Source organism: Homalodisca vitripennis, chromosome 7 (genome assembly GCF_021130785.1).
Source record: "Homalodisca vitripennis isolate AUS2020 chromosome 7, UT_GWSS_2.1, whole genome shotgun sequence".
Classification (NCBI taxonomy): domain Eukaryota; kingdom Metazoa; phylum Arthropoda; class Insecta; order Hemiptera; family Cicadellidae; genus Homalodisca; species Homalodisca vitripennis.
In genome coordinates, this window is record NC_060213.1 from 95,671,590 (window position 1) to 95,959,947 (window position 288,358).

The window sequence follows — 288,358 nt, forward strand, 5'->3', positions numbered from 1 at the left end:
ATTGTAATAATGTTGATACATAAATCCTCCCGCTTAAATTGCTATTTGTATGAACCAATTACTTAATGGTTAATCTTTGTGAAAACAATAAAAAATACTAAATCCACGTATCGTGCCTGCCTACGCCATTAATCGGCTTACATAATTTCAGTAGCTTCAGTTGATTGGATAGTAATGCGATTATACGTTATTCGCCAGTTTTACGTGGTAAATTCATTACCGTTAGTTGAGTGCGATACATCCGCTCATTAATTCTATAAAATAATATTCGTTATACTTATAATATCTAAGACATATTTGGTAAATTTTGAAGTATTTATACAGATTAAATCAAAACTAAATTATTACCTTGAATTGTTCTTCTACATTTTGTTTAAAATAATGTTGAGAAACGACAATGACTCTAGTCATACATATTATAAATACAAGTAATGGATGAATATTACCAAATTTTTATAGTTTTACACGTATTGTTCAATATTATACACATTGATTTTTTTTAAGTAGCCTCAGATCCTTCATGAAATTGTGCATAGGTTTTCTGTAGTTCAAGGAAGAAATATAGAGATTTTTGAAGACCAAGAGGTTGAAACTAAAAGGTTTTGAAATTTTTACACTGAATAAGATATTTTGTGAATATAAAAATCGGTTCGGGGTAGAGAAAACCACAATGACCATATGTTAAGACGTAAAATATTAATACTACAGTATTTCTCATGGAGGTATAGTGCTTTGACGGCTAGGCTGAAAAGATCTTAACTATATTCTGTCGAGTTTTGATACTATCTACACTTTCATAGAAAGTAAAGTGGTAATACTTTTAATTTTCAGTGAAAATATAAGTATTACATTTGTTTCAAAAATTATATTTTTTTTAATGTTCCCAATTTCCTAATACTATAACAGTGCTTTTAAAATATGACGAAGCTATGAGGACTTAACCTGAAAATTCTCTCAGGAACCACTTTCCAGACAATGAATATTTATTTACGAATGAAGATTATAACAAAGAAGCTACGCACGGTGGCCTAAATCCAACTATTCTTTCTCTCATCGAAGCTTCGGGAACATTCGACCTTATCATATATAGTACAGCTTTAAAAAGAAAGAGTTGATTTCCTCCTTTGTTTTGAAGTTAAAGTTTATACAAGCTATTCTACGTAGATCGCATTGAAAGATATTCAAATAATATAACAACAAAGAGTTTTTTAAAAAAAAAGCTGTTATGTGTGACTGAGGAACACGATTTGTTCATAAAAATAGGGGGTTAGTAAAATACTTAATTAAACAGTGAAATATATTGCTGTAGCTCATATATTATAGCTATTTATCTAATTGAATAAAATTCTGTCTGTTCATGCGTTTTGTGAATGTTTTCTAAATGTCCTCTTCTTCTTTAGTAATATTTTCACTGTTTCGATTTTACCTTTGTTTGCTGTAAGCTCTTCTTTATAAGGTAATATGGAGTTAATAATAGTTTAGTTTTACCTAAGTACCATAAATGAATTTGCTTTAATGGTTTTCCAACTATGACTGAAGTTATTCTTTGGTAAACGATTTGAGTTTTCTTCTTTATGAGTTTTTAAGCCGACTTTTCTAACCAGCTAGTAAATAGGTTAAACCTTTTAAATGGACCACCATGTCAATCTTGGAAATTATGAATCTGACAAAAAACTTTAAATTATGACATATGCTTTGTTTTTAGAGACATTAAAAAAAATGTATACAGGACACTTTCAAAAACTGTCGCGAATTTTAATTATGTTGATCAAATTTGGTTTTGTTATTTTAGAGCATTCTGTATTTTATTATTATTCTTGGTGGAAAAATAATGTTATGCCTTTATATACTTCCAATTGTTTTATAAATCTTTAGTAACGATCACACGAAAGTTGAAGTGCTGATATTTCTTAAGGATTTTCAGGACATTACGCCTAAAAGCATTTAAAAAATTCGATAAGTTTGAATTTTCTAAAGACTGGAAGCAAAGTCAGTATCGTGTTGATATGGCAAAAAACGTTCAGAAGTTCAGAGTTTCCAAAGTCAAGAAAGTCTCATCATCTAAGAAATCCTAAAGGAGTTGTAGTTTTCAACAGCCGGAAACATCTAAGAGGGTTTTAAGAGACAGAGGATTCTTATATCCTGGGAATTTTAGTACGACTTAAAAGGAATTAAAAAAACTGTGCCTTTTATATTCTAAGGTTGGGATCTATGCCGTCTGGGGCTCCAGATATAAAGGCTACAATAGTTTAAAAAGCAATAAAAAAATAGATTTGTCCAATAACTAAGAGATTAACAGATTTGAATTTCCAGAAGATCGTTTTGTTTTCAGAAGAAATCTCAGTAACATTTGACACGAGATATAAGCTAATTAGTTTTTATTAATTTTTTCAATGTAAGCAATACATTAAAAAATTATAAGCAATAAAACCACTCTTTTACCTTCTCCAATTTGGAGATATTACACATTTATATAGATCTGTATATTTTAATTTCTACAAAAAATATTTAATCCAGGAAAATGCTTTCAGAGTACTTTACTCAAGGTATCATTTTCTGAAAGCACTCGAATTATCAGGTTGTGAAGGAAATGCACGCTATAGAATAAAATGGAGGAGAGTAATTTACAAATGAAACGATGAGTGTCATCCACAGCACGCTCTTCAGCTATCTCAGTAAAATGATACTGATTGTGACACGGGATATTATGTTCTACTTATTGAATTGAGTGAATGAGACCCATGATATAATACAATAGTATTCAGAATTGTTACAGTAATGTGAACAAACATTTTATACACTAATGATACAGTTACTTCAGATAAGAGATTAATTTTTTATCAACGATATCACTCCCAAGAATAACAGAGATTACAAATAAGGTTCTAGTAAGAATATAGTTTTTAAACAGCTTACTCTTTGCTTTCAATGTAAAAATGAAAACAAATTGAAAATATTGGTTTAATTAACTGAACATGTAGTCATCCTACCATTAGCAAATGTTTACTCCGAATAGTTGGTTATATTTAATAAGTTCTGTCAAATAATATATCGCAAATTTAAAGATCAAGATGGGATTTTTTGATCTTTTAGAGATTAGCCTGTATCCCAGAGGGATTTTCGAATTAGGAATAGGCTCATACACGTATTAAAGGGACTTAAGAATTCTAGTGTAACATTTCAGTACAATCGGTTAAATAAATGACGAGTGAAAGTAAAACAAAGTCGCATATATATCATTATTAGAATTACGAAAAATAACCTAATAACAGCTGTAAAATGTATTAGTACCGTAATCCAGAATATAGATAAGTTGTAAAAATGTTTAATGGGATATTTCCAAAATTGTTATATAATGGAGCATCTGCTACAAAAGCAATTTACAATTTGCTTCTTAATTATTTATTGGAGAAAGTATATGCGAAAACATTTTCGAGTTATTTTAGTGGTGTCAAAGTGTAGGCAAATTAAATTATGTAATTTCTTAAGAAAGGGTCTGCGGATGTAGGATGAGTACAGTCAGAATGCTGGCCTTTCTGGTAGTCTAGTTTGTTAAAGTGATTACAATAGGGGTAATTTGAAGATTACTTTGTTCTCTCTGACCTTGTGATTGGATAGTTGGAGGCCAATCACAGACTTGGTTTTTAGTTAGCTGGTTTATTGGAAGGAAAGGTATAAATAGCTATGACACGCGAATTTTGTCATCTTTTTAGAGTGTAATTTTGCGGTTAATGTACGTATTGTTTTACGTCGTATTAGTACTTATACCCATCTGCGAGGGAGTTTGCGTAAGTAGATCCATTAAATTCGATTTCAGATTTTTAGATTTAAAAATGGTAGCTTTTTTATGCAGTGATTGTATACATTTTCATACAAAAGGGAAATAAGAATATTTGAATTAACTTTATAATTAGCGTAAGTTTTCAAGAGAGTACATGTCGTTGCAAATGTAATTCACAGCAACGTTTTCCATTTTAATATTATTTAAAAGTTACTGATGATAACTATTTGGTATTAAATAGTCAGAATAATTTTTATACATCAAGATATAAAGCTTAAAAAATATTTTTTTTTGTGAAACACACTTAAATTAGCGTTTGAAATAGTCTGTACCGACAATAAAAGTTTTAGTTTTGTTTTACTTAGCCTTGTTTATAATAATGAAATATACATATTATTTTTAATTAAACTATAATCTTTATTTTATTTAAGTTTTATAAGAAATTACAAATTTTAGTTCGATGTTATTTTTGAAAGCAAGAAGTAAACTTTCATTTAGTTTATTGTATTTGAAGGAAGAAAACCTTTCCTTGAGAAAACTTTTACAACAAATGTAAGCTTTTGGGAATTAAATTTAAGTATCTAATTAGTAGAAGGATTACTATATAAATAACAATTTAATGAACTACTTGTTAATAAACAGGTTTTAAAGCGATTTGAGAAAGTATTCTCCTGTCTATCTATCCTAACGAATATAATAACTTAATCATTAACCAAATATTAAAGTGATTTTGTGTAACTTGCGGATTTCTTTACATATTACTTGTTTCAATGCTATGTTTATTAAAAAGTTACAAGTAAGTGAAATAAGTTCCCTACCACACATGTGGGTGAAAACACCTACTTTCTGGACGTAAAAGATCGATGAAAGCAATTGTCTAATGCTTTCTTTTTTATTGATTGTGATTTGATTCTGGACGAACTCTTAAAAAAAAAACAAAGTGAGCTAAAGACTTCTGTCAACGTAACGTGAAGAAATATATTGGAAGATAAAGACGAGTTCTTAAGCTGCTAATATAGCTGAATCATTACAACTTGATCATGGTTATCAGACAATTACAGTTATATGTGTATTATAATAGTTAGAAGTAACTGGTATACTGTAAGAGTAATAAATTAGCTATTGCAGATTATTAATCATAATGACAGCTATCGTGTCACACCTTATTAACAAGCGAATCAAATAATCTAGTATTGTATGATCTTTTTAAAATTTACACTCTAATTTCTTTGGTAAAGTTTTTGAACTAGGCAAGATATATCGAAAACAAAATGTGTTGGGACTATTTGTAAAAGCCTAGTTGTTCCTCTTACTCGGCAGAAACTGGTCACTACATTGGACGTGGTCGTAGAAAGTTGTAGCTTCTTAACAATTGAGACCTACGTAGGGTAACGCTTAATACTGAAATGGATGTCTGGAGCCTTGGATACTTCTGGGTTGCTTACCAGTCCGTATCCAGAGCGCTATATTATTATTAGTCGATACCGATTATTGAAGAGAAATATCAAACCGAAGGAATCATATTAGGTAATTCTGGATCCCTTCAATAACAGTCTCAATTTTTTCACAATTTTACTCTTAATTGATCCTCTTAACATTCTTATATTGCACAGAGAATGTTTAAATCTTAATAACTAGTTTGCCTCTAATACTGAAAATATACCTAGTACACAGGAAAGATTACACTCATATGGATTAAAGATACAGGTTTGTGCATACAAACGCCCTAAGAGGCATATTTTATGAAGAAGTTTCGTTCGATGATGACAGATAAAACGGTACCTAGAATCTGGTAGGGTTTCGCAAAAACCAGAGTACATCTTGAGTTGAATTTTCAAGTGCCTAATTGACCACGATGTTTTTCTTAGTACAATAACATTAGGAAATTTTATGTGACTTAAATTATCTGTATTCTTCTTCCAATTCTGCAACATTTTGGCTTCTAAAATAAGTGCCTCCAACATTATTTTACAGTAAATCGAGCCTTGATGGACGTGATATTCTCTGTTTGATATTCTGTTTTAGCTAGTTTGTTGATTGAAAGACAGCCAAGTAGGTTACCATCCATGAATAAAGTAGTGTCCCGTTGACGTATTTAAACTAAAGGAGAGTATAATTGCCTATAATTGAGTGTAAGTGCACGGGACTAGCCCTAATTTGGAATTGGGACTATATTAATTTTACTTAAAATTGTATATTGGAATTCCATAAATAAAATTTTAAATACAAATTTTAAAAATAAAAATTAAATAAAAGTAATTTTTGTATAAAACTATAGTCTTGGAGTGGAATATTAATTATGACATCAATACATTTATAAATGTTGTATTTAAATAATGTAATGTAGATAAATTGCTTACTATTGAATTATAAGAACATTTTAATCCTAGTAAATAATCCTGATTTATTAGCACATGTGGAATTGTGTACAATCAACCAATATTTACATAGAGTTTAAAGTTTAAAATCCTGTGTTTTATTTGTGTCGTATAAACGTTGTGTAAAAATCTTTCTTCTTCTGTTATATTTTATAGTTATATATGACTGTAATAGTTGTATATGGAGAAGGATTGGTTCAATAATATACTCGTATGTACAATGCCAAGTAATGACAATATCAATGATTCGATTAGCAAATCTTTTATATTTTAAGACTTCAAATGTGGAAACTCTATAAAGTGGCAATAAATCAAAAAGCGGTCAAGAAGTGGCAGGTCAATCAGTAACATTTGAGGCGAGAGACTGGAAGAATTGAAATTGTCAACATTGACAAACAACTGCCAATATTGCCACCATCTTGCTGGTGCTGTGAAGTGTGGAAGTTGAACCTTTAGACATTTATGGAATAATTCCATCAACAACGGATGGAATCGCGTCATACATTTTATTCATAATAATACCAAACACCTATATATTTTATGATGCATATATATTCATCTTCTATTCTCTAATAATTTCTTTCAAAGAAGATTGTATTAAATTATAAACCAGTAATCAGTTTTATTATCACCATAATTCCCAAAATTAAACATTTTGTAACAGTGTGGACTTTTCGCTATGATGTGTCATAGCAAGATTGAAATTAAATTTATATTTTATATATATTGGACATCTCTTATACACCAACTCCTTTGCCATTTTGTTCCCTGTTATTTAGTAATGTTTAAATAATTAACGCCTACTTTCCTCTATCCCATTTGTCTCCTAATGTCACACTATGCAATTTAAAACTTCACCTTATCTTTTTACAATAAGACATTTTTTAAAGATAAAAAGATGTTTTTCTGAATTTTAAAATCCACCACGCATAATTGGTAACTGAAAAAAGTACGTATAATTTGCATTTAAAAAATCATGTTGTTTGAAGTAGAAATGTAGAAGAAATACTTCCAGATTTATTACATTTTTAATTATTTAAATCAATTCGCTTAGTATGGTCATGAAAATTAAAACATTAGTATAAAGTAAGGCTGTTTGTAATATATGAATCATTATCTAACAGGAAAATATTTTTTAAATTACCCTCGTAAGATCTAATAATCAGTAGTTGCAAACATGTCGGTGGCCTTTGGTGGTCATTAGAAGTTCCAAATATCATTACTGCAGGGATACTATCCACTATCCACGGTTAAACAGTAATTAGCCCAGTCTAGCAATGAAATATGAGTGCACTAATCACAGACAACAACACAATTAATTGTGAACAGGAATGCTCTTCTTTTCCTCTGCAAATAGGATATTCCCTTTAATGATTCATCGATATTAGACTACATTGGATTGCTCTTAAAGTTAATTAGTAGAGCGTTGTTTCGTCATTTAATATACAATTAATACGTGTACATAATGTGCATTAACATATTTTACACGCTACTAATAGACTACTAGTGTGTCTACCTATAAAGAAGGTAGAAGTATGCCATACCACATGTCGCGTAACAGGATTTTCTGAGGTTGCTTGCTAATTTAAATATACGCATTTCAATATGGTGCATGCTTTATTATGTCTAATATTACATATCCTGTGATTTTACTCAGTATGTTTATGTAAATTGATTTATTCTTCAATTTTATATGTGCCATCAAGGTTACAATACTACTGGTTGCTATGCCCAGCATAACACTTTTTCACTTATACTCATCCAACTCCAATAAAGAAAAATGTAGCATCATCGAACTCAATTTATCATATATAGAAATGAAGCCTAATAAAAATGTGTCTATAGGTTTTAGAAATATCGTGCTGACTGACCAGGTGATAGACTGGCCGAAATGAAAATTGTCCAGTCCCCCGAATTATATGTTTATCTATCGGTCAATTACTTTATAATTTTCGTAACAAATATGATTAAGCAATTTTAGCGGTAAAAAAGTAAAGTTCTGAATAATCAATGTACATTGAAGATAAAACGTTTATTGAAGTATCGCTCTATTAAGTTGAGATGAGCAAAGATATTTTAGAAACTATAAAAACTGTGTAAATGGGAATTTAATTTTACTGTATTGATTTTCGTTATTTTCATTAAATATATATATATATATATATATATATATATATATGTATCATCAATAATTCGATTTTATATACATGTATTATATATCAAAAATTCGATTGTAATGGTGGCCACTTATTATACTTCAGCCCTATAGGGAATACTTATTTAGTATTTTAGATCAATTAAATTCTGTTGGCACTTCCGATACTATACTGTAATTTTAAATAGCTATAATGTAATTTGGTAGTTTATATAGACTAATCAGAAATATCAATAATTCGATTGTGATGGTGGCCGCTTATTGTACTTCAGCCTTTAAATAACTATAATCTAATTCGGATCGTCATTTTAGTAGTTTAGATAGGCTATTCAGAAATATCGATAATTCAATTGTGATGGAGAGTATTTTAGATAGTCTACGTTGTAATTTTCGAATTAAAGACGTGTGTACAGGACAAAGTCTGTCGAGTATGCTAGTATATATATACATATACGTGTGTATGAAAAATTATTTATTTAAATTATTAACCAAGTTATATGACCTGTCCAGATTGGACGAAAAAGATCGGTTGGATACCGCTGAGGTCGTAGTAATGAATACTCTATTTAAAAGTAGAGTAGAAATCTAAAACATGAATGCTGGAAGCACTAGAAGTTGTACTCATAGTTAAAATCAAACTAAGAAACTAAAATTTTAACTCGCTAGCCATTTATCGGGACAATTTAAGATTCATGACAACGTCGTCTCGTCAGAAGGACATCACCACACTATTATCCATATTAATATGCCAAATGACATATTAACCAAGATAAGTTACTTCACTACGTACAAATTTACTTTATATTACATTCAAAATTATAACTAATTTATATTACGAGAATATACATCAAACTTGCGGACATGGTTTCTCTCGGCAGCAAGATGGTGAATTGCGAAGTTCCCGAGAGAATCATTAATACGCATGCTAATTATGTTATTAATCCGCCTGTAATTTATTCCCAAGAACATCCGTCGTACCTAATATTAACAAGTAACGAGTAACAGGGTTGCTAAAATATGTACGAGTAATATATAAAATACAAATAAATAGCGGTACAGATCCACGAATCTGACATATAATTTTATATCTGCCTTTAGGTATAACGCCGCGCGCGCGCGCGTTTGTGTGTGTGTGTGTGCGTATGTGGGCATAAGCATCTCAAATATTTAAAAGGATATATCACGTAACAACTCATATACATATTATAACAGAGGTACATTTCATAATAATAAAGTCTGAAATCTATGAACCTTCTTGTGATAAATAAAGTTTCATTAATGGCTTAATATTTGTACTAGTATATAATAATTTTTCAGCACCAAAAATGAAACATGCAAAATGTTTTCCACTGTTTCGTCACAGTGTTAAAAATATTTTGTAATCTTTGTGAAGAAGAATATTGGATTAGAATTTATTGGTAAGTGTGATAAATGATTTATGTGATAGACGAGCAATGTAGTGTAAGTGATTGGATACGGTTGATTGCACGGGTGAGTTGGTGGCTTCTAGTATAGCATTCAAGTGAGTTACTAACTTTGTTCATTGTAGATTAATATCGACCAATCTTATTGAATGGTGATGTTATGGTACCATGAGAGTTACATAAATACAATCCAAGCATTGCGTGAAATATAATATATCTCAAAGAAAACATAACCTTAATTCTCAGTCTTATATAACAATGCCTTGAGAAACCTTTCTCTCTTTATCAGGCTTTATAAGCAAATCATAGTAGTAATAATTAAAAAAGGCCTTGTTATCTGACTTACTGAGAACGCACTATATTCGTTATTACTGTTTCGAAGCTTCTCAGTAATATTGATCTTGTTAACGACATTGAGTATTTTACGTATCTTATTTGAGTAATGATAGAACCAGGTACAACTACACCTCACTTTGTGTCGCAACATGCTACATGAGGCTGCATGCTAAATTTCAAATGAAGCTAATTTCAATTTCGGGATTGTAGACGAAGAATACAAATCAAGAAGTAGACACAAAAATGACGCATCATTTAACTCATTCTTGTAAGAATGAAGTTGATGAATTACTTGAAGTTTACATATGAAATCTTCTCGACATATCTAACGACATGAGAAAATCATGTTTTGTTCTAATTACGAGGTTTTGTTCTCAAACTGGGTTTCCTATTAGTATTGATAATATGAAAATCCACCCACCATGTCACTACATAATGATGCTTTATTTGTTGGGCATTTAGGTTACATGGGATATAATAAGTCACAATTTTAAATCCCTTATTGTGTCTTGAGTATTTTATAAATATATTTATTGTGATTTATTACACTAATGCAACATTTTTATTACATTTCAAAGCAATATTACTATTAGTCCGCCAATCTAATAGTCACTGGAGAGTAGAAACTATACATAAAGATTGTGTTAATTTGATCCAAAGTTTGTTTTACAGTAAAAATTTGTTTGTTGTAATTAGGAATATAGATCAAATTGTATCTGGTTCCAGATAAAAACAACCTTATTATAAAATATAGTACATTTTTATATTTATTATTATTGTTATAAATAGTTTGTAGAATTTCCGTTCCAAAAACTTCTGCCATTAATTAATTTGTACTTGATGTGTACCATCGTAAACGTAAAATTTTTGATTATCGTTAAAAACAAAAACATTGAAAGTAAATCAAATTAAATAAAAAACCTTAAATACTGTTTCAGTCAAAGCAATATGTTTTAAACTTCCAAAAGCTTGATGTTTTCTAGGGTACAATTTAAAGTAACAATTATTTTTTTACTGGAACAATGTTTAATATTAGAATCAAATATCCAACAAGAGATAGAGAAAAGCAAACTCACAGAACACATAAAGTTATGACGTAACATATATACGATTCAAATAAACACCAGCCCAGCCTCTCCGTTTAACATACAGTGGCAGTAAGTTAAACTGTTTAACAGCACACCCTGTAATATTTATAACTTTAGTATTAGTTTCAACTTCATTTAGCATTTTATTTAATACATCCTCTTTAACCACCCATAAAAACATGTGTTTATTATTGTTTGATTGATTATTGACACAAATAATAAACTAAAATATTTTAAGAGCGTAGATAAAATAGCTAATTATATGGCCATTATGTACAAATGTATCAACTATTGGTTATAAAAATATTCTTGTACAACATTTATAGCAAATTAAAATCATAAGAACTATAAAATTATTGATATAACAAAATTTAGGTATTCAACATTCAAATAAGAAGAATTTTATTGTAGGGTAAAAAATATCACCTATCTGGAGTGCGTTTACTTCCACTATATAACGGAATCCTGAGAAGTTAATACATTCTGAGGTTGATCCTTACACCTCGGTATTAAAACAATCTCTCTCTCTCTCTCTCTCTCTCTCTCTCTCTCTCTCTCTCTCTCTCTCTCTCTCTCTCTCTCTCTCTCTCTCTCTCTCCTCTCTCTCTCTCTCTCTCTCCTCTCTCTCCCTCCCTCTCTCTCCCTCTCTTTCTATATAATAATATATATAAATATATAATATATATATATATATATAAATAAATTTATACTTATACAAATTTTATGAGCGTAAGCAGAAGTCACTTGACAAGAATTTGGTCTTCCAATCATAATTACGTTAGTTTGGTTATTTAAACACATATGTGAAAGAAACGGCCAAATAAAAAATAATTGAATCGTAAAAAGTGAGGGCTCTGTGGTGTAATGGTAGCACATTCACCCGGGAAGTGAGAGATCCGGGTTCGAGCCCCGGCGGAGCAAGTACTTTTTGCGATTCAAGATTTACTAAAATTAAATTAGGCTATTGCCATTTATACAATTTAATGTAAATAAAAGTCGTTTGACAGGTATTTGGTCTTCCGATCATATGTTAGTTTGCTTATTTAAACATATATGTGAAAGAAACGGCCAAATACAAAATAATTGAATCGTAAAAAGTGAGGGCTCTTTGGTGTAATGGTAGCACATTCACCCGACAAGTGAGAGATCCGGGTTCGAGTCCCGGTGGAGCAAGTACTTTTTGCGATTCAATATTTATAAAAAAAAAAAATATATATATATATATATATATATATATATATATATATATATATATCGCTCATCATAAAAAAAAACATTCACAGTAATCATTATCATTATGTTATTACTACTGTCTACTATCCATTAGTACTATATTCCTGTAACAACAAAATAAATTTTTCGTATTAGGTATGTAATAATTTCTTCTTGTACCTTTATCATTCCACAAGTTACACTGTGTGATATGAGTACCTTACTAACTATAGGGTATTTTGTGTCTAAACTAGTAAATGGAATATGTTTCAGGACATATAGAGGTCATTAAATAGTAAACGGAAGTGACTTCAGAGAGATAAATCAAATCAAATTTATTTCAAAATTTACTAACTAGCATGGTACACGTAATATGCATGAAATTAGTCCCACGTGGGCCATAGAGGCTTGTGCGTGGTGACGAGTCTGTTTCTAGTTGATGTGCACAGCGGTTTTATGATAGTTGTCATTATTAATAATAATCTATTTCATATATTTTTTTTTAAACAACTATTATATATCAAATCTAAAATAATGTGTGTAATTTGTAGGCCACAGACAACTTAAAGTATGCCACAATACCCAATAGTCTACTTATTTTATCTAAAAGATCATAAAAAATAAGGTATGTTATTTGCTATTGTGTAAATTATCAAATTGAACAAAATTAACTACTAACGATAATTAGGTTAAATTTGGGTTAATAGAGGTGTTTAAATCCACCGGAGTGACGAAACGGCGCAAGACGGCCATCGCAACAATAGTGGAAAAAGTTACTTACGTGTAATAAAGTAAGTTAGTTCAGTAAATAAACGTGATCATATACATTAGTCTAGTATATAGATGAGAGCAGCGACTCAGCGTGTTCAGCGCCAACCTCCAACAGCCAGACAGAGACACGATTTGTGTTGCGGAATATTTCTGAGTATGAAATTTGCAATGTAATAGGGATTGGTGTAACTATACGATTTTACTACTCGGGGAGCCTGCATGCCTACGCTAACAGCATTCCTTGTAAAATATCTATGTGTGACAGGGGTGACGATCTCCTGCCTGTGGCTCCTTGCGAAAACCAGTAAGCGTGTAATCTAGAGCTGCCGAATTGATAACAATTGGGTCTCTGTATGGAAGAAGATAGTCGGGTATCTGTTGTTTTTTGAACGCTGCCTTAATAACTCAATTTTGAACAGTCATTAACGGATCTAAAATAGACCTGTAAGCCCCTCCCCATACTATAATACCATATTGTAAAATTGATTGTGCATAGGCTTAATAAATAGTTTTAAATTCATTGGGATTTAATATTTCAGTTAATTGATGAAATACATAAATCATTTTTCTTAGTTTAGATTTTAACATGTGGATGTGTGGTTCCCAATTTAATTTTGAATCCATGATGACTCCCAGGTACTTTTACTGGTTCATCCTCTGCAACACCTGACAATCACAGGAGCCACTGTACGTGTCACCGCAAGAGTGGTGTACCAATCTCATGTCCACAGGCGGCTCGCCCGCGCTGCGCGATGAGATCGGCATAAATTTAGTTTTTGAAACATTCATGGTTAGAATATTTTAATCAAACAACCGTTTTACTAACGCCAATTCTCCTGCAGCAAAACGGTAGACCTCCTCCCATGATCCCCGCTCAAACAATATTGCAGTGTCATCTGCAAACAGAAATATCCTACAAGTAATCTCGAGTTTCACTATATTATTTATATAAATTAAGAATAGAAGTGAACCAAGAGTGCTACCTTGGACTACACCGTAATCAAAACTCATTGAGTCCGCTCAATAGCATCTGAACCAGTTCAGCTCTAATCCGCGAACTCCAACGCATTCTAGTTTGCGAAAAAGCAGGTTTCTGTTTATACTATCGAAAGATTTTGCTAGATCAATGAAAAGAATTAGCACTTTATTATTACTATTGAAGGCATCAGTTATACATTTATTAATTGCGAATAGAGAGTCTGAAGTATTTTGGTTTTGCGAAAGCCGTATTGGGACCCTGAAATAATATTATTATCTTCGAGTTATTTCTGTAATTGAGATTTTACACACTTCTCTAGTACTTTACTTAGCACACTTAGCAATGATATTGGCCTATAATTGTGCATGTCTGATTTACTATTGTTTTTATAAATTGGGATTACTTTGGCAGATTTAAATAATTCTGGATAAACACCTGAAGATATACTGAGATTTATTATATGTTTTAGAGGGGGCGCCAGCTTACTAATTTGTTGCTTGAGCAGGGCTACGGGGAGGCCGTCAATACCGGGAGCCGACCCACCTCGCATTCTTTGCTCTTTTTATTTCATTGCTTAAGTTGTTCCTAAAAATCAAGTAGTAGTTTCGTAATAGTTCATTAAATGGTTGTCTTTTCAATATTTTACTTAATTTATCATGTTTTATAACTGCAAGAATTAAATTATATGAAATCCAAGATTTTGGTTTTTTATTTCTTGTAGACAGATATTTTGTTCGTAACGAACTTGCCTTAACCTTGTCAAACGTGTTTAGGAAAGCATTACAGCTAGCATTTACTTCTTGTAAGCCGAGGACATGGTCCCACGTCTGGGCCGCTACCATCCCATCCAACACCTTCATGTCCAAGTACGTGTTGTTTGAGTCCAAACCGCGAGGAGAAGTAAATGGAAGACATATCATAACAGTGACAGCATAGTGGTCGGTAAGTCCTGTTTTTAAAATGCCTGAAGTAATAAAGTCATAGTTATCATGTTTAAAGAAGATATGATTAAGATGAAGATAAGATAAAGATAAGATTAAGATAAGATTACGATAAAGACTACGTCTTCCAGTGTGACGTAAAACAACGCGCCTCACTTCACTTGACGTTGGCTCTGCCTGGCGGTGATGATGTCTTAGCAGCTGATATTTACAAATAAAATGTTTTATATTTATACCAACGATACGCTAAAAGGCTTATAAATGTAGTTTCTAACTGTTTTAAATGTAATCAAATCATTGCTTTTGATCTAAATAATATCCACATCAGTGTTTTACTGTGTAAAGTTTCATGATGATTGAGGTTATATTTTTTATGTTATGGCTATATTACAACGTTTATAATCATCAAAAAATCAATGTTATAATCATTGATCTCATAAACTAATTACATATTCAATTTGATATTTATAGATGCTACACGTAAAAAGTATTTATCTGAAAGGCATATTTAAATTTTCATCTATTCTTTTCATTTATACAAAATCAGTTATGGAATTTCCATTCCCATAAAATAATAAAAGTATTATAGGGCATTATTGGATGCCCTTATCCTGGGTATTTTGTTTCATAAATCAAAATTGTAATTTTATTAATTTTAACAAGGAAGTTCAAGAAATATTTACTTTCATATATTTTTTCTATACCTGTCCAGATTTTATGAAAGTGGCTGTTTTATGCTATAGAAATACGTAGTTTAACTAGAAGCAATGAATTGCTATTACAGTCAAGTACTTGGAAACCCGAGTTCAGTTTCAGATTGATCAGTTATCGATATTGTCGGTAACCTCCATGCCTCCTACCTCCGGCCCCCACCACAACACCATTTTTTATTGGAGTGAATATGATAGTTCGTTTTTGTAATATGTAAGGGGAAAGGGGAAGTATGAGTAAAGGATTTTATTTGTCTCTCGGCTGTCTTATAAGCCATCTAAACACAATATTAGAATATAAACAGAAATAAAAGAAACGATGTATTAATTATTTTTATACAGTATATAAAGACTATTATAATTGCATACTTTATTAAAAATATGCAGACAAATATCTTTTAAATAAAATGTAATTATATTTGCTCATACATCTTTGTTTACTTTTAACTTTAGATAAACTTCGCTGTAACTATATGTAAAGGGATTCTAATCAAGAAAGTTATTACTGATTTATCGCTCTCTTGATGTGAACTTTGAGGCTCATCGCGAACGTCAACTCCAATTAGGATGTCTTAGTCATACCCCATTAGTTTCATCTGTAATCCTAATTTTCATACGTTCTACAAACTCAGCAATTTTCATGAATTTAATGAACTACTTCTCTGTCTACATATGTTTCTAATTATGGAATACTTTTTCCTTAGTATATAATTATATTGAAGATTCTTTAAAGTTACTTGTGAAATGCATGTTTTATAACATTTTATTACACGCAATATATCATGAGGCATTGGTTTACAATATATTAATTTTTATTTCGAAAAATAAATTTCCAAAAATGTACAAAATCATAATTTTGATTAAGAGTAGGACATTCAGTTATCGGCATAAACAAATTCCGGTGTCTTTAGAATATATTCCTCAAGTTTGGTCGCGAGTAAGAGGATTTATCACAAAAATAATAAAACCCGTTAACACTTTTTTCTGTTCCTACATTAACCTCCTCAATGACTAATCTTAATTCTTAAAATGTGTATGTAAAGCAGACAAAGTGATCTCCCATTTTCACAAAGAATATAATTTAATACCTTTTGAGCTCAACTGAATGTTAATATCCACAAACTTGTATAAGTTTATTCACATTATGTGGTGTCACAACTGCCTTTGTTATCTATAGTGTGATAGTGATACTGTATTATAGAGATGTAGTGATCTTAATATTTCATCGCTTTGAAGGTTATCACGGGACATAAAATGAATTATACGCTATGTACTGAGAATATACTCCCGTCTTTATTCGTTTGTTACAATTTGGAAAGTAACCTCTATGAACGTTTACTCCTTTATTATGCTGTAATGTTCAGAGCATATACAATTAATATAATTGATAAGTAATAGAAAGTACGGTCAATATATAATATTTCTCATGATAGGACAAATGTAAATAGTTTTACATTTGATACCAAAGTTTTCTTAAACACTATTTTAAAAATCTAAAACTCTTGTATGTATAAATTACTAAAACTAAAATTGTATATAAGCTATAATGAAAGTATTCAATTTTCCTGGGCAGGATGTTCCAATAAAAATATGTGTTTTGACTTCTGACTATGAAAATCCTCATTGACAATTATTTCATCGCTACGATGACATGCTAAGGTATTTCTAAACGAGTCGCCGTAACGGTGATTTATCAGTTAAAACTAGCGGTCATCATGCGCGTCTCCCAATCAAGAATTATTTGGCATTATTTCACGAGTACAATTATTTAACCCATTCAACCACTGTAAACATAAGTTTAAAGTTATTTTATTTATTTCGTAGTTCATTTGTGTTCCGCTTATGTGATGTGTTACAGGTTTTAAATTTTACGATGAATCGTTAAGATTAGAGTTTGGATAATAAAAATGTAACGTGTTTAATATAAATTAGGTATTACATAAAATTGATAACAAATTTATAACACTAGGAATACAATATAATTGAGAAATATTATTATATAAGATTATTTTTACATTTATTTAACATTAGTGATATCAAAATGAGCTCCAAATGTTTTATATCAGGCGTCCTGTAACGTTAGATTGAAGCTTCAGATTTCATATTGCCGTGAATTGTCTGTCATTAAACAGATGAGATAGTCTCTTCCGTCCTAACAGAGAGATATGGGATCACAAATCATAACACTGGAAGTTCAAAGCGGAAATACTCTCTTTTCCGCCAGAGCCTGTCACAAAACACTCTACATTCCCATTAACGAAATAAATTATGTTGAACTATACTGTACATTCATTTACTGATGGTTGCTTTTTAAATGTAACTCATGTATACAGTAGTCGCATAATTTGACATTAACCGTTTATATGTGACTAATACTGTGACGGAGGTTAAAATAGTTTATGAGGAAATCTTTACTTTACTATAATTCATTTTGTTACCTGTTTCTTCTGAATTTATTTAAAAACTAATTCCCCCATTATTAAAATACTCATAACTAAAGCTAATAGGGTGTTACAGTTTCCAATGATTTGTATTTTTAAGACTTTCAGATATCTGAGAGCTTAAGAAGCAGCTATTCGGAGGTACAGCTACAGAAAACGATGTTCAATAAGTCTTCAGGACATGTTGGTTAACCTTTCTGAGAGTTTGTCAGTATTTTTAGGAGATTTGTTATACTGCTTTGTTTATATCAGAGAAAACATTTTTAGGTTTTATTGTTTTGGAATTTGAATATTTATAATTATTTTATACCTTAGAAACCATTGTATCACTATACTGTACGAAGGATTCATGCACGCAAGAATTCAGGTTAGCGTGGATCCTCTGCTGTCGCCCCTAGTGAGTGTTTTTAAGATCTACATTGCATTTTAATAGCATTATTTCGAATTATCCCCCTGTTAATCCTTATCCATCTTTGAGGGACGTAAAGCAAGCGAAGACTGCACAAGGTATTTCAAATACTGTCTAAAACATTAAATAGACTAGCCGAATTAAAGTGTTTTATATTAAAACATTGTTAAAGTATCAAGTCTGTTCATTAAATGACTTAAGTGTTTTAATATTTTATCTTGGAAAACTGAAATGTGTTGCCCCAAAAGCATTTGTGGTGTACTTCTTTAGTTAGTGTAACTTTCGCAGGCTATCTACGTACGAGACTTTATCTTAAACAATTGATTGTTGCATACGTGTTGAGTAAAAACCAGATACTATAAAGTAACGTAAACATTTTGTGTTGTTGTGTACTTTAAGAAACCCAACCCTCGCCTGTAAATAAATTATCGGCTTGGGATTATAGTCTAATGTCTAATGAATGGCCGGGTAAGGACATAGAGCTTTAGGAGAAAATGTACTAGCTTTGTACAAAGCTAATTGAGTCATTTCTATTCCTTCCACGACATCCTAGTGGGATGTGGATGTCGGAGAACATGGAGAGGAGGCTACATAAATCTCATCGCTTACCTGCATACCAAAAGGCGAAGATACCTAGTCTTTAGTTATTTATAGACTGTGAGCGTTCCTTGAAGAGCGATTCCTGGATGTAATCAATATGTATCAGAATTGACACTTACTTTTTGTCTATCTTGTAAATTTTGGTAGTAATCCAATACGATGTGTAGTATTTTTGAGGTATTTCAGAGTTTTGAGCATAAAGCTGAAGTAACTTTCGCTCTCACATTATAGCATAAGGAACTACTTTATAAAGTATAGCGCCACGTGTACAAGCATAAAAATTTTGAATAGACTTACTGAGTGTCTATGTATAAATAACAACGAAAACGTATCTTTTGAAAGTAATTAAATAAGGGTAAATTATTAATCACAATAAAATTTATAATACTATTCAGTTTATGCATAAATTGAACTAAGGTACTGAAGAAAGTAACAAAAGACTTAAAATCTTCAATATACAGTTACATATGCAGCAGGTAAACATTTATAGATTTTTATATTGAATGAAGTTTAGTAGATGTTTCATAAAACTCATTTACTGCTATAAATATGGTTTTTGTGAAACAAAGTTTGATAACAAGCAACTTGGAAAACAAACAGAAAAGCAAAATCAGAGTTCACATAAATACATGACGTAGCAAATATACATTTCAAGTTTACACCAAAGCCCAGCCACTTCGTTAAACAAACAGAAACAAACAGTGTTGCGGTTCCACCGGAATATTTATTTTATATTTTGTTACCTTTGATGTCATTAGGTATACAATTAATTACTTGATTTTCTACAACTTTGCATTTTGACCAATCAAACAGATTGAAGATTTAAGTGACCAGTTGAATAATCTTAGTTAGGATTTGGCCTTCATCTGTTTTATACTATTGATTTATAATACAAAACACAACTACTAATAAAAATAGTAATATACCTGTAGTACTTTAGTTTATACTGTAACATTAGAAAGTGAACATTTATAATATGGTAGATACCACTGCCACCACTGGATGATTCCGAAAAAGAAAGAAATTTTTGCACAGTTAAAAATAAAAAATCACTGTTTATTCTACTGATTGGTTTAAATGGCTTAGATAGAAGAACACTTCTCGTTAAAAATATGATATTAAACTACACTGTTTAAGAAATTTAGAACATTATTATAATAGATTTACAGAGAATCGCATGTTACCCACTCTGAGGTTTGATCTAGACTGCTTTCCAGCATGCGCAGGTGCTGGCTCTGCATTGTCAGCAGCCTTCCTGCTGTCCTACTTACTTACTTTCAACACTGCTTTAAATAAAATAATTATTATAACTTTAGTCAAAAAATACTTTTTTAAGACTTTTATAAGAATGAAGAAATAGTTATAAAAAATATAAAGTTTAATTTCTGTATAAGTTATTTCAATATACTTTTAATTTATTAATCAATATTGTTTGATGATTCATTCATGAATTATATAACTGAATATTATATGATTGATTCATATTTGGTACGTGTCATTATAGCACTATCTTAGATCACACTCATGCTTGACTAATTCTAAGGATAATTTTTTCTCCTTATAATTAAGAACTCCACTAAACGTACCCATATCAGCTGTGAATTTTACCTTCAAATTACATTTATCTTTTTAAGCTGAGATGGCTGGTAGCAATTCATCCATTATAGCCTGAACTCAAGCTTTCCTAAAACTATAAATCTCTATTTTGAGCAGTAGTTCTTTGATCATGGTGATAGAAAGTGATAATATTCCTTCTGCCTTCATCTTCTATGTTGTGTGCTACACGACTCCACCGTGGTACGAGTAAACCCCAATATGATTATAAACTTTCAAAATGTTAGAACATCATATCTGTCCTATTGTTAGGATCCAGTGTTTCTATTAATAAGTTCGACTCTTAATTATGTCCAGTCAGTTAGTCATGTTAATTTCAACCACTGGGATCTCGTCTAAATTTTTCCCATCCTCGCCTATGAAATTAGGACTTTTCTTCCTATCTCAAAGTTAAACAGAACAATGATTAATATATATATATATATATATATATATATATATATATATATATATGTGTGTGTGTGTGTGTGTGTTTATTTATTTATGAATTTCCTAACCTAAAAAATATGCTGTTTCACACAAGTCTAGGCTTTGTAACATTATTTATAGCAATATTTCAATATGGCCCTAGATTTCCTTTAAGAGGCAGTTGGATCACAACAAAAGTCTTGCAATCAAAGTATTAAATGCTCATTCCGGATAACCATGTATTTTGCATACATCTTTAAATACCAGTCCGTAACAAATAGAAGCAGTTTATTTTTAAATTTTCAAGATGTAATAAAACTTTTACCGGTTATTTCTTTCAACAGAGACGATGATTTAGCAAATCTTTCGTGAGGTAAGTGCCATATCTAACGTGTAATCTTAATTTCTTTACGTAAAGACCGGACATGTAGATTGTGACCATAATTTAATAAAATTGTTATCATTTTGTGTCTCCTTTCGAAAGCCATGTCCTTTGCACTGAAAACAGCTTCACTTGAGAACTTCTCTAGTGGACTGATGATGTCGCTCAATCCTGTGAGCCAATTACTTATTTTTAGGCTACTGGATAAAGACCGTGCCTTATTATCATCTAGTTTACCGCGATGTGCGACATTCATAACGAGATCAGATTTGTCTGGTAAATTTAATTTAATTTACAATTTAATAATAAGGTTTTTACGCATTCATTTCAGTGTAATAGTGAACTTCATGCTGTTTGCATGACAAATTAGGTTCCCACGCTAAAAATATTTACCGCGAAAAACTATGCACAAAAATATCAATGATTTATCGAAATTATATTTAGTTTGAATTTCCTAGTGTAGTCAGTCTTGGAAATTGGATTCCCACTCATCCATTTCTCGGTAGGGTAAATTAGTCGAAATAACTTTTTCTGTTGTAAAGGACATGCAATTATTAGTAAATGGAAATTCATAAGAGTAAGGAATAGATCGTAGTAGGAAAGGAAGTCTTGTATTACAAATCGAAACAAACATTCTTCCATGATGTAAATGGATACCTACGTCGACCCAGACATAACTACTAAACAAACAAGGAAATTATATCACATCGTACAACAATTGCAGACCATGGAGGCTGATATCAAGAATATAGGTACTTACCAATTACCATTGAGTGATTTGGCAGGGGCGTGGTCAAACGAGCTGGCGGGTGTTACATCTAAGAGGGTATGATGGAAGGTTGATGGGCAGTCTCCTATAGCTACTTTTCACGACGAAAAAAATCGGGTGTTCGCGTGAGAGTGTGTGTGGTAGAAATTACTCTACGCGATGTAGTGACATGTGTTAGTGTCCAGTGAAAATACAATTTATGGTATGAAATATTATATTTAGTTGTAGGAACGTAACAGTAGATATCATCAGGGTTTTAATAAAAGTCTTAATATGTTTCATTTCATTTTCCAATGTACCTGTACCTAAAGTGATTAATTATATTACCATGTGTAGAAGTCAATTTAAATATTGCTACTGAAATAAATATTTATTATATTCATTCATTTAACTGACGTAACAATTATGTAATATTTATTTATTTTAAAAGATAGATTTCCTATGCTTACTTCGTATAAAAACAAAACTAAACAGAGTAATTTTGGTTATAGTGTTTGTAAATACAGTGTATTAGTAGAATCAATGAAATATAACTTGTAAGATAAAATCCTATATCCAATTTTATTCATGCCCAATAATAAAATGTTACATGCTAAATATTATATTGATGATCTATGATGATATCTAAAACGAACTATTTATAATTATAGTGACGGCGGAGCAAGTACTTTTTGTGATTCAATGTTTATTGAAATTAAATAAGGCTATTGCCATTTATACAATTTAATGTAAATAAAAGTCGTTTGACAGATATTTGGTCTTCCGATCATATGTTAGTTTGCTTATTTAAACACATATGTGACAGATACGGCCAAATACAAATTAACTGAATCGGAAAAAGTAAGCGCTCTGTGGTGTAATCGTAGCACATTCACCCGGCAAGTGAGAGATCCGGTTTCGACTCCCGGCGGAGCAAGTACTTTTTGTGATTCAATGTTTATTGAAATTAAATAAGGCTATTGCCATTTATACTATATATATATATATATATATATATATATATATATATATATATATATATATATATATATAATAAGGAAATGTGTATACTGTATGTATTATACTACTATGTTATCCTTAAAGCCAAATGGATAATCACTCTCCAAACAAACAAGTAAGTTTTCCTATTATTACTTGCAAAATCTTTACTATTAACTTTGCATTTACCTCAACGTCTTGTTTACTTTGTTAAATTATAAAGATACATTATGTTTGTCTTAGTTGTATAGGAAATTCAGCCAAATATACCCTAAGTTTATTTATGCTCTTTTAGACTTATATGTGGATTAGATTGATGCCATTTTTGTAACTGAGACTTGAACTTATTTTCAGGCGTTTTTAAGGTGTTAATATAGTGTCTTCTACAATATGTTCATAGTGTAAAGAAAATTATTTCTTGAAACTTTGACATCGACGTCAGGTAAACAAGAAACAATCAGACCCTCCTAGTCAAGGGTTCTGAAACGTGATCAACTAGGCGACTAAAAGAAGGTAGTCTTAGAAACGTTTTGGAACATCCATGTTATTACCAGAACCTCTGTATTTTCATTGGTATGACAAAATCTTTCTTTTATTCAAGTTTTTTTACGAGATTAGAAAGGTACAAGTTAAGGCAAGATTTGCTACTTTTGAGAAACAATCTTAATCCTATGCTTATTCTTGTAAAACCTACCCTACATAATTGTTAGTAACGCCAAATTCAGAGCATAAAGCTTTATATGTGTAATCAAACCAGCAATGTGTTCGTCTTGTAATGGTATTAAGATAATAATTGAAACTGTCTATTGTAAACCGTAACAAGATATGACCGTAAAAGTTAGGTTGAAATAACCATCTCCTGTATCATAGCACAGTATTTCACGAAATGCTGCACCTCGGATGTGCATTCTTCCGTATCCAATTACTTCCGCTGCAATTCCTTTATATTACATAACCCTACCGAGCAGTTGTCCAGACAACCGTAGTGTAAAGCCAATAGTCCAGGTTCCAGTCCTAGTCACAGCAGGAGTTATTTTAACCCTCCCGGATTACGTCCCACTGGTTTCTAAAGCAGTAAAAATCCCATCTTGTTTTTAAAAGTTTTGTAATGTTAATTGAAGAGACTGCTATATGTAATCAACAATTAGTTATTTTCTTTGTAAACGCTGTATTAGGGCAGCACGACCACATGTTTAATTAATTTAACGTCTATTTTCTGTTTACATGTATTGAGTGAAAGCATTGAGTAACTTGATATTTTGCATGAAGCCTAATTGCATTTCAGTACTACAGCCGTACAGCACTAATATATATATATATATATATATATATATATATATATATATATTAGTGCTGTATATGTTTTATGCTTTTTGAAACTAGCTATTATCATCTCTTTATTTAAATAACTGTAAAAATCAATTAGTTACAAGAATTAAAATATTGTATACTTAACTTTAATATTTTTCTATATGGAAACATGAGCATAGGCATAATCTTTTAAAAATATATTAACACTGAAATCTTTTTCATGTATATAATTGACACTTTCTAGCCATGAAAAATAAGAAACCTATTGTTTTTTTCTGTTACGTTCAGTCGTTTACTTTGAGATTGATCGCAAGATGACGGTGGGTAGACTCCATCTAAGGGTTCACCGAAAGCAGGTTTGTGTGAACATCTAACAATGTGTTGAATTAACATTTTTTCTGTAAATCTTGTTATATCCTATTTTTTAAATTTGCAAATATATTTTACCCAAATCTAGGGGATATATTTTATTTTTTGTATTCTATTCTTATTATAAATCCGTCTGTCTGCAGGCATGCATCTTCGTAGTCTCCTTCACGGTGATTTTCTTTCAGCTGAAGATTTCAGCCACTGCACGACAAACTTATCATCCTCATTTTCCTGAACTGTAAATACTACATATTGTACCGGTATTTGATTTCTGTCGTATCTTTTGTTTGGATATTCGTTTAAACTGATCTGAATAATATTAAACATTCCTTTTCATTTACTCATTCCTTATGTATTTATACTTGAAGTCTAATACTTAGGAGAATGTACTATAATTAGTAATATTTGAAAGTTAAAATATTGAAAGTTTCAACTAACTTAAGGAAAAGTTACTATGTTGTTTTGTCCGTTCGATCAAAACCGAGTTGTGACTTAACATCTGATTCCTAAAAATAGCTCCTTAGCGAGTAAAAAATAATCAATAAATTAATTTGTGTTAGATTATAAACCTTAACGAACATTTTTATTTCATGCAAGGGAGGCCTTTAGAACATTACGTGCAGCACCGAGTTGAAATAGATAATTGAGATTAAAGATGTTGAGCTACGCTCGATACCTACTAAGTGATTGAAGGTAGCCAGTAATTTATCATAATCTCCAATGTTACCATTTCTTGTATTAGTTTCTTGGCAGAATTTACTTCAAATGAGAAAGAGAATAAGCTTAAAAAGAGATAAAGCCATCCTAGACTGAGTTTACTGCTTTGTGGATTTCATTGCGGACTCTTAACATGTTACTTTAACTAAATAAATGTTTTTAACTGTTAAAAGAACATCTCAAATTTAGCCTAAAATATGGACTGAAATGATCTATTAATCTGTGATTTGAATATTTGTCCAATTGTATTACAATACATCAAGAGTAATAATGCTTCATTCTAATAATTTTTAACTAGCTGTTAAAAAGGCATCACTGTTAGTTTTAAAAATTCTTGTACTACGTTATAAAAGCACAATGGTTTTATATGATGGGATAGTGCATATATATGTTTATCCCACAACGTATATAACTTTAAGTCTATAGGGAAATGTTTCAATTCCAAAGTGAATACACCAGGTAGATAAGAGAGTTTCAATAAAACTGAATATGGTTAGTATCATTAGTATATTACACTACTGTTGAAGGGTGGAATGTAACTGTCAATGCTTCTTTACAGCCAGAGAACTTAATTTATGATAATATATGTATATGAAGTATTCGTCTATAGAGAAACGTTGATAGGATCTTACATTATTAAAAAAAAGGGATCTTGATCATATTTTACCCCTTTATCAGTGTTAAAATATTTTACAGAAGTGGCAGTCCAATCTGGGACGCTGCGGGGTGTGACACAATGGAAATTGAAACTGTCAAAACTGTCGGAGACCTCCAATAGTTTTCTGTCACACTCACTCATTGCAATCTTGTTAGAGTTTCATACATATACAATTTAAAACCATGTAATTTGATTTTTATTATTTTTTTATTTGTTATTATTTCATCGATGGACGAAATGTTATGAAATATAACATAATTACCATTATTTCTAGTTTCTATCCCCAATATCCTATATTAGGCACCCTCTTGAACTAGCTACTATGAGTGGAATACTATAAACAGACACAATTTAATAAATATTACAGCTATCGCTGTTTTAAAACTGAACCAGTGAAAGCTACAATAGTGTCCACAATAAATTAAAGTGGTTGCACTGATGACATGGTCCTGTACACGATACAGTTTTAACGAATGAACTGCCTAAAATTGTAGCTCAGGTATTGCTCTTATGGAGTGTCCATAATTATGTCTTCCTCACAATGGGGTGTACTGAGGTTAAATTATACTACTAGACAAAACTGTTTATGTCATCCAGTATCTATGATAGTAGTAGTATGATCATTACTTAAATTAACATACGGAAGCATTCTAATGAATATTAGAATATTAAACGACATTATGTTATTGGAAATACATTATTTATGTATTATATCTCAAACCATGGTTTTTTTTGCTAAACTTTAGCGATTAATTTCAAACTGTTTGAATATCCGCACGATATGTTCAGAAAGAGGAACCTTGTACAATTGAAATATCACGTGAATCGTAATTTATGTAAAGGTTATATCGAGTTACACCACATAATTCTATGCCACTCCATTGCACTGGGCTGAGCGTTGGTTAAAACTGTGTTATGGGTAACCATGATGGCAACCGTGAAAATTGCAGCATAAACCAATTTTTTAAGAAGTTGAGTAAAAACATAAAATACAATTTTATCATGTGTTGTAGTAACACATGTAGCCCAACTATCAGAATTGTAGATTTTAACACATAAACTTTTAGAAATTTGGCACTCAAACTCATTGAAGCCTGTTGCGTGATATGGGTTACGGCGTACTCTACACAGTTTTAATTAGCGTTTAAAACTAATAAATATAATAATTTTATTCCATTTTAATGCCCACCTTCTCGGCTATGGTATGGTCACTAGTACGGCTTTAGGTAGAAAGTCGTTTTGCTGCTCCTGGATTTCGAGATATAGATGCTAACGATATGACTATACATTGGCGCGTTATAATCAGAAAGATAATTCTGAGAAAATGGAAAAAATAAAGAACCGAGTAAATCGTTGAAAATTGGGTTCTACAGAACTTTGTTATGTGACAGGGTCAGGCTGGTACTGTACTTTTCGTAATAAAATAAGGCCAGTCCACCAAGCCCAAGCAATTAGTTCTTATTTTTCGTGTCACTGTTTGTGCTGGTATGTCTACATATATTTGGTGTGTGTATGCATTAGAAATGTAGAAATCTTGTGTAACGCGTAAACACAATTTGTAATCCCGTTATTATTACCAAGTAATATTGAATTTTTTATTTACTATTTTAAATATAAAAAACCACATAAATATGTTGCAAATATAATCCCATATACACACACACACACACACACACACACACACACACACACACACACACACATATATATATATATATATATATATATATATATATATATATATATAGGGTGATTCAAAAAGAGCGCCGGTTTTGATACATCAAATTAAGAGATTTATTTTAATAAAAATCTGAAATCAAATAAATAAATATGTTCATCTAACCTTCCGATTTCATGTATTAAAAATAATGTCATGCATGTGTCCTCCTCTGCTACGCTGGCACGCAACAACTCTGTCCATGAAATTAGCCATGACTGCACGACAAGTTCCCACTTTAATTTGGCCGACAACCCGTCGAATTTCCTCCTTCAACTCATTGATGGTTCGTGGTTTATTGGCATAAACTAATGACTTTAGATAACCCCAAAGATGAAAGGTGTTAAGTCACACGACCTTGGTGGCCATTGATGGTCGGAATTACGAGAAATGACGCGATCCTGAAAGCTGTCACGGAGGAACACGATTGTTTCACGGGCAGCGTGGCAGGTGGCACCATCCTGCTGAAACCACAACTGGTCAATGTCTATGTTATCCAAATGAGGCCACATAAACTCCCTAATCATCGTACGGTATCGGTCTCCATTCACTGTCACAGCTTGCCCTTCCTAATCTTCAAAAAAATAAGGGCCGATGACGCCGCCCGACCGAAACCAGCACCAAACTGTCACTCGTTGTGGATACATTTGCCTTTCGTTAATCATGCGAGGGTTTTCTGAACCCCAGATACGGCAGTTCTGTTTATTAACAAATCCATTCAATTGGAAGTGCGCTTCATCACTGAAGATGATATTCATTGCGAAGTTTTCTTCCTCCTGCGAATTTCTCCATACCCAATCAACAAACTGTCGTCTCTTCTGGTGATCTGCCACTTTCAATTGTTGCGTCAGCTGAATTTTATAGGGGTGATATTTGAGATCGTACCGGAGAATTCTCCGTACAGAAGAACATCTTAAACCCAATTTTTGAGAACGGCGACGTATTGATTGATTTCGCTGGGCTAACAGCCATACTGTCACGAACCACCTCAATATTCTGTTCAGTTCGGGCTCAACGAAGACGTTCAGAACTTTTGAGGTCGACTGTTGAACCCGTTTCTTGAATCTTTTTCATGAGTCTGCGAACTGTTAATTCATTCGGTGCTTCATTACGTCCTAGAGTACCGCGAATTCGCCTAACAGTAGCCGCATAACTCTCTCCACTCTGATAAAACGTGTTCACTATTAACACTCGTTACGCACAAGTAAACTTCTCCATGGTTAGACACAGAATGCACTAATGAGAGAAATATCAGCTGCGTCAACAATCGGAATATAGTCAGAAATAGAATCAAGGTCAAACATTGTTGCCAACCGATAAAATAAAATTTACCGGTCTTTTCAAAACCGGCGCTCTTTTTGAATCACCCATTATATATATATATATATATATATATATATATATATATATATATATATATATATATATATATATATATGTGTGTGTGTGTGTGTGTGTGTGTGTGTGTGTGTGTGTGTGTGTGTGTGTGTGTGTGTGTGTGTGTGTGTGTGTGTGTGTGTATCGTACGAGTATTTCATTCATATGTACATTCTGACCACACCTACATCATAGTGGGGTAGCTGGAGTTTAGGAGCGGTTTGGCAACACTGCCTTAATCTTAATCGGAGCATTTTTGTGCGGAGTACTATAGAAGTATTTTTTTTAGTTTTAAATGTCTTATAATACAACCTCTATTACAAAAAACAAGTTCTCATTTTTTTCTAATTTAAATCCCTTACATATAAACCCTAATTCTACACATGAGTGATAGTACATTAATTAATATACTCCAGTTTAATTTAATAAAAACGCATGTTTATCGGCGCTGTATTGATTTCAGAAATGAGGTACTATTACAGTGACGAGTAACTTACAATCCGGTATAATCTGTGACAGAGGTAACTACAGAGTAGCCTCGTTTTCAATAAAACGGGCTGTGAACTAAAACCTCCTGTTGAGTGGTTCTGACGACAGTAGAAAAGTAATTCATTTAGGCAGACTCTGTGTTATAATTAATTATAGAGGGCTAATAACATCGTCTTTACATTCAGTGAATGTGGCATAGAAAGTGGTGCTCATGAAAATATAGTCTTATACATCCCATACCCATACTCCGAAAGACTCAACGGTTCCCAACTAAGGGTAATCACGGCAGCTTGGAACACGAAATTTTAACTTCACATCCATTCCATTCTGATAATTAGGTAAATACTGGGTGTTAATGTTTTGTATAATATATATTTTCCATCAACTTAATTATAATATTTTGAAGTTTCATACAACCTAATAGCAAATGTAATGCTATTTCTAAATTCCAAGCAGGGAAACGGGTTTTTTAATTTTTGCTTGCCATGGCGATGTCTTAAAGAAGGTTGAAAGCAGTCTCACAACAGATTCTCCTTGGCTTTTTCTGTCCTTGTTAAGACAATGTAAGATTAATGGAGAAATTAAGTTGAAATGGCTACAGAACTGCTATGAGATTTTGCAAAATAATTCAACTATATGCAAGTGATAAATCTAAACAGTGTGAAAAATGATACGGTTTGAATCAGTTTTGCCTCACCTCTACAGATGTAGATTGTGGGAGATTTTGCATTAGTGGAATTTTCTGCTAATAGACAGAATTAACTGTACATGCCCACTATAAGTGTACACAATTAAAGTGATACAACAAGTTAATATACCATACCAATCATACCATACCATACACCAACCATTAAGTAACCCGCCTTTAAAATTTTAAGTCATCCCCACTCGTAGTTTATGTCAACACCATAAATAAACTTCGTTTCATCATAACTATAATATTATCTATACCCACTCCATAGGTAAATTCAATTCGGCCTTGTTTGCCTGTTTTTCAGCATTCGCAATTCAAATAAGTAACTTTATTGCATTTGTTGATAAGAGTGATAAAAATGTCATAAGATTAAACTTCAAATATAGCCTACTATGTTGTATAATGTGTATTTTCTGTTTGTACCGTTGCCAGAATGGTTACACTTAAGAAAGATGTGTCCTTAAGTGATAATGGACTTACCATTTTCATAGTCAAATACGGGTAGCAGAAGTAAAATTTGACACCAACATTCTACGCTTTAAAGCACCTCGTTCGACACATACCATGTATAAAGTCAAACTTAAATGGGATTACCTCATCAGCAAATGGATTCGGCTAACATTTCAATATAACAATAATTTGTTTTAATAACAGACCCTTCACTTTGCTTGTTAAACAATTTAAAAATGTTTGTTTTCATTTTTAAATCTTGTTGTATAATATTAATCCAGCGCTGCATCACACCATATAATATATTCCCGTCACAGCGAGAGTATCACCAACACAGAGGTTACTTCAAACGCTGAAAACAAACAAAGAGAGATACCGCTTGGTTACCAATACGATTACAAGTATCGTGCTTGGCCTGCAAAAATAATGGGTCCTGCTTGTTTTACATGTTTCCATTCCTAATCAAGGAAGAAAAATAATAAAATTGCTATATAAAAGGTAATAAATTTTATATTTAAGGTAATCATATTGCACTTAATGTCAGTTTTATACTACACATAAATTAGGTAACCATTTAAAATCCAAAAGGGTTTTGTTGTAGGGCATATAATTTTTGGCCGTACATTAGTGAAGCCTACTGTATCTATGGAGGAACAGAATATTTCTGTATACATAAGTCGAAAATTCACTGGCCTGTCGAATTTTAATATATTATGAAGCTTGATTTCTGTATAAACACCTAGAAAACACATCCAAATTTGTGATTTTGTTTAAATCCATGGTGAGATTATTTCATTAAATTTGGCTGAGAGTTTACGAACGTGTTTGAATTGTTCTTTTGAGTAGCAGAATAAATCAATTTCAAAACAAATTAAGTACCATCATTGTATGAAGTGACTTAGTAACTGGTTTAGTTTAAACATCCGAAAGATATATCCAGAAATAATAGGTCAGGATTCGTTGTTCAGAAGAGTTTTACTTGCCTAGATTAGGGATAGAGAGTGACTACTTCACAATTTTCACCAATTTAACATTAAATTTTGACGGTTATCACTTCCTTTCATTCCGACTACAAGCCCGCCACAAATGTGACAATGCTGCTAGTTTCACTCAAATCATAAATTTGAATATATTACATAATAACACATGTAGCCTAACTATCCGTAAGTTATCAGTGGGTTGGCAAATTTTTTTTTCTATCATTTGCCAAAGGGATGTAAAAATACCTTTTCAGGACGATTGTCTGTCTGACTGTCCACATTTTATAAATAAATGTTCAGGACGATTGTCTGTCTGACTGTCCACATGTTATATTACGAATTGAAATTATCTATTGACTTGAATGTTTTCGTGTAGCCTCAACGAAACCTCTTAAGCGCTACGTGGTGTGGAGATATGCTATCGCTAACAACACCACGATAATGGAGGAACATAAACAAGGAACTTGTGTTATAGCTTTTGTATGTTACTAGTTCATGGTTGGCATAAAATGTGTCGCATATATTGAGAGCTCTTGAATAAACTTACTGTCTCAATTCCATGTTCTAAAAGCCATGATATTGTCTCTTCAGGTGAAAGAAAAGGCTTATCCTGAATATCTCCGATTGATATTTTGTAGCAACGTGAAACAACACGAGATCTAAAATAAAATGGGAAACCTTGGGTTAAAATGTGAGAGAATTAGATGAAGGAATAGATAGGGTTACGTTTAACCTCATAACTAAAAGTATAAGTATCAGTTTATTATTTAGACAAACATAATACTCCGTTGTCGAAGTGGGTTGACAAGTTTGAGAGAGGCAACATTTTTTCTACCTCTTGGATTAACTAATTTATTTAGGAACTGGTTCTGGTGATATCCATAGTAATCTTTTATTTAATAGTGAACGAAATTTAAATGGTCTATTGGTTACACCGTAAGATCTTTGTTCAGATTTTTCTAAAGTGCAGTTAATTACTTTAATGACATATACTGAGAATATGACAGAGCAAAATTCTATCTTGTCGAGAGGTTTAAATTATTTTAGTTTCACGTTCCGCCTTTGGAGATTGGTAAGGCTTTAGAAAATGTCAGTATTTCAAATAGTTACCGGCTTCGAGGGATGAGGCAGATGATGATTAAAATTTTACGTAAGAAGTCACAAGCAGCCTATCGTGATCTCTAAAAATGTAAAGCAATAATCGAGAGAGCCAGTAAAATCTAATAAAATGTTCAGCTTACATTTTTTTACTAGCCGTTCTTGCAGCGATTAGGTATGTCTATCTCAGAATATGTTCTAAATATCTCTTAGAAGCAGTTGGCAATAACTATGCTAGATAAAGCAGCTGTAAATGTTCTTAAATATTAGAAGTATTTTTCTTAGTATCATAAAGAAATAAACACGAAAATAATTTCATTGTTAATGTACTTTTAAATATATATATTTACCAAATATTAAGTATTAGATACAAAAGATAAAGTTACTATCTAACTTTAAAAAAATGTAAAGACTGTTATGAAAACAAACTTATCTTTTTGGAAGTAAACTTTTCCGATTTGTCCCTTCTCCGATATATCTATATATATATATATATATATATATATATATATATATATATATATATATCTTGATTGAAAGACAATGCAAAATCACATTTTGAACAAAACAATATATACTACCAAAAATGAAGTAAATTATAATTGCCACAAATATACACTTTGAAGTATTTTATTGATTGTGGCAACGAAGATAAACTCAATATTGGCGTCGAAAATTTAATTTACTCGTAAAAGTACGAAATTTGCATTATATATTTTAATGTCTTACTTAATAGTTTATCTATTAAGTTTTAGACAGCTTTAGTGATACATCCACCTTATTACCTCATATATTTTGTAATTTATGACAATTTTACTTAAAATAATATCCATTTTCAACTACTAGACTCATGCCTTTATGTGTTTGGCTTACCTGAAAACTGACAGGTGAAAAGTACAGACCGGAACAAACGCGATGGTAGGCTAGCAGTTGACAGCTTAGGGATGAGTGCCTGTCATCGGCCGCAACACGCAAAGGTTGATCAGCTGATGTCTATCAATAATTCAGCCGACTGTGAAATGACGATATGTCAGGTGTCATGCGAACGCTTTATACTTTTAAGCTCTTTCTTTTCTTATAATGTATATTATTAATCCTATAAAAAAATGAATCGCTAAATGCGTTGCTAAGGACTGATCTTGAGAACAGTTGGACTAATTAGGCTAAATCCTAAATTTAATATTCCTTGAAGGCCCAGGAAATTTATAGGAAGAGAAACATCAGGTAATTTTCCTAAAGCACTAGAATTTGAAAAAATAATAATGATATTCATGTTTTACCATGCAAAAAAACTCAAACTAATCAGCTGGTAACACTTTTAATCCTTCTTTGAAATTTCAGAAGAAAGAGACCGAAACGTTTGTTAACATTTTAGTGTTATAAAACATTAAGGAAACAGTTCTTGATTATTAGTGTCAAACAGACATTTGGATACCCTATAACGTTTCAAAGGACGAATCAAAAACATATAATAATGTTGAAATATATTATTATAGTATTTTTTACAGACCATAAGAAACCCGTTATATAACCTACTTTAATGAATAAGTTGGGAATGATAACACATAAAGTAATGAATACTGGTTAGCTTTTTTGACATTGAAATCTCATCTCTCTCCGACATACGCAGTCGAGTCGCACGAGGTCATGACTTGTGATAAGCACTATTTTATATCGTCGTGTACACACGAGTTCGACCACAGTTGCAGAGGTATGCGATTTGTGTAACTGTCACATCCGTCTCCGACATACGCGGTCGAATCTCATGGGCTCGTGACTGGAGATAATCACGGTTTTATATCGTCGTGTACACACGAGTTCGACCGCAGTTGCAGAGGTATGCGATTTGTGTAACTGTCACATCCGTCTCCGACATACGCGGTCGAATCTCATGGGCTCGTGACTGGAGATAATCACGGTTTTATATCGTCGTGTACACACGAGTTCGACCGCAGTTGCAGAGGTATGCGATTTGTGTAACTGTCGCATCCGCCTCCGACATACGCGGTCGAATCTCATGGGCTCATGACTGGAGATAATCACTGTTTTATATCGTCGTGTACACACGAGTTCGACCGCAGTTGCAGAGGTATGCGATTTGTGTAACTGTCACATCCGTCTCCGACATACGCGGTCGAATCTCATGGCCTCATGACTGGAGATAATCACGGTTTTATATCGTCGTGTACACATGAGTTCGACCGCAGTTGCAGAGGTATGCGATTTGTGTAACTGTCGCATCCGCCTCCGACATACGCGGTCGAATCTCATGGGCTCGTGACTGGAGATAATCACGGTTTTATATCGTCGTGTACACACGAGTTCGACCGCAGTTGCAGAGGTATGCGATTTGTGTAACTGTCGCATCCGCCTCCGACATACGCGGTCGAATCTCATGGGCTCGTGACTGGAGATAATCACAGTTTTATATCGGAGGGTACATAAGTAATAAGTTGTAGAAGACTGCCGTTTATGGCAGTGCAACCTATTCTAGGGGTCGTACTAGAAGACGCTTATGAAAGAAGTCCAGAGCCTACAAGGATAGTTATTTATCAAAATAGTGAGTTGTAGTGGACCACCTTGCACGGCAATCCAGTCTACTGTCGTATCCTAGTAGACGACGGAACCGCTTATGACAGCAGTCCAGAGCATATAAGGATTACCAAAGATCAAATTTGCAATTCAGATATAGTTATAGTAAACAATCTACTATAATTCTAAATAATAGTTTAGATATAACCATCCTTAAATGCAATCTAAAGTCTTGACGGGAAATTAAACGATAGAACCGCTTAATAATTATCTAACCGGTTATTAAATATTTAATTATCTTTGATTCTGCTAGTAATAAAATAGTATTTAAATAGTTGCTAGTGTTTAACGACTACACTCGTTAAAACCTCTAAACGTAATAAAACCACAATCTACAATCCAAGCGAGATTGTATACAATTACCGACTCGCTAATCTTTCTGTCTTGCCGATAACTCTCTTTTGGTCTAAGACTGGACTGGTTGTGTAAAGTGCAACGAATTATACTACAAGTGTAATTCGTAGTGCCTCATGGCGGCTTGTCCAAGTACAACTGGGGTCGCGTCACGGCCGTTTTTTCTAGGGTAGTACCGTTAAATAATTCTTGATAGAATTTATTGATCGTTTATATAAATATTTTATTGAGAAATAGCGCCCTTAAATTTGTTTCCACAATTGACAATACATTGTAATTGGCAAGTGATATATCTATTCATTTAGACTACAGTGAATAACTGCTGAGTAACCAGACTGAGCTCGTTTGTCGCCTTTGTGTCTCTAAAGTCAAAACGATGAAAGAAGTTTGTCTCGAAAGCTATCGTTTCGAAATTTTATAGAATCTCTTGATACTGACATCCAGTCCCGATGCCAGGGATTAATCTCTACCAGTAACAAATTTCTGATACTGCACTAGCGTTGGATGAATGGAACTAAACTCAATATTAGTAAATCAAGGTATTATCCATTATTGTAAAAGGCAGTTATGAAATATACTGTAGAGAACAGTTCTAGAAATGTTTTAAAACATAATTTAACAGGACAGTTCAACAAGCTGTCATAAGGATCGAGTGTGCTATTAATTGAAACGGAATAATAACTTGAATACCAACTCTTGAATAATCGAATTCATCATAGGATGGTTTAGTCATGCAATCTCCAACTACTGACATATTTACGATCAAAGTTGAGAATATTTATGAAAGAACTATTGTGCTGCACATAGAAGCTAAATTGACGACATAAAGTTCAAAATTGGCCATACATCACCTTACAGGCAACTGTCAGCACACAAAGCTTTAGGGACTTAAGCTAAAGTTGAAGACAGAGTAATGATCTATCGCTACCTCTTGATATTTTAGAATTCCTGTCATATTTATCTCTGAAAAACTACTTTATATTTCCAATACAGTCATAATGAAAAGTAAATATTTGACGATTCGGAATAAATTATTTAATTTCGTTAAATAAATTTATATTTCCCTTCCTTCCAATATTGTTTATTTGCTTTCGTCTATAACATGCAATCAAATGATAACATCTTAGTGATTATTTTCATGCCACTTGCACTTATTGTATTGTAGATTTTTCCACACGCAATATTCCATATCGTGGTGTCAATACGAGACACATATATAAATGAAAAGTCATTAGGTGTATGCAGCACAGTGTATTATAGTCTAAGAAAAAAGCCAATTTGTAATCTACACGCTAGTTATTTTTATTAACTCAATAAAAGAATTTATCTTTTTTTTGCACAAAAACCGATTGTCGGTTGTGCTTATTTTAGTGGGCGTCAAAATTAGATGGTATTAAAAGGGATGAATGTTATTGTTTCTTTCCGATTATATGTATCTTTATATATATATATATATATATATATATATATATATATATATATATATATATATATATACATATATAATACAAGATTCATATATTTCAAATCGACTACGAGACTAAAAAATTATATTTATATTAACAGTAATCTAGACAAGGAGTCTGGGATTCATTAATTTAAGGATTTGTATATGGTTAGTTAAAGATGTTTAATAATTTATTTAAGTGCCAAACTGTTGGTGTTAAATACGTTAAGGTATGCAAAGTATGATTTTAAAGAAAAAAAAGTAATGTTTATCACATAGGTACATATGTGATACTTAGAAGTATCACATACCTCCCAACTGTGACCTCCTTGAAAATTAGGTTTAGTGCTTATACAGTGAATACAGGCTCTTACTATTGAGATATAACACAAAAATCTAATTTTCAATCGATAAAGTCCTATATTATCCATGAAAGAGACAAAGTACATTTTCATACACTTGACGTGAAATATAGCCTTTATAAGACGCATACATCTCTGTGCGTTTTGCACAACGATTAATTCCCAGAAGAGCGATATACAGTTGGATTATCATAAATGAAACATCATAAAAAAGATGCCAGCTGAGTTACAGAATCTAGCTGCGCATTCTTTTATTATTCCGTTATTGTGGAGATGATTTTTGGGAACATTTTTCACATCGTTACATGCCAGGAGCATACAAAGCTTTTGTTATCTTCACGTATACAATTTTAAATCATAAAGTTAAATGATATTGTATGCTTTGTATGCTCCTGGCATGTAACGATGTGGAAATGTTCCCAAAAATCATCTCCACAATAACGGAATAATAAAAGAATGCGCAGCTAGATTCTATAACTCAGCTGGCATCTTTTTTATGATGTTTCATTTATGATAATCCAACTGTATATCGCTCTTCTATATACAGAATATGAAACTCATAAAAATGATCGAGATACAAAATAAAAGTTAACATCATAAATATTTTATGTAAAAATTGCAGACGGATTGTGTTTTCTTTTTTATTTATTTTAAATGAGCGCCACCTAACCATATAGACCTGTCTAAACGGCGGCTTTTAGTTTCTTTATCTACTTATCTAATTTCGTGCGGTCATCATAATTTTGTTTAATACTTCTTTAATTTCTTGCATTCTTATGTTAATCTCATGTATCTTATAATTAGTTCTGAACACATAAAAAAGAGAGCAGATAACAGTGTTCAAAACGTTACGTTTAAGATTTGTGAAATGTTTTTACATTATATTTTAATATGAAATTTAAAGAAACTTGGAAACTGCGTTGTTTAAAAATCCTTCCACCAACCACACGAGTGGAATTAGATGACTTAAAAGAGCTTGGGGCTATGTGAATATCACACAATTCATCATTATTCCTTTCCACTCATCTTAAAATGAATGTAGCATTTATTTATGTTATAAATCAACAGTTTTTATATTGCAGAAAATATTTTACGAAGTCTACAAACTCTTAAAGTTTATTGTATAATATAGTTCATCCGATAAACCAAACTACATTATTTTCAATTCATAGGTCTGCAATAACATTAAGACTTGATCAGCAATAAGAGCTGTTATTACGAATAGAAGTAGTTACACACTTAAATATCCTGCGATTATATTTCCCAATAAACGCGTGCTCATGTTTGTTTGTTTTTGTTTATTTATTTATTCACGGAATCACCTTTTACAATACATCAATACAATGCAATGATGTCTATTGAACAGTAATTAAGTTAATATTGAGTTAAGCTAATACTAAAAGTAATGCTAAGTAAACAATAACATTATTATATTAATCCAAGTGACATGCAAATCAATAACAACGGATAATAATATTCTAGCAATAACTAAATACAAAGTTTAATAAATAAACATTATGACAGACATGTAATTATGCCTATACACAGACTGATTATGACTCATTTCTATACGATCAGTCTAGTTTATTTTAATACAATAATTTTAATCAATAAACTAGCAATACTTCAGGGTCAATTTTCACTTGATGTTTAAGAAATTTGAACTACTTTCAGATAAAAAAGTAACGAAAGTTAGTGTGAATTTAACTCTTATATTTCTGCTTAAAAGCATGATGTAATCTTTTAATTGTTACAAATTGAATTGGGCATGTTAATTTTCCGAGGCCAGCGCCTACTATAGGTAACCCACTTACAAAAAGTCAATGGGCGATTTAATTCACGTAGGGTGGTGTAAATACCCCTCCGCCGCTGTGATGCCGCCCTTTCCCAGAATTCCTACCACTGCTCGGCACTCGCTCGCTTGCTCTACCGTCTGACTTGGCCACTGCCACTTAGCGGCTAAAACTCACATCAAAACGTAAGTGCCCTGGATAAGTCTATGAGTACATTAGTCTGATCAATTAATATTTTATGCTTGTATAGGCCTACACACAAAAATACAGTATATTTATAGAACAGATAAGTAGATGCAGTGTAAATTAAATTGCGCCAGCGAGACACCATCCACACACTTGATAAAACAGACGAGGAGATGCTTGTCCCACTCTTCACCATTGGCGAGGTGGCTCTCTTGCGCGTGGCGCCTAAGCAATACCGAGCTGAGTATTACATGCTCGAGATAATTAATTTTAAAGATACATAACTATACCAATGCCGATTCTTTACCTCATGGTCAAGAATTATAAGATGGTAGTAATAACACATCTCTTAATAACAAAATTTTAATATTAATCTAAAATTACGTAAAAAGTACATACATCTATTTTTTGAAAACATTGGTTTTGTTTAGATAACAAGTTTCGAAGATTAGAATTGTAAAAATTTCAGTTTAAAAGAAAAGCAGCAAAACCAGTGCCTTTCCTTTATGTAGACATAAAAACTAGATTTTTTCTTTGTAAATTATTTGAACAAGACGTAAAACAAAGGGATAAACAAGTTTAATCATAATATAACCAAGGACGTAGCCAGCGAGGGGCTCCATGGGGTCCGAACCCCTCTCAAAATGTTCAAATTTTTCAATGACATTTTTATCAACGATTATTATTATTGAAAGATTACTGTATTACTGACATATATTGCTGAAATATCGTTCTCAACAAAGAAACGGGCCAAAAAAGTCTTAAGGAACAAAAAGGGGCCTTACTCTATGTCCACTATGGAAAAATATCAGTTGTCTGGACCCACCTAAAATTTTTCCCTGCTACGTTCTTGAATGTAACTCCCGTTATTGTAAGTCTACTTGTTAATTTGAAGTTAACTTTCAATATTGGGTGGGTATCTATACTTTCTGATCTGAGAGTGGGTCCTTACCAATTTTACGATGATACAATTAGTTACTCAAGATGTTATTTTGTGTATAAGACAAAGATTTTAGTTGGTTCTTATTCAGCATGTGGAACACCAGTAATGAGGTCAAATAAATTAAAAATCATGGAGTTAGGTGGGTGGAGAGGTAATAGAACTCGTAGTTTCTGGTGAATAAGCCTATGTTTATTGCGCACATCAGGTTTAAACGAAAAGGCGCTTCTATCAAGGGCCGTTTTCGGACAAGTAGATCACACCTTCCTCTTAACCTTCTACGAAATCTAGATCTTTTGTCCAATACTGACATGAAGTTCATCGCCTTGGGAGATTCCAAACAGAGACATTCTCTTAATCCTAATCCTCTCACAACTCAAAATGGTCTTGCAATCTCCTACCCCGATTGTACAATCTACACTTGGGATTTTCAGTAGTGAGTCCTAAATTGTTACCTGAAATGCTATCACGTCAAGTACGGAGTGTAACGAAATTAAGAAACCTGTTTTGTAGCAGTTAAGCTTGCTAACTTGGCAAGTAAAATACCGAGATTCAAGTACTATGATTATATTACTTTGGGACTCGGAAATTCGTATAAATAATCCAATTTAATTCTATAATTCTTCTTTTATAATAAGCATCTATCCATTGAGAGTCAGCACTGATCTCCCAATTGCTAGGAAATAATACTATCACTACATCATGGGGTCCTTACTTATGTGATTTAATAAGGTCATCGCAAGACAAAATAACTTTAACCTTTTCGTTCGTACCGGGCTACGAACAAGGCTATGACCTTTTTAATTTTTTTTTGTCCGATTCTGTCACACATGTGTATCAATAATAATCAAAGTAGTTATTATATTAGTAATTACTACATTGTGAGATACCAAAACTAATTTAAAAAGTAAAGTTTAATCGCACAAGTGCTGTAAAGATTTAAGGTAAAATAAGTCTTGATTAGTAGTTTTATTAGCGGTTTGTATTAACACTCTTTTTATATAATGAAAATTAAAAATATAGAATTATGTAACTTGTAGTTTTAGTAGTTTCATTCAAATATATTGAAATTCATATTTAGATTTCATAACCACTGTTGAGTAGAGTGGAATAATAATTTCACAAGCTTGTAACAAACATTCATATTCATATTCAATATTCTGTTTGTTATTACTACAACGGAATATGTTCCCCCGTGTCACTGACAGGAATGTTTGTCTACAAACCTGGAGCTTATTGTTTGTTATGACGGAGCGGAAATGAAATCTGAAGAACATCCTTTTACAAAATTAAACCTCTTACAGAGGTTTCAGCATTATTCTACTACAACTCGTCCGTACGTTTTCAATTCTTAGTCCAATCTATAAAAAGGAGATAGAAACCAAGGGAACAATTCAAGTATCCTGTAAAACATCTATGTACAGATTTATAATTTTGTTTATTGTAATCCTTTTGTTAAATGTCGTGGTACACGTTCGATAATTTATAGTGTATATTAAATTTCAATAATAATAGTGAGGTTAAACAATAAAGAGTAACTCATTCTTAAAATTTAACTCTGTATTACTATCTTAATAATGTTGATAAGGATAATAAGAAACCTTTTAATTTTTTACTCCATTAAAAATTATATAGTCATGAAATATACAGATTAGGATTCTATATAATTATTGCAAAACTGATTAGCAAACTAATTTACTATACAAAAAACACTAATAATAAAAACCGAACTTTAGTACAAAAGTATTACATTTGAAGAAAGTATCTTATCTTTAATCCTAAATATATAAAAATCCAGGTAGGGCTACAGTTTGAACATTCGTTTCTCAAGATACAGAAAATGAAGTAGGGGTTTAAATGGATTTTAATCTATTCAAGCATAAATTGTAAGATAAGTAATAAAATAAATTGATAAGCTATAATATATTGAAAATCAGAATGATGTCATGTTCTATACATATTTTGTTCGTTTACCTAAGCCTAACAATAAACAAATAATAAATCAATTCGTCTTAAAACAAAGAATAACCTTTGTTCCCTATGACATATTAAAACCTTTTCGTTGTTAGGTTTATGCTGTCAGTATCATAAATATTACTTGTTTTCCAGTTCACGCAATATCAAAATATTATTTAAACAGTTACGTTCTTGATATAATAATCATCCGATTAAGCCACAAACCAAAATTGTAATAATGAGAATCAGCTTGTACGTGTGTATTGAAGGGATTGGAACTGTGCGTGATTGGCTGAAGCTTATGAAACATCAATATAGATAAATATAGCTTCTGCATCATAACCTGTTTGCTTTTATACAATATGATTTGAATTGTACTTATCGGTTATTTTATTATTCTAAGCACCCTTCCAATGTATTATTTGACTATAGTATTATCTCTTGATCACATTATAGTATTTCCCATTTAATTTTAATGCTCAGAAAGAAAGTAGAGGTCCTAAAATCAGGAACGGTAAAGTTTGTACTTTCAAGAACGAGATAACGACGCAAAACTACATGGTGTCTCTGACTGAACTTGTTCTAAAGATATAGACCATTCAATGCTGTAAACGACAAAAGTGAACACTCGGACATTCTCCGACTGGTGAAGCACGCGCACTCAGTCTGCCATACTTCTCGTCTCTCTCACTCACTCCATTAACGGGGTGGCTATTGATGTGTTAATGCCTGTATTCGGGTCAGTTCAATAGAATCGCAACTACAGTCACTTTCGAAGTACAACGTTGGTGACAGCGAGACTGAGAGGCACGAGAGGTGATCGCAACGCTAGCGCTGTAGTTCGGCGTGACACTTCTTTAACTACTCGTATTAAAATAGAGGGCGGTTGTTTTTCTTGGCATATTGTGCCAGGCTCTTGATTAATTATAATACACAGTAGTGTATATTTAATTAAATATGATTTATAAGGCAGGGTAATAAATCAATTCAAATATCACTTTTCTTTTATTTATTTTATGTTAAAACACTTTTTTATTAAATATACAGAGTTTTTACAATGTGTCGTTTTTAATTTAAAGCTAATTACCACAAAAAAGTAAGTAAAGACTCTGGTTATTTCCAAAACAGAATTTTTTTTTTATTCTTCACAAAATACTTCTTGATCTTCTTTCCAAATACTGTAATCACTATTTTACTTTACTTTAAAAAGATTGATTACTAATATTGAAATTGCTCTAAAAGTGTTATGATATTGATTAAAATAATTAAATATATAAAAATTATAAAATCTTCTCATAAGGTCAAAAGTAAAAAAAAGAAACTTTTGCAAGTCTCTTGAAACCAAACAGTTACGCTACGCATTGACCAACATGAAACAAAAACGTCTTATTTAACCATTTCTGGACTCTCAAATAACCAGGAATGCTAAATTACAGTGCAAATATTAAAATATGTTTATGAAATCAAACGACAGCTTATAATGAATGTCGACTGGATAAACAACCGAAAGAAAATTTTGTCGCACTATATATATATATATATATGTGTGTGTGTGTGTGTGTGTGTGTGTGTGTGTGTGTGTGTGTGTGTGTGTGTGTGTGTGTGTGTGTGTGTGTGTGTGTGTGTGTGTGTGTGTGTGTGTGTGTGTGTGTGTGTGTGTGTGTGTGTGTGTGTGTGTGTGTGTGTGTGTATGTGTGTGTGGGTCAAAGTCAAAGTAAAAAATCTTTTATTCAAAAAATTACAAATCTTACAATGTTTCCTACACCCAAGCACCCAAAAGGGCGCGCGAGGGTTAGGGCAATATGAATATACAAATACTATATCTATCTAATCTTCGTGGCAGCTAGCTATTTGTATCGTATTTAGATTACTACTAGAAATTTAAAATTTTACAAATATGCCAAAACTCAACTACACAACCAACATACAAATATCACCTTATACAACAATCATAAATAAACACACAACTTCAAACTTACACCAACAACGTGCTATAGAACATTTTTGCCTATAAAGTTAAATAGTACTAAATAACAAGGAAATAAAATTTAACAATATACAACAATATAAAATTAAACAATTATTTATAGGTTATATAATTTATACCCCCATAACCGCGCCAACATCCTGTTCTAGACCATGCACTAGGAGTATGCTCCAACACTCTCTTAAAAATAATTTTTATAAAACACAATCTGTAGACTTTATATTAATTAACAGGGATATATTCTATAATGTGATAACAGGGACGTAAGCTATAGTAATAAGATCAGTTAGACTATGTAATAAATAACAAGGAATGTAATATAACAATATAACAAGACTTAAATTATAAAGTGATAACAACATATAGACTATTATAATGAATAACAAGACATAAACTATAAAGTGATAACAACAGATAGACTGTATAATGAATAACAGGACATAAATTATAAAGTTATAACAACAAATAGACTACAGCGAAATAACATATACAATACTATAAAATGATAACTGATGAAACAGTTAACAGAGAAAACTTACAGTACAACAGATTGTGGTTAATTAAGTCTGCCAGTCTGTTATATATTGGATTATTTTCATTTTGAATTTAGGTTTACCTACAAATACTATTTCATTGCCAAAATGTTCTACAACTGCATTATACAGTTTTGGACCCAAGTAACAGAACTGGTGTTTACTAGTTTCTTTGTTCCATCTTTTAACCTGTAGCGTAATATACTGTGCCGCTCTAGTTGATCTTTGATATTGTTTTAAGGGATAGTTATTAAAATGTTTGTGCACATATTGCAAACAACAAAACTTGTGGATCTGTAAAAATGAAAAATATTTGTATTCATTAAATATATAACTCATTCTTTCCCGACGGAAGATTCCAAAAGTTATCCTCAAGGCCTGTCTCTGACACATTATTACAGGACGCAATACCGTAGGGTAAGCCCCACCATGTGTGTGTGTGTGTGTGTGTGTGTGTGTGTGTGTGTGTGTGTGTGTGTGTGTGTGTGTGTGTGTGTGTGTGTGTGTCTGAAGTGTGGAAGTGTTAACAGTATCGTGCACTGAACCAATTCATGAGACTTGCGCCGGAGCAAGGAGTGGCCGGTGTAGGGCGGAGTACGTAATATGGTCAGGGCATATCACCTATATCAAGCATACATAAAACAGAAATTTTTGGTGTAAAGATTAATCAACAGAATTGAGCTGGTCCGCTAACCAGAATCAGCCTCAGATCTAGCAAACAGTCTGCTGACACGTCCATGCTTGATTCTAACAAAGGGTTCTCTCAAGGACCATTTGCCGCTAAAAGATGTACTCTATGATACAATATCACGAAAGAAGAAGAAACATGCTTACGTGCTGATCGTGGCGCAATCAAGGGTATATAGAGATGTTATCAGAGTGAGTACACATTTCTTGTTTGTCTCCGAGATAATAGTGTTTCATGGGGTATGTAAACATTATGTTTATATGCATAACTATTATAAGACGTAACCCATTGTAATAATTACTCGTATCTGCTACATTCAACAGAAGTTTTAATGTACAAATGACTCCCTAAAACCAGATCAAAAGTTAACCTTTTAACCAAACCAAAAACAATTAATTATAAGAAATTGGCCCAGTCCTCTGTATCTGTGGACTCCGCCCCTGCTTCCGATAGCAAAGCCATGCCACTGACTGTCTGAAACTGCCTTAATTGAGTCTCGTGTCAACAAGCATTTGTTCAGTGACAAAATTGTTTTACACGTTGTCGACAAAGTTGTTAGAAAGCGGTTGCAGGAGCATTAAATATGGCAAAAACTTAAATATTTTAGCTTAATTAGGAGGTTTCGGGTGTAAAGGGTAAAGGGAACGAATGCAAGCTTTTTTTGCCATCGAGGTATAAGGTATTACAGAACGTTTCGAGGATTTGAATCCATCCTCTTCGTTAGGCCGAGGAGGTATTATTGCATAAAAAAAATAAAGAGCAGAAATATGAAAAGAATGGAAAGAGAAGATTTAAAATGTACCCAAAAGCTACTTAGAGTCTAGTCAAGAACTGAGCACAAGTCAAGAGTACGAAAAGCACAATCACACATCACACCAGCACGGACGAAAGTGAGAAACTGATAGTATCAGTACGTAATAATGTAAGGGTAATATATACAAAACATTCCTGAGGGTGACAAGGAGAACATTTATGAGTTGGTCTAGAAAGTCCAAATGATACACGTATAGTGTACTTGTGTGTTGACTCCATTAAGCGTTGTCAACGAGTGGGTCGTCATCGTCAACAGTTGCACTTACCCGATGGGAAACCGAACCATAGACCGATAATTGTCTGTTTTCTTCACTACAGGAACCGACGGTCTTTGAAGCAAAGGAAAACATAAAGAACAAAGACCTAACCATAAGAAAGGACCTTACTAGCCATTGAAGAAGCTGCGGACCAAATATGAGAAGCGTGACACTTGGACTTCAGGGCGTGGGATTGCTAAGAATGATCCCAACGCATACAGTCAGTGTTGAACTTATTTTTGGAATTACTATTTTCATTTATTCCCATAATGCTTATTATTTTTCCATAAAATATACTCTGATTTAGTTTTTAGATAGCTCAAGATCTTTAGATGATGAGTTGATTTGTTTTTGTTGAGTTTGTTTAGTCGGAAATGTGTATTTTTATGTGTTTGTAACTATGCATTACGTGCGATTCTGTGATTTTTATTTATTGGATTTTGTCGTATTTATTTTTACAGGTATAAAAACAGATTTAGTGTAGCAATGTATTCTGTAAGGTATTTTCTAAGTGGTGTAGAGATTTAATTTCAATGTAAATGTTCGTAAGACAGCAAGTAGAGAAGTTAGTGCTAAACAGGCCAATTTTAACACATGTCAATATTCTAAATTGAAGTAATAATCTATTTTTACGGGGTTGTGTAATTTATGAGAATTAAAAATTTTACTTTTTAATGGTAATAGAAATGTATTATTTGTTAGGTATAGGAGGCGGAAATATTCTATACGCTAATTACCTTTATCGTTTAATATATGTATTTCACTTTCTTGACCATGTGTGTGCATGTGTATGTGCGTGCGTGCGCGCGGGTTTCTGTGTGTGTTTGCGTGTCTGATACAGTGTGCTTTGGTGTGGTGGCTTCGGGTCCACAGTTAATAAGTGATAACAACACTGTCACATACCGATAACGGAGCCGATGGGGTCGACAAGCTCTCTTGTTATCACAAAACCCTTAAGAATGCCCATAATAATATTGCAAAATAACTGCAAAACTACATTGATGATATAATAACTATTCTATGCTTAAAACCTTCATGTAATTGCAGTTTAAGAAACCTGGCTAAAGCTGAGTATTTCTTGCGGCTAGGTTGATACTGCAAATTGTTCATTTGTTAGAAGTTATATACCAAATCAAAGGGGAGGAAGTTTTGTTACGTATAGAAAAAACATTTGAAACTAAATTTTTGCATGCTTCCCCGCAGCAGTATTCGTTGAGACCGGAATTTATGTTTTAGAAATTAATTTTCTCGGCTCGGGTCTCTCTTTCAGGGAATTTGTCATCGATCTCCTCAGATTGGGCACCTGGTAGATTTTGTATCGGTGCAGTTTTGCTATTGTTACAGGTGGTATGAATACAGTTTTACTAATGAAAACCACAGTCATGACTATAACCAGCTGACTACTTTGTTTGACAGTTGCAACATAACTATACTGCTACTGAATGCGACTCACCACACTGCGGACTCTCAAATTCTAATAGACTTCATTATTGCTAGTGATTCACATGGAGTATGTTCCTATTCACGCAATTTCACATTAAGAGTTTATATACTGTGTCATGACAATCGAATTTTAATCGACTGTATGAAGCTGATTTTTATCAGACAAGCTCCAAATACCACGACATTGAATTTTAAATAATGGTTTCAATAATATGGTGGACACACTGAACTCCTCAATAATATAATTAAATAATTAGCATGCTCGAACGGTATCAATACGTATAAATAAAAAAACGTCCAGTATCTAGACTTACAAAAGATGTCCTCAACCTAAAAACTCATACGGATTCGCTTTACCCAACACATAAAAGAACTGGCGATGAGACTGCCATGGTTCAATATCGTCATCATCGAAAGAGGGTCAAACACAGTTAACGTAACTCTAAATTAAGAGATATAAATACATTATTTGCAGAATGAAAAGCATATTGTAGTAATCTTTGGTGTTATGTCATAAAGATAGGGTATGCCAAGCAGCCTTCTTCTATATAAATAGATATTCCATTGAAAGAACTGAAGTAATAATACTTCTGAATTTCCGAACCGGCTCATAAATGATACTCAATATCTGTATGATAAACCTAAGTTCAGGTTCAAATCTGTATTAAATGTAGACATACTTCAAGCAATACGTCGAATACATTCTAATGTTGTTGGAGCTAATATCATTCATATATTAATTACATTAAAAACATTTATACGCCTTAAGTCTTACGCAAAACCTATGCTTATAATAAACCACTTCAGACCAACAATTTTACCGATTAAACTCTTCCAATATCCGTCCTTTAAACAATATATCATCGCCTTATTTTCCTCAAGATTACAGACCTATCAGTAAACTGCCCGATCTATCTAAGGGCCTTTTATACATCATTCTGGTTTTCATTAGTACCACAGTACTTTAACTGCGCTGATACGAGTAGCAGATAATATTAGACCTCCTATGGATCACAAAAGGTGCATAAAATATTGGTTTTATTTAGTTTTTATAAGGAATCATGATCTGCTAATTGCGAAATTAAAGCTAATATGGACTGTTTGTGAACTTTTTAGATTGGATGGGATCATATCTGAATATGAGACGTGTGTTTGTTCTGATGACTATTTTCCAGACTGGAAACGTGAGAGGTGGTGTGCTCCAATGCTCTATACTTGGTCCACTACTGTTTGCTCTACATACAAACTGCATAAGTTGTGGATTTACTTCTACAAAATTTCATTATGGCGCTGACGACATTCAAACATATGGATATTGTAATGCCACCAACATAAAAGACGTTGTTAACAACATAAACAAAGATATTACTCTACTTGTAAAATGTACAGAATATCTTGTACTCTTAAACACAATTTATTTGGAACGGCTGCATGGATAGTAGTAAATGGAACCATGACAGAGGGGTTAGTTTAGGATAGGCTGAACAGTCCATATAGTAGCCACTTGTAGAAAAGTGTTTGGGGCAATTCATTCTCTTAAAATAACTTCAACGATATTTACCTTTTCTAATATGAAAATATGAAACCTTCAATTGGTTAAAGCACCTTTTTTTCTTACGTTGTTCAATTATTTTAGCTCTGTGACTAATGGCATGACTGTTGTTGTTACAGTTTCAACAACAATATCCAATATAAAATTAAAACCCCTAAAACATCTTTGTAGTATTTTCAAATTCCATGATTATATATCCTAAAATATAATCATATACATATAACTTCCCTAGTGGGCGTGCCAAAGTACGTAGCGTGATAGGTCAACCGACGTTATGAAAGTGAATGAAGTTTTACGACTTAGCAGACGACTATTCCAGCGAGGGTCGTAAAACCGTTTAACCCCAACATACGTAGGCGTTGTTTGTCTAACGAAGTGTTTTTGTGCTCTGTAGGCCTAATGTTAACCATATACAGTTTAGTAATGCATAGTCGTATTTCAATATACTCTGTGTTATAATCAACACGTAATGTTATTTTTATCGTGCTATTTTCAGTTGTGTGTTTGGATTTTTACCATGTTTACGATACACATAAAATTTTATTTACTCAATATCAAACCAATAACTATATTATAAAACAGAATGCAATGTTTTTGTGTGCGTATATTTATTGAAATATATAAAAGGTATACAGAATGGATAAGCCCCTAGCCTTGTGAAAAACTCCTTACTGACCAATATTAAATTTTTTCTATTTCAATATATAGGCAATAAAATAAAATAATATACAATAATATATTAAATAAATTCTAAAGAAATAGGAGTTAATTCATTACAATTTACGTACAAAATTTCAAATCTTAAAAGACTCCAGTATTACTACTATTTTAGGCTAAGTAGAGGAACCCTAAGGTCGGGGTTTGTTAAATTTCTTAGTTATTATAGCACTTATGGTGTAATATGAACATCCTACAATAGTTCTTAAAAGGAAAATTAATAGGCATAATTAACACATTATTATTCCCGTTCATGCGAACTTTAAACAAAAAGTTCGGAAATATTAGTTTTTCAGTGACAGGAGCAAATATTTTTAACATTAACATCTACAGTATTTACGATTAATTTAAATCCCTAAATGAAACATCTGCATTTTTGTAAACCACCCAGACTAGCATAAAGAAAGAAATTTACCGAAATTCAGCCTTACTTTAAAAACTTTTGTTGTTATGAGTTTTAAGTCTTAATTGTAGTACAAGTACCAGAAAATACTCACAAAATTATTTATTTTCCGCTACGCTAGCCATGGAACCAGTAGTAACCGGCCAAGCCAATCATGTTATGAAGAGCAATAACAATTAATTAATTAGTTATTGCACCAGTTACATTACAGTCATAATAAATGTAGTGTGATTGGCAATTACCTGAACCATCGTATTTTCTGGGTGATTGCGCTGTTTAATACACCTCAACCACTTCATTTTAGATCTCTATGGCCCCTTATAAGGCTTGTTTTAATCGTTAATTGGACAACATAATAACTAAATACTGGATTATGAAAGCAACACACGAATTACAAATTTGAATCAATTTTATATCTAAGAAAAAACAAAAGTAATAACTGTTTGGAGATTTTAATTTGGCATGATAAACTTTACTTTGATAAGAAAAATGATTATAACAAAACAAATAAATTAATGTCTATTTTACAATAAATATTTACTTCTTAGTAAAGAAGTTTATAATTTAATATATGATTTCACATTTTCAAGTTATCAACACGTCTTGAGGAAAACACATAGTAACAGTCATAAAATATAAGCTTCAGATCGAATTGATAGCTTTGATGTTTTGAACACCTTTAAGATAATTTAGTTCAATAAAAAATAATTCATGTGACGGCAGCAAAAGTTTGACGAAAGTTCTGTAATGCTAATTCCAAGTAGATCAGCACAATATTTTATAGGGGGGAATTATATTTTTAGAATTGAAAATATTCAGAAAGATTCAGCAATCAGGAATGTTTCTCCCAGAGGATTCTCAGCTTGCGGAAAATCTTTATAAAAATAATTTGGAGCGTTATAATCAAGTCGTTATACAAAGAGGTCATGAGTGTACAATGTAGTCAGTAACGTTGAAGAGAAAAACAATAAAACAGATTTTGGGAATAGTGAAAAGTTTTAAACGGGACAGGGGGAGGTTTAAACTCATGTCCCGCGGTGAGAAGTCCAGAGCACCAAGTTGCTCCTGAGTTTGAAACTTCCGTGAATAAGAAGCTTAGTGGGAAAGAAACTCGGGTAACAAATGAATTGTTTTTCCTATTTACGAGCTCTTTTTTGGACAATTTTAGTCGTTCAGGCATGACGAAGAATCTATTATGGTAAGTCGGGAAATAAATTAAATGAACTACCAAATAAAATGTTGTTTAGAATAAAAAGTTTGCTTTACTGAAATATAACTGTTGACGTATTAAGAATTTGTGAAAGTGAAACATTGTATTTAAAATTATATCTTTCACTTCGATTTTAATATAAAATTAGACTATTGCTATTGTCCTTATGTGAAAGTGAATATATATACAATATATGTCTGTATACATAATGTTTAACCGTATAATCCAAGTTTTTATAACCATGGTTAATACAACATCTTGTTTACTAGAGGTGCAAAGAGGTGCTAGAAAAGTGTAATTTTTGTCAGTTTGTCTTTTCATCTTCTCCTCATGATGCATCGAGAACGAACTAAACATTTCACTTTTTTAATCATTAGTATACAAGGAACATCGAGTTATACAATACTGCACGACACTCCATCGCATACGGCTAAGGGTTAGTGGACATTTTTACACTGTTATTTTGAGTGAAATAAGAGAATAAATAAATTTGTGAACAAAGTGCAATCATATGTACTTCATACAGAAACGGAGTAAAAGTTTAGAATATTAAAAATATCTAAGTATTGATAATTTATGGTTTTTAAAGCGTTATATAAACTGAATTTGACAGTCACGTTTAAATGTATTATCACTATCCCAAAGGCATAGGAAACTAAGAGAGTTTATTGTATACGGACTATAATTTGTTCACCTCTTCATATATTTTAAGTGTATGTAGTAAACGGAAAAGGGGTCGTTAATGATATCTAATTTTATACATACTTTTATCTTCCTATAATAATCGTTGTCCTCTCCATACTTAGGCAATCGGAAAAAATCTTTGCTCCAAACCCCACAGGTTATTTCAATTTATTTGCATTACATTAAATATCTATTGATGAATTAGCTACGCTTTTTCCACACTAATATTGCTTCGCTAATGCATCGTTTATTTCTATTCTCTCAATGCTTGAGGGAATCGTAAGCTGAAAACTCAGAAAAAAGACATTTATAATGTTTGGAAAGCCTGCAGTTGAACTGTCTGGATATGAACTCAATTTCACTTGATAAAGTAAACCAACCTGCAATCAGAGGAAGCACAGTCAGCAAATTCAAGCCACCCTCTCGGGAGAAAAACGAATTACTTTCGCAGTTCCACGATTTCCCTTGTCATTTGCATTATGATGTATTCAGTCTTGATTTAAGTTCGAATTAAAAAAATACAACATTACTTGTTATATAAAGATCTAACTGGAGTAGATTGTGAATTGATGGAAGAAAACTGTTCGTTATTTAAATGGATGAGAAGTTAGATGAGGATACTAATCATAATGGTTAAATAATGGTAATAATTGTTGTGAAGCGATATACCGTTGTTTTGCCCAATTAGAATTAATAGGAAGATGCCTCTGACAACTGAAATAATAGTAATTTTTATCTCATGTGTAGGAAAAAATGTGTATAAAATTGCGACAAGCATGTTAGAATACTTTTTATCACACCTCTAAGACCCTAAAATAATAGATATGTTATATGGATTCAGGCTTAAACGGCCATTAAATTGGAAGAAATGCTTACCAAGCCGTTCAACAAACTTAGCAGAGATTTTTATGAGATGCATTCCATTCTAAGTTTAAACTTTTTTGCTTTTTTTGTGACAAATATTGCTTCCAAAAACAGCATTTTATACATATATTAAATCCTTAACATTTATATTATGGTTAATGAATCACTCTGTTTTCCCATCCAGTTTGTTGTAGTCTCCTTATATACACCATTATTAGTTTTTCTGGAAGCAAAAAAAGTTAGGCAAAATTTACTTAATGTTTTACATTATTTTTAGTTGATAAACGATTGCAGTGAAATGTATATCTCATATAGGTGGATACAAATTTCCGTATAAGTAAATATGCATTCCAGCTAAATTATGTATTATTATTTTCAAATAAAGTATCATCTTTCGTAATTTCACTACATTTTCTTGACCTTTTAATCTGCCCTGTCATGACTCTAGTCCCTTTTGATTTTACACTTCCGGGCCAGAAATAAAAAATATTTGTCAGTTGATAACCTAGCGACTTGTAGAATACCTAAGCTTGTGTCAGAATTTGTCTGATTAGAGAGAGGGTAGAATGCGATCATCGTATAACGTTAAGTTATTTATTTATTATTTTCCAGCAGGTTTTTCATGTATCTTTCATCGTGTACAATAATAAACTGGCTCTTGATTTAATTTGAAATTTTAAATTTTTAATTTCTTCTGTTGTCACTCTTCCCTGCTATGCAGTACAGTAGTTTTACACCTTTTTCTTTGGAATTTATATCTCAAATTAAGTCATTGTCTTGCCAATAGATTTCATACAAGAGTTATGAATAAAACGCAAAACTCGACTTTCAAGCAAAGAATTTTCTATTTATTTCACATAATTATTCAGTTTTGTCACACATTGACATATATCTCATTTTTAAATATACGGTTTTTCAAACAGTAACTTCAATAAGCAACCAATATATAATTCGTCATCCAACCTTGATCTAATTAAAGGCTTATCTTAATCACCGATTTATGAAGTCCTAATCTTAATACTTATTACTGACTTTTGTGGTCTGCATTAAATACGACGAAATTGATACGGTTTAAAACAAAACAATACTAGTGTATGAAAAACTGTAATTATAACTTTTGTAATTGTAATTATCAGATTTAACTAATGATTTGTTGGTCTTTTGTGTGATGAAGGAAGTTGACAATGAGAAACAGGTACTTCGTAAATTTAAAACCGCTTGACTGAATGCACTTAAATACAAACCTTTCAAAAAAGAATTAAGCTACTGATTAATAATACTTTTAATACGTAGAGCAGATGGGAAAAATAGTAATTAAAAGAGAGAAATATTTAAATGTATTGAAACCGCACCACAAATATAAAATATTAATATGAATATAAGTTTCCATCAACATGAAGATTTCCTAAGATACAGTGAAATTTAGTAGTAGTATACAATCTTGCAAAACTTTAAGTACAATGCATGAATGGAGGGTTTGAGGCACTTCTTTCATATATCATTTCCATTCTTGTTAAACAAATTCCGATTAAAATAATTCTGAAAAACAACATATGTAGGGACAAACCCACATTTTTCTCTCCATTAGATTTTAAAATTAAGAGAACAAGACCACGAGTGACTATTTTCTTCTAGTGATCTAAATGAACTTAATGCTTTCTTACGACTGCATTAAATAAAACAACAAACAATTTGAATGTTTGTGCTCCTATCAATATTAAAACACTTAAAATCCAAACACCACTGATTGACTGCATAAGAAATCTCTGGAACTACAGAACAAATTAACATTTATTTTTGTATAAATATTCTTCTTACCTCGTAGGTACTTGCTAAGTACTGTTTTATAAATTTATTAGCCTATCAGCAGAAATAAGAGAAAATTATTGATACTTTTGATGTAAATGTATTAGCACACTGACAGCTTTTAAAATATAAAAATTACCATTAGGATCCTACATAAGTATTATAGTTATGAATTTGTTATACATTTTTCGTAAGAACCAGGTGAACACGTAAAAAGCATTACATCACTCACGTAAACTTCATACTGTTCATAATTATTGAATAATAAGGCTTTAAAAATGGATTGGACGTAGCCATAATAAATATTATGTTGCTTGATAATATCTATGTGTGAACCCAAGATGTTACACGTCTGAAGAGTGCGGTGAGTTAGGGTGACTTACCTTTTTGGCTGCCATACATTTTAGTGATATTTTAGGGACAAGTAAACTCCAACTTTCCCGCCAATCCTACTGTTGGAACCGCAACGGACGAAGCCGCAACATGCCTTTAACTACCTACTGACACTAATACTGTAAGTTACCTTTCTATACTTTTCAACCAGACGGTATAAGGGAAAAACTTTTGAAATGTTGACGTTGTTATGGAAAGTTATGAACTGTGTGACTAGTAAAATCTGGTTTAAGCAAGTTAGCCGATGAGAGTAGTTCTAAGACAAACAGGCCAATGTCCCCTGATATCTACCGAACATGCCTGGGGCCTCATGACACTGTTACGAGTGTGGCGCGCGTGGGTTTGTCGTACTCATTCCTCTCAAGGTATTTGGCATATGTTCACTTCTCTTCTTGCTTTTATTTCATTACTAAACACTATTTTTCATTACTATTTTTTACAATGGCATTGATTTCTAACTGACAAAAATTAGTTTTTCAATTTGTTTATTTTTAAATTATACATTTTAATACCATGCACCGATACGTATTAGGGTGGTAACCATAATTTATCTGGGATACTATAAATTAATAAAATATGATAAAAATAATAAATAACTATTACCTGAAAATATTGTGCTGTCTTATGAAACACAAATTGGACTGTTTTATTGTTCTTAATATTTAATGTTTCTTTTATCACTGTTCCAATTGAGTAAATATGTTACAAATTTAATTTCTAGTGTAATGTTTATTAGGATGGCTAATTAATAGTTCGTTAATAGCTTAATAGAGTAAATGAAGAATATAGCTTTCGTTAAATTGTGTTTCGGTAAATGTTTCATATAATTCTATCTAGTTACACGGATCCGTAGGGTGTGAATAATTATTTATCAAAACACCTCCGCTACTACAATATTTTCCACAGTGTTACCGAAGCTTATCACGTGAGAGGCTAAAATTTGCTTTTTTTCTGTCTCTATGTCTGTGTATCTGCCTGTCTTTCCAGGTAAGACACAGCTACACACATAGAGTGTCTTTTATTACTCTTTGCTAAGACTATAGATATGTATTATCAATTTAATAATGCATCCCAAAAACTATATTCATAAGATATTTTAATTTCTAAAAAAAATAAAAAGTGCATAGAACTTTGAAAAGGGAAAAAGAAAAATATGATAAATGAAACATTAGACACGCTGCCCTTGAATTTATTTAGAACACTAGTTGGCAGACTAACTTGAAACCTTACATAAACATTTTACGTATGGTATAAGGTTTTTCAATTAAGAATTTCTTTTTTAATTTTATACATTTACGCATCATTAAAATTATGTCGAAGAAGATGAAAGTAATAAACATGTCCATCAGATTTTAATGAATGAAAAATTTAATTACTTCCTATTGTCTATCATTATCAGCTTATTCGTTAAAAACAGCTATAATTAAATTTGTTTTATATTTTTTCATAATTCTTCTGTCAGCCAAAGATCCAGTTTTAAATTAGTGTTAGATATTGTTAGCCTGTATCCGTAATTTAATTGTTATTTTAAAGCTAATTTTAACAATGTGTGAATAAAACAAGCCGTTTCATTTCATTCAATGTTTTTTTTTTTTCAAAGTTTACGGTATTATATGATTCACACAGACGAAAATATCGCTATTTATACACTAAACATTGATAAGCATTCATGAGTAAGACGTCGTAACACAGTGATAAGATGCGCTGCGCTCTGCGCTTAGTCATTTAGGGCTTGAAGATAAACAAGTTGACAAACATAGAATATAGAACATAGAAACATATAATACTCGTATAATGAGAATCATTTCTACCATTTAAATACCTGGCACATCATTTGATGTAAAATAAAATGATGACTGCTGACTTAGGCCCTTATTGGTTGATATTGACTGGGCTTACGAGAAATGACTTCTTGTTCTGATGTACTAGTCAATGTGGTAGGAGTTCACCACACAAATTGTCACGAAAAAGGCTTTAAATGGCACGTAATTTAATTAGATTACATATGTAACCATGAAACGTATACAGATGCCACATTGATGTATTCGTTTTTAAATTAAAATTATTCTTCAAGTTTATACTTACCATCATTGTTACCCCTGAGAAAAAAAAAGAATAATGCTAACGCTCAGCCAAATCCTATGAAGTTACCTTACAGTCTCGCCGATGATCAAATTGGGTTTGTTTGTTGCTAAGAGTTATAATAACTTCGGGTCTTTATTTCTTATTATTTTCAATTTAGAAATTTGTGTCAACAAACAGAGGGGTCTTTACATATTACTACTAAAATCATCGTGATATGATGATTCCTAGGTGGTATTCGCTCCTAATTCCGGCGACCAATTCTCTTTTGTTGCCTTTGGGGGAAGCTCATGAAATCACGAAATTTATAGGGATGATGTAAGGCAACCTTACTTCTTTATAGAAATATGTATTACTCATGTCACATACTAATATTCTTAATTCAGAACCTTATTACTCTCCCAAAATCAGGTCTGAAAGTTTGGACTTCATCCTTTAAAAACCTTAAACTTCTTACTTTTGCATTATAGATTTGGTAAATGTGTTAATTAAAATAATATCAACCTTCATGAATTTTGTGTAACTAATATGATTGAATATAGAATTAAAACAAAACAGCGTATATTAGCACGCACTGTTAAATTATTCTGATCATCTGATTTAATCTTAATCCTATCGATAATTTAATAGGCTGAGCTTTAGCCTTGCCTGCCACTGATGGGGCTAGAAACTTTAATTTCTGTCTGTCTATTGGGACGATATCTCGAAAACGGACTTACCTATAGACATGAAACTGTGTATGAAGCTTCATTTCAATATGAGGAATATGAGTTCGAAGATGAAAATATAATTCCTTGAAATACGCTGATCGTTATAGAATATTTGTACATTCGTTTAATAGGTAATCACGATGGAAACAAGACAATAACTGATGAAGTAAGTTTGTGAGAAAACTGTGTACAATCATATGAGATTTCAGCAAGGGAAAACTTAGTTTGTCTATTGGGAGGATATCTCGAAAACGGACTTACCTATAGACATGAAACTGTGTATGAAGCTTCATTTCAATATGAGGAATAGTGAGTTGGAAGATGAAAATATAATTCCTTGAAATACGCTGATCGTTATCGAATATTTGTACATTCGTTTAATAGGTAATCACGATGGAAACAAGACAATAACTGATGAAGTAAGTTTGTGAGAAAACTGTGTACAATCATATGAGATTTCAGCAAGGGAAAACTTAGTTTGTCTATTGGGAGGATATCTCGAAAACGGACTTACCTATAGACATGAAACTGTGTATGAAGCTTCATTTCAATATGAGGAATAGTGAGTTGGAAGATGAAAATATAATTCCTTGAAATACGCTGATCGTTATCGAATATTTGTACATTCGTTTAATAGGTAATCACGATGGAAACAAGACGATAACTGATGAAGTAAGTTTGTGAGAAAACTGTGTACAATCATATGAGAATTCAGCAAGCGAAAACTTAGTTTGTCTATTGGGAGGATATCTCGAAAACGGACTTACCTATAGACATGAAACTGTGTATGAAGCTTCATTTCAATATGAAGAATAGTGAGTTCGAAGATGAAAATATAATTCCTTGAAATACGCTGATCGTTATCGAATAATTGTACATTCGTTTAATAGGTAATCACGATGGAAACAAGACAATAACTGATGAAGTAAGTTTGTGAGAAAACTGTGTACAATCATATGAGAATTCAGCAAGCGAAAACTTAGTTTGTAGAGTAGAAAGAAAATATAATAGAAAGGACTCAGTTTTAAAAGGCAATGACAATATTTGACTTCATTGAACTTTTACGTTGTAGAACCCTAGTCAGCTTACTGGAACTTGTTTTTAAACACTGCTATAAAACCTAACTTATTGAACAAATATGTGCATTTATCAAGTAGAAAGATATCTTGAGATAGATTTCACTTTGAATTTCGCATTACACTTCATTTCTACATAGACAGGAGTAAGTTCTATGATGGTGTATGTCTAACCATTGGACCATCAATGCTTATCACTTGTAAACCTTGATTTTTCTTCTGTCTGCTTGGATGGATATAAAAGTTTCTTCTCTGTACGATTGTATGTATGTTTATGAATCCGTAGGTAATCTATAGAATCAGATAGTCTGTACAGATTTAAAAGTACATAGAACCTCAGCGAAGCATGGTACGTGACACTAGTATAGCCTACTCTTAACTCGTAAGCGTATTATGTAACCTACATTACAAATAGATAAAAAGTATGTAATGTATTGTCAGTTGTCTTGAACTCCCGATAAAGGGCAGGTCCGAGACATTTATCTCTACACGACACAACTTGTATCTGTTTCATATTGTTGTTTTTGTGTAAAACAAAAGTTCATACATCTCCTAATACTAAATTATTACATTTCTTTATAGAAATGTTCTAAATTATATATTAGACAACGTATAAATAAACACCATGAGTCGTAATAGGCTTCGCTGAGGTTTTATGCAACATTTAATATCAGCATCTCATTTCACCATCGAGATATCATAGGATACACAGAGAGATATATAATCATAAACAACAGGAGTTGACGCTAAAATGACAGATAATAGAACTCATTCCTGTAGAAATAAGGGTTCACGCCAAATTTAAAGTCTACAAATGAAATATTTGTCATCGTACCTTGCCACATAATTCATTCGTTTTTTTATTAAACTGGCTTTCTTGACAGAGTTTAAAAAGTAAATTTCTAGAGAACAAGTTTGCAATAAAGGTGTTGTAAGTATGTTTATGATATATTACATGTGTTATAATGTTACATGTTTAACTCTCTTAAGGGTGTATTGAGTTTCTTTAACATTTCTAAATTCTTTGTTTCCCATTTTTACCCATTAGACCAATGTAAATGTATTCGTTAAAGCTCAGATATATCCCATATTATTATATTTATCCTCTTAGAATTTAATGTTCCTAATATATAAATGAAGCACAGTTTCAATTTTATAACTCATTTGAGATACCGTGTTGATAGACAGAAACAATTAAAATTTTCTAGCGATGATGTGTGAAAGACTTCACTAAAGCTCAGCAAATTCCTTGTCTTATTCAAATGTGATCGGTACAGTTAAGTTACATTACAAAAACCTTTCGGGAAACAAAACGTTATAATATTCTAATTTAGAGATAAACTCCGACTGGCCAAAATACTTGCATGGGTTGTTTGCCTTGTAATATAAATTTTAAGTTTTAAGTTAGCCTGTGTTGAAATTTTTTTATGAGGGTGTGCATTTTTGGCTTTTCTGTACCAAGGTACAAAAAAACAGGAATTACGTAGATATAAATTGTTACGCTGTGTAAATATTTCGATATTTGCTTATATAAGCGATCCTGACTGACTTAGAATGAACAAACGTAATTTACAATTACAATTCCAACATCATGCCAATACAGAGACTCAAGGCTAACTTATTGAGACACAATCCAAAACATTCGTAGCCTGTTAGTGATTTCTTATATAAGAATAGATATAACCTTTCAGTAGCTAGATTGTTCTTGTGATGAAAATATTTTCTTGGTGATTGTGCAGTTCTCTGTTTGGTGAAACACAAAATGGAATCTCGCCCTCTCCTCAACCCATCGAAAAAACGTCCAACGAAGACTTACAGCACACTTGATACCGTAAGTGGAATTGATATTTATTATACGTTCAGATTTAACTCGGATTATATAACTAATCCTTAATATGATTTAAATGCTGTGTATACTATTGTGTCTATACAGCCACGGAACGATTAAGAAGTAAACAATTGATATATTCGTCTCATCTTAGATTGTATACATACGAGTACAATGTGTTGTATACGTATGTATACATGGGCCAGCATAACACTTTGTATTGTCAACAATATAAAGTGTTATGCTGGACCATATCGGCTATAATAAATAATTCAATAAAAAGCATTGTAATGAACAAGGCTCTACAGAACACAATAAAAGGTAGCACACAGATGGATTGACTGATCTTTTATTTTTTTACCCCAACATAAATATAGGTGTTTCTTGGACCAATAGGAGCTTATGTAACACGATAAAAATCACCTCTAAGACCTTTCTCTCAAGAGTTATCACACATACAGAAACGTTCTTTCCTGCGTCACAAGAAGCCTATGTACCAAGTTCCAACCGGCTAGGTAGAATCTTCTTTTTAAAAAACAGGCGACGGAGAGATAACAGATAACACGATTTCAAGCACACGCTGTCGGTCCCTAAAAGATCCCTAAATTTGAGAAATATTTCACTTTCAAATCATTTTCTTTCACGATACATTAACATTAAGAATATTTTTGTAATTTTATACTCATCTTGTAAACGTGATATAATTAACGGACTCCATTGTACGAAAGTAATTTAATATTTTTTATGCCAAAAACACAGTGAAAAGGATGTTTTTTTTTAATATTTTACTAAACTAGATGTCCACAAGGACTACCAAATTGACCAATGGTATTTAACAAGATAACTTCTTTTAAGAAGTACTTTTAAAAACCTATTAGTTCTGAAAAATAGCTACATAATAAGATCTCGATTGTAATTTTGAAACGCGTTTAACAGTATTTCTATAAGATTCACTTTATATGAATATTTTATCGAATTCTAAGTAGTATAACCTCTAATTGTTAATCTCAGGTATTAATCTCAATCTGGGGGTAAAGGAAAATGATCCTTTTGTATTATAAAAACACCAATATAACATCTTAAATTCATGTTTCATGAAGACAATACATTTTTACCTGATACACTTATATCCACTAAATGGTTAAAAGTTTTATAAAAAAATTATGATATAAAATTTAATAGCGCTATATAAGATTAACCATTAACTTATAATCATGCTTTACTGAATTATTTCAATGCTGCCTTGACTTTAATATGGAAAACATTTAATGTTATAGAGAAAGAGCGTTAAAATTTAGACACTATCTCAAACGAATAAAAATATGTGCTCAAAACGCCAGGCCGACAGAAAACAACGCGTTTTAGGATAAAAATACCCAATGATCTTGTTTCTTGCTTTGATGTACTGTATGAATTTCCCTCATATATCGCTCATTGTAAAACAATCTGTATATATAATGTGTATTTATGTACACTTTATGGTGCTGTGGCTTTATTTACTTTATGTAGGTGCAACAAAAAAAATATACTTAAAGTCAATTATAAATGTGTAAATTAATAAGTGCAAATACATTGAAAGAGAGAATAATTCCAATAAAAGTGTCAACAAACGTCGAAACTATAGAGCTAATAAAATTCAATCGAGTCGTAAGGTTCTGCCAGTTTATATAAACGCTTTTAACAATAAAACTAAGTTATAACTCCTTTATTAACCGTATAAAGCACCGTCGTAAACGAGATTAGAGAAGACAAGAAACATCTTTGTGTTTAGTGTTTTACCCTTATAATAAAATATTGAAGGAGAGATGATATTATTTGTTTTACTGTAGCAACGTAGAGGTTTCTGCATAGAATTCTAAAATTATAATTGATTTTGAAATATGACAAATTTTTGTGTTATACAAATTATTCTAAAGAGTGTCCCGTAACTCTGTTGACAAAGGTAAAACACATTATTGCTCAGGGATATTTCACCGTATGAACATGGGTCTCCTATGCATAGCTCCCCATCTGTCTGTATGTGTTTTTATTAAAAAATAATAATATTTAAAAAACTAAATAATTAAATTATACTAAATTTAACTCAAATGTTTATAATAACAAGGCTAGTGAGTGTAAAATATGTTATGAAATTGTTTTAGAATTTTCAAAATATAAGCGATTAAAACTTTTAAAGTTTGAATATCTATAGAACCTGAATGTTTTCTCAATAATTGCAAGAGTAAAAATGTTTATAGAATTTTGCTACAAATAGAATGATACAAAAAGTATTTAAATCGAATAATAAATGGGCTAGCTGATTTAGAGGAAATTTACTGTGAAAATGCATGCAATTCTCACTCTACATGGTAGTACCTGTCCGTGCGGTGATGTTATTAAGGAAAAGATTTTGAAGGACTTAAATAAAATAAAAGTTAAATACAAGTTTCAAAACCAACAATAAAAAATCCTTATTGCTTCCAAACCTTTAAAACTTAAATTGCAATCATCTAAATGACTGTATTCTACAGTAAAATATTAAAAATTTAGAGCTAGTCGCGAGCATTACCTTTACAATATTTAGTGTGCAAAATTAAAAGTTTTTTTGACATTATTAGGTAAAAATTTTCAAGATTTAGATTCAATCTGTTTATATTACTGTACATTTTAATAGTGATCAAATCCTTTACTGGTAGTTTTGTAAAATTCTATGCTGATAAACATATGTTTGTTCAAATCCTTACTGACGAAAATTCATGCTAATAAAATTATGTTTGTCAAAACTTTGCTAATGAGAACCGTGCAAATTGCATAAATAAATAAAAATGTAACTATTAGAGACTGTTTTGAATCTATACCCTGTCTTATATACACAAATATATTTTGAGCTTCTAAATCTATATTTATAGTCTTCCACATACAGTATATTTCATTGATTATAATGTTAATTATTTTACTATTAATACTTTTTAAATAATTTATTATTTTAATTTAACTTTTGTGTGTAATTTAGAAGAATCCGAATCTTTATAAATTTTTATTATTTACGAAATGTTTGCGATTTTTCAATCGAATTTAATCAAATTTAGGCTTATAGTTCCCTCGTTCCCTCCATCACTCCCATATCTTTATAAATATTTTTTATTTGATCGTCCCTCCCCCTTTGTTTCTCAATTTATCTCCCTCGCTCTTTCAATTTAATTCTCATAGTGAAAAGAATGGATTTTGGTTATAGAACCGTGAAATAATATTTTAGAGGCTCGAACTAAGAAGGACCACTTCACACTAGGCAGTGAAGAACGCCCGAACACACTGATTTTAACAAGAGTTCTCACAGGTTACACATAATGATTTATGAACAGTGCATATTCAAATAAAGTGTATTAAAATAAACAGTTACCTTTATTTTCATGAGAGGTACACTTTCACGTATCTGCTTGTGTTGAGGCCAGGTTGTGATCAGTAAGTGTGGAAATTGGACTGCCTGTCTTGTAGGCAGGCGTGAAGACGGAAGATGTCCTTCACGGATTCACTCACGCACAATACGACCGCAAACGTATAGTTCATAACATGTGGCCAGTCCTGTAAGAGCACGGTAGACGCGGTGTCCGGGAGCAGAGACTTCTGGTAGAGATTTGCCAATCCAGAGCACTGACTTTAATGTTAATGTAAATGTACAGCCACAAATAGAATAAACTTATATTTTAAATGAGAGAGTAACACATGGGGGAAGAGTAAGGGGTATGGTAAGCAGTGGCTAGAGAGTACATAAGTGCCCCAGGCGGATCGAGAGTATAACGAGCAAGCGTGCCTACGCTTGCAAAGGTGGGCAAAATTGATAAGTCAACCGTTTGTGATTGGTTGGTCAGTGTATCAGTAAACAGCTGAATTCGGGAAACAATGGTTCATTGGTCTGTCCACTGTACCGTGAATATTTTTAATCCATAAGGAATGGTATTGTAGGCACTAGGCCGCAGAAAGAGATATAGGATTAAGGGTAGTATATACAGTTATAGTAAATAAAGGCCATATATTAGAGTATAAGTTGCACAAAAAATATATACATAATTATTATTCAATAAAAGTAGCCTTTTCATATTAGGCAATAAAAAAACAAGTCATTATAATGCTAATAATACTATAACATACCGGCCGCCTTGATTCACCTTGGGATTCATATGAGAGAAAGAGCATATAGGCTCAAATTACAAAGTTTATAGGCGTGGTAAGAGACAGTTAATTAATTGTAAGAGGTGAGGTTAAAGATGAAACACCTTCACTGCTGGACGAGTGAGAGTTCCACGTGAGGTCTTGAGATGTACCACTCGAATCTGTACTATCTTGCGCGGAGTGACATCAGGACCCGTGCAAGGCCATAGAGGAGCGGGGAGTATCCTTATGCACCAGGACGAGGTCTCCAGGTTGGAGGTGCGGTACCAGGAGTGCTCCACTTGAGGCGCTGCTGAAGAGTCTGGAGATATTTCTCGCTGCCAACGCTTCCAGATACGTTGTGCAGCGCTTGAACCATATGCCAGTGAGAAAGGCGGTTCGTGGGTATGTCCATCAAGTTCTCTTCAGAGCACGGAAACCAGAGGAGAGCCCGGATCAAGAGTGTCCAGGCGTCAGTGGGATGAAGGTCGTGGAGGATCACTGGACAGAGCGGTGAGCGGGCGAGAGTTGAGCATCGCTATCAACCTGACTTGTGAGCGTCATGAATTGAGACAAAGTTAGTATGTGGAGTCCCATGACACGTTTTAGATTGTGTGTTTTAGAGCACTCTTGATGGCAACTTTTCCCTTCCCAAATTCCAGCCTTGAATGGGGAAGCAGCAGGAGGAGGTTGAGTGGAATCGAATTGAACGGTCAGCAGCAAAGTCCTTGGACTTTGCGCTGGGTCAGCCGTGAGGATTTTTTTGTGTAGGGCATTTTTAGCACCAACGAAGTTCGTGCCACATCCTCTATAAAGTACTGTGCATCAGGCCCACATGAGAAACGAAGTCGAGTGAGAGCACCAGGGAAAGCTTCGGTGGACAGGGTCCGGTCACCACCTCAATGTGAACGGCGCTAGTCGTTTTACCATACAAACAAAAATACAAAATATAGGCCTTAATAATGCGGACAGAGCGTAAATTATGGATCCTTGAGCGAAAAGGGGCCACCAAAATCCATGCCGTGGAGAAAAAGCTCCGGGCTGGAGTAATGCGAGCTTTGGAGGTCGCCCATGAGAGGGCGATTATTTTTAGGCCGATTCTTAAAACATGTGAAGACATCTAAAAATGCGAGATCTTACCCACGCTGCGTGCAGAGAGGATCCAGACTTGCTGGGAGAGCAGAGATAGAGTAAGCTGCGCGTCCAGCGTGGAGAATGTTTTGGACATGGACAATGATGGTCAATGAGGAGGTCTACGACAGGGGTGCTTCTTGTGGCAGATGGCACGGGTGAACACTTTCGGCGGGAGGTCATACGTGGCGCAGTCTGCCCGGCCGACGAGCGGAGAAGTCCTCCGGACCCTGGGAATGTGGGGCGAGGCGTTTGAAGCTGGTTAGAACACGTCTATCGGTCCCGCAGTAGAGCTAGATCTTCAGTGAAAGCTTCCTCTTGCACGGTCTTTGAAAATTCGCAGCTGGGCTGAGTCCCGTTCTGTCTTGGGAGAGAGGTCCCGAAGTGGCGGTTTTGGTGAACGACAGTTGTGGATAAAACGCAAGACGAGTAGGCCCACACGTGCAGCAAGTTTCCTCCAGGAAGAGTACTGGGATGAGGGAGGTCCCACGTAGGCCGGTGCTGGTGGCCAAGGGCAATGATCGGGAGTGGAATTGCTTCAAGCTGCCCTAAGCTCCCTCCAGAGAGACCGAGTCCATGGCTGGAATCAGTAATCTGGCCAGGCCGAGGAGGGAGACGCAACCATCGGTTCCGATGCCACAACGGGGATGATCCACCAATTGATAGGGAAGGATCCCACGGAGGCGCAGTCAGCAGGATTGGAAGCACTGTGTATGTAGCCGCCAGCACTCCACAGCAAACAAGCTCTTGAGTTTGGCGCCACACGATTAGCCACATAGGGTTTGAAGGCGATAAGCAAGGGTTTTTGATCCGACGCGAAGGAGTCACAGAGAGTCGCACCAGCAAAACAATAGAACCAAACTTGCCCGTGGTGGGAGCTAATTGGAGTAACACAATATTCACAAGTTGGGTGCCAGGAGATGAGCTGCGCATGAGCTCCAGTTCGGTCAGCGTACACACACTTTTGAGAGGTGTAGCGACGCGAGTTTTAGAGCCATATCTTGGCTTACGTGGCACCGTGTCATTGGAGGTAGATCGAGTGTAACTACAGCACATACCTAGTTTCTGAGCGATTCAGAGAAACCAGTGCAGTCCCAGTGAGTAGCGAGCAGAGTAGGGGATTAGCCACACGGAGGAATTGTAAGTGGAAGCAAAGTTCTAAAGTTCAAATAAAAAGGCGTGCCATTTTTGGTATATTTCTGGAGGGGAGCGATCATCCCAATCTATGCCAGAAATCCATACGAGTATGCATGATATTTTTTGCGAGCATTTATACAAGGCGCCAAAAAACCACAGGGGTCATAGACTTGAGAAATGAGACTTAACACTTATACGCTTAGTGGGGTTTTTCCACAAGAAAAATTAAAATTAAACGTAATCGTGTCAGTCAGAGGGGTACCATTTATAAGGCCCAAAATAGAGAAATGAGGCTCCTGAGAGGGTTGCAGAAAACGGGATTTCCGATGATCTTCAGGAAGGTGTTGCAGAAGGTCTCGGAGAGTTCGAGACCCATTTCCGGAGCTCAAAGCCACCGAGCCGAAGAGATTGGATGAGTTGATCTTGAAGTTCAGCGGCGAGTTCTTCAGTCTCAGCCCCGCAGATCAGGTCGTCGACGTAGCTCATGGTGCTTGAGAATCTCAGCAGACATGGGGGTAGCTGGTGACCTCGTCTTCTGCCAATTGATTGTCGCGTTTTGATGGCCAGTAGGGGTGAACAGATAAGGCCGTAGGTAACAGTCGTGAGCTTGAACGTGGACATCAAGTCGGTAGGAGGGTGATCACTGCCATACAGAACATTGAGAAATGTTGATCGTCATGGATGCACCTTGATTTGCACGTAACATCTGTCTGATGTCAACAAGAGAACAACTACGTTCTGAGGCGGAACGCAGAAGAATCGTCACAAGGTATTATTCTTGCAGCTTAGGTCCGGTCAACAGAGTCGTCGTTGAGAGAGAGTCCGGAACTGGTTTTGGCACTGGCGACAAAAACGACGCGTAGTTGTGGTGGTGCACACGAACTTTGTGCCTTAAAAACACCGAGTGGGTTGTGGCAGATGAGTAGTGGGGAGTGCTTAAGTCTGGAGTAGGGCCAGCCTGCATATGGCCTAAGAGAGATATTCATGTATAAAATCAGAATATAAATTAAATACTCCACATTAGTGGGAGCGTGGAGCCGTTGCGCTCGAGTGAATAAGTCCTACCACTCAGCATGAACTTTGGAACTTCCCAGATGAGTACTGTGTCCTTGAAAGGGAGGCGGACCATATATCGACCCTCACGGTCCCAGGAGTGCGTGGGTAGAAAAAATAGTCAATCGCATTGAGTTTTCCTCAGCAGACGCTTTTTACTGGGTAGCAGGCAGTTATCCTCTTGTTGTCCAGAAACCTGCAGAGAGGCGTGGAGGTCCACCTCAGCAGTCGAGAGAAGAGAGATCAGCCATAGTATAGACAGACAGCGTCAGTGGTGGTGCAGGGAGCCGTCCCCATCAGGCACGAAACCAAAACAGGTGCGCATATGCGTATTTAAAATTGAGACCAAGAGAGTAGGTCTCGTGAGTAAAATATGTGGAAAAAGCGCTCCACCAATAAGCACGTCAATGCCAAACCAGGGAGGTTGGGAAGGGTTAGGATCCGCCAGTGTAATATTTTTTAACCTTATTCATGACCTTCCTAGAAATATTTGCACTCGTGGGAGAATTCTACAGTGGATTTGTGGCAATATGTGGAAGAAACGAGTGTGGGCGGCAACTGGGTGGCCAGCAAAGTTTCCACGGCCCAGAGTTAAAAATTCCGCGTGTGAGCAGAGGTTTGTTGAGAAAGGCCTGGCGACAATTAATAGTGGCTGGACGACGCTGTGTACCCAACATTGGAAGGCTTTCTCGCTAAAAAATTTTAGCATGCTTCCTGTAATCAATTAACCGCACGAAAGACATAAGCTTGTGAGCGTTAGAGGCGTGAGCTTGACAAAGAGAAGTACCCATGATAACCGTGGTAACTAGTGGCGAGGTCTCGATGCAGTGTGCCATGCCGTGTAGATGTGGTGTGTTCGCCGGGGGCTAGGAGGTGAGAGCGCCGTGGTCCCGCAGGCGGAGGGCGGACAGCAGTGTAGGTGTTGCAAGGCACGGCAGCCGTCACGGCCGTCTCCACAACGGGAACGAACGCGGTCCAACGTACTAACACTGGACCCGTGTTGGCCGATCGAGTGAAGTGGTAGCAAGGTATGATGACGACCACGACAGGTTCGACTAAGGCGTGAATTTAGACTGACAATTCACTTAAATCCTGTGCGTCCCCCAACTAGAGAACAGCGATTGGTGCTGTTTAATAATCCCTCCCCGTGCCGTTCTTGAGGTGTTCTTTTTGGCCGAAGACTGGGACAGCCATACTTTATGACCGCTCTGATGGCAATAAAAACATGATGGGCCCTTGTTTATAGGCCGAAGGAGGGTGGAGAGGAAGCCGCAAACCAAGCTCACGTTTTTAAGAGACCATATGGGTTTATCAAATTGGGTTTTGACCCAAAAAAAGAACTTGAAGCGTTCTTGGGTCCACCAATATGTTTCATGTTGACAACTGTCCCTCAATGGTGGCTGCATTCCCAGGTTGAGAAACTCAATTATTTGTTCAACCGAGGGCAAAGTATGAAGCCCTTTTCCTTTTTTCGAAAAACTGTTCTAGGCTAGTAACCATCCGATTATCAATCTTGCGAATACCAAGGCTGAAGAGAAGTGGGTTGTTACTAGTGATGCAGTGTTTAGGTGCTTTAAAGTGATTGCGTAATGTTCGTGAAAAAGATTAAGGAAAGCACGCTATTCCTTCACAGATGTGCTGGAGATGACAGGAAGGTCTAGTATTTGATTTAAATGTAGTGTGAGTAGACGCCCTCAGTATTATGGTAGGCGATCCTTCATCAGCTGATAAGCGATCTGCATAATTTTGCTCAGTTATTATTTAGCGACTTTATTGTCAGAGCAGTGGTTACAGCCTGAAAGCACTACGCTCAGAGATATTGAAATTTCATTACATCGCTTAAGTGCGCATTGTTGTGTACGGCTTTGTTCATAAACGTGATGAACTTACAGAAGTCCAAGGAGTCAGCTCCCGTCAAAAGTTTTTAATATTCCAAATTTCGGTAGCCGTACGTTGACTTGAGGGGAGGCAGGCGGAATAGTTTATTCGCTTTTATTAGCTTTAGCTTGTCTCTTGTCTCAATCAATAACCCACGTTAGCAGAAAAACGTAATCAACTAACTCGTCCACGCTAGCTAATGCGGAAGTAGTTAGGATGTATAGTCGGCATCCACTTTTAATTCCAACTCGGTGGCACAAGTCTAATATTGCGAAAAGAATTCCTTGTCTAAAGTCTCTGAATAGATTTAGCTCTGACAAGCACCTGCTTGAATGTCTTTTGGATCGGAAGTCTTCCTTAGTTTAAATCATAGATACTTTGTATCTGAAAAAAGAGTTGTTCTCTGCTTTGCATGGCCACTTTAAGATGACATCGCCATGTTTGAAAGTGTTTGTAGAAAATTAATCAATTTGAGTAAAATCTTAAAGTGAAAATTAAACAAAATATTGTCCGCTTGAACTGAGACAGTGATAAAATTAGAAACTAAATTATTTTCCTCTGAAGTATTTGTCCCCCAAGAAATAAGAAGTATCCTAAACAATATAATCACAATGAAAAAACACTTTAAAAAATATTGTTTAGTTTTTGAGGTAAAAACTCAATAATAATTCAAATAAAGTAGAAGTAGGGCCTCGTATGGCCATAATATAGTTTTGTTTTGAGAAAAATAAAATACACTGTTAATATGGAAAGAACGTAACAATAGACAAGTTGTTATTAAATAATAAACAACAATTAAGGTTATTGTTGAGCGTAAATTCAGGTATAAATGTTATCAGAGGCTCTGGAAAACATTATGCGCACGGTTAAACTACATGGTAAACTTTACAGTGGTAGAGTATGTGTAGTGTTTGTGACAGGTACCATGAAACCATGCATACATATGCGTGAGCAATGTTCAAATAGAAATTATAATAAACAATTGTGAGCAGTAGTAGCCATTTTTTCTTTTTAAAGCTGAAACTAGAATATAGTGTTGACAAAATAAACATTTAATTTTGGTGTCAATAAGGGTGCAAGTCCTGCTCAAGGTAAAGTGTCGAACAACCAAGATTGTTTATATTTAACCTGCTTAGAATAATGGCGTATTACAGTAGTGCTGATAACCAGCAAGTATTGAGAAGGCGGTAACCATTAAACACAGTAATCAGTTTCACCTGTGCTGTAACAGCTGAAAGCATGTTTGTCACAAAACAATGCAGTACGACAGAGACCACAGCTGATATGATCAACGTCCACAGCTGATATGATCACAGCTGATATGACTGGAGAGGGGATTGGAAAATCGATATGCACGGACTTTGCAATCGTGAAAGAACCTGAAACCACACATATAAATATGCACTGTATATAGCTTATAAGAGTTTAAGATGCACTGATATTCCACCAATGGACTAAAGTTCTTATATCCGGCTTTCGCTAAGGACATGCATGAAAAAGAAGGATTTTGGTTAGAACGCGTGAAATAAAGTTTTAGAAGGCTCGACTAAGAAGGACCACTTCACACTAGGCAGTGAAGAAGCCGAACACACCTGATTTTAACCGCAAGAGTTCACTAGGTTACACATAATGAGTTTTAAGAACAGGCATATTCAAATAAAGGTGTATAAAATTGTACCGTATATATATGCAAATAGTTACAATAATAACATGATTAAAGTAAAAAAAAATGGAACAATGAACGCAAATATTTATATATTTAATATGCTTAGTTTTAATAAAAAAAAAATAAATAAAACCAAAGATTGGTATAATGTTAAAATAAGGCAATCCCTAAATAGCTGAATTGGTACCATTTCAGTTCTGTACATTTAAAAAAACAATAGTCACTCATTGTAAGAAACTGAATTTTTTTGAATTGGTTCAGAGGTCTAAAACTTGCTAACCAATAGGAAACCTAGTTGGTTACTTGTCTTCGTAATGTTAGAACAAAAACTACTGGAAGAAGCTCTGCTCATGTGATCTTGATTTAGTTTAAGCCTTGTAGGCACATAGTTATTAGTCCGGAATGAAAGCAGACCCCAGTTTACGGGTTTTCGGTGAACCGTACAAGAAACCAAATAAAAGGTGTAAGTGGTTTTATGTTCAGTATATAATAAGAAGAAGTATTTCATTTTTGTTGGATAGAAACAAATTCAAGCTATAGTCAGGAATATAAAAGGTTTACAATGAAAATGTCTAATGAAATGTGCTCTTCAGCTAAAATTATATTAAGAATGCAAAAAGGTACAAAAACATCAAATTAATGCAATTGAAGTTGGCAACAAGATAAATAAAAATTTTTTTTAACATTACAAGACTACAATTTCATTGGGCAGAACACAAACTCCATTTAAATATTTTTTTAAAATTATTTTATGATACAAACCAAATAATCTGGTTAATAATTATTTGTCATGGAGTAGCTCCACCAGAGGATACATTGCATAACTAATAATTATACATATTTATTAGAGCAAACCATGTTACAAATAAATTGGCGCCAATCTGCTAGTAAAAAAATTATTAATTAAATTATATAGAAAAGAGAACTGGAGATTTGTATCTCTGCAGAATTAAAGTGTAAAAGTATTGGAAAAGTGAACAGTTTAATTTAGTATTCAATTGATTACAGGTACTTGTAAAGTTTTAAAATGGCACTCAAATTTGATCTACATCACCAAAGTAATAACTAGTTTATGAATTAATGTTAAGGAATGTAAATACAGAAAGACAGATAAAGTTAACAGATTTTGAGAAAAAGGGCTAAGAAGTGTTGATAAAATAAAAGTCCAGCCGAACTTTTTAAACCTACAAAATAAACTTAAAATTGCTGAGGAATTTGAATACAAAAGTGAAAGTATCAAGCATTGAGAGTTCAGTGGAAAAATAGTAATAAGTAAATCAACATTGAACATTGTTTAGTTCGAACAAAATTTAAATCATTTACAAATTAGAATAAAAAATTTGCTAGAATTTAAATTGGATCGTACTAAAGAGAAGGTTACATAAATATATGGAAATGAACCTAGGTTTTGAGCTGAAACAAAATTTAAAACACCTCGAAGTTAGACAGTAAGCTAAAAGAAGATATAGTATTTCGAAGGTTAAAGTGAGACAAATATGGAGGAAAGAAGACATTGCGAGTGATGTGTTATTGAAAATAAACTAAATTTCAGTGCAAGTAAAAGGTAGTGATAAAACACCAATAGCTGGCTTAACTTATAGAAAAAGGAGGGAAGTGTGGTAATGAAATGAAGTTACTAATACAACAATATTTTCAAACACTTCCTAACCCGGTTGAGAAACACTTATAAAAAACTTTAAAATAACGAAAATGGTTTAAATATTAGTGACATTACTTGAGTGTCTCATAAAAAACTTAGATTAAAATTACAGAACGAAAACAAAAATTATATTTGGATACAGAAGTTATAGCCTGAGCTTGTTATATGATGACCGACCTCTACATTCCAAAATAATGGTATTGAAAATCGGACAAAAAAGACATTCAGGAGTTACATAGTGGAATTGTTTACATTAATTTTGTAAACCATCTGGCCTTAAAAGAAAACTTTAAAAAGGGAACTGGTAACTAGGACAACAAAAACCAGGGGAAAAGAAAAAAAAAAAAAAAAAAAAAAAAAAAAAAGAAAAAAAAAAACAAAAAGAAAAAAAGAAAAAAAAAGGGGGGAAAAAAAAAAAAAAAAAAAAAAAAAAAAAAAAAAAAAAAAAAAAAAAAAGAGAAAAAAAAAAACGCCCTTTTTTCATCTGTGTAAATATACTGAGTTAGGGAAAACTTCACATATTAAAATTGCAACAACAAGTGAGGAAGAACTAGTGGAAATTATTAAGCTTGGAATAAATCAGGACTGATAGAGCTAGGTTATATTCATGAAGAATCCAAAAACTTTTGAGGACCTTGATAGGTTTAATTATACAAGCTTCAAAATGTGGCCATATGCAAGATCACCAAAGAAGAAATGGTGAATGTTTAAAAACTATTTAATGTTAAGGCCCAAAATTTGTCAGTAAATATTCGAGGAAGTTAAAGAAATGCTTTAATTGTAATCGTGTAGGTTCATATTGCAAAAAAATTGTTACAGAACTAGAAATAATCTAAGAAATTTTGAACAAAAAAAACTTGAATCAAGGGGAGTATTTATATACCCCTCGGGAAGCCCTCTCCCAAATAAACAGTAAACTTGTAAATAGTAAAATGGATGTATAACAGTAATAAATTTTAGTACTTTGAAAAACAAGTAATGTATAAAAAAGCGAGGTTATGTACATTTTATTATAGATAAAAGGCCAGAGAATGAAAGATAACAATTTAAAAAGCAAATGTATAAAGTAAAAAGGGAAGTTAAACAATGAAAAATAGTAAAAACTGGTTTAATAGTATCAAAATAAAAGTTTGTACTTTACCTAGTGTAGAAGTTGAATTTAGTAAAAATTTAAAAGAAAATGTCCTTATTGACACAGGGATAGCATAATTTAATTAACGAGACCATGGCTAAATATGTTAGTTAAGGAAAGAACTTGTAAAAAAGGTGTATCCTTCATGACAGGGAATGTTTTAAACTGCTACAAATGATAAAAAAATGAGCTTATTGGGTAGTGTGCATTGTTAAAATTAAAATTGAGAAAGTTTAGTTGGTAGTTAAATTATGAATTGGGAAAAATGTTGCTTGGGAATAGATATTAGGACACAACTTATAGAGATGTTGATTTAGTTCTAGATTGAACAACGATAATGTTTATTGTTAAATTTAATAAAAGGGTAAATATTATGCCTTGTTAACAACATTAATGTTATGAGTAATAATGTTAATGAAAATATCAGATGGGTTGTTTTTAAAAGCTAGAAATGAAATTTGTAAAGCTAGTCAATGCCTTACCCTAATGTATTTACCGCTGAAATAGGGGAAGCAAATAGACTTTTTTGGAGTATGACAATCAACACCTAAAGATAAAGAGCCTGTAAACATTAGACCTTACCCATTAAGCACCCCAAAAATGAAAATTATGAAGGAAATCATAGATGACTTATTAAGACAAAAATTATTAGACCATTTTTTTTTATCGAGCTAACTCTAGTCCTACCTTTTTATTGGTAAACCAAACAGTGATAAATTTTCGCATGGTACATAAATTACACTAAGTTGAACAACATCAAAGCTCGAAAAGGTTAACTATCCTATTGGTGATTTACATCAAAGTTTACATTACTTGGAAGGAGCCTGTTATTTTACAGTTTTGGATCTATGTAATAGCTCCTTTTATCAAATAAAGATTAAAGAAAATTGTAAACCTTTAACAGCTTTCTCTACTCACATTTTTCGAGCTACGAGTGGAATAGGGTACTTACCGGCCTCATTGTGGCTTTCTGGCTTTTAAGAGCTCATATCTTGATAGAAGTCCTTCAGGTATAAAATTTCAGTATTGTATGAATTTTGTAGATGACCTAATAGTATTTCTAAAAGTTTGGAAGAGCACATTATTCATTTAAAAGAAGTCAATAAAAGATTAAGTGATCACAATCTAACAGTCAATTCCCCAGTAAAGTGAAGTTTTGCCTATAAGGAAAGTGAGCTTTTTAGGGCAATAAAAATAAGTAAAAATCAAATAAAAATAGACCCTGAACAGAACTGCTTTTGCAATTAGGAATTTGAACCTCCAAAGAATGTAAACCAAGTCAGCTCGATTTATAGGATTGGGTATCATATTTTATCTAAATACATAAAAGATTATGCTAAAATAGCTAAGTCCATTAAATGAACACAGAAAAAAGAAAGTAAAATTTAATTGGACCGTTTTGATGTGTATGACAGTTTTGTGAAGCTAAAATCATGGGTAAAATAAGTAACCCCCCAGTGCTCAGGATAGCTGATTTTAATAAACCATTTATACTTTATGGTTTGACGCCAGCGAGATTGTTTTAGGAAAGTACTTACTTCTCAGGAATTTAATGGAGATAGGTTACCAATAGCCTTACTATTCAAAGAAATTCACAGACGCAGAAATGTATGTTCCAGTTATATGAGAAGGAAGCACTGTCTGTCATTTTAAGCATGGGAAAACGTTTCATTCTTACCCTAGAAATTCAGCCTTTTTATTAATTACTGACAACAGCGCACTTTCTGGGTATTCAGGGTCATTTATAAATGCTTGGTATGTTAGGTAGGTGGGTAGAAATAATATTAAAGCTTGCCATTTATAGTACAGCATGGAAAGGAAAAGTGACCAACAGAGGTGGCTGATTGTTTATCAAAGGATGCATGAAATTGTTCAAGATGAAAGCTAATAATAAGAATAAAAATTAGTACAGATAATAGTAATAAGAAAAAATAAGCAATACAAGAAACTAGATGTGTAAATAAGAAGTAGTTAGAAGATGACAAAATTGATGTTATTCCCAAGTTAAATGTTATAAAAAAGATTCCATTAAGCGTCACTAAAATTTGTACAACACCAGAAAAATGTATGTAAAATTCCAAGATATTCGAGTTAAAAGTATAGAGAGAAAAGAAAATATGTGATAGAGGGGGCTATACGGGGGCTTTTAGTTAAATAAAGGTGTACTTATGTATTACAAAAAGTGGATTAGAAATAAGGGTAAAATTTATTTTGCCAAAAATGTTTGATTGAAATGATTTTAATTATTATCACTCAAGTGTTCTTGGGTCATCCAGGTATAAAAAGAACCATTGCAAAAGTCACAGAACATTTTTAACAGGCCCAAACTTAGTTTAATGAAATTAAGAGAAAATTAAGAACTGTGCTTTATGTAAAATGTTAAGCCTGCCACGTAATATACGAGGGCCAATGAATCGCTACTCATGCCAAACAAGCCTGGAAAGAATATATATTGGATATATTTGGTACTTAGTTAGTAACTAAAGATGGTTTAAAATAATAGTTTAAATTGTGTTTAAATGATATGACAAGATACTGTTGGTTAATACCTTTAAGAAATTGTAAGAGAAATCTGTCATAAGAAAATTAGAGGAAATTGTTTTTAAATAATTTTTTCAACTTGGTCAAGTACTTTGGTGTCAGATCATGGCAGTTTGTTTTAAAAGTGAAGATGTTTAAGCATTATGTTTTAAGTAATGGTATTGAACCATCATAAGTTAAGTTCCTTCCAAACCATCAGGGAATAGATCTGAGATATACCTTAGAAATTTAAAAAGCATGTTTACAAGCATTTTATCATTGAAAAGCAAGATATGTGGAACAAAGATTTAATATTTAACAAATGAGTTTGAACACAGCTTTAAATTGAAAGTATAAATAGTACTCCATATAAGCTTATGTTTTAAGTCATAGTCCCTAACCAAGCTTTTAAGTAATTTATGGCCCCGAATCAAATGACCTGATAGACAATAATGTAACACCTCAAGAAATTAGTATAAAAATTAAAAATGCAATAAAGAATGTAAAGAAATCTGTAGAAACACAATAAGAGGGAAGAGTGGAGATATTAGAAGAAAAGGTCAAACACCCATTAAATTAGGATCAAAAGGTATTTTTTAAAAACTCATTTTCTCAGTAATAAAGCAAATAAGTTATCAAAATAAGCTTGGGTTTAAGGGACACTGGCATTTACTCTATAATATATTTCTTAAATCCTTGTTGTTGTACTTCTTCAAAAGATTGGTGAACCACATATTGTGAAAAGAGCACATATTAGCCATTTTAAAACCAGCATAGAATATTGTAGATTGCTGAATTTTGTTAAGTATTTTTAACTTAAATAGTTAAGTTGTAAAAATATACTGCATAAAATAATTATTGGGTAAATACATTAAGGGCATTAACAGTTGTAAATGTAAATACTTGAAGTTAATAGAATTCATAATACGAATTATATGTTAAAGAGTATTAAATATGTTTGACTCACTGGAATTTAAAATAAATTCCACATTTGGAAATCAACACTTGAAAGCTTTCCTTGTAACCGAAACACTAACAGCTAGACGAGACAAAACAACATCGCGCCGCGACTACACACTGAACTTTTTACGTAATTTGAATCCGTATCACGAAACAAACTTTTTTGATACGACTACTTCCACGGCAACGGCACTCAACTGAACTGTAAGCTATTCAGGAATTTTCCTATTTTGGTAATGTTTTAACCTCTTAAAAATAAATTGTCCAGAAGATCTCAAACAAAAATGTTACATAATAGACTAGATAAAAAGTACACTTACAAAACGATAAGAAATTAATTAAAAGACATCATTGAGAGGAAATCATTAGAATATAATGATGTAATGACATTGTATGCCATTAAGGTTTTTTTTATTATTTTATAATGATTATAACAGAATATCTATAAACATCATTGAAATAACGTGCAATAAGAAAGCGTTGACAGTGATTAATGACTCTATTTAGTTGTAGTGAATGTGCTGTGGAGCCTGAGTTGGTATCCGCAGCTTTCAAACTCTGTTTGCTGCACGGCGGCGGTTCCGGTAGTGGCACGGACATCGTTGTCATTTGGTGACTGTTGTCCGCGCGCCCTGGCCCGGCCCCGCACCTCACCGCATGTGCTGGTTCCTACTCTCACTAGCCCCTACATTACTGGTACCCGGGCCCGTACCTCATTGTCATGGAACGAGGTAGAAGGAATGATGAATGAACTTTTAATGATTTAATAAAAATAAAGTTTTTAGTTTTATATAATCTTCAAATAATTAAGATATAAAGGGAGTATTACTTTAGAGAATTAAGCCTGAAGATAGGAATTAGTTGAATTTTGAGTTTTTAATGTGTAAAACAAATATGTATTAAAAAATGACATGTTTGGCAAGTTGAATATTTTGGAAAATTTACCTTTTTTTTGGAGGGGAGAAGATTTTGCCGTATATGCAAATGTTACAATAAACACATTGTTTAATAAAAAAAAAAATGGAAAATTGAAACCAAATATTTTTTATATGTAATATGCTTAGTTTAATAAAAAAAAAATAAAATAAAACCTAAGATTGGTATAATGTAAAAATAAGCATCCCTGAAATAGCTTGAATTGGCCAATAGTTCAGTTCTGTACATTTTTAAAACAATAGTACTCTATGTAAGAAACTGAATTTTTTGATTGGTTCAGAGTTCTAAAACTTGCTAACCAATAGGAAACCTAGTTTGGTTTACTTGTCTTGTAATGTTAGAAGAACAAACTACGGGAGAGCTCTGCTCATTATCTTGTGTAGTTTAGCCTTTGTAGCACATAGTTAGTAAGTCCGGATTGAAAAGAAGACCCCAGTTTACGGGGTTTTCGGGTGAACCGGACAAGAAACCAAATAAAAGGGTGTAAGTGTTTTTAGTTCATTAATATAATAAGAAGAAGTATTTCATTTTGTAGGATATAACAATTCAAGCTATAGTCAGGAATATAAAATGGTTTAACTATTGAAAATGTATAATGAAATGTGCTCTTACTTATATTATATTAATAAATGCAAAAATGTACAACATCAAATTAATTGTGAATTGAAGATTGCAACAAGATAAATAAAAATTTTTTTTAACATTACAAGACTACAATTCATTTGGCAGAACACAAACTCCATTTAAATATTATTATTTATGATACAAACCAAAATAATCTGGTTATAATTATTTGTCATGGAGTATCTCCACCAGAGTATACAGTGCATAACTAATAAAATACATATTTATTAGAGCAACCATGTTACAAAATAAACAGTTACCCTTTATTTTCAAGAGAGGTACCCTAACCGTAGTCTGCTGTAGTTTGAGGGGCCCAGTTGTGATCAGTAAGTGATGGAAATAGGCTGCTGTCTTGTAGGCAGGCGTGAAGACGGAAGATGTCCTTCACTGATTCACTCACTCACAAAACGACCGCAAACGAATAGTTCATAACACCTGTGGCCAGTCCTGTAGTAGCACGTAGAAACGCGGGTGTCCCGGGAGCAGAGACCTTCTGGTAGAGATATGCCAATCCAGAGCACTGACTTTAATGTTAATGTGTAAATGTACAACAAATAGAATAAACTAATATTTTAAATGAGAGAGTACACACATGGGGGAGAGAGTAAGTATGGTAAGCAGTGGCTAGAGAGTACATAAGTGCCCAGGCGGGATCGAGTAAGTATAACGAGCAAGCGTGCCTACGCTTGCAAGGTGGGCAATTGATAAGTCCAAAACCGTTTGATTGGTTGGTCAGGTACTAGTAACACTCTGATTCGGGAAACAATGGTTCATTGGTCTGTCACTGATACTGAAAATTTAATCCAGTAAGGAAGTGGTATTGTAGGCACTAGGCCGCAGAAAGAGATATAGGATTAATGTAGTATAGTACAGTTTAGTAAATAAAGGGCAAATATAGAGTATAATGTTTTGCACAAAAAATATATATACATAATTATTATTCAATAAAAGTAGCCTTTTCATATTAGGCAATAAAAAACAAGTCATTTAATGCAATAATTACTTACAACATAGAGCGACAACTGGAGTTGATTGATAGCCTTAGTGCCGGTTTACCAGAAAAAGCAATTTCCATACTGTCTTGCAACGTGTTGTACGTTTATGGCTTGAAGGCGCTTGGCAAAGTTACGTTATTGAAACCATAAACAAAGCAGTGCAGTGATTTATTTATTTCCTGAAAATTGTTTACATGTTGGAAAGCCACTATGCAACAGCAAAAATAGAGATTTCATTCATACGTTTTATTGTGTTTAGGCGTTATTACAATTTACACGTTGCTTTAAAAGGTAATTAAAGTTTTCACAGCTGCATGTATAATTTTCTGACCATATTGGCATTTCTATAATCAAACAGAATAGAAAACACATATTAAGGCTTAGTCGGAAGAAAACTGGATTTTACGTGTACCTGTCATCTAGAAATGTGATGTAATTTATTTATGTTTGTCTGATTACATATATGTCTGTTTGCCTATCATCGTCTGTGTTACACGATGTCTCGAGTACGAAATGACCTTTACACTTGAAATTTTCATTAATCTGCATTTCTATGTGATAAACATTGAGTTCAATGATAGTGGATGTCACTGCATCTGATTTGGCTGAAATTAGTGAAAATTTTATAAAGGCCTTATGTGTAACCACGATGGAAACTAGAAAATCACACGATAAACAAATTTGTAAACAGACAAGAACATAATGATATGAAATTTTAACACGTGATATTTAGTGGATTAGTTAGTAAACATTCTTTACGTTCTGCAGACCCATAGCTCCTCCGTTGTATTCGAATTTGACAATATTGAATTTGATAATTTTTAATTTCCTTCTATGCGATTTGGTTGAGCATTATCAAAGCCAAATTTTTATTTTTTTACCTATAACTACGCGTTCTGGAAACATTTCTCTTCTGCCTGTCTATTTGTCTATCTGCCTCTTTTCCACTGACCATCTAAACAACAAATTTAATTACAGACATGAAATGTTTCATGTAATGTGATTTCCACTCAGACAAGGTCTTGTTTGATGATAGACATGTCTGTATTTGGAATTTGGTAAGGCTTTACATAGCTTAACTTTCAGCAAATATCTTGAGAAGGATTAAATATTTTGGCTTAAACCGTTGCATGAAACTAAATTTGTTCAAGAATTGGTTCGTTGAAGGTGCAAGTCTATATATGGGATATGACTGTGCGTCTTTGAATGCTGGCAGATGTTGTCTTATGTATGCTTGGGGGCCGTAAAAATTTCTTTATTGTAATTATTGTCTGTCTGCAGAGCACCTAGAGAATGAAATCTGTTAAAAGATTTGAGATTTTGCATGCAACTTTAGCAAGGCCTGTTACACGTTATATAGTTTGGCGCAATTCTATTTTGTAAATTTGTAGAAAACTGATGGTATGACGACTCAAGGTTGCGTTTTAATAAACTTATAACAATTTTTAGTATTTAAACACTAAATAATTTTTTAGACTTACTAGACTGAAACTCGGTTTAGTTAAAATCGATCCAATATTATGATTAAACATATTCACATACGCATTCATATGACAATGGTTCGGGACAAACAGAATAGCCAGGAGCATTTCGTTTTTTTCAAAGCTATCGGTAATACTCAATGTTGAAACTCACATTTGAGTTTTGGAAAACCATAAGACTCTGCTAGTATTCGAAATTTTCACCAAGAATTACAACACTAATATCAGGGAGAAATCAGTCTGTTTTAGTTTTCAAAATGACGCTTTTATTCTGGCATTATACATCCAGTGATACAAAAAAATTTTTTATTCTTAATATAATTTTTCCGTAGAATATTTTAGGTCCTGTTGTTCTACAATGTGGATTGGCACGAGTAAATATTTTGTTATGAACCCACATAAAATGACCCAAACATAGATATCGAGAAAGTAATATCAAGCAATGTCAAAGTATTTTATACTTTTGATAAGTAAGTGTAGGTTTTACGTTATGGGTTTTAAAGTTTTAATTGCTCGTTTTGAGAGATAGATGATATACTTTCCTTTGAAATACTCATCTATGTATATATGTAAAATAACAAATGGGCTTTTAGTAAATATTGTTTGATTGGGAAAGAATTGTCAATTATTTGCGCTAAAATGGGAATATCCTTAAACGCCATTTATAGATTTAACTATAACCACAAAGTAATCTCCTTAAATTAATCTCAGTTTTATGTCCTGGTAATTTTTCAATACTCGACAGTAAGAACCACTTTTATTAAGGGCCGTTATACATTCATTATTGAATAATTAGAAAAATAACAGTGAAATCTTGGGATTACAATTTCAATGGAGATATGTGACTACGACATCAGAGTATAAAGTGGCTCAGTAATGAGGCATTTGACTAATAGCATAGATTTTAACGTCAAATATTAAAAATGGATGTATTCAGAGATTTTTCTACATTTTAGTATTAGAGCAAGGTTAACATTTAGAACAAGATGTCAATATTGATAAATTGTATAAATATCATCTACCTCATAATGGGTTTCACAAAATTAGAACTAAATATTAGTCTAATATTATAGTTCCATCGTACTTAAATATGGTATAACGTTATATCAGAACATACTGTGACAATTGTTGAGAGATTGTAGAATAACAAAATTAAGACAACACAATAGACCGAAATAGACTATTTATGACCTACCAATCATACTAATGTACTGTTGCTACTTTATGTCATAATAGTACATACAGCCTGCCGTTAATCCTATCATTACGGGTAATGGCGGCTGCTTCATTAACATGCGCATTAATGAATGAACCGTTCGTTACCAGAGCTGTTTGTAGGATCGTAACAATAAGGACAATTTAGTTCGGTTCGCTAAGGGGTTTATTTAACGAAGTGACAATTAGTCAGGTTTAAGTTGTTTCTCCACTTCAAACGACGCCCTTATGGATAAGATTAAAAGAACTGCAATTTTGTAAAAAATTACTTTTTAAGCTCTAGAAATATTTTATTCCAGAACACAAGGTTATTTAAGAATTTTTACTTCAATTCTACTGACGAAAACAATACTACTTGGCAAAACGTAAAAGAAATGTAATGTCATAATTATCTACGAACGTAATTTTTACTAACTCATTAACTGTACTCGTACAGCTCAGTGACAATAGGACAGCGCGTCTTTCACTCTTGGAGTTGGCATTCATGACTCATTTGTGAACGAAACAAATATTTCTTCATAATAAGCTATTGTTTTAATGTTCTGCAAACTGAATGAAACCTTGAGTTTTATAATACGGTAATGACCCTTTGTTGTCGCTTCGCTGTCACGAAATGTAAACTCTTAAACCACGTAACGAAACTAAAAGTCTCATTCATTTCTTTAACAGAATTCATAAAAACTTTCAGGAGGGTGTATATATCTTCTGTAGGAACCATGATATTTAAGCGTTTTATATAGAAACTGTTATAATGTATTGGGAATGATATTTCTTTTCTAAAGTTTTGAAAACGCGATATACGAGTAGTTTATTGATATATCAGACAATATTTGGTATGAGAACACTATTTTGTATGAAAGGATTCTCGATCAATTAGAAACAATGATAAAAATGCTCATTCAAGATTGTACATATTGTAATTGAGTTGAGACTTATATTTATGTATCATTTACATAATATTTGAGATCTGAATTAATATTTAAAAATTACCGATTTTGTCAAGCCATAGATTAATATGTGTATTGTAAAAAAATATTTGTATTACACTAGACAAAAAATCCATACAGTTTAGTTAATACTCTTATATACATATATATATATATATATATATATATATATATATATATATATATATATATATAATTTCATTAATCATTGAATCACAAAAAGTACTAGCTCCGCCGGGAGTCGAACCCGTATCTCTCGCTTGCCGGGTGAATGTGCTACCATTACACCATAAGCGCTTACTTTTTCCGATTCAATTATTTTGTATTTGGCCGTATCTGTCACATATGCGTTTTAAACAAGCATACTAACATATGATCATAAGACCAAATACCTGTCAAACGACTTTTATTTACGAAAAATTGTATAAATGGCAATAGCCTTATTTTAATTGCAATAAACCTTGATCACAAAAAGTACCTGCTCCGCCGGGAGTCGAACCCGGATCTCTGACTTGCCGAGTGAATGTGGTACCATTACACCACAGAGCGCTTACTTTTTCCGATTCAATTATTTTGTATTTAGCCGTTTCTGTCACATATGCGTTTTACATAAGCAAACTAACATATGATCGGAAGACCAAGTACCTGTCAAACGACCTTTATTTACGTAAAATTGTATAAATGGCAATAGGCTTATTTTAATTTGAATGAACATTGAATCACAAAAAGTACTTGCTCCGCCGGGAGTCGAACCCGGAACACACACACACACACACACACACACACACACACACACACACACACACATATATATGTATGTATTAGGGGTTTTTGCCAGCTGAAGACAAGAAAGACTATATTAGAATCATTATACACAATGTGCGAAACCTCCTGTTTTATTAGTTGTACTCTACGAAAAGTAGTAAATCTAATAAAGATCTAATTGCAGTATTTAAAAAAATTTATTCTCTAACTACGCGATTTAAAACTAAGCTAAATCTAAACTTTTTTCTTATAACAATTCCACTACCACGTTATTTGTACTTTTCAATATAATTTATTATTTCTGTTACCTACCACAAAACTCAATATTAGGTACTAAAAGTAAATAAAAATTGTTCATTATCAAGTGATATATTCACATCAGTCTTTATTATTAGTATTGTTACGGTGATACTGAGCATGGGAATAGCAAGAAGGTCTGTTTTAAAGTATTATTATATAACTTCGGGTTTTATAGTTAAGGATTTCTTCTAATAATTTCGTTAATCCAATAAATTAATCAGAACGAACATCTTCTTCAATAGGTTTGAAAGTAACATTATTATGGAGCAAACCAAGTTTGAATGAAAATTATCTTTAGAGAAAAGCTTGAATTTTTTCGTAATTAAAGAAATCCACTCAGTTAAAAGGAATTAGGGGTTTAAAATGTTAGGTATACAAAGGGAGAAAATTATTTATACATTTTGACACCTTTTTTATTATTTTATTGAACAGACTGTTACAGTTCCAGCGTAGGTTTTTGTTTTCCATCTATACGTCTGATCTTGCCGACACGATAAAGTTTTGTTCCCTGCACTCATATGGTGACGATTGCCAGCTATTGCTTCCTTACCCATCCTCAGAAGCAAAAACGGCACTAACAAAAATTAACAATGATTTGTTAAAAGTGCAAATGTGGTCGGAAAGAAATGGGTTGGAATTAAACCCAGATAAATGTACAATTTTAAATCTGAGATTTAATAATACCGGCCAGTCTCTTCTCGGTGACGTCATGTTGAACAACTCGCTCCTGTCTCTCAGTGAAACTGTTAAGATTCTGGGTGTTAAAATAGACTCACAACTAGAGTTTACAAGTCATGTAAAATATATATATATATATATATATATATATATATATATATATATATATATATATATCAGAAGGTCATTTGTAGATTGAGGATTGTTTGCAGGCTGAGGTCGTTCCTGCCGCTGTCAGCTAAGCTCCAGATTGTCAAGTCATTGATATTACCTTTAATATATTATGCTCTCCCCGCATTTGGAAATAGTTTGACCAAAGAAAAATTATTAATTTTAACAAAGTTAGAAAACAGAGCCATAAGATTTGTGTATGGTTTGAGGAAATATGACCATATAAGTTCTTAGCGTAAATTGGCTCAAATTCCATCAATACAGGACACTTGCAAAATTCAAACTGTGTCTCTTGTCCACAAGGTATTGACAACCAGTAGGCCAGCATATTTAAAAATTAAATTAGTTGCCCGGTCAATAATCAGGGAGCGTAAGACGAGACAGGATGCCCTGCTGGCGGTGCCGCGCGTGCGCCTTGAAAGAGGGAAAAAGGGCTTTTCTCACTTCGGTCCCCAGCGGTACAACGGCCTGCCGCCTGAAATGAAATATTTAAGTATGAGGGTGTTTAAAGACAAATTAAAAAAAAAGTGTTAGCTTAAGGAATATTATTGTTTGGTTGTATATTGTATGTTTAGTTTATACATGACCTGAGTTATTTTGTAAAACAACACCAATGTTGAAAATCGCTCATGAATAAAGGCCTTTTTATTTATCTATTTATTTATAAGTAACTAGTACTTTTATACATTTCTCAATTCGTGACGTACCAAATAATTTGGCCCTGACAGCTGGAATAGGAACCGTGACCCACATATCTGTAAGTTATCCATTAGATCGATCTCAATTGGGTTGATTATAACCAGTATTGGGTGGCATCGCGTACACTGTGTCCGCTTCCAGGACCATCACCAACTGGTCTGCTGTTTAGTGCACCAATTAGTTAGTGCACTCGGTTCAATCTGGTGACGTCTAGATACGGGATGGAATTAACATTTTTACTTCATTAGTGCAGATGTGCTCCAATACCCTGATGAGTAAGCATGACGTAACGCAATGGATTCTCTCAGTATACAAAATTAATGTCTTGTGTGTGGACACCCTCGTAAAAGATAGCGGTGTACGACTTTATTTGAAGTAAATCACTACAAAAAAAGGAATAGACGAATTTGAAAAATTGTGATCCAGCCCACTATGATAATCAGAATGTTGACCTCGTAGTTCCACATTACGAAAACATTATTCTGTGAACGAATAATTATAATTTTATCCATACATAACCATCAAAATTGTGATACCTATACAAAACCGAATATAGGTTACATCCTTGATCGCAATGATCTATAATTATACACACAGGAGGTTTGAACTGATATAACATAAAAACATAGGAGAATGTCACACGATGTGTTACATACAGGTTTTTCTGAAGTTACAAAAAACATTTGAATTCTATACATCATGTCATTCTCGAGATACTCTGCTGGCAGACAGACAGTCAGAGTAAATAAATCTTAACATTCTCCCAACAACTAAAAAGAAGTTATTTTAGCTTAAGGATTGATAAACTTCACTGGCGGTCAGTCAAATGCCAAAGTTGTACATTCACCATCATATAGAATTTTTATATGTATGTATAAATGAAATTTGTTTGTAATGAATGTTTTTTTATTATTTGTTTTCTCTAAAGTTTAAATTTATTTTTTAACCTCGTATATTCACATATTTGTTTATTACGTTTTGATTTATAACAGTGTTAAAATAGTGAAGGTCTACACAACAAGTCACAAAGAGATTGTATTGTATAGGTTTATACTTGTGACCATATATTTTAATTTATTTTTATATTTTTAATTTTCTATTTACCATCATGGTTACCCATAAGACCAATGTAAAAATGTTCCCTAAATATTTCCCTGTGTCATGAACCATCAACAAACTCTGTGTTTCCTATATTTAAATAAAGCTTCATGGAAATATTTAAGTTTACAGGTCAGTAAATTTTGGCAATCTTGTTGACAGACGGACATATAGTTAGACAGTAAAGAATTCCTCCAAATCCACGAATCATAGTCTTCGCTCAACTAATTATTCTAATACATAGTACAAATAGCTAAGCTTATACAACGGGTTTAGGTTAAGTAATCATAAGTTACAGAATATGTGCGATTTAAAAGCAATCATAGTGGTATTGGCACACATGTCATGTCCTTGAGTTCTACTTTAATATTATACAAATGGCATGAGACGTATAGTACCTACACGATACTTTCCACTTATAGATCAAGAACAAGTACTTAAAACAGCCTGAAACTGCTTTCATTCGAATAATATGCTTCCGCAATTAGCAACAGCATCAACCATATGAGAGGAAAAGATAAAATTATAAACATTTTTAGTAAAATATTATATGTTTGTTCGTGAACATTTTTATATATTTTAATTGTTGGCCTGTAAAAAAATATATAATCACATACAATTTAAAGTATGGACAAATACTGTGACCGATAATTTTTTTTTTACTACTAACAACCAAACGTAATGGAAAATACTACTTACTCACATCTTAGATAAACGTAGTACCCAAAAATGTTTACTAATATTGTGAATACAGCTGTTAGTTTTTACTAAGTATTATTAAGAGTAAATGTTTTTTTTACGTTTATCCACTTTAAACCGTCTTTTATTCCTGAAAATATTTTAGTATCCCTAATTATAAGATGTAATTATTTAAAAATAAAAAATAAAATATAGACTATTAAGTGTTTAAAATTAACATTAAAAGTGATTTGAGTATCGTCATTTAGTTTATAACAAATCGTGTTCTATCTGTTTTACAAGAAGGTGGTAATTTGACTTTTACCAAAATTTACATCATCGTATTAACCGTTACGAGTTATTATGGACGCAACATGGGCTTTTCGAAATCGAGTTGTTGTCCACCCATCTAACCATTCGTGTATTCGAAAAAATTAGGACTAAAGGTTCAAAGAGCAGTACATTTGTCTGTCTGTGGAATATTCTTGGTATAAAGATCATATAAGAAGACGCTGAGCATATAGGTGCTTGGTTGTCCTGGAAAGGACTGTATTGTTTTAGAGTTTATATTTTTAAAGCGTATTCCGCCTGAATACGCTTTATATGTCAGTCTGTGCACTAAATATGTTATTACGCTCTGTCTAGTGCTTTATTTAACACATCCGTACTACCAAAATGTACAGAGCTGCAATTTTGGGCGAACTGCAAAAATGTATTTTCTCTAGTGCATAACAAATTATTTACACTATTTGAAATAATATATTTTTCCATTAATACAATATATTTATTGATTTGTGATTTCCTACAGAGTAATAGTAAATATTTAAATAAATTTTGAGTTTATATATTTAATCATGTATAACTAATTACTATTTATATATATTTTTGACACAATCATGGCAGTTCCGTCCGTTCCACACCTATGTATTAATAAAGTTTCATCGTAATGAATTATTGTATCGGAATTATTTAATCTAAGAACATAGTAATTAGTTTTTTCTTTCTATTTAGAGACCACAAATATTCACAATTTACATTTTTTATTTCTATGTACCCAAAGGATATTTTAAATAAATATTAGTTGATTAGCTTTTATTGGGAAGTTACAGTTAATTTTAAGGGAGTTATTATTGATATTTTATGTATTTCCCTTATGTGCCTAAATTAATTTAATTTACATTTATTGTTAAGTTATATCAACACGTATTCGATAAGTTATTGTTTGTAACAGATCAGTGAACCAAGCTCCAGCAAAAATGATCCATCCGTGAGTACGAGATAACGATGAGTTAACATTAATTTTACAAACTCTCTTTTGTTTTGTTTACCTAGTTAGTCAGTACACAGTGAATGCGGTTGTATACAGGTAACTATTTACGAAGTTACATGTGGTATGGTATGGAAGCTATTGAAATGTAAGCTGTTAGCCGTAAATCTCGTGACCTTTCCATTACTGGATATACTGCCAGCATGAAACATAATTTAAGCAACTAAATATAATTAATTGAGTTCCCTAGGATTTTAAAATAATTCTAACTTTATCTCCAAATTATGAATTAAACCATAGTTGACCCTTCACCTTTTAATTAAACATATTATGACTCAAACTTGTGATATATAGAAGAATAACATACGTGTATATCATCAATGTTGTTCAGGCTGAGTCGAAAACTGATATTACAGTTTAATCTTGTAATATTGCAGATACACCGTGGAGAGCCACCTAATAACAAGAAAATCTTTTAAGCAAAAACGTTATTGTTTTTGTTCTAAAATTGTTTAACTTAGGATGGTTTAAATTCAAAATTTAACACAAATATTAGCCAATTATTTTCATCCTTGATTAAAGTTAAGTACATTGTAATAGTAGTTTACTCAAATTAACAATAATTAAGTAGGTGCGATTCATGTGTATTTGTGGCCACAGTATTAAACTTAAATATCAGCTTTCTCGTAGTCACAGTGCAGCAATGACGTGTTCAGTGGTGATTCAAGTAAATCGATTCAAGATTTCTTTGCAGATTACATATATTTAAAAATGGGTAAGTATGCGGAATTGTTATTAAACTATTATAAGTTGTAATAGATGTACTTTTTATAATTTGAACCTAAAAGTCTTGCACATCGTAAAATACATAATTCTAACTGTATAGGAATCATACCTATCAAATTTGTACCATTTACAAATTTTACCACTATTGAAAAACTTATTTATTTACACCCCTTCAGAGAAAAATGTTTGGAACACAATATATTTGTCTATAATGTCCACAATATGAAGGAGGCTTCTAAGGCCCAATGTTGAACTTTATAGAATGATATTTCTTGTTCTAAAGATTTGTTAAAGGTCGATATAGTTGATGGACATGTCAGGTAATATTTTTATGAGGATACTATTTATTTTATGTTAAAACATTCGCAATCTACTTTCAATGAGGTAAATAATTGTTCATATGCGATTTGAAACATTGTTATTAAGTGACTACAACATATTTATCCATGTTATAAATATGTAATACATGAGATCTAAATTAATAATTTTAATAATTAAAAAAATAAATACAGTTTAGTTAATTTTTATATCTTCAAACCGTTAAAGATAACCTCTGCGTGTGCTGTGTTATTCTTCTTTAAAGATGGTGATTGGCGATGGATGACTTAAAATAATCATAGGATTTCGGACATGTAACACCGTTCTATGTTACAAAAAGTATCAAATTACGTTTCGAAAATTGGAACCCATCTAACTATTAAGGTGTCAAAGACCCCTAACTTATAAATCCACAAATTTATTAAAACAATAAATACGGCATTTAACTGCTACTCAATAACTAGCAGGGCAACAAATAATAATTTCCACTAAATATTTGCTAATGTTAAAACACGTATATACAATGCATATATTTTTTTATTACTTAGTGACTTATTCTTTATATTGCAAGTCACAAATATTCCTCTAGTATACCAACAACATAAGGTTCAGACTGAAGAGAATATGCATAAACTGATGTGTGCACAAATCTGGGTAACATATTGGATGTCCAGGAAAGATCACTAGCCGCAAATTTAGAAATTTGCAGCCCTTCCTAAGTGTGCAGGGCTGTTGCTAGATTAGACAAAAGGGTACAAAGGCGCTCCGAGTCTGCCCGCATTGACGGGTTAAGCTGATTCAAAGCTAGCTTGTTCTTCTTCCGAAGAGATATGATTGAGATTAACTTCTTATATCCTTGCTTACGGATCTTGACAGGAGGCGGCCCATTCCCCCAACTTTAACTGTACAGAGTATACTGCCTTTTCAGAAGCAGCTAAAAGGCTCTTTTAGGACTGAATGCAATTTCTAAGCTTCTTGTCCTTAGAGGGAAAAAATATGACAAGATAATTTCCGAAAACCTTCGGTATTATTGGTTTAACTGTAGGCTGTAGGCAAGAGCGATATTACAAACATATTAAAATTATTTTAAAGATATATATATATATAAATGATTTCTCCATTATTTGGCCCACCTTGTGACACTAACATTAATAAATACGGTTATAAAAAGTTATTTGGAGGGAAAACTGAATTCGTTTTTGTATACTGTTTTCTGTTTAATAGTCTAGATTGATAGAGCTTGAAATATGTAATAAACCGTTTAGTGTAAATGTAAAATTACAACATACAAAAGGTGTTAAAGAAGTACACATCATAAAGATAATCGTTTACGGTAATTGATACGAAGATTTAATTTTAAAGTATTTCTTACTCAGTTTAGCTTTTTATAGTGTATGTATGACGTTTTGTGATTTACTTTTAAAATTAAATAAATTAGAATCCCTACCAAAATGTTTTCAAATATAATTGTAATTAGCTATATAATTAAAAATAACCAGACTTCATTAAAAATTATCTTCATAAGTAACCTCGTATTTTGACGTCAATTAAAAAAATGTATAAAGAAAAAAAACAATATGTTATAAGAATGTTATATATGGATATGGAGATAATTATTTCTAAATTTTGACACATTTTTATTATTTTATAATACAGTTCAGAAACGTAGGTAACAGTTATTTTAATAATTTTCTCAATTCACGATGTGCCGAATCAATTGGCCCTGAAAGCTGGAATAGGAACCGTGACCCACACATCTGTAAGTTATCCATTAGATCGATCTCAATTGGGTTGATTATAACCAGTATTGGGTGGCATCGCGTACACTGTGTCCGCTTCCAGGACCATCACCAACTGGTCTGCTGTTTAGTGCACCAATTAGTTAGTGCACTCGGTTCAATCTGGTGACGTCTGGATACGGGATGTAATTAACATTTTTACTTCATTAGTATAGATGTGCTCTACAATACTGGAAGGAGCGGGCATGACGTAAAATCAAATCAAATCAAATCAAATCAGCTTTATTGCAGCGACAATATTACACTGTATAGCAAACGTCACAAATTTTAATCTAAAATATTTTACATTCATGCCACAAAATTCTCATTTACACATACAATTTTACACTTATGCACCTTTCATCCTTCGCCAATATATCCCACTTTAAACAGCAGAATCAGTCATGTAATTGGGCGGTCTCCCAGTTAAATGCCAAAAACTCCCCTGCATTATAAAATGCTTGTGACACCAAGAGATGTTTAAGGCGCCTTTTGAACGCCTTGGGCGTTGGGGAATTTTTTATTGAATTTGGCAGTCTGTTAATAAAATTAATACCTGCCTGCGAGGGCAGGTGTTCAAAAAACCACTGTTCTGTGGCTTGCAGTTCGTAGTAATTCTCTACCTCGTGTCTCATGCGTATGTATGTCCCGGCCTCTGGTTAAGGCACACTTATACATAACAAAACAAAGTGGTTTATAAAATGTACAGACACGGGGAGAGTTAACAGCTGTAATTCCTTAAAAGCTTGCCTGCACGACTCTCTGAATTTTATTTTTGCAATTATTCGAATAGCTTTTTTTTGGAGTTTGAATGCTCTCTGAAACTGAGATCTTGCGCACGCTCCCCACAGGACCACTCCGTAAGACAAATGGGGGTAAATTAAGCCATAATACGCGTTATCAGTACCTGACTTGGGCAGTATTTTGCTAAGGATCTCAAGACATAAATGCCTGAGGAAATTTTTGCGCAAACATGATTGATGTGTTCATTCCAAGTCAACCCTCGATCAAGGTGTATTCCTAGGAATTTTGAAGAGAGTACTTCTTCCAGTGTGGAATCAGCTAGCAAGACGGCAGATCCACAATGGTTGCCTACATCGCGCAAGGCAAAATTTAAAACGTTGGATTTTGAGGAGTTTGTTGTGAGATTGAGGCTTTGGAAGTATTGTACACAGTTATTGATGTCAACAAAGGCCTGTTGTTCCAACACTTCACTTGATCTTGCACTAAAACAGAGAGTCGTATCATCAGCATACTGCACTAGTCCTCCATGCAGAAGTGATGATCCTATGTCGTTGACATAAAGCAGGAAAAGCACAGGACTGAGAATGGATCCCTGGGGAACACCGTACCTCAGTTCTATTGGTTTTGACAATTGATTTGATATTTGGACAACTTGGGATCTATGACTTAGAAATGAGCTAAGCCATTTAAGGGGCAACGCCTCTGATGCCATGGGACCCAAGTCTGTCGAGCAGTATGCTATGGTCAACACAGTCGAATGCTTTGGACAAGTCTAAGAACACACTCATTGTGTGGTTCCGACATTCTATTCCCTCTACAATCATATCGACAAGACTCACTACTGCGTTCTGTCGTCGATTTGCCCTTTCTGAATCCAAATTGTTCATATGAGAGCTGACTGTATTTGTCCAAAAATTGAAGCATTCTTATGAGAAAAAGCTTTTAAAAAATTTTGCTCAATACTGGCAAAATTGAGACAGGGCCGATAGTTATTGATTGAAAATTGATCGTCTTTTTTGAAAATTGGAACAACTTTTGCAATTTTCAGGAGGGAGGGGGAAAACTCCTGTTTGGAATGAAGAATTTACCAATTTGTTTAAAAGGTCTCACCAAATGCTTGCAGCATTGTTTGATGAGCCATGTGGACATTAGATTAAGATCATTTGACTTTTTGGCTGGGAGCTTCTGAATAATACGGTGAAGCTCATCCTCAGTGACAGGCGTCAGCAACATTGAGGCAGCTGGACTCTGTCTTCGCGAGGGACGTACCTGCGGTTTCAGACGGCCGAGGACTTTGCCCAACAGCAACGGATGCGAAAAAATTCGTTAAACTGATTGGCAACCTCAGTTCCATCCTCCACAAGTATATTCCCATTTTTAATTTTGATTTGTTTTTTAACTTTTGTTTTATTATTAATGATGTCCCAAGTTGTTTTTGAAATATTTTTAGAATATAGAATAGATTTGGAGACATCGTATGCTTCGCAGCTTGGATCACTTTCCTGTAAATTTTTTTGTATTTTTTGAAGAATGTTTTGAAATTTTCATTACAAGTACGTTTGTTAATTTCAGAGAAAAAATTTCACTTTCTCTCTCGAGACCAGAATACCTTTTGTGATCCATCTGTTTTTTGACGTTTTTTTCGCAAATATTAATCGTTTTTGTAGGGCAGCATGTGTTAATATGGAAATTTAGGAACGTCGTTAAATATTTTGAACTGCTGCTCTACAGATTGAGAAGAGTGAAGGAAAACTCCACTTTTCTGTTGACAGGGAAGTGTTGAGGTGAGCGATGTTTTCTGGCCTTGTGTCCCCTCTTATTGTTTGGTTAATTTTGGGCTCCCTTTCAAGTTTCATTCCACTGACGACAGCTTCTTGCCCGTAGTGGTCAGATATAGCTGTGTTTACCACAGACACCGCGACACTTGGATGGTTGGTGATGATGTTGTCGATAGCTGATTGGGTTGTAGCCGTCACTCTCGTCGGAGTTTTGACTAACAACTCCAGGTCGAATGACCTAAGTAAATCAACTAATCGAACTGTGGAATGGTGTGTGTTGTCCAACGCGTCAATGTTAAAATCCCCCATCACGACATATTCCTGATGTTGATCAGTCAGGTCCTGTCAGTAATTGTTCGAATTTTGAGAAAAAAATATCTTCGTTTCCACTGGGAGACCTATATATTCCGATCACTACTAATTTTGATTTTGTCTGTTTGAATTTTGATTCCGACTGCTTCATAATCTTTTTTCGAGTGATTCTTGGATCGGAAAGGGGGCAAACGTGAAATTTTGTTTTATAAAAATAGCAACCCCTCCTCCTTTGGAGTAGGGTCTACAGTACTACGCGGAAGCCAATTTGCAATTTGGAATTTTGCACAGTGCGATGTTATCACTGTTGAAACCGTTTTCAGTGACAACAAGAAGATCTGTTTTGAGATCCTCGCACATGAGTTGAATTTCTTCCAATTTGTTGGTTGCGAATTGAGCATTTTGATGAAGCAGTTTCAGTTCAATTTGTTTTGTAAATTTTAGAGTTTGTTCGTTTTTGATGGGCGATTCTTTGCCAATTTTGTCCGCTGATTTAAAGAGGGGTCCCTAAAAAAACAGTCTCAATTCTTTGCTCTTGTAAATTTGAAGCTGCAGAAATGGACAACAGGGCCGTTTCTTTCATCTTCCTTCACGGCGTCGTCACAAGATATAGTCGGCATCGGGGGCCCTGGAGTCAACTGTATAGAGTCTGACGGTGGCGGTGACGGTGGCGGTGGCGGCGGCGGTGGCAGTGACGGCGACAGCGACGGTGGTGGCGGCGGCGGCGGTGGCAGTGACGGCGGGCAGTGACGGTGGTGGCGGCGGCGGCGGCAGCATTGGTGGGACAGCAATGAGGGTGTCAGGAACAACCTCAGCCTTCCTGGCCGCAGCAGGCGAGGCGCTCAACCCGCCAAGAGCCTCCACGACGAGTCTGGCCAGCTGCCACTTCCCTCTAGTGTGAAGATGCATCCCGTGCCTCGTAAAGTGCTTCCGCTGCAGTCTGTTCATATCTAGGACAGAGATGTGGTGCCTAGCAGCCAGATCTTCTATATAGGCATTCACGAGGGCGGTGTGCTGGTTAATATCGTGCGTAGAGGGCAAGTCGTGACGATGGGGCCAGCGTGGCGACAATCAGCCTGTTGTGAGAAGCTACGGACGTGATCCTCTTCTCCAGGTTGTCGTATATATTCCGCTGCTCCCCCGGCCGCAAGGTCATTGGTTCCGGCGATCAGGACGCTGCATCGAGTCCCTTTCGTCACCGGCTGAGGTTGGGATGAGGTGATCTGAAGCAGCCTCGCCCCAGGCTTGCAGACCCCCGTCACGGAAACGCGTCGAGAGAGGAGCTGGGATGTCATTCCAGCGATTTGGCGGACGTGGCTATCTCCCTCGATCACAACCGACTCGAAAGGTATGGGGTTAGATACAGGTAGTGGAAGAGGTTTTTGGTTTTTCGGTTGTTATTTTTACATTTAATTGAAATTTTGGTAGGCTTTGGTGGTGAAAATGGTGTCAGGTTCGAAACTTTAGGTGGTTAGGAGGCTGTGAATTACCTGGTTTACACTGTTTCGAGGGGTGCTTAAGGACAGGAAATGGATTGTTTGTTTTTTTGTTTTTTTTTGTTTTTTTTTGTGAATGAATCATCGCACTATACAAAATTAAAGCCTTATGTATGTGCAAACATAAGCTACAGATTGTGCTATACGAAATTTGTTTATAAAGTAAAACTCCTACAGGAGAAGGTATAAACGAATGTGCGCTTCAGCCTATTAAGTAAATCATAGTTTCTACCTCTTCGCAGCACGTTACGCTAACGTAAATCCGTTAAGGAATATTTGTAATTCGACCAATGAATATCGATTGGAATCTTAAAACTTATCCAAAATCAAATATAAATTTTCAATATTTTTCTTAATGACCCCTTATTATACACAGGAGTGATTTTAAACCGGCATAGAATATAAAAATACAGGAGAACAATACACCACATGTCACATAAAGGGCTTTACTGAGGGTAATTGCAAAATTTGAAGTGTATACGTAATTTCATTATAGAGATTTTCTGCGGACAGATAGAAAACAAACAGCGTAAAGAAAAAAAATGTAACACTCTCCCGACTGCTAAAGAGAATTTGTGTCACCATACGGAGAGACGCTCAGCCAAATGCTAAAGTTGTACATTAACAATCTTATAACTTATTTTTATGTATGTAGAGATGTTGTTTGATTGGAAATTTTAAATTCTACAGATGTAATATATCTAAAAATATCTTTCTACATTAAACATTATAATTTATTTCTTTAATTTGACGTTTATAGCTTGATAAAATAGTGAAAATCAACAAACAGAGTCACCAATATTTGGTTTATTTGTTTGTTAGTTAATACCTAACTAGTTATTATAAGATATATTAAAATCTCACATGATTTTACTTAAATACTTTACAAATTATTCGATTTCATTGCCTCATTACCATCATGGTTACCTATAAAAACAATATAAAAATATTCTTTAGTGTTTAGCTAAATCCCATGGAGTGCAATACACCATCATCTAACTATGTGTTTGATATATTTAAATACAGCTTCAGGAAAAAATGTCTTGTCTATCGGACAGTTAATTTTCTGACACATCGAGTTGACAGACATATATGAATGAAATTCTCCAGCTCCACGAGTGATAGGCTTCGTTCCGGCTTAACTAATTATTGCACAGCACAGTACACATAGCAATGTTTATAACGGATTCAGGTTAACGGTCAATGTTATTCCGTCTTAAATGACGGGATATGAGTAATGCAAGAGTAATCATGTGATATTGATACGTAAGTCACGTGCGTGAGTAAAATCTACAGTTGTATCACACAACCAGCATGAGACTTACAGCTACTTACACGATACTTTCCACCACTTACAGATTGTATCACACAACCAGCATGAGACTTACAGCTACTTACACGATACTTTCCACCACTTACAGATTGTATCACAGCTGCTTAAAACAGCCTGAAACTGCTTTCATCCGAATAATTTGATTCCAATGCAATGTTATACGATGAAAATAGACCATATAAACATATTTGAAATAGTAGGGTCTAAGTATGTGAGGAAAAGTAAAAGTATTAAAAAGTTCAAGTTTAATGTTACTTCCTGTACCTGTTTATATCTGTTAACATTTAAGATGGGACTTTAAATAAATACATAATTACATACAATTTGGAGCAAGGTTGATTACGGTAACTACGATAATGGTTTATAACTACTAACAACAACCAAACGTAATGATAAATATTACTTACTTAAACGTATTGGCTAAGGTATGTTTATTAACATTACGAAGACTTCTGTTAGACTTTGATAACTATGATTTTGAATAAGAACTATTTTGATTAAAAGTAGACTTTTTATCTAATTTCAACCGGTAATTATTCCTGAAAATATTTTAGAAACTCTTGATTTTAAGATTGATTCCGTTTAGAATGCAATAAAATATATTTATTATTGCTAATTAACATAAAAAAAGATTTTAAAATTGTCTAGCACCTTGTAAAAACTTGTAGTCTACACGTTTTTCAAAAGAGGTTGCAAATTGGGTTTGTACTAAATCTGACAAGATCGTATTATTTGATAAAAGTTGTTAAGAAACAAACGTGGACGTTTTGAAATCAAGTCCGCTGTTCGCTCGTCAGTCCATTCCTGCTTTGAAAAAATTGTATTAAAACGAACCCCATTGATTCGGGAACAAAGCTAGTAAAAAGACTCCTTGGTTTGAACTTCTTTGGTACTTGAAAAATTCGAGGTAGAAAAATCGTAGAGACCTGAAACTGGGTATATAGGTTTCGCGTAGTCTTAGAAAGGACGTTATTGATTTGGGATTTGAAAGATCAAAGGAAAGTCCGCACACATATCTCTGTAAGCTTATTATGTTTTGTTTGGGTGTACATTTTCTCTATATTTATCTCTATATAAACGATAAAAATATGCTAAAGAATAGACTTTTCTATTAATAAAACTTTTTTATGTACTTTATGATTCCACGAAAAGCAATAAAAATATATTCAAATACATTTTTATAGCTTAGTAAATATTATTATATATATTGTGGACAAAACCATGGGACTTCCACAAGTTTCGATATAAAGTATTATTAATATGGCATCTTAATGAAACATTATATCAGATTTTGTATAAACTAACCTTCCAATATAGTAATTGGGTCTTTACTTTTTATTTTGAGACCACAGCTACACACGATCTATATTTTCTCCTCCCAATGTACCCAAAGTATATTTTAAATATATAATAATTTATTAGCTTTAATTGGGTGAGTAAATTTAATTCATTGTAAGAGAGTTATTATTAAAATAATAGTTTGTATTTCTCTTATGTCTGCAACGTAATTTTAAGTTATTTTTTGTTACAGATCAGTCAACCAAGCTCTAGCAAAGATGAGCTATCCGTGAGTACGAGATCACGATGAATTATCATTATTGTAACAAACTATCTTTTGTATTGTTTTACCGTTTCAGTCAGCAATCAGTATATAAGATTATATACGGATAACTAATTACAATGTTCTGGTATGGTATGGAAGCTATTGGAACGTAACCAGTTAGCCGAGAATTAACTCACCTGATCATTACTAGATATTCCGCCAGACACAGTAATAATTATAACTATTAAATAAAATGACTAAAATGAATAATTAAATAAAATGAATAAAAGCGTTTCTTAGGACTTTTGAACTAGATTCATCTTTATCCCCTAATTATGAACTAAAACATAAGTATTCCTTCACCTATTTATCGAACTTTTGAGAGGCATAGTTGTGATGTATAAATAAACATCTTACATGTATATGATCAAGGTTCGGACGTAGTCCATAATCTGCTATTATAATTAATCTTTAAATATTAAACAAGAAACAATGTTAAACAAGAGACGTTTGCGTTTTTGTTGTAAAACGTTTGTACTTAAGATAGCCGTTAAAATCCCCAGTAAATATTATGAGATTTCATAGATAAACTAATTTTCTAAAGCAATGTTTTACAGAATTACGTAACAAAAGAAGTTACTAATTTCTAGAGAGTCGTTAAAAAAGTTAAAAATCATTAGTTAGGTGCGAATCCTGTGTATGTGTAGCCTTAGTATATTAACTTAAATATCGGGATTCGAGCTGATTAATATTTGTATCATCACTAGTGAGATCAGTTTGTTATAATGTGAGAAACTTCTCACTAGGGAGCTGTGGATACCCTCTAATGACTAAATGTCGTCTTGCTAGCAGTAAAAAGGCAATTCTTTGCAATTTATAAGAAGTAAACTCGGGTATGACGTCCTTGTTTTACTGCGGGAAGTATATGCGAAACTTCCAGTAGGAAAAAATAATAGCCTAAATGTTGGGAAAATTGCTGCAATTATTTTAACATCATCCAGTTATCAGTCTTCCTTGTATATTTAAAACATGAGAAATTAGTACCAATGAACAAATAGAGGCATTTCTCTGAATTACTAATCTTGCATAAATCAGTCACAGTGCAGCAATGACGTATTAAGTAAAGGTTCAAGTAAATAAATTTATCATTTTTTTGCAGGTTAGGTATAATTAAAATGTCATCAGTGTGTTTAATTGTTATTAAATTGTTGTGCGGTTTGATATATGTAACATTTTGTAAGCTTGAATCTAAAAAGTCTTTTACATCGTAAATGTATTACAATCAAACATTAAACAAGTGTTACTGCTAGTATTAAGCGATTTTACAGGTCAAGTACATCAATATAACAAGTTTGTTACAAATTTGACAAAGAATAACACGTATTTCAGGATAACGTGTAATAAGTTTGTCTGAAGTAGTTAATTACTATTTATTTGACCGGAAATAGGAATTTCATCCCAAATTTAAGTTTTTAGTGAAAAGTAAAACTTATGAGTTACAATAAATATTTAAATACAAAAAAATAATGTTGTGAAATGCAAACTCGAAATAAACACTCTTAAATATACAAAGTTTTAATTACATTTTTATTTGAATACTTTGGAATAGTTTTGTAAGTTTTCATGTTTAGTCTACTTTATAATACTATTTATGTAATGTATGTTGCCATTAAATCACCACCTCCCCATATAAATTGTTAAACATGCATTATTATTTTTGGATAAACGATAAGCCTGACGTGTACGTCTTGAAGACTACATACTTTTTTTGTTTCTAGTTCAGAAAAAGCACTGATATAATGAATGGAGCACAAAATACAAATTTATATTTAAGAAAAATATCTTCACAATGAAAGAAATGTAAACTGGTAAATAAATTCATAAATGCCTAATATACTTTAAATTCCTACGGGATAGGGCAGAAGAGAAGATATAAAGAATGCGCAGTGTGAATGATAGAAATGAAGAGACAAGGTCACAAGTGGCTGTCTTATTATCACAGGTGTCCCAACTGGCGGCAGCTTGTCCACATGTTAGCGAGCTGATAAGAAGTGTGGCCTGCACGCGCGCCTTCAAGGTCTCCTACTGATAACATATGTAAGCTTTACTCCAGTATGAGTAAAAAAATTACACCTCGATGTTAGCATCAGTTTTTTCCACGTGAAACTCTCATCTTGAATGAACTTTCCACTAATCTGATCGGGGGGCATCTTCCATACAATGAGTTTACAATTGCACATTAGTTTTATTGGAAAAATTTCAACAGTCTAGCCTACACATTTTAACAACCAGTGGAATCCTCTCATTGTTGAACTACCGCAAACGGAGTTCTGCTTTAACCAGCCCGTATTCATCTCTCACACTACCTAATAACCCATTAAATATCTTTATGATGTGTAGCTGGTCACAGATTAAAAAAGTTATTTCCGTATGTAGTAAAAATACAAATAACATAACATTCTGCTATAAAATATTTTTTATATATTACTGAATTATGTTAGTACATTATTGCTTTTCCCAATTTATTTTGTTTCATTACAACATTTATTCCATGCTTTTCTCAACAACATTGCTACATATAATGCTAAGATGCTAAACCACCAACACTAAATGTATATAATTATTTCTAATATAAAATTTCCTGGCTTCAGTATCACAGATTCATAATTCGGAGGCTTCAAAACCTATGTTATAATAAATTACCTTAAATCATACTCTTGATATTCGGGATTTATTTTATAGGAACAATTTATACTGTAATATTACGTTTCTTGAATTTACTTGACATCAGGTTATGTTATATAAGTACAATAATAATATTACATTCTAAACATTACCTGTATTCGTTATACTAGTTATGGAAACCCATTTAAATATCAAGTCTCCCTTTATATTACATAATTTTAAATTTCTATTACCTTTTAAGGTCCTAAATCTAGCGCCGAAACATTTTGTGAACGCACCAACAGGATTAGGGAACAAATTTTGTTACCTTTCTAAAGTTTTCGGTTTTATTGAAAGAAGAAATATTTCTAGTATTTAGTAATTTCTGCGTTCACATAAGACAAATCTATTCTCAGTTTTATATTTTATTGCGTAACCTTGAACTTTCCCCTTCGTCATTGTTTGTTTTTTCATGAAAAAAATTGTATATAACATTGAGATTTATACGTTGCGTATAAAACATAAATAATTTTAAAAGTAAAGTAATAGTGAGCATTGTTTATAATTAATTGTATCCTTTAACCTCTACATACTTTATTTATAACTCATTAAATGGTTTCTTAGTAAAAGCCATAACAAAGCCACGTTTTAACATGTAGATTACAAGAAATGTATAAATAATCTTTCACTACCATAAACTGAAAAATTTGTGATGGGATTTTCTTTATAATATATGGGCTCAAAAGGAACTTTTGTGTTGTGAAGCTTGTTTATAAGGTCTTAAAGCAGGCATAAGCATACCCGCTAATTCCCTACACAGAGCACTGCGTTCGTTATACAAAGCGGTGTTCCAAATTTCCGGAGGGCTGCATTCCAGCATATTTGCCAACATTTGCCATTCCACACATAAACATCCCGGAGCAATAAATTACACCACATTCCGGAAGTTTAACACATATCCAGCCTGTTTAACATGACAGGTAATTAATTACATCTACATTTTTCACAGAGTCTTTTCTCTCCGGCCCATTAAATACCATTCCAATCTTAATAAACTGTAACCATTTGATTTTAGTTTTTATTTTATAAAAAAAACTGTATAAATGTAAACTTTAAAGTAACTTATTATATGATTTGTTTAGGTTATTAAATGTTTATTTTAATAAAATAATATTCAAATATACTTTTATAACTTATTTGTTAGACACAAGACTTTTTGATTTGGGAATTATAAAGTTAATATTATATTTTCCTTTTGTTTTAGGAATAATTGAAACACAATGCGCCCTAGCCACAGTTTTTCCTAACTGTTGTTTTAAAACACTTATTAAATTAGTTATAAATTTTGTCTCCAGTAACTCCGAACTTGTTCTAGTTAAAATATAACGAATGCTTATACGATTTCGATTTGTTTAAGCTAGTTAGTTATATTTATTATTTTAATGCAACGCCTATAAACCCACATATTTATTTACTTTCTTAGGAGTAGGAGAGATTGATCCCCTTTTAAATCTAATTCTCCCCATTCTCATAACCCAATGTCCTGTGATAGGACCTGTTCAAACCGAATAAACAGGAGAAACAATGTACTGTACTGAAAATTGTCACGGTCGCAAGCAGGATTGGTGCCAACTTTATTGTTTTGCCTTTCCTCAATGTTAAAGTCAAAGTCTTCATCACTTAGTCTTTTTGCTACATTATGAAGAATAAAGCAACAAACAACCATCGATGGAAAATTTTCAGTTTTAATCCTAATTTTGTTTTGCATAATTGGATAGCGTTGTTTCAATTGACCAAAACAACGTTCAATTATTACTCTTTCTTGGGCCAAACACAGATTTTTTGCCCTTTCTCTAGCAGTTATTAGGTTTTCATAGGGTGTCATAAGCCAGGGAGCTATCCCGTAACCCGAATCTCCTATTAGGATTGTATTAGCTTGATTGAATTCCATCATTCTGTAAATATCTGAATTTCTCCAAATTCGCGCATCATGCAATGAACCTGGCCAAAAAGCATCTACGCTTGTGAACTCTTCAGCAAAATTACAAGTTGCCTGCACATTTATACTTGGAAACCTCTTTCTATTTATATATTCATCGCCATGGTCCGAAGGCTTGCGTATAGATATTTGAGTGCAGTCAACAGCTCCAATGGCTGAAGGAAATCTGTATTTTTCTTGCCAATTGGCTTTTTGTTATTCCATTTCTTCTCTTGTAGACGGAAATTTTATCCATACGTTTTTTTTTTCAGTAATATAGCTGCCATTACATCTGAAATGGTTTTTGTGACTGTAGTTTTGTCGATAACAACATCTTCGACAACACCACTCTGAAACCCTGGATCACCAACATATCGAATAAAAGTACGCATTCTGTCCAAATTGGGCAACGCACCACCACGCCTTTCAGAGGTTTACCCAAGAAAATTATCTCTAATCCACTCAACATTCATTTTATTAAAACGATAAAGAGCTCGGTAGTCTTGCTCTAGAGATTCCCGACGCACTCTGTAAACTTTTACAGCACGAGAAGGTAAAAACTCTGCTATCAAAAGATTGAATGTCATTGAACGTCTTTACTTGAGCAAGTTGTATCTACTAATGAGTAGATCGGTAATTTCTGCAGTACCGGCTCACATTTTGGAGCAAGTGCCTAGTTTTATTCACCTAAAATGGTGAGTAGATACTCCAAGTCAATTGTCTATTTGTCAACATGAGAAAGTGCTCCGAGCCTCCATTGAGCAATTTCTTTTTCTTCACATGAAACTGGAGTACGTACTAATTTTTTGGAGAAAAGAGCATTTGCTCAGCTTTATTCACTTCACCCAATTATTGCTGCAAAGGAGCTGACTTGATCTTTTAATTTTGTGTATTTTTTACTTTTGTATGTAACAAATATTGTCTTAAATTTTCGTTTTTTTAACAACTTTATCTATCGTAAATTAGTTTCTGCGCGACGGTAACCTAATAATTTGTAGTTAAAAATTAAACTACATTCGACTAGGATTTCAGATAAGAACTTACTAAAAATCTTCTTCGTCATTTATTAGACAGATCTCGATATAAATCAAGCTTACGCACAGGCACCCACTCATGTAGGCTTATTCCTGAGGCTAAGAAATGTATATTTAATAATATGTTTTGTAAAGCAGTAAACATTTTAATTGTAAGGTATTTTGTTTTTACGTCAAGGTGATGTGTAAGGTATAAGTTTTTTCACAAACCTTTATTTGCATAAAACATTCTTGTAAGTTTCTCATTATCTCTATTTTTAATAGAAGAAATTTATCCATTCATTCTTTAAAACGTACGAGTTAAAATCAGAGTTTCTGTTTTCGTTCCATTGTTACTAGAGTTGCACTTTGTAAAGATGCAACATTTTCTTAAAATCAACAGGGACATTTCTCCTGAGAGGGAAATCCATTATGAGCCATACTATTTTCAATCAAGATCGATTCGAAAAATAAATAAAAAAACCATAAATGTATCTCATATTATATTTTACAAACCTAAAACTAACCGTCAGACACGATAAATGTACGATAAATTGGCGTTAGCTACAAGTGACGAATATCAGTATAAAACAAGCGTGATTGATAATCTATTTGCTCTATAAATATCGAATACGAAAGACTAGGTTGTTTGTTTATACCGTCAACATAATTGGTTCTTTGCTCCTAGACTACAGATCATTGTTCATGAAAATAACTTTCAAGACTTGTAAAAGATTTCGCAAAATGTGTCACATGTTTATTTCTAAAAATGTACCTTAATGGTTAAAATACAAGAGGTTTTTTTATCACTTTATGTTAGATTTCAGAGCAAATAGATCCAAAATTAAATTACCCACCCACATTTATATATTATTTAATAACTCATTAACATGATGAGAAGAGCTAAATCATATCAATAAATTAACAATTTGCGTAATATTTTTTTTAAGTTGTCAATAAAATATATGACAGTTACTAATGTTGGATTAACTTTGCAATTCGATAACTACGTCTGTGGTAAATAAAATTGAAGACCGACGTTATACACAATTTGACGCTTATTGTTGAACCTTAATAATAAAATCATGTAAGCAGAATTACTGTTTTAGAAGTCTTTACACATTTTAACTGTTACAGATTATATATGAATACAATAATGTACGGATATAAAGACATTAGACTAATGTAATTAATTTAGATATTGAACATACATTTTAAGTACAATAAGGAATATAATCCTTCCTTAAGAAAGACACCTGTGAGACGGACAGTTTGTTCAAGGCTATGATCGTGGGTTCACCCCTTAAAAATTGATAATAATTAGTCCCGACAGTTTTACACCGCGTACATTTAGTCGATTTACCTGCAGGATTAGAATCTGCATTTTCTCAAACTCAGATCCAAAGTTTGAAGCTGAGACCTGCGGTATCTTTTGCCCTAAGCGTACTGCTTTTTATAAGTATAGATAGTTTATTTTTAATTTAATTAAGTCTTTTCACTCTTTTGTATAATTGCGACGGATTAAACTGGGAGCAATATGTAATAAGAAATTAAAAATTAATTACATAGCGATCGTCCAACATCTCAGCAAAAGCTTAAAAACTCGTTAGGTAATAAAAAACATGATTAGTTTGTAGAGACACACGATTTTGTCAAAACCATACCGAAATATAATGCATAGAATACATACTCCAAAAATACAGGTTAGTGATATTCTTTTAATCGGTATTAATCATCGGTTAATATTCGCACACCGTAGTAAAACTCGCAGTACATTATACAACCACTTAGAAAATCTGAAAATATACAATCAAACTTATTAACCTCTCCACTGTAGGAGAGAGCAACAAACTGTTTTTGAGTACATATTTCATAACGAAGCGTTTTAGTGGAACAGTCAAAGCTCCGCTTGCTAATGGAAAAGTGGACTGTAGCCCGGAAAGTCACAGACAAGCACTTCAACAAATAACTCAATCAGCACAGCTACGCTATGCGAGACTTGTTACTGTATTCATTCCTGCCCTGAGTGGATTGTATTGTTCTGAAATGTTACTGAAACACTACTGACCGAGATAATAATATCATAGTGCAAATTTGTTTGTTTCTCTAGTAGATTAGTCGCTTTAATTTATTGAACGATTTTTAATTCCATCACTTTTCACATTTGGTAATGACTTGATCATTCGTTTCGATGATTCGATTTTGATTTTTATCCATTCAGCTTCCTGTCGGTACTCGATATCGTTATTTTAATAGGAACAGGACTTTGGATATTTTCTATCGTTAACGATGGATAGTATGCTAACTCTTGTTACCTTTTTAAATAATCGATACTCAGCAGTGAGTTTTAATCAAAACATGTTTGGACAGACCATTTTAGTTTTTGAGAAATGTTGCTTGAACCCGTAAGTTTCAACTTCTAATAATTCTTGATACGAGTACCTCAGAGATTTACCACAAAATATACATAAAGTTCCGACACTATAATTCACATATAATTAAACCTTGAGTTACAACAATCTGCTAAAAAATTTTAAGGATCAGCAAAATTATGATTATAATAAGCTATTAGTTTTGCTGTACTATATGTAAATAAGTTGAACGGAATGATCACGAAAAGACGGCTGGGAAATTTATTAATCAGCTTTGCCTCTCAATTTTCCTCACAGAATTATCATGTAATCTAGTTGGAAAATACATAAAAATCAATATGAGTCATTTCAATGTTCGGCAAAAAAAGTTCAAACAAATTCTTGTAAAATTTAGAATCCTGCTGCCGTAACAGATGGTCATCCCATTTGATACGCTAATTCTACAAGCATATTCTGTAAATACCAAGATTTTAGATCGATCTGCAATAACCATGTAAACACTTTAAGTTCTAAGTTTGTTATTTACTGATATTGGCAATCTTCTCTCATTAAATTTAACGAAGCTATTAAGGCCGCTTTTGTCCAGATATACTAACACAGGTTTAGGAAATAAGTCTATGCGGTAGCTATGCTGAATATAATCTCGAGGGAATATTTTGACTCCCAAAAAGAGTTTTCTGAATAATTTCAAAATGGAAATCTAGAAATTGTTCTATAAAAGGTGTTCAAAGTCAGGATTTCTGAGGTTTTACTGGTTCCTACGATACTTATTAAGTCCTCTGTTATAAGACAAGATATATTTTAATTCAGAGCAGGGATATCCATAGTTATGAGAGTAGAGGAAGGAACAACCTTAAGATACAGTAAATAGAATGCCTTTTTATAAGTGATTGCTTTTACCAGTTGCTATCAGACTACATTTTTACATACATTTTCCACCCACGTTCGGAACGAATCTCGCCAATCCATCGCAGTTCAAAGCTCTTAATTATCACTAGACATGCAAAGGGCATTATCTGTGGACGGTCAATTAATTACTAAATAATAGGACTGACTCCTTGGTTTTAGTATCCAATGTGATTCTAGATATATCCCATTTAAACTTAGACATGTCTAGATATAATTGAAAATCTTATGTACACAACAGATTAAGATTTTCAAAATAATGCAACAATAATGTTTTTCACTCAGTATTAAACCATTAATTTGTTATTTAATTTTGGTGATTTTGTTTCAACAAGTTTCAAAATATTTGATAAAATAAATTACTGAGGGCGTCATAATTACTATAAATTATACTAGAGAGTTATCCTTGATGGAAACATCGTTAGACCTGAATTAATATTTGTGGTTGAGCTCATAACCTAACTCTATCAGCATGAAAAGAAAAGTAACTGTGAAGTGTCTGTAATAAGGATTATTACAAACGTTGCATTGACTATTCACATGATCATGAGTCGTGGATATGGTTATCTAAAAGACGTATTAACAATATAATAAAAATTAAGATCAATCAGGGATGATCAGGAGGATGAAGATCAAGTTCTATTGGGTCTCCTCCTCTAGCTGCATAGCATTCACTACACCAGCCCTGAATAAAAATCATCTTGATTTAAAATATAGGATCATCTCAATGACGTAGGCTGAGCATGTCAAATAGACTGTTTTAAAAGACTACTATATTTCATCGTCTTCAAATACGTGATTCCAAGTTTTATTGGATTTTATTTTGTTTTATTTTAATTTAATTTTGTTTTACGAGTATTTTATTTACCTGACGGGAAAAGTCAGGTCGCCTCTGTGCGCTTACTGCCCGGTGGAGGATGATGATGTAATACTCTCGCTACCACAGTTGGCGATGTTTCGGCAGACACCATGCTGATGCTGCAGAGTGAGGACGCATGGAATGCAATCACCACTCATGTACATGCGATCCTTCATCAAAATCGTGAAGATGGATGCCTGGCTGACCCCTAGCTTCCGAAACAAGTAGTTTTGTCCTGGATGGAACATAAGACACACGGACCAGGCAAGATGTCATCCGAAAGAGTTCCGGCCTGGGCCCTTTGTGGCCCGTAGGGGGTTTAGTAGGTAGTCAGCAAGGGAATCCCTCACTCCGTGCGCAAATGCATTCCCCTTACTTAAAAAAAAGAAAAAAAGTTTTATTGAGTGATGCACACTTTGCCAGTGCTAAACTCTTTTTTTAACGAAACAGTTTTATTTGAATTTTACGATAACAGTAGATGTGAAATTTAATCTTGGTGAAGAGAGGTTCTGATTTTACTACAATCGAGTTTAAAAGATATAAACAATTTGTACTGTCATTTTAAAATGGTGCAATGGTTTTATGCATTAGTTTATTAAAAATACAAGGGCATCATTATTTTACTCAAACGTAGCATTCTTGATATCTCATCATGGAACTTTTGTAAGTAATTCAGTTGTTTATATATAGTTATTGCAAATTTAAAATAAAAATTAATACAACTTTTTTAATTTTAAAACTTTTTAGATTCAAAAATAAATTAAATAAAGAAGAAATTATTTTATAAACTGCAATGTAATTAGTGAACATCAACCTACAAACCATGTGGAAATAATGAAATTAGTTACACTACAACATTCACCCACAGATATAAATCCCAACCCCATCCCCTGCCACCAGCCAATACCAATAACACAAATTTCGGCGCTCAGCAATCCTCTACTCTAATACGAGCAAAGTTTCTGTGTGCGCACATTTATCTCGGTATCCATTGTAACGACTCTGTTCAAACTTTGCACGCAAAGTTTTTGCGCTAAATAGTGATATAGATGGGGCTAGTTTCCCAAGATGTTAATCTGGGTTTTATTTTCTTAAAAATCATTCCTCAGTGATTTTTATTAAGATTTTATTGGATAAAGCTTTTAAAATAAACACTAGTAAAATTCCAGACATTTGTGATCGATATATGTTACAAAAAGCTTTAAAGTTACGTTTCGAGTATTAAAACTCTCTCCTCGGGGTTAAAAAATTAAATACATGGATATGTACTTAAAACTTACTACATGCAGGAATGCTGCCACTAAAACATGTAAAGACAAATGTTGAAAGTCCTATTATCGTTTCAAACCATGCATTTGTCAATAACATACTTTAAAAAAAGAAAAAAAACAATAGTAGTTATAAATATAGGCCAATATTCGCAATAAGGTTAAACTTTTACCTCAAATATAATTTTAATTTTAATACTGGACATCCATGTTTTTATGATTTATCTCATCAATTTCGCGATTCATGCGTTAGAGAGCCCATGACAGAGCAGTCTGTGATGTCGGACCTCGGATCTGAATTACAGATAGCGTAAGTACCAACTATGTCCTTGATCGCATAACTTTATATCAGTGCCAGTAACCTTGAACCGTATAAATGCCTTCCTTAGTTTGCTATGTAAGATCTTCGTATAGGTTATTTCTGTTGAAGACTAGCAGAATAATACTATAAAAAAAACATTATGGTTGCCTGTAAAGTCGGTTTTACGGGCGAAGATTTTACGTGACAACGTCTTTTTCTCGGTAGAATATTTATTGATATGAATATTATTAAATTGCACAATAGGAACAAGGAATTGAATGAAAATAAGAATTGCACAAATTTTAACTATAGAAATATATTTTGTTTACTAAAACATTGTACATAATTTGAAATTAATTAAAATTTGTTATTGTAAATGGTAAAGTTGAATAAAACATTTACTAAAATTGGAATTTGAAATTCTTGCTAAACACAGTTAAATTCTAACTCCGCGCGTGGTGATTGGTCGGTTTAGTTCGTTTGTTTGGTCGCACTGTTATGACAGGTTAGAGGTTATAATTTGTTAATTTAAATGTTTGACTAGCAATACGCGCTGTTTCTTCTCAATCGACTGAATTACGATTGATTGCAGAGTGATTTAAACTAATAATTTACTTAACACCATCAACATTTGTCAATAGTATGACATAACCTATAAACTCAGTTTCTCAACTTTTGTGTCAATCTAACAATTAATCAATCAATCATAGTTTACGATAATGAAATATCAGTGTACAATTATTTACCTTTATTGTTGTAGTTGTTGTAAATGACGAATCTAAGCACTCCACATTTTCACGAATAAACATAGTTATCTGCTTTATCCCGTGCGGCGGACCCACAGTTATCTGCTTTATCCCGTGCGGCGGACGCACTGGACGGGCATCGTAACGTTACCGGGCGTTACACTTTTTCATGAGTGACTCCGAGCCGCAACCTAATTTAAGACGTTGTCACGTCAAAAGATCCACCTGTCTCGAATAATCGAGACGAAGTACCCGTTAGAAACTTATTGATATTGGCGTATAATAGGACAATTTTCCTATCTAAATCCACACGAAAGAGAGTTTCGATCTCGCTAGCAGATTGGATTGCTGTATGCTTCAACAACGTTTCTGTTCTTGTCTTCGGCTCTTAAGTGTAATCACTTGGTTACCTGGTATCACTACTAATTAATTATTTCAATATGGTGACGTATTTAGTTACAATATTTCGGCTATTAACTGAGAATTAGGGACGTCTATCATTCAAGAGGCTAGTAAAACTCCTCCTTATGCCTGTGCTCACGATATCCTAAAAATTAAGTAACATATAGAGTTGAAATTTTGCATGAAGCTCCATTTATATACCTGTATTAGCAACACTGAATTCGGTACATGTCAATCAAGTGTTGTATCTGAGCGTTAGCCAAAGTGTTTGGTCGTAATTTGCAACTATTATATTAGTCTTATCGGTAACAATCATGGCAACAAAAAAATAAGAGAATAAACAAACTTTTCAGACAAGCGCATTACAATCGTATGAAATTTTAACAAGTGATATTTTAATACATGCATATTATACATACAGTAAAATGTAAAAAATAATACAGTTGTTAAAAGTTCATGACAAGATCTGATATCAGCACAATATTGCGTTGTAGTACTCTCCCTACCGTACCAGAACCTTTATTACTTAAAAACTTGCACCTGCACTCTTTAAATTTTACACGACACTTCATGTCCAAGTAACCATGGGATTTGTCTGATCATTATTCAAGGTCCTGTCAGACTAACACACTTACTTCTGACGAGAGGGTGTAAAAGTGTATTTGTTGTATGATCTATGTCTACGTATCTGACCGTAAGACCGTGACACGTGGTGTGGTTGTTTTCCTACCTTGTGGTTGTTGAAATGTCTTGTTTTTCTTTCTTTTTGTGAGCTACAACAGTAAAAGTTTTACGGCTGAAATTGTATGTGAGGAAAAACTTGCCGGTGTAATGAATTTCGTCGTGATTGGGAAAGATTTATGTAAATATCGAAACAGATGTTTAAAAGGATACAATTCCTAGGATGGCAATGAAGGTGCTCTATGGTTATAATATTTTATAATGGCCTGACTGAAAACTTTATTTATTTGACATAAATATCAATAACATTGACATAGTATCAGAAAATCTTATTATGAAACACCTTTATACTGCCGCAGGTAGACGAACAATATGAGTATCTTCTTTACATCCGTCAGTAGAGGCTTACGGATACGAAGTAAAATAGGAATACTAATAAGTTTTTGCTCGAGGATGTCCCTTATTTTTACCCTAAAAGTTCTTATATGGTTGTAAAAGTGAGTGGTAGTTCTTATATATTTTACTAGATATTGTTTAGTACAATTACAATAGATTGATTAAACAAATAATATGGATTTATATACACTTCTGTCAATTTAATGTCATGTTTATACGAGGTTGTAGTGATATACATTAACCGTACAGACTTGTTGCTTTTCTACTTACTATTACGAACCCGATAGCGTTCTCAGAATTGTGATATTGTCCGTCCGCATCTCTGTAACCATCCGTCTATCCGTCCGTCTGTGCGCTAACTCTTTATTGGTAGGGCCTAGAGACTTGCATCTTAGTACGTAGGATCTTGGCTAAAGAAAGAATCTTATTCATTGCTAGTTGAAAAAAGTCAAAGAACAGTTCATCTGCTCGATTACCTTTGATAGAAAGGTGCAAAGACCTAATAGATGGGTTTCTTTTGGTACAAGATAGAACGCCATTTATAAAATAAATAAATATTAAGTAGGCGACATGCTAACTTATTATGCGCGAATCCAGGGAGACAGTAGTCTTGAAGGCACTAAAAAAATTTTCTGTCGCAGTTCATCGCCAGCTGATAATAAACCTTATTAAACCTTAAAAACTATGTTCTATTTTCCTTCACTGAAAATTCAAGGGGGCGTGTTGACAAATTTACATGGAAAATACAACTAAACTACATTTAATTTCATTTAACCAGAATAAACAATCTCAAATAATGAAAGAACTGAAGAAAATGGATATCCCAAATAATGCAGTAGTAAGGATAGTCTAAACTGAATTCATACTAAAGACTGGACAAAACTTCCCAGGTGACAGACAGAGAAGATTGTGAGTAGTTACGGAGGAGAAAGTGGAGGATTCCCAACAGGTAGACTATTTCTGAATTTGTATACAACTCTCTCTTCACTCCCAGAAGAACAGCTACAGGTGACTATGTTTTTGGAACTAATACATCAATACCACTATACTATATCTAACTGAATTGTGCCATATCTTCTAATTGCCCGTACGATGTCTCAGGAACATGTGTAGATATAGATCCGAAATTTTGCTTATATTGCTTCAACTAAAAACATTATATATACTCTGACTCTGGCTGTTTGTATTCCTGCAATGTCTGTCTTTTACAGGATATCTCTAGGGTGTATTAGACTACAGGCTTGAAAACGCACGTGAATTTTTACTGAACACTTTTACGCATCACGTGGATTAGCATACACTTATTTTTGATATGGCAATCTTTTCAAAAATGTATCAAGAATTCTTGTACGAGTGCACGTTTTCAGTAATTACAATTACTCTACTTGAACAGGGTCATTTTTTAATTGCTTATTTATGATAAATTCTAAACTGTAGTAAATTGTGCATGTTTATAATCTTCACTTAAGTTCGTTCTCCGTTGATTCGTAAAATATGGATTATTAGAATAAAATAACCAATGGAATAATAAGAATATTATTTACTTGTAGAGATTTTTATGACGGGGCAGGGGAAAAATAATAAAATCGCTTTGTGATGTTTAGGATTGTCTGTTTCAGAACTCAATATTGCAAGGTCAGAACTCCTCAAACCTGCAGAGACAGAAGATACGAACAATTTCCTTCTCAAGCCCGTATTAGGTTTCTGAATAGGTTTCTTGAAGTAATGAAACCAATAATTGATGTAATTCAATTCAATAACTCCATGCAAAACTTAGAGTGTATCATTCATTTTAAGCAGTTGGTCAATTGATTGATCATGTCACTAGCATCAATCGATCTGAGCGAAGGAAAAGGGGCTTTTATAGCTAAGATTATGCTTTATGATATTTTTGTTTTATTATATAACAAGTATTTGAGAACTAAAAACGGTAGATTAACACAGAAATGTACTGTTAGTGTTTTAACGAGTATAAAATAATTACATGCTGTATGCTATGAAGTAAGAATATTACTTCTTGCAATACAAATTTATTGTATAGAATTGTGTAGGGCAGATCGCCATATAAATCAGACAATTTTAGTAAATCATTTCATTTTTAATTGTGAAAAAGGTTTTGCAATAAAATCAGATATCTAGTACTAATATTCTTAGGATGAAATAAGTTCCTGGGGTTCTCCAGTGCATCTTACTATACACCGTCGGTCTGAGATGAAAGGGATGAATAAACTTGAATTCCTCTTTTCAGCGCTGAGTCTTGACTCACAATTGAGAGAAGAAAATACCGATGTGGAAGTGGAATTTATACGTATTTAAACCGTTTTATGAGATACGATTCATAAGTAAAAATATACCATTAAGCAATAAGAGGGTTGGTTACTCGCTTATTTCAAGCGTCTCGGTGCTTTATATCTATGTTGATGAATTATATAAATAAAACTTTACTTACAATAATGAGTTCTATACCCAAAAAAACGACGTTATTTTTGATCCATTCGTGATTTTAAGTTTGATCTCAGCAGAAATTAAAATGCGGTACAAATAAGTGACAATTGGTCTTAGCAGTTAGGCTCGTGTTGACCAATTTTTTATCCACCCGGAGAATGGAAGGATTTTACAAATATTTTAAATAACTTCGTTTTTAATCGCACTTAATTTGAAGGGATGGAGCTCTAGGACCTTAAGAATTTTCCAAACAATTACTCTGGGCATCGTACTCTAGGGGCTCATAGGTGTAATCTAAATCTGGCATGAAAATTTTGGCAAGAAACTGTAGTCTGATATAATCATTTATTTCCTTCTCAAATAACGGCAATAGACCTTGGTTTTCAGAAAATCTTCTCCAGCCAACTAATTTGTAAGTCTGAACAAAACTAACTGAGGAACAATTTGGATTTTTGCAGTGTAGCTGAATAATAATCCTTTTCACACAAGGTGCAAAATATTAAACATTGTATGCAACAGATGTTGAGGATTGTTGCCGTTATCAAAATTAGTGCCACCGATGTTAGGTTTGCTACTATATTGACGCCGTTGATCGCGCAATACATTTGTTATAGTCTATATAGAGTTTATTAAATAATTAATAATGTTTATAATAGTAGAGTAATAAATCTGTTAAAAACTTCAAATTAATGAACTAGTCTGTCATTGGAAATTGTATAGCTGTGGACAGGCAGGTACAACGTCCTGTGGAGTGTATGTGATAATGTATGCTGTAACCTGACTATTAGTTTTACGAATGCTCAGTTTTCTAGTTAGCAAGGCCTTTATGAAATTATAAGGATTCTAATTTACCGAAATACATTATTGATTTGGTAATTAAATCGGAATTAAACTGGATATCGAACAAAGCTTGTATTAATGGTGAGGATGAAGTAGATAAACTTGTTGACTTAAAAGGGCGTTCTAGACACAACATCTGAATCTTTGAAGGATGCAAATATACCCAAAACAGCAGAAGTTTGAGAGCACAGTTTTTGTGTTGACATCTGGGCATTAGAAACAATTCGTTTTAAGAGTCCCCGATTAGTAGATGATAACGGGACCTATATAACTGTGCATCTATTTTATGTTGACACCAAATTTCTTGGCACACAGAAAATCCAAAGTAAATAAATAGATAAATACAAATATTATTTATTGTATAGTTGCCGGAAAAGCGATATTTCTTAGATCACTTGATCGTCTGAGGCTACCGTTTCATATGGGTGGATGGACGTCAGATATCTGGCCTGACTCATAATAAATGTGCGGGAGAGGTGAAGGACCTAACCATACAAAAAATTTCAAAATTCTTATTTAAACCAGAACGATATGGTCCACCGAGTATATATATTGGTGTAAAACACAACAGCCAAACCTAATCTACACAAAGTTGCCAACGGTTATCAAAACTAAGAGGAACACGATGGACGATACTTCCTTGTTGGAAAGCCTCCCAATCCATCAGGACAAATTTTAAAGTGGAACACGTAAAGAATAATGCTTAGACACATAACCTGTTCTCTAAAAGGTACAAATTACACATTTCAATTCAAAGTTGAATTTCAACTTGAAGGTCCGTGATCATGTTATATTTTGTTAATTTATTGATTTAAATACAATTATCATATTAGATACCTTTTAATAAGAAGGATCTATATTGATTTGTAAGGATTTTCTTATTTTAGATTTATTCTTTTGATTTCTATGAGACAGATGTTTTGGTAGAGCACTATATAAGGCATTTTTTTATATTAATACTGGAAATTTAGCTCTCTTAACCGAAATTTCATTACAAATACATTTTTAATGGTCTAATCCCTTTTTATAAGGATGGTTATGCGCACATAAGGAATGTACTGGGAGAATATGTGTTATTTATTTTAAAAAAATCTATTTATTGAGCAATACATTCCTTATGCAATGAAACACAAATTATTAGATTACGACATCATTTTGGCTTTGTAGTTTTGAACAGAAGATCAAATGGGATGTATAAAGCAAATTCACAAATTCTAGGTGGGGATAAATCCAAAGTTAAATACAAATGTGTCACCCAAAGGTTAATGTAATGAATATTAAGAGTAAATAATAATGAATGAAGCACTTATCTGAATTTATTTACCAGCGGAGTGATTTTCAAGTTAGCAAAATCATGCGAGACAATCACGCCACTCGTGTGTCCGATTTCCATATAATTTAATTAATTGCCATTGATTGCACAATGCTCCCTTAACAGTTACTTTGTTTTAATTGATATTTTGTATGTTGCCTTTGATATAAAACCTAATTAATTAAAATTGTATAAATGTTTTTATTTACATATCCTCTAAGAAAAATAGTTACAATATTATTATTAATATATATATATATATATATATATATATATATATATATATTGTTATTATTTATATATTATTATTATTTGGTTATTATATTATTATTATATTATGGTTGGTTATTATTGGTTAGCCATTGGTCCCCAGGTTAAGTGTTAGATAGGGCTTCTTAGCCCTAATTTCGCCTGGCAAAATAAGACATTCTTTACTTTTTTTACAATATTCTAATAATATATAGCTATGTTCACCACTTGCAACGAGTGAAATTAATGATTGTACAATTTCTATTATTTTATCTAAATATGCGGGCTATTAGTTAGATTTACTTAGGTACAATGTTTACTTGCTTAAAACTATCACCGTCGTCTATTTACGGATGTCTCCCGACTGTTTAAAAAAATGCAATATTGTGAAAAATATCTAACCCTACAAGTTATTGTACAACTCAAACCTTTTATTTAGTATTAGCGTATTAGACGGTTGGTTTATTATTTTTTTGCATTTAGTATTACCGCTTTGTGAGTAAGAAGTTAATACGTATCTAAGAAAGTTTAAAATCGGGTAGGGTACGATAAGCGGACCCGCTTTTTTATATTGAAGAATATAATCATCGACACCTAATACTCGCATCTCAAATCCTACAATATAAATAACTGATATAAGAGTATCTATAGCCCCAAATAACAATAATATGTTTTAAATTAAAATATGAGTATGTAGGAAAATAGGAAAACTTATAAATAAATAAGAAATGGCATAAATAATAAACGAACCAGAGCGAGATCGATCAAACACAATAACAATAAGCCAAAATTCAAATGTTTTATGTCATAAATTTTGAATTGTTTATAATTAAACACACGTAATTATATAGCATTACGTGTATGTAGAATAGTTATTATTATTGTTATATATATATACAAATAATCGTATATAATAATATTATGATTACGTATATTATTTGAAAGTGTTTACAGCTGTTGATGTAGATTAAGTTAATTGTTCAAAATAATTAATCAGTATCGATTGGTTATGTTGATGGTTATGATTAAGTAATATCGTTTGCTAATTTCGAAATAGAAAACCAAGTCCGCTTATCGTACCCTACCATTAAAATCTGTTACTATTAATTTATTTATATTTAATTATATACATAATATACTAAAAGTTAACTAATACTATTATTCACTGCTGCATATTATCAGGATTAAATAAAGGACTCTACTTAGTATCTCTGCAGCTTGAGTCTTAGAAATGGTTACATGTCTCGAACTTTAAAACGTACACAGAAGCTTACAGGTGACAGATAACCAGGAATAGCTAAAGAAATTAAATATTTTCATCGACCAAAACCACAAGCCGTTCACAAAATTTGTCAAACCCACATATATTTAAATAGAAACCATGCTATATCAAATTAATAAAAAATTATATTGAGATCAGTAATAGTTGCCATAACCATACCAACAAACATTAATTTATAATTTTAACACATTTATGGTTTTAATTGAAACAATAAAAATATATTACGTAGTGCTTCATTCAGTATTCAAACTTTTTTCTCTTCTCGCATTCAATTGAAATTGAAGAAAAATCCACTTAAGTTGGTTACTCCGTGATTACATAAAACACAAATATCCACTAAATGGGTCAACTCCCCGGAACACATAGCGCTTCGGGGCGGCAATATATACAATTCCGGTTCCAATATTGGACCACTGTGTCTGATACCCATCTGCAGCTGTGGATTTGTATAAAGTCTGGTGGTTAAAATGCAGATCGAATTTCCACTTCAATTGTGAAACATCTGCACAATCTGCCCAACTTGATGAGACATGTGAACATTTCCGTACTTCTTTCTTTACAGTATCAATCACTACCATTAATTGTTATTCCTAAAAGAATAGCAATGAAAATACAAAATAAATATACCGGTCAAAAGAATAGTTTTGTAAAAATTTCTTAAGTTTTATTATATAATTAAATGTATGATTCCCTATTTTAATACACTTTTTACAATTGCTTATTATTTTTACGCACAGGCAAAATTAATTTATCATTCAAGTAAGAATAAATTTACTACTTTTGCAGTATTCTTAGTATGTCAAAAATTCATGTAATATTTTTTATAAAACGACAAATAAAATGGTTGTTGATTTTATTTTTTATCCGTAATTCTAAAGTAAATTTTACCGTTGTTGAACAGGACGAATACACATGCTGTTTTTCTCATTCTTTGACTGACCAAAAAATCTAGATTTGTGAATTTCATATAAAGTTAAAATTAATATTATTCACATACGTAAAGAAAGTACGAAATTTTATCAAAAATGACTGATTTCAATGAGAGCTTTGAATAGCCCATTCATCCATTCCCTAGCTACGAAGCTTTTTAAGTTGTGTACAAATTTTAAAATACAATACATAAGGTATTATAACTCATTCAAAAGATAACTTATTGAATAAAAAGTAAATAAACTCTGACATTCATGGCATATTTACGCCACCATAATTATTTAATAATTAACATATTTTAGATTCCAAAACGATTGAAAATAGCAAAACGTTTATTATTCCAGGTAGAATATGCTTCCATTCAGGACATTATTGAGATTAAGTTATTTAATTACTTAAAATTTAATAAAGTTGTATTCAACCAGCTTCCCTTCTCGGAGAAAAGAGCAATGTTCACCGAACGTTAATTGATTAGTACAGAAAATCTAATAAACGCTTTATGAAATTAAAGCATTGGGGCATTGGAAATCCGATTTCTGTATTACCCTCAAAACATAAGTAGATTTTTGTAATGATCAACTAATTAATCACTACTTAATTTTTGCATTCTTATTGTAATATATAATGCAACAAGACCTTTTTTCCTTTGAATATAAACTGAATAGATATATGACTAAATTAGAAATAAGACACGATTTGCAGAATCTGTGTGAACATTTTACAAGGATAGTCTTGGTTAACTCTTTGTTTAGTAAAGCATTTCACTCTAAAAATCTTGTACTAGATGAAAGCGTACTAGATGTAGAGATCAGGTATTTGAATAGGATGTTTGTATACATTAATACCAATTTTCCAGAATTAAGAGAGTGTACAGCCTCATTATTGGATGGATAAAACGATCTATCTAGTGGATACTTGTGTTTAATTTACCACAAACATGGGACATCATTTGGCAGTGTTCATTTACCTTTGTATTATGTCTTTTATCGTAAAATCGTATAACTTATCGCACTACTAATAATATTTTGTTAATAAATTATACCCCATTTTACCATTATTTTATGATTTCGATTGCCTATGTTATTATACCATGTAAAAACAAAATGGTGTTGACGAAATTAATAGAAGAAATTAAAAAAAGACCTGATCGTTGAAGTTCTGATTTAGGTGATGATTATACTATTGAAGTACTTAGGAATAACGCCAGTATTTAGTAATAGCAGACGGAAGCGATTTTTAACTTTAGGAATGTTTACCTTACTGGTTAATTCTGATAATTCTGACCTGGGTTACATAGCATACCTACTGGAAATTGCCGGCAACCCACACAGTTGTTAGTCTGTGAGCATACTATGGTACCTGAGAAGCAAATCGATTACCGCTCATAACAATGGGATCACTTCAAGGAGTTGCAGCAATTCCGTAACCTGGGTTTTATAGCTAACCTAATGGAAATTGCCAGCAAGTTAAACAGTTGTTAGCATGTGAGAATATACCGTGGTCCCTGTGAAGCATATCGATTGCCGCTAGTAACAATGGGATCACTTCAAGGAGTTGCAGCAATTCCGTAACCTGGGTTTTATAGCTAACATACTGGAAATTGCCAGCAAGTTAAACAGTTGTTAGTATGTGAGAAGATACCATGGTCCCTGTGAAGCATATCGATTGCCGCTAGTAACAATGGGATCACTTCAAGGAGTTGCAGCAATTCCGTAACCTGGGTTTTATAGCTAACATACTGGAAATTGCCAGCAAGTTAAACAGTTGTTAGTATGTGAGAAGATACCATGGTCCCTGTGAAGCATATCGATTGCCGCTAGTAACAATGGGATGACTTGAAGGAGTTGCAGCAATTCCGTTACCTGGGTTTTATAGCTAACCTAATGGAAATTTCCAGCCAGTTAAACAGTTGTTAGTATGTGAGAAGATACCGTGGACCCTGAGAAGCAGATCGATTGCCGCTATTAACATTGGGATCACTTCAAGGAGTTGCAGCAAATCATCGTTTTAATGATATGTTCTGGAGACTACGAACCTCTATGGGATACATAGATAACCTACTGGAATTAGTTAAGAAGCTGTGGAAATGCAAGAAGTTGCGGTAATCCATAATTTGGGTTAAAAAGTATACCGACTGGAAATTGCGTGCAAGCTACACAGATGTTAGTCCGTGAGAAGTTACCGTGGTCCCTGAGAAGCAGATCGATTGCCGCTATTAACAATGGGAGCACTTCAAGGAGTTGCGGCAATCCGTAACCCGGGTTAAGCCCGCTTGACTGATTCTCCCAGTAGCCTATCCATCCAATTGCATTTGTGCCAGATATTCCTCCTGATAAATTAATCAACATATTTTCCGCTCAAGAAATCATTACCTATTGTCAGAATATTTAGTCCTAAGAAAACCAAAGCTTACAAGGAACAGGTGTTAGAAACTCGTGTTATACTATTCTTTAATATATAATTAATAATTGTATATTGTTTTTCTTATTATTTTTAAGCGTCGCTCGGTATATCTCGTTTATGTTTCACTCATAATTCCCTAATCCCAAGGTGTAGCAAATTATTTTAAATGAAATAAGTTACGACAGTTTTAATTTTTATTTTAATATTTTTCTATCAAACTAGATTCTAGATTCTTTGTAAAATAAGTTTTAAACATAAGGTTTATGAAGTATCTCTATGTTTGAGTCATTTAAGAAAGTTAAATAAGCGTTTTATATTCCATCTTTACAAGTAACTTTAAAGTTTAAACATTTTTTATGAACTTTAAAACAATGACATGATTAGAGTGAATTCAATTGGATGTCCATTTCTGTATTAGCTCTTAAAATCCAATCGTCCGTCAGTAAACAGTTGTAAAATTCCTGAATATATTGTAATAAATTATTTAGGTCTAAAAGAAAAGTTTTCTTTTACAACTATTATACAAATGCCCACAAATCTATTAAAAAGAACGTTTTTGTTAGGATAACAAAATTACTTAACTTCATTTCAGTTAAACGATTCATTCTCTCTGTACTTTCTGTATTTCCTATTTTTCAACCGGGAGATTCGCACGGAAAAAACTATTGATCTCTTGTCGTATTTTAGCGGTTAAGAGATCCATCCAAGAGAAGTGAGGAACCATAGGTACGTGTATGAACATTTTTTTATTTATATCAAAACACACACACATGTCGTCTTTTACGTGCGCATACATTATTTATGTAGTCTTGGAAAAACCACTCAAACCGCATTTGGCAAGATCGTAATTGAGGCTGATCACTTCATAAAATCTCATGGATTAGCGATAATTGTTAGCATCACTTTATCAATTAGATCAAAAGCACTCTAAATTGGAGTGAATCTGTTGGGATATTTCACTCTGTGAAAACAGCGGCTTGTTGACACTAATTGGAAGAGATCGGCCTAGCTTGTCGGTACAGTCAACTCAAGTATCTGTCAAGTACTGGCCACGTGGGCGTTATTATCTGCCGCAGGTGAGATCCCCGATAACCAGCGCTAACCTGTTTGAACTAGCTATAATCAGTTGTGAAGATACATATTGAGACATTGTTTACTGTAGAACACTTATCTATATATCCATCTTTGAGGAAACGTGACTTAATAGTGTTTTGTTGACGCGACAAGGATATCAATTGATACGACGTCGGTTGACACAATTTCGTAGACGATAAACTTGCCTTAATATTGGTGGCTTATGACACATCATAAACAAGCTCAAGGTTGAGTGATTGATGTGTGGGAGAGACTCTTGGCTCTACGCCTTTATTTCTCCAGCGTTTATCTTACACTTGAATTACGTACTTACTACGTCTTTTGTACTGACTATATCAAAAATGACCTTGTAGTCCCCTGTTCTAGGAAGGTATCAATTGGTGTTATTAGAACAAAGGTTTAGGTGAATTACATAAGGTCGATTTTCTATAGTTTTGGTATGGCATTTAAATTATTTTAAAAGGGAGTAATACTTTTTAACCTAAAATTTAATTCTTTAAAATAGGAGAGAGTTTTAATTCATATATTGTTATGTTGGTTGTAACTCTACATAAAGTAAAAGTCGCGATCGAAATTTTCAAAATGATTTTTATACATTTTACAGATCTTGAATGTTCCACATTATATTAACGTCATTAGAGAAGTCACCTGTTATGAACTTTGCATAGTTATATTAACCTAAAAAAATAATAATACATCGTTTACCAGATAATTAAAATAGTAAACTTATATATTTACTGACTGCCCTAGAGCTGGTTTTGTATGGATGATGAAATAAAATTGGTGATACATCACGGTGTTTATAACCTTTGACTTTAACAAGACCATTACTAAGTGGTGTACAAATATACATCGAACTGGTAGCACATATTAATTTATGACGTATGATATATAAACTTAGGACAAGAACATGAGGAATCCCAATATTGCATTTAGTCCTAAAAGGATTATTGCTGCTGCCTGAGTGACAGAATATGACTGACGGTGAATTCGGTTGAGATATAGAGATATTCCATAAAAGGACATTAATATTACATTTGGAAGAAACCTAGTTCTCATCCAGAAATTTAAAGTCAAAGCAGGTAGAGATGAAAATTTTCCCTCATTTTTGAAAAATTTGTAACACCGAGAGATTTTTCCGCCAACTCCAACACTTACCCTTGACTTTAGAGCAGTCATTTGACCCAATAATATCAACAAATGCGGTTACTGACATACCGGTCCTTAATCGAGCAATAATTTTTACCCCATTATCTCGACAAATGCGGTTACTGCTCCTTAACATCCATTGTTTGTCCACATCCTGCACCCAGTATAGGTTCTACTAGTGAGTTTAAACAGACCTAAGCCTTGTTTCGGTGACTGATTCGGTAAAAAAATTACTAAATTTGTACGTCATTTCACAATATTAATTTCCCTTAATCATATTTTTAAATGCTTATTTTATTTTATTTTCATTACAATTATTCATTGTTATGATCAACAGCGATTGTTATGATTGCTATGATTGTTACGATTGCTACCAACAACATTGCTATGATAAATTATTCATTGTTAATTATCCCTGGCTCAAAATTTCAAAGACCTTACTGATGCCGTGACACGTCATTCATCAGGTGATATTTATTTCCTTTGTACCAATAAGGTCATTGTTTAAAACATTAAAACACACTGAGAAGCTATACCATATCCTCAATTGAATGGATTGTTTTGTGTTGTGAGACGGATTAGTTAGTAATAAGCCTTATTGTTTAATTGGATAGTTGATGGTCTATTCTGTACCGGTTCAAGACCGGAGAAGACTGACGCATTGCATCGTCTACGAAATTATGTGGTTCAGAGGTTACTCAATTGTCCCGCACTGGTGTTTGCCACATGATTTCATCCAGGCTTCATCCGGTTATATCCTTTAAGGTCTGGAAATTATGATCTATAACTGTGTGTGTGAAACTGAATTTAACGTTTTTTATTAGATTCTGCTAGTTAGTTTAATATAAACATGTTTGAATATCTATAATTTCAAGTATTAGTACGGTCCTTACATGTTAGTAAAAGTAAAAGTTTACTTGAGCATTTTATGGATAAAGATGACTCGTGATGTGCGATTGAACTAATAAAATTAATTAACTATTTCGCCAGTTTCGCTATACTATTCACTTTCAGAACATGCCCTTGGGTAACATATTACCATGCAACTCAACTATAACTGTTATAAAACATTGAGGCTTCAGTTTTGGGGCTTCTAAATGAAGAGCGTTATTGGAAATATGTACCAGGTGAATGTTTGTAAGCATTAGAATTCTGAAACAAAGGGACATTTTTCTATAAAAAATATCAAGTACATTTAGTTATAATTCACAATTATTTGGTATTTTAATATTTGTTAAATAAACCGTGTTTACTGGGATTTAAATCATCCCAAAAGATATTCTTTGCTCATAAACCTGTTACAAAATCCATACTAATTGTTCTGCATACCTTTATTGGTTACTAGCTGAAAGTACCTATATTTCGTAAAGGTATAAAAGCGGACACATTAAGTGCATACTGATCAAATTTCCACGGTAACCGCTTTTGTGATTTTTATTTTCTTTGAAATTGTCATCGATTTACTCGGTAGACTGCGAACTTCTCATATAAGTTTCAGAACGTGCATCTGGCTGTGATTACGAAAATATTTACAATGTGTCTTACAAAACTGATCAGTCGTATTGGAGATTTCCTGATGATAAAGACTTTAATAACTTCATTTAGAACTTTTAAATTCCACTATTTGTTGTTTTTAATGTAAATGTCTTTGTAATTTTGTAGCGAGTCGCAATGTGATAAAAATACTAATTAAAGGATTACTGATTTCGCTGTAGGTCTGTGATATTTTCAAACACGTTTTTTACTGAACATCTAAGAATTAAGACCAGTTCGATTACACAGTTTCATGTACATGCATTCAGTGGTTTTTTAAGATTTTATAACGGTTCAATCAAAGGATTAGGCTTATATACATATTGATAGATAGAAAAAGAAACAATGTAATAAATCGTTAGTAATGATACTATGACGTAGTAAAGACAAGAATATATATTTTAATACGTCTTAAAACCATGCGAACTAACTCAATGTAGTATGTAAAAATCTGGCCTCGATGCTGAATCTTTAGATAGTTAAAATACCTTCCAGGAAGAATCCAGAACTTGTAAGATAGATGTGCAATAATGCGTTTTGCTCTTGAATTGAATTGTGAATGGATTTCACAGACTCGTGACAGCTGACTATTCTCCGTCCGTCACTTTCGGAAGCATTGTCTCGATCATGGCCCTATTTTACATTGTGAAAGCCTGACGTTCAAAGCGATCCTTGTTAACAGGTCAGCCATTAGTAACTCAGCTCACGCGGTTATGAATTAAAGTTCTTGTCAAGTTAAAATTCGATATATATATATATATATATATATATATATATATATATATATAATGAAACGGTATACAAACGGAATGAAGTAAGTAATGCAGTTCGCAAAATAAAATATTGCATTAAATCAAAATATTATATTATTTTATTCACTATGTATGGATTCGAGATAATATTTCCTCAAAAACAATTTTGAAATATAACGGAAATATAAGTAATTTTTAATAAACTCTTTATGTTTAAACCTATATTGCTCATCACTTTTAATTATTAAAATAATGAACCACCCATGGCTGAGGGAAATGGTTTGGCAAACAATATGTTATTACCTTTCGCTAACCACAATCCAATTCTGGTCTGACCACTGAACCCAGACCGAGTGATATTCTCTAGATTTGTTTGTTGTTTGGTTTTAGCTTTGTATTGTTATTTTAAATCAACATATATACACGGAATGCTATGATCCTACTTCAGTTTACAATAACTGTTATATTTATAAAAGTCAATAAAGTATACAGTCACATTATTATTGATTCTCAAAGTGTTTTGGATGAATTATGATATAATTGTTACCCATAATATTCTATGATTTACGAACATACTGTAACATAAGGATTTATACATTTTTCAAAATTACGATAACAGTGTATAGGGCAATTAATATATGTGATCTTTAATCAAATGTATTTACTACTTTAATTGTGATTGGATGATTTTTCGCTGTAAGTACTGCGAAAAATAGTTCAGCCATGAATTACAACTTGATTTTAACTAATCAATGCTGAGACGAGGCGAAATGTTCACCTAATTATTTTTACTACTGACAACCAGAGCTCAACCAACTTTAACCCCATACTATCAACGGTTATGAATTATTAGTATGAACGCTCTCAATGTATTTTCTAACTATATTTTAGCACATGATGAAAAGATGGTTTTTTAAATTGAGATTGTGTTTTTGGTTTGAGAAATAGACTTTTATACATAAACTGGGTTTGCCAACCTTCAGATACTTGACCAGTTTATGTTATACAATAATCACGACTGTCCTAAAACCTCTAAAAAAGCAAATAATCAATGTGGTCATGCACTACGTATAGAAGCGGAAGGTGAGTGGGATTATATGGGTGATTACAAACCTCAAAACATCTCCTATGATAGTTCATAAACGTTTATTTAGGATTATTTTTATCAGCACCTCTAATTATCCAGTAGGCTTCAAGATAAAATTGTAGCAAAATCAACATGGCCCGAAATAAGCTACGAAAATTCCCATTCAGTAACTGAATTATTGAATAAAAGCAAAAACTCGTGTGGTTGATCATAATCTTCTGCTATTCCAAAGAGTTAATCGATACCTTTTTTGTTGCACATTGTATAACTTGTTTTACATTAATTTCTGTTAACATTTTCTGTATTATATTCAGAAATTTTTACATGTATGTACCTGTACAAGTTTTGTAGGTGAACTTATATAGATAAAAGTTAAGAAACAGGGAAATACAAACTAAAACTCCAAGCAAGCACAGAAAAATTTTTTGTGGTTGAATACGTTGTATTTTGCGGAAATGATCATTTTGAGGTACCCCAACTCGTATAACCCGTATGGTAGTAGTCTGTGTTTTATCTGGGATAGAATTCTTACAAAACAATAGATTTTTATAAGTTAAGTATGTAGGTTATAATGAAATAACGATACAGTAATGCAGTAAAATTACTAGCATAAATGGTAATTACAAGAATTGAGGGGTCATAAGCTCAAATATATTTGTGACTATTTTTAAATTTTTCAATAGATTGGAGTAATTTAACGTGATAATTTCCCTTAAAGTCGCCACACTAAGCAAAATAAGGATCTTATATCAGAGTAAAATTTGTTATAATTCCATTTGCGCATACATATATTACATATTATATTAATTTGACGGCATATATAGGACACTGGACATTGTTGCTAATACACAAAGCATGCAATTTAGCACAAAGTTACAAAAACGCGCCAGTTGCGTAGTAAAATCTGATTACGTTTAAATTAGTATTTTAAGCAAATTTAAATTATTCAAAATGAAAATTAACCATCGTCTACGGAAAACGCACTTAATGAAGTTGAACAGCATCTAAAAGCAAATTCATTAGATCTTTTAACCTTCGGTAGTTACTCATGGTAGTTAAAACTGAATTCATTAAATAAAATTGTATTTAAAAACTGTTGTCATTGGTACTTTAGTACTAACCGTATCTATAATACTTTAAATACAATATCAATTATTTCAGCACATCTTAAGAAGAAATATAGAAAATTACTCTCTTTCCCTCGATCCTCATACGTAGTATGTGACTATAGATAACCAAGCATATTTAAAGAAATGGAATCGAGACTCCATATATCCATGGCTCATGAGATTTACGATATTTTCAAATTTTTACCCTGGTATTTTTTTGAAAGTAACATTCGAACACTTTCTTTGATGCACGAGTCAGGCATTGGGATTCCCTAGGTGATTCCAGCTTTTCATCTTTCTCTCAAATTCATGTATTCCAACGTTGTTCCCTCTCCCATGAAACTGAAAGCTCCTTTTGTGTACTGAAGTGTATTTTAAAATATTGTATATTTCTTATACATATTATTTCATGTAAAATATGTTGTGGATGTTATTCACAGGTAAGTGATAAATTTCAATAAAAAAAGACTAAAAGTCTTCAAAAGTTAAATGACTTAAAAATCTATACACTACATCAAAGTATATAGGTCATAAATTCATACATTCAAAGCCATACTCGTGTTCTGCAATGTAAATGGACTAACAAGTCAACAATCTTGTTATCAATTTTTTATCTAAAGACAAAACCTCAGAAATAGCACCGATTCCTAAAAGGATCTTTGTGCTGTTTATGCGTGTTATCAAAACAAATAAACAAAGAAACTTACTTCCACATTTATAATATTATTATTATTGTAAAGGGCTTGATCAGTAATGTAGTGCGGATTTGAAAGTCAAAGTGATTATCTACTTTTAAAATTTGGATTGTATTTATGATCGCTATACAATATAATGAAATGGAAATCATATTTAAACGGTGTTATGAAAAATACCTTACTTTACAACGCTGTTAATTTTTGCACTTAAGGAAATCGAATCTGATTAGCTCCCTTGACTGTGGCCTTATACATTTACTTAAAGAAAAGAAAATGGAAAACAAACTATTTCCCTTATACCAGAAGGATATATTGTTATATCCTTATAAATATTTCTGAACCGTGAAAACATCAACACCACTTTATCACTAGAAATTAATTTACGTTGGGTTCATAAAGTTACATATGTGATCATTTTCTTGGTCAATGAACAGCATAATTCAATTTCGAAATCGTAAATAAATCAGACCGTGAGTTAATTTGAACCAAGGCAAAATGAACTATGGAAAAAATACTAAAACGGGAGTAAATTGCAATGGCCAGAATACAGACTTTTTGACAGATATTCTTTATCGTTACAACTTGGCATGATACAAGTCATTCATCCAAACCAGTAGTGCTCATATGCTTGTAAAGGCTACGAAAATGCGTGCGAAGCCGTGGGTAATTGCTGGTAATTAGTATATTTACAAATAAAATTAGCCATACTAAAACTGTAATTTTAATTTTTTTAACAATACTAAAATTTTCCTCTAATTAATCTAATGTATTTTACTTTAACTATTCTTTTTAAATTTGACAATTTATTTTTAGTAAAAAGCCTCTTACAAATGAGCAAAAATATATAGATTTTTAACTTTAAAAATGTTATTTTTAGCTTAATATCTGAGTTGAAAATAAGCTATACACGTTTTTAAAGAACCTTGCCAACTTTACATTATGTATTTCAACACATACATTCTTGAAGGGCATGGATATTTTATTCAGATGCATTTACTCGATTTGAATGAAAATATGATGTTTATGATTTATTGTATCAGTAAAAACATCTGCTACTTCGCTGGCTTAAATGCGATCTTCGGTGCCCAACTCGGTGTTTGGAGTCAATCTAACCTCAAACAATATTGTATGGATTTTTATTTTACTCATATCATTTTTAATTATACACTCCTATTACAATTTGTGATATTCCAATGAATAGGTTATGAAGAACAAATTATATTTTCTGTAAAACATTTCAAAAGTACTCGTACTCACCGATTCATAACCAATATTGGAATATGTTCACGGATAAATATCGAACTGGGAAACATATTAAGCTATGTAATAAATTTTAATCATAAATCTAGTTTAAATCTGTTAAAACACATGACTGTAAACGTAAAGACAATACAATCATAATGTAACTCCTGTTCTAGGCTTTAAAAAATGATTCACTGCAAAAATAAAATAATAAGTTGTGATATGGGAGGACCTCAATGCATTCAAGTTTGTGAACCTTTTAATGGAAATGGCGAGCGGTGGTGCGGGATGATGAGGAGGGTGGTGCGGGTCTGTAGTGGCATTGATTTATAGCGGTGAGTAGACAGCATTCATGCAGCTGCATTGGCCCCTTCAACAAGCGAGGTGTGGACAGCACAGTGATGTATGGTTGCCCTCTCAATAACTGGTTGACAAATTTACCTGTTTTAGAAATCCCCCCACACTACACCAATTTTCGGTTTCTTTTGAAAGATTACCAAACAGGCTTCACATATGACGTATAGTAATAAATATCTTATTACTCGATCGTAAACAGGTTATTGTTGGATACGGTATATTAAAACACTTAGTTACAACTATACTCCACTGGTTATCATACAATAGCACAAAATATTATTAGAGCGAAAAAGATGTAAACCTAGGTGAAAATCAATAATTTCCACATATAAAACTGTTGCCAGCAAAATTAAACTAGACGATATTTACAAATTAAAGTGAGTTTAAGGACGTACTACAATACAGTCAGCCGATTCATTTACTCTTATAACTCATGATAGAACGTAGGTGCTTCATTAAGGAAGTGGTTATTTTTAATGAGCTTCGTAGGAAATGCAATATTTCAGTACAATTTCACTGTAATTGTGATTAATTATTTTACTTTTTGTCGTACAAGTTTTATTTTCCTTATATAATTGTATTTTTAATAAACATTAAATTTGAATTTATGAGTAACTATAAAGACGGACCCTTGTAAACCTCGTGGATATCTGTCTAAATAATGATTTGTATTTCTATTACGTACATTTCATATCACTGGATGGAAGATTTGCAATGCATATTTTTTTTTCGTTTATTACGCATGTCATATATACAAAAATAAATTACATTATTATTAGATTGAGTTTAACTAATTGTACTATCATGATTGATATTTAATTTTATAACGTTTAAATTCCCAAGTTCATATTTTAGTACTTATGCCCAACATGTTTTTGGTCTTTATTACTAAGAAGTTATAAAAATTATTATGCTTGATAGTGATATCATCTGATTTATGGCACCATATTCTACCCGAGCAAGTTTCAGTAATAGCAGTGTTCCACAAGAATGAACGTTAGAATCTTATCTATCGTGGCTGTACTTTAACTTCACACTGGTATACTAAATTAATGTAACTTAAGTATGTTATGCTTTAGAACTCTTCAGGTAGATATGTTATGCTTTAGAACTCTTCAGGTAGATATGTTACACGAGTAAATTCTTTTTATATTGAGTTGTTCTTTACATTTATTTACAAAGTTAGTGTAAATATAGTAACAATTTATGTTGAGTTTTTCAAGTATTAGCTACGTTTAACATAAATATCAACTATCTGGTTGGCCTAGATTTACAAATGATTATCGCCTCTACAAAATTTATATAGTCAATAGAAAAGATGGGGTTTTATGAGCTACGGGTTTTTGGTACTGTTTAAATTTAGAATTTTAGGTTAGCCTATATCTTATAAAGGCCAACTGTATTTAGATAAATAGATATTGTTCATTACATACTGTATTGCGGGGAATATTTTCTATGTACAAACATGATAAATGAGTTGTTTCAGGTAGGTCAGCTTTCTCTCTGAAGAAGGCGAAGTTTTGTTCGCATTAGAGAATATGATATTGAGAATAATTTTGTTTGAAAGTTTTCAAGATTATTAAAAAAGTGCATTTTAAATTGTACTAAATATTATAATCTCTAAAATAATTCACTTCTACATGATTTTTAATTTCCAGTTAAACTTGTATTGGGTGTAGCAAACACAGGTGTCACTTATGTCTGGGCAACCATGGATCGATAGATCTAGTTTCTTGCGGAGAATGACTGTTAGAGTGGGTGGAGCTCTTTTAGTGTTAAGGGATTGTTCATAACCTGAACGTGAGGGAATGCTGTTCCCTGCCCACTTTGCCTGGAAGATAAGATAGATACAACTCGATATCCTTCAATGGGATCTCGAAAGGATGTGGCCCAAAAACACCAATCATACTTACGCTGAGTCCCATGAAACTTTAGAAGCAAGTGCAAATTAATGTAATTTCAATGCGAGGTTTTAGCACAAAATGTATGTAATGTCAATGCTGTAAAATGTTTTTCTATCGGGAGTTTAAGATATTTTAGAATTTGTGTTAAACTTGTAATAACTGTAGTATTTAAACTACCAAGTCCAATTTCAGCTTTAGTGACTTCAGCATAACGAGGTACATTTTATATTAAAGTATACGAATATTTCATTCGGTATTGGATCTTCTGCATTTTATCTAATATAGTTCAATAATTCTTATTTAAAGTATTATAGTACAGTCTGTATACAAATACCTGGGTTCAGAGTTTATTAATTCTCTTTATTTAACTCGCGTCATCCTTGGCCCTCGCAGTCAGTTGAAACCATTCACTGTAAAGCCACATAATGGGTCCACTGTACTGTACTATCTGACTTTTCACTCCTTTAAAATTGCCATTCCCATATTTAAAAAGTTATGGAAATTATGAGAAATTACACCAAACAAGATTTTTACACTTACATTAATCTAAATTTTATAGTACTCTAATTCAATACTCAGTCTAAACTAAACTATGGAATAAATTTAAGTTAAAAAAATTACAATAATGGTTTTTCCCTTAAAAGGATTACGCCACGCAACTGTTCTTTGCTGAAGGTGCGTTCAAAAGTTTAAGTCTATAGTTCATATCATTCTCGAGAAGTCCTGTGGAAAGACAGACAGACTATAATACATAAAAGTAATTTTTACAAACTTAGGAATTCAGAAGAGGAATTGTGCCATCTTACTGGAATATAGGCTTCAATGATGGTGAGTTAAATCTTCCTGCGTGTGCATTTCCACATGATACAAGCACATTTTTGTTAATTACGTTGTGTTATCTAACATATTTTAATATAATGAAAGTTTATACAACAGTTACAAGTGTTATGACACTTAGACTCAATTGGTTTCTACGGCACTAGTAAACCTCTCATAATTGCACTCAATATGTTTACAAAATAGTTTGTTCCGTGACTTTAACTTTTTTATGCTTATTACCTATTATATCAATATTAAAATGTTCGATAATACTCATCCATATACCATGCAGCACTAATAAACTTGGTAATTCCCATAATAACATGATGCTCAATGCAAACTTTGATGTGTAAGTCAGTTTGTTTTGAAGATATCAATCGTACGAAGACCCTAGTGTGAAATGCTTCGCTACGCTCAGCTAACTAGTGAAGGTATGTCCGCTGTGTGTACATATTTAAAGTAAATACAAGCCCTTCCATTAAAATTTTCCACATGAGTGACATCACTCAATTACCAATACCTGACTCATTGTGGCTAAAGTGTTATTCCGGAAAGTAAGTCGAATGAGTTAGATGGTGGTAGATGGACTGGACAGTGTAACTGTCATAATAAATTTCATTGGAATTTTAGTGTTGACGCACATTACGGGGAAATGTACCTTGGAAAATAATATAAGGTTTAACAAATTATGTTTATGTACTGATTTTTATTTAAGTTATAAACGACATATGTATGAATTAAAATGCACTAACCAATACGGTGTTTCTTTTATTTAATGGCCTTTTAAACATAGTTTTACAAACCTTTTAATTGACAATTTATAATTCCTTTCATAATTTTATAAATGCCGGAAAGGAAACGTAAAATTATACCTCGAGTAACAATTTATGAAGTTCCTTGATGGATCCAGCAAATGACATATAACTGAAACAGCTGCAGATATGAAAGCTGAGCATACGCCAGCTAAAGGTAGGCGATGAGCACAAAATGGCAGGTTCATTTATATCAATGAATACTAAAACTATAGTTATGTAATACAATCGCATAGAAAATTACATATGTGGTATAACATTATTATTTTACAGAATGATCATTTCGTAGAAATTATTTAGAAGTTGGACATTTCTATGTATAATTTTTTATACTGGTTATAAAATATTGTCTGAAAATCTATTGGTTTCACACTAGAGTGACGCCATCATATTTCTGTCAAAAACCTTACAGGTTCCTACGGCAATAGTAAAGGGTTCAAAGAAACAATTGTACACTCTTTCAGATATTGAAAGGTTTAGTGGCCAACAAGATTAGCACGTTGCGTTCGTCACATATAACGACATATATTCACAATGCGCATTTCTTTTTAGAATTAACTTTTGTTTATTAATTCTTAGCACAGCATTGTTATATAAAAATAGTTCAGCCAAGTATGGAATTAAATATAAATTAGTTATAAAAATAAAATCTGAAATATAAGCCTTTTACAAAGGATATTAGTCTCGCTACTTTAATTTCCGTTCCTTATGAAAATGTATGATTTTTTATGGTATTGTTTGGAATATAAAAACTATGTATGACGCAAGGAAATAAATTATACATAACTTAAATATATGAACTACGAAAAATTCATACCATAAGCGGAAAATTCTATCGAAATTTATTTTACATGTAGCGTTTGTTTCAATTAGCAGACTATATCTTAGTCCAGTCAACTTGACGAAAGGGAGGTCAGCTCTGTACCAGGTTCTTCAGTCTAAGCGGGAAAGGGTGACACGCCCTTAAGTCTAATATAGAATCTGTCTTTTATTATACGGAGGCCACCAACTTCTACAGTCGACCCCGCATTAGACTAGACCTATATATCTTTCCTTGCCTTCCGATGTCTCGACATATGCGCTTAGTAATGTGCTGCTTCCGAATATCCATAGAGTTGCCAAGATATAAGTGAAACATCGAGTACCCATTGTGTGTTAAACTTTAAGGTATAAACCAGACTTTTGACAAGTAGCTTACATAATGTTATAATTAACTGACCTAAGACAAACTTTAAGTTATCTTACATTGTACAAATTGTACATTGACGTTGTATGAATATTATTTTACCAAATATGGCTGACAGATTTAAAGCTATAACTGAAATTTATAGCATATTTTTACATTCCACAGTACAAACGCATTTTTAGAAATTATAAACATAACGAATTAGCTAGCTTACATGTCAGAGAATCGTTCACAATTTAATTTTATTACGTATTAAAACAAAATAATATTAAATTATTCTCAGCAGACTAATGCAACTTAAGTTAACTCAAATCATATTGTTATTATGGTAAAGTTGGTAAATGTACTAATTATTGTTAAAATATTTAAGCAAACCATTACCACAAACGATAATCAAGCAATGTCTTTAAAAAGGAAAACAAAGGGTTTTGATATAATCATCGACTTTATCGCTAAAAAATAAGCAAAACCTACATTGAAGTAAATTTACAAACAGTTAACAAAATTATTTACACGACATAAAAGAAACTATATATATGTTCTTAATATTGTGTTAAAATAGAAATATGTTTGAAATTTAGATTTTCGTGGTGAATTATTTGAATGTAATCACCATTTATAACTCTCTTACGATTGGATATTGGTACGAGGTTTATATAATATAATATTAATATATCGTACGCTGCTTGTATCTATCCTGTCAACAATATGTATTACATCGTATCGTAATATTATTACATATTAGATCGTGGTGTATAAACTGTAATGTGCTCTCTCAGCTGTTTTCCCTAAACCATTATTCTGGCTACACAAACGGCTACAAATGCAGATAAAAGGTGAATGGTGAGGTGAAAGTGCTGCTTCCCGCAGAGTCGCTGCGGCGAGGCGACGCCTATATTTTGTTGGTGTTTACCGCTTGTTGTTGAACACAAATTGTTCAACCAACCGATTGTTTGTGAACAGAAACTGAGGATTTCCTGTTGTAAAGCAGTTTGTTCATATACCCCTTCACAGAACTCCCTGACACAGAAACCTTTGTTGTTTTTGAATGCAGCCCAGGTGGAGTTTAGAAAATGTCACTTAAATTTCACCTTGTTCGGGAGAAAATAAATATACGTAATAATGGGGTTTTAACTTTTTAATGTACAGATAAAATGGTATATTTTGACTGCATTGCGCGTAAAAACAACCTTTTCAACTGTAAATAATTATGATATTTAGAAGACATTTATAAAATGTTTATTACATGTAATAATGGGGTTTTAACTTTTTAATATACTGAGGAAATGGTATAGTTTGATCGCATTACGTATAAAAAAATCTTTCAAACTATAAAGAATTACGATGTTTAGAAGAAATTTATAACTTAACTAGAGTATGAAAATAACGTTGAGAGCAACATATTATTTAAAACTTTTCAGTTTATTATAACATTAAAACCTTTTCAGTAAATGTAAAAACCGTTGAAAATAAAAACCAGTGCACTTCGAAGCCGGCATAGCTGACGCTTAGGCTTAAACGAGATAAAAACCCTCTAAACAAATAATAAACAATTAAATTTACTCAATTGGACCATTTAAACATACGTTAAATTTAAATGACACAGTTGTAATTTTTATTAGTAATCTGTATTTAGTATTATATTTTTTTAATTTGATTTGTCTTAAAAGAATCTATATTATAATTTAGAATTAAGGACAATTACATATCTATATAAATTATAATCAAAAACCTCATAATATTTTAAATAGTAATCTGAAAATAAGACAAATCCAATTTTGGAAAAAATTTAAAAATTAAATACAGATTACTAATCAAAATTACAACTGAGTTATTGAAATAAAAAAAAAGATTAAATGGTCCACATGTGTATATTTTATTGTTTATTATTTATTTACAGGTTAATATACACTGATGATGATTGAATACCGAAACACGTGTATGACAATAAAACATTTTTAGAGGGGTTGTAGTTGACTGTTTTATATATATATATATATATATATATATATATATATATATAAAACAAAATGTGTGTGTGTGTGTGTGTGTGTGTGTGTGTGTGTGTGTGTGTGTGTGTGTGTGTGTGTGTGTGTGTGTGTGTGTGTGTGTGTGTGTGTGTGTGTGTGTGTGTGTGTGTGTAAAACTCCGAAACCTATTTAGACTTATGTTACGTAGATCTATTTATATATGTCTTTTCTACAGAAGTTCCATCAAAATAAATGTTCAGTTATATTAATATTTCTACAATGCAGGGTTATGATAGGCACGAAAAACTAAGTTTTATGTGACAGGAGGATAAGAAAAATGTTTAAAAAGCGTTCAAGTTTCCTTTTTTTCCTTAACAGTTGGTGTTTTAATTTCTGTAATAACTCGATATCATTACAACTGTATTCTATTATTTTGTTTTTTTGTTGTTTTCTATTACAAATACTTTTATTTTTAACAGTTGTGTGTGATAGTTTCCATACGTTTTCAATTACGTTAAAACCGTTAAACTTATACAGAAATATGTTTGTTTTGATTTATTATATCCAGGAAAAGAAATGAGTGACGTTGGTGCTTTTTTTACGAATGTTTGCTCTCAGTTAGTTACTCCGTTTTACTTCATTGGTGAAACTTTCTGAATGATTCTTATCTGTATATTTAAGTAGGGATATTACCAACAATAAATTTAAACAATGAGTTGAAAACGTCTTTCATTAAGTAAACGAAATAGAGACTACGGACCAAGAAGGAAATCAACTGATGCGCAGATAAATAAGTCAACACAAAACCCTCAACCATTGTTCACTAAATAAATCTTGTTTTATACAATGAACTGCACAACTGCATAAAAGCGAAGCATGTAGAGAGTCTTGTTATTCCTGCTTCGAGTCAAGTAAAAGTCAATTGCGATTTTATTTAACTATAACGTGTTTCTATTTTGTTGGTAATCGACGGAGTGTTCATTCATTCTCATAACGGGATAACATTTAGCTCAGTTGAAATATGGAGGACGCTGTTAAATCTGTAACAGTTACGTAATATCCATTCGCATACGTAACGTGGTAGAGTAGTTATATTTCAATTCTTGTAATATGAGTTTGGTGAGAAAAAAACAAATTGTTTTCACGAACTTTATTGAATGTGCTCTTAATTTCATTTGTTAATTTTGTGTCATTTAGTCCTAAATAATCAAATTTTAACTTAAAAGAACGTAAGTATTTCCCCTTAAATGTATTATTACTTATTTTTTAAATAAATGTATTAAATTACTTTATTTCAGAAAAATCCACAGGCAAAAACCACATATTAGCTTGTTATAATAATAATAAAAATAATTTAATAATTGAACATGTGTATTGTACAATGACAATATAAGGTATAAAATATAACAGACTCCTGAAAGATAATATTGATTAACTTCTTTAACTCTTTACTAACTTTTTAGTATCAGTAAGATAGTATTTTTCTAATTTGTATAACTTTTCCAGTTAGTTTTTCCCCTATTAGTAAACAAAATTATGATTTTTAGTGTGACAAATGAAGTATTAGCAGTAAAATAAAATAACAAGAAGTTTAAAGATGGTTGCTTGTTTTAGGTTAAAGATTATATCAACATATTTCATCAGAATTCTTCAAAGATATATTGGAGTAAGTTATTTATTATAAGCACTCTGAATATCATTATCTTTTGCTTTGTATTGATAAGACACCTAATTTAAGTTATTAATTTGGTATCATCACAATTTTGGATAAATGTGATAAATCTTTATGAGCCACAACGTAGAACTAATTCCACCTACAAAGGGAATAACTGCGTCAAATCCTTTAATTCACATAAATATGTGTAAAATTACTATGCGTGGGTTGATAGATCTTGTTAAAAGTAGATCAACTGTTATTAGTTATCGCTTTTTATCCAAGCGAATTTGTATTATGGCTGAAGTGATCCAAACCTATTATACTATTGATATGACATATTTTTTGGTTACAAATCATTTTGTTCGAAATATTTTTCAGTGCTAGTATTTCTTATAATTTCAAGTGGAAAATATATTTATTACAAGAAAATATCCCCTACTCTTCCTAGGCGCCAAGCACCTCATATAAACAGCTATAGTTTTCATGGCTATTTACTTCAACTACTAAGGAAACTTTTGTTCCTTGCCCTATGACAAATTATATTTTAAAATAAAATAAGTGGAAATAGTGTACTATCCTGTATCTATCCATTAAAATCCATTCTGCATCCATCTATTCCTACACTAGTTGTAACTAAATCCCACTACTTTCTTTTCATACAAAGAGGCATAAAATCATATTCAGATAGTACATTAAAGATGAGTTCATAGGTAGTAAATAATGTACAAGTCGTGCAAAACTTTCTTAATAACACTAAAAGATTCCAAAAAAGAGTGCTTACGTCATCCCTAATTATAAATTATGTATCAGTAGCATGAGTTAATGCGAGACTATAATATTCACATAACCATGACTACTTGAAATAAGGCAATACATCCCACAAAAGACTATGTTCAGTTTAGCTGAAATGTATTGTTTTATTTTTTATTTCAATTTAAATTGTTCGTTGATCATTAGCAAAGTCTACCATCCGAGAGGCTGAATATATTACCCATCTCTCTAAATGTCTGTCCGTCCGCATATGACATCTCGAAATCTAATTAAGGTACATACTTATAAATTTGCAGTTTCATTAATATATACCCAACATTGAGTCTCTAATGGTCAAGTCCATCCACCAGATTTGGCTAAACATCAGCTAAGTCTAACTTACCGTAGGATATCTCAAGAACAGACAGAGTCTGTCTTCCAAAGGTGGCCTTGAGAAAGAAATGTGGTATATATTTGGAATTCTTAAATTTGTATAATTTCAACATTGAAAACTGGTTTCAATAGAATATTATTGTCTTGTAACTTAACTGAAGTTAGCTGGGAATCTGAATTTGCCGATTCCTAAATTTCTTCAGAATAGTCCAAGAGTAGATTGAAGTATTCAAATTTAATTTTTTTTAACATGTTCAACGGATTTTTTAGGATAATGGGATCAATCATATCTCATAAGGATATTGTTGAGATAACATCCATAGATTTAGAAATTTTCGAATGCTGTTACGTGAACAGTCTGTCTGTCGTACTCCTACTTTGTTTATCTGGTTGACCATAAGTGAATTGGCTGGTGAATTTTGAATTGGAGGGCTGCAAAATTTAATTCATGTTTAATTAATTGTCTATTTGCTTGATTTTCCACACATTATCTTGAGAACATACCAATCTACAGATATCACTGTACCTCTAAGTAGAATATTTTAGCATTTAACATGTGACAGTAACGGACGTAACTGATCAAAATGCAAAATATCTTGAGAAAGATTTCATATAGACTTTTAAATTTCTTTATTGAAGGAAAGAACGTGTTCGATGACGGACTAGTACATCCATGAGATTTACCTGAGTGCCTGTAAGACTATTACTTATAAAAAATAGAAGACTAGCAAAATTTAGTCTGCTGGGAAATGTAAAAATGCATTTTCTGCTATCGCTTATCTATACGAAGGACATCTCAAAAGTGAAACGAACCGTGGACCTTAAATTTTGCATTTAACCTCAGCAAACACTGCAACACTATACGTATTTGTAACTTACTCTTATCTTGATTATTATAGTAAATTATAATTTATATATATATTATATATATATATATATATATATATATAGTAAATTTATATATATATATATATATATATATATATATATATATATTTAAATATTGCCTATATGGACTTCAAATACACTAGCATTACTTTAGTAGTATGTAATTCAGATAAAATATTTACGATATAATGCAGTATTAAGGACTGCATTAACTTCTAGATATGCAAGATAAGTATTCACTTACAATATCTATACGAAGCATCCACATTTTTCATAGTCAATAGAAGAATACAAAAGTTATTTTAACTTATTAAAAATTTCAAGGGGGAAGGGGTAATTTAGGAATGGTATGTGGCCAGATGTCATTGCTACACATAAATATAAGGTTACGCCTTTAATGGGAAAAAAACAAAACCTAACCTCTAGCTATATTACTGATAGGAAAATATACATCAATGCAGACTAAAACATAGCTCTATTCAGATACGACTGGGGTTAATCTGTTTGTAGAACAATAATATTGGTGCGGGGCCAACCGATATGGTTCTAATGCATTGATTTATGGTACGGCGTCAAGCGGCATTCATAGCGGCACAGTTACTGGTGAAGGGGGTGGGTGATCACGTGATTTACGTTGTGTCTATGAGCTCAGATGTGGTCACAAACAAGCGTTGGCAGACCGATAAATCCAATTTCAGTTCGGCTACTGAATCCATTGACATTCCGCAAATTAATATTTCACCAAAATGGCAAGGGTTGTTAAAATTGGCAGTCTAATAAGAGTATTATTTCTACATTTTAGGACATTATATTGTGAACTAAGTTCAATTTTCCACTAGTTCATTATATGTAATAATGTTATTCTTCAATATCCATTTTTATAAAATGTATTAGTAAAAATAAAAATTGTTGAATTTTTTTTAAAGAAGAGGTTAACCCCTTTTAAGCATTATTCTGCCCTCTCTCATAGGCAATTAGCCTTGCGAGGATCTTGTCAGACAGAATGAGAACATGGTCGATATTACTGATCTAAAAGTACTACAGTCAAAAACATGATTTGAAGATACGCTAACTTATCGACCCAGGCTTAAAGATACCTTACCTTAGATTGTGTTGCAGTCGGCTCCCCCGATCAACACAGGTCGACATAAAAGATTGCTGTACGTTGTTGATTTCATAAAAAGCCAATGGTTTTTGCAAAAAATAAGGATACTACACAAAAAAGCAGGAGTTTAGGAAATTTCAATTACCATAGCAATTGTAACATTAATAATATGGTATTAATTTGATGATATTGGTTAAAGTGGTGTCAGGATGATATATCTAAATGTATGCATGATTTGTGCAAGGTCAACCAGTAATAGTGTTTACTAGTTTCAATCATTTTGTTAAACTCTTGAATGAGAGTAGAAACAGTCTGGGTGATGTATCTAAATGGATACATGCTATGTGCATGATCAAGCGGTAGTAGCTCGAGAGTTTAACTTTTTAATTAGCAATGTGTACTGTAGGAGCCTTATAAATATGAGTATAAACCGTCAGGATGATAAATCTAAATGGATACATACCATGTGCATGGTCACCAGCAGTAGCTCTAGCTAGCTTAACTCTGTTCTTACCAATGTATAGTGTGGGAGATTCATGAATGGGAGTAAAGATAGTCAGTATGGTGTATCTAAATTGATGCATGATATGTACAAGGTCCTCCAGTAGTAGCTCTAGCTAGTTTAACTCTGTTCTGACCAATGTATAGTGTGGGAGATTCATGCAAGTGAGTAAGGATAGTCAGGACGATGTATCTATATTGATGCATGATATGTGCAAGGTCCTCCAGCAGCAGCCTGAGCTAGCTTAACTCTTTTCTTAGCAATGTCTATTGTAGGAGACTCATGAATGGGAGTAAGGATAGTCAGGATGATGTATCTAAATTGATGCATGATACGTGCAAGGTCCTCCAGCAGCAGCTCGAGCTAGCTTAACTCTTTTCTTAGCAACGTATATTGTGGAACACTGATGAATGAGAGTAGACAAAGTTAGGTTGATGTATCTTAACGAATACATGGTACACGGTCATCCGGTAGTAGCTCGAGCTAGCTTAACTCTTTTCTTAACAGTGTATAGTGTGGGACACTAATGTAGGGGTTTAAGCTTTACGTAATTGGAAAGCTGTAAATCGGACTTTATCAATATTCTCACCCTATACCTGCAAATATGTGGATATATGATGGTTTTTTCTGATGTAGTTACGATATTCCTCTTAATGTGTAAAATATTAAAAACTAGTTTTTTCCAATGGTCATGGAATCTACGTTGTCAAATTCTTTGTGAAAGACTGCCTGCCTTCATATTTCTTACGAGAAAAATACACTTTCAAGAAACAGTTTGTCGTTGCATGTCAAAATGAAAGATTTCTTTACCCATCAATGCAGCTTAATAAATTATTCGGACTCATACTCATGTTCTCCGCTATACCACTCTTAGTATATGGTATATTATAACTTTACAGCATCCGACGCAACCGTAGGAGCTGCCTTCTACACTTAACCTCTTGAAAATCAGCAGATTTATACCAGCATATTTATTATGTAGGTCATCATAGCACAATTGTTTGCTTATAACATCAACATCTATTTCCAGTACGTTCCTTATTCGTATTAAACCACCATAATGGGGTCATTGAGAATCATATTGCGTTATAAATGTATATAAAACATCTAGTGGCGCTCTTTCTGGTATACTGTCTTGCTGTGAAAATATTTTTCACAAATGACGGGCCCACTATAAATTTTAGGTTATTAAATCATATTAAATATTGCGATTGCTTGATTTTACAATAAATTTGTCGGAATTTCAATTGTTAAAATTAGCGTAATTGTTGTTTAAGGTCAAGCAAGGTTGATGAATGCATAAGTAACTACCGGAACGGAGGAACTATCTTACAAGGATGCCGGAAAATCCTGCATACATTACCATTTATTTCACTCAAGCCTATGATTATTATCTAGATAAATGATTTTTCCTTTTTGTATAAGACAGTATACTGCTTTAATTTTGCTTGCAGTGTGTCGTTACCTTGTATTTAATAATCTGTGGTTATTACAATATTGCTTTACTAACTGCATATTAGCAGACGAAAAAATTATATATACTAAATCGAATAACATATATTAATAAACAACTCATGAGTTAAGACCATCTTAGATAAATTTCGTATATATATATATATATTGGACATTGGAAAATGTTGTTCCACTTCTTAAATTTTCCTACTGTTGCATTTGCCCGTCTGAAACTTTTAACCCTACCAACATATACTAAATTTTTTGGTATTTATTAACCCTACAAATATAAATTAGAACCCAGTAGCCATTGCAACAGGCAAGCTGATATCCCGATTTTGCCTAATTTAGCTCTACAAGGTTGAATTCATAATTGAAAGTAACGAATACTTTAAAATATTTGCCAACATCAATGGACACTAATACATTCTCGGTAAGATTCTGGAGAGTTTTGGACTTAGACTATCCCAATGTCCCCGTTTTGAGGTATGATATTGAAAGCACTTTTATAGATATTCATAATATGATAGAAGTTTTAACGAAGAACAAAACATGATACTATCACTGTCATAACGTCGAAAGTTTTCGGAAAATAAAGGATTTAGAAATATTATAACAATGGATATTACTCACAGAAGTACTTTTATTTCGTTGTGGACTTTTCCTAATAACAAAGTAAGACAAATATTTTGGAAAAAAATTATACTCATAACGTTGCTTCATAAGTGTCAAAATAAATAAGGTATCTTTTTAAATTTGGCTAGAACACTATATCACTATATATTATTGATATTTTATTTCTTTAGAAATGTTTTAAACAAAGCTAAAGCGTGATTAATAAAAGCGTAATACATGATTTGCAAACAACCGGTTTTATCTAGAAAGTCTAGTTTAATAGTAGGCCTATTGTAATAGCCTTCTCGTTATTAATCTTAATCTTATGCAAATTAAATTTTATACTAACTAAAACATTGCCACTAAATTATAAAATCTCTATTCGAGCAAAATATTCTTTTTAACCACACTAATTTATCATTAAACTTTAAAATTAAAATGTTTACTTTAAACAAAATTATAACTTGAAACTAAAATGAGAATTCCTTTCTCTTTCTATTCATAATAATTTAAATATTGATGCAGCTTTTTCCAGATTACGTTATTTTTGAGATTTTAATATGATCCACATTAACATAGCAAATGCTACTATGGGTCTATATATGGTCTATTACAATTTGCATGAAAGTTGTCGTTAAATATCTTAATTAAGTGTACTATAATTACAGCTCAGAGTAAAAAATTCACATTTGGAATTTGTAGGAACAAATAGGTTAATATCATTTGAAAAGCGTAGTATATGCTCTTAGGACAATAGCTTGTAGTCTCTTTTTTTATTTAACGACTTAATTGTACTTTATAAATGTTTGATCTATAAGTTTTGTTAATTTTATGGAACAAGATAATGGGACAAAATGTGTTCCTGCATTTTGATTATGCTAGTTTATTTCCTTCCATAATATTGTGTCCCAGAAAAACTGACACAGCGTCACAATTATTATTAAAATAGGTAAAAGGATGTGTTGCAATTATAAAAATAAGATATTTACATGGGTTGCAATTTTGAAAAATGCATACGTTAATTTTGGCCAAGTGATCACATCATGTGTCGTCATGTTACAGCTTATTTTAAGCCTTACATTATGCAAAACAAGGCATACATTTGATCTTAATCAGTTTTGAAATGGCCTCCACATGTATGCATTAATAGGATGTTTTTATTCTCCCCACCTACAATAATATAAATGTAGATTAACCAAAAAGGTTATGCTAGGAAATTTACAGAATATGTAATTATTCATATCTTACACAAACAAACATTTAACAACAGGAAATCCTTTTCGGCAAATACAAAAGTTAATAATGTAACTTTTTAAACACAATTGAAACCTGTGATGGAATTCTCTTTGACCAAAATCTTCAGCTAGTATTGAACATAAAGTAAGGTTTTTTAGTTGATAAATAATAAAGATATTATCTTCCATAGATTTTTATTACAATTACCAAAAAGAAAACATGAAATTAAAAACAACGCCACAATGACAGTCGTATGTCACAACAACGCTATTACACCGGTGCTTCAATGGAGACTGGGTTAATCCGTTTGTTTGCCCTGATATTTTGTGTGGAATGGGGGATCAGCCAGCCAATATGGCGCTACTGCATTGATTTATGGTAGAGAGATGTGCAGCATACGTAGCGGCGTTTAGATTTGAGTGTCGGGCTGGGGGGGGGGGTGTTGGCTCGGTCACGTGATTTATGTTGTGTCTATGGCCAGTAGAGATGTTCGCAACAAACGGTAGCAGACCAATAAATTCAACCTGCGCCAGCAATTGGCTGTTTTAAAACAGTGTTAAGGGTCGTTTATTATTAAACTGTTAAAATGTTCCGGTGCTCTATAACTGTTTCAATTTAATCACAGTAAGTAAGTTTTTTGGGAATCTATCAAAAAGTATGTCACAAGGTTTATACATAAGTTAATTTTCAAATTACATAATTTGAACAAACAAATTGCTTTAGAAATAGAACAATGTTTACTAGCTCACAAATAATACGAGGTATTCGGTTTTTGACACGGAGTATTTTAATGGTCAAGTAGCTTTAATAGTAGTGTCCAGTTGTGCTATACCTTTTAATTAAAATGATTTGTGCAATATTTTGATTTAATAAAATGTTTTAATCGTTCCACTAAAATTTACGCTCTGTATATACTGTTATTTCTTTCGTTATACTCTTTAAACCCATCGAAAATTTCAGTTATCCGGAAAGAAACCTATGTAAAATAACCAGTAGGGCACATTCATTGCTTATTCTTCTAAAAACCAATAATTTGATGTTATAAGAAGGCCTTTACACAATTCCCTTCAATTTCAAGGGCCGTTTTAGTATAATTTACATGTACTCGAGTTGTGGAGATTCTTTTTTGATAATGCAGTATATGACTGGACACCAGTATAGGCACAAAGAGCCAATACGCACATTATTAATTAATTTCAAAACTTGTTTCTTGAATTGACAGAGGAAATGTTTGTAAGAATAAAATTGATCGTCAGCCTTGCTAATTTTAAGGGAAAGGTGAAATGGGACCAGAGAATTATTTCTTTCTTAAGAACATCTCTCTGACGATTTCAAGAAAACCAGTCTGTGTGCTTATATTTAAAAAATAGGCCTCCGCTTCTGAGCTAGAGGGTTCTAAATGGTTATATTTGAAAACAAAACCATATTCCTCTCAAGATAAGTCCAGTACTTAAAGAGAAGAACTAATAATTCGTTATCCGAATCTGAATGATTAGTTATCGAAGAGCATCTATAAGGTCTGCAATGGTCATTAAAAATAAATAAAGGAGGATTACGATAGTTCGTCATCGTTATGTGTGCAACGATGACGTAGTAATAACGATAACATATGACTAATGCTGTTATCCTTTCAAATTATTCATTGGTAATAATTAGTTTTAAATATAGCATTGATAGTAATTCTCCTGTCCTTATGACTTTGTGGAACCAACTTACCTTTATATGTGTTTGGTGACTGAAAAAGTGCGCAGTAATCCTTAGAACTCGACTTGGTACCTCTACGCTTCATCCTGTATTAACCTATCATTCTCGGAGATTCATACAACTCATCAGGTTAGAATGTATTAATTTTTAAAGCACTATCCTTATTTTAACCGATATTTAAACAGGCTCTTCTATAATTACTTAAAGTACTTTACAAGTTTTGGGGTTTTTCAAATGATGAAAAATTCTTTATCGTAGACTTACTCTTAAATAGATTTTTCTATATACTTCTTAAAAGTTGACGATCAATTACATTAAATTTCAGTAACTGGACACACATTAAAAATACACATTTTAAAAGCTACGACTAAGAATTATTCGTAAGATTTTCTCAAATTCATTACGTATTCGTTTCTTGTAGTTTTATTTAAAATGTTAAACAATTATTAAAAACCGTTGAAACTTTAGCTTCTTTGCGATAAACATTTATTTATTTTCTATTTATTTGTTAAAATGAAGGAAGTTAGTATTTTTTATATGGAAATGTTTTGTGTGTACTAAATAAAACATATTTCCATATATATGATTTTAATAAATATACGAGATAAACTTTTAAATTTTAGTTTTAATTGAGTATATTGGTATTTTATAACCAACGTGAAAAATTATTTTTCTGAGTAAATGATGCAAAAGACAAATAAAGAATACAAAACGAATTGGCTGATGTTGGCCAAATTTAATATATAGATGTTTTTTTCACCTTTTGCTTTTCAATTCTTGAACAGAGTTAACAAACCGAAGTGTTACTAAAAAAAAACAAGTGTTGTTCAAGTGTTAGAAATCACATTGGAGACATGAAAAGGTTATTTCACTCACAAATGCAAATATAAACTATCTAATACGTAGTAATTTAAATATGTACTAGAACTAAACTAGTACTAAACATAGTGTGGTAACGTTTAATTGTAATTTTCAGTGTATAAATCTGGAATGTACTGTATATTTATATTTAAGCACTTTATACTTAAGTGCTTCTACACTTAAACACTTTAGCTGCTATTTTTATATAGCGCCAGATCCGTATTTGTTTTCTCAAAATTACAAACAGGTGGTTTGCTGTCTAAAAATATTTAAATATATGGTCGGAAAATATAAACATAATTAATACAAACATAGCAATCTGTAGTGAAGGTGGTAGTATTTGAAAGCTCAATTACATTTTCTAAGAAGTAGATATATTTTGTGTAGCGTTTTGTCATTATTTTACCCAGTTTTTGTCTTCCGACCTAAGAACTGTGGCCGAAGGAGCTAATATCGTGATTCCCTGTTGTGGAACTACTATATTTGCTTAATCCTTGATACCCAGGCTTCCAAAGTCATTAAGAAGCAAGGATAACTACTTTCGTATTAAAAGACTTAAGGTTACAAAGCATTTGATAAAGGTATTTACCAAAGGCAATGTAATGATAATACACCAGAAATTCCCATTTTACTTAATGGGTTTTGTGTTGGCTATAAAACTTTTATTTTAAATTTAATGGGCAACACATATAAAGCGGTTTTACTGTGTTTCCATTGTAGTTACAGCAATACCTGACACGTGGTCCTCAAGAACGCAATCACCGGGTCACGAGTGTCGGTCCCCTGGAGCTGGTATCAGCCGGTGATACGGTGCTCCCCCCTTCCCCCCACCAAACACGTGGTCGCACTGTCCAGCGGCCTCCTATAGCAGTCGTGGTCGTGGTTCTGGTCGTGGAAGGACGATTGATTGCGACCAGAGCTTGAGTTCATGAGTGTGACTTGTGTACGCCGGACCTACTAGGACTAGTGCTACTGTAAGTAGTCCGGTTTCTTATTAACTCGTTCGGACAGCGAAAATCATAATTTTTATATCTTTTTAGATTCACTTATATTCCACGGAGGCATGCTTATCATTTTAAAAAACCGGTGACGGTTTTTAACAAAGCGTAAACCACGTTGGTTTCTTATACATTTTCCACAATAAAATTGTATTCCATGTTATAAATTTAATATCTAAAGAAAAACTATTTTTACTAATCGAGTAGTTTGATAAATAACTTTGGAATGCATAAACTCATTGCACACTGAATACATCCTTGATCAAAACAGTTTTGGTTTTCAAATTATGAAGTATATACATAAAAAATTAGAATATATTTATACAAACAATATTTATTTGCCTACTTTAACTTTAATCTTAGTGTACTATAAAATATTTAACTAATAAAAATAAAGAGAACTTAAATGTTTTAATAAATAACAAAATAAAAAATTACAATAACCCATAGTCGTTCCTCGCTTATTAACTTAAAACAATTACAGTAAAAGTTGTATTATGTGTATTTTTGAACAAAGTTTTATCAAAATATCCATGAAAAGAGTTGTATACTTGAGATATTTAGTATTTTATATGATCTTATAAGATAAGGGGTATATTAAATCACTTATTTTATGAATTTTCAATTTTAAAGTCGACGTTATGTTTTGAAAAGCCCTCTTTATGAAAATGATTGGTGGAATTATATATTAGTATTGTAACTAAATATTTTATAAACATTAGCGACATCAAATTAAGTACAAACCATGTAGCGCAAAGTATGTAAACTCAGTAAACTAAGACCACTACATACATACACACTGGTTATTAAGTGAGATAGTTTGTTGTGAATTTTGCTACTCCACGTTTGTTTGGGCTAGATGGATAATATCCAAGATATCAGATTAAATTCACAATACAACCGATGCACAAAAAGTTTAAAATATGTTTGAAAGAATAACCCTCGGGGTAAATGAGTTGCATATTCAGTTACAACGTTCTAAGTTCTCACTGTGTAACACTCATGGCTATCGAGAAACGGCACTCAAACAGGTGAACAACGTTGACATGAGCACAAAGTACAGATGGATAAAGTTGAACAGCTGTTTAATTCATGCTCTGCCGCAACGTCAGTACAGAGGTTTCCACAAAAAGCGCAATATTCATACTCCGTGTAGAACAAGCCACCAGTTGTGTGGAGTTGACTTTGTGTAAGTTAGTTACACAACAACAGGTTAATGTAGAATACATTTGAATGACAATTGTTCCGCCGATAACCGCTGCCACGATTACGGTAACTCGTTTAAAAGGTAATGTTCCCTGACAAACTTTGTTCTTCGTTATAATATTTTTTCACATACATTTCTTTCACAAGGCGTTTTTTTTATGTATGATAGATATTGTCTAATCATTCAGCCGTGTAAGGAAAGTAATATATCTGTGGTAAAAAAGCGTTTAAAGTAATAAACCGTTTAAGATTCTACAATATTGGCTGATTGTAATTATCATGTATTGCAATAAGAAACGTTTACAATATATATTATATTTTGTGTAATAAGTATAACAGTTAATAGCAATATTCAAATATTGCAACACCTTGAAAAAGACCAATCAAAAAATTATTACTTTCATGGAAATGGCTACTTTATTATCAGGGATTAATAGTTCTTCACCAACGTCAGTAGGGATTTTTCCTTCTAATCAGGCAAATCCCAAATGGACAATACAGACAGTTCATAAGCTTCAAAGTTAATGTCTTAACGGTCACTGACATTGTCAATTCGTTACTTTTATGGTAATATCCATAAAAGGATGGATTTATTACATGTTGTGAAAATTTACTTTTTTAATACTTAATTGTGTATTGAAGTTATTATTGAACGAACACGTAATAATATTTTTAAGATATATTACGTGTTCAATGTATATTATGAAAGAATAAAAAAAAAATTATCTGCACAAATGTTCCCATATTACCAGGATTTCCTAATATCAACGGTTTGTCTAATGGTTTGCGTGCAATCAACATAACAGCTGCATTTACTTTATTGATTTGAATAAGAATGAAAATCCGAACACCACAACTTGATTCGTATATGTGGCGTTAGAAATTTTGTTATTACAAAGGTTTGCTATACTTTTTCTGGTGTTTTTTGGTGAGCCTAGCGGAATATATGTCCTACATTTGTGTTATAATTGATTTACGTCAATCTTATTATCAAGCAAAGCTGAACGTATAGATTTCATTCATTAATAGTATATTTAGTCAATTTGAGCACCAGGACTAACCTTTAAGGGACATTTGTATTCCATAAGTAATAAGAAACCAAAGCCAGAAATTCGACATAAAACGGAAACAAGTTTGCCTGAATTAATAACTATAAAAATATATTGCACTCCAAAATATAATATAGAAAGAGAGAAAAATATCCTTAAGTGGCTGTATCATATATGTTTGGTTTTTACAACAAATTACGTGAACTTTATATAGTTACATGTTTGAAAATAAAAAATATATCTGATTAGTCTTAAGGAGCCTCACCAAAAATACCAAAAGGTTTATGTACTATACCTTTGTTAAACCATCAAAGATTTCTATATTTGAGCAGTTCAATAAAAAGAATGAATCTGTACCTCAGAGGCAATAGTCCATTTAATAACCTAAAGTAAAATATCAAATATAACTGTAATATCTCACATTTATAGAATTATGTAAAGAATATTAGCTAAACTAATAAATAAGCATGTAAATTTTATCAATGACCAAACGGCGAAGTTATTTTAATATTTTGGTATATATTGGCCCAATATATTTTGCACAAAAATGATAAAAATTCAAGTTGCGGCTGCTGGAGCGGGAACTTTTAATATTGCAGAGAGTAAATGTGAATTATTAAAACCAAACCTAAAACATGGAACAGTTTACCAAGTTTCACCGCCTCTGGCAAATCGAGCCATGTTGTTGACATCGTCAAATACTTTGTTGCTACAAACAGTTTCGGTTTGTGTACTGTTATTAAATAACTGGTTTCCCGCAACTGTTTTACTCCTGATGATGTTTTATAATATTTTTAAAATAGTTGTAAATACCTATAGTAAAATAATGTTAAAGTTTGCATTCGATTATGTTTTTCAACATACACAATGAATATTTAAAGAAAAAAAATATTTGTAACTACAAAGAATATAGGAAACATTATTAGGGTTCAAATAAAAATATGTCATCATCATGAGTCCCAAAATGGTCAAACCCTCCATTTTCTTTCTGGTTACAAACTCAAAAGTTAGGACATATACTATCATGAACCATGTGTTCATCGATATTTCCTGATGAAACTGATACACGACATACAAAGTTATTGTAGCTACAAACCGTATAATATACTAAGATGTAAAATATTAATTTAAAAAAAAATTCGCGAAAATAATAATGGTTTAATATATACGAATTCTGACAAAGACATTAACTACTGCATAAATTCGATCCTCTCGTTCTGAAAGAAATAAAACCCGGACAAAATGGGCATCTATTGGGTTGTGTAACTGAAATCACCTCTGGAAATTCAAATAGGATCGTTCACGTTAATAACGTTGTAACAACTCTGTAACGATACGCCAGCAGTTACTAAGTGTACTGCCGGGGTCATCCGACACGTGACCGAGGCGGTAAAGCGAGTTGTTGAAGGTTTTGCGTAATTTCGTGGTCGTCTAGATCTCATTGCCGTCGCACGAAGCGCCATCACGATGTATATGACATGATGGCTGTGGTTTTTATCCGGAGCTGTTAGCACTGTGCACGAGAAATTCTTATACAATCACGAGGATATAGTATTTGAATTTGAATTTGATCTGTGTTAAATCAGTTAAAATAAAGGAAATATCTGGGTAGGCAGTCTGTAAGGTTTATCATCCATATAGAGTTTCGAGAAAAAGAATATACTATTTTTAACTGGTACGTCCACTCAGCGTTTTTTACTATCACCAAACGGATATTTACATAGATTTTATCATCCAAAGTTTTAAGCAATATATAATAATGTTACAGAATAAGTTTATTTGTAACATTTAAGAGTTAAGAGTACGCCATCATTAATTCCAACAGTGAGTTTCGCTGATACCCTACCAAATTCCATGGAGAGACGTCCACCGTTATTTAACTTATTATGGTTTTGTGTGTAAATAAAGTTTAATGCAAAAGTTCAAATCTATTTTTAGATTAATTGTCGTCACATCCTTTTTAAGACATTCGTATAAGCTGACAGAGCAGAAATTTTTCCAGCTCCCTATACAATAGTAAAACGCAATAAATTTCAAAAACCTAGCTAAAATCCATCCTGAGTCATTGTGTGGACATAAGAGAATGTCAGCCACATGCCTAAGAGGATAGCCTCTATAACATTGATTACATCAACAAATCATTATTAGTTTCAATACTAATTTAAATGTATCCATTCAAACGAAACTTTCAATAAAAAATCAATATATCTTATTTTATAAAAAGTTTTCTCTCGGTTTTTTTGTAACATAGAGTATTTAATAGAAATCTGCCTAAGTCGGCAACATGATGGTATATCCGGGAATTGTTTGCAATTATTCCAATAATGACATCCAGACTTTAAAACTATTATATCCTGAAAATACATACATGCACATGCATTTATATAAATATATGAGGTACGCTTTATTTACAATATAACCTGAGCTTGTGAACACGATAAGTGCCGTTATATATTAGCTATCCAGACTAAAAATTATATAAAGGCAGTACCTGCACATAGCTCGGATTTATTCGTTAATACTTAATTAAGAAAAGGTTTTAAAATGGCGGCTATTTGTATTATATGAAAGGTCTTTCACCAAGATTACACTATATTTAAAATCCACGTGTCTCTGATGTTTAAACTATGTAATGAGTTAATTTTGAGCTTCTTCGTCGCCGAGATTTTTATCTGTTCAGTCGTACATTGCTCCAGATTTCAGGAGTTAAGTCTGTGACAGGGTCAAATTCCAGATGCTGTATTAAGAGAAAGATGAACTGGAGCTAAACTTAACACTACCGGTTGTGTATAAATACCGCTGTTCTTAATATATTCAGACTAAAGATGATACAGAGTCAGCATTAACGCATACCTTGGTTGACATTGTTTTACATTTTTAACACAAATATAGTTTCAATATGGCGGTAATTCCCATTTGGTTCAAACTTTAATCTAGGGTATTTTATAACATCAATGCAATTGTGGAAGAATTTCATGCAACAATTATTCCGACTTATATTTCAATGGCTTTAAAGGTTTCCAGACGGTGAACTTTTTACGTTATATAAATATCCAGTTAATCCGTTATAAGTTAATATCTTTATAAACACAATTTATGATTTCTTGTAACTAAACTGGGTCACGCTTTTAAAAGGGTGTTTACGCTTATAAACATTTTTTTCTCGCAAGGTTTCAGGATTATAAAGCTTATAAGGTTTGAAAATGTTACAATTATATTAACATGCCAACATTGAGGGTTATTGGTTCATCAGTGCTTTAGACATTAAACAGATGAATTATTAATGATTACTCAGTTCTAAATTATACCCATATTTGTAAACAAACTTTCTTCCTAATGAGCCAGAGGGGATATTTATTAATATTATTCGTATGGCCAAATATAAATAGAAAATTATTTTAAACAATCTCTAGTAACCATTTGTGGGTGTAGGTATTTAAACCCTTCGAAAATATTTTCAAACACGCCCTTATTTCAAATCGATTTATGCTATAGACATTCAAGCGTAATTCTCTGGAAATATTATGTCCAATTTTTCTCATAAGAGATCTGCCCATTCAACTCCGTACATGGTCAAGGCCTTACGAAAGGTTATTTGCCTGCCAAAAACCTGGCCTTGTTGATTCTGCGGTAGAACAAGGTCAGATCGATATTACCTTGACTTCAAAAAGGAATTCGACACTCTCTAAGAGGCTTTTAGATTTATTATAATCTTTTACCAAATTCTCCTCGTAACAACTATAAGACTTCTGAACTATAGTATTAGCAACACATTTAGGTTGTGTGTTCAGATAATTTTATGAGTATGTGAATAAGTAAGCAAAACAGCTTGAACATAAATATATTTTAAATATTATTTTAAAACTGAAATATATTTACTGAATTGACGTAGATAACTGCTAATTTTATTATATTTTGTTTTACAAAGCAATGAACATTTCGTCTCATTCACTTTATTTTATAGCTCATAACTCGTTTAATTAACGTTAGCACATATATAGGAAATTCTGCATAATAATTCATTTATAAATGTTAATCGAGTCATCACCAAGAAACTATGTGCATGCCATAGAGTTTAAATGAGCGTAATGAACATTTTTACATTGGTCTTATGGGAAAAGATAAGTTTGCTTTGGTAAATACATTTACAAACAAGCTGAGTATATTAATAATACGATAATATACCATGTAACGTACAAGTGTAACAATAGTCTATAAAAATATTGCGTACAATCTCTGCAAATACTGTTACGCGGCACGTGATTTGGCATACCCCTACCTTGTTTAAAGATTTAAACCAGTAAAATAAGTGAGTATGAGTATACCTTTTAGGTTTATAGTAATTTTAATAGTTAATGCATCAAATGAAGTTTTCTCTATAATGAAATGGCTTTTACTATTATTATTATTATTTAAAATTTTGATTGCTATAAATTTATATTGATTATTTTCCATAATTAGGTATTAAGTATTAAAGGTAATTTTAGTTTTTGTTATTGGTGTTGTTATTAACATTATTAATTACATTATATAAGAAGCGATATAAAATCAATTATTGTATATTAAAATAGAAGTAGTATCTCTAAATATATTCTGAGGCAATAATTTAATTGAAATATATATACCTCTCATGTATGTTAAAACTCTTGAACTTAAATGTTAAACAAATATTTTCGTTATACCTAGTCAAAACCTGTTATATTTTAAACCAGATCCACAAATCTGTGAGGTGCAGTAAAAAAAAACACCAATAAATCAACTTTTCAAGTGTTTCTACGAGTTAGATTAGTTTACACAAATCCCTCTTCAGGTAATTACGGTGTTATCTTATCTCAGCTTCTCAAGAACCGCTGTTTATGGCTTAATTCGTTTTAAATCCATGTTTTCAAGAACATCTTATACATTTTCCTGCTTTCACTCGCGTGACGTTTCTTATCTCTGACATGAAGTATTATTTTTTAACGTGTTAGTATGGAATAAATTTAAATTGTACTTTTGTTTTAAAGCTAGTAAATTCCCACACAATAAAAAACGCTGGTCAATGAATTTGAAAAGGGTCCCTTTTTACCAAAGTACTTAAGTCAGAGTTACTGTAAGATTTTTTACCAAGCTAGATAGCATTAAAATAAAACAAAACTATTTCTAAGAAATCATACTATTGCGATCAGTCTAATAAGTAAAATACCAGGCAACTCTTTGCTTTACTTCGTTAGTATACTGTATGCCAATGAATGAATGTTTAAATATATAAACGATAATGTCGGTAATAAAAATACTCACTAAACACGACTAATCCATATTCTTTAATGTTAGGTAATCCAAAGTGTTTAGAAAATCATATGTTCTTTGTTTTTGAATTTGAAATGTAGCTTTAAACTTCGTAATCCTAGACACAAGCAAAAAGTGGAGGTTACATAATAAGAGCATTATACTATTATTTTATTACAATTACTACGGAAATCACGCACAGTTCATATAATTACGTGTAATCTAAACAATATTTTTTAACCATTATCATTCATAGTATAGTTCAATGAATGTTTACATAATTTGAGAGAATTTTGTTGAAAGAAACCGTACTGAGCCTCTTAATTATTGCACTGTAGAACGAAACAGGTGTTAGGAATCACATGTAGTTAATTCTTTACGTCAAGACAGCTGGTTTTGTTTTATGTTAGTTACCGCTTACGAAAAGGCACAACTTAAAGTCTAGAGTTCAGTTGCATAATGTATTCGTGTAGAGAAAATCCTCAGAACTGGATTTGTTAAAAGTTAATCCTACCTGAAATTTCATGCCAGTCTTGAACGGTTATGAGCACAACTATTTTATGAATGAACTTCTGTTCCAAAGTTTAATATAATTAAAAATGCATTTTCTGAAACACTCAGGTTATAGGTTTTACTATATATTTATTACAAATTTAAATAGTTAAAAATTATATTTATATATTTTCACCCTACTGGGTTAGGTGAAGATTAGTTAGCCAATACAAAATACCCTTTATTTCTTCAACCTTTCTCGTTAGTTTTCAAGAAAACGTTGCAGAATACACCCAGGATATGGGTTTTTTATCCAACCATTCGTTATATAACTCATATTTTACTCAAATAATTTACTATGCATATAGTATATAGTGTAAGCTGGCCAGTGGGATGATGACCAATCAAAGATTTCCGACGATACCTCTTTTGAAAGTGGTACACCCCCAATGATGGTTTCAACAGGGAATTACTCTATATTTATATTTCTAATTTGTTGTAACATGATTTAAGTTTTTACTGATTAAATAAAATTTATTTTAATAGAAAATTATAATAACAGTCCATATATTATAATTGTGAATATTTCAAAGCTTCACGTGATCCCAGTTTTATAGCTTTATTGGAATTCCTCAAGGAATATAAAACTGAACGGGGAGTCTGACGCCACTGATTCTCAAAACTTTAAAAGAAACAAATGTTCAGATTCATATTGAATGAATGGGGTCCTTACTAGTTATATTTACAGCACTAAATCAATGTTCAAACCTTTTGCCCCACAACGAACGATGTGGCCCATTGCTGCTTCCAATATTTGTACGTACCATTGAAATTCCTCTTAAAATTCTCAAAACTGTAAACTATAATTTTTGTTGTATTTTGACAATAAAATGTACGAAATTGCTCTTGTGCGTGTTCGCTTTTGTTCTTTGGAAGATCACAAAGTGTATTAAATCTAACTGACCCGGTTAGGCTTATAGTCCAACAACTCCCACACGCAGAATTTTTATAAACAAATAATGATTTTCGGATGTGGGCTGTTGTCAGAGCTTAGGTATATTTGAGACCAAACTCATCAGTTTGTAAACAGAGAGAGGGGAAATGCGTATGTCACGTTCCGGGAACCTCGAATACACAGAATTCAGTTGCTGTTGAATTCAAGTTGTTAAAACAAGTATTAACAACTGAGTTAAAATTACTCGTCTTGTTTAGTTACTCTTTATTGTGGATAAGAATTTCGCAGATAATAATGCAGTCTAGGACATTGATTTGAATAAGTCGATAGGTCATTCTGATGTTATTAATTAAAGAGCACAAATGCACTGCATTTCTAAAATAAATATTAATAATAGGTAAATAAATGTTTTATTTGTTCTTCAATTACTTTTTTTACTCAAATATTTTAGTATGTTGACCAAAATCCAAATATATATTTAAAACTATTTTTGTAAGAAGGGCTTTCTAGATTTCCCTTTGTGTTCATAACAGTAAAAAACAAATTGGCATTAGTTGTTTCATTAACTGTGAATATGACTTATTATGCAGAACACGTACAACGAAATGAATATTTTTAGTTTTTCTCGTACATATAATTGGAAAATAAGCACTTTAATTTAACTTTACACTAAAATAAGAAGACATTTATATTTAGTAGGTCTATTAAAAAAATAACATAAAAACAAACTGGTAAAAATTATATTATTAATAAAAAATTAATTTTTAAATTATTTTGAGGAAATGTATTATTATAAGTTTAAAGTCAGTTTTAAAAATTTTAAACTCAGTAACATGAAAATGTTTTTGTGACGCTTACTTTCAAATTCATACGTTTGGGAACCAAAATTATGTAACCACTATTATTATTTAAATCGCTATATTGTAAAATCATAGCAGCCAATATTTTTGTGGCCTTTAGACAGCAAGGCTATCTTCTTCAGACACATCACAACGGAAAATTAGAAAACTTGTGTTAAAAAAAGAAAACAATATATTACTGGAACCACCATATCACAAGAAAATCTAATATTATTATAATCTGCAAAGATATATAAACGCATGCAAATCACATTAAATACATGAAGATATGAAGTAAACACAGAAGATTTATTAAATAAAGTTGATGGACCAACAAAAACTTCTAATAGTATTTTCACAAAGATTAAAATAATACTTTAAGAATTTAAAGATAATTTTCCATAAAATTACTTATATTTATTTTACACAATACATCCCACATGACACACTAACATTAAAATCATGTATTTCGGACTTTAAACAAATATTTCTTTATTTAATTTTCTGATGTGTCTGACGATGACAATCTCACTATAGAAGAGCCTCACAATTAAAAAGTTATACAATATTAGTTGCTGTTAGTTTTCAATATATGAAATTAAAATTAACAAATTTTAAACCTGTCAATCCATTAATACTAATAAATATGCATACTGTAACACATCTCTAACTTTGTTAGGAATTTTTGATGATGCACCATTGTTCAAAATGAAAATGAAAATGTCTATAATTGTTATGTAACCTTCATCTTTTAACCTAGTTCTATATAATTATAATTCGAAGAGACCTTGGAAAGATTTACATAACTTTTATTTTGCATATTTTAAATGTTAAAGATAAAACAACTTGTAGAATAAAACTTTTTTATTCTATCCATACGTATTAATAAAACCATAGTCTCCAGATTCTTTAAATGGGATTATATTTTGAAATATCTGTTAAGAGGACAATATTTTTAAAAGGAGATTCTAATTCTATGAGGCAAAGTCAGATGCTCCCACATATATGTATTCTGCCAAAGCTATGAGGAAGGCAGGTGCCCGATAACGGACTCAAAGCGTGCGCCGACATGACCTTCGGTGTGACCTTGGCGACCTTGTACTACATAACCAGCTGACACCTGATGAATTGTAAAAAGGGACAAACAAGGTAGATAGGTATCTGTGAAGTCAGTGGCGTATCCGGTATTTGTATTTGGGGTCTAACCCATGTTTGAGGGCTTAATCTGTTCTGGATAGACTTAGCTTATGTTTACATATGCCATAGTATAATTTGTAAGTGTGAGCTACAATTTTGTAAACAATCGATTATTTATGAGAATAAAGTTTTTCTCGTACCGCATTAATACCATTCCATTTGGGTTATTCCTAGCGAAGTTTTAATTATTATTTAAGATTCTAGCTTAAAGCTGAAACAAAGAGTACCGACGTACTCATAGTAACTGGGACGTTAAAACTGTTACGTTAAATCTTATGAAATTCGACGAAACATCAAACGTGTTACAGCACACGAAAAAGGGCTTCTTGAACGCAAAATTTTAAAATTATATATATATATATATATATATATATATATATATATATATATATATATATATATATTATATTAGAGTATAAAGTATATTGAAACGTATTTACAGTTTGTAATGGAATATCTTCTTGTTTTAAATGTTTTATACGACGCTTTAGGGGCTCAATCTTTATACTCAACCGATGCTAAGTAGTACAATAATAGAAATAAAAAGAAGATTTAGAAAATACTGTTGCTAATATTTATAATTTTTACAGTACCCTATTACTAACTTTTTCACAAAATGTGTTGGAGCATAATTCCAAAATAAAATAATAAAATTTAAAAAGAGAAAAAATACTGTCGTGTAACTCTTACAACTAACTATCCAATTTAAAGTTCGGAAATATCGGTAGACACATATGATGTCCATTACATACTAATGAGACTGTAATTACTCAAATAGTAGATAAGATTACGGCGCCTCAATATGCTGATAACAGAGTGCCGAAAGTTTAATGTTTGTAACATCTGAGCACGATATCGGTTTTGTACATCTGATAACGAAATTTCAATCTATAAATAGAAGCGGATGTTGATGAAAATCACCACATTACATAATTTTCACTAATCTTCGTAGAATCTTTGTTACAGACATCCACTGTAACCTCTGAATAAACATCAGCTTTCTTGTATTTTACTGGTTCTTTTTGTAACATTACAATTATCATAAATAATTAATAATTCCATAGTGTTAATTTATATAATTACATAGTTAACTTAAATGCAATGACAAGAATTTTAACATTCTAAATATATGAAACCCATTTCCCGTTGATATGGTTCAGGAAGCTTTTACGATACTCGGACAGGCGTCCAACATAACGTGTTTGTGTTGTACAGTGATGGCGTATTGCAGGCTACCGGTTTACGGGTATTTTATGTTGGTATACCTGGCAGTGTCCTGACACCTGACTGTCGTTCATGGTGGACTTTACAGCAGGTAGTTCACGTGTATTGTAAACCCTGCAGAACCAACAACCATTATCTCTGCTTATAAAAATCAAATCACCGCTCTATAATCATTAGTTTTCCAATCATCTGTATGTATAAATATACGGTGTAAAATGGAAATTGCTATTGCTATAGGTGTATAACTACAATAACTCTATGTATTATTCTATTTGTTTATGACGTATACATTCTTCATTTACCACACAGTTTATTTTCTTACTTAAAAGTAACATACATAAATTTTCAAGCTGCAATACAGTAATTGAAGCGTTTGTGCTAATGCTTGTAGTCTATGCTATAGAATCAAATTCCCCAATTTGGTTGTATAAAACCTTTAGTTTTTGTTGGCATTGCTCCATAATGAATATGTAGGCTACACAATGCATGTTCCTACATGATTGAACTTTTCATCCGAAATTATGATTTACTCCATATCTACACTAATCCTGTATTTAGTGGTTGGATATATTTTACTCTAAGTAAAAGTGGGTTATACAGAATACATTCTTTATTTATAACTATCTTTCAGGGGCTTATAGATATATAACATCTCTAACTTGATCGACAATGAATTTTTATACTATAAAAATACACATAGAGAGTAAAACAGTTTTCCGTGTTAATGTTTTAAATTGTTTGAGATAAGAGTATTGATAAATTTACAGAAAATGTTGTAATAATATTGATTATGAAAATATTACCTAACGATGAATTAATGCAATAAGTTGATGAACTACAACACATGGGATATGAACAAAGAAGTCTAATGTGCTAAGAAAGTAATTTCCAGAAGGATAATATAAGGTCAAATAAGTTGTTACAAATAATCGTAATAATAGCGTTAGCTTTAGTTTATTTTCGTGTTATATACGTTTTTTGCTTACAAGGTAACAAATATACTTATATTTTTATTTACGAAAGAGAAAAAGTACTCTTAGGAGAAGGTTACTGCAACTTATTGCGTTTTATTTGAAATATTAATATGTTTCTTATTTTTGAGAAGTGGGGTTTTTAAACCGGTAAGTCCTAAACGCATTGACAAATCCACATAAATTGCTTTAATCAATGACCATTTATAAAGAGCCTAGTCTTTATAAAATATGGCGGCTTTTTATGTTTTATATTTTAAAATAAATATAAAACATTGTTTAATCGTAGTTTTTAGTTTTTTATTTCGGTTTCAGTAGTCTAAAAATGTTGTAATTAGAAAAGAATATGTTTATATGGTTTAAAATTATACTTAAGTCTCTAAGTAACAATTTTGTATTAAATAAAGAAATACATCATTGTAAACTGCGTTGAATTTTGTTTCAACTGTCCTTTAGTTTGGTGGTTCACGGTTGGATTTATAAATGTTGTGTCTTCTACCACGTGAGCCTTTGGGTTCGTAAATTTGTTTCGAATTTGTATGGTGAATACCATTACTGTGCTAGTAACAGAACTATTTTACTCCCCATAATGTTTAAGGGGAAGCGTATAGTAATAAATACAATTTATTTTTAATCAAGCAAAATTGGGCAGTTTGTACTATGCTATTGCTATTTTTTTCAGCAGTCAATCTTTCCATTTTTATACTAAGGTTAAAGGCGCCGTGTAATCACCATACGATAATGTTTACTCTACTCGGATCGAGGCAGACATTTGATAGAACCAGTGAATTGTTTAATTACCTGCCGGCCAACCGCCAGTTAGTTGTACTATGACCTATAATGGTGTCACGGTTACTCTCTCAAGGCTCATTGACTCTTCTTTAAAGTCTTTAATTTCTGTCGTAGAATTGCTTTTCTTATGCAATAAAAAGATACTGTGTCATGAAATCAAACTGTAAATGTCTCCCTTTTTGCTGCTATTTGGATTAAATTAGTAATAGCAGTACGTTATCAGTTTCAGCTAAAGGATCAATAAACACAGTAAAATAAAATGTAATACATTTAATTTCAATAAATATTTGAACGTGAGAATTACGCCGCGTGATTATCAGCAACCGACCAGATGTAAAAAATTCGAAAGCCGATGACTATAACATTCTTTACCAAAGTAAGTGGAGATATAACATATTGCAAGACCAGTTTCATGAAAAATAAACCTATTAATATTTATGAAATTGGAGGATACTTCAGCTAATCCAGTATTGTTCATGTCGGTTTTTTTGCCACGGTAAATGGCTTGTAGTATATTACGCGATATTTTGTCTGCAGCTTATCAGTTCAAAATACACTGATATTCAGCTCAACTAAGTCAGCAACAATTTCCTGTAGTCAGGCAGTGATAAGATTTTTTTGTATGTTGCAAGCCGTAAGTCTCCTGTCTTAGTACACATTTATTTGATAAAAGACCACATTGATAGAGTTGAAAAATATTTATTCAAGTTTTATATTTATTCTGGAAAACTGCAGGCAAGCGTAGTGAGCATGTCTGGGGAAATTGTCACTATTTTTTACTTAAACTATTTGGAACGTTTTGTGGTTTTCAACCCCCATCTCTTCTATGTGACGTGTACGCTACAAAATCTTTTAATGCACAGTATTATTGGTATTCCAAAAAACTTACCGTTTTATTTAAAATTTTGTGTTTAATGGGTTCATAAAAAATGTCTTTTGCATTGGCGCACAACACTAAAGTATACTGTTTTTATTTTTATTTTGCCTGAAATGGGACATTAAAACAGTCAGTAGGTATTTTAGTTCATACATTGGTACATGTATGAACAGTTGATTTCACAATAACGTGTTTTATACCACATTAGGCTTTTAAAATCCTTTACAATTTCTCAGGTTAGTAAATAAGTCAAAGCATACTAAAACGTTGTATTCGTATTAAAGGGCATGTTATAGATCTAATACAGCATATATGTCGTTAGCAAACTTTTAATCATACACATTTAGCTTCATACTTGGTCGTAGGAGTTGCTTGAGTTAAGTGTATTCTAATGTTAATGCACACGACATAAAAGATTTCGTCGTTTTAAAGTTTAGAATGTTTGTATTTATAACTCTTTTACTGCATCTTGAGCAATGTTATGGGTTATTTTATTAAGTAACCAACAGGTTCTTCTTAAAATTACGTACTCGCACATCATGTGATAACGTTTGATAGAAATGTCTAAGAGAATTTACACGTGGTACTTATGATACTTTTAATCCAATCCATTGATTTTGGGGTTCAAAAAATCAAAAGACAGAAAATATTCAGAAGTTCAGAAGGGCATGCGATTACCTCTTCTACTATCATAACGTGTTATATTCCCCTATTAGGCACAACTTCCACAATTATTAAAAATGTAAAAGGAATATTTTGAATTATGGATCTTTCACTGATTTCTTTCTCTATTTCGTTTGAGTTCGTAAACTGTTGCATCTATTAAGAACTAAAAAGCTACGTATAGATTATTATGATGCAATAAGTAACTGTAAAACGTTTTAAACCTTACGTAGTAACATTTCACATCATATTTGATTGATCTATATATCCATTTCTAAGTTGTAAAGTCTTAAAATAGTTCCATTCTATGTAACCAAGAGAAAATTTATTGTCAATGTAGAATGATTTGTGACTATCTGCTGACAACTTAAGTATATGGTGTGAGAAGACCGTCAATTGACCTCTAGCTCCACAATAACTCATTGTGAGACGAGGACACTGGAAAACGGAGTAGGACAACGAAGTAGACAAATAACACCAGGAGCACGCTAGAACCACGTCCATTAACAGGCCACAAAATGATAAGGTCTTCGGTATTCACTCAATATTTTTACTAACCAAATACATTATTCTTCTTACGGAACTGAAGTAAAATTATTTATAGTACTTGATTTACTGAACATTGAAACATATTTATATCTAGCTGTCACAGACAACTTCTTATGTATTTATCCGTAATTGACTGAGTATACTACTAAGGGGCCTAGCAACAATTTCCTCTCCCAGCCTGGCTCCAAGATATCTCGAGAACAAACCGAGTATAAACTTTACATTTTACATACACTATGTTGAGTTTGATAATGTTTCATATCCATTGATTAAGTGGTAACAAAGTTTGCTACTTAGGAGTCTGGTGATATTGAGCTTTTGCCTGGGAGAGCTTTTCCAAAGTATATCTCGAGGGACGATTGAGTAATAAAATATAGATTTTGCATAAAACGTTATTTATGCACATTGACTTTCTTTGTGATGTGGTTTAGAATAACTTCATGAGCAAATAAGGGATGGGCATAAAAATTTGTCATATATATGATCATTGTGATATTATCCAAAAGCGTGTATAAAATCCCTTCCAGTATTTTTACAACTTAAAATAATAAATCAGTTTAGATAATAGTATAAAAACTTGAAACAATATATATATATATATATATATATATATATATATATATATATATATAATATAATATAAAATATTTTTAACATTATAAAGGGAGACAAACGATAAAAAAAAACACTACATAACTTGAAAGGTTTGAATTGCCATTAAGCCAATAATCTCTCTTTCAGGACCATATATCTCCTTATATATTGTAATAGAGAGTAATAAATGATTAAATTCGTGATAAGTATTTTTCTCCGTTCATGGTTTTATAGCAAAACTAAACTAGTGAAAAAACTATACAGGAAGGTTGTACAAAATATACCTCGCATGGTTTAGAAAAACCCCAGTTCTCCAGAACAGAGACTTCGGTATCCTACACTCCTTCTGTGGTATACAGAATGTCCTACTAAGAGGTTTAAACTTTTTATTTTATACTACTTCCCCTTTTATGCGCCAAAGATTTTCAAATTTTACAAAATTAATAAAGTTTGTTTAAAAAATAGTATGCGAATATAAAAGCTCCCTATTAGTTGTAGAAACAAAATTGTGGCATATTGAAAATTTTACCATTTTGCTTCCTATAGAAATTCATTTCTTAAATCACAGTTGTAATGAACAGCTGTTTTATAATGCTTACTGTTGAAAACAGCTGTTTGAATGAAGCATATTGCTTGTACTATAAAAAAATAACCTGACACCTACATTCTAATTTTACTGATATTGAAGTTCGAGAAACGGCTTTTAATGTGCGTGGGCAAAATTACAAAAACAACCAGATAATTTCAGGTTGCCTACCAGGAGTTGAAACAACTAGTAATCCAACAATAACTAAGTGTAAAAATATTTTGTTAGAAACTGGAAGTTCTAACTTAGATGTCCAAAAAAAGTACTCTAGAGGATCAAATGAAAAAAGAGAAGTACTACTATCCGCATCAATCCTCCCCTCTCCAGGTAAACCGGAATCACTAAGGGAAGTTGAACTTGAAACTGGTGTTCCAAAGCCTTTAATACAGAGAATAATTAAGAAAAAACAAAAAGAAATGTTACAAAAATCACCTAGAACATGACAATAAATAATAAAAGAATACTGTTTTTTTATTTTAAAGTACAGTTTTTCAAAATGCCCCCATTATGATTAAAAAATTGCTAGAGAACTTTGACCATAACATTTTTAAAACCTATTTAAGAAATTGTGTACAGTTTGAAAATGTTCAGTGCATAAATGGGAAAGTAATATAAAATCAAAAGTTTAAATCTCTTCATGGGACACTCTGTATATCTGGAATGGAACGTGACTATCTGCCAGCAGTGTACCATCATATCATAGCGAGCAATTGATCTGGTCAGTATTCACGTGTAAACATTAAGGGCAGTTACAGAAACTCTTTGTCAAAGCTGGAGTCCCCGCTCCTAATAAGGACTGTCAAAACACCAAACTCGTATTGTGATATGTACAGTGTCTTAAAATGTAATGCGTACTGAAGTGTGAAACATCTTGAAAACTTTAAGAGATATGGCAAAGATTAAATGGACAAAGTTGTGCCAGAGACTAACAAACAAACGAGTAATTATTCGTTCACTCGCTGTACTCAAAAAACACTTATTGGTCAACATTATCAAACAATTACAGCTCTCACATTCCTAACTATATTGAATAGGTTATTTCATGAACTTTTAACTACATTAATTTGTTGGTTATATTATTAAACCCAATGTCCATTTAATCATCCAGAAGATTAATAGTTGTAGGTAGCACTCACGTGTCTACATTAAGGATGTTTGAAGAACCTCGAATGGTCAAAGATAAACACCCCGGTACAGATAAGGGCTATCAACACACCGCACTTAGTATTGTGAAGGCAGGACTGTAACCTGCTGAACTGCCTCTGTGTGCCTTTCCATTCCAACGATAATTGTGTGGGCAGAACTCACGTGTCAACATCAAGGGCGTTTGAAGAACCTCGAATGGACAAAGATAAATACGCCGGTACAGATAAGGGCTGTCAACACACCACCCTCCGTGTTGTGACATATAGCGGGACTGTAACCTGCTGAGTTGCCTGTGTGTGCCTTTCCATTCCGACGTTCAATTGTGTGGGCAATACTCACGTGTCAACATCAAGGGCGTTTGAAGAACCTGGAATCGACAAAGATAAATACGCCGGTACAGATAAGGGCTGTCAACACACCGCACTTCGTATTGTGAAGGCAGGACTGTAACCTTCTGAACTGCCTGTGTGTGCCTTTCCATTCTGACGTTCAATTGTGTGGGCATTACTCACGTGTCAACATCAAGGGCGTTTGAGAACCTTGAATGGACAAAGATAAATACGCCGATACAGATAAGGGCTGTCAAAAAAAACACACTCTGTGTTGTGACATATAGCGGGACTGTAACCTGCTGAACTGCCTGTGTATACCTTTCCATTCTGACGTTCAATTGTGTGGGCAGTACTCACGTGTCAACATCAATGGCGTTTGAAGAACCTCGAATGGACAAAGATAAATACGCCGATACAGATAAGGGCTGTCAACACACCGCACTCCGTGTTGTGACATGTAGCGGGACTGTAACTTGCTGAGCTGCCTGTGTGTACCTTTCCATTCCGACGTTCAATGGTGTGGTCAATACTCACGTGTCAACATCAAGGGCGTTTGAAGAACCTCGAATGGACAAAGATAAATACGCCGGTACAGATAAGGGCTGTCAACACACCACCCTCCGTGTTGTGACATGTAGCGGGACTGTAACTTGCTGAGCTGCCCGTGTGTACCTTTCCATTCCGACGTTCAATGGTGTGGTCAATACTCACGTGTCAACATCAAGGGCGTTTGAAGAACCTCGAATGGACAAAGATAAATACGCCGGTACAGATAAGGGCTATCAACACACCGCACTTCGTATTGTGAAGGCAGGACTGTAACCTGCTGAACTGCCTCTGTGTGCCTTTCCATTCCAACGATAATTGTGTGGGCAGAACTCACGTGTCAACATCAAGGGCGTTTGAAGAACCTCGAATGGACAAAGATAAATACGCCGGTACAGATAAGGGCTGTCAACACACCACCCTCCGTGTTGTGACATATAGCGGGACTGTAACCTGCTGAGCTGCCTGTGTGTACCTTTCCATTCCGACGTTCAATGGTGTGGTCAATACTCACGTGTCAACATCAAGGGCGTTTGAAGAACCTCGAATGGACAAAGATAAATACGCCGGTACAGATAAGGGCTGTCAACACACCACCCTCCGTGTTGTGACATATAGCGGGACTGTAACCTGCTGAGCTGCCTGTGTGTGCCTTTCCATTCCGACGTTCAATTGTGTGGGCAGTACTCACGTGTCAACATCAAGGGCGTTTGAAGAACCTGGAATCGACAAAGATAAATACGCCGGTACAGATAAGGGCTGTCAACACACCGCAATTCGTATTGTGAAGGCAGGACTGTAACCTGCTGAACTGCCTGTGTGTGCCTTTCCATTCTGACGTTCAATTGTGTGGGCATTACTCTGCCGGTAAAGATAACGGCTGTCAACACACCGCACTTCGTATTGTGAAGGCAGAACTGTAACCTGCTGAACTGCCTGTGTGTGCCTTTCCATTCCGACGTTCAATTGTGTGGGCAGTACTCTCGTGTCAACTGAGTCGTTTGAAGGGCGTTCAAGGGCGTTTGAAGGACCTCGATTGGACAACGATAAATACGCCGATACAGACAAGGGCTGTCAACACACCACACTCCGTGTTGTGACATGTAGCGGGACCGTAACCTGCTGAACTGCCTGTGTATGCCTTTCCATTCCGACGTTCATTTGTGTGGGCAGTACTCACGTGTCAACTGAGTCGTTTGAAGGGCGTTCAAGGGCGTTTGGAGAACCTCGAATGGACAAAGATAAATACGCCGAAACAGATAAGGGCTGTCAACACACCACACTCCGTGTTGTAACATATAGAGGGATTGGGACGTGCCATTCTGCCAGAAGGGCGCCATCATATCATGGCAAGCAATTATTGTGGTCACATCTCACGTGTCGACATCTATTGCATGCACCATACCGTAAAAATACTGTCATACTTATCAATACCGTGTTACTCAAAACACGTACATCCTTCAATAACTTAGTTTGAATTCATTACTGAGTCACAATTCCAATAGTGTTAATTATTACATATCGTTATACCTCACAAAACCGAAACTGTTGTATGTTTCAATTTCAGCATAAAAAAAGTTCATATATTCCTTTACATTGTTAACGAGTGCTAAACACATCTTATCGCTCTAAAGATAATGGACTTAATGACTATGGAACTGCGCGTATTCCCAATTCCTGCTTCGAAAGTGTCAACGTGAACTGCCTACTCCTTGTTACAAATAAACGTACTTGTGTATATATATATATATATATATATATATATATATATATATATATGTAGAAAAAGGCCAACATATTAATATTAATTGACTATATTTCGCATTACGCTTCTTCAGGTCAAAACAACATAACAAAAAATGAATTAAATTAATATCTTGACTTTAGGGCACTTAGATTACAACAACAATATAATTAATATGAACATATTTTTCCATTTTGATATCCGTTCTTCACTATAAAATATACTTTTATTAGGCGGATATTTTAATCTCAAATAGCGTGTCAAGGTCTTTATTGTAACATTGTCAGTCAATCAAATTTTAAGACTTAAAACATCTTAACTTTATACGATTTACAGGTTGAGGCCAGAATTTTTAATGGCAAACCTTAGTCGAGGCCGAAGGAATCATAAAATTGAAACTTAATTTAAAAGACTTACACTATGTGTTACTCCTTTTATACTGATTTCAAGGCAAAAGAGAATGTGGGAATGGAAATAAATTGCATAGCTTAAACAAGGTATTATTCATGTTTACTAACTGAAGATTCTATTTCTACAATGTGTGAAGTACTAGATATAATCTAAAAACTTAACATGGATATTTTAGAGGTATAAATCGAAAAGCTGAGTTATATTGAAAAAGATTATGAAGAATAAATATTTAAGTGTGAACCATTTTTAAACACTTTACACCAAACTTTACAATTGTTATTAACCTCACGTGAATCGGCGAAACTGCATAAGAAGTGCTTCAGAATCATTTGGTACCAGTGAAAGTTGTTAGAAGGGTGAATGGGGAATCCCGAAGGCTATCTGTAAAATGCTGACGTTATCAACTGGTATTGGGAGTTTTGACACGAGCTCAGGGATAGATAGTATTTTTGTAATGTAGAAGCTCGTACTGCAAAATTAATTTAAATTTAAAAACATCAATCTTTTGTCGTAATATGGCTTGATGAATTTTTGGAATGTATTATTCACATTTTCTTGCGATGAATGCTATGGAATGATAAAATTAATACGGGCATTAGGCTCCGTTATGTATTACAAGAATAGAACACTAGCTTTCAAGGATTAGAATCTATCCTCTTCATCAAGTATTACCTTAATATGTAGAGTCAAGCAAGTACAGTTTAGTATAAATATATTGTATTGTATGAAATTACCTAAGATATATTACAGAAAACAGTTGATAAAAAATTGATTCGTTCATGTACCAATTTTTCTAATTAGACGTACAATGTATGTTCAACCACACACCAATTTTGCAATCCCAGTCCCAACTTAGGCGTCAGTCAGCTATAATGGGTGGCCTCCCATTTGTATTTCAGAAACTCACTGATATTATAAAATGCTTGAATTGTTAAACGGCCTTTGGGGCCAACATGTATTGCACAATTCAGCGTACACGTAACATGCTCTACACAACACGCAAGGTGTATGAGTGAGGCATATTAGCTGCGTAGGGAATCATTAAATTAATTGCACATTATGGCGTACTACACATAATATGTTATACCCACGTAACAAGGTGAGAGACAAAAGAGAGCAGTCAGTTATGTGATATAAAAACATATGATACATTAGTAAAATTACATATTTTAACTCCCTATTAACTGAAAATAACCTTGTAATAATGTAGTAATTAATACATGATTTGTTTAATGACGTTTACAGACCATTAAAGCGGCTCAAATATATTGTTCATCTGCTATCTCTGTAGTATACGTCTCAATTTTATCCACTTTGCTCGGTTTATGAGACAGTTAAACCTCGACAAACGGGGAGTTAAAGGAGTCGACTGCGCTCCGGGGAGTTGCCGTCGTAAAAACCAAAACCGAGAGCGGGAAAGAGATTTCGTCATAAAGTCCTTCTCCCGGGACGCATTTATTAGTCTATATACTACATTACTGACGATGCCCTGAGGAGTTATATACTGTAACTGTACGAACTGCCGTATTTTCGTGTCGGTTATTCACATGTTTTACTGGGAATTTATTAAATGCTGGTTAATGTTCTCAAAGAAGGCAATAATGTAAGCCATAACATTGTCATTTATGCTTTTCACTGTCAAACCGTCTAGCACAAAGTGGATATATCTGAATCACATTAATCTATAATGTTCAAAACTGGTTCTTAATGGTCTAGTTACACTGTAAAGTATCGGTGGAGATGTTACAAGAATTGAGTGTAAAATAAATAATAACCTGCTTTGGAGCGCAAATATAACTAATATATTCATAATATATTTTCTTCCTTTAGCGCATTTACTTGATATTTTGTTACATTTAATAACAAGATATGTAAAATAGGAATGTTTTTTATTGCTACATTAATAGCGTACGAGCTATTTAAAGTTTTGTAAGAGCTTTTTAGAATTATATATCTCATGTTAATTTCAACAAATGCCTCTGATGAGTTAGTTCTGAGATTTATTAAGCTGCCTATAAAAATCATTTTATCGATTTATACAGCCACTATTATATTTTCATATACGTGTACAATAATCGCATACAACACATACTCCTATGCACGCTATGACTAGTAAATTGTTATTGATCAAATATTGTCCGATCGGAAATAACAGTTCAGATGTAGTAACGTTTCCACATCAGTTAGCAGATGGGCCATAATCCTAATTAATGTTTACCTCAAGCTATCATCGTCCTTTAAAGTTTAAAGTCCTCGTCAAGGACGATTAGATTTAGGGACACATTAACATTTTATTACGTTAGAATTTAGTAACCATAAAATCGTTTTATTCTTGAACATTATCTTCGTCGTGAAACGAAATATTTTAGTCCCTCAAGAATCTGAATTACGGTCCAGCTTATAACCTGGATACTGATGAACCTTACTCGATATACTAATTTACGAGTATCTATCTATATTACAATAACCATCCTGAATGTTACCATTAAATATATATTGCATTGTATCTGGTTAGTTTCTACTTTATGCATCATGATTGAAATCCAATTGACCTCAGATCACCATATAGAACAAGAACACCAACTGATTGTAAAGAACAAAATTACACGTGGAATAACATCGGGTAACTTGGTCAAAAACATCTACATTTTTAAAACAACATCCGGAATAATATTTAGTTCATGTAATCTGTATTTATTATTTATTTACTATAGTTTATATTATGTTACTATTTATGCAACTGAAGACGGTATTACCGAAGTATAATGCCAATATTTTGAAAGTAATGATATTTGTACATTTACATTATGTATATGAAACTTTTTAAACGTCTCAGGATGACTTGGAAACTTAAAGGAATCACTCCTAGATGTAGATTTTGTAGCTGTTTACTTATAGGCTATTTACTTGTAGTAAGATATTAGGCTGCGATAAATGTTCCTTTATAGATAGGGTTTTTTTACCTATCCTTTCTGTTTAAATATTCCATGTGGTATAATTTAAAAAGATTTCCCTATTTTATTGACAACCCCTAGTGAACAACCTCTCAGTGTGATATCAGCACAGTCAACCATAAGTTAGTAGGCCTATACGGAGAGAATAATATGGGGGAAGAAAGAACCCGGCACTCAACAAGCTAGAAATGATTTTTTCTGTTCTTTTTAAAATGTTTTTGGATGTATATTTTTAACATACATTTAAACCACTTAATAAACTCATTACATAGTTTCAGTAAATTTTATTCACGCTTTCTAAGAGTCTCAGACATAAAGCACCGAAATATAAAAAGCTACAATTATATAGTTGTTACCTATTTCTTTACGTATATACTTACGCTATTTAATCAGTCTCTTGGGCATAGTGTCTACGACAATTTCCAATTGATTCGAACGAAAATTGGTACCAAATACAACACATACCCTAGATAAGTCTGGATAAACTCAGTCCCAATCAACATAATGAGGGTTGGGGGTGCCTGAGTAGTCTGTGTTTGGATCTAGGTTAGAAATAACAATGTTTCAAATCCTGTATCTGACCCTAGCACCTTGTACTGTATCGACTCTCACCCGCATTTTGTTTAATAAAATACTTGCACAGCCAGTGGCCCATGAGAACAGAACTTAAAAGGTGATCGGCCTATCCTTAAAAAACTTAAATATAACAAGAAATTTACCATTTGGATGGAAAATAATTAAATATAATTGTAAAAGTAAAATTTTTTCGTACATTACACAAAAAAAGAAAACATTTAGGCAACTTAAAGCAACGACCTTAAACATAATAATGTTTTGATATCACATAAGGTTTCAGGACGTTGATTATAAATCTTGGAAAAGGAATCTTGGTTATGCCATAGAGAAATAAAATAGTATTAGGATACTCTGGTAATTTACAACAATGACAATGAACAATATGTTTTAATACTTTACATGTGTATCAAAGTAGCACCTTTAATGTATTTTATAAATATATTATAAAATCGCATTATTAAAATGGAACTTGTTTAGAAACAGTTTATAAAAACACCTTCTACAGTTTGCAAAACCAGTTAATGTATCCAATAACGCGGATTATATCACGTAACGTTTAAAAATGATGTTAGAAATGTCCACAGACAGTTTACCTACAAACAAAGAGTTTTGAATACTGGATGTTTTACGGTTCAGTAGAGTGGACAACTAAAACTTATCACGAACCTCGTCGACGTTTCTGTAACTCACCATTATTAGGCCTCATGATTTATCACCTTTACCTGACTCATGTTTGCTATCACACGAAGTTCAAACTGACTCATCCACCAGCATGCTGACAAAGCATGATGACATGTTTGTATGTTAAACTGTCTTTTAGACTATTAGTTTATATGTCCACGTTACTAGTTGACTATGCAGTTTTTCTTTATTCTAAATGTATCAATTTTAGGTTGGCTGCTTTACTTTGAGTTATTCCAATTGCTGATTGTGAGAACTCAAAGAATTATGATCTAAACCCTTTTAAAGGGGTCATAAATACATTAAATGATGATTGGTTGTGACGTATCTTTAAATTACTATTAATAGTAAAATAGTAACGTAAAATACATAGAATAACACAAAATCATTTAAATGTAATAAGTAACGCTTTTGTCAGTAGGTTTACACTCCTGATATTCGTGCTAAACTTATTACATGTAAGTTTCAACAAACGCGTATCAAACATGTTATTTACAAGGTAATAGCAGTTCATTAACTCCTGAGAATTATTTTCTGTGATTCCCCATCGCTGCCAGAGACGTACATGCACCAGCTCTCTAATTCGAGTTTACGTGATCAACCTTACATGAGGCCATATGACCACTAAATTCAAACTGGTTACATAAAAAAAAATAGAGAACAATAACTGAAGGTGGCTTAAAAAGTATGATCGTTGTACGTTGAAGATTTTTATTGGAAACAAGGTATATTTTGTTTTTGGGCAACGGCCGTTTCGACAACGTTCCGCAAGTGAATGAATAGTAACTCGACCAATGCTTTGTAATGTTATAAAAATTATATCTTACAATTATATATAAATAATGTTTTTATAAAAAATTATTGTTATGCTACTTATTCAAAATACCTAATTGATTAGTTTTACGCCCGCCTTTATTTACTTGAATGGAAAAGACAGCCACTACCAATACAATGCTTTTATAGTATGCGTTACTTATATAGTATTCCACTCTTAAAAATAAATAATCTGTATTATATTCATCTAGTAATTTTATTTGAATTCAATATATTTTACCAAAAGATGGAAAAGAAGAGACAGGGTGCGGTAATCGAGAACCGATGAGAATTTAATAATGTGTATTATCTCGTTAAGTGCTTAAACTCAGCTGGATGAAACCGGAATCGTGGTTATATCCGGCATTGTTCAGCAGGAGAGCCTGAGATACAGATTCAGTGATAACTCGAGAGCCTCGGCTTATAAACCTCATTAACTGATAAGAGATTGACGGCTGGCGGTAACCGCCTCACCGGCAGCAGGGAATAGATCGTAAGGTGTGGTACCAATCAATGATGGAGTGCTAGGAACTAGTTAGTTCATTAGAGAAATACAGTCAAGTTTTCGTGAAATTTTCAGTAAAAGTGTTCGAAGAACGGACATTTTTACCTTGTATAAGATAGCAAAATCTTGTTCCCCGAATTCTTAAAGAGAGCCTTTTATGAACTAACATAGTTTATCAAATGCTGTTAAATAAAGCCATGTCAAATGCACTATATATATATAAATATATATATATATATATATATATATATATATATATATATATATATTAATGAAACAGGCTCTATATTGCAGAACAAATTGTATAGTACTAATGTTAAGTTAGTACGATGTTAAGTGTTTATAGAAACTTAGTGAGATTGGATTTCTGACTTTGCCTTGTCATTATGTCTTGGAAATAATCCTTTAATATAACCAATGGCGCACTATATGGGTTAAAACGGTTAACGCAAGATAAACAGATCAAGAAAAGTCGAGCGTGGCTGCTACTTCGATGTGTGACCGCTGAGCGATCCTGTCCTTGAAAGCAGCCTACCTGTCCAGCCGTTGGTAGTTGTTTTTCGGAAGTAAACTTTAAGTGTTAGAGAGGTCTTCTTAGCCTTAACTTTGTTTGTTAAATAATATATTTTACTTTACTTCAACTTCAATGAAAATGGTGAAAGGTAGGCATGTTCAAGGGTACGAGACTAGAAGCAGGAACAACTTCCGCGTTCAACAGCCCAGTTAGATAGCGTATGATAAACTGCCATTACAAATTAGTTTCACTATGTAAATCTCTTTGGTAGTTGGAAAGAAATTAAAATTCCAATATTATTTAAAACTTAATTAAATCACATCGATTTTAAGGCTTTCTAAATTGTTGAGGAACTCATGATGTATAGCTGGTAAAATTCTAAACTAATTTAAATATCAGAAAGATACTAGAAATGTTTCGAGTGAATTCGAATACAGGATCAAACTGGCATTACGTATGAATCTGTAATGGTAGGCTTGTGAAGGAAAAAGGTTTTTTTTTTTCGGACATTTGCTATTGTTCAGTGGTAACGCTACGTTTCTAAATCTGCATTGTGATCTTTTTTCAGGTAAATAACTAATCTAACACATAACTACAAATTAATTCAATATAAAGAAATCATACCAGAGCGTTGTGATACTTCTTACAGCCACCACCATGTTATGTGTCAACTGTACTAACTCTAAAGCACGCACTTAGTAAAATACTTAACTTAAGGTGAAAATGGGTCTGCATTTGCCGATAGACTATCTACCAGTCTAAAGTAAATAATCATCTCAAACATATATTAATATAACGACAGGCAAAGACGCCTGAATTCGGGAGCAATGGTCGACTTCAAAGATTAATGTAATAAAATTGTATTATAAATATTACGGTACTTTAAATTATTTCCACATCAGAAAGTTATGTAGAAATTACACTTTTCATTTCACATACCGTGGTATTTTTATTGTAGATTACTAAACTTACACTAAAAATAGTATTTAAAACATGGATTTTTATATACCCTTTATCATTTTAGGTAAAAATATGATTATTGGAAAATAATTCATGCAACTTTGATAGGATGACCAAAAGGCATTGGAAAATACAGGAAGACGGAAGATGAAAGGAGGAATGGAGGATGGACTTAGAGATATTAAAAGTGCCACTTAAGAAGCATTCTTGATTCTTTTATCTTTAAGTACCTACCGAGCTCTTTTTTTTACATCAGAACGATTCTTAATAAATCAACGAAGATGTTATTAGGTAAACCTGGCTACATATACCACCTGCTGACGAAGTGAGGGTAAAAGACTATGGAAGACTACGGTTAGTCGTAAAAGAAAAATTAAAATGAGCTTGGGACTAAATGTTTTTGTGTATAGTGAAATTTAAATCGTATATATGAAAAATTATATAAAATTGCTGACCACAAAAAATAAATCTAAAGGATTATTACTGTAAATAGGGAAAAAACCGAAATCCCAAGATTGAGCCTTGGGGAAATCTAGAAACAACTTTATAACCCCCCTTTTAGTACCACTTTGAGCATCAGCACCAAAACACACTCATTTCAATCAATCATAAATATTCCATCCAGCCAAGTGTTACTTCAGCTGTGTGGTCTATCCTACAGCAAACTGCATTCCTTAATAAGTTCCGAAATTGTAGCTAATACTTCGACGACAGTGCCTGAAATAAGCTCCACTGTTCGAAATCAGAATTTGAATTCTGAAAAGATATTTAAAATTTTGCGTTTTAAGACCTATTATCTTGCATCAGAGTACCTTTATAACCTCAGGAATGCCACTTTCAGGAGTGATTTACAAAATTAAAGAAACAGAGATATAGGCCTAAAACTGTTAAGATACAAAACGACACTCATTTTTAATAAGCTTTGCAACCGAAAACTTCTTAGAACTATTCATTTTAAGTATACAAATATACGGAATTTTAATTAAATTCTGTAAAAGCATGTCACAATTTTTTAAATTATTAAATATAAAAAAATACCCAACACTTCAAAGAGTAACATACGTAACAGACAACCTACCATAAAGGACCAGTGACATTTTTAGCATTATTCAAGACGTTTTACATCTTCTCCATGTGTTTTTAATACTCTTCGTTCCGCTGAATGACTTTGTTTGGGTTCATTCTCACCAGTCTATACCTTATGCTATTGCTTTATGTCAGGTATTGCTTGAGTTCTTTATCTACAACATATTAGGTTTTTAGTTTTCTCTAGTTTGTTGTAAGTTCATTACCATACTTTTATTGCTAATTTCTTATGCTAGTTTATTTTAATACTTTATGTTTTTTAACCAGAGGAAGATGGTAGCTTTCAATCCTTGAAACGTAGTCTACTTTTTTAAAATGTGAAAATGTAAAACATTCCTAATGTAATAAAAATTTTAACAATACATTACTGCACAATCTAGCAATACTATCTAACAAGCCCCATTGAAGAATCATTGAAATATTTATTTAATTTTATAAAATTAACAGAAAAATCAAACTAAAGTAAACTTATTATTACAACACTGTCGAGCAGCTAAATGGAATGAATTTTTATTAATGAATTACTAACCGCTATACAGTAATGGGTAGAGCCATAAATGTCCCATCCTTTTATGTCCGTTGTTCGTGGCTATAGTCAAGGCCATGTGACGACTGACCTGAGTGAGACATGAAACCTACTCCATAATTGAAACACATTTCTAAGCTTTTCTCATAAACCGCATGAACCCACTTCGTAAATTAGCTTTCATACATTTTCCATGCGCGATTACGATCGTTCAAAATAATAAAGCGTACATATAGTAATTAAAATAATGTGTACCTCAACGTGTTGTATCAACTCTACTCCTAATTCTGTTTGAGAAGATCCTTAAACAGGCAAGTGTGACCCACGAGGATGGAAAAAATGTTTAAAAATTGATCCTTTCATCACGGGGCTAACCAATGTAGTGCATAAACAATCCGATTTTCTGAAAATCTAAATATCTACTATATTACATTTTCAATACAAATTCAGCTTAATGTAATCGCCCTCAGAGAAAACCTTACGGAATTTGTTTGCATATACTGGACAGTACCCCAAAGACCAAAAACTATCCCCCGTTCAATATTATGTTATACACATGTGCTATATAAGGTGAGTTTCGAGAACGATTACTGTCTCAAAAAACCACAAACAAGGTAAAACTTGATACAAAAATGTAACTTATAAAGTTCTTGGCTAAGTTCGTTGTGTACAACTTTATAAAAACTCACAACTCTGTTATTTTTTATGATACAAAACTCGTTTGCATCTTATAGGATTATATAAAATAATATAAAAACATAAAAACATATACAACACCAAGAAATAGCTTTAGTAATACTTTAAAACTTGGATAAAAAATTGTTTAAAAACCTTTTTGCTTGGTACGACATTTCTTTCAATTATGGCGGTCTCTTAACACTTCTATGATGGAATGTTCGTTTGTATCTTGGACGGATTTTGAGACATCGCCAGGAAATGGCTTTAGGAGTGCTATAAAATTTAAAACTCAATAATTAATGACTATTAATAAATGTAAATTAAACATATCATTTCCAATGTATCTATTTTTCGAGCAAGGCCTTTCAAAACCGAAGGTTTCCTTATCAGGCGACTCACGAGGAAACCTTCGGTTTTGAAATGCCTCGCACGAAAAATAAATAAATTTGAAATGAAATGTATTATTTACATTTATTAATGTTTTTACGTTATTCCAATTGCTCTAAGAGTCTTCAATTAATGACTAGTTTTGTTGGCCAGCTTGGTACGACGTTTGTTTTAATTATAGCGATCCTTTAAAATATAAAAATGTAAAACACCTTTATTTATCAACCTAGAGCGAAATTCAAATTTCCTAGAATGTTTAATATTTCCTAACCGATTTTTAAAGATATTGTTTGTATCTCAAATGGTTTTCGAGTCATTGAGTACATATAAATCACGTGACATTAAATTCATAAAATTGCAGTTGTCTCAAAATATAATTGCAACAGTTGTCCCGGCTGACCCAAAAGGACTATTAAAAATTGTATTTACTTTCAATAAACGTTTTGTAAATACTTATTACATCCTGCACTTCGCTCCCAAAGATTTCGGTGTGGCGCCAAACCATTTCTTTTACTGAGCCGTATTGTCTATTTAGTGCGAATTGATTCCAAAAATTCCTTTTTGTTAAGATTAGAGAAATTTATGCCACTAAGAGATGCATGAATAATACTAAGAATGTTATAAGGCAGCTCAAAGTTGTGTATTTCTTAAAACAGCCATTTCCTCAATAATATTCTGCCTTATATTCTAAATTAACTTATAGTTTGTAAAGTACTAATAAAAATGCTTAACTTTAGACTATAAGTATATTGTAAGTAACTGTAATATCTAATAACTAACCGTGTTAATTTTAACATAGAAAAAATTCCATCCATCCATTGTTCTGTTAATTTTATCTGAGAAATGTTCATTTAATTATCATAAAGGAATTCATTAAGAAAGCTTTATTGCAATATTTTAATATTAGAATTAAATTTTACATTTTACAAATACATTCTATCCGTACTTAATATTAGAAAAATATAAATATTTTATTAAAAATTACTTAAAAATAACCATTCAGTCTCTTTCGAACGTAACACATTTTTTTCAGTACTTGTGATCTAAATTATTGCTTGGTAAATACTGTAAGGCATTCTGTAAAAAAGCCTTTAGACTTCACAAAGGGAAATTTACATATTATCATCAGTTCTTGAGATAAAGTTTAAAAAGGAGGCCTGTTAGTGTAGTACTTTACAATTCAATTATTCTCTTATCGCTGTCCATATTTAAAAATCTCCTTCCCAGCAGGCTGTTGTGGTATATGTACATCTACTAGCGTATTACACATTGCTTAGTATAATGGCTAACTTGATACTATTTGAGTCAATTGTTAGTGGACGACTCTTATTTCAGGCGTATCTTACAAGCATTCTTGACTCTTTATTTATAATTTTAAATTACTTTACAAACATCTCCCTTAGTTTCTATATTTTCCAAACGTGGATTTAAATAAAAATAGTCAGTGCTTTCATCATAGTAGTTCATAATATTGTTAATATTGGAATTTTGACAGTTCGTGATTTGAAGTCTCCAAATGGGAGTTAATACGTTTAGTTGTGTATGCAATGTTGTACACCACAGTAACAGTGTTTACCAAATGGATACCATCTGCAAGGTAACGTATTACTCTTATATTCCTTTTGCAAATATATATAATTGGAATGAAAACTTTTACAACGTATCTTATTATCATTCTCTACCATGACATTGTGTTTACAGTCTACGAGTAATTTTTTCATTGATGCAGTACAAATTTATTTAGTATCTAAGATAAAACTATAACAATGCAATGGGTAATCCAAAAGAATACGCACCTTTTACCAATGTAAAAACTTCCTTAGTATTTAAACATTACAAATAAAGAATTAATATATACTTTTCTCACAAAATGAATTACATGAAATATGCATATGATCTGTAAATATAGATAATATGTAAATGCCTCAAGCATTGGATGATGATCAGAATGGCATAAACTGTATAGCAATATCAACAAAAGTAAAATTACCTACTTTTGAATACAACAGTTACTATTCTAGGAAGGCTCTTTGCCTTTTGCAAATACTTACATGGGGTTTCTCCAGCTCAGAATATTCTGGATTACTATTTTGTTTGAACAAACCTGTTTTGATGGTAGGGGAACTTTCGCACCTGAAATTACTTTAGAAATAATACTTTTTTCCAAATTCTGGAATTTTGAGCCTTAACTCATTCAAGATTTTCCTTTTTGCATTACAAATTACATTGCAAGGAATTACACGTGCATATTATGCTATCAAATTACAGTAACTAGCAGTAATCTGTTTTGTTTATGCCTTAACATTCTACGATTTTTTTGTTTCAGTTAACAAATGAAAGTTAATTGAATCAACTTTAAAATACCAAAATTTTTATTTAGTCTAAATTTGGTCAGTTTCACAATACAGACTGTTAAAATGGGGGTTACTGACAGTATTCAGCTAGCAATGGTTCAAAACTACGTACTACTTTTACAAATGAATTGTTTTTTATATACGTTTTATTTTGTGGATCATGCCATTTTAATAGCCATACTGACGCACATAAGTTATTCTATAACGGTTATTTTTTGCATGCGATCCTATTTTGAAGTAAGAAAGGAAGAACTATTTTCCATTGACATAACCGTGTAATTGTTCAATAGAAAACTTTACTTTACTGTGAGGTTTTTAACTGATTTTCTTTTAATACCATAAAACTATACTCAAGTAAACATCGTCTCACTTATATGCTTATGATATACAAATATTCAGTTCACTGAGGAAACCGTTTTGTAAATGTAAACACGGGCCAAACAAAAGCTATTAAATGAGTCCCACTCAGCTATTACATGCAATTGATATTATTGGACGTGCAGAGAATACCTGTGAACAGAATACTAATGCTGTACTGTAACACTGGCGGGACCCTGGGGCCAACTATTAACTCTAAAATCTACTGTGTATGACAAAGTGTACTTGTAAAAAATCAGCTTATACGCAGACATACTTCAAAACCACGCTATAGATAAATATAACCCTTAGTTTTAAGGAATGCAGATAAAATGTAGTGTAATTTAAATAAAAGATTAAAAAAAAAAACATATTGTATATGGATCATTGATACATAAATCTAATACAGATTTACAATTTACGTGTAAATATTTACTGCAGGTCTATTGTAGGATCGTGTGTTCTTGTATCACAGGGTAAATTAATTAAATTGAAATATATTAATACTGTATAAAATACAGTTGACTGAGCGTAAGCGTAAGCCTTATCACTCTAGAGGCTGAGAATATTTCGTCTCTGTATGTCTTTCCGTACGATTTCTCATAAAAATAGCGGACTTATAGAGAGGTTTCTGCAAATCTTCATTTAATGTAAAGATAGAACGAACAACATTGAGTGCGATAACTGTTTATGTCACTCCATGGCATTTAGATGAATATTAGCGTATATTTTTATATTGGTGCTATACGTGTACTTGATGGCAATAAGAAAATAGCTGAGTAAATAAAGTTACTCAGAAACTGATTACAATCACACGAATTATACCTTGTGACATATCAACAGAGGCCTAACTGCCGGAAATCTGGATAAAGATTTCATCTGTGGATGACATTTATACATAGACAAGAATGATTTCTGGGACGGTGAATAATCATCCATTGGAGGGGATTGAGCGCTGGTAGTCTGATAAAAATGTACTTATATTTTGTCTGCCATGGGGGGATGAAACTTTTTTCTTGAATTAATTTATGAATTTCTTTTCTGCACGATTATTTGCCCGTTTTCTGGTCACAAGGATACAGACCTGAGCTACAGACTTGAAATTTTGCAAGTCTTACGTGATTGTAATGATTTTAAGCCTCCAAAGAAAGTCACTCAGATCCCAAATACAGTAATTGAAATTACTGCCGGCATCACTTAAAGCAATCATAACCATTGCAATATATCCTAACCTCTATAATATAGCCTGTATCGTTGCTCTAGAACGACTCAAGATTACCCAAGGGGAGTAGTAATTGGAGTACAGACTTTCTCCTTGAACAGTCATTAAATTAGTGGCTCTTACTTGGGTGAGGCTGATCTAGAAGCATTGCACTGGCAAAAGTATTAAATGTTACGATGTATCCTGTTCCTTACGAGATTAAAGTCTGTCGAAAAAACTCATAAGCGCACGTTACAATTTAATAAGGAACTTTATCTTCAAATTTAGTAAAACTCAGTGTCTTATTTTATAGTTTAAAACAGTTTTTAGGCTGATTTATAAATTAAATATAAATAAAAGATTAAAATATATCGTATTGTATTATTAAACCATATTTCGTATCTTATGGTAAGAAATCACCTTGTCTAAATAATTCTTATATAACCAAATCAAACTTTAAAAATCGTAAAGTGATAAACTAAAATATCCATACTGTCTTTTATAATAAAAGTACTAAAAATTTTCTTTATTTCATGGACATGAATTCATTAAATATTAATTTCATGCACGATGTACTCATTACATTTGTACAGAACTTATTTGAAATTGTATATCCAACTAACGTTTTTAATTATTTATCCGTTTATACTGGATATCATTTAATGTATGTGTTTGAAGTGACATAAATTATAGCTATTTGTAACAAAAAGAGTAGTTTAAAAGGCTGAAAAACTAAATCAATGTAACAAAATTACCGTAGTACCGTAATATTGTAACTGTTATAAACATATTTGAACATATTTTGTTTGTATTTCAGAAGTACTTTTTGTACTTATCTCATTTATGACATATAAGTTTCATTGAAGTATTGTACGCTGTTAATTCATGAAAGAGTCTCACATATCGAGAACACCATATAAAACTAATTCAATCGATTTAAATTTGCGTCCTAATTACATGTAATTTGATGGAGTGGATATATATAAATTATTGTTTAATTTGGTTATGCTTAGGTAAAGATAGGTTTTTAATATTTGTTACTTTTACAAGGTGAAAGGTTGCATGTTACAAATGGTTTCCATATGACGTGGAAGTGTGTCACGTGAGTTAGTTATAGTGACCTAATCTGTGTATAGTCAAAAAATAGATTTCTAAAGATCATTGTCTGTTAGCTTTATTATTTTCCTTCATTTGCACATCTATGAAAATGCTCGATTTGGTATATAGCAATGAAACATAACCTAAAGATTCTCTTCAGTAAATACGGAAACGCCTACTAGTATATTTTGTAATAAGTGAAACAATATAATGCGTGATGACAACAATCTCGGCCTTGGACGCCTTACTACGCAAGCCTGCTCTGCTGATCGTTAAACCACAAGGTGCGGAGCCAGGTGATAGAATAGACGGGCCCAGGAGGAAAGTGAGATTCAAAGCGACCAGTTCCGTCAGGTTTCCGGTTAACTCCGGTTCCTTCCAGTTCCCACTAGTTAGAAGTAACCGGTCAATAGTCTCTGTAAGACTGGTCCGCAACCTTTCCCAACCCAAGACACATGTACGAGGTCATCCCATATCTGTGTAATCGTCTGAGATCTGAGATATATGCTGGCCAGGATAAAATATTGAAATGAGGCCCTTTATTGGGGTCAGAAATATCTACGAAACCACATGTATACCTCGAATCTTTTACTGAGTGGTCTGAATCGAAGTACTCTTGGAAGTATTTAATCTAATCGAAGTATTCATTTGAATGTTTTTATGTACAATTATTAATACATTTTTAGTAATCTTTACAAGTACTATGATGTATTATAATTTTATGGTATATTTCACACACACGTGAAATACACTTATTTCACGAACATTATCATCTTAGTCAAATGTTGTAGTTAAAGAGACTGTTGTAGTGCAACGTACGGTGAGACTGCAAGTCAAATTCAAACAAGTCTAAAAACCAAAACAATTCAGACTCTTATGATTATACAAAACATTAACATTAACATTATACATGATTTAAATTAACATTTGTCAGAGGATAACTGTTAAATACACCTAACACATACATTGTATATGCTTCTTGATTATTTGAGCGGTAGAAGAGTGTTTGGTTTTTAATTAACGAATTTCTAACATATAGTTTCGTCATCAGATTTAGCAAACTATCAGAATAACTATTATATTCGTTCTAGAAGTATAATTTTAATCGACTACATCATGCAGAATTTTGACTTACTAAAGAAAATTAATAAATCTTACATTAATTTCATACACATTTTTGAGAAATAGGGATTGGACGTAATTAAATTAAACATTAAATAATTTATCAGAAAACATATTTTCTATTACTTTTTTTACATTAATTACACTAAACAAGCTATGAGTAAACTAAAATAATTGTCGCGTAACAGATATCGTTTAGGTTACACGCAAAATTTCACATTTGTAGCTCATTCCGTTAAGAGGAAAAACGTGTGCAAGCTTACTGAGTAACAGATTTCAATAACGCTAAGCCAACTCCGATGAAAAAACGTACCATAATCTAGCTTGTACAAGAATGTTACTAATGTAGAAATGAGCTTTCAGGGAAAATTTCAATTTTAGTGACCGGGTTTTTAAAGTTCATTACCATAACCAATCAAAGATTTTCCTTTAGAGCCTTTACTATTACGAAGATTGAAGTTCATATTGTAAGATATTGCAAATACAATTAAGTTGAAAATCAAAGTAAAACATTGCGTTCCAGAATCATAAGCTGTGCTAAAATATTTTTCTGTGGGTTATTATCTAAAATATTTCCATCTAAAAACAGAACGCATGTTAGTAATGAGAAATAATAATGCGATACTATATCGTATCCATCGGCAGACTGTAAATACATTGAGATTGTAATCCTCTGCAACAAACTAATCTGGAATTAATTGCAAACTGACACCAAAGTTGGTGGCGCCTGAAGATCAGTTTTCTCCAGTGTCCACTGGAAACAATAGTCTGCTAGTGACGTCATGGCCAGCTGCTACCGAGTCAAGTACTCTGACTCCACTAATTTATTGATGAAGAACAACTTCGAGGCATTCACATTTGTGACGCACCGTTGGCGCACACACACACACACACACACACACACACACACACACACACACACACACACACTGTCTGGTGTTGGCTGGCACCTTCACCTTGCACGTCACGTTCATCTTGACAACAGTTGGAAAAAGCCTTCGCTTCGTTCATTTAGAAGATTTGTTTTGCTCTTGATTTCAAACTTGTTTCACGTGATCATTAGCTCTCTCCACATCCCCAAAATTCTTCGTTTCAGTTTCAATTCATTACGTTTTAATAAATAAATTGTCTACACAATCGAAATGTATAGGCCCATTATGATGGCTGTATTAATTACCCAACCTAAATATAACACAATGGTAAATTATAACAATTATAAATATCGCGTTTTTAATGAAATATGTCAATATCTTAATCACACAACTTTCCAAATTAGGTCAAGAAGGTGGTTATACAAACAGATTTCAAGAAAAAGCCCACCTTAAACAATATATGTAGCATCCTACTATTTAATATTTTTTTAAATACATTTCCAGTAGTAAATTGGATATTTTTCAGTTCACTTCAGGTACTAAAAACGACACAAAGCATTTTAAAAAACAAAGGCACAAGCCCGCGCACACATATTTAGTTTAATAATCAAAGAAGTGGTTTATGGTAGAATAGATTATTGAGTTCAAGATAGCAGTAAAGTTTTTGGTGTGTTTTTATGTTACCGTTTTCAAAAAAGACTGTTTTGAACTACGTTGAAGCACTCATAACTGCATGCTAGTTTAACACAGTTCATAAAAGTAGTAATAATAGTAATAGTAGTAGTAGCAAAACACGGTAAATATTTATATCATTGATAGTTATTACTTAACATTTTTAAACGTACGCCACCATAGGTTAAAACTGCAGTATATGAAGTGGCACAGAACGTCAGTTACTACATTACTAGATAGTACAAATAGGTAACTTGTATGTCTATTATGCACTTTGATGTGCAAAATAGATAACCTGAAACTAAATATAAAATAATGTAATTTTTAAATAGTTCCAAGAAACCCACAAGTTCTTGTATTATTCTAAAGTAACATAGACCTTTAATTTAAGAAAACTAATTCCTCTTTTTTAATGGGGGTTGACTCTTTTTAAAACATACTGGTAAAATGATTAAGGTTAGAAAAAAGTAAATCAATTCAATTTAACTAATTTTTATAATTCTAATGTTGGAATTTCATTTTAACGTTAATAAAATTTTTATATCAGTACAGCTTTTGGAATATATTAAACTTTTAATTAAATACACCATTTATAAAAAAACCACTTGAATAATACACCTATTACAATTTTAGATTTTTATAAATAAATACACTGAGGATTTCAATAAAATGAAATACTACAACTGTAAATTAAAACAACGTCAATGTTTATCTGAAACTCATTTGTGTAGTGCTTTCATCAACAGTGGATTATCATATTGCATAAAGAATAATCATTTCTCTCTCTTTAGCAATAAACTAAACTGATTGTTTATGAAAAAATCTTGATTAATAACGGGTGGACAAAATAACGTGTTTTTAGTATATGTTGTTATATGCAAAATAACGGTTATAGTTTCTCATTATAATATGATGAATTGAGCTTACGCAAGTGATACAGGCTAAGATGTATAACTTTAAACATATATATTGGGTAATACAATAAACAAATATGTATTTATTTGTTGGTGTGTTTATATTTATAAGGTGTAACTTATGCAACATTTCCGTAAAATAAGTAGTATGCATACCATTTAAAACTTACTGCTTTGCAATAAAATAATTGCTTTACTCCGTATTACGAAATATTTTATACAATGATTAAAATTAGCGGTTCCAGCTCTAGCACTGGTAACTACAATAACTACGTCCTCTTCCTTCTTCTTCTTTTAGCCAACAATGTACGTTTTCCTCTATTAAAATTGTTGACAGTTTTGACACTTGAAAAACAGTCTTTGAATGCTACACTGTTCTCGCAAAAGAAATAACTGTTTCTTCTTGAAATGTATGAATTACTCTCCACAGATAAGTCGATAGATATCAGAGAGGAGTTGCATATAGAAAGGTATCAAACATCAAACTGGATTAAAATAATTTTTCTTTAAACGTAAAACACACGCAAAACCAAACGTCAGACACAAAAATTTTAGTTAAAACACTTTCATCATACAACTAAAAAAAGATTGAAAGTCGCCACTTTCAGCTAAATGGTCAATTTATATCAGACTAGTATAGTTATTAGACGCTTATTAAAGATTCATGCACGTTTTTATCGGTTTAAAGTCAAGTGATTGAAAATAAAAAAGTAAATATGAACAAATTTATTTTGATTTTTTAAAATCTTTATATACACTTCTGTTTTGGTTTCAACAAAAACCTAGTGCAACTGGTGTTAAAATAATGACTTAGGGGTGATTAGTAAACTTTAATAAATATTAGGTTGTGTGCTTATATACTTGAAATTGGCTCTAAACTCCTGGAAACCTGTATAAGTTGCAATGCCATACGGTTGTTGTTCATAAAATTGTAGTTTGCTTGTTTGATCATTTATTTTGTATGCATTTTTTCGTTTCCATCATGGTTGCTTATAAGACCAACGTAAAAGTGTTCACTAACGCTCAGCATTTGCATGGATTGACTGGTCTCACTAACCAATAAGTGTTCTCATTATATCTTGCTCACAGACATACATAATGAAATGTTCTAAAAAGAAGTCAACTAATGAAGAATAAAACATTCATTTTGTGTGAGATGATGGACTATTCAGGAAATCTGACAAATTTTTAACAGTTTTTACGCTAAAAAATACATTAAAGGTTGAGTAACTAAAGTTAAATGTTAAATATACATATTACCCTTTTTTAAACAAACTGAACCTAACCTGGTTGGAAGTGATTCTTTGTAAACTTAATTTTACGCCACTTTGACACTTTCCACTCCGAAAGGAAGAAGCAACCATCTTAAAAACTAAATACTCATAATTTTTTAACTTACGGTCCATACAAAGCCGATGAGTTACCGATCCCCAATATGTACATTACCAATGTCATTAACATTAACAATAAACGCGGCTCTCAAACTGATTACGTGTAAAAAATAATTCGTTAACGGTCTTTTTATGATAATTCGCAATATAGAAAAATGCGTTAGGAGTTAAATTGGAGGTTATAAACATGAAGCAATACAGTTTATTTCTAAGTAGTTTCAACGCAGTATTTTGGTTCTCTAGAAGGGCAGGGAAATGTCGCATTTACTACCAACCCCAGGAAATGTCAGTCAAGTAACTACTACCAAGTTGTCGGCTTGCTGGGGTGATAAAACGGAGTGCACGGGGACTAATTCCAAGCAGGAAATGTGTGAGACAGCAAAGGTCGTTACTGAACTGAAGGGCTATAAACTCTGATAAAGGCCCTACGCAGAGTAATAAACCCGACTTATCAGCAGTGTTAACTGCTCATCATTGACATTTAATTATCTTGCAAACGTATTACGTTTAGCGTTTCTACATTATTTTCAGAGTAATTTTTGCAGCATTTGAGTTTTAAGTCGGTTTATAATCTCGGTTCCACATACAAGCACTTTGCTATTGTGATATACTTATTTTTTAAAGTATTTACATACAGGATGATACGGATTATAATCATTATTGGGTCAAGAAAAATGTTTATAAACAAAGAAAGGATGCAACGCCTGTAAATCACATACTGTACAGCGAATTTGTTTGAAATTGTTTCATCAGGATATCAGGACGCACCACCTGGGTTGAAACCTGGGTTGCTTCTCCGTGCTTTGGGATAGTGTGTAAATCATGCTTGTGCACAAATTAGTATACCTGATGAGACAAAAAGAACACCTCTTCCTTATCTATGTTATAATTTATTTTGTATCCTAGGTGGACATACATTAAGATTCCATTAGTGATGCTTATATTTCTTGTTGCTATATTTATTTAAAGCACGTTATTAAAATTTTAAAGTAAAACATCTAGTGACAAATTGAAAGTAACAAATGTTATAAATGAAATATAGTGGATTTGATTGTATTCAAATGTGTAAAAGACCCTCCATTATGACTCATCCATCAAAAATTGGACTTGTTGTTAGGGGCATAACTATGTCGTTTTACGTGCAATGATTATAGATTCTGTGCGCTATATAAGTTATATAACTGGAAAGAATGACTTCTTAAATGATGTCATTGGTCATCCATATTTTTCTATCTTTCAGAAAGTAAAAATGTTCCAAACTAAAATGTACGACGACCTTATTTAAGAACGAGTAAGGCCAGTGCCGCAGCCTAAGCTAAGAGAGAAAGATTCCTAATTCGAACTAACACACCTACTATACAAACTAAACATCTCTCTCTCTCTCTCTCTCTCTCTCTCTCTCTCTCTCTCTCTCTCTCTCTCTCTCTCTCTCGCATGCAAACAGCAGAAAGAGTTTTGAAGGATATAGATTTGAAATAGTATTTCAATTAAACAGAATACTTCAAGATATTTCGGTATGTCCGTGCACCTTTCTTAAAACGGTAAGAGCAAAGTTTTGATTTTATCTGTCCTAAACTTAGGAGAATTGTTGCTAATGTGCAATCCTTTACTTTGTGAACTTACAAAGAAAATCCATTGACGTGTAGTTAATAGCTACATCGACGGACCTCTCTAAAAAGCAAAGTTTAGTGTTTGGGCCTTTTTGATCGACATTGTTTATACAAAGTGAAACGTAAAATATAGGTGCATTCTTTAAAATTTTTCTTAACCATAAATTACGCTCTATACTAAAAGTGCTATACAAATAATAGAGCTCGGTTGCTTCTAAATAAACTGTCATATATGTAATTACAAATTATGAATATAAATACCTAAAATTCGAAATTGCATATTACTATTTTCATCGCCAAAAAATATACTTTCGTTGTTGTAAAAGAGGTTTGTACTTAAACGGTACAGGTTTGAAGCTCTATTCCATTTCCTTGAAACATTTTGACGCATTTTATGTAGTTTATTCGTCATAAAATGGACGATAAGTTATTTATAGCATAAAAATTAATCACTTTCTCTTAAGAAACAGGCTTCGCTCAGGTTGAACGCAAACTTTCAAGTATATATCGCATTTCACAATGTATACAATATATGTAACAGCAGAATGCATATAAAGCAAAGAAATGTTTACATCCTCCTGCAAAGAAAATACAAATTGTGACAGCATACTGACTAATAGGCTTCAGAGGCACCCAGCCAGATTCTGTCGTTGGACATGCAACGGCGTATACTCATTCTTGTCTATGTAAAATATTAAGTCTGCAAATAAAATAGTTTTTTAAATATCTTGCCGCGTGACGGATGCACATGTTTTCACTAATTTGGTTTTCATATCTGTGTTAAAATTATAAAAACCTACAACCCATGTTAGATTCAAATAATTTTTGGAATAATTAGGCTTCCTTCATCTGTTAATATGTCACAAGTTAAAATCTCTAATGAGTGTACTGAATTTGTTTACATTATATTGTTTTGTAGTTTCATTGTGCCTGTAAAGCAATATAAAAATATTTGCTCAGAAAAGTTCCATGCAACTTGCACTATAATCAAACTCTGTGTTTGTTGTATATAAATAAAGCTTCATGCACAATTTACAGTCTATAGATTGGTTCATTTTTTTAATATCGTAAAGGAAAGACATAATTGAAAATTGTCCGGTCCCACGAGTGTTACGTTCAACCAATAATATACTGCTTTCAAAATTAGGTTAAACATTTTGTTAATTCCTGTTAATTATTATAAACCCTAGCCATATAAATATTTCAATACCAGCGAGAAAATTTGAATGGTTATAATCCTTAAATTAGCGTAAATTAATTGAAACCTGGGCGCCTGAGGTGATAATATAAGACAGCGACCTCTTGGGGGGTGGGGGAAGTTCTACATTATAACTGTATTATGTTCAGAAAGAATTAGCCTCCGCTATTGATTATCTTTTTAGCTCTTCAACCATGTATTTTACCCTTAATTTACCAACGAGAACCTGCAACTACGTTATTTAAATAAAATATATGGCTCTACCATACAACGGGCATAAATTCGGTACTATTTAATGACCAACATTCAAATTTACACCTAGGAAATCATTGTAATCATGAATACATATTCTATATAGTGTGAATTGTTTTATGTTAGTTAATTTTATCTATGATGTTAACAAATAAGACTGGCTTTACAGAGACTTTTATCAGTTTGGATTCATAATCTGCTCAACCTACCTACTGATAATGTGGATGTTTATATGGTAATAATAAACTGCCATTATCAACTACCGAACAGATGTACCGTCATAACGAGAAGTAGATTACGACAGGTGTCTCTTTATCATATCACCTTCTCCTAGTCCGGTGAAATCCGGTTACATCTGCATCTCTTTGGATTTGTTCCCATAGTAATATCCTTGCATAGAAACCGGTTCAACTGGTAAGACTAAAACCTCAAGATAGCAGCCCGTATTATAATGATAACGGTAGAAATATATTTTACATTATTAAGATATAATATGATCTCAGAAATCTGATACAATTGAAACTCCACCAATGTTCTCACTGTGATTGGAAATAAAACAGTAATGATACCTCAATAAATATTCTGGGACAGTCTGGAAGAAAGTAGATTTTATTTGTGGCTTACCTCAAAATAAAGAAATTGCTGATACGGAATTTAAACATAAACATATGATTTAATATCGACCTAGGAATGATAACTCCTTCTTATCTAAAGTCTTGTGCCTTACTGGTACCTTTTTTTTCATTTTGGACCACTTTCCACGTTAACAGTGTAATTCGATTTACGTCCTTTGAGTCGATTCTGGAAAGCTACATTTTATCATTACTGTAATTCCTTCATTTTACCCCGTATCCAGGTCTCCAACCCGTATTTTATCCCTGTTAACGCGCTGTGTTTACTGCCAGGTTGTATTTGTATAATGACTTTGGGATTGATTAAGGCAAGGTTTGTTCCTACATCCTTTCCAAACGTCAAGAGATGTGGCGAAGTGGAAGTGGAAATATATTTAGTAACGTAGTCTTGAATAATAAAACTTCAATAATTGTATTCTTTTTAATCACATTTATATATGGATATCTTCTATACATTACGAGGAGTAATGAGATTGAATAAGTTTCAGTTTATTTCCCGAACTATCATTTACCACAACTTTTGCTAGTAATAATAATTTTAGGCAAGAAATCATACAGCCATCCTAATTCAGTTTTTTTCGATCAGAGTGACCCACTGTTGATTTGGAATATGCTCTGGAGTAATGTGACAGGATTATGTGGGGAGACTAAATTTGTTTTAATAACCACAATTTACCTTAAATTACATATGTGCTAGAGCTTGTACAGAAATTTTATCTTACTATTAATTAACTTCTTTCTTCTAAATTTCTTTCTCTTTGTTAACAATAATCGCAGTCCCAAACCCTTCATCCTAAGATTTGTTACAGATGGCGGGCCGTTTCAATGTGGCGAAAGCAATGCAGAAAGGCGGGGGAGGGATTGACAACCCTGCGATGGACATGGGTTCCATCCCTACTGGACTAAACCTTTCCCCGTCCGGCCTCCCCGACGGTAGCCAAGATGGCCTTGACCGTACGCAAAGCCAGAGCTTCTGCCACCTTACCATGGAAGCGCTACCCCGTGCAGACTACTATAAGAACAACCGAGATGCCATGAAGAGACCATCGCTGGGAGAGCTTCACGGAGAACCTAGGACATTGGATGTAAGTGGATCATGAATTTCAACGATTACTGTTTGAAGTCCCTTCTCAATCTTTGAATATATTTATACAGATTAAGGGAAATAGAAGTTACCAATAGTCCTAACTTCACTTCTAAAAATATCAATTAATTTATTAATCAATACTCAATTTCATATCTTTTGATAGATTTTATTTTTCTTGAGCAGCTAATTCATTTGAGTTGCTTTGCCCTGTAATGCACAATGATTTTATATCTGTTCCTCGAAGTACTAAAAAATGCAAGGAAAAATGTAAAACATTAAAACTTTCCTACCTCATTTATGAGAGTAATTTGTACTACGCTAAGGATATGTAAATATTTTAGCTTGTGATATTACGGTCTCGTCTGAGACCGCCTTTAATATTACATCTCGAGTACAAAATATGGCTTTTAATTAAAAAGTACGTGAACCTTTGCAAAAAATTACTAAAAATGTGAAATAACTATGTGATATAAGATGTTTTAACAAACATAGAATTCTAAGAGTTTACATTTTGTGTGTAATCGTTACTATGTAACACCACATAGACCATAAATTAGCTATTTTCCATAATTTGCCTTCATAATTATAATTCACTGTTGGAATCCTTCACTGACATGCACTGGTAGGCTCCACGACTATACCTAAGAGGTCAAGCATGTCAACCTTGCTAATTGACAACGAATTTCACTTATCTGAATCAGTGCTGAAAACTAGTTACCTTGTACCAAAACAAAGAGCATGGTTAAATAGGAGGTAAACCTAAAACTTGGATTATATTTTGGTGTTTGAAAACAGTGTAGATGAAAAATAGATGTAGAACGGCTTGGAAATAGTTGCAAGACAAATTCTCAAACGTGAATGTTGAGTTTAACTCAACTTCAGCTTCCGCTTAGTGCAGTGTTCCGAGGCTTCTGGAATCTGAAGTCATGTCCGTCTGAAGATAAAAATCTTGGCAATTATGAAGCTCAAAATGAACTCATTGTGACGTGTCGACTTCAAAGACATCTAGGCTACAAAATGAAATGTAATATAGGTTAAGAGACATACTCATTGTCTCATGAGGTGCACAATTGAGTTCACTACGTTTAGACACCTTTATGCATATTTTCAGAAACTGCATTAATCTGAATGTGAACTCGAGTTAAACTAAGCATTCACAATAAATTAACCCTTCCCACAAGAGATGCGGTATTTTTAGAATCCTAAAGTAGTATGTAAATTATCATTTACTCACAAATAGGATATCAAGGAAAGTAACTGTTATAACTATCAGTGGTGCTTACTTTTAACAATTACATTTCCTCAAACATATCGTAGTACTATAAAACTCTTAAACATGTAATAGATCAATTTTACCGTATGTTAATTAATATATAGAGTCTATATTTTGAGTAGTTAGTTCAAACTAAAAAAAAACTAGCTATGAGAAGTTATGTGCATTCTTTTAAAATAAAACTACTTTTCTAGGGAATCCTTAATTTTGATAGGAATCAAAGTGCATGTATATCTGTTGATGCACAAAATATAATTTTTCGCGTTCTATCCTTATACATATAATATGATTTAAATAGGAAGTGATGACATGAACTATTTTAAAAATAGGATTACAATTGTGTTAAGCTACTTTAAATACTGGAAACCGTGAACTAGGATATAAAAGTTTCATTTAGAGTGTATTAAAGGTTAGCGAATACCTAATAGAACGACCTTCATTAAACGTTTGTACAGGTAAATAATAAAACTAAATATGTTGCATCTATTAATTTGAATGTAGAGTTTTTATTTATGTTAAGCAAATTAGTTATAACTATACACATGCTATTTATAGTGTTTTACGTAATTTTTAATAATATATTAAAATATTTATACATATTCATGCCATCTACCAGTGAACGTATTGACAACTAGTCTTAAAAATACTACTGTAAAGTAGGTTCTTCACTTTATTGGTAATGTACAGCACAGTTTACCTTCTAAAATCAAATAAGAACTACAAAGATAAATTATTCTTCACATTTAATTAACTAATTGATACTGACAAAATTAGTTTACGTTTGTTAAACATTATATTTAATGAATATATAAATTAAAAATCGCGTATTTCATGAGTGTCTATCCAAAATTGAAATACTCAATTTAATATGTGCATGGTGACATTTGTATATTTTATGATTATAAATAAACTACCAATGTCAATATTGTACAATAAGATTGTCCTGCCCCTGCAGTATTCGCACCGAGGAATGCTGAACAAACACTCTTGAGTGTACCACAGTAGGTATATCACGGTTTGCAGGCGTTGTTACATTTCTATGCCATTATTACAATACTATTTCGAGCTTTCATTGACGATGATTACAACGCTGCATTGTACTGGTCATACTATAATTATTTTGTACATAAATTATACCTTAATTTATAATTATAACAAGAATTATAACATTAGGAATAACGAACTAGATTAAAGTTGACGTCATTATTGCAATAGATTTCCCACTTGAAAATATCATATTTTAAAGCACTAATTGATATTCTGTATTCATTAAAGCGATGTTTTGCAAGTGTCTTCTAATTTTTAAAATCACTCGAACTAAAGTTTTACCTAGATGTGTGTTAAAAGTTATACAATAGATAAGAATAAAAATAAAATTTTATGTTATACAGCGATTTACACCAATAATAAGGTGAAGCTATCTTAGAGTTCATAATATCACTATCATAATACCCTGCACAAAAGCCAATAGTTGAAGTTATGTAACTCCTAACTTATTTAAACTTGACTCTTATCCGTGAAAATATATCGCATTGCGCGTAACGAGAACAACTTTTTCCAATCATAACGATCTATTTAGGACAGTGTTATTTTGAAACTATCTTTTATTAACTAATCTTGAATAGGTTTTGAATTAGCAAAATTATCTATGACATAATATAATAATATACATAAATTTCATTAAAGGTGATACACGGCCTTACTAAAAGCGTATAGTTTTCCGTCCGTCTGTGCGGTAAATCCTGACGGAAATGTCCTACGGATTCGAAACTTTGCAGTTCGGTTTGTCTTAGTTCATTGAAGAATGTCATTGGCATTGGAGTACAAAAGTTTAAATGATAGTCCTTGATGAAAATTTCCTGCAGAATTTAAACGTTGAACCAAAATTATTCCTTTTAGGAAAGGACATAATAGTAAGAAATAAACACAATAGTTTCTCAAGGAAAGTATATATGAACAGCTGTACAGTTCGAAGAAAAGTTTAATTTGTTAAATAATGTTTGAAAGTTAAGGTTTACATTGAAATTAAAGATAACTGCCTATTTCCCGTTTATAATATTTTTGTGGCATAACTTTTCCTTGAATTACTGTTTTGGGAATAATGTTGCTGAAGTTCCACGGAGCATCAACATTTGGGTCTTTCACTTAAAACCAATTTTACCTAACCTACTTGCAGCGAGATCTAAAACGGTGGAAGGAATTTGTGCTCATTCTGAATTATTTGCAGCACCAAGAGGAAAAGTCTGGGATACCATTTGATGAAGAGCATAAGGGCATGAAGCTCGGATGGATCCAAGGTGTGTTGATCCCTTGCTTACTGAACATCTGGGGGGTGATGCTCTTCCTGCGACTGTCCTGGGTCGTTGGCCAGGCCGGCATCATGCAGTCGCTCCTTATCATCGCGGCTTCCGCCATCGTCTGTGTCCTCACTACGCTTTCCATGTCAGCCATCTGCACCAACGGCGAGGTCAAGGGAGGTCAGTACATCAGGGAATTAATATATACTCTGTGTGTATCACGTTGAAACAGCAATAATCCAGTTAATAATTCATATTTCGTTAGTTGTTCGTTTTCATTGTACACTGAGACAAAACGCAAACACAATTTATAACGAATAGTAATAAAAAACAATTAATGAGTTCAGATGTGTGTCAAATGTCCAGTGGTGTTTTAACAGGCAATCACCGAGCACTTAGGGTGTCGTTCCAAGAAATTTAAAAAAAGCAAAACAATTTTTTTAAGAAACACTATTTTATTCAGCAGGTACGTCGAGACAAATGATGTTGCATGGATGATGACCGCTGAGTGCTTCTTTTACTGCAATAATTCAGCAGCAACACTAATTAATATACAGTTAAGTTATTAACAAATATTACTCAAATATCTTGATTAGTACGTTATTTTTTCAGGTGGAATATACTACATCATATCCCGGTCTCTGGGTCCGGAGTTCGGAGCTTCAGTAGGGGTAATATTCGCGTTTGCCAATGCTGTGGCAGCCTCCATGAATACGATAGGATTCTGTGACTCCCTGAACGACCTGCTGAAGAGCCACGGTCTGAAGATCGTTGACGGTGGCTTGACCGATGTCAGGATCGTCGGTCTCATTGCTCTCCTAGTCATGATCATCATCTGTGCAGTAGGAATGGAGTGGGAATCAAAGGTACGATTGTAGACAATTGCATGATAGAGAGCAAGTTGATTATCTCAGTTAGGCTTCACCAAGTTGATCGATGTTGAATTTCAGAGCTGTTAAACTAGTATGGTATCATCTATAAATACCATAGATTTTGGTAATTCAATTTCAAGATGCGCAATAATGTTTTCATACTTTCATAATTTTTTCACCAGTTTCCATTTCAGATCAATTTACCTTCAAGAACAATAGTGATACTTTGCAGAAATCAAGCAACAGAGAATAGAAGCTTGTACTATAAGCTAAATCTCACATTTCAGGACCAAGAAAACTCAACTGAGAAATCACTGTGAATATGAAAACAGTACAGTGGTAGGAACAAAATATTCCTCCTATAAGTAGTGACATAGTGAAATTTCTGTTCCAGGCACAAAATTTCTTGGTCGTCATCATCATTGTGGCAATCGTGGACTTTCTCGTGGGTACTCTAATCGGACCTCACGATGACCTGACGAAAGCTAAGGGGTTTGAAGGATTCAATGGTAAGTTAAACCGTATCTTTGATTTTTTTACTAGATTTCTTTACTATTTATAGCTTGCGAAGTGTCTTGTAGAGGACAAAATAGTCCAGTTTAGTAGACGGTGCTGTTTAGTTGTGATAGAGATTGTAAAAGCAGATTTGAGTATTTTATGCAATCAGGGTTAATTAGTCAAATATTACAGTAAGGTAACAATTGAGATTTATGTATAGCCACAAAGGTGTTTAATGTTTGTAGAAATTAGTTGTCTCTAAGAGGCCTTATAGACTATCCGCAGGTGTCTTATAGCCATGATGGGAGATATATGAGGATAAAACGCTAGAAAAATGTAATATAACAGGCGATTAAGTGCCCGGTGTTAAATGTGAGCAATGCAGCCAGAGCTATTTATGTTGCCTTGGTCTAATCACAGTTTAAAGAAGTTGAAGATTGAGATTTACGCAAGATGCCGCTTGTACTAATCAGTGTTGAAAGTCTTTATGTGCACTGTTAGAGCAAACAATGGATGGGATTGATGTTATAAAATCATGAACACCCTCTCCAAAACTGCCATTAAACTTTATTCTTGGACAAAACCACGCCTGGAAGTCGTTAAAGAGATCTTAGAGCCGAGATGATACCTTGTCAAGGAGAAAGTGTCAAATTTAGGAGTCGATAGTTGAATAGGACCCTGAACCTATGAGGAGGCTGCTAAAGAGAAAATGTAAGATTAGAACTATTACTATCAGGGTCATGGATAAGATGATTTGCAACATCTTATCTTTCCTTTCTGTATTCTGGATCATGATCCAGACCTTACCATTGTGTTTAGGGACGCTCAAGTGGTAGGTTTACATGGAGATAAAAAGTAGTTGGAGTATTAATAACGGTTTGCATTGTAGAAATATCTAAGATGGGTTTTATTAGGAAAGAGTGGATCTATGCCAGAATGCCAAAGAATACACCTGTAACATTGTACTTTTATAACAAGTTTTTCTATATTTCTGTCATAAACGTAACAAGGAAAGGGATATCGACACATCTCTGGGTGTATATGAGAGCAGCGGTTCGGGCGGTACCCGGTAGCGTTTCTTGAGGGCTATTTGTACTTAAGGGTATCGATATTAGGATTCGGCGTTAGCTTCAAGGAATGTCTTGGTCCTTGAAACATAAAAAATTGAATCATAACAATAGAGTAGTGGTAAAAATGGATGTTTTTGCCATATACTCTATCTAGATAATTTTGCTTAGGTATACTATAAAACACTCCGATGGTATTTGTCAGCAATTGAGAGAATCAATTATGTTAATACATAGTTAAATTATTATTAAACTACTAGAATGTTTACCATCCGAATTAAATAAATAGGGAAAAGGTATGTTTTACAATGGTTCTTAACTAAACTAAGCACATTTTTTTTAACTTTTGATAAATCAATTAGATATGCTTTGAAATACAATTCTAAAAATAAAATGTATTATTTCATTATTTGAATTTTTTGTGCTGATTTTTTGGTTCCTATATCCCTATATCTTATTTTTGTTTTAATAAACAAATTTATGCGGAATATTAAACTTGAAAGTGTGATATAATTTATTAATATATATATAATTGTATATATATATAAATAATTTACTTTCGCCATTTACAATACAATTACCCTCTATGAATAAGGCGATGGATCATACAATATGCATACATTTCTCGGTAATGCTATATATATGGATGTAGTTATTTCTTATCTCATTTGGAAGCTCCTTGTAATTGTCTCTCATTTTGTTCATAGAAACATTACCGACAAATGTATGTATATAGCATATGTTCATAGAGGGTAATTGTGTTGTAAATGGTAAAAGTAAATTGTATAATATGCAACAATTATGTATATTATTTATTTTATTTCTTTGTCCAGATTATTGAAGTTAGTAAAGAACTTTGCACTCCAAATCGCAGACAAAATTTTCTTTTTTTTTACAGTGGACGTCTTTAAAGAGAACTGGGGCCCGGCCTACAGGTACTCCGAAGGACTGAACCAGGACTTGTTTACTGTATTTGCCATATTCTTCCCTTCAGTGACTGGGATTCAAGCAGGGGCCAACATATCTGGAGATCTCAAGGTACGAGAGAATCACCTTAAATTTCAGTAGCGCTTTTATGAATAGGAATTTTCATGTAATTCATTCATTCGCCACCAACCAACTTCACATTGCTGAGAATGAGTAGGCATAGTACTTATCGTGTATGCAAAACTTGCCTACTTACAATTCTCACAACTGAAACAATGGGCTTCAATATATTAGAAATTAAATATAAACAATGGTCAAAGGTTTAAATGTTGATATGCTATTTACTTTAATCAAAGAGGTTCTTTCTACACCAAAGGACTTTTAATAAAGCATAATAATCGTTTTTACGGGAATAAATCCATTGAACATCAGTTATAGAGGTGCAGTTCTACCTCTAAGCTACGGTGAAGGTCAGGGGTGGTAAGATATTAACATTGAAAGCTGAAAAAATCTTTCTCTCAGCAATGTTATTGATTTTGAAGAAATTTGTAAAACAATCACAGAACACAATGATCATGCATTACTTCCGTGTGCTGTGAAAATTTTTTTTGGTTATAAAATAAATGTGCTATTTTCAGTACTCCGTTTAGTTGTTCTGCGCAATTATATTTGCATTGTAGATTCTATATTTTTACAGTAGTCTATGTTAATCAGGCTCAGATTTACCTGTTCATGAATTGTTTCGTCTTTGAATTGAATACCCCGTATTAATGCAGATATACCAGCTTACGAAGAATACTATATTTCCTAGTTATAAATAATTAAAAAATCTTACACGTCACTTACATAACGTGAAGAGATTTAGGGTTACAAAATGGATAATTCCAGTATACCCAACTTACATTTTTCGTTATTTTGAATCCTTTCAGGATCCTGCTGGAGCGATCCCCAAGGGAACTCTTCTTGCCGTCTTCATCTCGATGACGTCCTACGCCTTATTCGTAGTGTTCGCCGGTGGTGCTGCCCTGAGGGACGCCAATGGAGATGTGAACTTCTTCCACAACGGATCTGTGTCCAACTGTACACTTGTTGGAGGAACTTGCCAGTACGGTCTGCAGAACAGCTACAGTGTAAGTACCCCAATGTATTACAAATCTGAACTAACCCTTACTAATTACACACAGTTTCAAATACTTCATAATAATAATAACAATATCTTTATTTGCAAGCGTTCTTCAATGTATGAACTCTCGTTTGCAAGGAAAATTAGGTAAATTTACTACTAACATATCCATACACCTACGGGTTACATAAAAACTTACAAACAACAAGAACATTTTTATGCTTATTTAGGTGTATGGAGTAACAAAACTTGTATATTTACCTTAAATGTTTTGTAGCTCTTAGATATCAGACTAATCGGCAAGAGACTGTATCAAAGTGCTGAAAAGTAGGAAAAAGCCTTCCTTCCCAAACTCTAGCCTTCGTCGTGCTAGCTTAAACAAGCTATATTTTCATATACTGCTCTCACTCACATGGATTATAAGATTAAAAAAATAGTACGTGCATTAGTTCATATATGGCATCAGTTTTCTCCAACTTGCCAACCATTGTATTTTGAGCCACAAGTGCTAGCTCAACCCATTACTGAGCAGGGTGGAAACATTTAATCAATCTCTGTCTGTCTGCCCGCAAAATATATCGAAAGCTAACTGATCTTTTTGTACACGCTTTAAATTTTTGATTGAAACTACATACATTAATTTGAGAAACATTGAGTTCAATGATTGTGTATCTCACTTCATGGGATTTGGATGAGCGTTATCAAATATCTTTACACCCGTCTTATGGGTAACTATGATGACAACAATAAGATGCAATAAATACATTTTGAAAGAAACAAAGAGCACTCATAAAAGATTTTAACTTGCTAAATATTAACCATCCCTATACGTACAAAACTATTTTGTCGTAACTGGAAACAATATTGATATGAAACACAATTTAATGAACCGGATATTATTTAATATATGTGGTTAGATATATCGAGAAACTTTTTATCCGTAGTCTTGAAACTTTCTATGAAATTTAAATTTGTAGATATATACGGGTGAGTTCTAGATATATATCATTTCACAGCCACGGCAATTGGCTAAACGTTGTTTAAGCCTATCACTCAATACAATCTTTTGTGTGCCTGAGATGTATAAGGTTCTTTTACGTATGATTGCATCTGTCGTTCTATATGTCAATAAATAAATTAATAGTTACATAAAGACGTTCCAATGAATTTTTATATAACTATTAATTTTTTGTTTTCAATGTAGTGATTAAACTCAGCGGAGCTTTTTACGAGACACGTGGCTGGACGTAAACATGTTAAATATTGAAGATTTGTCTTAAACACGTAGAGTTTATTATTCTTAAGTTGTATACTTAAACTTATTTCATAGCTCTCATGTATTTGTACTTTAATTTGTTTTATGTTGCTTGATAGACATATTTTTCTCCCGTTGTCATCTGTGGAAATCGGCACCGAAGATGCGTAGTATTATGTAAGAGATAATAGTAGCTAAGATAAGTTAAAACATCACCTGACCTCCAATCTTATAACACTTGTAATTCCATAAAATATAAAACATTAATAACGACTACTAACGATGGTTTCATATATGAGCCTTTTCAAGTCGTGATGTGTGCTAAAAATTAAATCCCATTTTTATGAGTGTGTCTTATTAAATTTATTTATACATATTGAATATTGTTTATATAAATGGAGACCTATTCATGAAAACTAAATTTTTCAGAAATAAACCATGTATTTTCATAAAGGGATACATATACATTCTTATTTACATTTTTTTCATGGAAGAACTATTGTTTTTAAGGCTGATTCTCACTTGCTACATTTTTAAAGGTAATGCAGTTGATGTCAGCGTGGGGAGCTCTGATTTATGCAGGATGCTTTGCAGCTACTCTCTCCACCGCTCTCACAAACCTTCTGTCAGTACCCAGACTAATCCAGGCTCTGGGCATCGACCGCATCTATCCCGGACTAATTTTCTTCTCCAAGGGCTATGGGAAACATGGCGAGCCCTATAGAGGATATGTACTAGTATTTTTCATCTCTGGAGCCTTCATTTTGATTGGTTAGTAGATACACTTATAGCACGACAATGTTTTTTTATGGGAGCATATTTCACATGTCTTAACAAGTTATTTGATGCCTAATTATTACAGTCTAAATATTTTAAACTGTACTAGAAGAATATAAACACTAATGACAAAATACCTTTTCAGCCGATTTCTAATCTACGTACTGAAAAGAATGTCAATAATCAATTCCATTTATGTGTATCGACGCGATTACGGCAATAATAACATTTTTTACGAAAAAGTGGTATGAATGTTGCATCGTTCTTGGAGAAAGCCGAACCCGTTGAGTTGGAGCCTCCTAATTATACCGGTGTTATACACAATAATGGTATGGTTTGAATGGATCTTTTTCAATCTATCATGATATTTCTATGAAAAAACGTGTACATCCCGGGCGATAATTAACATTATTTTGGGCCATTGAGCAAGGCAACATAAGCCGTAAATGTTACACAAACAACAAAATTTCGAAAATTGTCATGCACCTTGGATATGAGTGTGTTTAACCAAAAATAACTTTTTTAGTACCATAAAGGTGATATAATTTTTTCTTAACACTACTATGGGTGTCCTAGTAATCTGTGAATTTTTGTGTAAAGTACGGAGTAAATGTTTGGTAAAACTTTTTATCGAAACAGTCATTGAAAATTGCTTGCCTCTTTAATCAATCTGTAAACATGCAGAACCGATATTTTCCTGTGTTTTCGTGTGTATTTCATCTGTTATCTGGTATTGGATAGGTATTGGCTATAAATATTGAAATAAATATTTATCGAATTATGTGTAGAAATTCCCATATCCTACTTGAGGGAGGAGCATAAAAAACCATTTTTATACGCAACACTCAAGGTTCACTTTTATACGTGACAGAAACCTCCAAGAGACCTTGATATATGTGCTCAGTAATTGTGAATCAATTAGAGGTAGGCAGTTACAAGAAGAAACATTCGGAAGCTTCTCATAATAAGAAGTTACCAGCTACCAAAACATCTCAAGGAAAACTAATAATAGGTTGAAACTCACTCTGAAGGTGGAAGCTACCGGAATCAGAAATGTTCCATTGCATACTCACAGAACTGAGTGTTTCCTGGAACCACGAAGCTTAAGAGACCGGAAATTATCAGAGCGCATGATTTCTAATAGAACGGGAAACGACAGGAAGAACCCATATGCTTACTCGGAGCTTGGAAACTGCTATAGACTATATTTTTTTATATTTAGAATTGTCATTAATAAAACCATTACATTTAAATTCTTATTCCCGTAGATACACAGTGTGTTTACGTCATTTTAGACTATGTGGTATATAATATTCTGTTATATTGGTAAATGAAGTTTTAGATTGTTAATGGTTTAATAATTGTAGGTCTGGGAACATTATGAATAACTACTTATCAAAAACAAATTAAAACCCAATCTAGTAAGATATATGTTTTGCATTACTAGTGATATACTACATGTGTCGGTAATAGTCTTTGAAATATAACTTTTAGGAGTTACTTTAATGGTACGTGTTAGTGATAAAATTTGTTGCAGGCAGATATGTTTACTACAGATTTTTTTTAGCGAAGATTTTGAATGACACACCTTAGCAGACGTTTCAATCAAATAGTAAAATCAAGGAAGTAAAAGCTGTGTTATAAATAGCCAATTTAACTATAAAACTGTCAGCTACTAACAATATACCAATGTAGGATAATCAAATAAAAGATTGAGTTTTAAAGGATGTTTTCCAAGGTCGGACTTTTTTCAAGGACAGATCCTCAATTATAATGAAAGAAACATTAAAATAAAGAAATAAAGTACATGTTGGCCAATTCTACCATTAACCCTGGCCTTTGCTCAGTTCATCCGACTATGCGTTTAACGCAGTTCTTGCAGTCGTGATGGTGATTTCATTCCACTTGGTGCTGTTGTTTAATCAGTTTACTAATTTATTTAAACATTATTCTAAATTATACACAGTAAAAATAAATTAACATGTTATTTGAGATAACGTATTATAATTTTCAGTGTAGGATATTTCTACTATGTATTGATCAGTTATATCTCAATATGATTTTTTTTTCAGCCGAAATCAACGTGATTGCTCCTTTAATTTCCAACTTCTACCTGGCTTCTTACGCGCTGATCAACTTCTGCACTTTCCATGCAGCTCTTGTGCGACCACTGGGATGGAGACCGACATTTAAGGTTGGTGTTCCTTTGTGTGAACTTTTATAGTGAATTAAATATTTACGCTTGACCTTTAATCAAGTCCTAAGACCGGTAAAAGAGACACTAGACACAGATACAGAGGAAACTTTTTTTAAAATATTGTCACAATGGACAAAACATCGCAAATTATAAATATTCTAAAAGAAGCACTGAGAACTACTAACCGTTTTACATTGAAATTTACTTATAGATAGCTTCTATTGATGGATTCAGTGTGTTTTGTATACAAAACTTTCTTCTTAGACAACAAACCTCCTGTGTGGAGATGGTCCACTGGCCTCATACACTGATATCAGTGATACTGAAGTTGTTATGGAACTTGGTTATTTTTTGTTGATATAGATTATCCCAATGTATATCAGGTAATACATTTCGCTTATAATGGTCTTGCTGCACCATGCTGGTGAATGCTGAAACATTCATGGATTATAATTAATAGGCTACATATTAGGCAATTTGTTCCAAACATGCCAACTGGTCCTAACTAAAATACTTTTTAATTTCAAAAGCATCCATTGATTGAAATATTTGTAATACATTTTACAAACCCAATCAAAAACATTCATTTAATAAAAATTACCAAAATTGCATATACCATTTGTTTTAATATAGCAAATTAACAAGTGTTTTGGTTTTTAAAATTGCCATTCTGTGATGGAGAGAAGGTTAAAATAACGATGAAATAAGCAAATACATGTATTTTTGGACTGATTCAATCAGCAAATACCCGCATGTGTACTGTGTTAAATAAACACCTGTGTTTACGTTATGTGTGGCTGTGTTTAAAATCAACTATACTAGCATATTAATACCTTTTCGAAAAATATTATACTTTTAAAGTTTTATAACGCTACCGTTGTCAATAAATTCTATAAACATAATATAACTCGTATATAAAAATATATTCATAGTTTGTTTATTGTAATAAAAATAGGTAAAACCTCTAATTTAGTAATACAATTCATTGTTTGTTATGCAATTAACTAATTTTAATTTTAATTTTTAACAATGATATGTAATTTATTTATACTTAACATTTATTTATCTACATACATGAGTATTTATAACATACATTTCTTAAATAGTTCAGATAGAAATTATGAAGATGTTTATGATTATGTCGAAAAAGATATTATAGGATACTCTATGGTGAATCATCTATAACTAGGAGGTCGCAATAAAATATAACTATTTGATAGTAAAGTTTCAAATCCAGTCTGTGATTTAAGGAATTTTACCAGTAATGTCAAACGTGCACTGCATCGATTCTCTATTTATCCTTATACATGATCCTCAGACAGACCAGTGGCTCACGATGGTGGGTAAAATGTGGAAGAAAAACATTGGCTGTTGTTAAAAAAACTATATTTTCAGTCCTTGATAAGATATAAGGATTACGATGAGGCTCGGCAATTGTCCTGCATTAAGAAAACAGGATCAAGAATTTAATGACATTGCAGGAGCCCAGGGTTCAAACCTGAGGTGGAAGATGATCTGCTGCAACCACTTTACCAGAAACCCAGCTGATTGTGGCTCATATTGATGTAAACAAAGGATTATTAGGCGGACTGTGGATTGAAATCCAAGGTGGTATATATCGAGATTTCATCATCTTGTAATTACTTCGAACAGCCTGTGTGTAGTCCTGCTGCTCTAAGCACTTGCCGATTTTGAATTATGGCCTTAGAAGATATGGTGTAACACCAATCACACCATAATCAATGCTGTCGTGTCAAGGGTTTATCATCTTCAATCTGAGGTTTATTGTAGGAAGTTCTTAATGATTACCCCTGTTAGATTAATGAATTTAAGCTACATTTATTGACTATATCTATCATAATGTCTTTTCAGTACTACAACAAGTGGCTCAGTCTTGTGGCGTTCCTGACATGTATCGCCATCATGTTCCTCATAAACTGGTTGACGTCAATCATTACCTTCGTCGTCTTCTTCGTGCTCTACCTGGTCGTCATGTACCGCAATCCAAGTAAGTTTGTTCTTCCTCCTTATTTCATTGTTTAATCTAGCAGACAATCTTACCTGCATTCTCGAAATAGTATAGAATTTTGTTATTTTATGAAAGTGATAAATAATGAGTTTTGCTTGGTATATCAATGGAAGAGTTGACGTGATTATATTTTCACTTACGAGTTAATTACTAAACATTTTCTATTTAACATAACTATTTTATATTTATCTTTAGAAAACAATTTTGAATCATCTTTTAAACTTTTCTACACTTTTAATTTCTAAGTTTTCATTCATTTAAATGGGAAATTAAAATAAAAGTAAACATTCCTGAGATTATTTTTAACTCAGAAAGGTGGTATATTGATCGCTCAGCACTCTTTTAGTCACTCTACCATTCATTAGTACTTCTAGGAATTTAATTATTGAAAAACACATACCTCATCTAGGTATCAATAGCTCGTAACTCATTTAATCCAACCACAACGTGAATCAATCTTCTTAGCAGTCTATTTAACATTTATATTTTGTTGAAAGGTCAATATTAACCTATCATTTTAACCTATTATACAAATATATAACATAATCCTTGTTACAAGATGTGAACTGGGGCTCCTCGACGCAGGCGCAGACGTACAAGCGCGCGCTGATGACTGTACACAAGCTGTTCAACCAGTCCGAACACGTCAAGAACTACCAGCCCCAAGTCCTGCTGCTGGTCGGGCAACCCCAGTCACGCCCCCCACTCGTCGACCTGGCTAATCTTGTCACTAGAAACAACTCTCTTCTGGTCTGTGCGGAAATTTGCAAAGTGAGTTATATAACCAATTTTTTTTTCCTTTTGATATAATTTTACCACCGGATTTAGTTGTCTGGTGTCAAGACAAATAGCGTGATAAAAACTTATATTTTTACCAGTGCAAGTCAAATATGTGCCTAATTTTAAATTTCTTCAAAATTATATGTCACTTCATGCATATACATGTGGCATTATACGTGGCTATTGTAGGTTATTGTTTGTACCTTATATTATATAAATTGGTAAAAATCTAGAGAGTGTGTTTATACTATTATTTTACTATACAAGTTAAAAACCGTCAACGATTGATGGAAAACAATGCCTTTTGGAACATATTCGTACTTATAATAATTTTTGAGGTCCTCTAATCCAATTTATAACCAAGATAGCAAAAGACTAATACTCTTTTGATTAATGATTTCAATGTTTAAGGTTCCACTGAAATTATTTGGTGGTCCAAAGGTGCTTAGAAATGAAACCTGTATGATAATCTTCCACAAGACCAAAAATCGCAAGAAAATTAAGGATTGTGAAACAGCAGAAAAATAAGACGCTGCTTTTGAATAAAAATCCTTGATATAGTAAACAATTAACTGGTTGAGATGATGTAGACATTTACACATCTTTTAACTCCAAGTTATTCTCTCAGGCTAATTTTGAGAGAAGGATAATTAAAGTTATGGTTTTCGTCCATATAATTTCTGGCAAGATGGTTTCTACACAACACCCAAACAGCTCTTTCTTAAAACGGTTTTTGACGTGAGTTCAAGAAAGAAAATGTATCATTATTTATTTGATTTATAAATTTAATATTTAGCCGAATTAAAAATCAATGGCAAAGTGAATAATAGGCATGTCTTTACGTATTAGGCTATTTCTAACCCATTCATATCCAAGCGGCATTAAACACATGCATTTATAGTGACAGTATATTGCAGTCTACATTTGCATACGGTGCATCTTCCTTCAGCTCTTCCTCTTCATTTGGTGAAATGTGTTTTTTAAGGTTTATTATTTATTGATTTGCAGACGTTGTTTAAATAATCTGTTAATGTTTTATCAATGTTGCCATTTGCCATACATTTACCTGATATAAATACAGAGTTAAAAAAAATAAAATTTCACATTGAACTAACCAACTTATCACAGTAACTTTAAAAAAAGTTACATGGTACATGTTATGCATTTAAATTTGTAGTATTCTCAGTTCATTTAAAACTATTTATTCCACGTCTTTTCCATCATGGTTAACCAATAATAATACTAACATAGAAAGGTTAGAAATACATTATTTTATGTAAGTGTACATTATTATTATGGCATTGCACTCCAGTTCTGATTTAGATTCAGAAATGCAAGTTAGGTATGTAATCGACTTCGAATTTTGTACATAACAGGCAGACAAAAATTAATACAATAAAGTACTAAAATCAACTTTGGAATGCACCGTAATGAGTATAACTATTTATGTACACATTAATAAGTATATATTTTCATGTTTAATAACCACTGGACGCCTGTAATGATTTCCTTGGGTTACATCCAACTTGGTAATAATGAAATGAGTCGCGTCCAACGACTCCTTCATTTTGTGTTACTTTTGAAACTGTTATCACTCAGACAACACTAAAATACAATGTTATTAAAAGGTATTGTGTATACTTGTACGTAATTACTTTCATTTATTAGTTATTATTTTAGTGTGAGTTATATCAGGACTCTATTGTCTTAATAAATATTAAGGTTTATATTCATATCATACAAGTAAGATTTATTACATTCAACTCATTCGACATGGTAACTGTACCTACGCAACGGTTGGTGGCATTTCCACGAAGTAATTCACCTCTAGCGGCTCACCAGGAATTGAGGTATCTGTACTGAAATTCTAGGAGGTGTGACATGTAGATCACAACCGTCACCATTCATGTTATCAGGTTTCTGACAGCTTCACTTGCATTCACCTGTCGGTAATTTAATAATCTAGAAAGTGCAACGTTATAAAAAGCACAACTGATTTCCGATTCAAATTACGTATTGACAGACATGTAACAATATTGTCGACGAAGTTTGTAAACTTATTGACGCTATTATATTTTCTTATTACTTTTTATGATTATCAATTAATTTACAGCTAATGTTTTAAAAGTAATGTAGAGTTAAATCATTATAGCACTAGTGTATTGTGTAACGGACTTCATTGAGACAGTGGCATTGGTTTTCATGAAATGTTTCCAATATGTAAGTTAAATTTTTAGAGAATTTTTTTTTCTCTTCATGAGTTGTCAGACACGTGTTAAAATGTATGTATTTGCAGGAAAGAAAATAATGATACCAGCGACTAAAGAAAGAATGAATTAACCAAAGATATATGTTTTGTAAAGCCAAAATAATAGCCTACCCCTGTTGGAAGGAAGTGAAGGAAGAACGAGTCCTAAGGGATTCGCTGGCAACAAACAAGCAACTGAGTTTTTGGGTCAATGAGAGCTGACGGAGCAATTTAGCTGAACTTGTATCTGACAGTAAACTCGCACAATGCGTCACACATAAATGATACCTTTTGTATTTGATGCCGTATTCCTAGGGAATAATAGTAAATTAAGTTTTAACATATTAATCTAGATTAATATCAGAGTATTTCATAATAAACTGCATAGCATTGTACTTAATATAAACCTAAAATCAAATTGAATCCCTTATATTCTATTTTAATTAACATAGCATTGTAAACGTAATTTTGTATTCTAACATTTAAAAAATTCAGAATACAACACTACCTCAATCAATCTTACATGAAATTCATACACTCAAATCGGTTTTGTCCGTCGCCGATTGCAAACCACTTCCAGTGCGGGAGTCCGCCATAGAATTGGGCGGTGTTCAAGGTAAGTCCTAGAAACTTGTCAACGCTGTAAAATGTGTTTGACACTAGGAAGCGTTTCGGACTTTTTTACGTCTAGGGTTTAGGTGAATTATTTTATGAAATTGGGCAATCTGTTGATGAGTTGAACACCTGTGTGCGAAGGTAAGTGCTCATACACTACTGTTTTGTGTCTTCCAGTACGGTAGTTGTCTCATACCCATGGATGTCCCGGCCCCTGACAAGGGCGCGTTTATACATACAGAATATAGTTGTTTCCAAAATTTAGAGACTGGGCATAGTCAACAGTTGTAAATTTTTGAATGCTGTCCTGCAACACTCTCTGAAATTGAACTTAACGATAATGCGACTCGCCTTTTTCAATCTGAACATGCTCAGTAAATGACTGCTTGAACAAGCTCCCCGCAATACCACCCCCAGTATGGTCGGGGTAAATTAACGCATAAAATGTCGTAACCAGTACCTGAATAGGGCAAATATCAGCCCGAGGACCTCAAGTCATATATGCCTGAGGATAGCTTGGCGAATGCATGGTCAATGTGCTTATTCCAAGTCAACCCCCGATCGAGATGTATCCCAATGAATTGAGATTATTAGAATTTTCTCTAATATAAAACTTGCCATTGTGACTACCTTACCACATCGTTACTCCACTGGTCGCAATGTGAATTAAAATAAGTTTGATTTAGGTTAGTATGGATGAAGATTGAGACTATTAAAGTGTTGCACACAATAGCTTAGATCAACAACAGTTTGTTACTACAAAATTTTTGTTATCTATCCCTGAAACAGAAAGTCGTTTCATCAGCGCAATGCACGATTTCACTGTGGTAAAGCGATTAATTTAGGTCTTTAACGTACACGAGAAAAGGAATTTGGCTGAGTATGGAGCCTTCAGGAACTCCGTGGCTCAGTTAAATTAATTATGATAATTTGTGTGAGGGCAACTTGATCTCTTTGGCTTAAAAATTATCTAAGCCATAAGAGTGGCACGCCTTAGATGTCAAGAGAATTTTCAAGCATTATTTCATGGTCAACGTAGTCGAATGTTTCAGAAAGCTAGAGGAACACACTTAATGTGTGATTAAGCAGACCCCGGTTTGGGTCTGTAAATTTGGCCTTTTGCTGTAAAACCGGTTTCTAAATTATTTTATTAGCGTCAATCTGGCGTTCAGTTGTGGATTGAAAGGTGTAAAAATAATAGGAATTAATTTATTAAACAGAACCGATCCCTCTTATGTATATTCACAATCGCATACGGTTATCTAATAGAGTTACTAGTTTGTTCTAGTAAGTGTTAATGGCTGATGTTTATTGAAGCCTACAACTTGAGAGGCTGGAATATTTTTATTTATCTCTGATGTCTCTCTATCTGCCTGTCTTTCCGTACGGTATCTCCAAACCAAAACGACCTACAGATATTTCCTATGAAGCTTCATTCTATACAAGCAACACTGCGTTTGATGATGATCATGTAACTCCGTAGGATTTTGTTCGGCGCAACTAAATATTTTTACATTGGTCCTATAGATCATGTTGGCAAAGAGAAAATACCAGAACAAATAAACTTGATAGCAAACTGCGTAAAATCGTATGTGGTTTGATCATGTGACATTTTTTAGTAAACATTACGAAAACATATAGGGTACGTGAATGTTAAAAATAAATGACAAGATACTTCAATTCATCCTTACTTTATAGTACCCTCTTTATCTTACTAGCCCTTTAATTATTGGAACATTGCTATGAAACCTAACTTAATGGATAAAAATTGGAGTGAATCATGTAGCAAGATATATCGAAAAGAATTTTATCATTAGATTTTGAATTTTGCATGAAACTTCAATTCTAAGTAGAGAAGAGAATGAATTATGGTCTTACTATGAATTTGACTAAGCTCAAAGGACATCTATAGACAAATTATTAAAGATTTGAAATTTTGCAAGTAACCCTAGCAAAGCACGTTACATTAGGTGCAGCATGGTGTGGCGTAATTCTACCTAGTACTAGTAGTACAGTTTAATAATACACTAGTGTAGTATAGTATATATAGTATAGTAGTAATATAGAACACTCCTACCCCTCCATTAAATAAAATTGTAATTAATTTTTCAGCACCGCCTGACATACCGGCAAAGAGTAGCTCTAACAAAGCAAGGCCAGGCATGGCTGGCAGTTCGGAAGGTCAAAGGTTTCTTCTCAATTACCGACGGCTACAAGTTCGAGGTTGCAGCCCGCGGACTTATACAATGCTCAGGGGTGGGCAAACTAAAACCCAACGTCCTCATGATGGGATACAAGAGTGACTGGCTCACTTGCAACACTGAGGACCTCCAGGGCTACTTTAATGTTCTGCAGTAAGTGTAATCAGCATTGATCTATTCATCAGTATTGTTTTAGAAATATGAATATGTTAGTAGCAAGTTACTAGTATCTTAAACAGTTAATTTTACCGTCCCTAGTCAGGTTTACTATGGCTTTCTGAATCATTCATGTCTTATGAACTTATATTTTAAGGAAATACATCACAGATTTAAATAAACGGATTTATTGTGATGATATTCTACTGAATTGTGGTTGAATCGGGAGGAAGAAATGCAGGGAGGTTTTTAATTAGAGGGAGAAGTTACTAATTTTATAATTTCTTTTTATTTATTCGATATGAGTCTATACTTTAATAAATATTGAATGTTTTCTTACAAGAAATCTTAATCATCCTATGAGTCATATTTGAACTCTTGTAGTTTTTCTTTCTTCACTCGTTTCCACAGTATTTATGCGATTGGTCTTAGGAATGTCCTACTCACTATTACTCATCATATTTACTTCATTAGCGAAATTCATAGTTAGGTTTTCTTTCTCACAGTTATAAATGTAATAACACAGTAAAATCCATGATGTAAATGTGAATTAACTAGTTTATTCAAAATGTCACTTAACTCTCATCTTATCTTGAAATTCAATTTTTTATTCCTAATGGTGTATTAATTTAAGATACAAGTGAGTTATAAGGTTATGATCAATCTGTCCAGTGACGCATTCGAAAACCGGCTGGCGGTGACTATACTGAGGTTGGCTGAGGGTCTTGACCTCGCCAAACCATCCGACCTCACGCAGTACCCAGAGGACATAACCGGGTCCTTAGGCGACCTCAGTGGGAACTCAACCTCAGGCAATGGGATAGTCCACAATGACTCCAACCTCAGCTTCATACTGCCTAACGTTCTGTCACAGACCTCACTCACTATCCCAGGTATGTATTTATTTACAATGATAACGTAAGACGCTGTAGAACTATGCCAGTAAAAAGTAGTATATTTGAATACCACCATCCATCCACAATCAAAAGGGATATTGTGTACTATTTTTATATGTTATACCTTTGTGTTGTACCAATTCAGAATTTCCTAACTTATTTTTTGGAAGGATAAGTACTTAACCATAAATAAAATAACCACGTGCTCCCTATGTAACCCATATTAGCTTAAAGATTTGTTTGTACCATCGTAGAGCAATTTAATTTGTTCCATTGTAGTTTATAAATATTTATACAACATAAAATAGAAACATTGTAGGTATGCTACATAGATAGTCTAACGTATCCGAATTTATAGGAATAACGACTCACAGTTTGAATTTCTGATTCCATGGTTGGTTTTATTAATCTTTCATGAATGATTAATTAAATTCTAGTCTCCATATCAGAATTATTGATACAATCTTTAAAGTAGAGATATGAATGCCCCAATAGAAATCTTTGTATTCCCGACGGCGTACTACGCAGAATGACGTTTTCAATGAAAGATGAATGAATGTGTTCTCATAATATTGAGAGCTGAAAGGATTACACGAGTAACTTTGCATGGCTGATTAATCTCTGTAGTGGTTGGCTCTGGGCAGACAAGTGCTCTGGCTCTCCAATATATCATTCTCCATCTACAAGTTGTAAAAACACTCCCATACGTCTCTCATCATTGTAATAGCTGACGAGTTATACGAGTAACTTTGCATGGCTGATTAATCTCTGTAGTGGTTGGCTCTGGGCAGACAAGTGCTCTGGCTCTCCAATATATCATTCTCCATCTACAAGTTGTAAAAACACTCCCATACGTCTCTCATCATTGTAATAGCTGACGGGTTATACGAGTAGCTATGCATGGCTGATCAGTCTCTGTAGTGGTTGGCTCTGGGCAGACAAGTGCTCTGGCTCTCCAATATATCATTCTCCATCTACAAGTTGTAAAAACACTCACATACGTCTCTCATCACTGTAATAGCTGACGGGTTATACGAGTAGCTTTGCATGGCTGATCAGTCTCTGTAGTGGTTGGCTCTGGGCAGACAAGTGCTCTGCCTCTCCAATATATCATTCTCCATCTACAAGTCGTAAAAACACCCACATACGTCTCTCATCACTGTAATAGCTGACGGGTTATACGAGTAGCTTTGCATGGCTGATCAGTCTCTGTAGTGGTTGGCTCTGGGCAGACAAGTGCTCTGCCTCTCCAATATATCATTCTCCATCTACAAGTCGTAAAAACACCCACATTCGTCTCTCATCACTGTAATAGCTGACGGGTTATACGAGTAGCTTTGCATGGCTGATCAGTCTCTGTAGTGGTTGGCTCTTGGCAGACAAGTGCTCTGCCTCTCCAATATATCATTCTGCATCTACAAGTCGTAAAAACACCCACATACGTCTCTCATCACTGTAATAGCTGACGGGTTATACGAGTAACTTTGCATGGCTGATCAGTCTCTGTAGTGGTTGGCTCTGAGCAGACAAGTGCTCTGCCTCTCCAATATATCATTCTCCATCTACAAGTCGTAAAAACACCCACATACGTCTCTCATCACTGTAATAGCTGACGGGTTATACGAGTAGCTTTGCATGGCTGATCAGTCTCTGTAGTGGTTGGCTCTTGGCAGACCAGTGCTCTGCCTCTCCAATATATCATTCTCCATCTACAAGTCGTAAAAACACTCCCATACGTCTGTCATCATTGTAATAGCTGACGGATTATACGAGTAGCTTTGCATGGCTGATTAGTCTCTGTAGTGGTTGGCTATGGGCAGACAAGTGCTCTGCCTCTCCAATATATCATTCTCCATCTAAAAGTCGTAAAAACACTCCCATACGTCTCTCATTGTAATAGCTGACGGGTTATATGAGTAGCTATGCATGGCTGATCAGTCTCTGCAGTGGTTGGCTCTGGGCAGACAAGTGCTCTGCCTCTCCAATATATCATTCTCCATCTACAAATTGTAAAAACACTCACATAAGTCTCTCATCATTGTAATAGCTGACGGGTTATACAAGTTGCTTTGCGTGGCTGATCAGTCTCTGTAGTGGTTGGCTATGGGCAGACAAGTGCTCTGCCTCTCCAATATATCATTCTCCATCTACAAGTCGTAAAAACACTCCCATACATCTCTCATTATTGTAATAGCTGACGGGTTATACGAGTAGCTTTGCATGGCTGATCAGTCTCTGTAGTGGTTGGCTCTGGGTAGACAAGTACTCTGCCTCTCCAATATATCATTCTCCATCTACAAGTTGTAAAAACACTGACATACATCTCTCATCATTGTAATAGCTGACGGGTTATACGAGTAGCTTTGCATGTCGGATCAGTCTCTGTAGTGGTTGGTTCTGGGCAGACAAGTGCTCTGCATCTCCAATATATCATTCTCCATCTACAAGTCGTAAAACCACTGACATACATCTCTCATCATTGTAATAGCTGACGGGTTATACGAGGAGCTTTGCATGGCTGATCAGTCTCTGTATTGGTTGGTTCTGGGCAGACAAGTGCTCTGCCTCTCCAATATATCATTCTGCATCTACAAGTCGTAAAAACACTCACATACGTCTCTCATCACTGTAATAGCTGACGGGATATACGAGTAGCTTTGCATGGCTGATCAGTCTCTGTAGTGGTTGGTTCTGGGCAGACAAGTGCTCTGCCTCTCCAATATATCATTCTCCATCTACAAGTCGTAAAACCACTGACATACATCTCTCATCATTGTAATAGCTGATGGGATTACATGAGTAGGTTTTCATGGCTGAGCAGTCTCTGTAGTGGTTGGCTCTTGGTGGGTCTTACACAAGTGGAATTATACAATTAGCTAATAATTTTTAATGATTTACTTTTTATGTCAAACAATGATTAAGATATTTCTTTGACTGTAGTAAAATCAGATATGAAAATAAACATAATTTTTTAAATTTTTATGTATTCAGTGAAATCAACATAACTGTCATACAGACATACGCAAAATCGTACACATTTTTGGCCGCTATGTCAAAATGAGAAAACGTGATTTAATTATTTTCTATTATTTGATAAAAGAAAAGTCACAATTATTCAATATTTTTTATATTTTCTCACGAGGTCTCTCAACATCATAGATGCCATCGTCACGTGTGATGTCGAAAGGCCCCTTTAAAAAAAATAAAATTATTGGATACTTGTGGTTTTCTTTTGTCACATATTAGAAAATAGTATTTTCCAATAAGAAGGGCTCCTCGTTCATTAATTTAATTAGTTTCTCCAAAAGGTTTTGTATAAAAAGGCTATTAAATGTATGTATAACAATAGGTAATATATACATTAAAGAAATGTTTCTCTCTGTATCAAGAATAAAGTATTAAATATACAGAGTTTTAGAATATTTTGTCCTTGAAATTGCTTAAAAAGTCTTTTAAAACTTTTTACAGTAATGTTTTTGTAAAAGTTTTTATTGTACCCAATTTAACACGTATAATTGGTGGAACATCTGCATTATGTCGTGTCCAGGTTCAAAACCAACAGAGAGGCCTTTGAATCCTTGGCAGAACAGTCCGTCAACAGCCCTTAAAGAAAAGAAGAAGAAAATTGCCTCTCAAATCCTTCACAAGTAAGTAATATGGAATACACATTATCTTACTATAGCTGATCTTAATTTATTTTACTGATCGTTATTCATAGTTAGTGTAAACAAACTAAACTAAAGAAAACCTAATAATCCAAATGTAGGAACTGTATGTAAGTATTGAGAGAGACTGCAAAAAGAGTGTTAAACAAATATTCCGTGTTTGTATGTATCTTGTATTTTTGGATATTAAAAATGCCGGGTCAGTTCTTGTAAACGGTTTTTAGACGAAATAGAAATGATCTCCAGCGATCACTCTAATCTTTAAGTAATAGACTCAGTTTACTACAAAGTTATTTTGGAAGCGCACATATAAAACATATTGGAAAATTCAGAGAAATAGATTGAAAATTGGAATTTTTCAGATTGCTACAACTTTCCTCAGGAAAAAAAAATGCTAGAAACCTTTCACACTTCTTGTTTCCCTTTGGAATGATATCCATATTGGATAAAGTACGGAATCTACCACAGAGCAACTGTAAATAACGGTAAGTTATGTCAGGGATACTGTGAACAATTTCATTGTGTACATCAGAGTTCCAGATTGTCTTAGAGCCTTCTCTAAAAGGCATTAGATACATTACACGGAGCAAACAGACAGAATACGTTACCAAGATGTAGTAATTTTTTATTTATTTTTCATTTAACCTGTAAATTGTAATACAGATGAATTATATTTGCAGTGGAACATTTAATTCAGAATAAATAGCTTTTATTGAAATTGATAGTAATTATCGAAACATCCACTTATTTCCATTGATGAAAATACTCGTAATTCCTTGAATTTTTAATGTACTGACAAAATTTGAAACAATAGTTATGGTCTTTCATTTAAAACAGTTCCTAACTGAACAAAATATAAATCTCGATTACTCAGGATTGAATTAAATGCGAGGTAACCCAATTGTCTAAGCGGGTGATAGCCATAACACCATGTAGACCCCCCGACCAGACAACAGGGTATACCGCTGGCAAGGTGTGGCTTCTGAATGCATAATTAATACTCAGGAGCTATGGAGGTTATTGTAATAGCGCACAATTCCATCTAAGAGCCTTTGTGTCATAGCTAAATATTACCACTGTTCTAATTCTTGAAATCATTGGATGTTCCCTTCTTTTCTTGTGGAATAAAATTAACGTACAGTTAATATTAAAAAAACTGTATAACTTAAATTGTCTAATTAAACCAGGAATTTCGGAGCTTCCCATTTTTAAAACTTATATGTCATATATTATCTTAAAATTGCAAATAACTTCATATATAAACTGCAACACCCTTTCGAAACTCATATCGTACAATGGTTTTATGGAAACGTACATATGGGAAGGCTTTAATATATTTTGAAATTCTTTTAGTTTCGCATTTTTCTCTTTTTTTAAATATAAAACTACTGCTACTGTCATACTCCCATTTTCCCGCAAGGATTGGCGAATGTTATTTAAAATAAATTAAGGCGAAGCACCAGAATATGGGTACTAAACTTTAGTACCCATAAACTTTGGTGTTGTATACAACAAAATAAAGGTACATATTAAAAAAATGGATGTTTATAATATGGAACATTTCCAGGTACGAGGAAGGACAAGAGATCAGCAAGACTGTGCTGGACAGCATGATGACATTCTCCAAAAAACAAAAGGGTGGCATTATCGATGTGTGGTGGCTTTATGACGATGGAGGTACGAACTTTGACTTATCATGTAATCAATTTAACAATAATTTAAATTAGTAAATCACAGAGCTGTTCAGATGTGTACATGATTATAGCTTCTCAGGCTTTAAATCGATGATCTTCGTTCTGAATTTAACAATTATAGTTTTTTAAGTCCATACTGTAGATTTTATTTAATTTTCGCAAATTAGAGGAATACACACTTAAAGTATTGTTGTTTTTAATTAATTGGGCGGCGAATAGAAGAGGTTTCCTTACCATCTGCTTCTTGCCTGTGACTCCTACCTGGATCATGTGCATTTTAAGCACCTCAAATTGTCATAACTCATATATGAGTGATTTTAAACGAGCGGCATTACGATCTAGCAAGCTTTATCAATCTCCACAGTCAAGGAATTACGGATAATGTCCGGGATACAAAGTCACTAGACTATTTAAAAACCCAATAGCCTCCCTGTGAGGTTAGACGCTACTCTCAAACTTTGTCACAAATGCCATATGTAGATTAGTTGGTCAATGTAGTTTTTCAATGAGACAACGAATAACATCCTAGACTCATTAGTATATTTCAACTGTGTCTAAATATTTCTGTTCTCTTTTTTGACATTGCTCATGAGGTTTTTCTACGATTATTATGTCGATAAGATCACCCATACAAAGCTATACATTGTTTATAAATTTTTATGAAAGTAATGACTGTTGTACGTGCGGTATCCTCACCGGCTTTCAGCCAATTTGATATTTCTGCTTAAGTAAAAGAATTTTGCTCATATATAAGGATTAGCAGAGTATTTTTCACAGAGATTATTATTTTTAGTAATGCATCGCTACAGTAACAACATTATAAATTAATAAAAGTGAATTAATGTCTACACATAATGATGATTTGATCGGTCAACCTGTTAGCATAGTGACAGATTATCGAGCTCAGTAACCATTGCTTTCACTGAGGTATCATACCATGAGAAACCTTTTGCTATTTCTGATCTCTACTACTAAGTTATAAGAATGATTTTATAATAAATTTAATTGGTGTTTTATAATTAGTACAAAATTTATTTCACTAAAATTATCAATTTAACTATAAATATATAAATCAACTGCTTACACCACAAATCACTTAAAATCATTTGGTTTTGTTTTTAAAATTCAATATATCTTGAAAACTTGTATTCGGCTGTTCAACAAAAGAAATAGAAACGACTTAAAATATAACAACATTTTTACAAATATTATTGAATTAAATTAACTCATAATATATAGTTTCTATGATAAATTGGTCTAAAGTGCTCGTAAGATTAAGCCAAATAAAACAGGAAAGCCAACTAAAATAGTATACCTTCTTGAATCAAATGTATAAAAATGTCCTATAAATTTGAAATTATATTTATTTCGAGATAAAAGGAATTAACTATTTCTAAAATGTTAAATGAATTTTCAAAATTTCACGATTGTAGAAGATGTTACTGCTTTGTACTATAAAATTTAAAAAGAACTAGCAAATAAAAAAATTTATAACTAAAATGGTTATATATAATGAAATGTACTAGAAATTAAAAAAAACATTTTGAACTGTCTACAATAAGTTTATGAAATCTTTAGTTCTTAAAATACTGCAAGGAAACCTTAATACTTCTTTCGATATTGGGACACTCTTGTCACAAACCCACAGACCTTAAATCGCACTACTCCCAGGCAGAGCCAAAGCAGGAGAAGACGATCTCCCTCTTCAGATCTTTACATTACCTACTGGTTCCACAAGTATCCAGTGAACATATTATGTTCCAATGTTCTGGTTTCGATTTTCTGTATACCAGATTAAACTTATTCTGCTGTTGGCTACTGCTTATTGACCTTAGAACTACACATGAACTCACCTGAATCATTCTTATTGCCAACTTAAACTATTATATTAAATATTTGTAGAAAAATATTTATGTTAATTTCTAGCAAACAAATATAATATTTAATTTTTAGTTGATTTAACGAGTGGTACGGGTATACTTGACGTTTTTAGAAATATCTAATTTGTTAATATTCATTTTCCAGGACTGACGATCCTGTTGCCGTACATCCTGAGCACACGGTCCTCCTGGGCAGACTGCAAGATGAGAGTTTTCGCCCTTGCTAATAGGACAAATGAGCTGCAAAGCGAAGAGCAAGGGTTAGTGTTGTTTAAGTTGTCTAGTATCCGACAGTCACTATCTTGTATTGAGTAACAAATATGTTTTGTTTCAATGTTAATATTTCTTGAGGTACTGAGGCGTCTTGTCTAAATCACTACAGTTCAAGGTTTTGTATATATTCTATTAAAAATAAAATAACTTTATAATTAAACATTTATTAACTAAACTCTTAAAATGAACACAATACTCAATCACATTTCTGGTCAACAATCAGTAACAGATTTTTATAATATAATATTTCTTTATAAACATTATCCGCTGTTTATTTTGCAACACAGAGTTTATAGAGATTGCATATTGGTATCGAACATGACATTCTAAGTTTTGGATATCAAACCCAGAAAAGAATTCTCTCACGAGCTTTTCTTAAAATAAAACCTGTAAAGTGTTACCTTAAAATACCTTAAAATTGGGTGACATAAAGCATATTGCTACAAATTTCTAAATACATTATTTCGCATTAAAAGCAGTGCAACATATAATAATATCTGATGTGAGACCCAATTCAGAGCTATTCAAATGTGTTCATGATGATAGCTTCCCTGGCTTTACACCGATGATCTGAATTTTTCAGTTGTAGTTTCTTGAGTTCCGACTGTAGAATTTTAGTGGATTTTCTCATTCATATGTACATTAACGATTCCTAGAACCGGATATTACGTTCCACTATTTAAGTTATTGTTCATATTTTAATTTATTAGTAGTTTTTTTATTTCTTTACTATTTATTGTGGGGTATTTGTTATATATTTATGTGTAAAAATTATTATTATTATTATTATTGTACTGCAAACATCTTTTGTATATGCAATATGAAACTCAATTTTTGTTAGTTATGGAAATGTTAGTCACCTCAAAATATTCCATAAAATATTGAGATAAATTAATATGACGAATATTAAAATTTGGCTTTTGTCTCTAATAGCACGATCTACTGAGCTACCTTGTAATGACACTGAAACGGTGTAAATGAATTACTAATCTACTATATTCGAGTTCACCTCTTAGTTTCTATTTGTGTAACTGTCATTATTTGTCATTTCATTTATTTTAATGCAAAAATAACTGAGCCATTAACGATCTATGACAGGATGGCGAGTCTACTATCCAAGTTCCGGATCAAGTACACGTCTCTGACGATGATCCACAACATTTCCGAGCCTCCTAAACAAGAGACCATCAACTTCTTCGAAAATATCATCTCGGGATTCAGAGAGTCTAACAAAAACGCAGGTAAATTAATAAACGTTAAAACCAATTTTCTATGCTTTATTATTATTTATAGTAAAACGTCATCAAGTTAATATTATTTGCCATATAACATATGAGAACAATAATATGTTTTCTATGTAATTAAAATATTGTAAATTAAATTGTTTTGCAATAATTTGAATTTCGTAAATTAATAGTAGCGGTAGCACCAATAGATTAATTGTTAGTCCTTCACTATGTGGTTGAAATTAAACTAATACAACCGATATCAAAGAACCCAGCTGAATGTAAGACTTAACAACAAGCCCAAAAAGGCAACTGGACAATGTTTGTCTCCATGTCCTTTATAGAATCAGAAACTAATTGACCGATTGTTATGAAAAGTTTTATTTATATGTATTTACCCACGGAGAAGGCTTATATGCTATGTCCATTGACGTAACTCGCCACCAAGCGGCGCTGCAAAAGATACAATTTTAAAGCACCTGCACATTAAAAACAGCAATTACACGACAGTTACTTAAATGAAACACCCAAACACTATTTGAAGGCGCTGAGTTATAATGTTTATTTGTCTTTAACATAAATTTATGTTTGAATTTAAAGCTTAAGTGTTAGACCACTTTATAATAACGTTCAAGGTCGTGTACAATGGCTATGAACATATGATTTTGACAGATGTTTTTATTCGTGGCATCTAATTTACTTGAACCAGAAGTGCTCATACACGGCCAAACCTTACAATAAGCATACGAAGCCGCATGAAATAACTAGTCATATGATAAAATGTAATGTGATTGTACTCATTTTGTTTAAAATGTATTTATTTGGCAAATGTATTATTGTCTACCATCTTGTATATCCACGAGAGTAATACATTAAGGATTATTTTTTATGTTTTATATAATTTTGGCGCTAAAATCAACAGAGTTCTCCTCGCTCTCCTTTCTAGGTCCTTTATACCAAGAGCTCTTATCACGCACGTACAGGCAAAATATAATCCTGTCGAGAACTTAAAAATAACTTTTAACACTACTAACTCAAAATATTTGTGTGATGTTTGCATGAAAGGTTTATTTATATTTTAAAAACAAATGTTCTTACCTATTGATCATTCTTTGGAGTATCATGTATGAACAAATTTATGTTGTACATGATTATTGTTGAACTATATTTAAAAGACTTCATTCAGCCTTTGTTGTAGTTTAACACTGTGGAATGTTATCGCTCATCAGAGTGAATCCCATGTTCACTTGTATTGTTTTCATAACATGCCAGTCTTGTGTTAATTAATGGGAAAGAATATCAGATGAAAGATCTGTATAATAAATGTGGGTACTCTGTATAGTCTTCTAACTGATAAATATTATGTTCAGAATGTAGAGTGTCGGACATTGAGTACGAAGCTCTACGGGAGAAGACCTACAGACAGCTTCGACTGAGAGAACTTCTTCAGCAACATTCCAAGCAATCCAACCTCATCGTCATGTAAGTCTACTTCATACCTATTCTTCAACTAATTATCACTTCCACATCACAGAATTCTTTATAACTATTTGAGATTTGTTCATTCCATGCAGTGTCTATTCCCGATTATAGTTTGTGTACTGTAGCTAGAAATGAATTGGACAATTTAATTATCAAAATTTTGTATATAGAGTTTATATGAACATATTGTGGATCTATGTAATATTTATGCTTGTAAATTGGTTATGTTACAAAATGTATAGTCCGATAAGAGCATAATTTACATTTACATTTTCTATTTTGATCTATAACTTTAAATATAAACATAATCGTTTATGTATGGAACCTATCAAGCGTCTTGGAAAAACTTCGTTTAAAATTGTCCTTAAAATACTTATCTGTATATCTCTTCATATAAACATAAAACATTTTGTTTGGCTCTTTTGCATCCAATAAAATAAAGCATAGTAAAAATAACCCTTTGGATAGATAATAATATACTTACACCCATCCTCTCATTTATATGTTTAAACAAATTTAAGAACAAAGCATTTCTTAACCAAATAATAAATGTAAAATACTCTAAAATAATCAATGTCAAGATGGAATGTGTTGCAAATCGGATAAAAAAACTACTACAAACCTAAAGTCTGTATGAAATTACAAAAATACCATAATATTTTTTTTTAATTTTTTATTCCATGCTGGTATATTGCTCTGTATTGAAGCTGTAAAACATTTCCATGGATGTTGGAGGGTTTTGGTATAAAAGGGGAAAACCATACAAAGAGCAATACAATTTGGTACGTGTTTACATACATAACTGGAAGTTACTAACACTTAATACATTACTATAGTTAGTTATAACAAAGGGATTAACTTGTATAGTTGTTTCAAAAGAGGGAAATAAGATCGACCCTACTTGAAATATGTATCTATTTAATATTGAAAAAGGAGATGATTACTAATGAAAACGGATGTCTAAAATATAAATAATATAAACATGAACCAAGTAAGCCACACCGAAATGATGGGTAATTTCTGTATCAAGTATAAAATTAACACGATATTTACTAGAACTTGAAGAGCATGAAGGGTAGTAAAGGAAACAAACCCGTGTTGCAGGTCGCTCCCTATGCCCCGCAAGGGGGTGGTATCCGCTCCATTGTACATGGCGTGGCTGGAGGCAATTACCAAGGACATGCCACCGTTCCTTCTCGTCAGGGGGAACCAGACATCCGTACTCACATTTTATTCATAGTTTAACATACAGAAACATATTGTATATATTCGATAAGAACCTAGTATATTACTATATGCGATTTAATTTGTATACTATTAATTAATTGTAGAATTCTTAGAATATTAATTTATTGTATTTGAAGTCATACAATATACGCGATCGATACATTCTGCGTTCACATGTTTCATGATTCATTTTTCTATAAACATTAAAATGTTGGTTTTTAAATAAATTAATTTAAATTAAGCATCAACATTAGCACCTCATCTTTTATTGTTGTTGTATATTGAATGACTCATTTTAGCTCTGAACAGCAGTTTTTTTATTTCAGTCAGTTTATACGAATTTATTGTAGACTTAAAGTAAACTTTATTGACTATTATTCAAAGAAAATATCACTGATGTATTTTAACCTCGAAGTTTGTTTAAAAATGCTCCTTTTTTATCTGAAATTATATTTATTTCACTAATTAGATAAAATATATAATACAGTAGAATGTAATATAGTGCAATTACTAAATTATATTAAGTAAAATTTTATCCCAACAGTTTGTTTAGAAAAAGTTCATTTACGTACAGATTTAGACTTGATTTGATAAAAGAATGTATATTCTTATAACACTTTTATATGAGTCCCATTTAACAGAATCTATTAAACATTATAGTTAATTTTTTCATTATAGGATTAAGGCATATCTGAAACCATTGTAAAATGCAAACGTACTTTGATACCATTATTATGCAGTTTTATTTTGCTTTCATAACTGTAAATAGTATTTTTAGCGCTTACATATACTGTGAATTCCCAGTAACCCAATATATAAAGAAATACTTGCGTAGAGCATCAAAATCTGATGGCTGTGATTATTCCTTGCTTTCAGCATTTGTATTTTCTTGTAATGTAATTTTGTTATGCTTATGTTACCAATAAATAAACTATTTATACGGTTTGCAAACTGTAGACTATCTTCAAAATGTAGTTTGATTTTTTTTACCTCAAATAAGGCTCAATAAAGGCATATTGGGTCAATACGTGTTGAAATTATAGTAAAAATACTTTTCATGATAATGAGTAAATAATTTTTATCCTTAAAAATTATGAAATATGTCTGGAAAACGTGACATACTTTTCTTGTGAAATTTAATTTAATTAAAAAATATTACCAAAAAGATGTATTTTTCTTAAGGGGAGCATGTACCTTTTTGGCACCAAAATATCGATTTTTTGAAACATATCATAAAAAATACTATGTTTTATGCCCTTTTCAAAAATATATAACACTCTATATCTGAGAGGTTTAGAAATATGTGTAAAATGTGTTTTAAGAAATGTATGCACGCTTTTTTCAGCTGACAACATGGCGCGCTATGGATTGTTAGTGTCAGAATGTATTATATACATATTACTTGCTCCAATTGTATGATTATTAAGTTTTTCCCCTTTAGGTTGGTAGCACTGCATGCTTTAGATGCATTTGAAGGATGGAAGTCATCTGTAACTTACCTAACCTACACTATTGATATTATTGTTACTGTTTATGTTTACTAACAGTGTTTGTCAGTGTAATTCTATTTTGTGTGGTGCCAGTGATCAAAACTTTGGACTCTTAGTGTGTATTTATTATATAAATAAGTGATATTATTGTGTATTAGCCATGCCTAGAGTGAAAAGGTTCAATAAACAGTATTACAGAGGTAACCAATTTCGTAAAAATTTAAGTGAACTAGGACTAAGTGCTTCTCCAGGTACAAGTGAATCTAATAGGCCTAGGCCTAAACAATCATCTAGTTCTAAGAAGATTAATGATTCAAAGTTGCCTAAATTTAGTGATTATGACATAAACAATGTAAATATTATAATAGATTTACAACAGATTTCTGGCCTAATAAAATCTTTCACTGCATGTAAATATTGTAGTAGTTCCGACTGCATTGACATAAGCCTAGATGAAGACTTCAAGTGTGGAATAGTACATCGTGTAAATATTTGTTGCAATGTATGTAAACATACTGACTCAGTAATATGCTCCAAATGTGTTAGAAATATGTATGAGTTGAATCTAAGATATGTTTATGGTCTACGTTCAATCGGCAAAGGCCTAGATTCTGGTAGGGTATTTTCTGCTGTGATGAATATCGCTCCACCAAACAGCCGAATTGAAAAATATAATAAAAAACTGCTTACTGCTGTAACAGAGGTAAGTGAATGTTCACTTAGACAGGCAGCTGATGAAGTTCGTAGCCTAAATGATGATTGTCGTGATATAGCAGCCGCTTTTGACGGTACCTGGCAGAAGCGAGGCTTCACCTCTGTGAACGGCGTAATGACAGCAACATCCTTCGATACAGGAAAGGTTATGGACTTTGAGTGTTTCAGCAAATATTGTAATAAATGTGTCAGAAAACCTCTAAGCCATGACAAAACCCTATTGAAACAGCACAAAAATTCTGGTACTTGTTTGGCAAATTTTTCAGGTACAAGTGGTGGAATGGAGGTGGCGGGAGCTCTGACTCTTTGTCGCCGCTCTGAGGCTAAACTCAATGTGCGATACACAAAACACCTTGGAGATGGGGACTCTAAGGGGTTTACTCATGTTGTGGCAAACAATCCCTATGGTGATGATGTTTTGTTAGAAAAACTTGAATGTGTAGGCCATATTCAGAAGCGACTAGGAACAAGACTGCGGCGATTGAAGAGGGATAAAAAAGGAATCAAATTGAAGGATGGTAAAGGACTTGGAGGACAAGGTAGGTTGACTGATGTAGAGATAGATCACTTACAACGTTTTTATGGGATGGCAATAATGGAATAGTTTGGAAGATGTTGAAAAAATGAAGAGAGCAATATGGGCTACGTTCTATCACAAATTATCGACTGACGCAAAACCTCAGCACGAACTATGCCCGCCTGGGATTGAGTCTTGGTGCAAATACAGACAAGCTCAGGCAAATAATAAGCTAGATGATTTCAAACATACAAACTCATTGCCTGAATCTATTATGGAAGAAATAAAACCAATCTATAAGGATTTATCAGCCCCAGCCCTACTAAAGAGGTGTATGCACGGTAAAACACAGAACCCTAATGAAAGCATCAATAGCGTAATTTGGAATAGGCTACCCAAGACCACATTTGTTGGCATTCAGACATTAAATTAGGGGTTTGTGATGCAGTTCTTAGTTTTAATGAAGGAGCAATGGCCAAAGTGAATGTAAAAAAAAGAGTAAAAATGAAGAAGATGATTACTGTCCAGGTGGATTTTAAAGTGATTATGTGTTTTGAAGTGTAACTAAAACTTTGAAGCTGTTTTACCGAAAGTACCGTTTTGTGACATTTCGGAACACGTTGTGAAACAATTATTAGACTTACAGACTTCAAATTTTACACACTTATTGCAGACTAGTTGGTGAGTAGATTCATGATTTTTTATCATATATATTATGTTTTTATAATTTTAAAAAATATTGTATTTACATAATTAAAAAAAAAAATTTTTGTTAAATTGCTACCACGATTATTTTTTTGTTTATTGAGATATTAAAAAAAATGCATGAAAATATAAAGCTGTTAATGTAGAACAAAACCCTAAAGTTTAAAGTCAATATGTCTAATAGTTTAGGAGATAATGGTACCGACATGTTGCAGTGTACTCCCATTTAAATAACATGGGACCCGAAAAAGGTACATGCTCCCCTTAAATTTAATTTAATTTCAAATTATAATTTCCTTAAATAAAAATTTAATTGTAAAATATTTATCTATGAATCTATAAATAATCCAAACACACGTTGTAAACACTTTATATTTATACCTTTACCTATTAATTTATTATTTTATTCTATTTATATTACCATCACAAACAATACCGAAATTTACTACTTTAAAAGTCTATAATTCCGCGTGAAAATTCCGAATATTATTTACAAAAAGTTTATTGCTAATAACAATGCTTTACAAATAATAGACCCTCAATTATTTATGATCAAGAGGTTAGTGTTTTCTCATAATTAAACTACTCTTCACTTGAAGGAAAAGAGGTATAATCTTTATGAATATCTATAATGAAAAACGAAAAATTTCCTGAGTAAAAAATGGAATGTATTAGTGCAAACAAAAAATACCATAGCGCTGACATACAAGAATGAGGAACTAAATAAGCTGTGAGTAATTAATACAATATACACTATACAATCATGAACTAAAACTGACTAGTTAAACACAGACAACAACACAAAAACGGTTGTCCACAATAATACACTTAGTGTAAACTATTTCTTGGCGGTATCTGGCCACTGAACAATAGGCTTACAATAAATAAGCGAGTTCAGAATACAAAGTACAGGGAAAGGCCGATAGGAAGCGCCGAGTTGGGGACGGCAGTCGGGGTTAAAGTTCAAAAAGCTATGTTGGAAGAAGCTGTGGTGTCACGTGACCTAAACTTATAGGTATTCACCGTCTTATGATGGTTTGAATCAAAATGTAACTTTGTAAATAGTTAGGTTTAACGAGGTCGAGGTTTTCGGTGCAGTATTAATACAAAAATACAAGGTATCATTGATTTCTATCACCCGTAACGTACCCGTACGAATTATTATAATAAAAGATATTATAAAGCTCCAGGTGGAAAGATAGACCAGTCTGGATTTAATCTTGAATATTATTGCAATGTATAAAAACTAAATTAAAGAGATTCTTTTAAATATCACTGTCTGAATTATAAACAAAGATCTAGAAATGTCTCGCTTACCCACTAGCTACAAAGTTTAAAAAAATAAAAATATTATTATTACCAAAACTTAAAAATAAAAAATACAATTTGGCACATATGTTTAAATAGGTAAAAACTAATTTTGTTATTTTCTTAAATTATAATAAAATAACATCTTTTGAAAATTTATATAGTTAGATAAGAAAATAAACCGGAATATTGATGAAACATAATACTAAATATACCAACTCTTTTAACAATTTTAATTCTAACAATACTAGTTTCAACATGAGCAGCAAAAATGTAGTCTTTTTTAGGATCAGCTGTTTTACATAGGATATAAAAATGTTAAAAGATACTGAATTTTTTGAAATTGTTTTATTGATTCCAACGGTACTTTTGAAACAAAATAATTCAATGCATAAGCTAGCACGACCACTTTAAATATACGCTTGCACAAGCAAGGAGCAACACAAATCTGATATATCCTGTGACATCTTGAAAATGAAAATTGACGACTATATAATTAAGTTTATATCTAAGTCTAGTTGGGAAGCACCTAATCTAAGTTAGGATCGTCCTCTTGAACAATGTCTCAATATTGTCAAATATAGTATAGCTGATAAAGATTTCTTCCAAAAAACCATTAATATCTATTAAGCCAAACAAATCAAAGCCATAATATACTTACGAAAAATTAAATATGATCCCTACGGATAAAGAAAATACTAAATTAATAATGAATACAGTATGTTTCAGAAATAAACAAACAATTAAGTAAAGTAGATAAATATAAAAAACGAGCTAAAATGTAACTGTACAATTTTATTACAAAGTTACACAATTTTCAAATTAAAATGCTGAAAATGAAAATATAAAAAAACCTTTAATCTTACCGAGACATCGAAATTTTCACTAACTCCGTGCTATAATTAAGAACTTCTCATTGGTTGGATATCCAAAGCCCATTAGATAATAGTGAACTGAAACGGGAATTCGAAAAGTTCAATCTAATCCTGATTCGGGATTATACGAGAATTAGAGCCCAACTATGCAGTTGAAATGTACATTTGAATTGTAATTCAGTTTGAAACAGTCCGTCGTTTTTAAAAGTATTCTGGTACGCAAATTCTGCCTTTTAAGAGTAGCTAAATCCTTTGTTACTTTATCGTTGTGTTAGAAATTTTATTATAAATTTCTGAGTATTTTTCACAAATATACATTTTTAGGATATTGATGAACTATGTACAAGTTGTAGACTTATTATATAAGTTTACAGATATATTCATGCAAAGAAAACAAATTTACATTATTCAACTATTTTGTGAGTACAACACTTCCAAAAACTTATAATAATAAATATGTTGCACAGCGACGAACTACTCGTGTAGACCTCATTTCATGAACTGAACGAAAATCATCATGAAGGTCATGACGAAGCTACATGCCTGCAATTAAAACAGATCTAAAATGAAAAGAGGATACTATAAATAGTCTCAAGAATAGCATCAAAAATGTTTTAATTTATAAAAATTAAAGATAATGTAAAAAAAATTCTAACCGTTATACTATAAAAAGTATTATCTATGAAATTTTTTCTTACATCAGTAACCAGGTTGTTGTCAACAGATACAAAATCCAAAGCTGTGAAGTCTACTGGAGTGTGAGCCAGCTCCAGCATCAGTATTTCCAGCTAGAAAACAAAGTAATGTACACTATACACTACGAACATGTTTCAAATATGTTACCTGATAATGGATTTATATACATTCAAATTTAATTTCCATATATTTATTATTTAAAATTCCAAAACGTACTGTTCAAAGCCTAATTGGAGCTGATTTATAATATTGTTTTTTTTTTTTTTTTTTTTTGCTTAGCTGTTAGAAGGAAGCAGATTTTGTTACAGACGGAAAATAATTAATTTATGCTCATATGGTTCATTTGTCAAAGTATAGGAATGCTGAAATACTATTAAATAATAATTGGCAGAAATTTATTTCTTAATACTGTGTTCAAATAAAATATCATTAAAATATGATCACACAAACCTGCTTTCGATAATTTAGCTGGAGTTCACCCATTGTGATCTTGCGATCAATCTCAAAGATAAGCGACTGAATCTAACAAAAAAAACAAAGAAAGATTTTAACGTCAATAACCGTATTGATTTGAAAGTAATAATTAATTTATGCTAATTAGTGATAGATAATACTAACAATTACTATTCGTAATAAAATAAATAAGAAAGTCCACAAGAACAAAGTACGTCCCAAAAAAATATGCTTGTATATTATATTTTTTTACGATGCAACAGCACTAGTCATACGTTTAAAGTTTGTATAGTAAAATGTAGACATTTTATTTAGTTTATTTATTTAATCTTACTCTTTGAACGGCTGACGTTGATGTTGGTGTTTAAGGCCATGGAGACTATTATTTTTATTCCCAAAAAACGTGCTTATTTCATTATTTAGATTTAAAAAATATATTATCATAAAGCTACATCCTAACTAATATATTTTTATAGTTAAGCATCCACCATTTTACTAAGACCATTAAGAAATTGTCTTAAGGGTGTTAGGACCATAAAACACTATAACTGCAGAATTCGGATGGAGATAAATGAGAGCTTTAAAATAATATTCATCAGACAATTCTTGATAATTACTAATTTAATTCTGATATATTGTACTTGATTGGATACGTGTACATGCGTAAAAAGAGAGGCTTCTTAAAATATATGTACTTCGGGTTTGACACTACCGAGTTGAAATACCTCATTAGGATTCTCATGGACATAATGGCACCAAATTGAACCAATTCGGAGAATGTTTTATGAACCTATCTTTTCCATGATACTATTCAATGTATGAGTATGAACTCAAACTGAGAAGGTTGTTTTAGTGAGTTACTCATATTAATCGTATATATATACCTATATATATATATATATATATATATATATATATATATATATATAAACACAAATATATATATATATATATTACGGTTTACCATTATTAATAAAGTACTGAAATGCCTAAAATTTTGTTTAAATTTGTTAACGTTCATAATTACTTTATCTTCAGAGTTATATTATTTGATTCTTTTCAATAAGGGAATAATAGCTAAATTTCATTTTTGAATGTTATGTTTTTATGTTTTTAAAAACAATATTTTATTTGAAATCATAAAAAAATTAATTTTGTTTTAAGTTAGTTGTACTATCAGTTAGTTGTACTACTTTCTACTATCAGCCATGAAATATGGCTACCAAAAGTGATAATAATTATTTCTAAAGTCCTGATTACCTCTTTATAATCTTCATTTTTTATATTTTTTCTAGTTAAAGGACCTAATTCTCAATCATGCTTTGTACAACTGGCTATTGGAGTCACTCCTCAGATCGACGCCAGCCACCTTAAAACTCTGCCCTTGCCAGGGAACTGCAGACGTTTGAATTCAAAATTATTATCTAATGAAATAAAAGGAATATATACAGCGTATCCTTTAACTAAGCCTGTAAACATTGCGGCTTCGATAACACGAGTTTTCACCTGCAGACTGGTACCGTTATAGAATTTGGGAAGGTGTAAGTAGCGAAAGAGCATTATAGAAGCGCCATCTTTAAGACGGCTATTCTAAGGGTGTTCAGCGTGTAAATCACTGTCACACTTCATAAAACCAGAAGGTAACATGTTGGACTTTTCTATACATTGTCATTTAAGTTACGACATCTGTTGAACACTCTGCTATTATTACTAACTGTATGACAATAAGTTCTAGATATTGAACGTTTATCTCTATTATCTTCTAGCAGTCTACCACGAACTAATTGTAAAACTACTATAGAAAACTCTCCTCTACCTTTAAATTCACCGTTTAAGTTAATTCTTATTGTAACTCTCAGGGACAGGATTCTAATTTTTGGTGATAAAAAGGATGACTTTAGGCACGCTTTCACCTCATCAGAGCTTGTTACTTGAGGCATTAGAGGTAAGGTGTGCCTATAGGTTCTAGCCGGAAGAACATTACAAGTTTGCAGTTCCTTATTTGTTGGTGTCCTGTTTAAAAGCTATATACCTCGTTTTCAGGTCATGGTATACTTGTCCAAAACAATTATTGCTGTTTCATTGAATGCCTGGCACATATTATTTTGTCTTCATATGTTGCATATATGTGTTTCTGACTGGTTCAGGTCGATATGCAACTTGAAAGCAGGAGCCATCTTCCACTTTCAAGTAGTTATTGCAGCAATGCCAGAGGATGCTTTTAATTTTGATCAGAATAAAAAAAAGTTTTTCTTCTATGTACAACTAATTACAAGGGAGGTAAAATATTAGGTCGTTATTATATTATTAAAACAGGTAAGGACACCCTTGAAGATGTCATTAGATTAAGTTGAAGTATAAACCTATAGTGTACGATACTTACCAAACTTTTAAGTCTACTGGCTGACCAAGCGATGCTCTGCAACTCGTCCAAGTAGTGGCCATGAGCAAAGACTGTAGCTATAGGAGCATGGTACTCCAAGCAGTCTATGTCGTAATGTAGGCCATACACCCGCCAGTAGGCAGAGATGGACTGCAGGAACACCAGTGATCCAGCTAAAAGTGAGTTAGCGGCACGGAGTGAGTAGTTGATTTTCAGTTTCTGGTTGAGCTCGAACAGTTTCCTCAGTTTCAAAAACTAACCTAACTGTATCTTGATGTTGCTCTGTTTGAAAATTTATGAGTTGTACCCTCTTAGACAGCATGTAAATCAAGGCGGAGACTCGGTAACATGTGAGAATGTTGATCAAGACATCGATAAAGTACAGGTTTGGTATGTATCTGAAGAGCCTTACAAATGCGAAAAACCACGAAATTAATAAAAATATAACAACGAAAAAGAAGAAATCTTTATTATATGAAAGGTCAAAACCTAGTGACCTATCAAAATCTGTAATGTCTTCTATGCTGAGATCACTTGAGCTGTCTGATCTGAGTATAACCCAAGCGTTGGTACAATAAGATAACAAATAATAACTCACAGATATCCAAAGAAGACATGCTGTTATATCTGAGTTATCAGCATTACAAAGTACAACGTACAGACTAACCACATTTATACCCTCTGTAATTACTAAGATATATTTACTAAATTTTGAATGTACTCTACTTCTGCTTAGTTTTGGAACAGAAAGCTGAATTTTATCAAATAAATCTGCAAATGCTCTTTCTGATATCATGTCTAAATGCATTGTATTTGTATTCTGTCTCCATAGCGTGTGTAACTGAACATTACAGTTCAATACCAAACAAAATGGTTGCCACAACAGTTTATATGTCCAATTCGACGCTTTTTGTTCAGTAAACATGTTGTCATTCATCTTCTTAATAATATTAAAAGATCAATGTGCCTATTACTTTTGGAATGAGTTTTACATCAAATACCAACTTTATCCAGTTTGAAATTCTAGGGAAGTGTAAAATATAATTCAAAGTATTACCAAAGGTACAAGAATGCATATTTATTTTGATATCTAATGATGAAAGTTAGATTTGTAAATATGAATAACTGAGCTGTGTTTAAAGGGATATTTAGTATGACATAGGTTCCATTCTTTTAGAAAAAAATACTAACATTTTAATAGGTAATACTCTAAATTGCGAATGTTTTCATAAAAATTCTAGTCTTCACCTTACTGTTCCGCGTAACACTTCTGCAATTAAAATGAAACAAGAATAATTCTATAAAAGAAGTATTAAGAATTTGTAAAGTTCTGGTGACGCTGTCTTTATTTGTATTCTTTATAACTGATAGGCCTTTTCGTTTGTCTGTCATATCCATGTGATTTAATTGGATGAATGTACTGCGTAAATCTGTCTGATTTGTACGAAGAGTCTACACTCTAAGTATTGAGACTTTACAAATTACCGGTGACGATGCCTGTTTGACATTCAAGTTCTTGGTAACTGATAGGCCTTTCACTTTGTCTATCGAATCAAAGTGAATTAATTGAACGAATTTACAGCTTAAATCTGTTTAATTTATACGTAAAGTCTACACTCGTTAATCTGTTCCGGTGATAATGCCTTTGTGACATCATATTTCTTGATACTTTTTTACTGCTTATTTTATTAGTCAAATAATTAGTCAGTACAGAGTTTTAATGGTACTCTCTCTCTCTCTGTGGTATACAGATTCGTGATAATTTATTAACCCTTAAGTTTCTGCATGTAAAATCTAAATCAATTAATTTTATGAGTCAATTAAGATATAGATATTCGGTTCAGCTGACGCCCTTTTTGTGGAGTTCTTGTTCTTGATAACTAATTGCCTCCTTTTAGAAAATTTGTGAAGGTTATTATGAACACTGTTGAGTATTAATGTTTTATATTTTATAACGTTACTCTTTAAACCAATAGGAAGTCCAAAACCTTCTTCACGTGTACTTGTAGTTCCTGACGTCACGTTAGTATTTAGTAAAATAAAAACTTTCTTGTTTTCTATATTATAGGAAATAATATTGAGTACCTTATTAGTCTGGGAATTGGACGCATTATAAAGTTAAAGAAATTTCCCTGAAATACATAAATATTTTACACTTGTTTAGGGTAAGATACTTTTAATCTTCTATGAAAATTGGGTTTAGTGCATTATTATGTTATAATGTACATAGTAATTATGTTAAAGAATTCTGTTAATATGATAGATGTATAAATTAATGTATTTTCGTATTTAAGCTAAACAATTTTCAGTTAAACATTTATTCAGTTAAACATTTAAGCTAAACAAGTCTTTGTTAAACCAAAAAGATCGTTAAATTATGTCAGCTTGAGTATTTTAAGTATATTGTAAATTCAGGTGATTTTCGGTTTCTTTCGGAATATTTTAGACTGATCACCTAAACATAACTGTATTAATCAGTTGGTGAGGGATGACTTTAACAGGCCAAACCTCGAAAATTTAAGAGGATTTAGTTATTGGCTCTTTGATATTATTGGCGTAACGAATAATTACAAAAGGGTGGGTGGTCTAGGTGACTCCTGGCGTGTAACTTGTTGGGATCGGATTATTTAATTCATACACTTATTGTGTCTCTGACTGATAATCAGTCCTTAAAAGTTAATAAAAACTGCCTAGACAGGATTAATGGCTGATACTTTGCAGAGTGAACATTGCCTTAGTCCTCTTTCTCGGTCCGAGGATTTACGCGATGATGGTTCTCGATTTTTTGAGATGCCCCAAGCCACTGCTGTTGTCACTTGCTTATCCTCACTTGAGGTAGGAGAATAACAGTTTCTATCTAATTGTCATACCTGAACAGATGCTGGAGACTCGCGCTCACTACAAGTGGTATGAATTAAACACGAAATTGATTGGTATATATTATGGTTAAGTATCCTGTTAATTATTATTTTTGCACGATTGCACATAACTTTTCATTACCACTTTGTCATCACCTCTTTTTGGTTCATTTCGAAAATGCGGATGGGGTCAGGTCCCAATAGATCCGGATTATTGACGCTCTACTATAGTAGTATAGTGCACAAGTTCCTACGCAACGTTACAATTTATTTCATTAAATAGTATCAATAATTTCAGTAACACTTAAATTTTAACGTTGGGAGGGGTGGAATACTAGGTCAGTCGTAGTAATCTTAATGGAAGCACTTATGACGCAATGTTATGGAATCTTATAATACTTTTATACAGCATTTTAGTTAAATGAAACTACTCTTTATTCGGAATTGGAATATATATATGAGTTATCACATTGGTTCAAAAACAATTTTAAGCAATAATTAAAGCACATCGAGCCAATAGCTCAAGCAGATGCAAACTTGTAATAACGTGTTTCACTTTCGTTGTGACATCTCAGGAGTTTTAATCTAGGTATTTTAGAGCCGAAGAAGTGTGAAGATTTAAGTCCTAGAAACGTAACGCTGTCAATTTTCTAACACATAACCATTATAAAGGGTTTGTTCTCTTCAGACTGTAAAATCACAAAACGCCATTACACTTCTACAAATCAACAAAGGTAAATATTACGTTATAGAAACTGTTCACACAACATTATGCAGTATAAGAATAATTTTACAGTCGGCTGAATTATTGAGGACATTCATGTACATTCATCCCCGAGATTTCAAGTGCTAGACTACCTTGACGATTATTCTAGTACGTACTTTTATCTGACAGGTGAAACACTATATCCAATATAAATACATAATGCATGATATATTTCGATGAATATTAATATTTTTATTTTTATTGTCCTGACGTTATTCATTAGGTTTTCGATAACGTTCATATTATTTTGCACACTAAGCTTGTTCTGAGTAAGCGAAATAGACAGGAGGTCTCGGAAGCGCGCCCCTCCCCAAACTCGGAGCAAAGCATAAAAAAAATCACATGCCACTAGTGGGTAGAGAGACAAAGAGAGACAAGACTTCGAGAACATGATTTATAATTAAAGAGGTGGCAAACATTTCCATGCAAAATACAATTACTTCAGCACCACGGTGCACCGCGTAACTTAAAAACTAAATAACAAAAGATAAAATTCCAATATAGACAATAACATAATAAATAGAAATAACAACATAATAAATAAATAATATAATATAGAGATTTGATATATAAATAACAATTTCAGGTACGGCATGTAGGAAAAATTATCTTTAACTGGTAAGTGTTATGAACTGAGGGGAGGGAAAAGGTTGTAGAATTTCTAGGCCCACTATTTTTAAAAAGTAATTTGGTTTCAGGTTTGTAGCCAAAAAGTAAAAAAAAAAATATTTAAAGCCGATTTTCGAAGGAGGCGGGGGCTTAGTTGCCTCCCCGAATCCGAATTAAAGATGAAATCCTCCCCTTCAGTTCATGTAACTAAACTAAATACACACTAGTCTTAACACTGGCCCTCCTCCAGATCTAATATCTGGCAGCGCTCCCTGCACCCCAATCCTCGCAAGTTCAGTATAAGAAAAGTAAAAAAACATTTTGGATCCAACCTTGTTCCAGATGAAATGAATATGAGCACATACACTCCGGTTGGATGCCGGTACAGGAGCGCTGGCAGGGCACGGGGCATTCAGTTTTGGTTTCAGTGGTTTCATTGGGCAGACTCGCCGCACCAGTCCCGCTGACGGCACTCACGGGGACCCTAATGAATCCCAACATAACCAGTAGATATTTAGAAAAACGTTATTGTAACCTGAGAAATAATAAAAACTTAATTATGTTTGCCACAAAGTATATATAAAATATTTAAATTTAACAATTAAAAATAACGATCTGTAACTAACAGTACCTTTTAAGTATTGAAAAACTGTTTCCTAAAAATAACTCAAGACACCAAGTATTTTAAGATACACTACTTGGTGACAATATTAAATATTACATAGGCTAGAACAGCCATACTAAATGATTAAGCGTGATAACATTTACTGGTAACTATAATTCGCTGGATTTTAATCATTCTATTATAATATTATAATAATTTACATTTTATTATTAAATATTAATATTGTAAGGTAGGCCTAATAATAATTATATAATTTACAAATAATACTAGTACATTATATCCCAAATACAATAACAATAATTAAATTATAATCCGTTCACGCTGCTATAAGGCAAATAATTAATTAAACAATAAAATGAAAATCATGACTGTTGCCACCCAATTTTGCACGCAACACAAAACACGAGGTCACAAAATTTGCAAAGTCTGTACCGTCTCGCTTACACTAAATAAAAACAAGGTGATAACTAAATAATTAATTTCCGTTCGCCGAACGGATCAATTAGAAAGCACGGCGCAAAAAATATAAAAACTTAACTGGCATAGTTAAAAAATTAACAAATTTAGAACGTACGATAGACAGGAAAGAACACTTTGCGACACGAACAACGTACACAAGGAACACAAGTTACAAAATAACAAAAAACTACTTATAACTAAACTACGATAATATATGTCTGCGTGGGAGAGAAAAACCGCCAACTAATTAAGTAAGGAGAGTGAAAAAGACAATTACCTGCCGAAAGTAGTCGAGTTAGCAAGCCATGGGGAATCAGGACGAGCAGAGAACAGCCAGAAACACAGTAGCTTCTCCGAACGTGTCTGACCGCTCCGAACAGTAGCCGGTGCCGGTGAACAGCTGGTCGGTAAACTAGTCAAGGTCAACCAGCTGACCTCAACCAGTCAGTCCAACCAGGCAGAAAATCAATACTCTGACGGAGTGACTCCCCCACCGACTGACAAGAGTGGCCGAGGTGGGAAAGGTAAGACAAAAACGTTCAAACTGAGCCCCGGCTCAAGCTTTTATAAGGCATATATTAATCAGCTATAGAAAATAGCACTACCTAGGCTCAATTTATGATCCATTTGTTATAAAAAACGTAATAAAACTAATTTGATATGACCTCTAAACTTCATCTTAATGTCGTGAAAATGTAAAAATAAAACTATTCAATAAAGCCCTAAAAAATTGAAATATGTTAATGGGGTTTATTTATTTACAGTTTTTTTTAGACAATATGTTGTTACAATTTTGAATTATTCATCTATCAAGCAGTTCTTATATAAAAGTTTGTACTGTGATTTCCAATCATCAGTAATAATAATTTTTTCAGTTCTTCTTTAGAGTAAAAAATAGAGAGAGATATATAAGAAATTATTACCATTTGGATGAATTTCGTCATAAAAGAAGACAGGATTATTATTGGACAAGCTACAATGGGAGGAGGTTGTGAGGCAAGCGATATTGCCGTTAACCTCTATAATGCAAACCGTCTGGATTTTACGTGTATTTGTCCTATGATTATTAGTTCTTTCTGGAAGGTTTTTTTTAATGCACCTAGAAGATCTTGCCTCAATTCTCCGAATATTGCCCAACAAACATAATAAAGTGTTCTGTGTTAAAAATTAAATTAAGATTTGACTTAAGTTTTCCTGGATACCAGTTTTTAACTGAGAAACGCTTGTAAACAAACGAATTTCAACTGATTTACTCAATTTCTAACAGTTTGCAACGACGGGAAGTAAGCTCCCTTTCAATTCATACTTATAACTTACAAATAGTAAAGCTTATTTATGTTTGTGTACAAATTAAACGTCACAAAAAATTTAAAATGTATCGATTAAATCTGTCTCATTATATCTTAAGGATAGTTAGAAAAAATTTTTTACTAAGTTATTCTAATTCACTCAATTAGTTTATACTCAAGCGAGTTTGTTATTCCCATTGTGGTTTCTGATAATACCAATGTAATAAATTCTCGCTAACGCTTAGTCAAATGTTATGGAGTAACGATTACTACCGCCAAACTCTATCTTGACAACAAAGAATTGAAGATGTATGCAAAATTTCAAATTAGTATTTTACACAGAGTCAGACATACAACTAACATTGAAAACTTACCTTCACCAAGTGATTGGCTTTGATGACGGTCAGTCCGCTAAGTAGATACAATTAACGGAATGACACGTTTGATTTGGTCTTCACTTAGATCTTTTTTTTATACAGTCTTAGATTATTTTATACAGTCTTATTCAGTAACAGGTGATATCTAATTAATTATGGTTTGTATAAAGAAATTAAAACGGTAAAAATCTTGTATCTAAGTGGACACAGTAGTATTGTAAAAATCCTGGCGTTCTTATATTTCATGTGAAAATATCTAAACCTTAGAAATACAAAGGCTCGTGAATCCTCCTTAAACAACGTGTTCAGAAAACCGTGGTAGTATAGTGGTCAAGACATTACGTTGTTGCTGTAATAACCTAGATACAGATCCTGGTCACGGCATTATACTATACTATACTATATAACTCCAAAGATCCGAGCATTCCTTGAAATATTCGCCAATTTTAGTTCAAGACTGCCTCTTCTAAGTAGAAATCTTTAGTTCGTCATTCTACATAAATAGAGAATGTAGTTTATTTATACAGAAATATTGTTCCCTCCATAATTGTTTATGGTCAGTACATTGTGCGTTGAATACACTCAACATTAAAATGTAGTAAAGTAGCGAGCTGTTAACACAATGTTTATGGTTTAATATATTATTAAAATATACATATTATATATAAAATTTAGTTATTAGATCATTCTAGACATAGCAAGTAAGACCCATTGTAAGTAGGCTATAGTTGTTGTATCATATAATGGTACAAACTTTCTATAACGATTTATCTATCTACATTTTTCGTTGCCACCATAGTTAGACAAAATACTAATGCAAACACTCATCAATGTTTCACGGAGCAGATTGTGATGGCCATTGAGTAAGCATGAGTTTTCTTATATCACAATATTTATTTCAATGTTGATGATACAAAATTTTCAACTCATTATGTCACTTAAATAACAGATTTTAAGTGGAATGTGATTGAACTTCGGAATGTCATGAAATGTACAATTTCATTACGTTATATAAAATAGAAGTTTTATTTTATATAATATTACTTCATTTGGAGTGAAACATGCAAAATATGAACTACTAATTAATTTTGCAGGCCAGTACAGTCACTATTCATGTAATCAAATTAGTTACCCAACCGGTATCTTTCTTTGTTTATTTTCAGCGCTAAATTACTGTTGCGTTCGTAATAGGCTGGCTGTGACGGGAATATACAATACGGTGTGAAGTGCAACTGGATTAATACTAGTCAACAAGGTTTTAACGTAAATATTACCAGTTACTGACAGTAAATGACAATTAAAATGAAAGGGCTTGTTATTTGTTAAGGAATTATTTAGGAGTTATTATTTACATTTTACTGGCCGAGCGTTTAGTGAAGCCTGGCCGATAGTCACTGATGTATGAAAACCGAGTTCTGTCTGTCTATACCCAGGATAAATTTCGAATGAGATGTTTTAGTAACTATAAATTTAATGTTGAACCCTACATATTCTTTCTCATTATTTTTAAATAATTGAATGTTGGACCCCTGCAAGTCTTTTTGTAGCTTCTATTTATGTGGAAGTGTAGCCATGGTGGCAACGGGGCATACAACATATATAACTAATTAAACATAGTGGGCTATATTGTAAATATTAATTATTTTAAATTTTTCTGTAACTTATCAACAAATGTAGAGAGTACTCTGTTAGATAAGATGATTTAGAACAAAGTTAAATTAATTTCTCTCGGGTGCAATGCCATTTTAATAACAAAGCTAAACAGTAAATTGTGTCTTTACTGCGTTACTTACTGGCATTACTGATAAAGAAAGGGATGGATGGAGCTTGGATCTTATGTATATAATTTCAACACAAGCTCACTGTATTGGGATTCTTTTAAGTACAAGTATTATTTATGTAAAAGTGGTTTTCGGAGATTACAGTTTTGGACACTGGAACAAATAACAGAACCGAGTAACAGTACGGTATAGTTGCCAGCAATTGTCTGCAATATACTTATGTGAGTGTATAAATATTGCCAGAACGTTGCCCTTAAAACACATGAAAAGCAATCTACCACCTTACGATTAATGGATTTATTATTTATTTATATAGCGTGCAAATTAGTCAAGTTCAACTCAATTTGCGTCTACTTCAAGGAGACAAAATGTACCAGGAAATGGTTAGAATTATTCTTTTGTTTGTAAAATCTAAAGTTGCACCCATAAAAGCTAGATATATAGTCAGAATTTGACATTAGGAATTTGGCTTTGCTGACCGTTTAACGCAGTCTCTCCCACCCGTTGACAACGATAGCAGATCTTTGTGTCGATCTGTATTTATTTTTTTATTTATTTATTCAATTACATTGTTTTACACAGTTTGGCCTCGCCAAGTTACATAAAAAACTTGTCGGTGAGGTCCAACGATATTTCCTTACTTCTACTGCTCCACTTCTACTGGCAATAATGTCTTTAATAAGTTGTATCGCTTAAATCAATTTACTAAATTAAAATACTAATGACGATTTATTTGCGGTTTAGGGCAGGCATCATGTTTCTATTTATATTTGGCAATTGTATGAATATGGTTTGAACTTAATATAACAATAACAATAAAATAATATAACGATTAAATAACGAAAAACAATATAAATTACAATAACATGGTTAGATATTTGAAAACGATTTTTCTAATAATAATAACAATATATTCTTCTAGGAGTTCAATGGTGTGTAATACGTGCATACCTGTCTGATTTTGTTCCTTTTTGTCTGTCTCCAGTTGTGTGCAGTAGTGTCGTCTGGTCGAAACAGTTTTCTGCTAATCGTAGTTAGGTTATGTTTTGTTTTTGGGTTATGTTTATGTTATGTTTGCTCAACGAGTAAAGTGGGTTTAGTGGCTTTTTCGTGGTCAGTGAACAAAGTAGTGTGAATAAACAACAGTCTAGTATAGTGAGAGTGAATCTGAGTAATGAAAATAGTTTTGAGTGTTGTGCAGGGTAGTGGAATGTCAGTGCAGGCTAGTGGGGATTGGGCCAGGCTGGGCCTATTTCTAAGACATCTACAAATGGCAAGTTTTGTCTTTATACTTGATACAGAGGTCTAGCTGTATTTAACCAAATGTAGGCTGCCGATTTAAACTTCTTTAGATTTGGTAAATTTTCTATTTCACTAGGCAGTTGATTAAATAGATTCGGTACTATATATTCTGGTAGCCTGCGCCCATAGTCCTTGGGGTGTGTATTTTGTACTTAGCCAAATGCCTAGTATTATAGCTTCTGTCCATGGTTTCTTTAAATTGTTTGTTTTCATAATATATCTGTAAAATTTTAAATATATACAATCCTTTTGGTGTTAGTTGTCCCTTTAAACTATAGTGCTGGTCCAATTTATTGTCATTTATGTCCAATTCATATCCGTAGAGTGCCCTTAAACATCTTTTTTGTAAATTTAATATTTGGTTTAAATGGTTATTCGCTGTTGTTCCCCAGGTAGTTATTCCATATGTGATTATTGATTGAAATAGTGCCTTATAAACTGCTATATTTACTGGTTCAGTAAGTTTATTTTGCAGTTTATGCATTATGGCAATACAGGGGCCGAGTTTTCTCTGTAGTAAAGTTACATGAGGTTTCCATGTTAGCCTATTGACAACAGTTATGCCCAGATATCTCACAGTTTCAACCAATTTAATACTCTCACATTGACATTGTTTATGACCATGCAAACATTCGCAATCATGGTATTTAATATTTACTACTCTATCAATTTTCATATTCTTTTGGCAAATATGCATTAGGCATGTCTTTTGGTTGTTTATTATCAAGCCATTGTCATGAGTCCATTTGTTTAACGTGTTAAAATTATTCTGTAGTATTTCTTCTGCAATTCTTATATCTTTATGCTGTGACAGGAGTAGTATGTCATCTGCAAAAGCAAAAATGTGACAATCCTCAATCTATTTAAAATCTCATCTAAATAAATTATAAAAAGAGCTGGACTGATTTGGCTTCCTTGCGGTACTCCGTACTTTATATTTCTCTCATCGCTTAGTGTGTTCAATACTTTTACCACAAATGTCCTGTCTTTTAAATAGCTCTTAAACCATTCTAAATAGGGACCCCTCACACCCATTTTGAATAGGTCTGCAACAATATTATTATGCTCTACAGTATCAAAAGCTTTTGAAAAATCAATAAACAAAGCCAATCCATGCAGTTTAGTGTCCATAATTTTATTTCCTATATCTGCAAACCCTTTAATGCCATTTTAGTGTTGTAATTCTTTCTAAATCCAAATTGTTTGTGACTTAATATTTTATTCTCATCTAAGTATTTATTTAAGTTTTCTAATACATATTTTTCTAATATTTTCTCTACAGATGACAATATGGCTATCGGACGATAATTTTGAAAATCCTTTTTACTGTTATTTTTTGTATAGTGGTCTAACAATAGATGTTTTCAAGCAATCCGGAAATATTCCTTCTTTTAATGATTTATTTATTAATGTAGTCAATGGTTTGGTGATACCATCCATTGCTTTTTGAATGTCTTTCATTCTTACTCCATCGATTCCTGGGGACTTGTCAGCATTAATGCCTTTTATTATTTTTACAATACTTTTCGGAGTAGCTATAGGTATGTAGAAATTCTGTAATACACTGTTATCCATATTGTCATTTATATCACATTTATCGGAAGAAAACTTAACACTTTTAGTAACCAACTAAAAAAGTATCATGTAAACAAGATATTAACCAAGGCAGGGAGTATACACTTTTCGACCAAACCCGAATTCCAAGTCTTATGTACGAGTATGTATTATATTTCTAGATCAGGACATCAATACAAAAGCTTATACACCGTCGTAAATATATTATGTTGAAAGTAGCTTAGAAGGTCCAAAAGGAGACGCTTTTTGACCGAAGCACATTGGAGAGATTGAAATATTTCCAGGGACCTTTTTTTAATTTCAGGTGTGTTTGTATGCCACTTGATGCCATCAATTTGCAATTTCAAAATAAATTAAATAAAATAAAATATGCAAAAGTATATCACGTGCTTTAGCCGCGAGTTTAAACTTAGTTTCTATTAATAAAAGGCAAAAAAGCTCCCACTCACTCATCCACCCACTCATCGCTAATTCTACCAACATCAAGGAAAATATAAAATTTGCATACTAATGCCTCATTAGTTGAATTGAAGCATTTTCATTACGTTCTACCATGCATAAGGGTTAAAATGTGGTCAAAAATCCTAGAACTACTACGCATTTTTCACTTGCCTAATTTTCTATTACGACAAGCTCTCAACTGACAAAATAGAAACATTTCATCGAGACCAAAGGGGCTGAAAAGGATTTGAATGGGTGTACACCATTTACACCTTTGGTCAGCAGTTCAATTAAGCTGGGTTTATAGCAGTCCCAATCGATAAATCAAAGTGCGTTTTACAAAATTTCTGGTGTATTTGATTCGTGTCTCATATTTAATTGCCAGAATAAGCCTGGTATTTATTTAGAAAAAGTAAAGAAACAGATAAATACAATTTTAGATTAGTTTTAGTGTGAAAGGGTAACAAGCTAATTTGAGTTTAACCTTACAACTGGAAAATTTTAAACTAGTAATGTTATGTAACTAACATTGGTATATGTTTAAGATAAATAGCTTATTACCTTAGGTAAATATTACGCATTTGTCACTAAAACTTTATGTATCAGTGTGCAGTACACTATGTGTTTACTAAACACACCCCATTTAAGCATTCTTGTGTTTCATACGGTAATTAAAAGTGAGCTTTGGTGAACTTACATGTCAATAAACAATAGAAATAGTAGAAACTTTTAGAACTTTAGCTTTAAAAAAAACTTTAGTACCAATCTTTCTAAAAATGAAATTTGAAAAGGAAAAGTTTTCTCGTTTAGATTTTTTTGGAGAAGACAAACGTTTAGTTAGTATTTATCAAATCAAATCACGTTTATTTCCACACACAAAAAGAAATGAAATACAAAATAAATCTTTATATTGAAATGATAACATATGTAGCATTTGTATATTATCTAATTCATATATAAAACGTACAAAAGTATTCTAGTAATACAATTCAAGAACTAAAATTAAATATTTAACGTTACAATAAATATAAAAAGACTTATGTCACATAAATAAATCAATATAATGAATAAATAGATGAAATATACATATATATATATATATATATATATATATATATATATATATATATATATATATATATAAGTAGATAGTAATATGGGGTTCCTGGCGCACTTTCGGAGCCCGACCGAAAAGCAATGTAAAATACTGTTTCAATGTACCATAAAGGAAGCTGAGAAATAACACAGCAAATCTCAATGAAAAATTAACCGAATCTACAGTCGTTCGTCTCCAAAAGCGATCGGTACATTACTATCTACTCTGTGGAATGAAAAATTAACCAAATCTACAGCTGTTTTGCTTCTACTTTCTTAAGCTGTGCTTTGTAAAATGTTGTCAAATCTGCTACGAATAAAGGAAAAATCTTCAAATCTTAATAAAATTTAATCAATTTAAAACATTTTTTACTAAAAACATACTGTACTTTAATAAAAAACTTTTCTACTAAATAAACAACATGAACTCACCAAGCTCTCTTCAGTTTCTAGCATTTCAAAAACTTACAAAGAAAGACAATTTTAACGAGTTCAACGAATTACCAAAACATTTTAAAGAACAGTTGATACTTTCCTTAAATGATACAGAATTCAAAGAACTTGTAAAGTCTTTTGCAGAAAAAACGTCTAATGGAGTGTTTTACTATCGGCAAAAAAACTAAAAAAGTAAGGGATTACATATTTAATATAATTACGAAAGATATTGAAAAGAAAGTAAAAAATAAACAAACAGAGAGTTTTCATCGTTTTTTTTATGACATTTTTTTCCCATATTATACGTTCTTTCAAGATAATCAAGACTTAATTGATGAATTTCTTAGGAATTTTTGTGAGTATCAAGATTTATCAACACAATTCATTAAAGAGCATTATAGAATTTTTCTTATAGAATATAGCCACATTTTGTGTGAAACAAAAGGTATTACTGTAGATAATATTCCATGTGGATTCCTATGAAGAAAGACACCAACTATGGTTATCAAAACAGTACTATGACGTGGGGAGGGACTGCAAGTTTTAGAGCACAACTGAAAAGACTTTATTCTACAAAGTTAATTGTTATAATTTCTTTATCTTTAATAGTCTTCTTTTCCAGTAACAATCAAGTGTAATTTTTCATTTTTTGTTTAATTCTTTAATCTTTTTTTTCATCCAAAACAGTCAAAAATCTGTTCGGCAAGTGTACTTTACAATCTTCCAACTCGGCAATTATTGTAAACCCGAATTTATCTTTCATTTTCTCCAAATTCAAGATTCTATGTTTCTTCCTTTCTTCCAATTCATTTAACTTCTTATACTCTTTAAACTTACATTCTCCAATATCATTTAACTCCTTCAAGAACTCCATTTAAATAGAAAAAATTCAAAGTCAAAAAGTGCAAAACCATTTCTCGGTCGACCTTTTCTCCTCCCTCTGTCTCTTTCTCTCTCCCTCTCTTTTTATGCCTATGACACGATCACTTCTGCCGTTTATAGGCTAGGATCTATATTCAGGCTAGAGAGAGAGAGAAGAGCGAGATACGGATAGAGAAATGGTTCCGGAATACGATCTGAATACTTCTGAACTTGGTGTTTCTCCGCTATGGCCACTCGCATTGAAACAGTTCAGAAGTAAACTTCCTAACCGACCAAACCGAATTCGCGGACATATATACTCAGCAACACAATACAACAGCCCATCGAGAAGTAAAAATTTAAGAAATTAATTTAAAATATAATTTGAAAATTACAAGTAACAAAATGTACGCATATTTAAAATAGGTAAAATTATCTAACATTTTGAAAAAGAAAATGTTATAATAGTAAACGGGAACACAATTTTTATTCTTAAAAGAAAATCTGCATTACCCGACATTTTAGTTCCGAAAGATTGCGCTGTGTGTATCAATGACAGTCGAGGTGTGCTACTACAGACCGACCATCACGATAATCGCTTCGCCTGCGTCATATCCGTAGTGATATCACGCCGTGAGAGGCGCAATCGTTGGTTTACAAGCACCATTTAGTTAAATAAATTTTTCTATCTAAATGGAGCGCGAAAAAATATCATGTCCGTTCTGCAAAAAAGAAATTTTAAGAAAAAACTATGATCGCCATTATAATTCTAAAAGTCACGAAAAAAACAAGCAAATTTACGATAATGAACTAAATTATTTAAGACAATGGGCTAGAGAAAATAAAATTGCCGATCACGAAAACATGTTTAATATTGAGAAATTACGTGAATTAAAGAGAAATTTCAAAGTTGAAAAAGAAAAATCTCGACCTATTTAATGATGAAAAACTTCATTCAATAGCTGAAAAGTTGGCTATCGGTACTAACGATAAAACCAAGTCTGAAATGATCGAAGAAATTGATAAAACTCTTAAAGTAAAATCCGAAAATATCATTGATGTAGAAGTTTTATCCTCAATACACGGTCTTTTCAAGCAATACATTTTAACAAACTTGAACGACAATTCCATGTCAATTTACAAATATCTTTCAATTATGCGGTCAGAAATTAAAAGTTTAATCGAGAAATTTCAAGAAAATGTTAAAAATATGAAGGGCTATCTCTCTTTGGAATGTGAATACGAACGAACTTTAGTGAATGGTGAACCGCAAACATGTCTAATGTATTTTACTATCAAAGCAGACGAAATCTTTGACGTAAACGACTTTATTACTAAGCAATTTAATAAATTAACACATCGAGAACAAACGAATAATCCAAATAAAGGTTCCGGATGGACATTTAAAAGTTGTAAACAACTAGTTTTGAGCCTTAACAAACACGAAATGATGAATGCAGGATCATACATCGATTTACCAAAGAATATCAAAGATAAAAAAGCTTGTATAAATATAAAAAATAGAGATGATTTTTGCTTTATTTACTCAATAAGATGTGCTATTGAAAAACCAGAAAGAGACTGTGAACGTGTAAAGCAATACGAAAAATTTGTGAATGACGAAATATTTTCAGGTTTTGAGTATCCAATGTCTCTGAAAGATATACAAATATTTGAAAAACGAAGCTACAATTCCAAGTATAAGTATCCAACAATGTCCTATCAATGTCTACAGTTTTGATGAAAATATTAACATTGTTCCGTTACAAATTTCTGAAAAATATGACGCTGAAACAAACATTGATTTATTGTATGTTAAACAAGATGATAAATCTCATTATGTTTTGATAACCGATTTAAATAAGCTTGTTTCTTCGCAGTTGTCTAAACATAAAGAAAGAAAATTTTTGTGTAGAAGATGTTTAAGCCATTTTTACAAATCTGGAGATTTAACAGATCACTTAGAAATTTGTAAAAATCATGAAGTTTGTAAGCCAATTATGCCATTTCCAGGTCAAACAACTAAATTTACTAATTATCAAAAGAAATTTAACCATCCGTACGTAATTTATATGGACTTTGAGAGCATATTAGAAAAAATTCCGACATGCAAGAACAATCCACAAAGATCGACTACAACCAAGATTCAGAGGCACATTCCTTATGGTTTTACTCTATATTTAGTGTCGAATGTGACCAATCGCATGTACAAACCGATATTGTTATCGTGCCAAAAATGAAGAAGATTTGAAAAACGTCCCGACAAAATTTTTTGAAGAACTCAATAAATTATCGAAATACATAGCGAAAAAATATAATTCTAAGAACATGAAACCTATGAAATTGACAGAAGAAGAAGAAATTTCGTATCAAAATTCAAACGTTTGTCATATCTGTGAATGGTCTGCTTATGATGTTGGGTCAATTCAGTATGGTTTTACTCCTGATAGTTGGAAAGATAAGAGTTATAATAAAGTGAGAGATCATTGTTCATTTAACCGGCAAGTTTCGAGGCGCAGCTCATGCATGTTTGCAATCTGAATTTGAAATTTCCACAAAACATTCCCGTTTTTCTGCCACAATATGTCAAATTACGATACTCATTTGTACATAAAAGAATTGGCTAAACAATATGGAAATGTTTGATTTGATTGCAAACACCGATGAAAAATATATAAATTATTCTGTAAATTCTGGATATGGCTATGAATTCGAAGGTGATAAGCCAAGAAAATTCATCAAGTTTTCGTTTGTAGACACGTTCAGATTCATGGCCTCGTCTATAGAAAAGTTAGCTAAAAATCTAAAGAGAGAAGACTTCAAACATACAAATCATTTTATACAAGATGGACTGAATGAGATAATAGAAAGACAGCCAAATGACGACGACGAGATTTTTAAAATTCTATCTGGAAAAGGAATATTTCCCTATGAATTTATCGACAGTATTGAAAAACTTGATTACACAGAAGACTTGAGAATTCAAGATTTCTATTCACTTTTGACAGATGAGAGCATATCTGAGAAAGATTTTCAACACTACTTAAATGTTTGGAACAAATTAAAAGAGAAAAATCTAGGAAATTACTCTGATCTCTATAACATTCAAGATGTTCTATTGCTCGCTGATATCTTTGAAAATTTTAGGAATATTTGTTTGAATTGCTATAAGCTTGATCCAGCACACTATCTAACAGCTCCCAGTCTTGCATGGGATGCTATGTTAAAATTAACGAAGATAGAATTACAATTAATTAGTGATTATAATATGTATTTGATGATCGAAAAAGGTATTCGCGGAGGCATGTCTCAGTGTATTAAAACGATATGTGAAAGCAAATAACAAATATTTAAAAGATTTTTGATAAGACAAAGCCCGAAAACTATTTACTCTATCTCGATGCAAACAACCTTTATGGGTATGGTCTTATGCAAAAACTGCCGTTTAGTGATATCAAGTGGATGGATCCTAAAACGTATACAAAAGAAGAGTGGCAAGAAACAATTTTAGAACTCACTGGCGACGAAGATTATGGCTATATTCTCGAAGTCGATCTTGGATATCCAACAAATTTACACGAACATCACAAGGATTTACCTCTTGCTCCCGAACATTATAAAAAACAAACTTTGCACAACTCTACTGGATAAAACTGAATACGTTGTTCATTCGAGAAATTTGAAGTTCTATTTGGAACAAGGTATGATTTTGAAACATGTGAATAGAGTTATTGCATTCGATCAGAAGCCTTTTATGAAAGAATACATTGATTTTAACACAAACATGAGAACCAAAGCTACAAGCGACTTTGAAAAAGGACTTTTATAAGCTGATGAACAACTCAGTTTTTGGAAAATCTATGGAAAATGTGAGAAACAGATGTGATATTAAGCTTGGAAATGAAGAATTTTCAATGAAACAAGCTAAGAAAACAAATTTCAAATGCTTTAACATCTTTGACGACAACTGTATAGCGAGTCACATGTACAAACAAAAGGTTAAATTTAACAAAACCGATTTACATAGGATTTTCAGTTCTCGACCTCTCAAAATTGCTAATGTACGAGTTTTATTACAACAAATTAAAGAAGTTTGATCCAGATTTAAATCTGTGTTACATGGATACAGACAGTTATTTCCTAGAATTGAAACGAGATCCTTTTAAAATTATTAAAGAAAATATAGATGACTTTGATACAAGTGATTATCCAAAAAATCACGAATGTTTCACTACTAAAAATAAGAAGGTAATAGGGAAATTCAAAGATGAGTTAAATAGCGAAGTTTTTAGAAGAATTTTGTGGTTTAAGGTCTAAGATGTACTCGTACAAATATCTAGATAAAAACCCAGTTAGGTGTAAAGGAATTAAGAGAAGCGTTGTAAATAAAACAATAAATATCGAAAACTTGAAGAGATGTTTGTTCGAAGATAAAGAAGAATTTAGGGAGATGACAGTAATCAAAAGCTATAAACATGAGTTGTACACTGTTACCATAAACAAGCTGGCACTGAACGCTAAAGATGATAAGAGAATTGTCCTAGAAAATAAGATCGATACAGTACCGTATGGCTATGAAGCAAAATCTGATATATTAGACGAATTAAATAAACTTGGAAACTTTGACATGTAAATGGAAGATGATTTAATTCACTGTCACAAGTGTAAAAAGAAAACGAAAAATATAGATTCAAAAATCGTTCAAACTCAAAATGGATTGTATAGAATTGCTGCAAAATGTTCAAAATGTAAGACAAACAAGAGTAAGTTTATAAAGAATCCAAATCCAAAACCTGTTAAGCAAGAATTGAAGACTAAAGATGAGATAGAGATTGAAGCTCGAGAAATTCATGCACCAGTACGAAAAAAGTTTAAAAAAGAGAAAAATTATAACATTAGGAATTGACGATTTATGGGCAGCAGATTTTAGTTATAATGTCTAACTATTCAGATCAAAATGATGGATTTAAGTATATGTTAAATGTTATTGATACTTTCTCAAAATATGCTTGGTCAAGAGCTATCAAAAGAAAAAACGGCAAGGATATTTCAAAAGCTTTCGAAGATATAGTAAAAGATGCCATAAGGATCAATCACAAACCTCCTAACCTACTTCATACAGATAAGGGTTTAGAGTTTAAAAATAAAGAATTTAACGATGTTTTGAGGAAATACAACATTAAGATTTATCATACTGAAAACGAAGAGAAATCAAGTATTGTAGAGAGATATAACAGAACTCAAAATGAGAGAATGAAAGTAATTTTTGAGATTAATAAAAAACTTTAAATGGATCGATATTCTTCAAAAAATCGTAAACAATTATAACGATACAGTTCACAGCACAATCAAAATGAAACCGAAAGGACGTAGATAAGGATGCAGAAAAGGAGTTATTAGAGACCGTTTTCAAGTATGTTCCACCTGAAATTCACACGAAAACTAAATTTAAAGTCAATGATCATGTAAGAATTGTTAGTAAAAAACAAACATTTTCGAACAAATATAAGAACAATTGGTCAAGAGAAATCTTTGTGATTTATCAAATTAATAACACAGATCCTGTAACTTATAGTATAAAAGATTTAAATAATGAAGAAATAACCGGAAAGTTTTATGAATATGAATTGAAGAAGTCAAAACTGTAATATAAATTTTCTATATATAAATGGCGCATCAAAAGAAATGTACAAAGTGCAAAGAATTTAAAGATTTAAATGAATTTTATAAAGATAAAAATAGGAAAGATGGAATGCATTATAATTGCAAAGATTGTGAAAAGGGAATATCATAAAGAATTATATGATAAAATAGAAAAATTAACTTTGGAAGATAAAGAATGTCTTAAATGTAAAGAAACTAAAAAAATTTCAGAGTTTAATAGTGATCACTATAGTAGAGATAAGAAAGACTCATATTGTAAAGATTGTGTAAAGAAGAATCTTCATAGATTATATTATGAAGATACTCATTGTGAATGTGGAAGAATTATAAAATGGTTAAATAACTATGAAAAAACATTTACAAACCAAATATCATAAGTCAAGAGTTTTTAATAAAATTTAGTAACATTTTCATCGTGTAATAATTTTTTCTATTTAAATGGAGTCTCAAAAGAAATGTACAAAGTGTCAAGAAGAGAATAGAAAAAGACTGTTTATTGTAAGGAATTATATGATAAAATGAACAAATTAACTTTAGAAGAGAAAAAGTGTTACTTTTGTAAAGAAATTAAAAATATTTCTGAATTTAATAACTGGCAGTATAGTAAAGATAGAAAAGATGCATTTTGCAAAGATTGTGCTAAAAAAAATTTTCAGCGAAAGTTATAAAAACGAAATGCCTTGTGAATATGAAAAAAAGATTTTACAATGGTTACCTAGTTATGCTAAACATTTACAAACAAAATATAATAAATCGAGAGTTTTTAGTAAAATTTAGAAACATTTTCATCGTGTAATTTAGATATTCTATAAATCAGTCGAGATTCTGCCATATTTGTAGTAAAATGATTTCCGTTGTATAAAATATTCAAAGATTCTTTCATTTGGTTGTAGAGATTTATACTATTTGGATCTCCTTGTCTTAATAAAATTTCCATTTCTGGGTAATCAATTTCAAGTTCTTTCAATCTTTTCGGTATTTCTCTCTTTTGAGCTCTGATAACGTAATAAGGATATTCCCACATGTGATTCTTCTTAATTAATACAAAAACATGGTGTTTTTTCTTAGCAAAATCTTTACAAACAAGGTCTGGTTTCATTAAGTCAATTTTTACACTTTGTTTTGTGATTATTTCCGTTTTTATTTCATCTTTAATTTGCAAGTGTTTAACTTCGTCCTCTAAATATTTAATCTTGTTTTCAAGTTTGTACTCACCAAATTTTCTAATGGAGGGTAAAACCTCTTTTGTAACCCACTTTTGAAAGGTTTTTGCTTCTAATTTATTAGATCTTAGTATTAAAGAATAAAATCCAGATTCATTAATGAAAATAGTGTCAGGATGAAGATTTTGAAAGGGTCTATGGCATAGACTCTTGTAATTTATATATTTAAAGGCTATTTTCTCGTCATTATCAATATTATTTATGATAGCTTGTCTATAGTATTTTCATATTGTAAAATTTCTGCAACATCTTTAGCCTTAAACCAAATTTCATTATTTTCGTCAACAATCGTGCAAATGTCTTTATTATTGAATGTAAGTTGATTATTGAGTAGGTCTACAACTGACTCCATTTAGATAGAAAAGAAATTTAACTAGCAATTTTTATTTTGAGAATGAAGGCCAGATTCATTGATAAAAACAGTGTCAGGATGAAGATTGTTAAGGGGCCATTCGAATAGCCCCTTGTTTTTTAAGTAAAAATATTGAATTTTGTCATCATCATCAACTCATTTTTATTCCTTTTTCAATCTTAAATATATTGTTGTTTTACTCTCATTATTTAATAAATTTCCCTCAGAGTCTTGTATAGTTAGAACGATTTTTTGAATTCTTTTAATATTTTTTCTAATTGGAATATAATCGATTTCATTCGGTTTTTCACTGATTTTTGATCCATAAGCAACATTTGGAAAAAAAGTGTACAAAATTTCAGATTCTTTGTGTAAATGTTCGGTATGATTTTCAAAACTAGGTTCAACGAGATTACAATGTACTTCAATTACATCAAACGGTCTAAATTTTGGCGTTTTATTTCCTAAATATACCTGATTTGGCTCAATAGTTTTCTTGAACAAACCCTAACAAATCTACAATAATTGCTGAAAACATTATTCTTACTGGTGATTTTATTTGAATTTTATTAGAGAGATAATTTTTTTGCATTTCAAACTTGTTTTCGTCAAAGTTTAAAGATTTATCTGATTGTTTGAATGTTTTCAGATAATTTTTAAGGGAATTTTTAATTTGATCGAAAGTATAATATCCTTTGTTTTAAACCATAATATTTTGTTATGTTCTTCTCACTAAATCCTATACAATAAGGAGAACTTTCACTAATATTTATTACAAAATTGTCAGAATAAAAACCGCTTAAACCGATAAAATAATTTGATTCTTCCTCTAAGTGTATAGGATGTTCCAAGTTTAAAACTAATTCAGAGCTTTCTGAAGTCAACTTGAACAGCTTCATTTTCGCAAGCGTTGCTTCAAGATGAAAATCTTCTATTTAAATGGAGAAATTTTTAAAGCAAAAAGATCAGATAAAACTTCAAACGTTTGAAGAAAATAAGAAAGATCAACCAATCAGATTGTTAATTGTTGGTTCAAGTGGATGTGGAAAAACAACTTTATTATTGAATTTTATCTACAATAGGTTGATTCCTTATTCCAATTTGTATGTTTTTAGTAAATCTTTAGAACAAGACGCCTATAAAAAATTACAAGAAAGATTTGAAAATATTGAGAAAAACTTAAACAAAAAAATATCACATTTTTATAATGCTTCTGAGGACATAGTTCCGTTAAGCGAATGTAAACCCAATTCGTTAATCGTTTTTGATGATTGTATTTTAGAAAATCAAGACGTTATTAAAGAATATTTCGTAATGTCTCGTCACAAAAACATATCTTGTATCTATCTTTCTCAATGCTTTTCAAAGGTTGATAAACAAGTTATAAGAAATAATTTGAATATGTTGTGTGTTTTTAAGCAAGACGATCACTATTCGAGAAAGATTTACAACAATTATGTGGGATCTGATATGAGTTTTAACCACTTTATTGAGTTGTGTGATAAAATTTGGAAAGAAGACTACGGTTTTTTAACTATTAATCTAACTTTGAAGCCTAAAAATGGAAAATATTTGAATAAATTTTCTAACATAAATGCTGCTCAGTGGTCTGACAAATCTACTTGATAAAATATTTGTTACAATTATTTTTACATTATCTTTACTTTTTATTTACATTATGAAAATAACAGAAAAAACGGTAAATCTGTTCACGTTCCACGTTGTACGTTCCACGTTTTCACGTTTCGTGTTCACGTTCCACGTTTCGTGTTTACGTTCTTGTTCACGTTCTCGTTCACGTTCTCGTTCACGTTTTACGTTCCACGTTTTACGTTTCCACGTTCACGTTTTTACGTTCCACGTTCACGTTTTACGTTCCACGTTCACGTTTTACGTTCCACGTTCACGTTTTTTACGTTCCACGTTCACGTTTCAAAATTTTTCTAATTAAATGGCGAACGTAACTTCTGAAGAAGCGAAAAAACTTGATCAAATCGAAAAGAAATTAATCAAAGAATTTAAAGAACAGATTCGAATGGATGAAGAAGAACAAGAACTTATTCAAAAAATTAATCAACCTGTAACTTCTGCAATAAAAAATGTTGAGGGCAAAATTGAAAATGTTTTAAGCGATAATCAAAATTTAATGAATTTGGTTCCAGTTGTACGACAATTTGCTGATATTTCGATTCCAGAATCTGAAGTAGAAGAGTTTGAATTGCCAAAATTACCATCTTCAACACCATTTAGACCTAGAATCATTGAAGACTCTACCATAGTTGAACCAATAAGTCCTGGAACAACGGATATAATAATTGGTAAAATTGGTAAAAAATTCCTTCCTAGAGTAAAAGATGATAAATTTGGTTTGTATTGGGATAAAAAAAAGAAAAGTTTTATGATTGGAAATTTACCCGTTAATTTTGAACATAATGATATAATTATTGAAGATAAAACATATAAAGGAACTCAAGGTTTATGGAGATTATTAACAGGCACTGATGTTCCAAAAGACGGTTTATATTCTGAAGAAGACTTGAAAAAGTATACAGAAATTTTATGGAAATCTGATTCAATTTACAAAAATAATGATCCATCAACTAAGAAACCAAAGTCAAGTAAAGGTAAAAAATATCTCAATTTGATTAAACCAATTTGGGAAAAAAGAATCGAAGGATCAGGTGTGAGAAAATACAGTGATAATAAGATTGAATACAGATATATCGACGATTTGACAAAACTCGATGGAATTATTAATTATATTTATGCTCAAGAGAAGGCTGGAAACAACAATTTTTTGAACGAAAAGAAAAGCGATTAAAGATTTTATTTCGAACAAACTTGATGAAATGATTGAAAAACCTGATGGAATTAAATATTTAAAACGAGTTTTGCCGGCAATAAGTTCATCTATGATTGAGGGTAGTGGACTTTTGAATGATTTTATCAACAATTTACCTTTTGAATTACACGTACCAACTTATCAGTATCTGGGGCCTGGCACAAAACTCGAAAAAAGACTAAAAAGAGGAGATCCTGGTATAAATAAATTAGATCAAGCTGCTATGGAACACGATATTTTTTATGCAAAACATAGAGACACAAATTCCAGACATATCGCAGATAAAGTTTTGCAAGATAAGGCAATGGATAGATTTTTATCAAAAGATGCTAGTTTAGGTGAAAGATTTGTTGCGCTTCCAACAGCTGGAGCAATGTTTTTGAAGAGAAAACTAGGAATGGGAATCGAAGAGAACTTGAAATTTTAACTATATAAATGGAGGTGAACGTAAACTTCAGCAAAAATCAGAAAGAAAAAAATAAAATCCGCTTTTAAGAAGAAAATACCCGTTAGTATTCAATTTAAAATAGATCAACTAAAAAATGGCGAAGATAAGATATTTTTAACAAATAGACAATACAATAAACTCGAAAAACATAAGAAAAACAATAAAGGAACCAGAATAGAATTTTCTTATAATCAGTTGAAAGAACTTAAAAATGGTGGTCTTTTGAAAGATTTATTATATTTTGGATAAAATATTCCAGTTGTTAAAAATGTTGTTTCCTTATGTTCGTAAAGCTGCTCCAATCGTTAAAAAGGATGTGATTCCTATTGTTCGAAACATTTTAAATTGGTTAGATAAAGAGTTGGAAGATGTTACAGGATCTGGATTAGATGAAAAAACTTTGAATTACGTGAAATCAAACATTGAAAAAAAAATTTAAACCTTTAACATTCGGGGAATTGGAAGAAATCTGCAAAAATATTAAACATTTTAGAGGAATCTTCATGAGAGATACATTACCTGAAAAAGTTAAGAAATTTGAATGTGGAATTGTGAATTTAGACTCGATTATGGGAAGTGGAACGCATTGGATTTGTTATTATAAAAATGATAAGAATGCATGTTATTTTGATTCGTATGGAAGAATTGAGGACAAACCACCTATAGAATTGATTAAATATTTGAAAAAATCAAGCGTCTACTACAATGATTCTCAGATTCAAGACTATAAAGATCCCCCAATTTGTGGTCATTTATGTGTTTTTGTTTTGAATGAACTGAGTACTGGTAAAGATTTTAAAGAAGTTGTTAACAAAATTATTACTTAATAAATATGGATTCACAAAATATTTTTGACGTATTTGGAACACAAATTATTCAAAATGTAGATAATAGTTTGAATTTTGATAGTTTGAGAAATGAGTTTGATAACAAGTTAGAAAATTTATTACAAAACCTTCCAGATTCAGATATGTTTGCTGTCGAGATTGAAGATTTTAAAGCAGAATATGATAACAAACTTGCAAATTTCATGAGTTCAAATGAAGTTGCTGATAAAATAAAAAACATTGGAAAAAGAAGTTGATGATGGTGTAAAAAAATTATTTACCAATTTAATGTCTCATATCGAAAAAGCTGATAAAATTACTGAAGCGATCAAAGTTGAAAAGAATTATGTTAGTTTAGCTAATAAAAAAAGAATTGTCGGTGTTCGACCTGGTATTGACAAACATGATGTTGTTGTTAAAGAACAAATTTTAAAACCTCTAAAATTATCAGAAAACATCGATATTGTTGATTTACATGATCCGAATGTTAAAAATGCCTTAGATTTTAAAGGAAAAAGAATTAGCGGTGTTAGTAAAGGAATTAATCCATTTGATGTTGTTGTAATGATTCAATTAGAAGATCCTATTAAAATGTTTAATGAACTAAAACAAAATTATGAGAATCATAAACAGCATGTTAAAGATTTTACAACAGAAGTCTATGACAAGTTAGAAGCCAGAAATAGAAGATCAGTAGACGATGTTGGTGAATTACTTGATAAAGTAAATAAACTAGAAGAAAACTTTGATACATATAAAAAATACTGTTAATGAAATAATTAGTGTAGCAGTTACAAAAATTCTGGAAAAATTTTGATACAAGTTTTAATGAGAAAATAAACTTTTTTGAAAATTTTAGTACACGTTTCAATGAGAAAATAACACATAATAATGAATTACTTAAAAGAATAGATGATCGATACTCTTTATATCTCGATAAAGTAAATAAACTAGAAGAAAACTTTAATAAATTTAAAGAAGATGTTAATAAAACTTTTGAAAATATTGATAACAGATTTAATGGATTAGGCGGCTATGATGACTAATTTTCCTTATATAAATGGCGCTCATATATTGTGTGAGATGTAAAGAAAAAACTGCAACAAATGATATAAAATACTATGCAAACATCAACGGAGTTAAGAGAATTTCTGGAAAATGTGCTGAATGTAACGCAAAAAAGAGCCAATTTATAAAAACTTGATTTTGAAATTTTTTCCTAATAAATAGAGATGGCGGGACATTACAGTGCTTTCGATCTTTTTATAATGCAACACGAAAGAGATTTGAAAAAAGAACATTGGGATGACATTTCTCAAAAATATGAATTATCCGAAGATATGATGAGATTATACGTAAACAAATTGAATTGGTATAACATTGCTAAATATCAAACTTTATCATCAGAGTTTATTCAAGAAAATATACATTATCAATTAAAAGATCATATGTCTGTTCTTTGTCTCTATCAACACTTGAGTATAAAGTTTTTGGATGAAAATAAAGATACAGTTGATTTGGAACAATATTATAGATAGCGGTTACTATCCTGTGCAGATTTTATTGAAATATGTGACCGAGATCGCAAAATTTAAGGAAGAGAATCCTGAATATGACGAAGTAGATCATTAAAAATGACTCTAATCTTTTTAATTATTTTACTAAAATTTATATCTTTTCTTATAAAAACGTACATTAGATCGATGAAAAAATGATATCTTTCTTATACACGATGTTTAAAATTTCTAAATTTTCTCTTATTAAATGGCGGACTACAGAAAATATGCTAGTGATATTGAAAGGGCGGAGTTTAAAAATTTCTATCCAATTAGTAAACAACATTTGAATGAACCGAATAAAAGAACTGAGTTTAATATTGATTTTGGAGATAACTTTTGCTCATCTAACTTCCAGTTTTATATTTCTGGAACTTTAACAAAACAAGATGGTCAAACATATCTTGGAACTGATAATGTTAGATTAATCGATAATTTTATACCGTTTTTATTTTCTAAGATTGAAGTAAGAAAACACAATAAATTGATAGAAGAAGTCGAAAACTGTGGCCAATTAAGCACAATTAAAGGAACTATTTCGTATTCAAAAAGTGATGTTATTTCTCAAACTTCTAATGGCTTTGAATCAGATTTTAAATTTGGTGTTTTTGAAGCAGCTGGAAATTTATCTCATTTTGGATTAGGATTTTTTGAAAATGTTACTATTCCGATCTATAAAGGAGGATTTTATCTAAGTTTTATAAGAGCAGAAGACGATGATGTGATTCTGAAGACTGCAACTGGAAATGTTATGCCTGTTGATGGAAAAATAACAATTACAGATTTTTTTATTAGAGTTCCAATGATTGATTATAAAACCACGAGTAAAATTAGATTGATTGATGAAATTACAAAAAGTCAAAACATTATGTTTAATTTTCTAGATTGGCAATGTATTGAACAAAAAGGTATTTCCGGAACAACTTATTCGTTCGATATTACAAACATTTATAGAAATATCTTCAATCCCAAGTTCGTTATTATAGGTTTTCAAACAGATAGACAGAATAATCAAGAAAAAAATCCTTCAAAGTTTGATAGTTTGGATGTAAAAAATATCAGAGTAAAATTGAACGGTTCTTATTATCCAGATGAATTACAAAATTTAAACATTTCCGGAGGTCTTTTCAGAATCATGTATCAGATGTATCAAGATTTTAAGAAAGTTTACTGTAATAATAAGGGAAATGTATTACAATCCTAAAGAATTTTTAGCGAATAGACCTATTTATGTCATTGATACAACAAAGAGTTTGACAAATATTTCTGGTTCAAAGAACGATATAATTATCAATATGGATTTTCAAAAAGCTGTTACAAACTCGACATGTTATGTGGTTGTGGTTTCTGAGAAATTTTTTAGCCTATGATGTGATTAAGAACGATATTAGAGAAATTCAGTAAAAATCACGTTATTTTCACTATTATTCATCGGATAATTTTAAAACTTTACAGAATTGTTAAAGACATTGATATAAGTATTCATTTTTAATTTCAAAAGAATATCTTAAAAAATGGGGATGATATTAACAAAAAACTATTCCAAGGTCATCTTAAGGGTTGGACCGGAAGTTATGATTTTAAAAAATACTTTAATATTTACTGATCCTATATACCAAATTTCAGCAAAAAAGCTCCAATAGTTCTCGAGATATAAGAGTTTTAAGATAAGGGATGATTGGGGTAGTTTTTGAAAATTTTGTTATTTTCATGAAATTTTAAGTTGAACTCGCTTGTTTTTGAAGTTTCAGATTTTTCTGATAATTTTTTTTTATTTTTTTATGAATATTAAGAAATAGGGGATGATTTCAACCCTTATGGATAAGTTAAGTCGAAAGAGTTAAGTATTTACTATATGTGTACCAAATTTCATTAAAATCGGTTGAGTGGTTTTTGAAATATAAAATTATTAATAAATTTGTAAACTAGCACTCCTAATTGAACAACTTATATAGCAGAGATATAGCTTATAACTTTCGAGACTCTCCGTAGCTCAGTTGGTAAGACGCTTGCCTTCAAAGCCTGAGGTTCTGGGTTCAAATCCCAGAGCTTCAGGCGCGCTTTTTATTGAGGAAGACATGGTTGTCGTTCAGTGGTTGGGGACAAGTCTTTACACGAGTGGCCATAGTGTAATGACTATAGAACAAGCCGAGTAATGACAACTGTGGTTGGCGCGCCATTTGCTTCCTCACCTTTCCACTTCATTCCTTAATTCCTTCTCTTCCTTAATTCGTTCATTACATTCATTCACATCGTTCATTAATACAACATTACACTTACAAAACACCCGACACAAATTCCCTAATTGTATCTCTCCATCAACTTCTACACAGTAGTTACCAAAGAAAATTGAGACTTGGGAACAAAAAAATTCCAGAGTCTAAGACCCGAATTACAGCTCCTAGCCATTAACTTGGTTGGACAGTAGCAGTGCAGGGCCAAGTCTCTAAACAATAGACACCGTAGAAGTTGAATGTGATGTGATTCCCATAGCGCAAACACGCACACTAACAACACTACACAAGAGACACAATCATTCATTTTGTCTTTTACTCACCAAATTTACGAATACTTGGCAAAACTTCTTTTGTAACCCACTTTTGAAAGGTTTTTGCTTCTAATTTATTAGATCTTAGTATTAAAGAATAAAATCCAGATTCATTAATGAAAATAGTGTCAGGATGAAGATTTTGAAAGGGTCTATGGCATAGACTCTTGTAATTTATATATTTAAAGGCTATTTTCTCGTCATTATCAATATTATTTATGATAGCTTGTCTAGTATTTTCATATTGTAAAATTTCTGCAACATCTTTAGCCTTAAACCAAATTTCATTATTTTCGTCAACAATCGTGCAAATGTCTTTATTATTGAATGTAAGTTGATTATTGAGTAGGTCTACAACTGACTCCATTTAGATAGAAAAGAAATTTAACTAGTAATTTTTATTTTGAGAATGAAGGCCAGATTCATTGATAAAAACAGTGTCAGGATGAAGATTGTTAAGGGGCCATTCGAATAGCCCCTTGTTTTTTAAGTAAAAATATTGAATTTTGTCATCATCATCAACTCATTTTTATTCCTTTTTCAATCTTAAATATATTGTTGTTTTACTCTCATTATTTAATAAATTTCCCTCAGAGTCTTGTATAGTTAGAACGATTTTTTGAATTCTTTTAATATTTTTTCTAATTGGAATATAATCAGTTTCATTCGGTTTTTCACTAATTTTTGATCCATAAGCAACATTTGGAAAAAAAGTGTACAAAATTTCAGATTCTTTGTGTAAATGTTCGGTATGATTTTCAAAACTAGGTTCAACGAGATTACAATGTACTTCAATTACATCAAACGGTCTAAATTTTGGCGTTTTATTTCCTAAATATACCTGATTTGGCTCAATAGTTTCTTGAACAAACCCTAATAAATCTACTATAATTGCTGAAAACATTATTCTTACTGGTGATTTTATTTGAATTTTATTAGAGAGATAATTTTTTTGCATTTCAAACTTGTTTTCGTCAAAGTTTAAAGATTTATCTGATTGTTTGAATGTTTTCAGATAATTTTTAAGGGAATTTTTTATTTGATCGAAAGTATAATATCCTTTGTTTAAACCATAATATTTTGTTATGTTCTTCTCACTAAATCCTATACAATAAGGAGAACTTTCATTAATATTTATTACAAAATTGTCAGAATAAAAACCGCTTAAACCGATGAAATAATTTGATTCTTCCTCTAAATGAATAGGATGTTCCAAGTTTAAAAATAATTGAGAGCTTTCTGAAGTCAACTTGAACAGCTTCATTTTCGCAAGCGTTGCTTCAAGATGAAAATCTTCTATTTAAATGGAGAAATTTTTAAAGCAAAAAGATCAGATAAAACTTCAAACGTTTGAAGAAAATAAGAAAGATCAACCAATCAGATTGTTAATTGTTGGTTCAAGTGGATGTGGAAAAAACAACTTTATTATTGAATTTTATCTACAATAGGTTGATTCCTTATTCCAATTTGTACGTCTTTAGTAAATCTTTAGAACAAGACGCCTATAAAAAATTACAAGAAAGATTTGAAAATATTGAGAAAAACTTAAACAAAAAAATATCACATTTTTATAATGCTTCTGAGGACATAGTTCCGTTAAGCGAATGTAAACCCAATTCGTTAATCGTTTTTTGATGATTTGTATTTTGGAAAATCAGGACGTTATTAAGGAATATTTCGTAATGTCTCGTCACAAAAACATATCTTGTATCTATCTTTCCCAATGCTTTTCAAAGGTTGATAAACAAGTTATTAGAAATAACCTGAATATGTTGTGTATTTTTAAGCAAGATGATCACTATTCGAGAAAAATTTACAACAATTATGTGGGATCTGATATGAGTTTTAACCACTTTAATGAATTATGTGATAAAATTTGGAAAGAAGACTATGGATTTTTAACTATTAATCTAACTTTGAAGCCTAAAAATGGTAAATATCTGAATAAATTTTCTAATATAAATGCTGCTCAGTGGTCTGACAAATCTACTTGATAAAATATTTGTTACAATTATTTTTATATTATCTTTAATTTTTATTTACATTATGAAAATAACAGAAAAAACGGTAAATCTGTTCACGTTCCACGTTCACGTTCCACGTTTTCACGTTTCATGTTTCACGTTCATGTTTCACGTTCATGTTTTACGTTCGTGTTTACGTTTCACGTTCTCGTTCACGTTTTACGTTCCACGTTTTACGTTCCACGTTCACGTTTTTACGTTCCACGTTCACGTTTACGTTCCACGTTTCACGTTTTTTACGTTCCACGTTCACGTTTCAAAATTTTTCTAATTAAATGGCGAACGTAACTTCTGAAGAAGCGAAAAAACTTGATCAAATCGAAAAGAAATTAATCAAAGAATTTAAAGAACAGATTCGAATGGATGAAGAAGAACAAGAACTTATTCAAAAAATTAATCAACCTGTAACTTCTGCAATAAAAAATGTTGAGGGCAAAATTGAAAATGTTTTAAGCGATAATCAAAATTTAATGAATTTGGTTCCAGTTGTACGACAATTTGCTGATATTTCGATACCAGAATCTGAGTTTGAATTGCCAAAATTACCATCTTCAACACCATTTAGACCTCGAATCATTGAAGACTCTACCATAGTTGAACCAATAAGTCCTGGAACGACGGATATAATAATTGGTGAAATTGGTAAAAAATTCCTTCCTAGAGCAAAGGATGATAAATTTGGTTTGTATTGGGACAGAAAAAAGAAAAGTTTTATGATTGGAAATTTGCCCGTGAATTTTGAGCATAATGATATCATTATTAATGAAAAAACATATAAAGGAACTCAAGGTTTATGGAGATTATTAACAGGCACTGATGTTCCAAAAGACGGTTTATATTCTGAAGAAGACTTGAAAAAGTATACAGAAATTTTATGGAAATCTGATTCAATTTACAAAAATAATGATCCATCAACTAAGAAACCAAAGTCAAGTAAAGGTAAAAAATATCTCAATTTGATTAAACCAATTTGGGAAAAAAGAATCGAAGGATCAGGTGTAAGAAAATACAGTGATAATAAGATTGAATACAGATATATCGACGATTTGACAAAACTCGATGGAATTATTAATTATATTTATGCTCAAGAAAAGGCTGGAAACAACAATTTTTTGAACGAAAAGAAAGCGATTTAAAGATTTTATTTCGAACAAACTTGATGAAATGATTGAAAAACCTGATGGAATTAAATATTTAAAACGAGTTTTGCCGGCAATAAGTTCATCTATGATTGAGGGTAGTGGACTTTTGAATGATTTTATCAACAATTTACCTTTTGAATTACACGTACCAACTTATCAGTATCTGGGGCCTGGCACAAAACTCGAAAAAAGACTAAAAAGAGGAGATCCTGGTATAAATAAATTAGATCAAGCTGCTATGGAACACGATATTTTTTATGCAAAACATAGAGACACAAATTCCAGACATATCGCAGATAAAGTTTTGCAAGATAAGGCAATGGATAGATTTTTATCAAAAGATGCTAGTTTAGGTGAAAGATTTGTTGCGCTTTCCAACAGCTGGAGCAATGTTTTTGAAGAGAAAACTAGGAATGGGAATCGAAGAGAACTTGAAATTTTAACTATATAAATGGAGGTGAACGTAAACTTCAGCAAAAATCAGAAAGAAAAAATAAAATCCGCTTTTAAGAAGAAAATACCCGTTAGTATTCAATTTAAAATAGATCAACTAAAAAATGGTGAAGATAAGATATTTTTAACAAATAGACAATACAATAAACTCGAAAAACATAAGAAAAACAATAAAGGAACCAGAATAGAATTTTCTTATAATCAGTTGAAAGAACTCAAAAATGGTGGACTTTTGAAAGATTTATTAGATTTTGGAGAAAATATTCCAGTTGTTAAAAATGTTGTTCCTTATGTTCGTAAAGCTGCTCCAATCGTTAAAAAAGATGTGATTCCTATTGTTCGAAACATTTTAAATTGGTTAGATAAAGAGTTGGAAGATGTTACAGGATCTGGATTAGATGAAAAAACTTTGAATTACGTGAAATCAAACATTGAAAAAAAAATTTAAACCTTTAACATTCGGGGAATTGGAAGAAATCTGCAAAAAATATTAAACATTTTAGAGGAATCTTCATGAGAGATACATTACCTGAAAAAGTTAAGAAATTTGAATGTGGAATTGTGAATTTAGACTCGATTATGGGAAGTGGAACGCATTGGATTTGTTATTATAAAAATGATAAGAATGCATGTTATTTTGATTCGTATGGAAGAATTGAGGACAAACCACCTATAGAATTGATTAAATATTTGAAAAAATCAAGCGTCTACTACAATGATTCTCAGATTCAAGACTATAAAGATCCCCCAATTTGTGGTCATTTATGTGTTTTTGTTTTGAATGAACTGAGTACTGGTAAAGATTTTAAAGAAGTTGTTAACAAATTATTACTTAATAAATATGGATTCACAAAATATTTTTGACGTATTTGGAACACAAATTATTCAAAATGTAGATAATAGTTTGAATTTTGATAGTTTGAGAAATGAGTTTGATAACAAGTTAGAAAATTTATTACAAAACCTTCCAGATTCAGATATGTTTGCTGTCGAGATTGAAGATTTTAAAGCAGAATATGATAACAAACTTGCAAATTTCATGAGTTCAAATGAAGTTGCTGATAAAATAAAAACATTGGAAAAAGAAGTTGATGATGGTGTAAAAAAATTATTTACCAATTTAATGTCTCATATCGATAAAGCTGATAAAATTACTGAAGCGATCAAAGTTGAAAAGAATTATGTTAGTTTGGCCAATAAAAAAAGAATTGTCGGTGTTCGACCTGGTATTGACAAACATGATGTTGTTGTTAAAGAACAAATTTTAAAACCTCTAAAATTATCAGAAAACATCGATATTGTTGATTTACATGATCCGAATGTTAAAAATGCCTTAGATTTTAAAGGAAAAAGAATTAGCGGTGTTAGTAAAGGAATTAATCCATTTGATGTTGTTTGTAATGATTCAATTAGAAGATCCTATTAAAATGTTTAATGAACTAAAACAAAATTATGAGAATCATAAACAGCATGTTAAAGATTTTACAACAGAAGTCTATGAAAAACTTGATGAAAGAAGTAAAAGATCAGTAGACGATGTTGGTGAATTACTTGATAAAGTAAATAAACTAGAAGAAAACTTTAATACATATAAAAATGATGTTAATGTATTAGTTGGTGAAGTAATTAACAAAATTCTGGAAAATTTTGATACACATTTCAATGAGAAAATAAACTTTTTTGAAAATTTTGGTACACGTTTCAATGAGAAAGTAACACATAATAATGAATTACTTAAAAGAATAGATGATTGATACTCTTTATATCTCGATAAAGTAAATAAACTAGAAGAAAACTTTAATAAATTTAAAGAAGATGTTAATAAATCTTTTGAAAACATCGACAACAGATTTAATGGAGTAGGCGGCTATGATGACTAATTTTCCTTATATAAATGGCGCTCATATATTGTGTGAGATGTAAAGAAAAAACTGCAACAAATGATATAAAATACTATGCAAACATCAATGGAGTTAAGAGAATTTCTGGAAAATGTGCTGAATGTAACGCTAAAAAGAGCCAATTTATAAAAACTTGATTTGAAATTTTTTCCTAATAAATAGAGATGGCGGGACATTACAGTGCTTTCGATCTTTTTATCATGCAACACGAAAGAGATTTGAAAAAAGAACATTGGGATGACATTTCTCAAAAATATGAATTATCCGAAGATATGATGAGATTATACGTAAACAAATTGAATTGGTATAACATTGCTAAATATCAAACTTTATCATCAGAGTTTATTCAAGAAAATATACATTATCAATTAAAAGATCATATGTCTGTTCTTTGTCTCTATCAACACTTGAGTATAAAGTTTTTGGATGAAAATAAAGATACAGTTGATTGGAACAATATTATAGATAGCGGTTACTATCCTGTGCAGATTTTATTGAAATATGTGACCGAGATCGCAAAATTTAAGGAAGAGAATCCTGAATATGACGAAGTAGATCATTAAAAATGACTCTAATCTTTTTAATTATTTTACTAAAATTTATATCTTTTCTTATAAAAACGTACATTAGATCGATGAAAAAATGATATCTTTCTTATACATGATGTTTAAAATTTCTAAATTTTCTCTTATTAAATGGCGGACTACAGAAAATATGCTAGTGATATTGAAAGGGCGGAGTTTAAAAATTTCTATCCAATTAGTAAACAACATTTGAATGAACCGAATAAAAGAACTGAGTTTAATATTGATTTTGGAGATAACTTTTGCTCGTCTAACTTCCAGTTTTATATTTCTGGAACTTTAACAAAACAAGATGGTCAAGCATATCTTGGAACTGATAATGTTAGATTAATCGATAATTTTATACCGTTTTTATTTTCTAAGATTGAAGTAAGAAAACACAATAAATTGATAGAAGAAGTCGAAAACTGTGGCCAATTAAGCACAATTAAAGGAACTATTTCGTATTCAAAAAGTGATGTTATTTCTCAAACTTCTAATGGCTTTGAATCAGATTTTAAATTTGGTGTTTTTGAAGCAGCTGGAAATTTATCTCATTTTGGATTAGGATTTTTTGAAAATGTTACTATTCCGATCTATAAAGGAGGATTTTATCTAAGTTTTATAAGAGCAGAAGACGATGATGTGATTCTGAAGACTGCAACTGGAAATGTTATGCCTGTTGATGGAAAAATAACAATTACAGATTTTTTTATTAGAGTTCCAATGATTGATTATAAAACCACGAGTAAAATTAGATTGATTGATGAAATTACAAAAAGTCAAAACATTATGTTTAATTTTCTAGATTGGCAATGTATTGAACAAAAAGGTATTTCCGGAACAACTTATTCGTTCGATATTACAAACATTTATAGAAATATCTTCAATCCCAAGTTCGTTATTATAGGTTTTCAAACAGATAGACAGAATAATCAAGAAAAAAATCCTTCAAAGTTTGATAGTTTGGATGTAAAAAATATCAGAGTAAAATTGAACGGTTCTTATTATCCAGATGAATTACAAAATTTAAACATTTCCGGAGGTCTTTTCAGAATCATGTATCAGATGTATCAAGATTTTAAGAAAGTTTACTGTAATAATAAGGAAATGTATTACAATCCTAAAGAATTTTTAGCGAATAGACCTATTTATGTCATTGATACAACAAAGAGTTTGACAAATATTTCTGGTTCAAAGAACGATATAATTATCAATATGGATTTTCAAAAAGCTGTTACAAACTCGACATGTTATGTGGTTGTGGTTTCTGAGAAATTTTTAGCCTATGATGTGATTAAGAACGATATTAGAGAAATTCAGTAAAAATCACGTTATTTTCACTATTATTCATCGGATAATTTTAAAACTTTACAGAATTGTTAAAGACATTGATATAAGTATTCATTTTTAATTTCAAAAGAATATCTTAAAAAATGGGGATGATATTAACAAAAAACTATTCCAAGGTCATCTTAAGGGTTGGACCGGAAGTTATGATTTTAAAAAATACTTTAATATTTACTGATCCTATATACCAAATTTCAGCAAAAAAGCTCCAATAGTTCTCGAGATATAAGAGTTTTAAGATAAGGGATGATTGGGGTAGTTTTTGAAAATTTTGTTATTTTCATGAAATTTTAAGTTGAACTCGCTTGTTTTTGAAGTTTCAGATTTTTCTGATAATTTTTTTTATTTTTTTATGAATATTAAGAAATAGGGGATGATTTCACCCTTATGGATAAGTTAAGTCGAAAGAGTTAAGTATTTACTATATGTGTACCAAATTTCATTAAAATCGGTTGAGTGGTTTTTGAAATATAAAATTATTAATAAATTTGTAAACTAGCACTCCTAATTGAACAACTTATATAGCAGAGATATAGCTTATAACTTTCGAGACTCTCCGTAGCTCAGTTGGTAAGACGCTTGCCTTCAAAGCCTGAGGTTCTGGGTTCAAATCCCAGAGCTTCAGGCGCGCTTTTTATTGAGGAAGACATGGTTGTCGTTCAGTGGTTGGGGACAAGTCTTTACACGAGTGGCCATAGTGTAATGACTATAGAACAAGCCGAGTAATGACAACTGTGGTTGGCGCGCCATTTGCTTCCTCACCTTTCCACTTCATTCCTTAATTCCTTCTCTTCCTTAATTCGTTCATTACATTCATTCACATCGTTCATTAATACAACATTACACTTACAAAACACCCGACACAAATTCCCTAATTGTATCTCTCCATCAACTTCTACACAGTAGTTACCAAAGAAAATTGAGACTTGGGAACAAAAAAATTCCAGAGTCTAAGACCCGAATTACAGCTCCTAGCCATTAACTTGGTTGGACAGTAGCAGTGCAGGGCCAAGTCTCTAAACAATAGACACCGTAGAAGTTGAATGTGATGTGATTCCCATAGCGCAAACACGCACACTAACAACACTACACCAGAGACACAATCATTCATTTTGTCTTTTACAATAATTGATTATGTTCATATTATTCTCTTTCATTCCTTCTAAAACTTCAAAAATATACTCTTTCGCCACTGAAAAATCCCGATTTCTCCCGTAATAATCTTTATAATCGTACACATAATATCCTAAATAGTTGTACAATAGAATGAAATTATTTCTATTTATCTCTGTTGTAGAAATGTAAACACAAACATTTGCGCTGAAAAATTTATATCTCGGCAGACTTAGTTCCATAATCTCCATTTATAAAAAAATCTTTTTGTTTAAATGGAAGAGTATAATGCCAACTGTTACAAGTGTTATAATAGAGGAGAAATTGATAATATTGATAAAAAATATTTAGTTTGTAGAGATTGTAATTTAATTTTGTACGAAAGACCTAAACCTAGGAAATTTCGAAATAAACTAACACATTTGAATAATCTGCTTATGAAATTACAATACGGAGGTGAGAAACAAACAAAATTTGTTACAGAATTTAGAAAACAGAATAAAAATTTTTACTTATCTCTTATAACCGTTGAAAAAAATTATTTTCCTTTTCAAAGAATACATTAGGTTTGTAGGTATCGATACACACGTTTATTATGAAAAGATATTACCTGTATTTTTTCATTATCTGGATGTTGAATTTGTCTACGATTTTAAGCCAGAAATCCTCGATGATTTTATAGTACATTTGGAGAAAGTAAATGAAGAACCTCGTCAAACAATGAAGATGTTGGCAATTCCCTCGACTTCTCGAGTGATTGTTAGCAAATTTCATTTTTTTTCCGTCTTTAAATTTTTTCTATTTAAATGGAGTTCTTGAAAGAGTTAAATGATATTGGAGAATGTAAGTTTAAAGAGTATAAGAAGTTAAATGAATTGGAAGAAAGGAAGAAACATAGAATCTTGAATTTGGAGAAAATGAAAGATAAATTCGGGTTTACAATAATTGCCGAGTTGGAAGATTGTAAAGTACACTTGCCGAACAGATTTTTGACTGTTTTGGATGAAAAAAAGATTAAAGAATTAAACAAAAATGAAAAATTACACTTGATTGTTACTGGAAAGAAGACTATTAAAGATAAAGAAATTATAACAATTAACTTTGTAGAATAAAGTCTTTTCAGTTGTGCTCTAAAACTTGCAGTCCCTCCCCACGTCATAGTACTGTTTTGATAACCATAGTTGGTGTCTTTCTTCATAGGAATCACATGGAATATTATCTACAGTAATACCTTTTGTTTCACACAAAATGTGGCTATATTCTATAAGAAAAATTCTATAATGCTCTTTAATGAATTGTGTTGATAAATCTTGATACTCACAAAAATTCCTAAGAAATTCATCAATTAAGTCTTGATTATCTTGAAAGAACGTATAATATGGGAAAAATGTCATAAAAAAACGATGAAAACTCTCTGTTTGTTTATTTTTTACTTTCTTTTCAATATCTTTCGTAATTATATTAAATATGTAATCCCTTACTTTTTTAGTTTTTTGCCGATAGTAAAACACTCCATTAGACGTTTTTTTCTGCAAAAGACTTTACAAGTTCTTTGAATTCTGTATCATTTAAGGAAAGTATCAACTGTTCTTTAAAATGTTTTGGTAATTCGTTGAACTCGTTAAAATTGTCTTTCTTTGTAAGTTTTTGAAATGCTAGAAACTGAAGAGAGCTTGGTGAGTTCATGTTGTTTATTTAGTAGAAAAGTTTTTTATTAAAGTACAGTATGTTTTTAGTAAAAATGTTTTAAATTGATTAAATTTTATTAAGATTTGAAGATTTTTCCTTTATTCGTAGCAGATTTGACAACATTTTACAAAGCACAGCTTAAGAAAGTAGAAGCAAACAGCTGTAGATTTGGTTAATTTTTCATTCCACAGAGTAGATAGTAATGTACCGATCGCTTTTGGAGACGAACGACTGTAGATTCGGTTAATTTTTCATTGAGATTTGCTGTGTTATTTCTCAGCTTCCTTTATGGTACATTGAACAGTATTTTACATTGCTTTTCGGTCGGCTCCGAAAGTGCGCCAGGAACCCCATATTACTATCTACTTATATATATATATATATATATATATATATATATATATATATATATATATATATATATTCATGTACATGTATATGCACATACATATCCCCATCCATACACGCATACCTAGTAAAAACAGCGTTAAATTTGCTACATTATTTCTGGATAAATTCAAATAATGGGAAAAGAGCCTACATGGGCCTTAATGGCCTGTGCGTAGACTCGAGTTGAAATTGTTACGATTCGAATTTTATCTCGAGCAGAGTGTAGATTAATTTTATAAAATTTATTAATTGAAAGAAGACATCTAAAGCAGAATAAATGACGGATATGACCTTGAATTCCGATAATCAGCAAAATAGTGGAGAAAGTAGACGAAAACAAATAAAAATATTGAGTGAACAAAAATTACAAAAAATAGGCTAATTACTCAAGTGAATGGATTTTATTATCTATAGTTTGAAGAGGAGAGGAGAGGGGACAGTGCCGTCAGTCAGTTGTCAGACAGTCTAGGTTCGTCTGTAGTCAACAGAGATAAGTAACTGGGCCCTCTTACTGCTTATGAGAATCAAAAACTCCTTGACATGTTTCTTAAAAACCTCAAGAGAGGGAGAGTCGACAGCTTGAAATTACTAAAACTATTAGAATAATTTCGATATAAAATGTGTGCTAGAATAAAACTGTTTGTTGTCGCAAATGATTTGTGTTGGTTAATAGTGTTAATTCCGACTATATTTGCATATCTTGTGTTATAAAAATGTGGGATTGTAGAAAGAATTGAGCCGAAATGTTTGTAAATATGAATAAATAAGAGTTTAATAAAAAAAAATTAATTGGCAGAATTCCTGTTTCTTGAAACAATAAATCAGAGGGATATCGTCTACACTTCGCAAAACCGGCTTTCAGAATAGATTTCTGAACTATATCTAAACTTTTAATATGTGAAGGAAAAGCACCCTCCCCCCCAAGCTAGAATGCCATAAGAAAAAAGGGATTGCACATAAGCAAAATAAACGATTTTAGTTTCATCAAAACTCAAAATGCTATTTAACTGCCTAAAAGCAAATACATACTTTCTTGCTTTATTTTTAAAGAAATTAATGTGATCTATCCATTTCATTCGAGAGTGAAACAACACACCCAAATATTTGTATGACGACACTTTCTCGATTTTATTACATCCACAGGCATTGTTATAGTGATAATTACAATTATGAATAATTAAATCGTGTAAGTTGTAATCTGAATTTGATGTAAGAGAAAGGGGCATACATTTAGTTTTTGAGACGTTAAGTGATAAAACATTTTGGTCTATCCATTTTTTAATTGTCATGGGGTCATTTAAAGATTTATTTTGAACATCCTGCAAAGATTTACCTTTGATAACAATTAGCGTGTCGTCAGCAAAAAGAAATAGTTTACCATGAATCTGCAGTTTTGAAATGTTGTTAATGTATATCAAAAATAATATAGGGCTCAGAGTGCTTCCTTAAACTACACCATAATCCACAGGAAGCTCATCGCCATTCACACCGCAGACAGACACAAACTGCCGTCTGTCCGCAAGGTAGCTCCTAAACCATGCGAGAGCATTACCCGTTACACCTATAGCTGATAATTTGTAAATTAATTTATTTCTATCTACACTATCAAATGCTTTCTTTAGGTCAAGGAAAATTAAAAAGCTCATCATACCATTTGACAAAGTATGATAATTTTTTTTGTTTACATCAAAGAGAACGTCTGAAATGTTTTACCAGCCCTAAATCCGTATTGAAACTCCGCTAAAATATGGTTATGTTTGAAGGTAATTTACAAACTGCTCTTTGGCGATTCTCTCCAGCACCTTAGAGGACACATTTAACAAAGAAATGGGACGATAGTTATTTTTCTCCGTAAATGTGTTAGCCTTGTGAAGTGGGATTACTTTAGCTAACTTAAAACTATCAGGAAATATACCGTACGCCAAGCTAAGATTTAAAATATGTAGAAAAGGTTTAGAGAAAATATGAATATTATCTTTGAGTGCAGAAGCTGTGACGCCGTCATAACCAGGAGTGGACCCGCCACGTAGTGCAGTAACGTGTCTGAATAGGTCCAGTTCAGTGACAACGTTACATTTAATGAACGTTAATATTTAAACTTTCTTTAAAATAACCCATAAAAAGCGGTTGAAATAGTATTCTAACTAGAGTAGCTAGGACTGAGTGATGTCCTAGCTTGATAAAATTTGAAGTAAACCTGGTTTAAGATGTCAAAAGACAAAGTAAAATCTTTTTAGGAGATCAAATTCGCACAGTAGATGAAATGGTGGCAACCACTTGAATACATTTTTCATGTTTTCCAACTTCCCAATGTCCTAGAAAGATGAAAATTTGACACCTTTTGTCTCTTGACTTAATAACAATTAAAATCATTTGAATAATGATGGGTTTAAAAAGTATTGAAACCCATATAAAAAAACTAATTTTAGTTTTAAATTTTCCGATGGCCTAGAATGATGAAATTTTAAATACACTTAGATTAAGCACTCCACTGTCAAACTTAAGGTTTTTTATGAAAGTCAAATACTTCTAGTAATGAAATAGGGTTGGAATTCCTAAAAAATAAATAATAATTTCCCGACGTACTAGAAAGGTTACGCATTACAATCGTGTATATTATGCAATCCAAAAGTTGTAGATTTTTACCAATATTGAGTTTTTTTTAGCAACATACGTTGATACATACTTTCTTGATCGGGACAACAAGGCAAACGCCAATATATGTACATAACCTTTTAATAAGTACATCAATGCATTTGTTAATACAGCACTTGAAATATCTTATTCGAGAGAAGATAAATATCATTTTTTTCGTGACATCAAATCAAACTATACCGTTATAAAAATGTTTTTGCAACTAGAAGAGATTATTCACGCAAAAAATATAGTCTAATTAATATGAGTTGGATCTGTATGTTGGATTATCTTTTAGTCACGATCATTTATTTTTTATCGCGAGTAATTACTACGCCTTTTAAAAGTGATTTCTTTATGGCGTAACTTTTTTTAGTCACATGAATCATCGTGGGAACCTCCTAGTTTTATATATGTTTATCCACTATATTCAAACGGATACTGATTCAAACATTAAAAACAAGCTTGAACTAGTTTGAACTATGCAAAACTTTGCATATTTTACATTTATATGTTTCGAAATTTCAAAACATGGCACTATTATTTGTATTAAGTATTTATTATTGGTATTAAGATATTCCAAATATATTTTTACAGCGTATAGCTTCCGTTTTGAGTTTTGAATTTATTTTAGTAATTCTACCTTAATCCGTTCTCCTTATATAAAGTATTGTCTGGACACTGCACATTTTAAAGATGGTATATTAACAGTGTGTCAAAAAAGACGAGATCTTGTGTGACTTAACAAGGACATGTCTGAAATTATTGCAAACACTTTATATTGGTATCATGGTATTTATCATCATTTAAACCTTTAGTTTAGTAAAAAACAGTTAAAGCTATCATTTGTCACTAATAAAAATGTGATGTGACAAGCTTATATCTAAAATTAGTTCAAATACATATCTGGCCAAACTGGTATATATCTTCAATTAAAACTTGTAGTTTAGTAGAAATAACAGACAAGATGGATCTTAAGTTTTGCATAATTTTTATGTTAAAATGAGCATATATCAGTGGCTTTACACTAAGATTCGAAAGCTTTGACCGTATATGAACACTGCTAGTTCAGATGAGTTATATTCAGACACTAATGTTGAGTTGGACCTTTATCAAAATTAAATCATAAATTATGTTTTACGGCCATGCAAATTTAATTCTGTCGAAATATTATTCGTTATATAGTTAATTTACCTTTTTTCCCGATCATGAGAATACATATATATATATATATATATACAGGGTGTCCAAAAAGTCCCGGGTCGGTTAAATATTTTTCAAAATATTAAAAATAGAGCTACAAAACCTTACACAAAGTTACTACTGGACATAAACATCTATTTTATCACATATATTCAGTGATCCGGTTACTAACTCAGGGGGGCGGCCCGCTAGGAGTCAGAAGAAAATATTAAAATGTAAGCATAGGTAGATATGCATATCAAATAAAAGGTCTTTATTAGTAGAGTACAGAGCCGCAAACCCGACCTCAAACGGATAACCGAGTCAAATATGACAGCCGTTCAAAGATGACTAGAGTTTGGGGTCCAAAAAGTCCCGGGTCGGTTTAATATTTTTCAAAATATTTAAAATAGCGCTACAAAACCTTTAGACAACGTTACTGGACATAAAAAACTATTTTATCACATATTCAGTGATCCGTTACTACCTCAGGGGGGCGGCCCGCTAGGAGTCAGAAGAAAATCTTTAAATGTAAGCATAGGTAGATATGCATATCAAATAAAAATGTCTTTATTAGTAGAGTACAGAGCCGCAAACCCGACCTCAAACGATAACCGAGTCAAATATGACAGCCGTTTAAAGATGACTAGAGTTTGGGTCCAAAAAGTCTCGGGTCGGTTTAATATTTTCAAAATATTTAAAATAGCACTACAAAACCTTACACAACGTTACTGGACATAAAAATCTATTTTATCACATATTCAGTGATCCGTTACTACCTCAGGGGGGCGGCCCGCTAGGAGTCAAAAGAAAATCTTAAATGTAAGCATAGGTAGATATGCATATAAAATAAAAGGCCATTATCAGTAGAGTACAAGAGCCACAAACCCGACCTCAAACGGATAACCGAGTCAAATATGACAGCCGTTTAAAGATGACTAGAGTTTGGGTCCAAAAAGTCTCGGGTCGGTTTAATATTTTCAAAATATTAAAATACTGGACATAAAAATCTATTTTATCACATATTCAGTGATCCGGTACTACAAAATAGAAAATCTTAAATGTAAGCATAGGTATATATATATATATATACAGGGTGTCCAAAAAGTCCCGGGTCGGTTAAATATTTTTCAAAATATTAAAAATAGAGCTACAAAACCTTACACAAAGTTACTGGACATAAAAATCTATTTTATCACATATTCAGTGATCCGGTACTACCTCAGGGGGGCGGCCCGCTAGGAGTCAGAAGAAAATATTAAATGTAAGCATAGGTAGATATGCATATCAAATAAAAGGTCTTTATTAGTAGAGTACAGAGCCGCAAACCCGACCTCAAACGGATAACCGAGTCAAATATGACAGCCGTTCAAAGATGACTAGAGTTTGGGTCCAAAAAGTCCCGGGTCGGTTTAATATTTTTCAAAATATTTAAAATAGCGCTACAAAACCTTAGACAACGTTACTGGACATAAAAATCTATTTTATCACATATTCAGTGATCCGTTACTACCTCAGGGGGGCGGCCCGCTAGGAGTCAGAAGAAAATCTTAAATGTAAGCATAGGTAGATATGCATATCAAATAAAATGTCTTTATTAGTAGAGTACAGAGCCGCAAACCCGACCTCAAACGGATAACCGAGTCAAATATGACAGCCGTTTAAAGATGACTAGAGTTTGGGTCCAAAAAGTCTCGGGTCGGTTTAATATTTTTCAAAATATTTAAAATAGCGCTACAAAACCTTACACAACGTTACTGGACATAAAAATCTATTTTATCACATATTCAGTGATCCGGTACTACCTCAGGGGGGCGGCCCGCTAGGAGTCAAAAGAAAATCTTAAATGTAAGCATAGGTAGATATGCATATAAAATAAAAGGCCATTATCAGTAGAGTACAGAGCCACAAACCCGACCTCAAACGGATAACCGAGTCAAATATGACAGCCGTTTAAAGATGACTAGAGTTTGGGTCCAAAAAGTCTCGGGTCGGTTTAATATTTTTCAAAATATTTAAAATAGCGCTACAAAACCTTACACAACGTTACTGGACATAAAAATCTATTTTATCACATATTCAGTGATCCGGTACTACCTCAGGGGGGCGGCCCGCTAGGAGTCAGAAGAAAATCTTAAATGTAAGCATAGGTAGATATGCATATCAAATAAAAGGTCTTTATTAGTAGAGTACAGAGCCGCAAACCCGACCTCAAACGGATAACCGAGTCAAATATGACAGCCGTTCAAAGATGACTAGAGTTTGGGTCCAAAAAGTCCCGGGTCGGTTTAATATTTTTCAAAATATTTAAAATAGCGCTACAAAACCTTACACAACGTTACTGGACATAAAAATCTATTTTATCACATATTCAGTGATCCGTTACTACCTCAGGGGGGCAGCCCGCTAGGAGTCAGAAGAAAATCTTAAATGTAAGCATAGGTAGATATGCATATCAAATAAAAGGTCTTTATTAGTAAAGTACAGAGCCGCAAACCCGACCTCAAACGGATAACCGAGTCAAATACGACAGCCGTTTAAAGATGACTAGAGTTTGGGTCCAAAAAGTCCCGGGTCGGTTTAATATTTTTCAAAATATTTAAAATAGCACTACAAAACCTTACACAACGTTACTGGACATAAAAATCTATTTTATCACATATTCCGTGATCCGGTACTACCTCAGGGGGGCGGCCCGCTAGGAGTCAGAAGAAAATATTAAATGTAAGCATAGGTTGATATGCATATCATATAAAAGGTCTTTATTAGTATAGTACAGAGCCGCAAACCCGACCTCAAACGGATAACCGAGTCAAAAATGACAGCCATTCAAAGATGGCTAGAGGTTGCAACTTAGGTTAATGTAAAAAAATACACTGATGAGCTTTTTGATTTTTACTTTACTAACAAAAACTGTTCACAATTAATTGATATGGTGGAATAATAAGTTTCATTGCAAATTACAACAACAATTAGTTGTAAACCATTTTGAAAAATATTTAACCGACCCGGGACTTTTTGGACACCCTGTATATATATATATATATATATATATATATATATATATATATGTATATATACACATATATATATATATATATATACATATCTGAGAAGCCTTTTACTTTCAAAAGGCAAACAAGAGGGGTTTTATAATAGTCTTTAAATTTACTCTTACCTCAAAAGCCGTTACAGAAAAGGTTACTATTACATCTGCTGTTGCTATGAAGCTTACTTTATGATTTTAAACTATAAAGATAATAAGTATTAAATAGTGATAAATTATTGAACATATTGTTGTGCAGTCATGAAACCATGTTTACAAATACAGCTGATTACAATTAACCCGCTTTTTAATTAATATTTCGCTAATTGAGAAGCCAAGATTATATTTCTCTTAACTTTAGACTACAATGGGGCACAGCCTGGAGAGATTTTGAATTACGAATAGGCCTGTGTTTATCCACGGGACTATACGTAAGTACGTTCATGAAAATTTCAGTGCAATTTGTTGAACAGTTTACGCGTGAAAGCAAAATCTCGTACAAAAAGTTGAATTGTAAAATTCACAGTGTTAAAGCAGTGACAGGAGTACGCCATACAACGTGTTGAATAAAAGGCTTCATAGAAGTTGCGTGAAAATTTTAAGTCTATAGCCCAATGTATCTAAATTTCTATTTAGATGCCCTTCGGACAGACAAATTAGCAAAAGTGTGGAAAACATATTTTCTACATCACCCAGCAGTAAAAAGAGAAGTAGTGGAAACGATAGGCTAATTATATCATTTTATCACATGTTAAAATGCCATATTTTGGTGCTCAGTTTATTTAGAAAATAATGAATTCAATTCCATCTTTGCCATTGTGGTTACCTATAAGACCATTGTAATAAAGGTTTGCTATAACTTAACCTAATCTCTCAGGATAGGCTCTTCATGGCGATTGAGTGATCGTGTGCTATTCTGTGCTTATATAAATTAAGCTTGATGAAAAGCCGATAGGGTAGTTAATTCTCTAGATACTGTGCTTGTAGACTGAACGAAATAAAAATGTACGAGCCTCTTGGAGGATAAAGTAGGCTTTGCTAACGCTCAACCGACAACAGTTATCGAAAACGACGAAATAATTTCAGGTTTACATGGTAACCTAATTCATATGTAAAAATCTGGATATAAATTAGAATGTGAGTGAATTTTGTTGTGCCCTAAGATATACGATATCATAAATAACATATTTATAAATATAACAATTTTGTATACGTTCCTCG

At 32.3% G+C, this 288,358-nt stretch overlaps 1 protein-coding gene and 1 non-coding gene across 3 annotated transcripts; both read left to right on the plus strand.

Annotated features, from left to right (window-relative positions):
- The first annotated feature begins 12,012 nt into the window (after positions 1-12,012).
- Trnap-ggg lies at positions 12,013-12,083 on the plus strand. The gene has a single exon. It is a non-coding gene; the product is annotated as a tRNA-Pro (tRNA).
- A 44,419-nt stretch (positions 12,084-56,502) lies between these two features.
- Positions 56,503-231,532, plus strand: LOC124366056 (bumetanide-sensitive sodium-(potassium)-chloride cotransporter). Of its 2 annotated transcripts, XM_046822265.1 has the most exons (21): positions 56,503-56,581; positions 61,824-61,915; positions 101,108-101,143; positions 197,641-197,916; positions 201,419-201,668; positions 202,101-202,354; positions 202,755-202,869; positions 204,824-204,963; positions 205,782-205,982; positions 207,770-208,001; positions 210,080-210,201; positions 212,077-212,212; positions 212,793-213,004; positions 217,989-218,230; positions 218,906-219,126; positions 222,677-222,776; positions 224,362-224,471; positions 226,514-226,628; positions 227,740-227,882; positions 229,238-229,349; positions 230,454-231,532. In XM_046822265.1, exons 1-21 carry the CDS (start codon positions 56,527-56,529, stop codon positions 230,587-230,589), a joined length of 3,300 nt encoding a protein of 1,099 aa, XP_046678221.1. In that variant the 5' UTR covers positions 56,503-56,526; the 3' UTR covers positions 230,590-231,532. The 2 variants fall into 2 exon arrangements, with proteins under 2 accessions (XP_046678221.1, XP_046678222.1); XM_046822266.1 differs by lacking the exons at positions 56,503-56,581; positions 61,824-61,915; positions 101,108-101,143 and adding an exon at positions 151,891-152,013.
- The last annotated feature ends 56,826 nt before the right edge of the window (positions 231,533-288,358 follow it).

Excerpts from the sequence above, each read along its gene's own strand:
- LOC124366056 (XM_046822265.1), top strand. The coding sequence starts at position 56,527 with ATGACACTGTTACGAGTGTGGCGCGCGTGGGTTTGTCGTACTCATTCC. Across the intron at positions 101,144-197,640 it reads CTAGCAAAGATGAGCTATCC|ATGGCGGGCCGTTTCAATGT; the intron begins GTGAGTACGAGA and ends GATTTGTTACAG. Across the intron at positions 227,883-229,237 it reads AGAGTCTAACAAAAACGCAG|AATGTAGAGTGTCGGACATT; the intron begins GTAAATTAATAA and ends TATTATGTTCAG.